Below are 235,867 nucleotides of genomic sequence, written 5' to 3' on the forward strand. Positions count from 1 at the left end.
CAAATAACATATTTTTAAACTTTTTATTTTGCAATAATTAGAGACTCAGAAGAAGTTGAAAAGTAATGCCAAGAGATCCCAGGTTTCCATCACCCACCTTCCCTCAGTGGTGACATCTTACTTAACCACAGTACATTATCAAAACCAAATTGATAATAAATAGCATATTTTAAAGATTAATTATATATCCCTACAACAAACAAAATTCCATGAAAAGCATGGCATTTTTACATATTTCCAAATCTCTTTAATATCTGGCTTAATTGAAGACAGCTGGATTCTCATAACTGCTTCTGCAGTCAATCTGCCGTGAAATGTTTTGTTGGCTGAAGTATATGAAAAAAATCTAGCCTCATACAGTTATATATTGATAGTTGAAAAAGGATGGACTGTTTTAACAGTCTTTTCAGATAACTGTGGATATTCTTCTTTGATACTATGCCAAAAGTTGACAAATGGTAGTTCTTAAAGGTTAGTATAAATGGGGAATTTGAAACCATATTAATAAACTTTTCATGCTGACAATACTATACAGGCAAAGACCACCAGGAACATACCTATAATTGAACAAAGTTAGGTTTGCTGAATGTTCCAGGCCAGCTAATGGCAGCCACAGCTGATAACACATGGAGCAGAAGAACCACCCAGCTGAGCTCAGTTAATCACAGAACTGTGAAATATAATAGTTACTGTTGCTTAAAGCCACTAACTTTTGGGATAATTGGTTATCCAGCAATAGATAACCCAAGACATTTGACAATCCCAGGAATTAAAGTTTCACCATGTTAGTCCATGAAGGATAGTGCCCGAAAGGGCTCATACTTCTCAGAAACATTATTTTCTAAGAATATACTAACAGTCTTTCCCTATTGTGGGATTTTTGACATATCTTCAAGTTATAAATATTTTGGAGGTTTGTTTTCTAAGCAATTACTACTGCTGCTGGACAGAGAACTCACATGCGGTTATAATTAGGGTTCCATAAATCTCTAACAATCGTTGCTTTAAATTTGAATGTTTATTTCTGTAGAACTCAAAACCCCCTTTTACCCGTGTTTTAATGATTAAAACAAAGTCATAAATTTCTTAATCTTTGGGTTAGTATCTTGAAATATTTCCCAGGCACAGACTTCAGACACTAAACATAACCTCAAAACCACTTCTCAGGGGCTTCCCTGGTGGCGCACTGTTTGAGAGTCCGCCTGCCAATGCAGGGGACACGGGTTCGAGCCCTGGTCTGGGAAGATCCCACATGCCGCGGAGCAACTAGGCCGGTGAGCCACAACTACTGAGCCTGCGCACCTGAAGCCTGTGCTCCGAAACAAGAGAGGCCGCGATAGTGAGAGGCCCGCACACCGCGATGAAGAGTGGCCCCCGCTTGCCACAGCTAGAGAAAGCCCTCGCACAGAAACGAAGACCCAACACAGCCATAAATAAATTAATTAATTAAAAAAAAAACAAAAAATACCCCACTTCTCAGGCAGGTGTGCGCTGGCCTGCTCCAGGCAGAAGGTCACTGTTCCCAGAGGCAGCTTAGTTCTGTTTTCAGAGAGATGTACATGTTGGAAAGTTTTCCCTTGTATCAAACATCAGCCTGGTATGAGGGTCTGGAGTCAGAAGACATGGATTTTGGTTCCCAGCTATGGGATCTGGGAGGTCATCTGAGCTCCCTGCCGTCCTGCTCTTTAGGAGGCGGGGGCCATAAACACCCACACAGGTGTGTTGATTCTGGGGGCTAATAAACACAAAATCAGAAACACAGAATTGTCTTGACCGAACCCTCTTCTTGGTCTGAAACTATAGGACACAGGGCTGAATCTCTATTACTGACCAATTATAAATCATTTTATTTTTTTCCCAGCTGAAGATAATTTTAGGCGTTCATTTTTTGTAAACATTCGATTATTATATTTTAATTTTAACTATTTCAAATGTACTCACTTGGATTTTTTTCTTTTTTACTAAAGTTGTTTTTATGGAATCTTACATTTATGGCAAAGGATACTGATTTTTCAATTACAGCATTGAGGTAGTATTTTCTTTTAAAATAAGAGAGTCCAGGGACTTCCCTGGCAGTCCAGCAGTTAAGACTCTGTGCTTCCAATGCAGGGGGCGTGGGTTCCATCCCTGGTCAGAGAACTAAGATCCCACATGCTGTGGGTGTGGTCAAAACATTAAAAAATAATAATAAAAATAAAATAAGAGATCCAGAGTTTGGGAAACATCAGACTTGCAGACAAAGTCCAGACTGTATAATCCAGCCTGTGCCCATCTCTACAGTCTCAAATCTGAGCTGCTTCCAAACACTTTCTAGCTGCTTGGGTTTTCCTATGGTTCCCCCAGGTATACCCTACCTTTCACATACTGGTTCCCTGATCCTGAATTGCATGTGTCCCACCCAACTCTCCCCACCTGTTGGCCTAGCCTCATTCTTTAAAACCCAGCTCAAATGCCTTCTCCTGTGTGAGGCCTTCTGGGAACACATCTTCTCCTCAATCCAGCTTTCCTTGTGTTCCTTCCACTAAATCCCAACTCGCACACTCACAGTGATCCGCTTACGTGCGAGCTCCACCAGCTCCCTAGTAACAGAGGGCAGGTTTCATACTCTATTCACATTGTGTCTCCAGCAACTGGCCAGACACTCCACAAATATCATTTGAGTTAATGAATATTAATAAGAGTCAAGAATTTCCTTGTTTCTAGGTTGGAATCCACCACTAGGATACAAATTCCTACAAGTGTTTCTGGGAAGATTAAGAAAACTGTATCACACAGAACCCAACCTCGCCATGGCAACAAAAAAAAATCCTTTTTTTTTTTTAACAGAAAGATAAAAACAAGCTACACAGATTTTTATGTAAATGATAATATGCTGGTGTTTCGAGCACATGGGGAAACGTACCCTCCTACATTGTCAGTAGAGGTGTAAATCGGTGCAAAAAATGCTCATTCTCTTTGACCCAGTATTTCCACTTCTGGATGACTATTTTCAGAAACACTCTCAAGAGTACCAAAATCACTTGTACACAGATGTTCTTGGCAGCATTGCTTGTAATAGCAAAAAAAAATTAGAAGCTACCCCAAAGTCCATTAATGAAGGATGGGGTAAAAAAAAAAAAAATTTATGAAACACTATGCAGTCATTAAAGAGAATTATCTACCATTAGCTGTGGTTACTCCTGGGGTGTGCATTTATGTGGGACTTTCACTTTCTATTCATATAGTGTACCATAAAGTTTTCGGTGAAATTCTGGGAAAAAATCTAATTGGCAAGGCTATTATTATTCAGTATCCTTTAAGGCTTTTCTTAGGATCATGAGATACTTTTTTAAAAAAATATTTATTTATTTGGCTGTGCCCGGTCTTAGTTGCAGTGCACTGGATCTTCGTTGGGGCATGCAGGATCTAGTTCCCTGATCGAACCCGGGCCCCGTGCATTGGGAGCGCGAAGCCTTAACCACTGGACCACCAGGGAAGTCCCATGATCATAAGATACTTTTGTAATTAAAAAAATACAAATAAACCAAACTACAGTTTGATGTTTCTTTAAATAAGGGCCCCTACACCTCAATAAATGATATTTTTAAAGCCACTAGATGTCACTCTAAGCAAATGCTCTGTGTCATAGCGTGGCTGTTAGAAAACGCTGATCCCTCATCACCAACTAGCTAGAAGTAGAGACGTTATCTCTGGTCTCGGAAACGCTGACTTCCGGGGAAGAGTCCCTGCAGAGCTCCAGCAGGTGCCACACAGTGTGCCAAGGGGTGCAAGTGAGGAAAGGCGAGATGCAGACACAGGACGCCTGAGGGAGGCAGGGCTGGACCTGGGCCCTGAGCTGGGAAAGGGATCCTCCCAGCAGAAGCGGAGCCCACCATGGCCACGGTCATGCAGCTTCGCCTTACTTCTGGGCCATGAATTTATGTGTATTAGCTGCCAAAATTTTGCTTCCAAAATTTCTACCTTCAGGCAAAACCTTTCCAGCACCTAGGAAGGAGTTGTGGGGGAAAAAAGAAAATCCAGCCCAAATCTGATCAAACTTCTGGATCTACCTAGCAAATGACAGGCGCTACAGAGCCCAGAGGAATTCGTGAAATAACAGGAGCTTACAGTCAGCAAAACTCAGACTGGGGGCTCTACACGACCAATAACCCGGTTTCTTCAACAAATAAATTATAAGGAGACAAATAGAAAGAGATGAAGGGGAAACCCTTAAATCAAACGAGGCTTAAGAGCCCTGTCAACCAACTGCAACGTATAGAACTTATTTGGATCCCTAATCAAAGAAACTAATGGAAAAAAAAAAAAAAACAATCAGATGTGTGAATAGTGACTGGATATTCGATGATATTTCAGAATTACTGTTAAGTTTTTAGGTATGATAATGATATTAAGGGTTTTTTGTTTTTAAGTCCTTAGAGAAACATACTGAAATATTTACTGGGATTTGTTTCAAAATAAGGGGCAGTGTGAGGGGCTATAGATGAAATCACACTGGCCCTGAGTTGATCATTGTTGAAGCTGGGTGATTACATGAGTTAATTATACTGTTCTTTTTACTTTTTTGTTTGAATTTTACTATAAGCATTGTTTAAAATTAGACATCAGCGTTAAGATGGGAGGAATAAATGACATACTTGCCAAAGCAAACAATCAGAGAAACTTCCTCAGGGCACAACTAGAGCCAGATGAGAACCACAGCAGTCAGTAAATTTCCCAGTGGACAAGAGCTAAATAAACACAGTTCGTTTATCAGTTCTGTGGGATTTGGGAGGGGAAATTAAGCCTCAGCTTCCTTATCTGTAAATGGGCATCACATCAGTATTTTCCAGGGGAGTCAGGAGACTTAAATGAAAGAAGCATATCAAAGAGTATTTTGAAACCCATGACAAACTACCCGAGTGCTAACAGTTTATGTGGTAACACTAGTTTATTTATTCACACGTATGTTCCATAAACATTTATGAAGGGCCAGATAATGCGTTAGGCACCGTGAATACAAAGATGATGGACCTTAGCCAGCTTTGTCTAATTCCGTGTTTCTCAACCCTGGGCACACATTAAAAATACCAGACTAATTAAGTCAGAGTCTCTGGATGTGGGTCTTGGCATAGGGATTTTGTTTGTTTAGAGCTTCACAAGTGATTGATTCCACTGTGGGGCCACGGTTGGGAACCATTCATCTAATCGATTTTGATCAATGAGTAGTTCTGAGCAATCTTTAAGAAGCCTGGGTCTTAAAAAAAATGGTACAAATGAACTTATTTACAAAACAGAAATAGAGTCACAGATGTAGAAAAACTTATGGTTACCAGGGGGAAAAGGGGGTGGGGAGGGATGAATTGGGAGATTGGGATTGACGTATACACACTACAATATATAAAATAGATAATAAGGACCTACTGTATAGCACAGGGAACTCTTTTCAATACTCTGTAATGGCCTACATGGGAAAAGAATCTTAAGAAGAGTGGATATATGTATCTGTATAACTGATTCAGTTTGCTGTACAGCAGAAACTAATACAACATTGTAAATCAGTTATATTCTAATAAAAAAATTTAAAAAAAAAAGCCTGGGTCTTGGCTTATGTAATTTTCGAGCAACTTTTAATGACTAGAGCACCCTCTAAGGTGTTTGCTCTCTGAAAGGACAAGGACTTGTCTAGCTGTGCACTGATTGTGGCCATCTGGCCACACCTGACTTCCCAGTGGTTGACAAAAGAGACAGGGAATTTTAGGTATTTCCCATGGAATTTTCCATGGTGTTTTTCTTCCCTATAGGGGATTTATCTTTTCTGATTATAAAAGGTTTGGGGTTTTGTAAAAGTCCCAGTTTCAGATATGAACAAAGGAGACGGGTCAGGTTTCCTGACCCACATTCCGAGTCAGACCGCCCAGAGTTTGCATCCCTGAGTCATGCTGAGCCCTGAAACCACGGGGTGTGAGGGAGGAGAGCAGTGAGCCTGGCCACACCAATCTACTCCACACAGAATTCCCCACAAACACTTCCTGTTTGACCTTCCGGTTTGTCCCAGAAGGTTCTGAAAAGAGAGACATAGGATACGTTGAAATGCATAATAACGGAAAGAAAATCAGGTTGAGAGTAAAGTTTCCGGAGAAACAAAGTAAAACAATGCTGTGAAAGCAGCATCCCAGATTCTCCAAGTCTCTTTACTAGATGCATGAGTTGTGTAAAACCATGGAAATAAAGATTTACTTGTGGTGGGATCTTACTTTACTTCTTCCCTCTACATATCCAGGCATCTTTCTTCCTCAACACATATCCTCAAATGCAAGCACCTGGATGGGACCTTTATGGGTACCAAGGAAGTCCAGAAGAAGGAAAGTATATGCTCTGGAACCACAGATGCTAAGTGATACCCCAGCTCTACCCCTTACCCATGTGTAACCTTCAGTAAAACGCTGAAATATTTCTCTATCTGTACAGTGAGGTTCAAGATATTTCATAACGTTGCTGGGAGGATTAAATGAGATAAAGTGTAAATGAGATTAAGTGAGATAAAGAATGCTTAGCACAGCATCTACTGCATAGTAAACTATGATTAAGTTTAACACAGGATCTACTGCCAGAAATCCCACAGACCAAATGCTTCGTAAATTTTGTGCATATGAATCACCTGGAGACCTTGCAATTCAGGGTACAAGTTTTAGTATGGGAAGATGAAAAAGTTCTGGAGATGGATGGTAAGGTTGCACAACAATGTAAATGACCTAATGCCACTGAACTGTACTTTTTAAAATGATTAAAATGGCAAATTTTGTTATGTATGTTTTATCACAATTTTTTCTTAAAAATCTTTTTTTTTTTTTTTTTTAAAAAAAGCACTTTCAGAAGCATTTATAGTAAGCTCCTAGGGAAGACTGATGATGTTGGTTTGCAGACCACACTTTGAGTAGCAAGGTCCTCTGGGTAATGAACCACTACCATCAAATCCATATTGCACTTTACAGTTTACATAAGGCATTTCTACATCCCTTGTCTCTGGGATCCCCACAATAACAACACATGATACTGTATTCAGAGCAAACACAATTCTTCCTCACCTGCAGACAACCCCTCGATCTTGGGTCATAGCCCTTTACATCACATCAGGACTGTCTCTCTATATAGGCAGATAGGATGTTACTTGAGGGCCTCTTCATTTTTTTCCAGTTTTTGACTGCTATTTTTAGGCCAAGTCTCCCAAGCAAATGCTTCCCGTATCAACCTAGGCCTTCCTTCCCCATTTATGTTTATGGCTGGGGTAAAGATAGGTTCTCCAGCCTAAATAGGGAGCATTTGCTTCACCCATTGGATGCTTGCCTTCCTCCCAATCTGCTTGGGGGCATTTCAGATATTTCCTCTGTATTTACCATCTTACTGACAGAATACATGGAAAACGGCTTTGTCATGTCCGTCGAGTGCGGGACCTGACAGCATTTGTTGGAATTCTAGTTTTTGTTTAGTCATCACTGCTACATCTGCAAGCGAAAACAGAGCTGGGCGCTCTCAGCTACACTGTGTGTACACTGTGATCATGTAGATCACCAGCCCAAAACAACAGTTCCCCAAGTGTGCCTATGTAACCTAGTGAGAGTACCCTTCCTTGGAGAGCTATGAACACAGCCCTAATGAATTCATTTGCTCACAGCTCTTTCTTGTACCAGACGTTCATGCAGGTTCGGACTTTGGGCTGTCACTTGGAGTCATCTGCAGGAATCCTGCAGTAATGTGTCCATTTCCCAAGCCATTGGGAACAAGAACAAGGTCACTGGGCATCCATAACTCCACTCGAAAGAGTAGGTTGCCCTGTCAGCTTTCTAATCCAAGAAGAAACCGCGTTGCCGAGGCCAAAGTGCCTGCCCCCGGCCCCTCCAACAGTGGGATTCCCTACAACCACCAGCAGGATTTCTTGGGCGTCTCAAATCTCAAAAAGAAAGGAGGCAGGACAGGCACCTTAGAGTTCAAGTCCCTTAGAACATGGTTCTCCACATTAGAATCATCTGGGGAGGCAAGCATTTTAAAAAATATTGACACCTGGGCCCCATTCCGGATCAACAGAATCAGAAAGTCTGGGGGTGGAAGCTGGGCATCAACAATTATTTTAAAGTCTAATGTGTGGCCATGTTGAAAACCTCTACCTTAGAGGGTTTCTGTTTTGTTTTGTTTAGTTTAGACCTTAATCAGAGCAAAAATTATAACTGACAAAGACGCTGGAGTCTCTCATTACAAAACATAAGATTCAAATGTCTTTAATGACACAATGTGAACACTGAGTCTGAGCAAAGCAGCAGTTTTGGTGAAACTGTAATCATGTTGTGTGTTTACCCCAAGAGTGAGGATAATTCGCTCTTCGGTGACAGCACAGAACCAAGGGCCAGCTGCCACCTTGAGAAGCCCTGGACTGCTGACCCAGCCCCGAGGCGAGAAAGGGAAGAAGGAGGGTTTGGTGTGCCTTGCTCACAGGAATGCCCACCAAATACTGGCTGGACGCGTTGAATTTTGAAACAAAAAGTGTAACCATAAAAGAATTACAAAACTTAATCTCTTTTTCTGAGAGATAAGTTTGGAATTAACTGTTCCAGGAAGTAGACAGCAAACATAGCAGAACTCGACAAAGTAATAACACACCAAATTCACTAAAAATCAGTACGTATTAAAACTTGATTTCTGGGGCTTCCCTGGTGGCGCAGTGGTTGAGAGTCCGCCTGCCGATGCAGGGGACGCGGATTCGTGCCCTGGTCCGGGAAGATCCCACATGCCACGGAGCGGCTGGGCCCATGAGCCATGGCCGCTGAGCCTGCGCGTCCGGAGCCTGTGCTCCGCAACGGGAGAGGCCACAGCAGTGAGAGGCCCGCGTACCGCAAAAACCAACCAACAAACAAACTTGATTTCTGGATTTCTTGGTCACTCTGTCACACACTCTCCTTCATCAGGCGGAGTATTTGGCTGGACATGCTTTAGAAAAATGAGATCTCCAAAATGTTTTATCTACAAAAAGTTTTAAAGACTTACATTCTTTAAATCCATTCTCCTTAAATGGATGTAAAGCATATTTTAAGCAGGGTTCTCCAAACCTGGACAGATATAAGCTTTGTAAAAAATGCTGGATCAGAATCACCTAGGATGGGGTCCCAGAGCTTGTAGATGGCATATTTACTTCCCATTGCTGCTATAGCAAATTACCAACTTAGTGGCTTAAAACAAAATAAATTTATTCTCTTACCGTTCAGTAGGTCAGAAATCCAACACAGGTCTCGGCCAGGCTGCTTTCCTTTCCGGAGGCTCTAGGAGAGCATCTGTTCCCTGCCTCGTCCAGCTTCTAGGGGCTGCCTACATTACCCAGCTCACGGCCCCTTTCTCCACCTTCAAAGCCAGCAACAGCACAGTGAGCCCTCACACCACCTCACTCTGACCTCCTCTTCTGCCTCCCTCCCCCTTCTTTAAGGGCCTGTGTAATTACATTGGGCCCATCTGGATAATGCAGGATGCTATTAACATCTCAAGGACCTTAATCACACCTGCAAAGTGTTTTTTGCCATGTAAGTTAACCCATTCACAGGTTCCGGGGATTAGGGTCTGGACCTCTTTAGGGAGGGCCATTAGTCAGCCCCGTACAAATGGTTAAATCTCCCCCAGATAAATTTGAGGCAGCTTGTCCATGCACCATCACTTGAGAACCACTGCTGAATGTCAAAGTCTCTCTCCATCCCATATCTATCTCCCAGTCCCAGCCTTGATTTCCTTCTAATGAAATTCACATGGTTCTTTCCCCGTGTTCATTGTCATTCCTACACACAACCTCCATCACAGTGGCGAGTTAGACCTCCAGATGATTTCCATTTATTCTCTCAGAAATGTTACTGAGTGTCTCTATTTTTCACTTTCCTCATTTTATTTTGAGAACAATTGGTTATGAGCCCTTACTAATCATAAATGTCTCCTTCAGTATAATTCAGTTGGTTAAGAATGAGTTAATACACTAGTATATTCCCTAGAGTCTCGGTCAGAAAACATCAGTGTCCATATGCTTAAGAACCTAAATAAGTTAAACTAACATTTTTTTAAAATATCTTTTTTACCTGGGGTGTTCTTGTTAAAAAGAACTAGCTCTTGTTAACTCCAGTAAGTGGAGGAAGGGTGGGATTTCTTATAAAGATACAGACAGAGCAATGAGAGCTGGAATCAAAGAGCAGAAAATGTAGTAGTTGGGCATCATTCACCATGAAATTGAGAAGAGGAGGGATATTTCGGGATCCAAAGGCATCCTTAGAATATCAGCGGCAGAATGTTCTAAATCTTTCCTCTGAAGTGGCTTCCTGAATATAACTCAGCAAATTATCCTCACTTTGGGGAATAAACATAGTCTTTTAAAACCCATTAAACTCAATGGCAACTACTGACATATATTTTAATATTTTTTATGAAAATATATAGAGTAAAATATTCAAACAATATAAATAGGTATAAAATGAAAAAATTCTTCTAGAAAGAGACCTTTGTTAACAGTTTGTGTATATCCTTCCAGAATTATTTAAAGGTACGCATAAGCATATTGGAATATATCTTTTTAAAAGCACATGTGAAGTTACATGATTTGTTCCTTGATTCTTTTCACCAAACAATATATTTTGGTGACTTTTTCATATTCTTACACATAAGTCTACTTCATCCTTTTCAGTGGTTTGTTTAATATATTCCATTCCATGGCTTACCATAATTTATTTAATTAGTCCCCAACTGAGGAAGAGTTAGATGACCAGATTTTTGCAAATATAAACAATAATGCAATAAAAAAATCCTCTTGTCCATTTTTCATTGTCTCCTTGTCTGACTATAGAGGCAAGGCAAATTCCTAGAAGTGGAATTGCTGAGTCAGAGGGTATGTGTATTTTAAATCTTATTAATTTGCTATCCATTGTATTTCTTCCCTGAACCACTTACTCATGTTCTTATTCTATTTCCTATTGAGTTACTCATTTTTTTCTTATTTATTTTAAAGTGATTTTTATATATGAAGGAACTTAGTCCTCTGACATATGACATTTTGACATTTTTCTTTTGATTTCATTAACTATTGAAGTTATCTCTTTCCTAAGGAAGAGTGAGAACCTAGAGGTTTTTGCTTATCTGTTTTGGCTTTTGAATCACCCAGCTAGTTAGGATTCCTAGAACACCACTCTATGTGCAGACTTTCCTGCCAATTCAGGCCCTCTCATCTTTCAGCCAGTAAACTATTAAGCATCTATTAAAATTAGTGTTTACAAGGAGTTTGTAGTTGCCATATTATGTAAAAAAAAAAAAAAAAAAAGGCAAGACTTCACTAAGATTTCAGCTACATAAATAATATGTTAAAGAAAGGACTAGAAGGAAATGCAGTAAAAATTACTAGTGGTCAGCTCTAAGTATTAGGATCATGAGTTGTTCTTATGTCCTTTTTTGTTCATATACATATATTAATAACAAGTTTATTGAAATATAATTCACAATCCATAAAGTTCAATCTTTTAGAGTGTACAGTTCAATGGCTTTAGTATATTCCTGGAGTTGTACATCATCACCATTCTCTAATTCCAGAACATTTTCATCACCCTAAAAGAAACAACGTACTCATTAGGGTCACTCCCATTCCCCCTCTCCCCAGCTCTTGCGACTATTAATCTGCTTTCTGTCTCTATGTATTTGCCTATTCTGAACATTTCATATAAATGGAATCATACAATATGTGGACATTTGTATCTGGCACTTTTCTCTTTTTGCATAATGTTTTCAAAGTGCATACGTGTTGCAGCAGTTATCAGTACCTCATTTCTTTTTATTTTTTTTAACCTAACAAAAATATTTTTTCAGGTTTCCTCGAAAATGCTAATTCCCTCACTAAATTAAAAATACTATTAGACTTTATTATGACCACTTAGGGATAACTTGAAGTCTCATCCTAAAAAAAATTTTTTCATTAATGTCATGCTTATTTCTAAGAACAGAGTAAAGTGTTCTGGTGTTATAAAGACTTTTTTTTCCCCTCTGTAGCTATCATACATCCTGACTTACTACACTTTTTAACCCTTTGACCTGCCCTCATCCATTTCTCTCAGCACCCCCCACCCCACTTCTGGCAACCACCAATCTGTTTTCTGTTTGATTTTTTTTGTTTTGTTTTAGATTCCACAGATAAGAGAGATCATATGGTATTTGTCTTTGTCTGACTTATTTCACTTAGCATAATGCCCTCCAGCCCCATCCATGTGGTCACAAATGGCAAGATTTCCTTCTTTTTTATGGCTGAATAATATTCCATTGTTCCATTTTCTTTCTATCTATCATCTGTCTATCTATCTATCATCTATCTAGCTATCTACCTACCTATGCTACATTTTCTTTTATCTATTCATCCATTGATAGACAATTAGGTTGTTTAAGTTATATATTGTGGCTATTATAAATAATGTTGCAATGAACATGGGGCTGCATATATCTTTTTGAGTTAGTGTTTTCATTTTCTTTGGATAAATACCCAAATGTGGAATTGCTGGGTCATATGGTAGTTCTATTTTTAGTTTTTTGAGGAGTCTCCATACTGTTTTCCAAAGTGGCTACACCAATTTACATTCCTACTAAGAGTGTACAAGGGTTACCTTTTCTCCACATCCTCACTAACACTTGTTATTTCTTGCCTTTTTGATAATAGCCATTCTAACAGGTGTGAAGTGATATCTCATTGTCATTTTGATTTGCATTTCCCTGATGATTAATGCCATTAAGCATCTTTTCATGTGCCTCTTGGCCATCTGTACCTCTTCTTTGGGAAAATGTCTATTCAGATCTTCTGCCCATTTTTTAATCAAATTGGGTTTTTTTGTTGTTTTTCCTTTTGTTTTTTTGCTATTGAGTTGTATGAGTTCTTTATATATTTTTGGATATTAATCCCTTATCAGATATATGATTTGCAAATATTTTCTCCCATTCAGTAGGTTGCCTTTTCATTTTGGTGGTGATTTCCTTTGCTGTGCCTAAGTATTTTATTTATTTTATTTTATTTTATTTTATGTGTATATGCTAAAGTTTTTTAGTGTGATATAGTCCCACTTTATTTTTCCTTTTCTTTTGCTTTTGGTGCCAGATTAAAAACAAACATCACCAAGACCAATGTCAAGGAGCTTACAACTGTTTTCTTCTAGGATTTTAATAGTTTCAGGTCTTACATGCAAGTCTTTACTCCACTTTGAGTTAATTATCGTGTATGGTGTAAGATAGTGGTCAAGTTTCATTCTTTTTCATGTGGCTGTCCAGTTTTCCGAACACCATTTATTGAAGAGGCTGTCCTTTCCCCACTGTATATTTTTTACTCCTTTGTTGTAAATTAATTGACCATATATGTATGGGTTTATTTCTGGGCTCTCTATTCTATCTCATTGATCTATGTGTGTTTTTATGCCAATACAATATTGTTTTAATTACTATGGTTTTGTAATATAGTTTCAAATCAGGGAGGGTTATGCCTCCAGGTTTGTTTGTCCTTCTCATAATTGCTTTAGCTATCTGAGGGTTTTTTGTGGTTCCATATACATTTTAGGATTATTTGTTCTGTTTCTTTAAAAAATGTCATTGGTATTTTGATACAGACTGCATTGAATCTGAAGATTGCTTTAGATACTAAGGACATTTTAACAATAACAATTCTTCCAATCCATGAGCATGGAATATCTTTACATTTATTTGTGTCTTCTTCAATTTATTTCATTAATGACTTGTAGTCTTCAATATATAGGTCTTTCACATCCTTGGTTAAATTTATTCCTAGGTATTTTATTCTTTTTGAGGCAATTGTAAATGGAATCGTTTTCATTTCTCTTTCTGATAGTTCATTATTAGTGTACAAAAATGCAACAGATTTTTGTATATTAAATTTGTATCCTGCATCTATACTGAATTCATTTACTAGCTCTAACAATTTTCTTTGATGGAGTCTTTAGGGTTTTCTGTATATAATATCATGTCATCTGCAAATAGTGGCAGTTTTACTCTTCCCTTTCCAATTTGGATGCCTTTTATTTCTTTTTCTTGCCTAATTGCTCTGGCTAGGACTTGCACAAGAGTGGGCATCCTTGTCTTCCTCCTGATCTTAGAGGAAAAGCTTTCAGCTTTTCACCATTGAGTATAATGTTAGCTGTGGGCTTATCATCTATGGCCTTTATTATGTTGAAGCACATTTCCTCTATAACTACTTTGATTAGGGTTTTTATCATAAATGGACGATGAATGTTTTCAAGGGCTTTTTCTGCATCTATTAATATAATTATATGATTTTTATTCTTCATGTTGTTAATGTAGTGTATCACACTGACTGATCTGAGAATGTTGAAATAGCCTTGCATCCCTGGAATAAATCCCATTTCATCATGGTGTATGATCCTTTCAATGTATTGTTGATTTTGGTTTGCTAGTATTTTGTTGAGTATTTTTTCATCTTTGTTCATCAGGGCTATTAGCCTGTAATTTTCTTTTCTTGTGGCATCCTTTTCTGGTTTTAGTATCAGGGTAATGCTGGCCTCAAAAAATGAATTTGGAAGGGTTCCTTCCTCTTCTATTTTTTGGAAGAGTTTGAGAAGGATTCTTTGAATGCTTGGTAGAATTTATCAGTGAAGCTGTCTGGTCCTGGATTTTGTTTGTTGATTACTGATTCAATCTCTTTACTAGTAATTGGTCTCTTCAAATTTTCTACTTCATCATGATTCAGTCTTGGTAGGTTGTATATTTCTAGGAATTTATCCATTTCTTCTAGGTTGTCAAATTTTTTGGTGTGTAATTATTCATGGTAGTCTCTTATGATCCTTTGTATTTCTGTGGTATCAGTTGTAATAGCTCCTCTTTCATTTCTGATTTTATTTAATTGAGCCTTCTCTCTCTCTTTTTTTTTTTTTTTTTTTTTTTTTTTAGTGAGTCTAGCTAAAGGCTTGTCAATTTTGTTCATCTTTTCAAAGAACTAGCTCTTAGTTTCATCGATCTTCTCTATTGTTTCTTCAGTCTCTATTTCATTTATTTTTGCTCTGATCTTTGTTATTTCCTTCCTTCTACTAACTTTGGGCTTTGTTTTTTCTTCTTTTTTTTTCTAGTCCTTTGTGGGGTAAAGTTAGGTTCTTTATTTGAAATATTTCTTGTGTCTTGAGGTTGGCTTTTATCATTATGAACTACCCTTTTAGAACTGCTTTTGCTGCATCCCACAAATTTTGGTATGCTGTATTTACATTTTCATTTTTCTCAAGGTATTTTTTTATTTTACTTTTTAATTCTTCTTTGATCTGTTTATTTTTCAGTAGAATGTTGTTTAATCTCCACATATTTGTGAATTTTCCAGTTTTCTTCATGTAATTTCTAGTTTCATATTTTTGTGGTCAGAAGAAATGCTTGCTATGATTTTGATACTCTTAAATTTATTAACTTGTTTTGTGTCCTAACATGTGATCTATCTTGGAGAATATTCCATGTGCACTTGAGAAGAATGTACATTCTGTTGCTGTTGGATAGAATGTTCTGTGTATATCTATTAAGTCAATCTGATCCATCATGTCACTTAAGGCCAATGTTTCCTTATTGATTTTCTGTCTGGATGATATATCCACTGATATAAGTGGAGTATTAAAATTTCCTACTATTATTGTATTGCTGTCTATTTCTCCCCTTAAGTCTGTTAATAGTTGCTCTATATATTGAGGTGCTCCTGTGTTGGGTGCATAAATATTTATAAATGTTATATCCTTTTGTTGGATTGACCCCTTTATCATTATGTAATGCCCATCTTTGTATCTTATTATAATCTCTCTTTCAAGGTCTATTTTGTCTGATATAAGTATGTCTACTCCAGCTTTCTTTTGGTTTCCATGTGCATGGAATATCTTTTCCCATCCCTTCACTTTCATTCTGTGTGTATCCTACATCTAAAGTGAGTTTCTTGTAGGCAGCATATTGATGGGTCTTGTTTTATTTATCCATTCAGCCATTTTATGTCCTTTTTTTTTTTTAATTGGCCACACCACATGGCTTGTGAGATCTTAGTTCCCCCGACCAGGGACTGAACCTGGGCCATGGCAGTGAAAGCACCAAGTTCTAACCACTGGATCACCAGGGAACTCCCATGTCCTTCAATTGGAGAATTTAGTTCATTTACATTTTAAAGTAATTATTGATACATATATACTTATTGCCCTTTTGTTAACTGTTTTCTGCTTTTATAGTTCCTCTCTGTTCCTTTCTTCTCTTGCCCTCTTCCTTTGTAGTTTGATATCTTTCCTTAGTGGTATTATGTTATTCCTTTTGCTTTATCTTTTGCATATTTACTATAGGTTTTTGCTTTGTGGTTACCATAAAGCTTACATTTAACAACTTGTATCTATAACAGCATATTTTAAGTTGATAACATCTTAAGTTTGATTCCATTCTAAAGCTCAACATTTTTACCCTCCCCACTGCTCATTTTATGTTTCTTGACATCATATTTCCATCTTTTTATCTTGTGTATCCCTTAACTAATTATTGTAATCATATTTATTTTTACTACTTTTGTCTTTTAACCTTTATACTAGCTTTATAAGGGATTAATCCACTAACTTTATTATATATCTACCTTTCCAATGAGATTTACTGTTTCATATGTTTTCTTATTACTAACTAGAACCTTTTCTTTTCAGCTTAAAGAAGTCTGTTTAACATTTCTTATAAAGCTGGTTTAATGGCGAAGAACTCCTTTATCTTTTGCTTGTCTGGAAACCTCTTTATCCCTCCTTCAATTCTGAATGATAACTCTGCTGTTTAGAGTATTCCTGGTTGGAAGTTTTTTTCTTTCAGTACTTTGAATACATTGTGCCATTCCTTTTTATTGCTAAATAATATTCCATTGTGTGTATATACCACATTTTGTTTACTTATTCATCAGTTGATGGATACCTGGGTTGTTTCCACTTTTTGGTTATTATGAATAATGTTGCTATGAACACTCATTTACCAGTTTTTGTGTAGACATATGTTTTCAATTTTCTTGGCTAACCATAGGAATGAAATTACTGAATTGTAGCTCTTTTCTCTGTGGTCCAAATTTTCTGAGGGTCATGAGTTGTTTTTATAAGATAAAATAATCTTTGTTCAAAAGTTAAATGCACCTTGGGACTTCCCTGGTAGTCCATTGGTAAAGAATACACCTTAGGGCTTCCCTGGTGGTGCAGTGGTTAAGAATCTGCCTGCCAATGCACGGGACATGGGTTCAAGCCCTGGCCCAAGAAGATGCCACATGCTGCGGAGCAACTAAGCCCGTGTGCCACAACTACTGATCCTGCGCTCTAGAGCCCATGAGCCACAACTACTGAAACCTGTGTGCCTAGAGCCCGTGCTCCACAACAAGAGAAGCCACTGCAATGAGAAGCTCATGCACCACAATGAAGAGGAGCCCCCACTCGCGGCAACCAGAGAAAGCCTGTGCACAGCAACGAAGAACCAATGCAGCCAAAAATAAAAATAAAAAATAAATAAAATTTTAAAAATAAAATAAAATAAAACCATAAAAAAAAAAAGAATCCACCTTACAATGCAGGGGATGTGGGTTCGATCCCTGGTCAGGGAATTAAGATCCCACATGCTACGGGGAAACTAAGCCCGCATGCCACAACTACTCAGCTTGCATACTTCAACTACAGCTCACATGCTGCAAACTACAAAGCCCACGTGCTCTGGAGCCTGCATGCCACAATTAGAGAAGAGAAAACCCACACACCACAACTAGAGAGAAGCCCACACACCACAATGAAGAGTCTGTGCACCTCAACGAAAGATCCCGCATACCTCAACGAAGATCCCACGTGCCACAACTAAGACCTGATGCAGCCAAAAAAATTTTCTTCTTATTTATTTATTTATTTTTGTGGTACGCGGGCCTCTCACTGTTGTGGCCTCTCCTGTTGCGGAGCACAGGCTCTGGACACGCAGGCTCAGTGGCCATGGCTCACAGGCCCAGCCACTCCACAGCATATGGGATCTTCCCGGACTGGGGCATGAACCCGTGTCCCCTGCATTGGCAGGCGGACTCTCAACCACTGCGCCAGCAGGGAAGCCCCTCTCTTCTTATTTTGAAGAGAGTATAGATTAGCAATATAGACCACCTTCTTGGCTTAGTCATATCTACCAAGAAAACCAACCCTTGTACCAGTCCAAACAAGTAAGCAGCCAGTGGTTTATAACACCAGTCTAAATCCAGTCAAAAACACAGAAAGAAAACATGCCAATGACCTGAATATTCTGTGCCTCTCTTAATGGATTTTCCAGTGTTGGCAGAACAAAAATTCAACCATCCAACATATTTCTAAGTCACACTTACTATACCATGCCTGTCTTTCTGTGGGATAGAGAGAGAGTCTCCTCATGGTTAAGTGGTCCATACAAATTCATCAGGACTCCTACTCCCACCCTCTGGTTCATTCTGCTTCCATATTTTTAAGGGCTGGCACTAGATATTTTCTCTTGTGCTCAAACCTCTCTTCCCACTTAACTATCCAAGTGGGCTAACCTGTAATGGGCTAACCAGACACTGGTTATTCAAATGGCCCCTTACAATATTTTGTTCTACTTAAACATGCTTCTTTGCACACTAGCTTAGAAGCAATGAGGCTCCATAAAGACAAAAGACACATGCAGATCATTGCAACATATAACAGATAAAATCTTCCAAAAATGGACAAGAAAAAGATATGTAACAAATTTTTAAATGGGCATCAAATACATTCATAGAAAGATAGATACATGTATAGATATGTGATTAAAGCAAATAATTCATAGTTAATAGTAGAATCTAGGGCTTCCCTGGTGGCGCAGTGGTTGGGAGTCCGCCTGCCGATGTAGGGGACACGGGTTCATGCCCTGGTCCGGGAGGATCCCACATGCCTCGGAATGGCTGGGCCCGTGGGCCATGGCCGCTGGGCCTGCGCGTCCAGAGCCTGTGCTCTGCAATGGGAGAGGCCACAACAGTGAGAGGCTCGTGTACTGCAAAAAAAAAAAAAAAAATTAGAATATTTTCTCACATTATATACAAAAATAAACTCAAAATGGATTAAAAAGCTAAATGTAAGACCAAAAACCATAAAACTCCTAGAAGAAAATATAGCGCACTCTTTGACATAAGTCATAGCAATATTTTTTTGGATATGTCTTCTTAGGCAAAGGAAACAAAAATAAACAAGTGGGACCTAATTAAACTTAAAACCTTTTGAACAGCAAAGGAAACCATTGACAAAATGAAGAGACAGCCTACTGAGTGGGAGAAAATATTTGCAAACGATATGACTGATAAGGGGTTAATATCCAAAATATATAAAGAGCTCATACAACTCAATATCAAAAGAAACGCAAACAACCCAATTAACAAATGGGCAGAAAACCTGAATAGACATTTTTCCAAAGAAGACATACAGATGGCCAACAGGCACATGAAAAGATACTCAACACTGCTAATCATCAGAGAAATGCAAATCAAAACCAGAGTGAGATATCACCTCACACCTGTCCAAATGGCTACCATCAAAAAGATCACAAGTAACAAATATTTGTGAGGATGTTGAGAAAAGAAAACCCTCCTACACTGTTGGTGGGAATGTAAACTGGTATAGTCATTATGGAAAACAGTATGGAGGTTCCTCAAAAAACTAAAAATAGAACTACCGTATGATCCAGCAATTCTACTCCAAGGTATACATGCAAAGAAAACGAAAACACTAATTTGAAAAGATATATGTACCCCAATGTTCACAGCAACTTTATTTACAATATCTAAGATATAGAAGCAACCTAAGTGCCCATCAATAGATGAATGAATAAAGAAGCTGTGTGTGTGTGTGTGTATACATACACACACACACATACACACACACATATATACATACACAGACACACACAATGGAATATTAGCCATAAAAAAGAACAAAATTTTGCCATGTGCAACAACATAGATGGACCTGGAGGGTTTCATGCTTAGTGAAATAAGATGGAGAAAGACAAATACTGTATGCTATCACTCATAGGTGGAATCTAAAAATTGGAACAAACGAATGAATATAACAAAACAAACAGACACAGATATAGAGAACAAACTAACGGTTACCAGTAGGGAGAGGGAAGGGGCAAGATAGCAGTAGGGGATTAAGTAGTACCAACTACTTTGTATAAAATAAGATACAAGGATTTACTGTACGGCACAGGGAATATAGCCAATATTTTATAATAACTTTAAATGGAGTATAATCTATAAAATACTGAATCACTATGTTGTACACCTGAAACGAATATAATATTGTAGATCAACTACACTTAAAAAAAAAAAAAGCAAAAGCCACACTGAGAAAGTGTGTTACATTCTGCTCTGGATGGTGGTCCGTGTTTCTTAGTGCTGAGGGCTTGTGAACCTTCAAAGGGAAAGCACAGACTCCTGTGGGATGCCAAATCCGAGAAAGCTGAGAGGTCCACCCACTCAAATTTGTTCCTGAAGAAACAAACTTCTGATCACCACTGTTGAGAAGCCAAGAGTTAGACAGTGCCTCAATTTAGGAGACACAGATAAGTTAACAAACAAGGTTCTGATATGGCTCCCAGACCATCCCGTTCGCTGCTGCTTAGCATGGTGGCTGGACTCCCATTGTGATGGATCCAGAAGTTTCTTTGATTTTTCCCACTTATCCATTATCTCTGTTCCAGACAAGATGAAAGAGGAGAACGGGTACTGCTTTAAAAGGAATCAATCTGTTTTATCATACTAGAGAAAAAGAGTGAATTCCGGGCTGCGGACAATTACACTATTCACATACTTATGTAGCTAGAACATGGTGGAAGGTCTGTGAGGTGAAGTTGTGAAGTTTGCATTTTATTTCATTTTGCACTGGAGTTTCAAAGCACTAGAACTTTTTCCCAGAACTAGGTGACACTATTTTGATTAGCCCAATAAAGGAGTGCTCATTTATATATATATATATATATATATATATATATATATATATATATATATATATATATATATATAGTGAAAGGAATTGGGTTTGGCAAAGTGATGCCTTGGCTAAGCTGTTGGTGTCCCACAGGTGATGTTATTTAAGACTGTTATTTAAGACTAATAACCTAGATTTTGGTAAAAATGCAGCCTGATCTGCCTGGACCATAAAAGTGAAACCTATAGATGTGGAGAGTATAGGACTTCTCTGAAAGGAGCTAAATATTTATCCTGTCAAACATACAGGAGCAAGAGATGAATGGGTGTTTGTCGGAGGAGGGAAGAATTTCCTTTCTCTGGTATTGAGTTAGCTGGGACCTGGACTCTGAGATAAGGAGAGCCCTGGGGATTTTTTCTGTGGAAAACCAAACTGACCTTCACCAGGTGTAGCCAACACAGGCAGTGGCTGAGCTGGGACTCGGAGGGCTGACTCTTAGGCTAGTGCTTCCTCCACTTATCCAGCTCATAGCCTCTGTCTCCCCACTGAATGAGATGGCAGAAAAAGACATCCTCCGTCAATGCATGATTCACACAAATTTCAACGGATTTATGTTAAGTCTTTTAAGTTGAAATTCTCAGGGTGTATCACCTAGCCAAACTACTAATACAAGTATGGTACTTTTCTAGTTGTTGCAATTTATTTGTCCTGATTGTTCATTAACAAAACCCTAGGTCTCCTGAATTACTCATGTCTCAAGAATAACCACAAAAATGTATTATGATCAGAGACAAGGGTCTTGGCCCTGCAAAGAATGAGGTATTGTCCTTGCGCGGGAAACCCCTGTCCCATTCCTATGTAAATGAGGGTCATGAGGAATCTTTTTTTTTTTAAGTGCTGATACTGCACGTCATTAGTATCCACGCATATAAATATCTTCTGATTATCCAGATCATCTACAAACGAGGCGTCAAGGAAATCTTAATGATATTGGACATTTCATTTTTCCTGGTGTACAAGGTAATAAATATCCTTTCAATTATAAATTACATTATCTTATAAAAGATATGGACAACTAGAAAGGTTGAGAATTAAAGAATTTAATTTATTTACAATAACATTTTAATTCTCTTTTATAGTCATGGCCTATGCTTTTAATTCTTTAAATATTGTCTCATGTACCCACATGTTTATTTATTTTAAATATGTTACTCTGATGTTTGCTCTGGGTTACGTTAGGGCTTTAAAATAGTGACTGAAAACAAATTATAGAAAAACAGCAGTGACAAAAATCCTACATAAGTGGAATATTCAAAGTTACCCTTCAAATGTGCATTCCTGTTTCCCTCCTCCATATTTACAGCAATGTATATAAGGAAAAATAAGGGGAACATCAACAGTTATGACAGGGGAACATGAAGGATGCAAGCCTTCCAGCAGGCAATAATATTTACATAAATTTGGTCTTCGTATCATCCTCTTGAAGGCTTTCTTCCCATTTCAAATACTGTTTAACCTTGAAGATGGACTTTTAAAGTCAGTCATTGGCAGTTTGGTTCAGGACATATTCTCTTATGGCATTTCACAGATCTAAGATTATTGGATATGTGTTGTCATTTTGTCTTGATTTGTTTTAAAATTACATTTAGAACTCTCTTTGTAAAAAGTATTTCAAATGGCAGAATTAAGTTTTATTAAAAACATTTACCAAGAGCGACACCACTTACAAAACTCAATCAATATACTCTTGATAAAAATTACAGTAATCCTATGGAGAAATAAAACAATTATACTTATCTTCAGAATGCCTGATCTCTCTTCTCTTCCCTCAAAACAACAAAAAAGGCATTTTGTATATCATTTAAAAGATGATGGAATTTTTCTTGTTTTCATGAAAAATGAAAATGATTGAAATAAAAGTTGCCATCATACAGTAGAAAACAGAAAAACCATGAACCTATTAGAATTTACTAACACATCAAATAAACAATCTACATCATAATATAGGAGTATAGACCAGACAAATACCCACTTCTAAGTGGATATTATACTAATGATATCTACCTATCAAAGTCATTGTAAGAATCAAATGAAATAATAACTATTTTAAAAGCTGTGTTTTTACAAGCAGTTAATAGAATAGACCAATATTCTTTTAAACTCACTGGGGGAATATTCCTAATAAGCATGAAATGTTTTATACTGTACTGTACTTGAATGCACGCATGCGTGCGTGTGTGTATGTTGTAGATCTTGAATTAGAGCCACACACAATTCTTAAGGCATGTGAATCATAATCTATAGTCCAAGTGTTTAATATCTTCCAGAATCTCTAATCTATACATCCTTTGGTTCCCAATAGCATAATCTTCGCCAAGCTCCTTAATAATGTTGCCTGATCCAGTGTCACGCTACATAAGCAGGAAAGGGCCCCATATTTTCCAAGTTAAGAATTAATACTCTTGTTTTACTTGTAGATAGAGTCAAAAGATGAAACTGGTGTTTCTGATCACTTTCCTTTTGGTCACAGCTCACTGCACACCAGTAAGTAAACTCTTAATGTCTATTTCTGCAAATCAGTCTTGGTTCATGCATTCCAAACTTTTATATTCAACCCTCAAAAAAAAAAAAAATCTACCATTGGATTCAAAGCCACAGTCTCCATTTTAAGTTTCTTTGGAGCTAAAAGTAGCTCTTTCAACCTATTTTAAAAGACCCTGTTAGAAAAACAATAGATTTGAGTCAAGCACAGCAGAGAAACTCTCCTGGCCTCGGAACAGAGCAGTCATTCTCAATCTTGGCCGCACTATGGAATTGCTTGGGGAACTTTAAAAAGTCCTGATGTCTGGGTCCCACCCCCAAAACCTGACTTAATTGGCCTGGGGTGTGATCCAGGCATCAGGATTTTTATATGCTCCCCAGGGGATTATTTCACTGGGCCACGGAGGTTGAGAACCACTGGATGACGGAGGGGCTGTCAGAGGGAGCTGCGATTGCTCTGGAGAAGCCCTTGATAAACCCTGAGACAAACGGAAGACGCGTGGCAGCAGGTTAAGGAAAACTACAGCTCAGGTCGTTATTATGAACAAAGCAGAGAGTGAGTAGGCTGAGAGAATTACAGGCTTACCTCGGAGATATTGCAAGTTCGGTCCCAGACCACAACAATAAAGCAAATACTGTAAGAAAGTGGGTCACACGAATTTCTTGGCTTCCCAGTGCATGTAAAAGTTATGTTTACACTATACTGTAATCTATTATGTGTGCAGTAGCATTATGTCTACAAAACAATGTGCACCTTTATGGAAGAATATTTTATTGCTAAAAAACGCTAACCATCATCTGAGCCTTCGGCAGGTCGTAGTAGTAATATTTTTAAAGATCACTGAGCACAGATCACCATGATAAATATGACAATAATCAAAAGTTTGAAATATTGTGAGAATTACTGAAATGTGACACAGAGACATGAAGTGAGCAAGCACTGGTGGAAAAATGAATGATAGACTTGTCACAGGGTTGCCACAAACCTTCAATTTGTTAAAAAAAAAAATGCAGTATCTGTGAAGTGCAATAAAACTAGGTATGCTTGTATCTGAGATAATATTTTTGGTATTAAAAAGGATTAGTGACCGATGTTAACAGATGCAACGTTCATTTACTTATTCTGTAAACAATTTTTTCTTGAAATGGGTGGATCGTGCTAGGTGCCAGGATTACACAGATGACAAAACATAGTCCCCGCCTTCTGGGAACTCAAAGTCTAAATCTCCTAGTTAATTACTATTATTATTATTACATCTATTTCCTCAGTCTCCATACTCTTCCTCTCAATTTTCACAGGTACGAGAATTTCATTCTGGAATTCACCATGATCACTTCTTAAACTGGAAGGTAACTGTTCTTTTTTAAAAAAAACAAAATTAGGAATAGTTGTTGTCTCCTAGGAAGATATGATTTAGGGAGGAAATAAGTGACATTTTCAAGAAGTAATATTTTCAGGAACATAAAGCATGATTACAAGATTTTCTCCAAGAAAAGGGAACCCTCTTACTCTTTTGGTGGGAATGTAAATTAGTGCAGCCACTATGGAGAACAGTAGGGAGGTCCCTCAAAAAACTAAAAATAGAGTTGCCATATGATCCAGCAATTCCACTTCTGGGCATATATCCAGACAAAACTATAATTTGAAAAGATATATGCACCCCTATGTTCATAGCAGCACTATTTATAATAGCCAGGACATGGAAGCAACTTAAATGTCCATCATCAGATGAATGGATAAAGAAGATGTGGCACATATATACAATGGAATATTACTCAGCCATAAAAAGAAACAACATTGAGCTATTTGTAATGAGGTGGATAGACCTAGAGTCTGTCATACAGAGTGAAGTAAGCCAGAAAGAGAAAGACAAATACCGTATGCTAACACATATATATGGAATTTAAGAAAAAAAAATGTCATGAAGAACCTAGGGGTAAGACAGGAATAAAGACACAGACCTACTAGAGAATGGACTTGAGGATATGGGGAGGGGGAAGGGTAAGCTGTGACAAAGTGAGAGAGAGGCATGGACATATATACACTACCAAACGTAAGGTAGATAGCTAGTGGGAAGCAGCCGCATAGCACAGCGAGATCAGCTCGGTGCTTTGTGACCGCCTGGAGGGGTGAGATAGGGAGGGTGGGAGGGAGGGAGACGCAAGAGGGAAGAGATATGGGAACATATGTATATGTATAACTGATTCACTTTGTTATAAAGCAGAAACTAACACATCATTGTAAAGCAATTATACTCCAATAAAGATGTAAAAAAAAAAGATGTGGTATATATATACAATGGAATATTACTCAGCCATGATAAAGAATGAACTAATGCCATTTGCATCAACCTGGATGCAACTAGAGATTATCATACTAAGTGAAGTAAGTCAGAAAGAGAAAGACAAATACCATATGATATCACTTATATGTGGAATCTAAAATAGGACACAAATGAACATATCTACAAAACAGAAATAGACCCACAGAGATAGAGAACAGATTTGTGGTTGCCAAGGGGGAGGGGGCTGGAGGAGGGATGGAGTGGGAATTTGGGGATAGCACATGTAAACTATTACATATAGAATGAATATCAACAAGGTCCTACTGTAAAGCACAGGGAACTATATTCAATATCCTGTAATAAACAGTAATGGAAAAGAATATGAAAAAGAATATACATACGTATAAGTGAGTCACTTTGCTGTACAGCAGAAATTAACACAACATTGCAAGTCAACTATACTTCAACAAAATTAAAAAAAAAAAAAAAGATTTTCTCCAAGGTAAAAATGAAAAATCTAAGGTGGGAAGCATAGGAACCAGCCTCGCTGGCATACCTAGGAATTCTGTGGACAGTTCCTGCCAGTTGGGAGAATCATCTCCAGAGAAATAGACCATCTCCAGGCCCGTGAAAGTTAGAACACCAGCCTTGTGTCACTTCTCGTCTGGGTGAACACCACCCTTCTCAATATACAACTGGTTTAGATCCTTCTCTTTCACAATAAGGGGCTAACATAAGTCATTAAACGTCTTCTACAAGTTTAGCATAATCTGACTTAAATAATCTAGAACCCAGAGATCACCAGAATACTTTGTTTTTGCAACTGAATATTATGTCCTTACTTTTCAGAGGATCCAAAGAATGCGCCCATGTAGACTGCATCGCCTGGTAAACCCATTCAATACATCCATTGTAATATCTAAAATTCCTCATTAACAAGTTACATGTATTATTAATTCCTTTTAGAAGACTTCATCTCAACAGACAAATGTCTACTTCTTTTGCCAAGCAAGCTCAGAGATAAACTTATACTTATTTTCAGTAATTATCTTTAGCATAGATTTTGATCTGTAGATTGTGGCCTCTTGGTATATTGCCTGCTGCTTTGCATCTTCCTGAAGATGCTTGGAACATCTTTGAAAGCTCAGGTTTCTGCTCAGAGAGAATTGCCAAAGCACACAGCTCTCTGTTCCTCACCCTGGCTCTCAACTTCCTTTTCCTTTTATAGTCTGACTAAAAAGGCAGAGATAAATCTTTATGTTTCTATGGACTCTGGTTGTTTTTTAGTGGAGTTAATCTCTGGAAAATTTTTGTACTGATCCTCATCTCAGCTGACTCCTAACTCCCTTTTCTTCTATATGATTGTCCAATTTACATTACAACAAGCTTCTTTACTACTCACAGACCTTAAAGTAATTTTTGCAATTTCTTCTTGGAAGTATTTCTTTTTTTAAGAACTTAAAATATTATATGTGAACTGAAACAAAATTTCCTAACAATTAAATGTCAGGTAACTGTTTTTATTTTCCCCCTCTTGCAGTACCTTCAGAGGTTTTATGAACTCTTCAATACCTGTGTAAGTTTTCATTTTTGATTTTTCTATCATTATCAACACTTGAAAGAAGAATGAAGGTTCAGGAAAATAAAGGGAAAGACAGGAAATGTGAAATCATGTTTGAGGGTTTTGTTATCATAATACTGGCTAATTTCCCATTTATATCTTATTTTTAATAAAATTTTAAGTCACTGCTTATGAATTAAGAATGTTCCACATACTAACAAAATTGCTAATTAATGGAAGAACTAAAACTTGTGAATCTGTCTGAAAAGCATTACAATTTCTTGAAAATGTTGAAGATAGTTATTAAGCAAAAGTCCTCTCAAATTTTCATTACATGTATCCTACTAAAAATATCTGAGAGGGAAGTTACATTTAAAAAAATATACATATATATTTATATAGAAAAATACGTGAAATTATTTAAGAAATCACAATTTCTTAAAATTATTCTATTTCCTTCTATTTTTCAGCTCTAACGTGTCCCTTTTATGCCAAAGTCACCATCTTATCTTCTAATTCCTTGAGCATTTTAATCACAGTTATTTTAAAGTCAGTGTCTGGTAACTCCACTGTTTGGACCTCCTGAGGGTCTGCTTCTATGATAGACTTTTTTTCACTGTCACTTGAGTCTCGTTCCCCCCCAACCCCACCCCCTCTGGATTCTTTTTTTAGCCTGGTTGCTTTTGATTGAGCAGTGAACATTGTTTTTGAAAATGATAGAGACAACTTGAGGTTCGGGATGAAGTTATCGTCCTCCAGAGAGAATTTACTTTTATTTCTAGACTATGTAGACTGTGGGGACAACATTCACAGATCACCTTGATCCACTTGGAGACTGAGATGATTAGAACAAGTTCCCCTGGTTCACTCTTACCCCCAGGGTGAGGTCTTTGGGGTCCTAGCCTTAAGCCGGGTTACTTACCAAGTCTCCTCTCCGGCAGCCCCTGAACTTGAACTTTTGGCCCCCAGCCCTGTGAGTTTGTCAAAAGTGCTGGGCTTCCAGCCTTTCAGCCACTGCTTTAGGAGTCTCCAGTTGCCTTGAGGGCAGTCAAATGCCTCCCTGGGATTCTTGCCTCCCCAGGATCTCGGGTCCATAAAGCCTCACTTTCTTAGAACTCTGCTACCTTCAGAAGTATGCATAAACATTTGGCGGTGGGGGCGTCCAACTCTTCTAGTTGTTCTTCCCAAAAAGATTGGCTGAAACAACAAGGTTGGAAAGAAAGTACTTGCTTTTCTTTGCAAAGATGAAATGCAAACAATTTGAAATTTCAGTAATTAACTGTCATACACATAGAGAGAAATAGAGGAAGTTGGTAATGTTAATAAAACTAAAAAAAAAATGGTATTGGTTGAAAATTCTCCCCTCTTATCTATATAAACTTAAAAATATTTTATTACTCAAGTAGTAGCTACGTAATATTTATATGTCGAGGATTTATAAATGCCTTTTTGTCTTGATTTTTGTTTTATCAGCGGAAACCACCAACGAACAGACGGACTACCATAGTCCCCATGCTACCATTCTCACCAATAACAGAAATCACTCCTTCTTTGACTCCTAACCCAACAGGCTCCTTTACCCCCGACAGACGGGGAGATTCATGATTCATGAAGTTCTCCAGGAACTTCGTAGCCAAATGCAGCTTCTTTCTCCAGCATCGTTTAACACCGCAGCTGACGATCAATGACTTCATCTCTCTGCTCCTTGTACCACAGTGAACACTTTTCAGTATCCTGGATAAAATGGCAGTGCTTCATTAAAAATGTTTGTATCACTATATTATTCCCACGTGGAATGTCATTTTCCATCATTATCGACATTTAAAGAGAGATCAGGAAAACAAGCAAAGGAATCTAGGAAACAGGATCTCTTTTTCTCTGGGAAGTCGTATGCCTAGCTAAGAACCAGAGATTCTACGACAAAGGAAGGAAGGAAAAAGAATATCGGGGAGGGGTATGCAGCCTGCAGTCTCTGCCATTCTTGGGGAGGGGTGGGTGACAGGACTGTCCTCAGCCTACATCCAAGCCCTTGAGAGACCACTGGGATGTTTCCGGCAAGAGGAGATGGTGTTTTGACCCTTTTAACTGGGATGGAAATTGATGAAGCCATGTGGAAATGCACTTAAAATTTCCTTTTGTCTTATTTGAGAGGCAAAGTTACAAATTTCTCCCTAATCTGTCTCTACAGATGTACAAGGAAAAAAGGAACAAAAAAGATTTTACAGATATTACTCATTCTCCACCTCTACAAATCCGCAGTCCACTTTTCAGGAAAGAGAATGGTAACCATTTCACCTCTTAATTAAGAAAAGTGATCACAGTCTGTTAGTCCCTTCTGTTCCTTCGTGGTGGGAAAAATCACTACGTGGCATTCATAGGGGACTTTGGCTTCATTTGGGAAGTTTCCCAAAGGTCTGTCCTTACAAACTGGTTCAACAGGGCTACATCTAAAAGTCAAAGGGAATGGAGTCTGCATAGGAGGGGACATGCATCTATTTCATAGAAACCAAAGTCTCAGACTTGGAAAGGACCTTAGAGGCCATTGAGTGGACATCACCTGGGAGCTTGTTAGAAATGCAAAAGAGATCAGGCTCCACTGGGGACCTACCGAAGCAGTATTTGTGTTTAAGCAGGACCCCCTAGTGCTCCTCCAAAACATCACTGACATATAGACATCTGCCAGAATACCTTAGTCTATGTAAGAGAGACATTCCATAGTCTTTTCTTGGCTAGCTTTGGTCTTGGAAAAGTCTTTTTTTTGCGCTACGCGGGCCTCTCACTGCCGCGGCCTCTCCCGTTGCGGAGCACAGGCTCCAGACGCGCAGGCTCAGCGGACATGGCTCACGGGCCCAGCCGCTCCGCGGCATGTGGGATCTTCCCAGACCAGGGCACAAACCCGTGTCCCCTGCATCGGCAGGTGGACTCTCAACCACTGCGCCACCAGGGAAGCCCGGAATATCATTTTTTTGTATGGAGTTAAAGTTTGGTTCTAATCCAGCTCTTTGGGGTCACATCAGATAAATCCAGCCTGGTTTCTCAATGCTAACCCTTCAAATAAATGAAGATAACTTTCACAGTTCCGAGTTCCTCCAAGAAAACTTCCCCAGTCCTCCAACCATCCTCTGTATGACATGGTATGATTTTTCAATATCCTAGGAGTCTTTGCCAAATATTCTTTAGTTTTTATATTGTCCCCATCCTCGAAGATGGTTTTCAAAACTGCACGTAATACCACAGATGTGATCTGGAAAATGATAAAAATGGGGTGATTGTCTCCAACATTCCAGATCCTACATCTATTAATATGATTTAGGGCTGTGACTGTCTTTTATTTTTCTTAATATTTATTTATGTATTTGGCTGTGCCAGATCTTAGTTGCAGCACACGGGATCTTCTTAGCTGCGGCGTGCATGCAGGATGCAGGATCTAGCTCCCTGACCAGGGGTCAAACCTGGGCCCCCTGCATTGTGAGCGCGGAGTCTTAACCATTGGACCCCAGGGAAGTCCCTGTAACTGTCTTTTTGGGTAATCACTAAGTCCTTTTCCTGCATTGCTAAAAACATGTTAGATGTTTTCTGTGCCTGTACCCTTGGACTGAAGGACAGGACCTTACATTTACCTCTGTTACCACTTATGTGATTAGACCCAGCTCGGCATTCTCACACACAGATATTTCTAATCTAGACTCTATCATTAAATATATTTTAGTTCAGTAGTCCAATACATGGTCTTAACTCTCTCTGTTCGTTCACCTATCCATCCAACATACAATTTCAAGTATTTCCTCGGTTCCAGGCACTGGGGAAACAGATGACAACAGGACAGTCTGGACTTCTGTCCTCATGGGATTCTCACTGCTTTGAAGCAGTATTTGCTATCCCAGGGAGGGTGCTGTTAAACATAAAATATATTCGACGGTATAGCAGATACCGTCAGGGCTATAAATGAGTTTCATGACCAAAGCACTGAGAACAAATAGAAGACTTAGTAAAGCAAATATTTACATGGCTAATAAAGGGTATGTTACATGCATCTTGATAGCTGAAGCCTGGACGGAAATGCGTACCCAGAACTTCCCAGCCCCGTCTCCATGTTAGTATCATCTGGGGACCTTAAATACACCTAGGTCCCATCCCAGACCTACGGGATTGACATTCTTGGTTGTGCAAGGAACCAAAGCATCCGCATGTTAAAAGTGCCTGGGGTGATCCTAATGTGTAGCTGGGTTTGAGAACCATGGCTCCACACGGATTCTCGGAAGCACGGTGCTCCCTCTACATTGTGTGGATTGGTTCTGGGACCCCGCACGGATACCAGAACCTGTGGACGCTCCAATCCCTTATATATAGTAAAATAGCCTAGTATTTGCAAACAACCTATGCACATCCTCCCTGTACACTTTAAATCATATCTAGCTTACTTATAATACCTAATACAATGTAAATGCTGTGTAGTTTTTACACTGTATTGTTCAGGAAATAATGACAAGAAAAAAAAGTCTGTCTATGTTAAGTACAGTCACAACCATCATTGGCCTAACTACCTAGTACACGTCAGCAATAACGTAACATTTTCTTTCAACACTTGGATTGCTTTTGTTAATGACCTGAAAGAGAACTACATAGAATAAAACACAGAATATTTAAAACACAGATACAAATAAAAAATAGAAATAGAGAAAATATGAATTCATTCCCTCTTTCTTTCATACACACACACCGTGTTAACACTTACCAAAACCCTGGTTCTTCTCTCTTGATAACCCTGGTATGATGATGATGCCAACAACGACAACAGCTATATGGTGCCTACAGTGCCCACGTGGTTGGGCGACGAGATGTGTGGCACTGAGGCCTCAGGCTGAATTGAACCTTTGACAGAACATCAGAAGGATCATCGCAGTGGGAGGAACTGGGTTCTGACTGCAAATTGTTGACGCTTTGGTGGAGGCTTAATAACAGTCAGGACCTGCTGTAGAAAAGTGTTTCTTTTTCTTTGCAACATCAAACAAGTCTTGCAGTAGCTCTGGGAAGGTGTTGTTAGCCCTCGGGCTTATTTCAGGGTTGTATTTGAGAATCAGTTCCTTCAACAGGTGGAGCTGTTGAAAAATCTGCCACAAGTTTTTCAAACATCCAAGCCAACGAACACTGCTTTTGAAAAAGCTACTTCATCATCACTCTGGCCCTGAGCGATAAGTCCTGCGCGCTGCCAAGGCCCCGCCCCCCACCATCTGGAGCACGAGGTGGATCCTGGCACTGCTTCCCTTCACACTCCGAACACTCCACACAGACGCTCACTCTATTCCTGCAAGCGCTAGACCATCACTTACAAAAGAAAGACGTTCCAAATTGTAAACGCCAGGCGGTAACATCTTGGATCCCAAAATATTTGCAAAAACATGTACAACGTGAACAAGGCCAAAGGACACTGCGCATGTTTACACACTTCCAGCGTCTTTTAGTGGTGTCGTTCTCTAGCTCCTGACAAATCTGCAGGCTTTATTGATGCAGTAGGCTGAATTACAGCCCACCAAAACCTCCCACGTCCCGATCTCTGGAACCTGTGAAAATGTTACTTTGTGGAAAACAGCTCTAGCAAGTGTCATTAAGGATCGGAGGTGGAAAGTATCACGAGTTACCCAAGTGGCCTTACAGAAAAAAAAAAAGAAAGGCCTATTTAAGAGATGTCAGGAGGAGCAAAACGCTAACCCGTTGACTTCAAAACAAAAGGGTCTACGGCAAATAATTCATAAAAGCGATATAAAAAACGTTCCCGTTAACTATAACCCGACCGTAGCCGCGATCTTACTTTTCTTCTTGTCAAAGTTTTGAATGCTACCGGTTCATTCCTGTTTCAAGAAAGAAGGCATAGCTACCTAGAATAACACATAACTCCGAAATAAAAGTAAACCTGCTGAAAAAAAAAAAAAGGCGATGTTACGAAAGCATTTGACACGCGCTTAGAGCTCACTTTCCTTGTTAAATAACACATATCAGGGAAAAGTACGAACACAGTTCCTTTACACCACAGATTGTACAAGCAAACTTCCAATACTTGGGAGAATTGCAAGGATGACCTCCAAAGACGAAAACTAAAACTCACGCTAAAAAAATACAACTGCAGGATCCCTATACTTCTTCTTTCCAGTAAGCGAGAGATCGTTCCATGGCCGGGCACCTCACCCTCAAATTCAAATAACTCTAAAGATAAGATCACTTTTCTCATGCAGTCTATAGACCCCCTTACTTCTAGAATAAAGAGTTTCTAAGCTAATATTACCAGCAGCAATATTTTGATATCTAGATATTGCCAAAAATCTTAGGAAAAATATGTGTAGCTTAAGCATGACCAGCAGTCACTGCGCTCATCTACATATTCCAAACCCCTTTTGTGATCTCATTTAGCGCGTCCTTTTCCTAGCATTGTTAGTGGTGCAGTTCCAATAAAACTTAAAGGTAAAGACACTCTACAAATTTAAAGATAAACAACATAAATTAGCTGCTTCCTTCAAGGGCTTGGGGCAAATGACGTCGCTGTGATATCTGGCAGTTCAGCAAGATATGTGATATCTGGCGGTTCTGTACACGTAACTAAAAGAGCTAGTCTAAAAAGATGAAATTTGGCAAACCACGTTTGAAAATCCAGTCCTTGTATTGATGAAAATACGTTGTCAGTTTAAAGCTTCAAGCACAAGGACAAAACATGCTTTCTTTCAAATATGCGGCAAATGATCGCCCTTAACCTGAAAGGTCAGTTGCACAAACACTCATTCTAACTTTGAATTGAGCAAACTAGGGAGAAAGCTCGTGCAGCGCCCCTCCCACACACACGTATGTGGAGAAGTCGCGGGAGTCTGCACAGCCGGAGAGATCACACTCCGCCCGTGGAAACCAGCTTCGTGATCAGAGTGTCTCCCCTTCCAAGCAAGAATAAATGGTTTCCATGTATCCTTAAACCCTCCTGTCTTCAACTCTACAAGCACAGGGTCCTCCGTTCCCCTTTTCACCGGGCCTTTGAAATCCAGAACAAGACTGCTGGAAAATCCATCCTGCAGGAAACTCCCGAGCCCTCCTAGACTCATATTAGACTTCAAAAAGAGCAAATCCTGTCTCAGGCAATGGTTAGTAATTCACATTTCCACGTCCACATAATAAATGTTATCAATCTCCCCAATCCTCTCCTTCCTTCTTCACTGTGAATTAGAATTGGAGTTTCCAAGTTTACCTGTTCTTCAGTTGTCTCTCTTGGGATTACACTGGAACCAGGACTCTTCTGGTATTCTACCTTGGCCAAAATAAATTAGTCAGAGTTTTATATCTTTAAAACAGGAAGAAAAAATGCTGTTTCAAAAAATCTTTAAAGGTGGACCAGAATAACTCCTCTTGTAGCTTAAGCAGGGTAAGAAAAGCATTAGTGCTATAATCCTCACAGAAACCCTGCAGACGTGAATATCCTTTGAGGAGAGCCACAATGTGATTAGAAAAATATAAGGAAATATACGTGCGTGATAAATACTAATATGTTAGCATAGAGAAAGCGGAGAAGCTTCTTTCTTAGTCATTTTACAAAGGTTGAAAACCTCTTGGCAAAACCAAAGTAGACATAATAATCTCGAAGATAAATCTCATTTATGAAAAATGCAAAACTCTTAACTAAATCTATAAAATCTTTATGAACTGAAGCTAGTAGGGTATGAAAAGAACATATACAATAACTAAATAGGTTTCACACCAGGAGTATAGAACTGAAGTACATGTAAGTATACTGTACATGTGTGCAGGATACAAATTTGCTCTCTAGAAAGCTCTCTTGGAGGAACTTCCCTTGCAGGATGTGGATGTGTACACTTTCTGGTACATTTCTATTTGCCCACCAAGCATAACATGGGAGCAAAGGCCAGCACAGGAGAAGACATGATGTAACTTAGGTTCACTTAATTAGAATTTGACTGTGCCTTGTAGTTTTCTCTGACAACAATGGTAGTTTTTATCTGGAAAAAAATTAAAACTTACACACAAAATATTTCAAATGTTACTTGTCTACAGGATTTGGTTCTCTTTCTTTGAGGGGTTCTCTGGTGGTCAGGAATTCACGGTCCGTGTACTGTACTGGCCTCACCCAGCTTCTGAAGTGCATGATCCCCTCCAGCCTCGGTATAATTATGTATGATCAAGGGCGTGTGGTTGGCTTCAAAGCCAGGGGTAAGCAATTCTCTCAAAAACAAATCCTGAAAACAGACTGTCACTCCCCATCTGACATCATCTTTCGTAAGGCCTCCCATCTAGAAAACACACAAAGCCACGGGCGTTTTGTGGGGTTAAGAGAATGTCTGGCGGGTTTTGCTCTCTGGTAGAGCTTCCTGCGTGTCTTAGAAGGCTCTAGCGGCAGCAGATGAGTCTTGAGGGGTCTGGAGGGAAATGCCTATGCTCTGATTTATTGATTTATGGATTCAGGGCTTAGCGACCTTCAGGCATCAGCTAGAGCAGGAGCTATTTCCGGCGGATATGGCAACATGAAATCGTCACTGGAGTAGAGTGGAATGTTTGTATCCTGGGGGCGGGCAACAAGACCCACAGGGGTAGGAAAAGATTTTAGAATTTTTTAATTTTTAAATTCATACTTTTAAACTTATTTTTTAGTGAGTTCTATAATGTACATAATAAATATGCAATAGAACATGCTTAAAACGGGTAAATAATTATGATATATATACATACACATATATATGCATATATATATGGTGCACACTCAAAATTGTTTACTGATGAAGCACATGATTAAAAAAAAAAAGAAACAGAGACCACGGTGGTAGAAGTCTGTTAGGTGAGCGAGCCTGTTGATTTGCCTGCAAGGTTTCCAATTCCTTCTTCCCTGTGGTCTCCCCCAGCAGATTCGCTGAAGGGAAAAGGCAGATACAGAATCTGCAAAGTCTGTGGCTGGGAAAGATTTTCCCGTACATTTCTTTGTTGTTCAAACTTGAAATGATAAGACTGTAGTCATTAAATATGTTTTCTCCTTTGCTAAACCTCTAGAGGAGTGAGTAGTTTAAGAGAAGAGATGAAGGAAACAAAACAGCCCCATACCTACAAGATGTTTTAAAAATTAGCATCTCTTGGATAAAAGGGTCATTTTACTCAGATTGTTTACTATAGTTTTCCTAACGTCATTCCAGCAAGCTTTTAAGAAAATGCAACTGACCAGGTAATTTAAACATGTACTGGTTATTAAAACCTGTTTTGTAGCATTGTTGGGAAGATCAAATGGAGAGCACAGTGCTTTGGCTGTAATGAGAGCTTAGTGAGGATTAGTTTTGTTATTTCTGTTCTATTATTATTATTTAAAAATTTTAAATTATTATGACATAGCTCCCCGCTTGGCCTTTCTTGAGGTGGTTCTCTAGATTTCTGGAAGTTATTTGGGACCCTGGGAAATTTATTCTCTCTGACCCTCTTTCCAGGCAGGCCTGGTTTCACATCCCATTGTCCCTGACCAAACATGGGTGCTTAATTCTCCTCTGATATGGCGCATTCTTACTGAGCAGTTCTCTTATATGTGGCCAGACTGGTCAGGTTGCTTTTCCTTCGTAAGGAGCCAGTGGAACTGGCAGGACTGACAAGCCTTTAATATAAAAGGTAATAACTTTCATCTCTTTATCCCTGCCACCTTGCACAGTAAATGTTGCTCAATAAATGTTTATTGGATTGAACTGAATATTAGGAGAGGCAGTAAATTCAGTCAAAGGAATGACTCTCTAAAGGTGGAATATCAGACAATATCACAGGGAGGGAAAGAGAGGTCATCTTTGGGAGTTAATATTCCTTAGACAATACTACAGAGTATCAGCGTAATCTGGGAATGGCCCACTATGGGGAGTGCTGGTCAGGTGTGTGTCAGAGGAAGACCCTAGATTCATGGGAAAATAAAAGTAGACAGTATCATTGTATATGACAGGGAGGTGACTTCCAGGTACAGAGGTACCCCAACACCTGGAACTGTACCACATATATATAGAACCAAGGGGCCTGAAGAGCAAGTCTTGGGAGCAGTACAGCAGGCCTGTGTCTTAGCTTGGGTTCCTATAATACAATACCATAGACTGGGTGGATTAAGCAGCAGAAATATATTTCTTACAGTTCTGGAGGCTGGGCATGGTCAGGTGCCAGCATGGTCAGGTTCTGGTGAGGGTTCTCTTCTTAGCTTGCAGACAGTCACCTTCTTGTGGTATCTTCACATGGCAGAGAGACAGAGTATGGGAGCAAGCAATCTCTCTGGTCTCTTTTAAGGGCACTAGTCTTATCATTAGGATCTCAGCCTCATGACTTCATCGAAACCTAATTATCTCCCAAAGACGCACCTGTAAATATCATCATACCTGGGGAGGGGGGTAGGGCTTCAACATATGAATTTGAGGGGGACTCAATTCAGTCCATAGCAGCCTAAGTACTTGGGTTGGAATCCCGATCTTCATTTCAGAGCCAGGGCTTTGGGCAAATTATTCAACCTCACTTTGCCTCAGTTTCCTCATCCATAAGATAGAAATAGAAATACAAGTCCCTGCCTCAGGATGCTCTTGTGAGGCATGAACAAATACAATGAAAGAACCTGGACCAGTGTCTGCAGCATGGCAACTGTGAGTTATTTTTGTTATTAGCTATCATTATCCAGGGAGGTGAGGGCAAACGAAAACCCTTAATTAGGTGAAAGCTGAGCTTTGCACTTGAACCCAACCAGAACACCCACCTTAGCTAGGTCAACATTTACCAGTGGCCTCGGGAGTTGGCAGCAAATGACCTGGAACCAGCCTACGTGCCGTCACAGGTCTGCCCCGACACACCTAGTCTCCTGTGCAGAGCATCAGGCTTCCTTTCCCACCAACTGGGCCTACCTTGTACTTCCCGTTCTCTCTCAACTGCCACCTTGTCTTAGCATTTCTCTGTGTCTGTCATTTTCTCACTTCTCAGGGGAAATCTTTAAGGGTTCTTGGCTGCCATTCTCTGGTGGCCAAAGAGCCCTGTTCCCTCCTCAGGGTGCCTTCCTAGGACTAGCTGCTGCCAAGGGGCTGCCACTCATGCTGGTTCTTCCTCTGCTTGGATTCCCAGAGCAGACGTCAGCAGGGCAGCCACCAGAACAGGAGATGCTTGGGGGAGAGACCCACAACCAGGGCAGGAAGTCCAGACAGTACTGCAGTCTTTTTAAGCTCCCAGATTCCATTTAGCTTTGTTCTCCCTCCTTCTTCCAGACCTATCAGACCCAACACCCCCTTTTACATACAAATATTTTGTAATTCTCAGGTGAGTCTCCAGTAATGAAATGCATAGATAAAACCATCTACCTGTATACTTACCTCCAAAGAACTAATATAATCCTCTAACTGTGCTATAAAGCAGAACTAAAGAGGGTGATTTATAGATATTTCAATATGTAGATGCTCAGGCATGACACTGTTAGAAGACAGTGTTTGTCAGCTCCTTGGTTTCCAGACAGACCCCCATGAATACAACACGCACAAATGCAAGTGGTGGGCCATTGGTGATTTGATTTTCCAAAATGGTGGACAGTTCCTGGAAAATTCCAAATAAAGTTCAATTTTGCCTGCATCTACCTGAGAACCACTGCTCTAGGCTGCTTTGAGAAAAGCTCTGCGTAAATGGTAAAATATTCACGCATGCCCATTTCCCTGTCCAACTCCAAAGGGCCAAGTAAGAAACAGAGGCCTGGGGATCAGAAAGAATCAACTGGAGTCAAGACAGACATTCAAACCCTGCTGTACCACCTCCTTTGATGTGACCTCGGGGCAGTTATTAACCTTTCTAACCTTGGCTTCCTCATCTACAAAATATGCATATAAAATACCCACCTGATGTAGTTACTGCAAGGATTAAATGAAATCATGTGTGAAAAGCACACTACACAGGACCTGGAATATAGAAAGCTCTCAGTAAAGGCTGTTAGAGTGACAAGTAGGCAGGAAATAGTGTAGGGAAGGAAAAAAATCTCTTTTTCCTCTTCCCGTCTTAGGTTCTCCAACTGGGGCCCTGTAAACTGGCAAAGATAGTTAACAAGAGTAAAACGGAAGTTTATTAACATGTGCATCACGCATGTACACAAGGGAGCACCTAGTGATGAGTAACCCAAAGGGGGTTAGAACTTGGGCTCATAGCCTATCTTAGGCTAAAACAAAGGAAAGGTGTTTGGGGTTTCTGGGTGTGGGAGACCAGTCATGGGAAGGTGACCAGAGAAATCACAGTAACAGGGGCAGTTTAGGAAGGCTTGTTACGCAGGTTCAAGTCATGCCTTCTCCATTGGTAAGAGTTGTTAAGAGCCCTCCTCTTCCTGGTAGAGAGGGAGACATCGTTCACAAGTGGAAATCTTTACAAAAGGAAAACTTATCCCGTTTTTAGAACTTTTCCTGCATCTACTGGGTCTCAGTGGCCTTAAGCTCAAAATAACTCAGATGCCAAAGAGGCATAATTTGGGGTGGCATATTCTGCTGCCCTTCAATAGTCAACAAATATTCACATCAGAGCTCTTCAGATGGTTCCTGCCTCCAAAGGTGTGACTTGCAGTGTCTCCCCGACACCAGGAACTAGGCCCAGGAGAAAGACAAGTCCAGCTGGGGAGCTGTCCCCTGTTTTCTTTGCCCTCGGGGAACCAGGCTCACTGACTCACAGGGCTCGGAGGGTCTCCAGTGGCTCCTGGAGAAGCCTACAGGGTCACCCACCACCCTGTGGAGTCAGGATCCCTGGAAAACACCTCAAGGGCCTCTGTGGCTGAAGAATATTGACCACCTACCATGGGGTTGGGGTGATACTGGTCAAGAAGCAGCCAGGATCTTGGTGGTGTCACGTGCTTAACCAGAGCCTGATTTTCTAGGACACATACGACCGTCAGGTACTTCTGCTTTAGGTATGTTTTGCTCTTGAAATGTCCATCTTCTGACCTAGACAGCTGTGCGAGGCACTGTTCAGGTCAAACTCACCCTGCGTTGCGTCCGGTTTATGGATCCTCTCAGCAAATATTTAATGAGTAATCACTGTGAGCAAGGGATGAAGCAGTAAGCAGTGCAGGCAGAAATCCACTCTTTTTATTTGATCTCTTAAATAGACTATGAATTCTTCTCTATTTGTGCTCAGCTCAGAGCATGATGGTAATAATAAAAGATAAAAACATATAGAGGGCCGCCATGTTCCATGCACTATTTTAAGTGCTTCATAAGTGCATGTCCTCATTCAAATTTCATAATCACCCTTGAAATAGCTTTTATTTATTTATTTACTTTCAATTTATTTATTTTATTTTTGGCTGCATTGAGTCTTCACTGCTGTGCGCAGGCTTTCTCCAGTTGCGGCGAGCGTGGGCTACTCTTCGTTGCGGTGCGCGGGCTTTTCCTTGTGGTGGCTTCTCTTGTTGCAGAGCAGGGGCTCTAGGCGCGTGGGCTTCAGTAGTTGTGGTACGCAGGCTCAGTAGTTGTGGCTCGCGTGCTCTAGAGCGCAGGCTCAGTAGTTGTGGTGCACGGGCTTAGCTGCTCTGTAGCATGTGGGATCTTCCCGGACCAGGCCTCGACCCCGTGTCCCCTGCATTGGCAGGCGGATTCTTAACCACTGTGCTATTAAGGAAGCGTGAAATAGCTTTTAATATTATCTCCATTTTATAGATGAGGAAAATGAGGCATGAAGAGGTTAAATAATTTGCCCCAGGTCACACAGCTAGCAAGTGTCAAAGTCAGTATTTCAAGTCCCACCTGCTCCAGCACCTCTGTGTTCTACTTCCCATGGTACACAGTGGGTGTTTAATAAATAAAGGCTGAATGATCAAGACATCATCTATGTATACGCACGCACATGTTTATTTATAGAAATAAAAAAGTTTCACTTGTGCTTTCAGCACCTCAGCATGGCGCAGCGTGTGAGTCTTCTGGTCTTTCTCCATGGAGTTCCCACGTCTCAGATGGTGAGTAGTCACTGGTGTGTTCCCACTTCTTCCCCTTCCAGGGTACCTAGATTTACCTATAGGAACACAAAGGCACATGACATCTAGGTTTCCTATACTCTGGAGATAAGATAGATTATGTCAAATTTTTTTCCCCATTCTTATACCCTTTTATATCCATTCCCTCTTTCAAGAAAGGATCTAAATTCATTTATGCTAAAATGAAGGTGACTAAGGGTAACTTAGGAATCAATACATGTTCAGAAGCAATGTTTAAGTTACTGACTCCAAGGCAGGGAGAGAGAGAGAGACTAAATTGGATAAGGGGAAGGTCCTTCTGCTCAAGAATAACTCCACAACACATTCTACCTAAAAAATATTTAAGTTTAGGTTTTTGTTTGAAGACGCAGAGAAGAGCCCATGGGTACAGAGGGAGATGGAAAAGGAGAACAACAGAGATCTGACTCAGAGTCTCCAGTGTGCTGCTTATTTCGTCTGAAATATTTTTTCCTTCCACTCCTCACCCAGAGCAGCCCTGCTCCTCCCTCAATATCTCTTAACTGCTAGTTTCCCTGGGAGTGTAGTTTAAACAGCACTTCCCTGACCCTCCCTCCTCCCCCACACCAGTCAAGTCAGATCATCCCAGACATACTCGCATTCCCTGCACTTCTTTGAAGCACTTTATTTTTTCTTTAATATTTATTTACTTACTTATTTGGTTGCACCAGGTCTTAGTTGCGGCAGGCAGGCTCCTTAGTTGTGGCACGTGAACTCTTGGTTGTGGCATGCATGTGGGATCTAGTTCCCTGACCAGGGATGGAACCCAGGCTCCCTGCATTGGGAGCGCAGAGTCTTAACTCACTGCGCCACCAGGGAAGTCCCTATAATAATGTTTTTAATATTTACAAAGTCAGAACATTAATATCACCTTCAGCATCTTAAACACGCTTATTTTGGTTTTGTTTTCTAATCGATTCTCTCTCATCAGCCATGTATAAAATGATTTTTCCTTTTCTAGCATTTTGTGGAACATTTTCAAAGTTTTCAATTTATACTGCTAGAGAGTGCCCCATTTTCCAGCTCTTCTAATTACATGGATGGATATGACCAAATTGTCTGGTAGTATGGTCTAAAAATATACAGAATTGATTTTCCAAGTCATATTTGCCAATGCCAGATGCATTAGGCCTTTATGTTATTTTAGGATACTTCTAAAAATATTGAAATACATCTTCTGACAATCTTCACAATTAAATAAACCACTAGATGCTTTTACAAAATGGTAATAGGCAGTAGGTGAGCATCAAGGACACTTATGAGGTCAAAGTATTTTGAGATACAAATCCAATTTTTATAGGCAAGAATTTTTTCTTGGGATTCATCCGACTTTGTATATTTTTGGTTATGGCCTGCATTTGGCCAAAAACACCTATAATGTTCTTAAGATAAAGATCTATTTTGCAAAGCATCTGTGAGGGTAGTTAGCAGAGCTGTTTGGAGACTGGATTTCAGATTCATTGTAGCTTTGCCCCTTTGCCTGAGATCAGTGGTTAAAATGGACTTCTGACACACGGTCAGAGCAGGGTTCAGATATTGGCAGTATTATCTTTGGAATTGTAATTTTTGTAGTTCTTACGTGTATTTCCTAGGGCTGCTGTAACAAATTAGCACAAACCTGGTGACTTAAAACGATAGAAGTTTATTCTCAGAGTCTAGAAGTCAGAAGTCACGGTGTCAGCAGGGCCATGTGTTCTCCAAAGGCTTTTAGGGAGAATCCTTCCTTGCCTCCTCCAGCTTCTATTGGCTCTTGAAGTTCCTTGGCTGGTGGCAGCATAATTCCAGTCTTTGCCTCCATCCTCGCAAGGCCTTCTCCCCTGTTTCTCTGTGTCTTAAAATTCTCTTATTGGGTTAAATCCAGGATGAACTCATCTGGAGATCCTCAATTATATCTGCAAAGGCCCTATTTCCAAAGAAGGTCACAGTCACAGTACTGAGGGTTAGAACTTGTACAGGTCTTTCTAGGGAACACGGTTCGACCTGCCACACCTACCAAAGTCCATTTAGGGCATGTCATGTATCACACCCACCCTTCTCATCTATCACAATGTGCTCCTTCAGAGGACCCGGTGGCAGGTCAGAGGTGGGCCAAGCCATGAGCTCAACATGATACCTCTTCGAAGACTGGAACATTATTATAGAGACTTCCCTGGTGGTGCGGTGAGTTAAGACTCTGCGCTCCCAATGCAGGGAGCCTGGGTTCAATCCCTGGTCAGGGAACTAGATCCTACTAGTTTCCTGGAAGATTTTTTTTTTTTTGAGAAAAATTTAACTGGTGATTTAAAACATGTTAGTAGTATACTAAGCATATTGTGGCATAGAGTTCAAAGTTCACGTAAATATTTAAGATGAAATGGGAGACTCCAGCATATATTTCAGTAGGCAATGGCTTTCCTACTAGGCCTCTAGAGGAACGGCATCCACTCTTTTGCTGGTGGGGTACCTCACAGTGAAAGTTTGGGCTTTGTCATCACAGTCCCCATTATTCACGAGCAACCTAGAAGTCTGTAACATATAACTTGTCATTTTGTGGAAACTTGAATTGTGTGCTGCTATTGACTGATTTATGGGAACAAATGACTAACCTAGCAAGTCAGTCTGGCTGGTCACCCCGCATAGGCATCTAGACTCGGCAATATTGTCCCTGGTTCTCACCCGTTCTGTGGGAGATAGAGTAACATACAGGGTCATGTGTGAATTTTAGAATTTGTACAAGTGATTTATTCAACATATATTTCTTGACCCATGGTATGGGGATACAAGAATGATTCCCCCAAAAAGAAAGAATTCTTGTTCTTTCCAAAAAGGTAGATAGATAGATAGAGATATATGTCTACTATATATCTAGAATTAATGGGAACTATGAGCATACATACCATCGCTGCCCATCTGGCTTAATCAGGATGGACATTGCTAATTGATCTTGGCGCTCTTTCCTGCTGAGTCCATGTTTTAGTCTGCTTGGGCTGCTGTACAAAATATCAGACTGGGTGATTCAAACAATAAGAACTGATTTCCCCCAGTTCTGGAGGCTGGGAAGTCCAAGATCAAGGTGCCGGCCAATCCATTCCTGGTGAAGCCTCTCTTTTTGATTTGCAGATGACCATCTTGTATCCGCACGTGGCAGAGAGAGAGGAAGCAAGCTCGCTGGTGTCTTGTCTTATAAAAGCACCAAGCCCAGTCATGAGGACTCCAACCTCACAACCTAATTACGTTCCAAAGACCCCACCTCCAAACTATCACATTGGGAATTAGGGTTTCAGTATATGAATTGTAGGGGGACACAAATACTTAGTTCATAGCAGCCCAGTTATGGCTTCAGGAACAAAGGACATCTGCAATTCCTGTATGCCTTCTTCATAGGGCTGGTATCAGAAATGAGAGCATACTGTTTTAACCACTGATTCTGATAATTTTATATTCAGAGCGATGCTTTCTATTTATACATTTTTTTTCATGAGATACTTTTGGCATTATTATTCACTTAATTCATCCAAGGGACTAAAAATATTTTGGAACATTACAGGATGTCACAAAGGGCCTAATGTGACGATGTAAGTGGAAATCCTCTGAAGATAGAAAAAAAAAAAAGGGAATTTTACCCAACATACACACATAGCTGAAAAGGTGTGTGTTTTTGGGGGGAGGAGATAAAAGTCAAAGTTGAAACCTGGCTTGCTCCTGGGGTCTGGCTGAGGGGGCGTGGGGTGGTGTCAGGGGTAATTTTGCACATGGGCTCGCAGACCAACTTGCACCGTCTCTGAGGTCCCAGCCGAGGAGGAAGCTGGGATGAGAAGGCCAAGGTTGGTTCTGGCTACAGAGCAGAGACACAGAGACACAAGGCAAGAAAGTATGTGAGGCCAGGGCTCCGGTGAGAAGGAGGGATGGGGACAGAGCCCGCTTCTGGCCCTTGACTTGCCCTGAGTCTGTTTGCACGTTTCCCATTTTATCCAAGACATTGTATATCTTGCCAGAGCCACACACTTAGTATATGTACTTTGAGTAGCTCTTCTCCACATTTTGAGTACTAGGTACCTATTTGGAAAGGAAGCAACAGACCAAAAGAAAAAAGGGGTTCTAAGACAACTTCATTTTTCTGTTTATAGAAAAGGGTGCTTGGTTTGCCAGAAGAGAGCAGTGACAGCAGTCCTGGGTACAGAAAAAGCTACTATATAGTTCAGATGCTGGTAAGTCAATAATAGCATTTATGTTTCCTAAAAGAATTGTTACTTTGGATCAGGGTTTCTCAATAGCGGCACGACTGACTTTTGGGGCTGGATAATTCTTTGTTGCCGAGTTGCCCTGTGCATTGCAGGGTGTGTAGCAGCATCCCTGACCTGTCCCCTCTAGATGCCAATAGCCCCCCTATCCTCCATATGTGACAGCCAACAATGTCTCCAGACATTGTCAAGTGTCCCCTGGAGGGCAGAATTGCTCCCAGGTTAGGAACTTTTGTTTTAGATAATTGACAAGAGAAGTCCATACTTGAATTGTTGAAACTTAGCACTCTGGTAATATTTGAGGGACTGGTAAAATAAGAGTGTGTCTGAATTTTTCAAACCTCTTGTGTACTGAACCCAAATAGAAATGTTTCGGATTCAGCGAGAACAGATTTTTTTTTTTTTTCATGTAATATTCTTCTGTCATACCAGAAAAATTCGGTCCTGGGCTAAGTTTAGAAGATATAAAGCTGAAACTAACCATTTCAATTCTAATATCATCCTGAAGGAAATCCTAAAATAACAACGACACCAACCAAAAATTTAATCATTTAGGACATAATGACTAGGGTGTTTGTAGGCTCTAACTCTTGCCTAAAAAGCTCTGTGGCTCCCTTAGCAAGACCAACAGAACTTGGGCTCAAGAAAAACTTTGACCTATTTATAGTTTTTGTTCATGGCACTTTACTACTCTAATGGGAAACTGGTGATGAAAAATAGGTCAATGGAGACAAGAAGGATATAAAGATATTAGACCAAATGAAAGGACACTGATGAGTCATGGGGTTTGTGGAATATCGCTCACTTGTGCCAAAAAGACTTCTTTGTTGAAGATGTCCTACCATTGTGACACACTGGTAATAAAGGGGAGAAAAATGAAAGGATAGAAAATATCTAGCCCATCTTAACTGTTCAGTCAAAGCACCAGCATGCAAATGACTCTGGTGGTGGGTGGCAGTGACCAGGGTACAGCAGCGATCTAAGGATGCTTTAGGACCTTTCTACTTGGGGACACTGACATGGACCTGTCCCCAGGAATTGCTTCCCCATTCTCTAAGTTTTGTATCTCAGAGGACAGATGGCATTCAAAATGTAGGCAGATCAGGCAAAAGCCAAACCAGTTTCCCAGTTTAGCCCAACTTCAACCACACTTACCTATTGCATGTCACCCCAGCCTCAGATGCTCCCTTTATCTCCTACAGAAGTCATCTGTGCACTGCTCCCTCAAAAAAAAAAAAAAAAAAAGGTTCTTTTAGGCCAAAACTGTCAATTAGCCTGGCGCCGCCTGTATACTCCAGCCAGGAAGTGCTTTCTCTAACTTGATCTCTCTGTCCTTCTACTTACAGCCAATTCAAACACTAAAAGAGCGACCAGAGAATACTTACGACAGGAAGGCAGCGCACTTGCTAGCTTTGTGGCCTTCCAATGTTTTTGGAGCACCAGATGGAATAAGACCCCCTGTCAGCACGGTGGCACGTGTCCAGCTTCTGCCAGTGCCCATCATTCCTAGACAGAGACCGTCCACCCGGCTCTTCCCCTGTTGGGAAGCACAGCTCTGGGAGGCCCTGTCCTTGCACCCTCTGCCCAGTCCAAGACATCGGAGGGATATGGAGAGGCCTCTGTACCTGGGAACCTGGGGATCTACTGTGGTGTGTCAGCCAGGTTTCCCTTGACACCCCAAGTTCTGACTACTCCAGGTCTCCCCACAAAGGGAGTACTTCACAGCAGCAGCTTCCCCACCTCCCCTCCCCCCGCCGACTAAGGAGCCCCAAGGAGATACGTAAGCTGAAGTGTTCAGTGCTCCCTTCTCTTGGGAGAAGGCCCAGACCCACATCCGCCTGTGCCGCTGTCTGCATGTGGAAGCAAATTTCAAGGGAAGCGTTGAAAGCTCAGGAGCTCCTGGTCATAGTCAATCACCCCTGGGGATGTACCCTGTGAACCTACTTTTATTACAGGATTCAGCTCAATCACCAGCTCCCGTAGAAATGAAGTTCTTCTCTCAGGAAGTACCATAGAACCAGGAAAGCGATGTTGGCACGTACACTTTGAGGCAATTTCTCACTGTTACCTAAAAATAAAACAGCACAACTTCTAAACCATCTCTGAAAAAAAAATTTTTTTCAGCCAATGGTAGGCAAAAGTGGGAAGCCATAGGAATTTGCCATCTGTTGCCCTGTCCTATCTTTTTATTTTTGCATTTTTGTCCCTTGCCCTAGGGATTGGAATCTCCTGTTCTCAAATTGTCTCTGCCAAATCTGGATTCTTTTTTTAAATAGATCAAGTCTTGTTAGTCTTTTTGCAGTTTTTTAAAATGTATTTAATTTATTTTATTATTTATTTATTTTGGCTGTGCCGGGTCTTAGTTGCAGTATGCATGCGGGATCTGGTTCCCAGCCCAGGGTTCGAACCTGGGCCCCCTGCATTGGGAGCAAGGAGTCTTACCCACTGGACCACCAGGGAAGTCCCTGGAAAGATTCTGATGTTGGTCATTTATGCTTTTAATTCCTACTGTACTCTTAGACTACTGAGATAATTTCGATGTCGTTGGTCTCCAACATTTGAGCTGTGGCCGCCAGAGTAAAAGAGAAAGCCCAGATGATAACAGAGGAATTCTAAATTGCAAAATTCTTAAAAGAAAATTCTCAGAAAAGAGCTGTTTTAGCAGGACATTTCAAAAAATACATCAGTTTTCGGGAATTCCCTGGTGGCACAGTGGTTAAGAATCCGCCTGCCAATGCAGGGGACCTGGGCCGCTAAGATCCCACATGCTGCGGAGCAACTAAGCCCGTGCGCCACAACTACTGAAGCCCACGCACCTAGAGCCCATGCTCTGCAACAAGAGAAGCCACTGCAATGAAAGGCCCATGCACCGCAACGAAGAGTAGCCCCTGCTCGCCGCAACTAGAGAAAGCCCGCACTCAGCAATGAAGACCCAACACAGCCAAAAATAAATAAATAAAAATAAATAAATTAAAAAAATAGAATAAAATAAAAATACACCAGTTTTCTTCTCAGTTAAATCAGAGTCTCCTTCAAGTGGAAATAGCTGCATTGACAATGTATCTTCAGAGAGTGAATTGGTAGAGATGATAAAGGAGTGAGCATGAATTAGAAGCTAAACTATGCCACCTATGCAGACGGCTGGAATTGAAAAGCTGCAGCAACTACTCAATTTGATAACGGTACAACTGACAGAGATCTACTCAAAAATTTTAGTGGTGCTTGTCTGCAGCAAATGAAATGAAAAACTTAGAGCTGACTCAAAGGAGGAAGCTAACCTACTCAATAAAACAAAAGTTGATCTTCTGTTAGACAGCTTCAGTTGCAGACGGTAAAACTATCCTATTTGGACAAGGTTGAAAGGACAAAGCATATATCTTGATAGAAACCTTTCTATGAACTGGTTGCACAAATCTTGAAACTGGAAGAAAGAAGAATGATGTTAAACACATCAAAATGAGGATTTGGTTATTAAAACTTAATATATGATCAAGCAGCATTTTACGGGCTTAGAGCAGTGGTGTGCTGGCAAATGTTTAACTGGGTCTCTGGGAGGATAAAGCTCCAGTCTGTGGCTTTTGCCATGACATCGCTAAATACAGAGTTGTGAAGAGGTGTGCAGCAGCACACCATAGATAGTATTTCCTCCATAGAGATAGATAAGAGTCAGCAGAAACATCCTCAAGAACATAGATAATAGTACAGTAATTAGGAAGTGTTGAATTGAGTTTAGAGTACTTATTACCTATGTTTTTATTTTTTAAATTGATTTATTTTTTTACAATTAATTAATTTAATTTATTTATTTTTGGCTGCAATGCAGTGCACAGGCTTCTCATTGCGGTGGCTTCTCTTGTTGCGGAGCCCGGGCTCTAAGCCCGCAGGCTTCAGTAGTTGTGGCTCACGGGGTCTAGAGCGCAGGCTCAGTAGTTGTGGCGCGCGGGTTTAGTGGCCCCGCGGCATGGGATCTTCCCGGACCAGGGCTCGAACCCATGTCCCCTTCATTGGCAGGCGGATTCTTAACCACTGCGCCACCAGGGAAGCCCTACCTTTGTTTTTAATATAATTTATTTAATTGTAAGTTTATATAATTCAATTTTAAATAATGGCCATGTTTAAAAACCAGCTCACAAAATCCCTAAAAAATTAACGAGCAACTCCAGCACACCACTAGGCATGAAGATTAAATCAAAAGGCAAAAAGAAGCAGACACAAGGGAACCTTGCAGTACCAGAATGACTATATTATTGTATTTCTTGGCATAACACATTAAGAAAAGTTGAAAAATGAAAGTGGAAATAGAAATCCTAGTGCTTACAAATGTAAAGTACCACAGGAACTTTTCTATACTGTACTGCATGTAGGAAAGCATGGGTATTAATAAAGAATCCAGAAGAAGAAAGTAAAAGGAAATACACAGATGGGGCTGTCATCATCAAAGCATGTGTTAGAATGGGATGAAGAAATAGGAGAAAAGGAAGAAAAACATGCAGCTGGGCAAATACAGGGCAACCTGAAAGATTCAACGCAGCCCTTTTGTAATTTGGAATAAGTTTTTGTACTTCAGAGTCTTAGACATCACAAAAGCTCTTGGAGTAAGAAACAAAATTTTGAAACGTAAGTTAATTCACTTGCTTTATAGACTTGCTGACTTTCAACGGAGATTGAGAGGAGAAAACATTTTCAAAATCCAAGTTAAGGAGCTGGGAAAACAATCACTTTCACTTTTTTCCTACACTGCAATCTTCCACTCTGAAAAATAGGTTAGCATTTGAAGGGGATCAGGATGTGCCCCCACTGTACCAGGAAGAGAAGAACACTCATCATCAGAGACTGGGAGTCAACACTGAGATGAGTTTGCCTAAACAAACTTTATTAAAATAACCCTTATCTTCCATTAGTTCTCCAATACATTTTCTAGTCACTTCTCTACAATTTATTGTCCTTTGAACCTCAAATCCCCTTTCCTTTGTTAAAATGGTAATATGTCCCCAAGTCTAGACACTTCTTTAACTTTTCTGTGAACTCCTGTGCACATAAAAAACTAATAAATTTGTATTCCTTCTCTCCTGTTAACTCTTTTGTCAGTTAAATTCAGACCCCATTCATGAAACAAACCTAAGAGAGTAGAGGAAAATTTTCCTCCTCCACACAGTAATGTTAACTCAGTGCCTTTCAAAGGTTGTCTAAAGGCTTAACTGTGCTTACTTGATATCAGATGCACAGCCCATCACTAATATCCATTCTCTTTCCATGGCTGACATCACTAATCAAGCAGGGTACCTTTTCCCACTGAGCAAAATGTGGTCTCACGATCTCAACCCAGTAGACCAAGCTGCCATACAAGGTGCAACCTACTAGCCAATTCTGGCTCAGGCATGTCATCAAAAAGACCTTGAATAAATGAAGATCTGCTAAAATGTAAAAACAAGAGAAATTTCATGTGGTTATAAGAAACACACAGAAATAATCTAATCTATCACTGCAGAAAGTAATCAACTGCTTAAAGTCAAACTTACAGCTGCAGGGACTTCAAAACCAAAAGCTGCTGTTGCACTAATTGCAAAATTTTCATCTAATACACAAGGGCTTGGAATAGATCCTAATGGTTATTTTATCTCCATTAAAGGCAATTGGATAAGCAGGCCATTAACAGTAGATTCAGCTTCCGTGCTTGTGCCCAACAGGAAACATTTATATTTCAAGCCTTTAAAAAATTTACCATCATTTAGACATAGTCAATAGATAATTGGTGAGGCTGATGCAGTAATAAATGCTTAATAGATAAATCTTCCCCATCTGTAATTCTTTAATAACAGGGATAGATTTCAGTGTACAGACTTCTAAAATACAACAGTCCTCCAAGGTCATTCTCTGTTCTAATATCCTTTGGACAATGAATACAATTTTTAATTCATGCAGACTTATAATTCTCTCACAATTTGATTATATTTTATCAGTTTGGGTGATTTCAATTAAACAAAATAGGAAAGATAGAAAATAGAGACCAAAGCCCAAAACTTTCAAAGTTTTTTTTTAATGCAAAGAATGATAAAGAATCAGATTTGCTGTAAAATAGCTAGTGGGAAGCAGCCGCATAGCACAGGGAGATCAGCTCGGTGCTTTGTGACCACCTAGAGGGGTGGGATAGAGGGCGGGAGGGAGACGAAAGAGGGAGGAGATATGGGGATATATGTATATGTATAGCTGACTCACTTTGTTATAAAGCAGAAACGAACACACCATTGTAAGGCAATTACACTCCAATAAAGATGTTAAAAAAAATCAGATTTGTTGCACGAGGACTCAATTGTTAGGTAATTAATAAAGAGTAAGAAAACTTTCAAGAACAGTGACCAACAATGGGTCCGTTTTCATCCAAGTTCCCACAGATCACTTCTGAGAATGCTTTCAAGTCAATCTGAACAAAAGTAACCTCCTTTCATGAAGAAAAGAAGAAAAAGAAAAAAATATATACAATTATCACAAGAGCATAGGCATTATCACACTAACATAAAGCAAATGAAAGTCAGAAAGAATGAAGAAAAAGTATGGAGAACATGGCTCAAAAAGGTATTCTTAAAAGAGGACGTCAAGTAAATGTTTCTTTGCCCAAATAAACGTAAATACAGTGGAGAAGATCTGTTGGTTTTGTAGTGAAGACAGGAACAAGCTGTGGTGTCCCATGCTCTGTTCCTTCTGGAGGCGTCATTATCGGCAGACCCTCTGTAAAGCTAAATACGGGTCAGAAGGGCTTAAAATATTGTCAAAGGTTCTGCCACATAGGAATCTAGAAAAATGGTACAGATGAACTTATCTGCAAAGCAGAAATAGAGTCACAGATGTAGAAAACAAACTTACAGTTACCAAGGGGGGTAAGGGAGGGTGGGATGGATGAATTGGGAGATTGGGATCGACATATATATACTACTATATATAAAATAGATAACTAATAAGGACCTACTGTATAGCTCAGGGAACTATACTCAGTGCTCTGTGGTGACCTAAATGGGAAGGAAATCTAAAAAAGAGTGGATATATGTATATGTATAACTGATTCACTTTGCTGCACAGCAGAAACTAACACAACATTGTAAAGCAACTATACTCTAATAAAAGTTAATAATAATAATAAAAGGTGCTGCTACATAATTTGAAAGTGAGTTCTCTAAAAAAACAATTATTCCCTCCCAAATGGTTAATCTGTTTCCAACACACCACACACGCAACACAAACAGACACACACACACAGAGGAGAGAAAACCTAAAAACTCAAAAAGAAGGAAACTGAGAACAAATGGACATAATAAACATTTTTGGTTTAAAAAATCAAGGAGTGCTTAAGTTTATTAAATGACATTTTACCCCATAGAGAAATTTTGACTCAGGAAGGTAAAGTTAGTGGAAAAGAAACATAAATGAACCATAGAGATCCATATTACTCCTTAACTAGGGTGGGAAATTGCTTATCTCTGTGTTAACAAAGATAAAATACCTAACCAGAGATAAACACTCATTATGATCAAAACAGATTTATCATGAATAAGCACTGGTGGATAATATATGAAAAATTTTAGTCCATTACTATTAATTGCACAAAACGCCCATGTTAATTAGCTACTTATAAAGGGCATTCCTTTAAACATTTTGTATGAAAAAGGCCTTTTGAAGGGATAATGAAAGTTCTATGTAAGTCACACATAAAACCAAGCAATTATATGCCTATGCCCCTAGATTTCATAGTGAAGACAGGAACAAGACGGCTGCCCTCTCTCATTTTCTTAAGGGCTCATCATTATAACCCCAGGGATGGCTGGGAGAAATCATCCCAGATCATTCTACATGATGACCCATGAACTTTGCCTTCTTAAAGGGATGCTATAATGCAACCCATTCCATGGAATGCAAGTTCTTTATAATTTTTGAAGTCTCAGGCTTCAAAATTAATTGCATGCAATTATTATTTGGTCAATGTCCCTAATTCTGTTAAATTTGTAATTACTCAAAGCAGATATTGACACCTTTGAAACAATGGGACAGAAGTTCTCAGATTTCTAATTTGAATACGAACAAGTAAATAGAATTCATTTATCTAGTCAGTATTTATGGACTGCCCTCTATATGCCAAGCATTGATCTAGGCACTGGGATTCAGATATGAACAAGACAATTTTCCTGCCCTCACAGGGCTTACTTTCATTCTTGGAGGTGTAGAGACACAAACATTTGTAGACAGTGATTGGTGTTACAAAGTGAATAAAACAGTGTGATAGGATGGAGGCTACTGGCGTATTGGCTGTTAGGGCTGTCCTTCAACCCCTGTCTCATTCCCACCCCACCTTGCTTCTGCTTCATTCCTCTCTGCAGTGAACTTTCTCCACCTCTCTGTTCCATATCTGGTGTAGACGGCTACTCCACAGCCCTCCAGTTCACATCTTCCTGGTTTAAGAAGCTGGAAGAGAATACGAATACCAATTCCTGGAGCAGAGAATCTGGCCCATCTTGGGTCAGAGGTGCAACCCCTAGTCCAATCAACTACTATAGTCAAGACAGGAACATTTCGAAAAGATAAAGTTTACTTGCAAAGAGTACAAGGGAACAGCCTTCCCGGATTAAAACAAAAACAAAAACAAAAAAACCCACACAAGTATTTGAAGGAAAAGAAACTCAAACTACAAAGGTTATGACAGTTACACTTGTCTGCTCATGGTGGGAAAACAGCAACTTTCCCACGTGACTATCAGTTTCACAAAGGTCATGATGTATCTTTAGATAGCAGCATGGCAAAAATCAGGGACAAAATTATTTTGGCTAGGGAGTCCAGGTTTACAGGAAATAGTTAAGGCTTTATTATGGGAGATCAGAACCAGTCAGAATGACTCCAATGTTTTTGGTTTATCTCAGGGTGCAAAGCTTTGTCCCGAATTTGATACGTAAAGTGCTCAGTTATACTGGAAGCAAGACCAAGTGTCAGCTTTTGTATCTACAATTCACAAGCTACAAACATAGCAGCCAGGGCCCATCCCCCGCTAAAGGAGGCAGTTAAGGGGGTTGCTCTGAGCTGAACAGACTTCCAGAAGAAAATGTTTACTGCTGCCTGGGCATGCTAAGCCAGGTGAAGCCTAATTACATAGCCACAGAAGACTATATTGCAGATTTCTAAGTCTTCACATTTGACTAGTACTTTCTATAAAACACCTTTACATGCCTATTTTTTAAAATAAGTACTTATTTATTTGGCTGTGCCGGGTCTTAGTTGCAGCATGCCTGCGGGATGTAGTTCCCTGACCAGGGTTCGAACCCAGGCCCCCTGCATTGGGAGTGCAGGGTCTTAACCACTGCACCACCAGGGAAGTCCCTCATGCCTATTCATACAGTCAATCCTCAAAATTCTGTAAGAAAAGAATACTAGTTAAAACTTATTAAGCACTTTAGATATGTGCCATCAGTTCTTGAGCAGTTACAAGCATTGTTCTCACACCTTTACATATATTAACTCTTAGTAATTCACTTAATCCCCATAATATGCCTATGAACATAAGGTACGATTACTATCTCATTTTACAGGTAGTGAAATTGAGGCACACAGGGGTTAAGTAATTTGCCCACAGTCACACAGCTTAAAAGTGGTGTAGTTGGAATCTGACCCCAAGTAACCCAGCTCTAGAGTCCATGCTTTTACTCACTGTTCTACACCAGGGATCCCCAACCCATTTGCCATGGACCGGTACTAGTCCGTGGCCCGTCAGGAACCGGGCCGCACAGCAGAGGGTGATCGGCAGGTGAGCGAGGGAAGCGCCATCGGCCGCTCCCCATTGCTCCCCATCGCTCCCATCACCGCCTGAACCTTCCCCCCACTGCTGCCCCCACCTGTGGAAAAACTGTCTTCCATGAAACCGGTCCCTGGTGCCAAAATTTTGGGGACCGCTATTCTACACAGCCTCTCTAGAAATGAATGTTATTCCAATTTTACAGATGAAGAAATAATCAGTACTCAGAGATTAAGGTACTTGCTGAAGGTCAGTAATAGGATAAGTGACCTCAAGCCACTTGAGTCTAATGACCTAGAATAAGCTGAGATTTTAAATCCAGTCCTTTGACTTTAAGCCAGGTTTCCTTCAATACTAACAATAACAGCAGCAGCAACAACAGTTGACAATTATACAGGGCCTACCACATGCCAGGCACTGTTCTATATACTTTACATACATAACTAATTTAATCCACAGCTCTATGACATAGATACTGTTATTAATCTCATTTCACGGAAGAGGAAATTGAGGCGTAGAGAGGTTAAATAACTTGCTCAAGGCCATACAGCTGGAAAGTGGCAGAGTCAGGATTCAAACTCAGGCAGTCTATCTCCAGAATCTAGACTCCTAACCACTAACCACGTCTTACACTGCCTCTTCATGCTCTACAACCATCTTCCTCAGCAGGATCAGTAAGGGAAAAGATGGAGGTGAAGGACACTAACATTTACTGGTTATACTTTCACATGTGATTCACTGTCCCTTCCTCTCAGGCCTGTTCCCACTGAAGGACTATACTCTGCATTGACATTAGTTTGGCCATGACTTGCTTTGGCCATTGAAATGTGAATGAAAGTGATGCCACTTCTAAGCAGAAGTTCTAAGAGCCACCGTGAGGTTCTGCCACCTCTCTTTTCCCTTTGCCAAGAGACCTGCCTGTCCGAGGAAGAACCTGCTTCTTTAGTGTTGGTCTTGGAATGACGATTTGGGGCAGAGTACAGATGACATGCTAAGGACACAAACATGAACAAGAAGTATCCTTGGGAGACTTCTCTGGTGGCACAGTAGTTAAGAATCCGCCTGCCAATGCAAGGGACACGGGTTTGATCCCTTGTCCGGGAAGATCCCACATGCTGCAGAGCAACTAAGCCCGTGCGCCACAACTACTGAGTCCATGCGCCACAACTACTGAAGCCCATGTGCCCTAGGGCCTGTGCTCCACAAGAGAAGCCACCGCAACAAGAAGGCCGGGCACCACAATGAAGAGTAGTCCCTGCTCGCCACAACTAGAGAAAGCCCATGCGCAGCAACAAAGACCCAACACAGCCGAAATTAAAAAAAAAAGAAAAAGAAACACGGTTCAAGAAAACAAAAGTATGCAGCATCCCATGATCTCCACTTCCTGGTATTCATGCCTCTGTGTAATCCCCTCCCAAGAGTGGGCAGGACCTGATCTGTTTCTAACCAATCGACTACAGCGTGGTGATGAATGTCACGCCTGTGATTATATTACTTTAATTTTATTTAGTTTGGGCTGCACTGGGTCTTCGTTGCTGTGTGCGGCTTTCTCTAGGTGTGGCGAGCAGGGGCTACTCTTCGTTGTGGTGCCCGGGCTTCTCACTGCGGTGGCTTCTCTTGTTGCAGAGCACGGGCTCTAGGCGCGCGGGCTTCAGTAGTTGTGGCTTGCAGGATTAGTTGTGACGCAGCATGTGGGATCTTCCTGGACCAGGGATCGAACCATGTCCCCTGAATTGGCAGGCGAATTCTTGACCACTGAGCCACCAGGGAAGTCCCTATATTACTATGTATAAAACACAGTCTTGCTGGCTGACTGGGGCTAGAGCTTTCCCTTGCTGGCTTGATGAAGTCAGCAAGCATGTTGAGGGAGCCCATGAGGCAAGGAACTAGGGGTGACCGTTAGTTGCTGAGGGCAGACTTCCGCCAACTGCCAGTAAGAAACTGAAGCCCTCAGTTCTACAACTCTAAGGAAATGTATTCTACCAACAACGTGAATGAGTGTTGGAAGCTGATCCTCCTCCAGTTGAGCCTGCAGATGAGAATACAGCCTGGCTGCCACCTTGATTGAGGCCTTGGGACCAAAAGCAGAGGACCTAGTTAAGCTGTGCCCTGACTCCTGACCCAACTAGGGAGATAATAAATGTGTGTTATTTTAAGCCACTAAATTTGTAGTGCAGTGTAGAAACCTAGGTAATACTTAAGCTTTTATTCAGCTCATCCTGCTTTTAAACAGGCTAACCATTTTTGCTGCAAAACAGTTGCCTACATTTTTTTGTTTTACAGACTTTATTTATGCAACCTCATTTTGGGTCTAGAACACGAGGGTAAAAAAGAATCAGAAAGTTCCACTCCATATCCACCACAGCAACTAGTTTGCATCTCACCTTCTCCCTGATACTAGGCAACAAGTTATTTCACAGGGTATTGGCATGAAATGTCACAGAGAGGTGACAGAACTTGTTAAGAGTTACAAAATGGTTTTACCCCTTTAGATACCCACTAGATTCAGAGAATAATACAGTTATTTAAATAAATCTAGAATTAAAAGGCAGAGCTGAAAAAAGACTAGCAAAGTAGATACTGGGACTCACTTGTTTACATTCTCATGGTAGAAAAACATAATTACAAAGTGGTCTCACGTTTTTGTAAGGAGCAAAATCAAGAGTAACATATAACTGTAGTAAGGTCAATGTTTAAGCTTTTTCAAACTAAAACAACTAGTCACGGTTGCTTAGAATGAATATGGAAAAACCTATGTCTAGACAAAATGAGTCAATCCGCAGGAAGGGAAACCACATTTAAGATAGGTATGTGTCATACCTTAATGTTTTTCTCTCTGGAAACTTTTTTTTTTTTTTTCTGTACATGGGCCTCTCACTGTTGCGGCCTCTCCTGTTGCAGAGCACAGGCTCTGGACGCGCAGGCTCAGCAGCCATGGCTCACGGGCACAGCCGCTCCACGGCATGTGGGATCTTCCCGGACCGGGGCACGAACCCGTGTCCCCGGCATCGGCAGGTGGACTCTCAACCACTGCGCCACCAGGGAAGCCCTCTCTGGAAACATTTTAATTTTCATTTTCAAAGGTTATAGAAAATCCTAAAGCTTCTGAGTTGTAGACATAGAAAAACTGCAAGAATAACTTTAGAGTTTCTGGAAGGGAAGCAAGTCACTAACCCACAAAAGGCACAATTTGATAAAATAACTTGCATTAAAATAAAACCTCTCAAAGGATATAATGTAATTGTAAACAGATATTTTATTTAGATAAATATCTTCTATTTGGTTAGAAGACAGATTCCTCAAAACAAACAAACAAAAACAAAAACCAACCAAACAAAAAAGCCCACAGTTTAATTAGGTTCACTAGTAAAGAACTAGTCTACGTTAATAGAATAATGTGTTTCACTAAAGCTGTTTGAAAAGAATTAAGTTTTCATTTTCCAAAATTGCAGTAGGAAATCAGTTTAAAGGTCAGAGCTTGCTCAGTTTTCCCCTTAATTCCAAGGCTCCAATTTGCTCTGGAGTAAGATGATTTCGTTACTCATTTAATATTTCTTAAGCTCCATCCCCACCACTGAAGGCTGAATTGCCCAAAGGCTCAGTTCTTGGCTGCCTTCTCTCTACACTCACTCCCCATAAGAACTTATCCTACTGGGTGGACTTAAATTCCATCTCTACACTATTTTTTCCAACACAAATGAGCTCCAAACTGCCTACTGAACATCTATCTATTAGTACAAATCTATCTTCTTGGGTCTCAGATTTAGCAAGCCTAACACACAACTCTAGATCTCACCCCAAACCTGTTCCTCCCGCCTTCCCCCAGGAGTTAATTCTTGTCTTGCTCCTCTACTCCCCAGACACATGCAATTCATCAACGAACCCTCTCAGCTCTACCTGTAAAATGTATCCCAAATCCTACCACTTTAGACACCTCCACCCCCACAGTGCAGTCTGAACTACATCTGCTTTTGCTTAGATGGGGCCAATAGCTTCCTACCTAGTCCCCTGGCTTTCTTTCTTGGCCTCCTCCCCATAGACAATTCTCGACCTAGTGGAGAAAGTAATCTATGAATACAAATCAGATCTAATTGCTCCTCTGGTTAATGCAAGCTCCCTTCCAGAAGCTACAAAGCATTTGACATGGGCTTATGTACTTGTTTACTGTTTTCTCCTCCAGAACGTAAGTTATATGAGGAAGGGACTTTGTCTCATTCATATCCCCAGTGCCTACAAGCAGTACTCAGCACATTATACACTCAGTAAATATTCATTGAATGAATTAATACATTTTGCTGTAACAGTAAAGATTTTGGTTCTGATGAACGTTATGAGGCCCTTACCTGGCCACAAAAAAAAAAAACCACAAAACTTTCAAACAAGGGTTTGATCTTCTCTCAACATAATTTCAAAGTAGTAACTTAAGACTCTAAAATGTGAGCTGTTACTTTTACCTTTTGTAGTAACCTTGGATTATTCTTTCCTTTCCAATGTGCTAGAAGTGTAAACTACACTTGAATAAAACTTCAAATAAGGACAAATATGCTTTGTGCTTCATGACTGCTCCACTGTTATAGCTCTCAATACATGGAAATAGCCTTTAATGTGAGGGCTGACAAATGGGCAGAGGAAAGAACACGTGCAAAAGCGAAGTGAGAAATGAAAAAGCGGGATGTATGCCATGATGGCAAATATCTTGGTATGGTTCTAAAGTATACTTGAAGGGAGCTAAACTAGATAGTGGTAGAGCACAAAGAGTCTTATCCACATGGCTAAGGGCTCCAAACAGTAGGCAACTGCAATCTCTTTGGCTCCTATCTGCATTTCAGAAAGCTTATTGTAGTGAATATGGAGGATGGCCTGCAGAGGCCGCAACCTGCAGAGGCGGCAATATGGAGGCGCAGAGACCAGTTTAGGAGGCTCCAGAAGCAATCCAGGCGAAGACAGACAGACAAACAAACAAAACCCAAAAAACTACAGCTATGTTAGGAAGGTGTCCGTTTGGGCTCCAGGCTGGACTGTGCAGTTTTGAGGTCTTCTTGTGTCTTCTCTACTCCAAGCCAGCCTGAGTGACTGAACTTTGGCAAACTATCACTGATTTTGCAGATGTTTCTTTCTGAAGATATTTGGTATTCCATTATTTCTGGAAGTATTACTCTTACTTGACACATTTTTCCTTATCCTTGTAACATTAGCCTGAAATGTTCACTACGTGGTGTCAAGTTTAGGAAAACTTCACACGGTCTGAGCTGGTCCAGTAAAAATCATGTGGTTCTCTGACGGCAGATGCCATCTCAGGATGGCATGGCAGCGGTGGGATTAGGCAGGGGCGCGGTGCAGTATTCACGGGTGCTCTGTAACACACAGCCATCTCCCCTTTCAAGACATACGAAGATACTTCTTTCAAAAGTCTGTGCCCCTTAGTGGACTGCTCAAATGATTCCTGAAGCCAGGAGGCAGATGATATACATAATGCCCCAACTCTTGCTCTCTTGCCTTTAAGAAAGGCTACTTCTTTAAATAGAAATATTGTGAAGAAAGAACTCCAATGCTCAATTTAGAAACATCCAAACCCTTCTCCAACTTCTGCTTTTGTTCCAATTAACCCCCTCCGATCTTACGGAATCCTGATTATTGGCTGTAAATGATAAGATTGCTGTTATCATGCAGTTATAGCAAAGTCCTTTTAGTAAGAGAAGGACTCCTTTCACCACTTCCCTCTGCCTCATCTTGTACAAAGACTACTACTCTCAAAATCTAAAAAAGGGAACCATGACGAGGGATTAGGTGAACATAATATCTATTTTTATTACGAAAACATTAAAGTTTGACACATCGCTTCATTGCTTTTTAAAAATCTATTATCTGACTTAAACCTATTCAGCAAAAATGCCAATAAATTATATAAACCATAGTTTGGATCTTTGTAAAACTAGGAACATAATATGTTTTATAATAATCAAACAATAATACTAATTCTGAGCTGTATGAGCTGTTAACTTGTAATCTGTTTTAATGTTTAGCTTAAAAATAAAACCAAAACCAAACACATGCTGATACACTGTCGCAGAAGTTTCTCAGAAACACCCTCCTCTTCACTGTGTGCTAATATCCTTCTTCTTCACTGAGGTTCAGAATGCAGCCATATCAAGTGTCAAGGCACTCATTCTACATTGTCCTATCCTACTCACCTTAGGAGTCACATTGGATGGAGGGCTGATGATATATTATCCCCCAGAATAATGCTATCTTGCCTTTAAGTAAATCCATTCCTTTAAAAGGAAATCATTAGCTAAGAACTCCAATACTGAATTTAGAAACAGTGATTCCAACACACATTAAATCAATCGTGTTAGTATTTAAAGTCACAAATTCTGAAAAGTAAAAATAGCAGACAAATACAGAACTTATATAAACAACCAATGAACTAAAGGCAAAGAGCATTGCCACCACATGCCTGAAAATATTGTATTTTTGGTGTCTGAAGCTCTTTGCAAATTATATTTTGGGACAGTCCAGTTCAATAAAAGATGTGTGTTCTACATGAAGTCAGAATAACAGGATTATCAACATGGGTGGTGGCTTCATTTTAAAAATACATCAATAGTTGTATTAGTGAATGTCTGCCACTTGGTTTCTAAATCTTTACTTCCTGTGGAGGCAAACCAAAGCACTGTCTTAAGACTCCGTCTTCAAAGTTACAATGTAACCCCTATCATTCCTAGAGATTGTAAAGCTAGATATGACCCTGTTCCTTGCTGTCATCTTCATCTTCATCATCCTCATCATCTTGGTCTCCGGATTCAAGTTCATCCTCTTCTTCAACCTAAAGGGAAAATATATACATTTAACATTGAGGATTTGCTCACTTCACATTCAACACATAATGATATCTACTGTTGATACATTCTTTATTCCAGAAATTAAAGTAGATTACAGGCCATCTGATTTCCTTGATTTAATGTTCAAGGATCCCTGCCATTTTTAACATGACACGAGATACATAGGTTAACTTGCTGCCAGATGGCTACACCTCTCTACACACAAACCTGAATCAACACGGCAAAAGAGGACGACACATTTGGATAGTGGGAGTCTTGTCACCACAGGAGCAATCAAATCAATTCACTTTCTAGGCTCAGAGCCCCAAAGAGAACAGTTAACAAACGCTGGAAACTGCATCTAATCTGTGTCTTAAGTCAATTCACTGAATACCATAAGAGCGGTGCAGATGATACCACGTTCACGTACCTACAGATCTCTGCCTGTTGTATCGATATATAGGCACAACATTCCCATGTCAAGGTACAATATTTAAAAATACATCATAAAGAAACACAATATAAATCATTTTTGGAAACAATGCAATCTTACTGGATGACCAAGTTCCTTGAGTTTATTCTTTAATGAAAATATTTTCTGATCCTGATCAGCCAACAGCACCAAGAGATCATCTTGTTCTTTTTTAGAATCTGTAATGTCCACCTCAAGCTTGTTTTTCTCATTTTGTAAAATGGCAATGGTACTGTTAGATGAATCCAGCTGCTCTTTAATAGCAGTTCTTTCCTCAGACAGAGCTTTAATTTCATTCTAGGAAAAGAAAGGTGAAAATCACTAATCTAAAATTAGTATTCACTCTCTAGGGTTTTAACAAATATGTTCTTTCTTTGATAAATTGCTGCACTTGTCTAGTCTGAAGAATTTGGGGTTAGGGGTTGGGGGAACAGGAGGTTTAAAACACACACACACACACACACACACACACTCATCTAGTAACATGAGAATTTATGTTAGGCTATACATCAAAGATGGTTACTGTAAAAAATAGAGTTTAACAACCAAAAATAGTTTTAATCACCTATTCCTCAAAAAATCCTACCATTTCAGATAATCAGAGGGATAAATAAAGACATAAAACATTTTATAACAGAAGCCTAATTAGCATCAGAATTAGAATTGAAGTTTAAAAATAAAATTCTATCCAACTTCACACATACAATTAAATGGAAAAGAAAAATAGCTTCAAGTAAAGTCAATGGTTTAAAAATAAAATAATTTGGGCTTCCCTGGTGGCGCAGTGGTTGAGAGTCCGCCTGCCGATGCAGGGGACACGGGTTTGTGACGCGGTCCGGGAAGATCCCACATGCCGCGGAGCGACTGGGCCCGTGAGCCATGGCCGCTGAGCCTGCACGTCCGGAGCCTGTGCTCCACAACGGGAGACGTCACAACAGTGAGAGGCCCACGTACCGCAAAAAAAAAAAAAAAAAAAAAAAAAATTTGACCACAATCCAAAAGGCAAAATCACACATTATCTTCCTTTTTCCATGTTTTAATTCCTATCTTTTTTTTTTATTACTGTTACCTCATTCCTTTCTTCATGTTATCTATTTTGATTTCTCTGTCACACAAAAGGCTGGCAGGATTTAATATGCCTGTGTTCCTCAGCCTATGGAAAACCTACAGGTGGCTTGTGTATTAGTCAAATCTATACTCCTCGTTTCTTACTGTGATTAAAGACTGATAAGCAAACTTAACTATTTTTTTACTCTTACTAAAATCTATGTTTTTACTTTCAAAGTACATTCATATACATTCTTATTTTATATATTTAATACCACTGTTTGAAATGGCATTTAAAAATCTTCATTTGTGGGACTTCCCTGGTGGCACAGTGGTTAAGACTCTGCCTGCCAATGCAGGGGACACGGGTTTGATCCCTGGTCTGGGAAGATCCCACATGCTGCAGAGCACCTAAGCCGGTGTGCCACAACTACTGAGCCTGAGCTCTATAGCCTGTGAGCCACAACTACTGAGCCCATGTGCTGCAACTACTGAAGCCCACGTGCCTAGAGCCCATGCTCTGCAACAAGAGAAGCCACTGCAATGAGAAGCCTGTGCACCGCAACGAAGAGTAGCTCCCGCTCGCTGCAACTAGAGAAAGCCCGCACACAGCAATGAAGACCCAACACAGCCCAAACAAACAAAACAAAAAAAAACCCCTTCACTTGTGCCATCTTTAGTCATCCAAATAGGAATGGACGTATTGTGAGATAAAATTACACTCCATTAACTTTCTTCATAAATCTAAGGATTTGAGAAATTAAGTGAAATAAAATCAAATTTCCTGGAGTTCATTTCATATAATATGCAATGAATAAAAGTTTCACCAAAACCAACCTTTAATTCTTTAGTTTCTTGTAATAATGCTGACAGTCTTCCTTCTACATCAGTAGTTTTTGTAGCTATTACAGTTTCACTCTCTCCTGGTATAGGAACTGATTTTGCCTGAAAGTAGAAATTGGAAAAACAAATGTTTCTTTACAGTTACAATCAAAACGAAATTCCAAAGATGATTTAATTTTCTAGCTATTTTGAAATTTTCTCTCCAATAACAGAAAGTCTAATTCTTTATGTATTTACCCACAATAAAGTGCTTTCCCTACATAGATAAGTTGCCCCTTCAGTGGAGCGGGAGGCTGAGTCAGGAGTGGCATGACATCAGCTCTCATCAGAGTATGAGGAAGGCTGGGTTAAGCAAATACCTTAAACTGTGGAAGGGGCTTTGGAACTGGTAGACGCTAAAAGAATTTTGAGGTTCATGTAAGACAAAGTCTAAATTAGCTTGAAGAGACTGTTGATGGAAATATGGACATTCAAGGTAATTCCAGTAAGGGCTCATAAAGCTTTCTATAGAGAAAGCTTCTATGGTCTTAGTGAAAACATGTATCATCATGAACAGAATGTTGGTAGAAGTATGGATGTTAAAGGTTTTGGTGAGCTCTCAGAGATGAGGAACATGTTATTGGAAAGTGGAGGAAAGGTGATCCTTGTTATATATAATGTGGCAAAGAATTTAGCTGAATTGAGTTCTAGTGTTGCGAAAAGCAGAACTTGTGAGTGATGAACTATTTAGCTGAGGAAACCTCTAACCAAAGCATTAAAGGTGTGGCCTGGTTTCTCCTTGCTGCTTACAGTAAAATGTGAGAGGACAGAGATAAACTGAAGGAGGAACTGTTAAGAAAAGGGAATCAGAACTTGAAGATTCAGAAGATTCTCAGCCTATCCCTATTGCAATAAATGACAAAGCATGTTCTACTGAAACATCAGGGGTGTGGCTGGACAACCATTTGTGAAGCGGTTGGTTACTCGTGTAACACATGGACACAATCAACCATCTCTGTAGAAGCTGGAATAGAAATGTGGTTCCCCAGGAGGGATCCAGGAGGACTCTGCTTGATGGCTTGGAACCCTGTGAATTGCATGGGTCACCAACAAGGTTTTTGACAATTTTATACCAGCAGAAAACCTGCCAGGTTAGAATGAAGGAGACAAAGATGGGGTGAAATATAAAATACCAACAAAATGAACCGTGAATAACTGATTAAACTGACCTGGTGAGTCTGACTATAATATGGCTGTCCTCATGGCCAAGAAGCCTATGTGACTGGAACTCTGGCTAACGGATAACCTGAATGGAAGGTGCTATCTGACAAATTTGCTTCTTTTCCACAGTGGCTGATAAATAACCTTCCAACCTTGTGTTTACTACCTTTGAGAACAAAAAAATAATTAACTTACAAATGCTTCTGTTTTCTGTAACAGCTCCTGCTTTTCTGTCTGTAGTTTGGTGATCTCAGAAGACTGTGAGTTTAACTGAGACTTTAATGTTGCCACTTCCTAAGAGACAAAAATAGTTAAGCTGTAACATTAAACAGCATTAATTTCATCAAGGAAATGTCTATTTACAGGAAGAAATAAAAAAGTATTTCCTTTCTTGGCCCTTCTCTCTCAAATTACAACTTCCAAGTTTTAAAATTTAAGTGGAAGAACTATTCTTGAACTTGGTGGGTTCAAGATGGAGAATTAAACGTGTAGATTAAACATGTTCACCTCTGCTCCCTTGTGAGATCCAACGTAAAAAATTATAAAGGGAGGGAGGAAGGGAACGAGAAAGGAAGGTGGGAAGGAGGTAGGGAGAGAGGGACGGTGGACGGGTGGGCAGGAGGGAGAAACCCACAAGGACAGAGAGTAAAAGAAAAGAGCAATAAATTGGGGAATTTCAGAAAGCAAACGACAGTGGTAACTGACTCAGCACACGTGAGACAGCTGAAATGTAGGCTGACCTTTTAGAAAGCCATGCTGCTACCTGACTTACAATGCATAACTACCAAAGGGCCTGGGATGTTTTGGAACGTGTGAGTAAAAATGGAGTCAAAAACAGCAGGGTTGGTTGAAAGCCGGCTTAGGAATAGACCACCAAATCCCTGTCCTACTCTCATGTATCAGGTAACTTTTCCTTTTCTCCTGGTGGAAGACTAAAGGTATATTATTTGAAAAGGGCAAAATAGGATGGTTTTAGACTTGGGGGCCACCAAACATAGATGAAAGCATTAGACTTCCCTAGCGGTCCAGTGGTTAAGACTCCATGCTCCCAATACAGGGGGCACAGGTTCGAGCCCTGGTTGGGGAACTAAGATCCTGCATGCCACACAGTGCGGCCAAAAAAATAAAAAAGTACTCTAGTGAAAGTGGCAGAATTAATTGAAAGTTTATATATTACAGATGTTGAAATTTCCAAACTTCTTGCTCTCTCCCCCACACCCAGAAAAAGTACAGGAAAATAAAACAATTGTAACAGTGGTTTTCCACTAGGGGCTATCTTCCCCCACGATATCTGGCAGTGTCTGGAGATACTGTGGTAAGTAGTGGGATGCTGTCATGTAGAAAGCATTTTTATTCTCTTAAAACTTTCTATCATGTACATACACGCCTTTTCTTGGATTGCTTTTTTTCAGTTATCAAAATGAGTCATGTAAACATGGAAATTATGAACCTTTTTGGTTTTCTTTTTATACCATATTTTACTACATATTATAAAAAACAAAACTGTCATTTAAAATATATCTTTGGGGCACTTCCCTGCTGGTGCAGTGGGTAAGACTCTGCGATCCCAATGCAGGGGGCCCGGGTCTGATCCCTGGTCAGGGAACTAGATCCCACATGCATGCCGCAATTAAGGAGCCCACGTGCCACAACTAAGGAGCCTGAATGCCACAACTAAGACCTGGCACAACCAAATAAATAAATAAATAAATAAATAATATTTAAAATATATCTTTGGGAAACACAAAAAGTAAAAATTTTTACTTGGGATTTACAAACTAAGGGTATATATTAATAACTTAATTCCCTTTAATTTTAATATAGTTCTAGAATTAATAAAATCAAAATAGATATTGCTCTTCCTCACAAGAACAAAACATTATGGACACATATTAGAGACTTGTAAATCGTTAATGACAAATTATTATTATTATTTTTAAAAAACATAATTTAAGTAGATTGTAGAATCTACTCTGGGGTACAAAGACACTATCAAAATAAGACATTTTGTTTCTCTCTTTCCGATCATTCCCATCATATCAGGCATGTCAGTGGGTAAGGACCAGCTGGCTACTGGAGGGAGAAGGAAGTTAGTCCTAGCTTGGCCAGGCTGTTCACTTCTTTCTTTAGTAACACTTTTTTTTTTCTTTTAAAGAAACATATATTCCTTCTTCAAGAAAGGAAGGAAGGAGGGGAGGATGGAAGGAGGAAAAGGCTTATTTGCTTTTCTAAACAATATAAATTACTACAGCAGAAAAAGTATATTTTGCTTTTTAGCTAGAGTCATCTAATTGAGATATATACAAGTTTACTTCCTGTTTTTCCCTTTTCCAATTTTAAAAACCAACATTTTTCTGGATAGAATGACTTAAATGCCCAATATATTTAACCAACCAGTTATCAGGAAAATTAGGCATAAGACTTTATATCTTCATATTTGTGGCTTATAAATATATTTAAGGTTTCCTTAACTGTTAGTTTACTGATAATCTATAAATAATCTGGGTAAGATGCTGAGATCTGTTAAAAAGAACATCACTGAAAAATAAAAACACAATATAAAGCAAAATACCATTACTGTATAATTAAAACAGCTTCTGGATTTTCAAATGGCTGTCTTCACTATCAAATTTTGCTTACACCTGACAAAGCAGTTCTAGATTAATGGAACTGCAGTGCTGTTATGCTATTATAATTAAAATAAGACAAAATAGAGCTTGGATCAAGCTGAAAAATGACCTGTTTTAATTCTTCAATTTGTTCAGAATCTCTTGCTGAAGCTGTCGCTGAAGACTGTTCATTTGTGCCAGGTGATGTTTGGGACGATTTCTACAAAGAGCACAGAAATAAACTATGAAATAAATTCAGTTTAAAGAGACAGAAAAAAACCCAAAACTGTACATATGTAAGCTATGTCTGGTATACGTTTACCAAAAAATTTCACATTGACATGTAAAATTTTATACTCAAAATAACATTTTAACATAGCACATACTGTCTACAAATTTTCCATAGCTAATAAATTTATACTCATGCCAAGTAATTTATTAAATCTAGGCACTTAACTGAGGTCATATGAAGAAAGAGCATAAAAGCAGGTATTTATTGAGTGATTTCCATGTATTAAAAGAACCTTATACAGGGCTTCTCTGGTGGCACAATGGTTAAGAATCTGCCTGCCAACGCAGGGGACATGGGTTCGAGCCCTGGTCCGGGAAGATCCCACATGCCGCGGAGCACATCAGTCTGTGCGCCACAGCTACTGATCCTGCATTCTAAAGTCCACGAACCACAACTACTGAGCCCGCGCGCCTAGAGCCCGTGCTCCGTGACAAGAGAAGCCACCGCAATGAGAAGCCCGTGCAATGCAACGAAGACTAGCCCCTGCTCACTGCAACCAGAGAAAGCCCGCACACAGCAACGAAGACCCAATGTAGCTGAAAGTAAAAAAAAATTAAAAATTTTAAAGACATGAATAAAATCTATCTTTAAAAAAAAAATCAATAGGGCTTCCCTGGTGGCGCAGTGGTTGAGGGTCCGCCTGCCGATGCAGGGGACGCGGGTTCGTGCCCTGGTCCGGGAAGATCCCACATGCCGCGGAGCGGCTGGGCCCGTGAGCCATGGCCGCTGAGCCTGCGCGTCCGGAGCCTGTGCTCCGCAGGGGGAGAGGCCACAACAGTGAGAGGCCCGCGTACCGCAAAAAAAAAAAAAAATCAATAGAAGAGCTTTTAACAGTGTATCTCATTTAATTCTCACAGCAATGAGACAGATATCACCACCACCATTTTATAGCTCAGGAAACAAGTTTAAAGAGGTTAACTAAGTTGCTTAAATTCAGTTAGCTAGGAAGCACTGAAGCTTTAGATAGTCTGACACCAGAGCTCATATTCTAAAACCTTAATATGATACTGCAGCTTAAGGGATCGAGAAAAATAAACAAGCTGGATAATGAGAATTATTCTTGACTTCTTGTTTAAAAAACGTCAACATTCACTTACCAAATTTTCAATGAAAGCGTCCTTTTCAGCCAGTTGGCTTTGTAAAAGCTCCTGCTTACTTTTTAATTCCTCTATCTCTTCTCGCAACCTACCAATTTCTTCTGGCTGAATACCATTCATCTGAGCCCCATCACTGTAAGAACCTTGATGCTGATTGTCTTTTCCTATTAGACAGGCATAAAATTTGAAAAGCCAGCACGAAACTTTTCATTTTTTGAATTGATGATTCAAGTATAAAATAAATACATACTTTCCTTAATAATTACTTGGGCAGGATTTTTGCAAGCACATTTCATCTTTGCAAAATAGTGTTTTTTTGTTTCGTTTTTGTTTTTTTCCAGCCACGCCGTAGGTGCGGCATGTAGGATTTTAGTCCCCTGACCAGGGATCCCAATGCCCCCTACATTGGGAGCATGGAGTCTTAACCACTGGACTGCCAGGGAAGTTCTGAAAAACAGTGTATTGATAAAAATAATGATATTTTCAGGGTTTCTGGGAAGAAAAAGAGCATAGTCTTAAGACTAAACTGCATGGTTTAGTGATCTAAGATTAAGAATTACAGTAGTTTACCTCTTGCACTGTTGGTGGGAATGTAAATTGATACAGCCACTATGGAGAACAGTATGGAGGTTCCTTAAAAAACTAAAAATAGAACTACCATACGACCCAGTAATCCCACTACTGGGCATATACCCTGAGAAAACCATAATTCAAAAGGAGTCATGTACCAAAATGTTCATTGCAGCTCTATTTACAATAGGCAGGACATGGAAGCAACCTAAGTATCCATCAACAGATGAATGGATGAAGAAGATGTGGCACATATATACAATGGAATATTAGCCATAAAAAGAAACGAAATTGAGTTATTTGTAGTGAGGTGGAAGGACCTAGAGTCTGTCATACAGAGTGAAGTAAGTCAGAAAGAGAAAAACAAATACCATATGATATGGAATCAAAAAAAAAAAAAAAAAAAAACAGGTCATGAAGAACCTAGGGGCAAGATGGGAATAAAGACACAGACCTAACTAGAGAATGGACTTGAGGATACGGGGAGGGGGAAGGGTAAGCTGGGACAAAGTGGCATGGACATATATACACTACCAAACGTAAAATAGATAGCTAGTGGGAAGCAGCCGCATAGCACAGGGAGATCAGCTTGGTGCTTTGTGACCCCCTAGAGGGGTGGGATAGGGAGGGTGGGAGGGAGACGCAAGAGGGAAGAGATATGGGGACATATGTATATGTATAACTGATTCACTTTGTTATAAAGCAGAAACTAACACACCATTGTAAAGCAATTATACCCCAATAAAGATTTAAAAAAAAAAGAATTACAGTAGTTGAAATTCCAATTCTGTCAATTAATATAAGAGAAAATAAAATCCTTTTAAAAATCTTCACAGCACACTTCCCTGGTGGTCCAGGGGCTAATACCCTGCGCTCCCAATGCAGGGGGCCCAGGTTCAACCCCTGGTCAGGGAACTAGATCCCACATGTCACAACTAAGAGTTCGCATGCTGCAGCTAAAGATCTCACACGCAGCAACTAAGACCCGGTGTGGCCAAATAAATAAATAAATATTTCTAAAAAAACTTCACAAAGAAATAGCTTTCTATATGGACTAAAAGAACTGACAAATTATTGTCATTAAATAGAGGAAGTAAAAGATATTTTCTTCTGAAAATTTTGGTCACCTTCATATAAATAAAATTAATTATATTTCTAAGTAGCTAGCATTCCACCCATAAGCAGTGTAGAACGAGACCATTTACAAGCATCTGAGCTCCTAGCATGTGCCAGGCACTGAACTAGAATTTTATATATATTATTTCATTTAATTCTCAGATGACACAGGTGCTACTATCAGCTCCGTTTTGCAGATAAGAAAATGAAAAGGTTAGACCAGTCAACTGGCTGGCTCAACTGGCTAGACATTAGAATAACCTGGGGAGCTTGTAATTAATAATCACTGATGCCTGGATCCAAGCCCCAACTAATTAAATTAGAAACCTCAGTGGGGTTTCAGTATTGGTGTTAAGAAAATAAAAATATCAGGGGATCTTAATGTATAGGTAGCTAAGGTTGAGAATCAATGGATCAGATAATCAAACACTGAGCAGAGAGCTTGGACTTCAAACTCTGACTTACATGTTTGTCACAGTGATTAATTTAAGGTTACAGAAAGACTAGTCCACAAGAATAACCTGTCTGACTTTGTCCAGCTCCTGGGGACACTACAACAGGAAGGGCTAGCTACACTTACCTAGCTGTACTTTAAGAAGATTATACTGATCCTTGTGTTGCTGAATCTGAGATACTTGCTGTGTGACTGCTGTCTGGAGCTGTTCGTTTTGACATTTTAACGTAGAAATCTGCTGCTTCAATTCCTCAAGTTGCAGATCCTGTTAACCAAAACATAATTGAAGTGTTTTAAATTCAGACTAGTTAGCATTAAGAGGATGAACAAATTAAAAATTAGAGATTATTTTGGGTGAGGATGTTAAACTACTCAATATTTCCAAAAGCATTCTATAATTAAGCAATAACACATTAATATATGCACCAAGGCCAATTAACATGCAGCAGAACTGTAAGATTTCAAGGCCCCATCATATGGCGCAGTCTGCAGTCTCACTGTAATTTTGGTTTGGGGGTGGGGGGAGGTCAATTTTAAAAACTTCATTTTATGGTCCATCAAACTATTTAAGATATTTATACCAAATTATTTAAGAAGCTTAGTATATGTATATATATGTATGTACCTCTGTTACTTTTAACATTAAAAGACAATCATATAACAGAACACTTAGAATTCTGAAAAAAACAGGTTTCATCTCTTATCACCCTAGTGTAGTAACTAGTTAGAATTTGATCTGTCTTCATTTTCTTCTAATTCTTTCCAACCCAGGTTTTTTAAACTTGTCATAATCCGTCCACATACATTTTGTAACCTTTAATTTGCTTACTACTCAATCAAAATTTCCCAATATTAATCAGTAGATGCAATGTAATTTATACTCAAAAGCAACACTGAGGTTGCTCTCCATTTTTCTAAATGATAATATCATTACAATAAATATTTTAGTCCATATAACTGTTCTCCTGAATTTTGGAGAATTTCCTTAGGATGCATTATCAAATGTAATTCAAAGTTTATATAAACATTTTACAGCTCTCGATGCTTGTTGCCTAATTGTCAAATGGCATTCTAAGTGATGAGAATATTTAAAATTAACATTTATAAAGAAAAGTGATTATAGTAATTGTGTCAAATCACTCTTTTCTTCTTCCAAATCAACCATATTTATCAGTTCCAAGTGCAAGCAAGCTATAATATCACATTCCAAGTATTTATTTCCCATTGCTCTAAAAATTACATTTTACCATCTGGAAATGACTCCAAATTTGTACTAAGACAGATGAAAAATCCTAATAACCATGGGTAGTGTAATGATTCAAATTTGGATCATTCAAAGATGATTCTAATTTACTAATCTGCTTATAAACTGAAAAGCTCAGACTGAACGCTAAATACACCACTAGTATATTTTTATTCTTTCTGAGAATTTCATTCTCAACAATACAGATTGCGGGGAAGAGAAGAATACATTGGCAGCTCTCATTCAGAGGGCTCTACACAAAAGCTCTTAGGAGCCACACCTGCCTCAAGCTGTCACAATCAGCAGGGGGTGGAGGGCAGTGCAGGGAAGGGGCAGCAGCCTGCCCCACATGAGACGCCCCCGTATATTGTTTCCATGACTCTGGAATTTTAACACCATAACACTGCAGCACTTTCTAGGATTCCATTCCAATAAAGGTATATGTACCAGAGTGAGGAATTAAATGAGAGAAGAAAACCAAGAACCATCCTGAAGGAATGTAATGGAAGGTGTAAGGTGCTCAACACTACCCAAGTGTGGGGTTCATCGGTATCCTGCAAAGAAAATGTCAGCTGGTGATTTTGAAAATGTACTTTCAACTTAACTCATCATGACGCACTCTAGTAATTCAGCTCCCTCTTGTTCTATCTAATTTAATATCATCTATTCGGGTGCACAAGACAGAGATCTAAGGATCGTACCTGACCCTTTCTACTCCCTCGTCCCCAGGCCCAATCACTACCAAGTCCTGTCAGTTTTATCTTCTTTGGTTTCCACATTTCTCAGGACCGTCCCCTCTATACCACACAGTGTGAGCTTTGGAGTCCCAGTAACACACATGTATTTGAATTCTGTTCCACCAAGCACTGAGTGACCTTGGACAAGTTTAAATTCTCTAAGTCTTAGATTCCTCATTTATTCTGAACTGCAGATGTCAGCTACTTTGAAGGGATATTGTGAAAAGTAAATGAGATGGTGTTTAACTGTATTCGGTGAGCACCTAGAACACAGTACACAAAACAGCAGCCGCTATCATCGTCGTCAACCGTCAGTTTCCCAATTGCCACCCACCATCACCACCCTCCTTGGGCTCCCTCTCTCTAGCCTTGCCTCTCAAATTCTCCTTCATATAGCCAACGAGTGTTCTGTGTCCATGCCAGTAACACCTCCCGTCCCCCTCTCTGCTTGCCTAGCTTACTCATTGTCATCCTTTTAGGACTCAGCTTCTCTGTCTTCTCCAAGCACCTGCTCCTACCTAGCTAAGTTAGGTGCCTCTCAATGCTGCTGCATACCTTCGATTATCTTTACCACTAGACTTGCTTAGCACATACTAAGCTCTCAGTGTGTTGAATACTCAGATGCTTTTGAATTATTTAGGAAAACGATGAGTTTTACTTTGTGTATCCTCTTGCATTTGGAAATGCCGAGAGAAATTCCTCCCTAAAGTAGAGAAGTATCTATACTTTTAGTATAACAGAGGTTGGATACAATTTATCAGTACGTACTTGCTCTCGAATCATATTTTTGTAGTGAGTCACAATACTGTCATGCTGCTCTAGTGTTTTCTTCACCTCTTCTTCTTGTTTATCTTCTTCACTGGACTTATAAATAGCCTTAGTTATCACACCTGTAAAAGAAGACTTATTTAAAATACTGTTTTATTATTAAGATGTAGTCAGTAAAAACATATGGCCTAATTGCATGAGAGATAAGAAATCATCTTTCCAATCTTACTGAATGCCAAAAGTCCTTAAGTGGGCCACAGATCAAGAGCTAGGAAAAAAAATACTTTTAGGCTTATCATATAATCTGCATGTATCCAGAATATACATATGCAATACAATCCTAGGTACTACTTTCTAATGAATATCAAGATAAACTTTGTTGTCTTACCTTCAAGTTCTTTTACCAGCTTTGTAAACTCATGATCAAATATCATGTATTCTGGACTGGGGAAGTTTGGCTGGGGTTTCTGAGATGCTCTGGAATACAACTCATGTTTGCTAATAAATCCTAGTTTCTCTATGAAATTCTCTTTGCCAATCCTCTTCTCTATCAGTTGTTTTAGTTTCTCTCTACAGAGATAAGCATATTGAGATGCTTAAAAAAAAAGGCATAACAAAACATAAAAGCTTGGTCTACATTATACTTTGGCAGAAAAAATTTATCATTATCTCTTGATGACATCAGCAAGTCATTTTCCCCTGGCATTTTCCCCTTACTTACTTCATATAGCTCTCAAGTGAGTTATCATTGAAGTAAATCGAAATGCCCAACAGAAGAGCACATAAGCCTTGGACCAACTGTTCTTCCTCTCCAAGATTTTCTGCAATTTGTCCTGTAAGCTGAAAACTTTGTTAAGAAAACTAATGGTTCATAATAACCAGAGTACTTTGTTTTACAATTTGAATTTGACATGTATTTCATGTAAGAGTTTCTACAAAAAATTCTATACACAGTCCGAGCAAACATAAAACAATGGTACACGTACACCCACCCACCCACCCACCCACACCCACACAGCTTAAGTAAGCATCGTTGTCACCTTAACAGTTTAAAAAGTTGTTACATAGATAAAGAGGATTCAAATATTTGGGGCATGGAGCTAACTCTAGTTGAGAAGAAGAAATAGAAAAGATAAAAAAGGTAAATACTTACATGCATCTTACTAAAACATAAAGGATACAAAGGGAACATTGGCTGAATTGTGAAGAAAATGTGTTACTGCAATGGGGCAGTTGCTAAGCCAGGTACAAAGCAACATTAGTAACCCAACTCTTGTCTGTATTTTGCTTCCCTGTAATAAACAAGGTGGCAGAAATCTTGTTTTATTTTTTTCAAACGTAAAGTTGCCCTAAGATCCCTCCCCATCTGCATAAAAAGATATATAACATCTTATAAAAGATGTGTCAGGTATCCGGATTTTAAAAATTGAACAAGAGAATGCATTCCAGTATACTCTCTGGGTTGCACTTCCCAAAATAAACCGAGAGCAGAAATTAGACTTGATACACGCTTATAAGCATATGCCAGGTTATCTAAAATACTATTAATGGAAAATCTGATATGCTAAGGAAGACATATATGATGTGGATGCTTAAAAAATTTCATCAGTCCTAAAACACTTTACAAAAACATAAATTTGCTGGCAAATTTATGATGTTTCAATAGGAATTTTAAGAACAATTTTCTCATAAAAGGACAAATTCTACCTCCTTCAAAAAACATCAAGAAAAATACAAAGAAATAATCTCCTGAATTATTTAGTCAAATTTCATTAACGAATATATTTCTCTAACAAGAAAATAAATAAACCATGTTACAAACCCCCTGAGAAATGCCAAATAATGAGAAATCACAAACTTAATGAAGGAGAAAAAGATTTATTTAAATTAGCTAAGTGCCTCAAACCACTAACTGTACTGCTGCCAAGTATGTTAAACAATACTGAAAACTAGCACGTCCATCAACATTAGTTTCCTGAATTTTAATACAACACATTTGTATCCCTTATGAGATATTCTCTTAGCTCATTAATATTGCCATTGCCCACATTATATTACATAACCTGTATTTTTGCGTGAAACAAAATAATGGAAATTAGCACAGTAATGCATCGCTCTGGGAGTAATTTCAGAAAATATCCAAAATGCAATTATTCAAAAATCTAGACAAGGAATGGATTTAAAGTAACCATTACTGTGTTTTGAAAAATTCCTATCACTCAGCCAGACAGTTCTAATTTCATGAACCGTGATGTCAGTATCCTGAACTTTCCATAATCTTTTTTCAAGTATACTTAATATTTAATTAAACAAATTCAAATTAGACCTCTTCAAATGATTTGCCAAGTAAGCATTAATCAGCATGAATTTAATTTTTACATAAGGCATTATTTTTACTTTTTCCTTGCCTTTATGTCATTACAGTAGTCCACAATAAATTTTCATGTTACCCAAGTACACTGAAGTTTAAAAATATATTCTCAACTGACTATGTGCCACAGAGAATTTACAACTAATTACTCAAGTTATAAATGTGAATGTTTTGTTGATTTCCCCTGGTTATACATAAAAAGTTTATTACTGGAATACCATTTGCAGGTACCAAATATACCGACATTGTATATACAAGGGCATTCTATCAAATCACTGGCTGATGTCTGAGTAAACAAAAATGGAATGAGATTCAATTTTGAAAAGTAGGTCATTTGGGGTCTAACTGAAGCTTAAGAACACAGTCAAACATAACTAGTTAGAACCAGGCAGAAGATAGAATGGAACACCCTGTTGACTACAGCAACAAAAGAAGATAAAGTACTCAGGAATGAGCCTAATCAAAACTCTATAAAACCTAAATGAGGAAAGTTTAAAAACATTTCTAAGAGCACAAAAGCAGACACAAATCAACAGAAAGACACATGTTCTTAGAGAGAATGACTCAAGATCATGAAGATATTGACTCTACATTAATTTGTAAAATTAATGTGATCCAAATAAAAATCTCAACAGGCTTTCTTTTTTTTTTTTTCTGGAACGAAACCACCTGCTTTTCAAGTTCAAATGGAAAAATAAACAAGCTAGAATAACTAGAGAAACTGTAAAAAAATGAAAGAGAGCAATGAGGTGATACTACCTCATGAACAGACAAATCAAAGAGCAGAATGGAAAGTCCAGAAATGATCCAGCTACAAATGGAAATTTAGTATGTGAAAAAGACAGAATATAACTATCAGTGGTTACAGACAGACTTCAAAGATGTTGGCAAAACTAGAGAGCAGTTCAAAAGAGCAGAGGATCCATATCTCACACAATTCAGAGAAAAAGAGAACAAAGATTTAAGTGCAAAAATGAAACCAGAAAGTATGAGATGGAAATACTGGCAAATTCCTTAACATCTTGAAGTGGCGAAAGCCTACGTATGACTTAAAATGTAGAAGCGATAAAAGTCTGATATCAAAAAAAAAAAAAAATCCAAAGCAAAACACCAAGATCCTATCAGGAAAAATATATTTGTAACTTATCACAGACAAGGGTTAAGTTCCTTAATATGAGTTCCTATAAAGAAGAAATGATTAACAACCCGACAGAAAAATGGGCAGATGATAAAAGAGTTTAATGAAAAAACCTTCAAATGATGCATAAATATATAGGAAACTATTCAGCCCTTTAGTAAGAAAAATATAAATTAAAACTCACTAAGATAACATTTTCCACCTATCAGCAGACTGGCAAAAGTACAAGTGTGACAACACACTGTTGGGAGGCTGTGGGGGAAGAGAGCACCTAACCCACCGTAATCTTACTTTACTTTGCAAGGAGAAGTGCAAGGTTCTATTAAGTGAAACAAAACAAAACAAAACAAAACATCAAGGTGCAGATCAGGGCATATACGGAAAAAACACTTCCAGATGTAGAAGAAAAGAGTAACATGAGGCGGGGAACTAGGACAGGGTTGGTGCCAAGACTTCGTGTATCATTTTGATTTCTAAACCATGTATTTATCCATTTCAAGTTTAAAGGACTAAAGTTTTAATTCTGAGAGTGGCAGTATGGTGTCGGTGAAAATGACATTTGGTTTGGAATTAGAAGAACCAAATCTTCTACTGCCTTACCTTGGACAAGTTCAATACGCTACATGGGCCTCAACTTCTTCATTTAGTACACAGAGGTGGTTGGATTAAATGATCTCAAAGAGGTTAAGAAGATAGGCTTTGAAGCCAGGATACCAGGATTCATATCTTGGTTCTAAAACTCAACAGCCATGAAACCTCAGGCAACTTACTTAACTTCTCTTCCTCATCCTTAAACAGGGGCAACAGTTAATACCTATCTCATGGATTATAAATGGGTTAATATATGTAGAGAACTTAGAAGCAGCGCATGGTACACAGTGAGTGCTCTACAAATGTTATAAACTATTACCATCATTTCTAACTCTGGGACTCTACAACTCTCTACCTACTAGCATATTAAAAGCAGAACTAATGCCCCCAATTTAAAATAGATGGCAGAAGTTTGAACTGGGAAAAGAAAAAAACGATACAATTGCTGGGATAATCTTTTTTTAAACATCAGTGAAACGCAGGCAAGTCCTTGCTTTGCTACGTTAACAGAAATCCATGCATACTGTAAACGTGCAAAGTGAGTACTTTGTAATAATGGTCTTTTGTGCAGACTACGTTATTCTGATGTTCATCAAACCATGATTTATAACAGGGAAAAATGGGAGATAATTAAATGTGCAATTAACTAACTTAGGGTATATCTACTTAGTGAAATATATACTGTGTAACCATATAAAGTGATGTTGACTTAGTGTTTAATAACACGGAAAATACTTGTAAGAAAAAATGCAGAATACAAAATAGAATCTAATGCATGATCACTGCTATGTAAATAAACAGTATAGGGAAAAAAAAAGCCTGAAATTTTACCAGTAGTTACCTTTGGGTAGTAGAATGAGGGACATTATTCTCTTTCTACTTTCTATTTTTCGAAATTTTCCAAAATGAAAAGAAAAATAAACTATTAGAGAGTGCAAAAATGTTACAGTATTTGTCCAGTATACTATCATAAAATGTTGATAATAATATAAATCCAACAAAATCCTGATCAAGCTGCTCTATCCCGCCAAACAAGTAAAATTAGAAATTGAGCAATAAAAGCTATCAAAACATTCTATTTCAGTGCTCTCTCATTTTCTGATGGATTCCTTACAATATAAACAGCTAGACCAGCTAAAAGAATGCCACACTTGGGAATTCCCTGGTGGTCCAGTGGTTAGGACTCCACGCTTCCACTGCAGGGGGCGCAGGTTTGATCCCTGGTTGGGGAACTAAGATCTCACAAGCCATGCACCGTGGCCAAAAAAAAAAGGCTAAAACTATTCATTTTGTTTATGTGTTACACAAACACATTTGTTTGCATGTTTGTTTACAGGTTTAAGTCAAGAAAAAATACCTATCTCTTCTCAGCCCCTTAGAGTTTGTGAACCGCTGACAAAACCAAAGATTTTATAGGATGGAAGAGAACCACAGACAAAATAAACGATCCTGAATCACCTTTAACATAAGCTACTATGTTGCCCCAATTATATTTTCTAAATAAAAATCCCTCATACTCCTACTTTGTGGATTTCAAGTTTAGTATTTGTGCATTGTTCATTTAAATAACATGAAAAGCTAACAGTTTAAACTTCCAATGTTTAAGTATTAAAATGAGGTTCTAGAATATTATGATCAGATTCACTTTTTTGGTTTTTTTTTTGCGGTACGCGGGCCTCTCACTGTTGTGGCCTCTCCTGTTGCGGAGCACAGGCTCCGGACGCGCAGGCTCAGCGGCCGTGGCTCACGGGCCCAGCCGCTCCGTGGCATGTAGGATCTTCCCGGACCGGGGCACAAACCCGTGTCCCCTGCATCGGCAGACGGACTCTCAACCACTGCGCCACCAGGGAAGCCCTCAGATTCACTTTTTAGTGGTGGCCTCTGAGGACAGAGAATTAATAGGAAAGGGACATGATGGAACTTTTGGGGTTTCTGAATACTATGCTCTATATCTTGTTTTGGGTGGTGGTTACCGAAGTATATTCAACCACCAAAAATCATCAGACTGAACACTTAAGGTCTGTGCATTTTACTGTATATAAATTATACCTCCAAAAATTTCCCTTTTAAATGAGTGACATGTATACTCATACTTTACCTAATATAAAAAAATTCTGCCAGCTAAAGCTTCCAAATATGTCTGTGTGTGAGTTATTAACATGTGTTAAATCATGCTCATACAATTCCTAATAGGACCTCAGTTATTACTGTCCACACTGCATAACTAAACACAAATTCCAAGTATGGAATTAAGGTACATGCCATTTTTGCCAAATACTCCAGAAAACAAATCAAAACCAAACACAAATCACACTCTCCCCCAACACGCATCAAAAACTAATCCCCAATGGTAGTGTAGCATGTGGGTTACATCCAGAATAATTCAAGAGATTTAAACTCTTTCAAATTACAAAATTGTACTTACTATTGTATATTTTCAATAACCTAAGTAATATAAAAGTCATCACATTCTTTCATATACTGATTAAAGACAAAATTCTTAATCCTAAATTTGACTACCTTTGAAATGGTTTCATTGGAAATAAAGAAGCAAGCTTGGGTGAAAAATCACACCAAAAACCCAAAACCAAGGAATTCCAGAAAGTGCAAGCATCCCCAGAGGAAGCACCAGTATAGCTTCAGATTCCCATTCCTATAGTCCTTAATGACACCACTACGATACCCCACGGAGAAAAACTGGAGAGCCACGATAGAGATTAACTTGCTGGCACATACAAGTGTGAGTAGAATATAACTTCAAACAAGCAGTTAAAAAAACCAATCAGCAAAACCCAAGACAAAGAAAAAGGCTTGCTGTAGGAGGAAAATGCCTAAGCCCAAACAAGTAATACATACCCGTCGGTCGATCTTATCACCCTGCAAATTATACATTAAAAATTATTCATAAATATTACTGCTTTAGAGAAATGTAAATCTAGAAAAATCCCTCAAATACAGTGTCTAGAAACCCAAGCCAATAATCTGGGACAGGATAGTTCTAATCTTTTATTATATAACAATGTATATACATTTTAGAGGAGAATGGATAATTTTATAGCACTGTCATTACTTAGACTGGTAGCACACCACTATCTTGAGGATTTCTCATTATGCATTAATTGTAATTGCAATGTTAGAGTGAAGTATGTGGTGATGACTGTTGGGCAGTTAATTTCTGTTTGGCTCAAGAAAAGCTGTTACACACTACTATATATAAAATAGATAACTAATAAGGACCTACTGTATAGCACAGGGAACTCTACTCAGTACTCTGTAATGGCCTATATGGGAAAAGAATCTAATAAAGAATGGATATATGTGTAACTGATTCACTTTGCTGTACATGTGAAATTAACACAACATTATAAATCAACTATACTCCAAGAAAAAATTAAGAAAAAACAAAGAAATGAATAGCTGTTTCCACACACAGCAACAAGAGAATGACAAGTATTAAATAAGTAAGGATATGAATGCTTTGGGGTACTTTTAAAAAATCACTAAGAGACAAATGATAAAGTTAAAATAGGCTCTCAATCAAAGTAAACCTATTCTAAGCAACAAAGGAAGTGTTCAACTCCCATTTCAGTACAGTTAATTTTCAAGGTTTCATTTATAACTTCATATGGATAGCACTGATGTTCTCTAAAAGCTCACAATAAAACAATTCAACCAGTGTGGCAAAATTAAGAACTAAGAAGGACTCCGCATATCAGGGGGAAGGGATTAGGATAATACCAGTGGATGGATCAATTTTAGGCTTATGTACATTTTTACTCTCCTTGAGTGAATCTGAATGTCTATGACTTTACAGTTTTGCTAAAGCATGAACCTGAATTGTTTAACAGCAAGGCTGGCACATGTGGGTAAATCATCTAATAATAGTAAGGGACATTCCTAAAAGCCCTAGCATCCACATTTCAATGAAGCTTAGCTGCTTTCCTTAGGAGTCTAAAGGAATGTAAACATTTTAAGTTGTTTACCTACATCTTACTAGGTAAATTATATGTCTTGGCATTTTGAGGATTTGAGAGCTCACGAACATCAAGGGGGTTTACTGTTTAACTATATAAGCATTGGAATGGTATTTTATTTTTGTTTTTTGAAAGGAAGATCAATTGCTCTGGGAAGAGAAAGAGCGAGGTGCACAGCTATGAACCACTCTATTCTATTCCCTCTCATAAATGACCCGAATTCAGCTATTAAGCAGAAACAGAAAATGACATGCAAGAACTGTGTGGATGATATAAAAGAAAACAAATCCAAAAAAACCACCTTTCTGTCCAGAACACGTGTTCCCATCATGATGCAGACCTTATTCACAATTTGGCAAAACCATTCTTATAAGAATATTTATTGCTTTCTCTCCACAAAACCATTTCTGGTGACAATGAGCTAATGAGCCGTCCTTGCCTCTCTCCTTTTTCATCTACATCTACTAAGGACATCCTTAAATCCTTGTATCACTGACATCAAAGTGAAACTTTCTCCCCCCGCACCCTTAGAGAAGTTTTGCTGGCTACTTTACCTGTGAAAGGATGTTGGTGCACTGTTGCAATAAAGAAACTGGAGGGTTGCCAATACTTGTAGCAAGTTGAACCCTGAGCAGTTGTTCTTTCTGGGTAGCATTTTCTTGCAAAGCATGGGCAAGGGCCACAGCAGCACACCAGTTTGAAAGTGAATCAGTAGAAAATAAACCTCCGCATAACAACTGACCAGCTGAGACTGAATTACCTGTTGCTACAAAGATGGCAGGCAGATAATAAGGTAAAAATTAATTATGTTGCTTTCCAAACACACAAAAATAGTATGAAATGCTACTTAAAAATTTGCTAATTAGTAGTATTAAGTAATACTTTCAAAAGTCTGTTTTTTCAAAAACAAATGCAAAGATGACAAAAAAGTACTTTGGAAGAAAAGTTGCAGAACAAAGAAATATTAGAATACTTTAGGCATCAAACTGACGATGGTAATACTCCAGAAATTATTACCTTAATTAAAAACTACTTTCTAAAACAAATTCAAGGAAATGCAATATTTTAAATATTCTATTACATTCTAATATTCTACATTTAAATATCTACTACACATTTATGATATATTTTACCATTAAAAGCTTAAAAGACAATTACTTACTTTAAAACTGAAATTAGAATTAAATTATTTACGGGACTTCCCTGGTGGCGCAGTGGATAGGACTCTGCGCTCCCAGCGCAGGGGGCCTGGGTTCGATCCCTGATCAGGGAACTAGATCCCACCTGCATACTGCAACTAAGAAGCCCGCCTGCTGCAACTAAGACCTGGTGCAACCAAATAAATATTAAAAAAAAAAAAAGGAATTAAATTATTTACCATCAATAGTGGAAGGCAGAAGTGTTGACACAATTTCTCCTTGTCCTTTCTGATTTTTATATAAGAAACACTGGAAACAGTAGAGAACAGCACAGCGCAATACAAATGGCTGCCTTTCGTTAACCATGGACATAAGAAGTACTACAATGGCTGGTCTGTTGCATTTAAAAAGGAAAGAACAAAAAGAAACATTGCAATCCAGGTACACAAATCAATAACTATTCATTTTTATTGACTGAAAAACCATAGCCAGAACACAAGGGAGTAACTATTTTCATCTCCATTTCACAGAAAAGATAACTGCAGCTGTGAGAAATGAAGTGATCTGTTTGCTTAAGGCACATAGCTAGGAAGTGATACCTGCGCCCAAATACTTAAGTTCCAAAGACCACAAACTCTTTAAATACCAACATATTTATCTTGTCAGACAATTTGTTTCAAAACACATGACTGAACTTCTTAAAAGAATAAGATATGTATATGAGATATCCTTAAATCCCAAAGTAAGTTTTCACTTCCTCTGTGGGATCTCAGTATTTCCCCTTTCCTACCTTGGTGGGTTTGAAGGTGCATTTACAGAAGCAAAGTAGTCTTGGTTTACTTGACAGCCTCGAATAACTTCTGATACAGTATTAATGGTCTGTAATGAATGGGGATGGGGAGAGAATTTAGAGAAAGTCAGTCAAGGGAAAAACCCTGTTTCCAAAAGAAGAAAATGTTATATTCTTTTGCTTTTTGCTTTTAAATGGCAAAAATTAGACACCCAAAAAATCAGTGACAGCATTATAGACTTGTAACACTTTCTTGAGATAACATTTTAAAACATTAAGCGTAGGCCTCTAACTAAAAATAACACGTGACCACATGCATTTAAAATCTCAAAAAACTAAAATTAATATCTCCTAAGAGATAGAATCCATTTCTATGAAACAAGAAAAGGGTGCTTAAAAATAAAATCAGAGAACAAATTTAAAACGTAACAAATTAAAAATTCAATTTAAGGATGGAGTTGAAAAAAAACCTCCGAGAAAACAGAATAAAAAGACAAACTGGATCCAGAAAGTCCAACAATCTATTAATAGAGTTGCAGAAACAGAAAAGAGGAAAGAAATGGTCAAGGAATATGTAAAACATCCTGAGAACTGAAGTACTTATGTCTCTGGCTTAAAATGGCCCCAAAATTATTGGGGCTGGGGGTGGAGTGTGTGGTACAGCACATCACCAGTAAATTTCAGAAAACCATAAACAAAGAAAGATTCTAGAGATAGAAAGCAGGTTACACAAAAAGGACGAAGATTCACAATGGCTTCGGATTTCTTAACAGCAACACTGGAATAATGTTCTAAAAGTTGAGTGTTAATGATTTCCAATTCTGAATTCCATACCTAACCAAACATTAGAGTCATACCGCAGGTGGAGGAATGACATGAAAGAGCTAAAAACAAATTATCTTGCAATTTGCCCTCTCTCAGGAAGTAAAATAAGATAATGAACCAAGGGGTGGGAGAAAAAGACACAGAATCCAGATAACCAAGGAATCCCCAAGTTAAGAGAGAGGAAAAAGGATCGTTGGAGGATGGTGAATGAAAGTCCCAGAATAAGAGATGTGTGGCAGAAATAGAGAATAAGCAGCCCATATTTGAGTAGGAAGATGGAGGGCTTCCGGAAGAAGGTCTGGAATGCGGAACAATGCGTTAACACATTAACACATATAACAGTGTTAATATGTATAGATACATAGAAAATCCGTAAAATGAAAAAAGAATACTATTATAACTCAGGAAAGAAAAAGGGTTATTAAAAAAAAAAGATATAGAGCTCTATTTGGCTTAGCAGGAAACAGTATTGGAATAGTCATAAAACTATAAACCCTGATTATTGATTTAAATACAAATTACTGGGGTGACAAGGAGGAAGTAAAGTGGGAAGGTTATATGGGGGGAAGTGGGGCTTAGGGTAGGGAGAAGGGAGTCCAAAGACAGTTTTTGCTATAAAACTTTTACTATTATCTGTGCTTTTAATATGCATGTGTTAATTTGAGAAAAAATTAAATAAACTAAACCTTTCTTTTCTTCAAACTAACTTCTTTTTCTTAATAGGCAGGAAACAGAAAATGCCATATGTCAAGGAAAAAGAATTTATTATGCTACGAATAAGACTCAAATCTTACTTGACTAAGTCATACTCTTCTCAAAATTAAAAACATAAATCATACTGTTCACTCCTGTTGAATACAATAAAATTAATGAGAAATCTTCTAAGCTTTAACACTATTTATATACTGTTAAACTTGAGGAATGAATACACCTTTTGGAATTGATACTGTCATCATTATGCTAATATTTTACAGGGTCAATAAGGAATTTAACATACAAGAATGGTTAACAATTCCTATTTTTCATTCAGCTGATATCTAATTCTTCCTAGGCTTCCTGATTTCAGCTTCCACAGAGCAGCCTCTGCCTTTAGTTGGTTTACCTCAGTCAGGATGTCAGCAGGAACTCCAGTGGCCATTAGGATGGTGCAAAGCTGCTGCAGTAAGCCACACTGGAACATAGCTTTTTGGCAGCTACTGGTAGCACCGGGAGGGTTATTTGGAGAAACCAGTACACGAACAAGCTGCGAAAGAAAGAGAACACAAAATCTGTCTTTTAAAGATCTGAAAAGTCTTGAGACAAATTTGATCTATATGAACAGAAAACCTATGTGAAGGATTCCCTCAACTGCTCAGCCAGATCTAGGAGCTCTTTCCTTCATGCTCTCATGGCCATAGTTCTGTTACAGTACATACCACATTATGCTATTTCCTTAATTTTATCTCCTTCAGGTCACTGTGAACTCCCAGAGAGTAGAAACTGCCCCAGTCATTTTTTGTATCTCAAACAACAAGCACAGTATTTGTAACATAGTCTATATTCAAAAAATGAATAATGAATAAGTAAGAGGATGGTAGTAAGGATGAAAGACCTAATCGTAAAGCAGGTTTGAAAATAGAATGGCCTGAGGTGTGATAAAATTCCTCCCAAACTGGAAATATTTAGAGAGGGTAAAATGAACAACTGGAGACATGGCTGAAGATTTGTGCATTAGGCAAGGCGTTAGCCTCATTGACTGTTAATGCTAATTAAATCCCTAAGGTTCTATGATGCTATGATTAGTCTAACCTTGAACATGAAATTTCAGAGACATGAAAGATGTTATCTTAAACAACTGTTCAGCACAGTTACATCTTCAAAATAAATTTGGATATACCTTACATTTTAAAACTAAAGTTATATGTATATGTGTGTACAAAATCTTATATATATATATATCAAGATCAAATGGTATATTTATGATAATACTTTATTAATGACAAAGTGCTATACAAATGTTACCCTAAATGTACAGAAGTAATCAATGATATAACAGAGGAGACTAAAACAATTTTATTGCTATAGCTGGTGCATATGATAGATAATGACTTCACTAAGAAAGGGGACGTTTTTGTGGGGGGAGATAAAATATAAAAAATAAAATGGGTATGCAAAGTGCTATTTTTACTGCTGGTGAATAAAAAGGTGACCGGCAATCACTAGAATTTGTGGAAAAACTCAGTCAGTAGTTAAATCAGTAAATTATGAAGAATTGAAATAGTTAATGTTTCCACGTCTGGCCTAGCAGACATTCTCCAAGAGGTTTCATTAATAAATTGATGTCACAGGAGAGAGGCTTTAGGACTACACACTGGCTCTCGTTTTTGGACCTTTCTAGTTAGCCGTCGGTGGTTTTTATTTGTTGATTTTTGTTTTAAATTTATTACCCTTCTATTCCTGCTTTTTAAAAAATACAGGCATACCTTGGAGATATTGCAGGTTCTCCTCCAGACCACCACAATAAAGCAAATATCACAATGAAGCAAATCACACAAACTTTCTGGTTTTCTAATTGCAAATAAAAGTTATGTTTACACTATACTGTAGTCCCTTATGTGTGCAATAACATTATGTCTAAAAAAACATGGAGAAACCTTAATTAAAAAAATAATTTATTGCTAAAAAATGCTGACCAGCATCTGAGCCTTCAGCGAGTCACAATCTCTTTGTTGGTGGAGTTTGATGTTGATGGCTGCTCACTGATCAGGGTGGTGGTTGCTGAAGGTTGGGGTGTCTGTGGCAATTTCTTAAAATAAGACAACAGTGAAGTTTAGTGCATCGGCTTTCTTTTCCTTTCACGACTTCTCTGTAGCATGCAATGCTGTTTGATAGCATTTTACCCACACCTCTTTCAAAATTGGTGTCAATCCTCTCAAGCCCTGCCACTGCTTTATCAATTAAGTTTTTGTAATATCCTTTGTTGTCATTTCAACAATCTTCACAGCATATTCACCAAGAGTAGATTCCATTTCAAGAAACCACTTTCTCTGCTCATCCATAAGAAGCAACTCCTCACCCATTCAAGTTTTATCATAAATTGTAGCAATTCAGCCCCATCTCCAGGCTCCACTTCTAATTCGAGTTCTTTTGCTGTTTCCACCACATCTGCGGTTACTTCTTCCACTTAGGTCTTGAATCCCTCAAGGTCATCCATGATGGTTGGAATCAACTTCTTCCAAACTCCTGTTAATGTTGATATTTTGACCTCTTCCCAGGAGTCACAAATGTTCTTCATTTTCCAGAAAGTTTTCAATTGCCTAGATCCATCAGAGGAATCACTATCTACGGCAGCTACAGCCTTACAAAATGTATTTCTTAGGGACTTCCCTGGTGGTCCAGTGGTTAAGATCCCACGCTCCCAATGCAGGGGGCCCAGGTTCGATCCCTGGTCAGGGAACTACATCCCGCATGCTGCAACTAAGACTTGGTGCAGCCAAACAAACAAATAAATACTAAAAAACGAAGAAACCAAAATGTATTTCTTAAATAATGAGACTTGTAAGTCAAAATCAGTCCTTGGTCTATGGGCTGCAGAGTGGACATTGTGTTAGCTGGCATGAAAACAACATTAATCTCCTTGTACACTTCCATCAGAGCTCTTGGCTGACCAAGTGCATTGTCAATGAGCAGTAATATTTTGAAAGGAATCTTTTTTTTCTGAGCAGTAGGTCTCAACCGTAGGTTGAAAATATTCAGTAAACCATATTGTAAACAGATGTGCTGTCATCCAGGCTTTGTTGTTCCACTTAATAGAGCACAGGCAGAAAAGATTTGGCATATAATTCTTAAGAGCCATAGGATTTTTGGAATGGTAAATGAACACTGGCTTTAAATTAAAGACACCAGCTGCCTTAGCCCTTAACAAGACAGTCAGCCTGTCCTTCGAAGCTTTGAAGCCAGGCATTGATTTCTCTCTGGCTTCTCTCTAGCTATGAAAGTCCTAGGTGGCATCTTCTTCCAATAGAAGGCTGTTTCATCTGCGTTGAAAATTTGTTGTTTAGTGTAGCCACCATCATTAATGATCCCAGCTAAATCATCTGGATAATTTGCTGCAGCTTCTGCGCCAGCACTTACCGCTTCACCTTGTACTTTTATGTTATGAAGATGGCTTTTTTCCTTAAACCGCATGAACCTCTGCTAGCTTCAAACTTTTCTTCTGCAGTTACCTCACCTCTCTCAACCTTCACAGAATTGAAGAGTTGTAAAGGCCTTGCTCCAGAATAGGCTCTGGCTTAAGGGAATGTTGTCATTGGTTAGATCATCCATCTAGGCCACTAAAACTTTCTCCATATCATCAATAAGGCTGTTTCACTTTCTTATCGTTCATGTGTTCATTGGGGTAGCACTTATAATTTCCTTCAATAACTCTTCCTCTGCATTCACAACTTGGCTAAGTGGTGCAAGAGGCCTAGCTTTTGGCCTATGAAGGCTTTCAACATGCCTTCCTCACTAAGCTTAATCATTTCCAGCTTTTGATTTAAAGTGAGAGACATGGGACCCTTCCTTTCACTTGAACACTTAAGAGGCCACTGTAAAGTTATTAACTGGCCTAATTTCAATATTGTTATGTCTCAGGGAATAGGGAGACGGGGAACAGTCAGTCAGTGGAGCAGTAAAACACACACATTTATCAATTTAGTTCTCTATCTTACATGGGTGTGATTCGTGGTGCCCCAAAACAATTACAATAGTTACATCAAAGATACTGATTGCAGATCACCATAACAAATATAATAATAATGAAAAGGAGTCTCTCATAAGGTAATGAGCTTTCTGAGAGTCACTGGCAGTATCTATCCAAAAATGGCATAGAATGGATTCCTGTAGGTAGAATTAGTCATAAACTTAACATTCCAAGAAAAAATTTAAATGTTTTACAACTAAAAAATTTTTCAATAAGATGCTTCCCCCAAATTTAATTTGCAAAATGTGAATGAACTATCCTTAAGTGGATCAATTTCAATTTTTAGTGGCCTAGAATTCCATCATAATTATAACTGTGATGATGAATAATTCTAAATGGAAATATCTATCCAAAAAGGATTGTTTATCATCAATTGTAATGCATTTTCATTTGGAACATAATAGAGAACTTGAAATACAAGCAACCCTAAATATAAGCAATAAAGCTATCAAGAAAGAACCCTCTAATAGGTTGAAAAGCAGAAGATAACCTGTGGCCTGTGAAGCTATGATTACATCAACTACTCAGTCTTTGCATGGAGAATATATTAAAGTGAATTAAACTCAGTTTCTTTATTTTGAAGTTTATGTTCTTTAAGATTAGTATCTAGTTTATTCACTTTCTAAAAGCAAAGAATACTTAAAGAAAGAACTAACTTACTATATAACCAGAATACTGTGTTTTTCTGTTTATTTATATTTATATAAATATTTATATTCTAAATTTTTTTAGGGGGTAAAATAGTACTTTTACTTTTTAACAAGTGACACTTCCTTCAAAAATAATTATTTACGTAGTACCCTAAGCTATAAAACATGAGTAAGCTGCTCAAGCAGTTTAAATTTTCACTCTGGCAGGAAACATATATGTAATTTGTACATCATCAGATCCCTTCATTTTCTCTAATCACGTTTTGAAAATTACTTTTCTAGAGGAATTTCCTTTATTAAGAAAGCCATGTTGAGCAAAAATATCAAGCTTACCACTGGGACACTATTTCTAAAACATAAAAAACTAATGGCCTTGAAATGTGTAATACTGACAAGTAAAAATATAGACAATGAAGATGGCAGTATAAATAGAAAGATTCTGCCCATGTTCTCCTGTAAAATATCTTCCTGACAGTTTTTAGGCATATTCTAAATAGGCTAACTATATAATTTATTATCTAAACTGGAACACTGTTGAAGTGAAAGAGGACACTATTAGTAATTACAAAATGAACACTGGCCTGGTGACCTGGGGCATATGGTCACCCTAATTATCAATCAACGCTATGCAGGCAACTCCCAGAGCATGCAACAATATGTGGATTCTAATTACCAGTCTGATTAACCACCTAGTTTTGAGGAACACAACTTCAGAGATGCAGGCACAATTCAGAGACACTCGAAGACCCACAGGAATCACTAAAGAGTCAGTAAGGTGGGAGACCCGTATAAGCTTAAGGGTCTGGAGAAGGGGAATTCAATAAAGGGATAAGTAAGTAAAATATTCTAAAAACTTCGTCATTTTCTCTGATGTAGAATTCATTTGGGATCCTACCGTCTTCACTTTTACTGTCTATCACCACCAAGCTTTCACCATAAAGCTTAAATAAAATTACACGTGATTTGTCAATTTAACTTGTATTAGATTTAAAACTCAAGACTATTAATCTTTGGGGGCAGGGACATTACCATTCATTTCCAAGCATCCAGTGCCTGGCTCTCAGTAAATGTTTACTGAATGGATTTCTTTGAACTTAATATTCTGAGTATTAAAATTTATGATATTAGAACCTTAATTGAAGATAGTAGATTTTAAAAATTCAACTCAACAAGCTAACCTGTTATTTTCTAGTGCAAAACCTATCAGGAAACTGTATTTGGATTTGCTTTAAAATAATCCTGCAGGGCCAGAGAGAGGGATAAAAGATGAAACAAAACTGCCAGATGTTAATAATTATTGAAACTACCTGATGGGTGTGTGTGTGGGGATCTCCATCTCTGCGTATAACTGCAAATCTCCATATTAAAAGCGTTTTTTTTTTTTTTAAAGCCCATCTGAAACCAACTCAACATCCTGGATTTATCAAACACAAGCCATTTTCTTTTCTTTGAAAGTATCACTGTCAGAATTCTTATCACATTTATGTCTAAGGACAGTATACCTGTAGCATTAGGTGCAGATTAGTCACTTTCTGTGCGGACCAGCCTGAATTTTCATCTCCAACTTCAAACCAAGGTTTCATACGCTGAATATATGAGCCTTCTTTAAAAAAATTTTGATTGGAATTGTTGTTTTTTAACAGGTTTTGAAGCAAAATCAGACAATCTTCCACTACTATACCTGGGGAAAGAATGTAGAATGGAATGTTGAGGCGGATAAAACCTGAAGGAAAATTCAATCCTCAAACATTTCAAAAGAAAACTCTCAGTGCTCAGCATCTCTTCAGTATGCATGGCAGTGAGCCTGCTCCTTCTCAGGTCCCCCAGTGATCTTCTGACTTCTATTTTCAACTATCCACTCACCTCAGTAACTCACATTTTTTCTTCAAATCCAGCTTACACATCATTTCTTCAAGAATGATTAGCAAGATCCAGTGAGTAGGTTAGGATCACCAGCTATATGCTCTCACAGTAGCCTGCCCCTTTTATTATTATGCAGTATCTGTCTTCACTAGATTATAATTCATGAAGACAGGAATTTGGGAATGTCCTACTTACCTCTCTGTATCCTCAGCAGATATAGAGACAAGATCCCACATGCCACATGGTGCGGCCAAAATAAAAAAATAATAATAAAATAAACACCAATGGGAAAGATAAGCAGGAATTAGTCACATGAAGTGGGTGGGATGCAGAAAAGCATTCCAAGAAGAAAGTAAAATGGCTTTTAAAAAACAGTCTACATTTCGGGACTTCCCTGGTGGTCCAGCGGTTAAGACTCTGCGCTCCCACCGCAGGGGGCGCAGGTTTGATGAGATCCCGCATGCCACGTGGTGAGGCCCAAAAAAAAAAAAAAAAAAAAAAAGAGAGAGAGACAAGATATCAGATGTATACATGGTAGGTCACTACTAAATATTTGTTGAATGAATCAATCATATATTATTTAATCGCTAAGAAGCACTTGACATTGCTGTCTTTATGCCTCTTCCTTGAAACTTCCTCTTCTTTTGGTTTCTAAAACACTAACGACTCCCTCCTGGTTCTCCTTACAGATATCTGGCCACTCCTCAGGCTTCCTAACCAATGAGCTCTGTTTCCTCTGCAAAGTATATGAAAAAAAGCGGCTGGATGCTCACAGCGAGTAGATTCCTCTGTGTAGTACATGCGCACTTTTGCTCCTACTAGTTAAGCTGCACGATTATAAGAATTAATTGCGGGGCTTCCCTGGTGGCGCAGTGGTTGAGAGTCCGCCTGCCGATGCACAGGGGACACGGGTTCGTGCCCCCGTCCGGGAAGATCCCACATGCCACAGAGCAGCTGGGCCTGTGAGCCATGGTCACTGAGCCTGCGCGTCCGGAGCCTGTGCTCCGCAACGGGAGAGGCCACAACAGTGAGAGGCCCGCGTACCACAAAAAAAAAAAAAAAAAAAAAAAAAAGAATTAATTGCTTTTAAAAAATGAACAGATTTTAGGGAATTCCCTGGTGGTCCAGTGGTTAGGGCTCTGTGTTTTCACTACTGAGGGCCTGGGTTCAATCCCTGGTTGGGGAACTAAACTAAGATCCCACAAGCCGTGCGGCAGGGTCAAAACCAAAACAAAACAACAAAAACAAAAACTCCAAAAAACAGACTTGATTTTTCAGAGCAGCTTCAGGTTTACAGAAAAACCGAGCAACAAATAAAGGGAATTCCCATATACTCTCTTCGTGTCAGTTTCCACTGCTATTACCACTTAGCATTAGTGTGGTACATTTGTTAAACTGATGAATGAATATTGATACATTATTAACTCACGTCATAGTTTACATTAGGGTTCACTCTTTGTGTTGTAAATTCTATAGATTTCAACATATGTATAATTTCATGTACCCACGGTTACAGTATCATACAGAATAGCTTCACTGCTCTAAAAATCCTGTGTTCCACCTACTCATTCCTCTTTCTTCCTACCCCCGAATCCCAGGCAACCACTGGTCTTTTTACTGTCTCTTTATGGTTTTGTCTTTTCTGAATGTCATATACTTGGAATCATAAAGTATGTAGCCTCTCCAGACTGTGTTATTTCACTTAGCAATATGCATTTAAGGTTCCTCCAGGACTTTTCATGGCTTGAAAACTTTTTAATAGTTGACTAATATTCCATTGTCTGAATGTACCACAGTTTGTTTATCCATTCACCTACTGGAGGACATCTTGGTTGCTTCCAAGTTTTGGCAATTACGAATAAAGCTGCCATAAATATTCACGTGCAGGATTTGTGTAGATATAAGTTTTCTACTCATTTGGGTAAATACCAAGGAGTGTGATTGCTGGACTGTATGTTAAGAGTATGTTAAACTTAGTAAGAAACCACCAAACGGTCTTCCAAAATGGTTGTATCATTTTGCATTCCCATCAGCAATACATGAGAGTTCTACACCCTTGCTTACTTTTGGTGTTGTCAGTGTTCTGGATTTTTGCCTAATAGGTGTATAGTGATGTCTCATTGTTTTAGTTTGCATTTCCCTAATGATATATGATGTTGAGTGTCTTTTCATATGCTATATACCATCTATATATTTTCTTTGGTGATACATCTGCTCAGATCTTTTATTCATTTTTTAATTGGGTTGTTTCTTTACTTCTTATTGAACTTTAAGAGTTCTCTGTACATTCTGGATACAAGTCCTTTTCCAGATGTGTTTTGCAAATCTTTTCTTTCAGTCTGTGGCTTATCTTTGCATTCTCTCAGCAGTGTCTTTTGCAGACTAAATTTTCAATTTAGTGAAGCCCCACTTAACCATTTTCTCTTTCATCTAAGAGTAAATTACTTTTACTCACTGAGGCTCAGGTCATCTGGCTGTACCATCTATTACTAGTCCTCACTGCAGTTTTGTAACAAATTCATGGTCACTACTCCTTGTTCACTGCAAACACCAGCACCTCACTTGGAGTCTTCTTTCTATCTCCATGTTCTGCTGTCACTCTTGATTTCAATTTCAATGACAACCCATCTAATATCTGGACCCCTCAGTTCCTTGGCCTCATCTTCAGAGATAACCCTTACTCTATTACTAAAACCTCCCATCTTTCCAGCTCAAGTATTCTCAATATATCTGTTCTGTGGCTTCCCTGAGACTTTCAACCCATCAACAAGTCTTCTTTCTTCTTTTTTTTTTTTTTGCGGAACGCAGGCCTCTCACTGTTGTGGCTTCTCCCGTTGCGGAGCACAGGCTCCGGACACGCAGGCCCAGTGGCCATGGCTCACGGGCCCAGCCGCTCCGCGGCACGTGGGATCCTCCTGGACCGGGTCACGAACCCGCGTCCCCTGAATCGGTAGGCGGACTCTCAACCACCGCGCCACCAGGGAAGCCCCCTTTCTTCTTTTTAAAAACTCTTCTGTCTTTACTTCCTTCCCTATCTAGCTTAGCACATATAGGTCTTCATTTCTTCCACCCTACAGGTAATTTGCTGAGCTCTCTTGTCTCACTATCTTTTCATAGCACCCGCCTGGAAAGGCACTATCCTGTCAAAAACTGCCTGCCTGGTTTTTTTTTCTATATCTGTACCTAGACAGCTGAGTACTGGGGGAGACAGGGGATCACATAATCAAGTAGCCTGCACTGCTATGAAATCATGGTGAACACCCTCAATGGGGCCTTTATCCTTGCCTGGAAATCTTCCTAATTACAATAGTCAACAAGCTCTCCTATCCTCCAAAAGACTATTTTCAGTCTTCTCCATGATTCTCAACTGTGTCATCCTTTTTCACTCTCAGCATATGTCTCTGCCTTCAACTCAACTCCCTGTCACCAAATGTGAAAAAGGACTTGCATCTTCACCTGCACTATCCCCCGTTATGATGGAAGATGAGCTCCTTCTTCTCCTATCTTAAACAGCCAGTTCCTACCTCTCCTGTGGATTCTAATAACTTCCTCCTTTTTCAGGTATTATGTACCACTGATTGTTGTCTTTTCTTTCTCTCTCTCTCTCTCTCATATCATATTTCTGTCCCCTCTCCGCTTGCTCACAGTTGTTGTAGTCTCTTCCATTTTAAAGAAAAAGCCCTTTTAGATTAAAGGAGAATAATCTGATAATTTCCACAGATGTAGAAAAAAATAAAAACAGTTATTAAAATGCAAGACTCAAGATAAAAACTCTTAGCAAAAATCAAACTTAAAGGTGAAACATCAACATTCTCATTACAGTCAGCAACTATTCAACACTGTACTAAAGATTCTAATCAGTGCAATGAGACAAAGAAAAGAAAAGTGGTATAAGAACTGAAAAGAAAAAAGATTACACTTATTTGTAGAAAATATCGTATCTACACAGAAAGTCCAAGGAGAACTAATGGTTTAATAAGATGGTTGGATACAAGATCAATATACAAAAATCAAGTAGTAACCAATTTGAAAATGTAATAAAAAAAGATCCCATTCACATGTAACAAAAAGTATAAGATGCCTAGAAATGAATCTAATAAAAAAAATATACAATTCTTGTGCTCAAAATTATAAAACATTACTGAAAGATATAAAAGAAGACCTGAATAGATTAAAAGATATACCTGGGTTCATGGATAGAAAAAGTCAATGACGATTCTCCTTAATCTTTAAACTCAATATATTTCCAGGACTTCCCTGGTGGTGCAGTGGTTAAGAATCTGCCTGCCAATGCAGGGGACATGCGTTCGAGCCCTGGTGCGGGAAGATCCCACATGCCGCAGAGCAACTAAGGCTGTGTGCCACAACTACTGAGCCTGTGCTCTAGAGCCCACGAGTCACAATTACTGAGCCTGCGTGCTATAAGTACTGAAGCCCGCATGCCTAGAACCTGTGCTATGCAACAAGAGAAGCCATTGCAATGAGAAGCCTGCGCACCGCAACTAAGAGTAGCCCCTGCTCGCCACAACTAGAGAAAGCCTGTGCACAGCAACGAAGACCCAACGCAGCCAAAAATAAATGAATAAATAATAACTTAAAAAAAAAACCCAAACAACTCGATATATTTCCAATCAAAATCCCAACTAGGATTTTCAGATAACTTGACTAGCAAAGAATTTCATTCATATGAAGAATAAAAGGGAAAGACGCATAAGACAATTCTGAAGAGGGCCAAGATAGGAAATTTTTCCTATATTCTAATAGATAGGATATTATTATGAAGCTTTTGTAATTAAAAGAGTATGGTTTTAGTGTAGAACTAGACAGACTAATGGAACATATCAGAGAACTCAGAAACAGACCTTCACACGTATGGAAATTTGATCACAAATCTTATAACATCATTCAAATGCAAAATCCCTATTAATTAAATGTAAAAGACACATTTTAAAAGGCTTCAGTATAAGAAAGTGATGGAAACTCTTTATGACCTTGAGGTAGAGATAGATTTCTTAAACAAAACATAAAAGCATAAACTATTAAAAAAAACCCAACATGTTATTACGCTAAAATTTTAAACTTTAATAGAAACACTATAAACAAATTAATAGAAGATAACTGAAACATGTATAATCAACACATGATTAGTATCCAGAATACATAAAGAACTCCCAGTAATCAACTGGAAAAGGAAAAACGATCTTATACAAAAACGGCGAGAAGGTAATTCAGAGGGGTAAAAGATAAACAAAAATAAATGGTGACTACTCCCATGAAAATATGCTTAATCTCATTAATTTAAGAAATGAAATAAAATCTCAATAAGACATTATCTCACACTCATCAAATTGGCAAGGAAGGACTGACAAGGATGTGAAGAAACAGGAACTTGAAAACACTGCTGATTGAGCATAGGTTGATAAAACCACTTAAGAGAGCCATTCGACAATATCTGGTAATGGTGAAAAAAGTACGACTCTATTTGTAGGTATATAGAGAAACTTAACACACAAGTAAATACATAAAGACCATTCACTGTAACAGTTTATATTAGCAAAAATAGAAACAACCTAATTGTCAACTCAATTAGAAAGTAATAGATCATAGTATATTCATAATACAGAATAATATATAGCACTTAAAATAAATGAACTAGAGTAACATGTATCAACATGGATAAATCTCAGAAACACAATGTTGAATTAAAAACAGCAAGTTGTGGGACTTCCCTGGCAGTCTAGTGGTAAAGACTTCGAGCTTCCACTGCAGGGGGTGCCGGTTCAATCCCTTGTTGGGGAACTAAGATCCTGCATGCCGTGTGGTGGAAAAAAAAAAATTAATAAAAAAAAAACCAAAACAGTAAGGTGTGAGATTATATTCAGAAGGATACTTTATTTAAAAGAACTGGATGGTAGGTGCACAAGTGTTTGCTATGCTATTTTCTATTGTTTTCTGTATGTTTGAAATATTTCATATGTCAAAAAAAAATTTAAGAAAAGAAAAATAGTTCCTTGTCAACCTCCAGTTCTGTTCACCTGGCTCTCCCCTGACTTTACCAAATTCCTGATATGAGTTTTCTCTGCTATTCTATTTTCCCTCTTCTAACTTACTCCTCTGACACTACAATCTTGATTCTGAGGCAACCACTAAACACAAATGCTGTCCCCAAGGTCACCAATGATGTCTATGTTCCAAGTCCTACAGATACATTTCTGTCCTATCTTGATATCTCAGTGACTTCTTACACTGCTACCAATTCCCCCAACCCTTCTAAGTGTGGTTCTCCTCTTCCCTCGCGGCCTGTTTCTTCTCAGTCTCTTTTACTGATACCTCTTCCTCTATGATCTCTTAACAATTTGTATTCCTTAGGGTTTGTCCTAGCACTTCCCTTCTCACTCTTCACTTACTCTAAGTGACTCATCTAATCTTTCTTGTTTATCTAATTTTTTATTCTTGTTTATCTAAGTTTTACCTATATTATAAAGACTCTCAAATCTTTATCACCAGGCTGGCCCTGCCTTCCAGATTAGTAAGCCAACTGTCACCTATACTACACTACTTGCTAACCCCAGTTCAGTGAATGCAAATAAACTCATTTTTCTCCTCTGACTCTAGTGTTAGGTTTTTTGATCAATTTCTCATTAAAAACAACAAAAATGCTGAATTAAAAAAAAAGCCTAGGAGCAACGAAGAACTGATAGTACAGCAGGCTAAAACTGACAAGAAAATGGATATCTATACAGATAGTTAAGTATAAAAGTACCTTTTGGCTGGCAGTACATTTCTCAATCTTGATAAATCTAAACTTTTTGACAGTCTCATGGGACAGAGGGAAAACAAACCAAAGCCAAGGGTATACACAAGGTAGGGAAGGAATCTAACAGAAAACTTTTCACCTAATAAAATGGGACCTCAAAAGGATATATCCTAAGGAAAAAAAAAAACAAAAAAGGATATATCCTCAGGGTGCAAAAAATGCTAAGTTAACTGGTCCTCATAGGTTTTGTAGCTCGGGTTTGCATTACCTGAGTAGTCCAGGGAATATCAACCCTTCAATCTGGAATGAGGTGATCCCAGACAAACTGCACCCCCAGGGCTTGGCAGAAACAAGCACATTTTCTCTGAAAGAAATTACTTTCATCCTAGGATTCAAATTCCTATAAGTAATTCTGCTAAGTACGACACAAAACATAGTCAAAGAGAACCATGTACACAGAAAATGTTGTACCATGTGTAAGAACCAGCAGAGCAAAGTATCAGACCCACAAAGACTTAAAATACTGCGATTATCAGACAGAGATCGTGAAGTAATTGTTTCTTATATTCAAAGAAATGAAAGATAAGTTGAAAATACATGCAGAGAAAACGAAGTTATAAAAAAATTACCTAGCAAATTTGCCAAAGAAACAAGCAGAACTTCTAGAAAAGAAAAATTTAAAACTCAATGGACACATTCAAAAGCTGATCAAATACAGGTGAAGAGAGAATCGTTTAAATAGAAAACAGGTCAGAAGAAATAATCCAGAAGAAAGCCTGAAAAGATAAAAAGAAAATGCAGACACGAAAGTAAGATGATAAAGTGAGAATCTAATCATATGACAGAGAACTGAATCTGAGTTCAGAAAGATAGGAAAAAATGTGATGGAGCAGTATTTGAGGAGACATAGCTGAGATTTTCCAGAAATGATGTAAGATATCAACAGATTCTGGAAGTTTAACAAATATTAAACAGGATAAATAAAAAGAAATCCATATTCGACACACCATAATGGAAGAAAGAAAGAATATAAAGTATCCATCCTCCCTCAGGGAAGCCTCTCTCAACATCTAACAAAACAACAAAGAAAATATATGTCCTCATTTCTCCCTTCAGTTGCATTCCTGAAAAGTTAACAAGTCCGTGAGAACAAAAGGAATCTTTCCAAATCAATCGCTTCATACTATACCTCCATCACTGTTCCCCTCCTCGGTAATAATGTCCAGTAGTCTCTCAAAAGCATTTTCAAAAGCAACAATTTTCTGGATTGCTCCATTGCTTCTTGTTAGTGCCTGTAGTAGTAAGACGCCCTTATGGAGAAGAAAGATAATGTTTAGTGGAATACAACTTTTACAAGACATTTAAAAATTACTTTAAAAACCACTGAGTTTTAGAAGTGGCAGGAATTTCACAAGTCCAACTCCTTCACTTTATAGATAGGGCAAACAAGGACAGAGAAGGTGAGCAATTTACCTCCCTAAGCTATATAAATCTCGAAAGACAGATCCTTGACTGGAACCCATGTCTACCAATTCCTAATTCAGTTCTCTTTTCACCGTACAATATAAATATACAACAATTCTTGCATATTCATCAATTCATCAATCATTCATTACCTGGCTTTCACTGTGGTCTAAGAGAGTTGAACATGATTATATTTGTATCAGTAATGCCTCGGTACATGCTTCACAATAGTAACAATAAAAAATTGTGAAATCAATAATATAAATCAATAAACATCACCACATTTTAGCAGGGAATGTTCAGATATTCTTGTAATTATCTGGCCCGGAAATCCCCAAAACTTGATTCTAAGTTGATAGAAAAAAAGAAGAATGAGAATTCATGCCTCATGAACACCATGTCTAGTGTGAGACAATTCTCAGTAGTCTTTGCTTCTGATTTTTAGTTTTCTCAGCTCCTGTTGAGCTAGATTTAGGTTATATATTTTGCAACTTCTTTATTATTCAAGAAATAGTCACTGTTAACCATTTCTGCTTATTTCACTATCAAACAACAAGTATTTTATGAGCCCACAGGAGCCCAACAATACCATAATGGTCAAAGAGACAGAAAATATTTAATTTTCTTAGAGGAAGAGGAAGAGCAACTAAGTAGTTCAAAAGTTCCAAAGAGTCAAATAAGCTGTTGGCTGTCAGTACTGGGCAAATAAGTATTTATATAAGACAAAAAATACCCACAGCCTTACTGGGCTTTTCCTACTCATTTCCCTTACTGTCCAGTCTCAACATTAGATGAGAAAGAAAGCAAAAGTGGTTATTTTTACATGTCATATTCTCCTACTTAATGTTAACTTGAGTTTAACTGCTAACAAAGGGAGGAATAAATACAGTGGAAAGAACACTAAGGTTATGAGTTCGATACAGTGGGTTTTTTAAAGGTCTACTTACTAGCTGTGCAACTTGAAGCAAATTACATAAACTCTGTATGTAATTTATGTAATGTAAGTCTTAGTATACCCATGTGTAAAACAAGGATGGTATCTTTGTCATAGGGTTTTTATGAGGACTAAAGGAGATAAAATAACTCCTACAGAACCTAAGTTCTCAATACATATCAGTTTCTTTTCCCTGACTATTAAGAGACATATTCCTCTAATCAAACACATCCACTAATGTTACTAGAAATGAAAGTATACTCATTGGTCATTGAAAGTAAGTGGGCACCAATTCCTTACTTTAAAAACTGGTAATTAAAGGGATTTAGCTATTTATCCTCCCTTTCATCTATGAATTATAATTCAGGGTAATAAAATATACTGGTTGATGAAGTAAAGTTCTTCTTTGAGGAAGGTTACAGCCGAATAAATGTGAATGAATGACAGAATTATAGAAATCATCATTTTGAAACTCTTAACAAAATAAATGAATCAGGCAATGATCATTAATGAATGATCAGATGTAATGGATGAAGGGATCCATGGAGGGATCTGGCTGTCACCACCTGAATAAAACCCACCGATCACTACAAGTGAGACAGCCAGATATTACATTTCCTGATGTGCTGCAAAATTAAGTACACTGCATCATCTAGGAAATATCAAAGCAAAGAGGTGAACCAGAACTTAATCAAGCCCTTTAGAAAGTTAACAGACATTAACAATCAAATGTAATGAGAGAGCCTTGTCTGGAAACTAATTTGAAGAAACCAACTGTAAAAGACATTTATGAGACAACTGGGAAACTTGAGTGTAGAAATAGTTACCTTATTTAATGAGAGCTAAGACAAAGTTGTTATCTCATTAAATGTGATGGCATTGTAGTTATATAAGGAAATACACACACACACACACACACACACACACACACAACATGTATACTGAAGTATGTAATAGTGAAATTATACAGATTGTTTGATTCCTTTTAAATATTCTAGTCAAAAATAAAGGAGAGTGGTGAGGGGAGGGATGGATGAAGTAAGTATAATAAAATCTTGAAAATTAATGGGTTTAGGGGACGGGTTTGTCTGTATTCTCTCTACTTTCACGTGTGTTTACATTTCTCATAATAAAAAACTAAAAATTAAAGAATGGAATTACAGTCTATCATTTAGAAGTGAGCTGGTAGTTACTTCCTAGAGTTTTCTCAACCTTTCTTGCTAATTTTTAAGCCCTAAGTAACATAAATAAATATGATAGTTCACTGTATCTATGATAAATGACCAACTAATTCTCTAAATCCAGATCAAATTCAATGTTTCAAATATAAAACAAACTGAGGCTAAAAATCTTTACCAACAGGCTCCCAGAGAGGTTAGTCAATATTAATAACTGTCATTGAATGCAATGAGAAATATTAAAAAGAAGGAAATGAAAAGAGAATTTTAAAAGAAGGATAAAGAAAGAAAAAGATACAAAGGATGTGGGGGGGGGCGGAAGCAGTGTATTATTCTGGGCAGTAACAGAGTGCCACTAGTAGCTGCCACAGGTGCCAGTTAGTTTCCACTGGTTGCTGGAGTCAACTGGGGTGTATTACACTGTGTTTTACTGCATAATGTTCGATAGTAAGTCTCCACAAAGAATTTAAATGAATCTGTGAAGCCAAAGGAAAGATGGCTATAAAACTCCAAAATCTAAACATCACAGCAAAAATATAACTTAATCTCTAATCATAAAAGTAATGAAAGCCAACATAGAGAATCATTTTATCTGTCTCAAATAAAAACTGAGGAAAAAAGGTTAGGAAAAGAAAAAAAAGATTAGAGAGTTAAAGGAAAGAGAAGAGCAGAACACCAAATTCAGGTTTAAGATACATACTAATATTTTAGTCAAGAAAAGACACTCAAAATTCCTAATAGATAGGTACACAATTCTTAAAAGAATATTAAAGAATAAAAACTGTCCTTCTCATGAGTTATACTACTATATCATTTCACCACTTATATTACTGCATTGACGTAGGTACTACAAAATTTTAAATGCAAAGCTAAAAAAAAAAGCTGTCTATGTGGATTAGAAGTCAAGAGCATTTCAGTTTTGTCTCTGCTTTGTCAGGAAACAGTTGTGAGACTAAAAGCAATCCAAATGGTATTTATTAGCACTTAAGATGAGAAAGGTACAGGGCTAGGTACCACAAACACAAAGATGAATAAGACATCACTAACAAAGAACAAGTCACTTGGTTTCTGTGAGTCTTGGGCTTCTCCGTGTAAATATGGAGACTGAATTAGCTTGATAAGATCCCTTAGCTCTAAATTTTAATTTCAAAGATTTTTCCAGGGGCTTCCCTGGTGGCGCAGTGGTCGAGAGTCCGCCTGCCGATGCAGGGGACACGGGTTCGTGCCCCGGTCCGGGAAGATCCCACATGCCATGGAGCGGCTGGGCCCGTGAGCCATGGCCGCTGAGCCTGTGCGTCCAGAGCCTGTGCTCCGCAACGGGAGAGGCCCCAACAGTGAGAGGCCCGTGTACGGCCAAAAAAAAAAAAAAAGATTTTTCCAATTGCTATCTAAAGTATTATGGTTTTGATCAAGTTGTAGATAACAACAGAAAAGAACGTTCAAGCAACAAAACAATATTCATCAATAGAAAATACTCAAATGTATATGCAAATATTAAATCAGAATGAAAAATTAACTCCAAAGCAAATCACGCTCTATAGTTAAATAGAGATTACAAGGAAAATCCTTTGAAATATGTATTCAATCAACTAAGGGTGATGGTTCCAAATGTTACACTTTGTTAAGTTTATGCAGTTCAATATCTAGGGGTGTTTCCTCTGCTCTTTTTGGAGGTAGAATTTGGTGTCAGTACAACCTTTCAGAAAAGGATGGAAGAAATCCTAAACTTGTGGAAGGCATAAATTTGAATAGCAAAGTCATTTGTCTAAGCCAAAATACTGAGTAGGTTGGAAACAAAGAAAAAATGTGGCCTTGTATATAACTTAAAAAGGTCTAAACCATTACCCCAACTTTCCAAATCTAACTTCTATGACTCTGAATAAGGGTCAACAAAGATTTCATTTGCAAAAAGAGAAAAAAAGCAGCATATTCTTAGACTTTTCTTCAAACTTGACTTACATCATTACGTATAACTTCCCTGGAATCCGCTAATAAGTCCATCAACCTTGAAACACCTAGAAACATATAACCATGTGAAAAACACTGGCAGATCAAAAACACAAATAGTGATTCAAATTATAAACAATTTATTAACACATCATTTCAGTCCCCCCCCCGTAGGAATGATCCTCAATTTTACTTTGTTTGTTTTTGTTTTTTATGATCCTCACTTTTAAATCAAAATAATATAAGGAAGATGAGTCACTTACCCATAGGACTGACTAAAATAATTTGCTGCACTTGAGGCCCTAGTTGTTTTAAAAGAGAAGTAAGAAGTTTCACACCAGGCCAGCGGACGTGGAAATCAAACTCCTACAATATAGGAATTTAAAATATTTAACATTTGTAATTCACATTTTCAAGCAAAACTTTTCAACTAGCAGAATGGTACCAAAAACTATAAACAAACAAAAAAAGAGTTTGTCAAACTTTAAAAAATTAACTTAAGAAATAAAAAGCAATAAAAAGAAATGAGTTAATATAAATTGATCAAACTGATTAAACTGTTGTTGACTAGATATAACAGTACTTTGTAAAAATGGAAATAAGAAGCAGACAGTATTCTAAGAGACTACACAGTTCTTAAAACACACGTGTGAATCTCTTGTAATGACACAACAAATTTCACTATCTTGAAAAGGTATATAGGGGCTTCCCTGGTGGTGCAGTGGTTAAGAATCCACCTGCCAATGTAGGGGACACAGGTTCAAGCCCTGGTCCAGGAAGATCCCACATGCCGCGGAACAACTAAGCCCGTGCGCCACAAGTACTGAGCCTGCGCTCCAGAGCCCATGAGCCACAACTACGGAAGCCTGCGTGCCTAGAGCCCGTGCTCTGCAACAAGAAGTCTGTGCACTGCAACAAAGAGTAGCCCCCGCTCACCACAACTAGGCTTCCGCGTGCAGCAACAAAGACCCAACATACCAAAAATAAATAAATAAATAAATTTATTTTTTAAAAAAAGGTATCTATATATGTTGCTTCCTCAATAACACCCAAAAGGGCAACAAAACAAGCTTATTAAGATGACAAAAATAGCAAGGTTCTTTACTTACCTCTAATAAAGATAACAGAAGAGTGACATTTTCTTGCTGCTTAATGAAAATTTCTGTAAACTGGCTTCCCAAATCCTCACTCTGTCTTGTGGAGTTTTCTTCTGTAATATTCAAAGATAAAGTATTTGAATATGATGCTTTGTTATTTTAAAGTATCCTTTTTGTTGAAAAAGCTAAGCAGAAATGATAATTTTCTTGGAACAGTGTGCCTGGAAGTGATACCACAATTATGCTAGAAAGACATATCCTTAAAATAAGTTTCAAGGTCATTTAAATAAATTTTTATTCTTTAATTGTTTAAATATGATATTCAAAGAAAATATATTTAGATTTTCACATTTTCTCAAGGTTATTTTTCGGTTAAACTTCTAACTCGAGTACAAGGGAATTTATTGGGGTGATGGAAATAGTCTATCTCAAATGTGATAGTGGTTATACTACTGTATACATCTGCCCAACACACAGGACTATACAACCCCAAAGAATAAATTTTAATGTATGTAAATTATACCTCAAAAGCTCCTCCCCCACAAACATTACTGAACATATAGTCCTTGCTGACTCTGTTACTATGTTAAATAATTTAATTTTAAAATTAAACCAATCATCTACAGATTTTTCAGTATCTTTTTCAAGCAAATCAACATATATGTCTTATAGTTATTCGGCAATAAAACCAGAATTTGCATTTAAGTTTTCACTTATTCTTTAAAAGATTTTATATTTGTCCTTAACACTTAAAAGTCTTTAAGCTGGGGCCTCCCTGGTGGTGCAGTGGTTGAGAGTCCGCCTGCCGATGCAGGGGACACGGGTTCGTGCCCCGGTCCGGGAGGATCCCACATGCCGCGGAGCGGCTAGGCCCATGAGCCACGGCCGCTGAGCCTGCGCATCCGGAGCCTGTGCTCCGCAATGGGAGAGGCCCCAACAGTGAGAGGCCCGCGTACGGCAAAAAAAAAAAAAAAAAAAGTCTTTAAGCTATTTGTTGTTTCAATGTACTTTGTCTAAAAAATGTAAAGGATCACTAAAAACTGAAGCAACAACTGCCAAAGCAAATTATCATTTAAAATCTGCCTACTCTAATAAATGCAATTGAGAGATGGCAAATACACTACTCCTCATCCCCTTACCCATTCCAGACATAGCTAAGCCTTTTCCACATATTGCTCCAGGCAGTGACTATAAACCAAAGGAGTTGGCAGTTAAGATCAAACATATTTATTAGCTCTCAAATAGTTCTTTTTTAAATGTGAGATTTTAATATTAATATACTTTAGAAATGGAAAAAACCCAGCGGATGACAAGAATAGCAAGACAATCTGACAGTGACAGTGATAATCTCATCTAATTATTTGTAGAGAAAAGAGAAAAAAGAAGAGACCAAAAGTAGAAAAGAAATATTTTAATGTTCTGGGTTATTAATAAAACCTAATTTCTCACATATTGATTAATATGCTAGGTTTATCCTTCGGAAACCCTAAGAAATATTTCTTTTATCATCTCTTGCATCAGTAAAAGAATTCAGTTTCTGAACCTTAAAACTACATTACTTAAACAAAAAATACTTTACTTTTAAAAGGACTAGTCTGGCTGTGCTAAGATGTCAGGGAAAGAGGGAAATAATAAGGAGAGCGATTAGGAGACAATAATCAAGGTAAGTGGTGAAACTGACTTAGACACTGGTTACAATTCTTATGAAAATAGAAGGAACAAGATTTGTTGGCATATTCCTTACAGGGGTATGAGAAGGGGGGAAAAAAAAGGAAAGGTGGTTCTAAGGTTTCAGCCTAAAGAAGTGGAAGGATGGCACTGCCACTCACTGAGATTGGAAACACTGGAAGAAGCAAGTTGAGAGTATAGACAGAATCATAAGTTTAGTTTTGGATGTGTTAAGTTTGAGATATAAAAATTTGAGTGGAGATATCAATCAAGTAAGCAGTTGGATAAACACAAGCACAGCTGTCAGTGGATAAGTTTGGGTTGGACATATACATTAGAACGATAAACATAAAAATGATATTTAAAGTCACAAGATTGGATGATACAGGGCATCTACAAAAAACATAGCTAACATCAAACTTAATGGTAAAAGATTGAATGCTTTCCACTTAAGATGAGGAAAGAGGCAAGAATATCTACTTTCACCAATTCTAATCAACATTGTACTGGAGATCTTAGTGCCATAGGGTAGGAAAAAGAATAAAAGGCACACAGACTGGAACGGAAGAAGTAAAACTGTATTTACAGATGACATGTTTGTCTATGTAGAAAATCCTATGGAATCTACAAATAACTTACTAGAGAGTGAATTTAGCAAAGTTAAGTGGAATCAAAGGTCAATATACAAAATTAATTGCATTTCTATATACTGGTGATGAACAATTAGAAATTCAAATTTAAAAAACAGCACCAATTAAAACAGCATCAAAAAGTATTAAAGACTTAGGGATAAATCTGATAAAAAATGTATAAGACCTATTTACTTTGAAAACTCCAAAATGGTGCTGAGAGAAATTAAAGAAGACTTAAATAATATATATACTGTGTTCTTGTATTAGAAGGCACAGTATTGTTAAAATGTCAGTTTGCCCCAAATCAATCTGTAGATTTAACAGATTCCCAATCAAAATCTCAGTAAGTTTTTTCTGTAGAAATTGACAAATTGATTCTAAAATTGATATGGGAGCGTAAAGGACCAAAAAGAGCCAAAATAATTTTGAAAAAGAACAAAGTTGGAGGACTTACACTACATAATTTCAAGATATAAAGGTGGGGTAACTAACACATGTCACGTAGGCAAAACGACAGACATAGAGACCAACAGAATAGGAAGTCCAGAAATAGACCCATTGGCTCACAGACCTAATCATGAGAGTTAAAACTATGAAACTTTTAAAAGAAAACACAGGAGAAAATCTTAGTGATTTTAGGTTTGGCAAAGGTTTCATAAGTAGGAAACAAAAGGTCCAAATTATATAAGAAAAAAATTGATAAACTGGAGTTAATCAAACTTAAAAATTTTGCTCTTCAAAAGACAATGTTAGGAAAATAAAAAGGCAAGTCACAGACTGGGAGAAAGTATTTGTGAAATATACATCACAAGGACTTATATCTAGAATGTATACAGAACTCTTACAACTCAAGTATAAGAAGACAATCCAGTAAAAAATGAACAAAAGATTTGAATAAACACTTCACCAAAGAATGAAAAGGTATATGGATGGCAAATAATCACATCAAAAATTGTTCAATATAGGGCTTCCCTGGTGGCGCAGTGGTTGGGAGTCCGCCTGCCGATGCAGGGGACACGGGTTCGTGCCCCGGTCCGGGAAGATCCCACATGCAGCAGAGCGGCTGGGCCCGTGAGCCATGGCCGCTGAGCCTGCGCGGCGGAGCCTGTGCTCTGCAACGGGAGAGGCCACAACAGTGAGAGGCCCGCGTACCGCAAAAAAAAAAAAAAGTTCAATATAATCATTCATTATGAAAACACAAATTAAAACTACCGTGAGATACTATTTCACACCTACTAGAACACCTAAAATTTAAAAAAACAGACCATATCAAGTATTGGAGAGGATGTAGAGGAACTAGAATTCTCATACACCACCAGTGGCAATGTAAAATGGTACAACTACTTTGAAAAACAGTTTGGCAGTTTCTTATAAAGTTAAATATACACCTACTATCACTTAGCCATTCTATTCCTAGGCATTTACTCAAGAGAAATGAAAATACATGTCCACAAAAAGACTTGTACATAGTACGAAGCTTCAAATGTAACAGCTAAAAACTTGGAAACAAGCCAAATGCCCACCAACAGGGGAATGGATTAACAAATTGTTATATACTCACACAACAAAATATCAATACTACTCAGCAATAAAAAGGAACTAACCTATTGATATACACCATGAATGAAACTCAGAATAATTATGCTGGGTGAAAGAAGCCAGACCAAAAGAACCAAAAAGAGAGTATATACTGTATGATCTCATTTACATAAAATTCTAGAAAAATGCAAAGTAATCTACAGTGATCACAGATCTATGATTGATGGGGCTAGAAGGAGGAGGAATGGATTACAAACAAGCACAAGGAAACTTGGATATGTTCATTATTTTGGTGGCGGTGGTGATGGTTTCATGGGTTTATACATGTCAGCACTCATGAAATTGTACATCTGTACATTTATTATATTTCAATTATAATTCAATAAAGCTGTGTGTGGGGAAAAGAAATCCAATTGGAGATATCAAGTAAGTATTTGAATATACAATTATGGACATCAGTGGAGAGGTCTGGGTTGGACACATATATTTGAGAGGCAAGCATACAGACTATATTTGAAGTCACAAGCCTAGATGAGATCACCAAAGGAGAGAATAGAGAAGGAAAGAAATCCGTGCCCTGGAATGTTCCAATGTTAAGAGGCTGGGGAGACGAAAGAAAACAGCAAAGGAGACAAAGATAAAGTAGCGCCATCAGACAGAAAGAAAATCAGGGGACAGTGGAGACTGAGAAATGAGTGAAAAAGTGTTTCAAAGAGAAAGGAGCAATTAACTGTCAAGTACTATCTCTGAACTTAACATGAAAGAGAAATGAGAAATTGCTAAAAGACAAATTGCTAACACAGGCAAAAGTAATTTGTTTATGAACAGAATGGCTAGGGTATGGAGTAGTCAAATACATTCTTGAGAGGCAATACAGTAAAAAGGAAGAAGCTCACAAAGCCTTTTGAGTCAGACCAATTAAGCCCATATTCATCCATTTAGTCACATTATTTTGGGCAAATAGCCCAGATATATCAAGCTTCAGTTTCCTTAATTGTAAAATGGGAACAATTTTCTTTTACACAGGGTTTTCTTTGAGGATTCAAAATAAGTATTGATAAATCATGTAGCACAGTACTTGGTGAATAATAAGTGCTCAACTAACAACAGCAACATCATCATCTCTAAAGCAGGATTTCTCAACCTCGGCACTATTGACAATGACATTGTTGTGAGAGACTCCCTATGCATTTTAGGATGTTTAGCAGCATCCCTGGCCTTTACCCACAAGATACCAGTTGCACTCCCTTACGTATCCTCAAGTTGTGACAACCAAAAATATTTCCAGACGTTAACAAATGTCCTTTAGGTGGCAGGAGGGGTCAAACTGCCCTTAAGAACCACAGTCCTAAGATTTATTATATGCTATACATCTACATGTATTATCAAGTTTTGTTTTTTTTGGCTGCGCCACACAGCTTGTGGGATCTTAGTTCCCCAATCAGGGATCAAACGTGGGCCCTCGGCAGTGAAAGTGCAGAGTCCTAACCACTGGACCACCAGGGAATTCCCTCAAGTTTTAAAATTATACAGAACATAAATCTTCTTTTGATGATTCAAAAAAATTTTGAGATTCTTGTAAGGTTACTATTAATGAGTATTATCACCAAGATGCAAAAGATGTTTAAAGAAACGTATATCCTATGACATTCCTAGAAACATGCTTGTCTGTAAGCAAATCCTGTTATTGACATTTTACCTTATATCTCTTTCTCATAAAAGTTGCATGTAATCTCTCAAAATAAGTAGTTACTTGAGTTTATGGTTGTTTGGATGCCAAATAAAAATAAATTTCCTGGATTTTTAACATTAGTAAACTATTAATTTTTGCCCTTCAAGTTTAATTTTTTAGATTAATGGTGGCTTCAGAAGAATTGTTTAGGGAAGCAGTCATTATTTCCACTGAAATATTTCCATTATTTCAGGAAAAACAGATAGAGGGGGGCATGAAGGGATGAAAAAAAGTACACTTGAAAGCTATCTACATGTTACTGCCCCATTATTATGTCAAGGGTATTAAGTTAAGGTGGCAAAGGCTTGATGCTACAAAGGTCTAATATTAATCAGAAGGAAGTCTAATACTCAAACATAACTAGGGTGGACTCAAGGGACGATATCTATCATTGATCTGCTTAAAAGATTTCCTGTTGTTCCATTGGGAGCAGACAAAATCCTGTGCCCTAATTATTCAAACACCTCTGAACGTAAAATTTTGCATGGTACACTGTGGTTTTCAATGCTCAAAGTTGAATTTACCATGGAGTTGGAAAAAAAAATCAGACTGGTTAAGTAGCAAGAGTGCACACCCTTCCCATTTTATTTGCAAGGTGACATGATGATGGAAAGGGAGATGACAAATTGGAAAAGATATGGAAATTTGGGAGCTAATAAAATCTCCTGAAAATCTCTCTCTTTGGAATCAGCTATGAATAAGAGCCCTGATTCCCATGGTATGGTAAATGCCCTGTATCCAATAAAATTTCACAAGATTCGCTGGGCTAATGAGCCTACCTTGTTTTTACCTACCCTGGAACCCTAACAAATCATGGCTCTGTGGCGGATAGTACCAAGAACAAATACCTAGCCAAATTCTAATGAAATTCTATGGATAAAAAAGCAGATAAAGAAAACTACAAAAAGTGGCCCACATATGTGAAAATAGCTCTCCAAATACATGAGAAATCTATGTTGAAAAGGCAAGTAACTTAACTGTCTCCACCTTAGAACTGTTTCCCTCTAGAAACTACTATCCCAGCAATGCAATGACCTAATTGCGATGCTTTGTAGGGCTATTTTGCATTTGCATATTTTCATATTTATTGCATGAAACAACACTTGGGTATATAATTAATAAAATGCTTTTGAAATATAATTTACTTTACAATGGTTTTTATTTGAGTGGTGTGAATACAGTAGAGAATATAAACTCAACTACAGGGGGCAAGACAGTAGTGTATGTAAATGAAGCAGGCCAGGTATAAGACTACAGAAAGGATGGAGAGCACGTGCCCGATCTAAGGAAAACAGCAGTTACTCAGCTCCAGCTGACTCTGCCGTGGGAGAATGCAGGCCCAGGTGTTGTCGGTCTTCAGATTTTTTTTTTAATTTTTTTTTTTTTTTTAATTTTTTTGTGTTACGCAGGCCTCTCACTGTTGTGGCCTCTCCCGTTGCGGAGCACAGGCTCCGGACGCGCAGGCTCAGCGGCCATGGCTCCCGGGCCCAGCTGCTCCGCGGCATGTGGGATCCTCCCGGACTGGGGCACGAACCCGTGTCCCCTGCATCGGCAGGCAGACTCTCAACCACTGCGCCACCAGGGAAGCCCAGTCTTCAGATTTTTTAAAAAGAGAAGTTTAAAATCTAAAAACTGATGCAAAACCTCCAAATTTTTAATATTAGGAACTTATTTATTATTTAAAATACTAAGTGGCCAATCTTGCTTATAAGACAGATAACGCCCTTGGGCCCAAAGATTGTGACTTCTAGAGAAGAGCTCAAAATAAAATTCATTGACATTTGGGAGAATATTCAAAGACTTGTAAGTTAATCTTAAAAGGAAGGGAGGAAGGGCTTCCCTGGTGGTGCAGTGGTTAAGAATCCACCTGCCGATACAGAGGACACAGGTTCGAGCCCTGGACCGGGAAGATCCCACATGCCGCGGAGCAACTAAGCCCGTGCGCCACAACTACTGAGCCTGTGCTCTACAGCCCGTGCTCCGCAACAAGAGAAGCCACCGCAATGAGAAGCCCGCACACAGCAACAAAGACCCAATGCAGCCAAAAATAAAGAAAGAAAGGGAGGAAAACCATATACAGACTTGATGGATTCTTCCCATGAAATATTTAAAACTGCTGAAATATTTTTATGTGGATAAATACAAACAATTAAGCTGTGGGTTTAAGCCTTGGTTAGCATTTCTCGAAATGCAGGATTGTGTGGCACGTTAACAGGTATCTCATGAAAGCAAGTGCAGGTGTAAAAATGTATCTGGATTAAACAAAATTGAACAGGTTTCTTTACTGCAGGATTCTCAGTATTTACTATAAGAATGTAAATTTTGTGAAGTTTCAGAGCGGGATATACTATGTTACATTTATTTAACTATAGACACCTTTTAATACAGAGAACTCTAGGTCTTTTGTGCTACACTTTAAGGAACACAGGTTTAACCCAAGAAAAAGCTTAATTCAATGTATGCATTGAGCACATGCTAATAACTTAGCAGGAAGTAGACGTAATACTGTACATTCAATTTATTCTGTAGCTATACTGTATAAAATACTATAGCTTAGCAGTATATAATTAAGATCTATGTTTTGAATTGAACTAGTAAAACATGATCCAGTTCCAGGAAGCTACAGCTCCTTCTGGTTTAACACTGTCTACTAAAAAAGTGTTAGTGAGATATACTCTACTTCCTTTAAGTTATAGTCTTAAGACAGCACTTCTGAATTTTAATGTAGAGTCCTACAAAGCTTTGCTAAGCAACTAAAGTAACATACAAAGCTATTTTGATGTAGAAGTAAATTAAGCTAAAACTACTACATTAATTACATCTAAAGGTTGTAAACCAAAACTAGATTCATGAAATATTATATCTATTTCACATGTAAGCAAAGGTGTGAGACAATTAACCATCCTTTCTCATCCAATATATTTTAAAAATTCTAGAGCTGAGTCTATTTTTTACATCCTATAGCTGATAGGATGATATAGCTGATACTTGGTATACTTATCATAACCTGTAAAAGTAAATGTCCCTTTACTGTAAGATAAATGAAAAATTAAGAATAAAATGGCCCTTTGATATTATAGTGAAAATAAACCTATGACAGGTACATGAAATTAAAGACTGCTTTTTAAAAAGTCCTTATATACCTCTGGAAACATTTCAGGCCTATTTATGTAACTGGCTTTTAACTAAATATTTGTATATACATTTATTCTTCATATGTATTTAGTTGTATTTTTTCCAGCGGTATAAACAATATTAAAAAACATTCTGGGGCTTCCTTGGTGGCGCAGTGGTTGAGGGTCCGCCTGCCGATGCAGGGGACGCGGGTTTGTGCCCCAGTCCGGGAGGATCCCACGTGCCCTGGAGCGGCTAGGCCCGTAAGCCATGGCCGCTGAGCCTGCACGTCCGGAGCCTGTGCTCCGCAATAGGAGAGGCCACAAAAGTGAGAGGCCCGCATACCGCAAAAAGAAACAAAAAATAAACATTCTGGACCTTCTCTTTGGAACTCCACTCCATATCAAGTTCATAACCCATATTATGGAGGACAAAACGGCTTTATAGAAAGAGATATTCTAATAAAAGTAGTCCTATCTCAGAGTGAGGGAATATCAAGTAACCTTCTTTTACACTGTGGTCAATTCGTTAAACAAGTGCACCTATTTTTTTTAACATTTGTCTGCATCGTATAAACTAGTTATATAAATTATAAGATTTAATAAAGAATCTAGTCAGAAAATGGTCATAATTTATTAAATCAGAAATCTATGGAATACAAAAAAATGTATCAAAAAAAATCCTGTTACCCTACTTACTAGACAATACTATATATATAATTTACATGATCACAGGGTTTTCATTTTCTCATCTTTTTAGAAAAGAAAAATGTCACCTACCTCACAGGTTGCTATGAGGATCAAATAAGATAATTGACATAAAAGCACTGTAAAATTTAAAGCTCTATACAAATATGATGAAATAATAATAGAAACAACAGCTACTGATCTGTACTACTCAACAAGGAAATAGCACTGTCACAAGAGTCAAGGCATAATGCTCAATATTATCTGCTTTCAAACAAGGGGTTCAAATTTCACAAAAGGTAATGCTATACAGCTTAATAAGTTAGTTTCTTTGTTAGTTTCTTGTTAGGTATAGGCAATTTTGTTATGTACCATTTTAAACCTACTTTAGAAAAGGATTTTTTCTTCCTCATTTTAAAAAGTTAAGGATCTTACGAAAAATGGTAAAACAAAATAAAATGTGGTTACTTAAATTATGAGGAAAAGAAGTATAATGTTAAAAGTAAATGGAACTTGAAAAGGATCACCAGAAAAAAGAAAGACAGTATTGGTGAGTTTTATAAATTAATATAAAAAATGTCAGTAACCAGACATTATTGTGCATGCATTATTTTAAAGGGACAATATCAACATACAAGTATTCTCTGAACTGGAATACCTTCCAGTTCTTATTGAATATAGGTAAAATTTATATGTATACATATATATGTATACATTTTCAAATATTATTTTTATTTTTAAATAAACTGCCTCAAAATTTTTTCCCCAGGAAGTATATAAAAAGTAATTCGAATAGATTGTCCTACCAGAGAAAAAGTTTAATTTTGTTAAAATATGCACTAGAATATTTTCTGTTCTGGACAATAGATTTAGTAGCCATAGAAACAATAAATAGTAATATAAGATTATCAAATATTCCTCTTTCATGAAGCAATTCATATATAGTGAAACAAATCTCAAGACTTTTTGTACCAGCCAGAAGAAACTCACTTGACAGTGTCCTTTTATATTATCAGAAATTATGCCTAAAAGCATCATGCATATTAAATGCAATCTTTTACCTTCAACATCATCTGAAAAGGTAGACAGAAATAAATAAAAAGTGGGTGATAAAAAAAAGTTTCTTATGTAATAGTATTCACAATAAAATAAATAAGAGCTTAAAAACATCAAATAAACAATATAATCTCTTGAAAGAAGAGACTCATACTCATTTTACTCAAATCTGAGATATCCTAATAGAGATACAGCATATGCTATAAATGTAGGATTATGAGACATATTTATCAATAAATTGAAGGGTTATTAAAATATCCTCAAGGTAAAGAACTCTAAAATGAAGTTCATTATGGCAGCTAAGAATTATCTTTTGATGAAGCAGTAAAGAGTATCAATAACAGAACTGAAGGCCATATTCCTCAATATCTAGATTTTAAAAAATTGACTCTTTCAGGCTATTACCCTAACTTCATATTTTAATCTTTCCTAGAAGAAATGATTTTACTAGTTTCTCCAAAGAATCGTTTATCCTGTTTCATCCAAAGAATCATTTTTAGATGTTGAATTAAAAATAAGGAGCCCAAATACATTAAGAGAAGCAAAAAGTTAAACTTTAAACATTATTAGATTGCAAATCTATAATAAAGGAAAACTGCCTAATTGATGCTATACAGTTTTTTAAAACACAAAAATTATCACTACAAACTAGAAAAGAGCTAAATTTTCCATCTGAAACAACTAAGAAGAGTCTTTTTCTTTAATGTTTTCTAACAAGTGTATTGTATCTAATTTTCTCATCTGAGAAATGACTAGGAGAAATAAGTATCTTTACCTTCAAAGTGTGTTCTTGCGTGTACTGTATTTAAGTATTGTCATGTGACTGACAGCCTCTTTTTCCATGGGAACCAAATTATGTTTACTAAAGATTTTCTACTAAAGAAATTAATAAAGTTAAATTGTCAGCTAGATATCACAGAGAAATAAAAATTTAAGAAAAAGGATATTCAAGTCTAAGAAATTGTGACTATTCAGGACAATCTAGTTTCAAATGTTCCTACTACTGGTATTTTGTGAAGTTAATATCTACATATATTTCTGTTCTACTTTTATTTCAATAAAATATGTGCAAACTCAATACTATCTACATTTCCTTATGCCTTGTCTACTCAGATTTTGGAAGACCCTATAACTTCCGTCTAAATTAGACTTATAAAATGCATGAATATTGCCCTTCTGATTGTCTAGAAAAATGAAAGACCCACTGTGTCCTCCTACAACAGCCAATGTGATATGAGGAAAGCACTCTTCAACAGCACTGTAAAATGTTACTCAGTGCATGTTTTTACAATAAATGGAACAAAATGTATAGGCCTCCAGTCAAGTATTTCACATGCTGGGAGTTCCCTGGTGGGCCTAGTGGTCAGGATTCCAGGCTTTCACGGCTGTGCCCTGGGTTCAGTCCCAGGTCTGGGAACAGATCCTGGAAGCTGCGTGGTGTGACCAAAACAAAACGAAACAAAACCTTCTAAATTTAAAAAATTGCTGCTCTTTATAAGTTAACATAAGTCTTATGTGAAAAGTTTAAGTATATATCAGGAAAAACCCTCTAACTTCATACTGCTCACCAGGTAACATATAAATAAAATAGTTTGATTTTTAATCAATAGCCAAAAATGATTATTTAATCTAGAGAATACTAATATTCATTCTGCTCAACTAAAATCAATACAAAGAGAGGGAAAAATAATTTTTGAAAAAGAAGAATGTAATTCCATCTCCAAATCACATACAAAGCAATCATCTTAAAGATATTTTTCTGGAACTAAGCCAATGTCTTCCCTTTACTGATGAAAAACAAAAAAAGAAGAAAAAAAGAAGAAAAAAAGAAAAAATCCTTATAAATAAATTTATAAAATAAACTCAACCTTAAACCAGCAAAATTGGCACAATCCAGTTGATTTTATGTACAGAGAACACAATAAAAGAAACTTACCTACTTCTTCTTCTTCATCATTAGATATTATATTATACAGTGTGTCCAAAGCATAACCTATTATTTCAGAATCCGAACTGGAAGAAAGAAATTATTATACTTATACACTGCTAGTTAGAGTATAGCTGTTATGACCATTTTATACTCTTATTTAACAAGACTGTAGGAAACATTAATCCCATTTCTGAAAACCTACCCTAAGAAAATATCAGAGTGCAAACTGTAAAGATGTATAAATGTTCATTTTTATGTATAATAGTGAAAAATTAGAAGCAATCTAAATGTCCAATAATTTTTTTAAAAAGTGTGGTAAATCCATACCTATAGCAATTATACAATGTATTTTTAAAGAATGTTTAATGACATGGTAATTAAAACACCCTTGATTTAGTGCCAGTAGGAAAAAACTGAATATTAACAATTAATGTGCACAATGATCAAATCTAGCAAAAAAAATATATATACATTCATGTGTCTATATACATTTTAAGAAAACCTTATAAATAAATTTGTAAAATAAACCCAACTTTAAAACCAGCAAAATTAGTACAAGCCAGGTAATTTTATAAGTCTGTGTGTATGTTTACAAATATGCTTTATAATATATATAATCTTTATATAACATATATATGTTTATATAAACATAACAGTGTTATCTCTAGTTGGACCTCTAGAATTTGTTTCCCTGATTTATATCTTATTTTCTAAAAAAAAAAAACTTATGGTAAACATGTACTATTTATAATATCAGGAAGTGTAAGATTTTTTTTTTTTTCTTTTCTCTTTTGTTTCAGGAAGTATAAGATTTTTTAGTTGTTGATAAACAGACAAATTTTGAAAGCATGATGGAGGATGATGGCATTTAGAGTGAAAAGCAAGAGTGAGATACAGGTCAGAAAGATTCAGTGAATATGAAGAAGTGGCTAGGAGTGAAAGCAAAGATGAGGGACAAAAGGGGTCAGAACCAGAGGATATAAATCTCAAATGAAGTGGGTCTTTTGAATTATTATTATTTATCATTCTTGTTTTTGAGAAATTTTGAGGGACATCTTTTAAGAGACTATTGAGAAAGTAGGAACAGAAGGGAACTTCCTGAAAATGAAAATCCAACAACTAACATATGTAATGGTGAAAGACTAAATGCTTTACCCCTAAGATGAAGAACAAGATAATGATGTCTCTTCCAGCCACTTCTATCCAACATTGAACCTGAGGTTCTAGCTCGAGCAATTAGGCAAGAAAAGGAAATAAAAGGCATACAGATTGGAAAGGAAGAACTAAAACTACACCTATTCCCAGATGACATGATCTTGTACAGAGAAAATCCTAAGGAATCCACTAAAAACCTATTAGAACTAGTAAACAAATTCAGCAAAATTGAAGGACATATGCTCAATATATAAAAAAAAAATCAGTTGTATTTCTGTATACTAGCAATAAACAATCAGAAAATAAAATTAAAAGAACAATTCCATTTAAATAACATAAAAAAGATTTAAATACTTTGGAATAAATTTTACTAAAGTACAAGACTGAAAACTACAAAACACTGTTGAAAGAAATTACCTAAAATTCAAATAAATGAAAAGATAATCTGTGTTCATGAATAGGAAGATGTAATGCTGTTAACATGGTAATATACCCCAACTTGATTTACAGATTCACACAATCCCTATAAAAATCCCAGCTGCCAGCTGATCATAAAATCTGTATGGGAATTCAGTGTATCCAGAATAGCCAAAATAATCTTCAAAAACAAAGTTGAAGGACTCACATTTTCTGATTTCAAAACTTACCGCAAAATTATAGTAATCAAGACTGTGGCACTGGCATAAGAATAGACATAGAGATCAACAGAATAGAGAGCCTAAAAGTGAAGTCTAACATTTATTTCAATTGATTTTTGGCAAGGATGCAAAGACCATTCAATGAGGAAAGAAGAGTCTCTTGAACAAATGGTGCTAGGACAACTAGATATCCACATGCAAAAAACTGAAGCTGGACCCCTACTTCACACCATATACAAAAATTAACTCAAAATGGGATATAAGATCTAAATGTAAGAGCTAAAGCTATAAAACTCTTAGAAGAAAACACAGGTACAAATATTCAAAGCATTAGATTAGGCAATGGTTTCTTAGATTTGACACCAAAAGCATAAGCAAGAAAAGATAAAACAGATAAACTGCATTTTGTCAAAATTAAAAACTTTTGTCCTTCAAAGGACACTATCAAGAAAATGTCCTTTGGGGCTTCCCTGGTGGCGCAGTGGTTAAGAATCCACCTGCCAATGCAGGGGACACGGGTCTGAGCCCTGGTCCAGGAAGATCCCACATGTGGCAGAGCAACTAAGTCTGTGCACAACTACTGAAGCCTGCACGCCTAGAGCCCATGCTCCGAAACAAAGAGAAGCCACCGCAATAAGCCTGTGCACCGTAATGAAGAGTAGCCCCCACTCGTCGCAACTAAAGCCTTCGTGCAGCAACGAAGACCCATCGCAGCCAAAAAAAAAAAAAAAAAAAAAAATACAATAAATAAATTAAAAGAAAAAAAAGTGTCCTTTGACGACCCAAAGAATGGGAAAAAAAATATTTGCAAATCATGTTAAGGGACTTGTATCCAGAATGTATACATACAATTGAATAATAAAAAGACAAGTAACCAAATTAATAGCAGGCAAAAGACTTAGACATTTCTCTAAAAAAGATATACAAGGGGACTTTCTCGGTGGTCCAGTGGTTAAGATTACACGCTTCCACTGCAGGCGGCCCGGGTTAAATCCCTGGTCAGGGACCTAAGATCCCACATGCCTCGGGGCCAAAAATAATAATTAAAAAAATTAAAAAGATACACAAATGGTAAATAAGTACATGAAAAGATACTCAACATCATTAGTCATTAGGTAAATACAAATCAAAACCAAAATAAGATGCCAAGTTCACCCACTAGGATGGCCATTTTAAAAAAGGGACAATAACAAGTGTTGGTGAGGAGAAATTGGACCTTTATACACTTCAGATGAAGATATAAAATGGTGCAGCCTCCATGCAAGAGTTTGGCAATTTCTTAAAAAGTTAAACCACATGACTCAACAATTGCATTCCTTTGTATAAAACATATGTTCACACAAAAACTAGTACACAAATGTTCATAATAACGTTATTCATAACAGCCAATAAACAGAAATATCCCAAATGTCTGTCAACAGAAGAATGGATAAACAAAAATGGTATATCCATACAATGGAATATTATTCAGACAGAAAAGGGATGAAATACTAATACATGTTATAACACGGATGGACCTTGAAATATTATGCTAAGTGGAAGCAGACAGACATAAAAGCCACACATTGTATGATTCCATTTACATGAAATGTCCAAAACAGTCAAATTTGTATAGACACAAAGGAGATTGGTGGCTGCTAGGCACTGCGGGAGGAGGGAATAGGCAATGACAACTAATGGATACTGGATTTCTTTTGAAGTGATGAAAATGTTCTAGAATTAGATAGCGGTGATAGTTGCACAACTTTGTGAATATACTAAAACCATTGAAATGTACACTTAAAAAAAAACAACAAAAAACTACTGAGGTGTCATGGTTTGGAAACAGTTTCCATCAGACAACTTTCAGGCCCTGAGTGTGGGACTTGGGAGAACTAGCAGTCTCTCCTCAAGATGGCTATAAGAGAAGCAGACCCATGGACAGATGGAGAGTTTCAAGCCAGGCCAAGAAAGGGAACGCAACTCTCTGTGATGTAGCCAGGCATGAAGGGGATTCAGCTGAAGGATTCTGAGAGTGTTAGTTAGGCCAAGAGCAGAAGCATAAAAGAGTAATGAAGATGAGAAGTGGAAAGAGATGGCTGCAGAATATAGACCTTTGCAATCAATGAAGTTAAGAAAACACTCACAGAACATTTTGAGAACAGAAGATAACAGATAAGTATTGGAAGCAAATGGAAAGGGAATTTAGCACAAGAGAAGGAATGAAACACAAGAAGGCTCAGAGAAGTTTGGCTTTGTTTGTTGCCTAAGGGTCATAATAAAACACCCATCAGCCTCTAACGTGATCAATTATTAGTTCACACATTCACCAGGCTATATGGTATACCTTATTTCTAAACATGGTGCCTGGCACATAGTAAATGTGCTATAAATGTTTTAAAAAATATATTTCTTAACCTTTATATCAAGAGTATCTACACATTTATTTTCTACTGTGCACTAAAAATGACAATAAGGGCCACTTTACATAGAGGTAGATTCTGTTTTCCATATCAAGATGTTAGTCGTTTCATTACCAACTTTATAAGACTCAGTGAGAAAATGTATACATAAAGACACATGAAATAAAAAAAAGAAAAATTATATGTATGTATAATAATCACACTGAAGTTTTTTTGACCTAAGGCCCATTTTGTCATAACTTGGAATACTGTTTAAAGCAGGTAACTAACTTGGGTTATTTTATTAGTTTTCTACTGATGCTGTAATAAATTACCACAAACTCAGTGGCTTATATAATACAAATATAGTACCTTACTGTTCTGGAAGTCAGAGGTCTGAAATGGGTCTCACTGGACTAAAATCAAGGTCTCACCAGGGCTGCCTTCCTTTCTGATGGCTTTAAGGGGAGAATCCATTTCCTTGCCTTTTCCAGTTCTAGAGGCCTCCTTTCATCTTTAAAGCCAGCAAAGACAGGTTGAGATCTTCTCATATCACCTCATTCTGACCTCCTCTTCTGCATTCCTCTTCTAGTTTTAAGAAGCCTCAGGATTATACTGGGCCCACTTGGATAACCCAACATAATCTCCCCTATCTCAAAATCCATAACCTAATCATATCTTCAAAGTCCCTTTGCCATCTAAGGTAACATTCATAGGTTGTGCTGATAGCATATAAATATCTTTGGGGGAACCATTACTCTGCCTACTGCAGTTGCCCACTCTGGTGTTAATAAAACAGAGAGTCCCGACATATCCAGTGGATTTATTCAAACACATTAGAATTAGTTGGATATGAAAGGTAGCCAATGTGGGTCACACTGAGGAGGATAGAAAAGGTTCTAATTGGTATGAACAAGCAGCTGGGCATTGCTGAAATATAATTTAAAAAGGGGTTATGAGGTTAGACAAGCAGCATCTTGATCTTTAAAAAGCTTATATGCTTTGCTTTGAGGAACTTGGACTTCACACTGCACGGAGCTGTGAAATACATTAAATAGGTGAGTGATAGAAGATTTACATTTCAGACAGAAATGTAAATGAAATGAAATTCTTGAAATGAATGGAAGGACAAAGAGATCAGAGGCAAAGAATACAGTTTGAGGTGGTGGTGTTTTTTTTCTTTTTTAAATTTATTTATTTATTTATTTTTGGCTGTGTTGGGTCTTCGTTTCTGTGCAAGGGATTGCTCTAGTCGCTGGGAGCGGGGGCCACTCTTCATCGCGGTGCACGGGCCTCTCACTATCGTGGCCTCTCTTGTTGCGGAGCACAGGCACCAGACGCGCAGGCTCAGTAGTTGTGGCTCACGGGCCCAGCTGCTCCGCGGCGTGTGGGATCTTCCCAGACCAGGGCTTGAACCCGTGTCCCCTGCATTGGCAGGCGGATTCTTAACCACTGTGCCACCAGGGAAGCCCGTGGTGGTTTTAAAATATGTCAAAAAACCCTCTTTGATACAGCTCCTTTCAAAAGGTGGACCCTAATTCTCCTCTTTTTAAGTGTAGGCTGTCTTTATTTACTTGCTTCTAATAAAATGTGATGGGATTGATGATATGTGACTTCTGAGACTAAGTCCTACAAGGCATTGTGGCTTTGTTCTCTCTCTAGGATCACCTGCTCTGGGAGAAGCCAGTTCCCATATCATGAGGATGCTCAAGCAGCCCTACAGAGAGAGCAACAAGGTGAGGTACTGAGGCCTCTTGCCAACAGCAGTGTTAGTGAGCCATCTTGGAATCAGATACTCCAGCCCCAGTCAGGCCTTCAGATAACTGTACTCCTGGCTGACATCCTGCATGCAACCTCATGAGAGACCCTGAGCCAGACCACCTAGCTAAGCCACTTCTGAATTCCTGATCCACAGAAACTGTGACATTAATATTTGTTATTTTGAGCCAGTAAGTTTTGAGGTAATATGTTATGCAGCAATAGATAACTAATACAGCGGCTATGTAAATGGCTTAAGTGATTAATATTGAGAGCCAGAACTAAGACCAACAATGGAAATCAAGAAAATTCACGGATTCCAGCTTCTTTTTTGTCTGGATGGGCATAATGCGTAAAGGAGAGGGATAAGTTCAGCACAAATCCTCCAGTTTCCTGTTTTAATGGAAAGGTGCTAACTGGGATGAACTTGGGTCAAAAGGCAGTTGAAGTAGATTGGGTGGGTAGGGGGGATGTGTGGAATAGGAGTAGGACAACTAGAGACAAATTAACTTTTGAACATTTATAATTTAAGATACCTCTGAGAGCTCTTGATATGGTAGAGAAGTCTGTTGAACAGCTAAAGCTTTAGGATATATTTATTAACTAGGGGTAAGATTTGAAAGTTATTCATGTATAGTTGTTAATTAAAACCAAAGAGGCAGATACTCTCTTAAAGACAAACTGAAAGAGCAAAAATTACGCTGAGTGATTTTTCCCTTAAGACATCATTCTATTAGTACAGTTTATTTCTCTCCCCCCAAAAACAAAGTCTGGATAATTGATATACCATAATATTCATATTATATTATAGAACAGTACATTATAGTATATCTGAATGAAAATCAACACATTCATTTGGTCAATTCAAACTCCAAATTTTAAGCCTTTAATTAGCAGTAATTTCATTATATTTTTATATAATGGAAAACTTTCAACCCCTGAAGGTTGAGATTATGTCTGTCCTAATGCTTAATTAGCACAGTGGTTTGCACCTAGTATCCAATAACTGTTTACTGAAATGACAACTGAAAGTAAAAACTTAATAGCCTTAACATGTCAATCATTTCTGGAATAGTGACTGTAAAACAAATTAATTAAAATTTCAAAAAAAATTAGGGAGAAAAATCATTAAGTAGAGACATACCGATCCGTTTGTAAAACATGGATAAGATGTTCCATAGCTTGAATACCCACTTCCAAGCGATATTTCTGCACAAAAGAAAAATGTTATTTAAGTAACTAATATCCAACTTAATAAACCTAATAACTGATAAAGTGTTACAGACCTTAGATAATGATTTGAGAGCACGCACAGCATTTCTTCGATCATCCAGTAAAGTAGATGAAGCTACTCTATCACAAAGCTTTTGAATCTGTCAGGGAAAAATGAAATAGCATTAATAGAATAAAAAGAACAAAAAGGAAACATGAAATTTCCCCCCAAATTTATACATTTGGAAAAAAATCAATAAATGGGATGTCATGGAAATAGTCTTTTCACAAATCAAAATAACTAGGTAGTAGTATAATCTTGTTACAGAGATCAAACAGATTTTTCACAGAGACTTGAAAAATGGAAGTGGTGTAAGAGAAGTCAAATAAAGTAAGTCATATAAATTGAGGAATTAGGAGAAATTAGTAGAACCAGAGCTTTCTAAACATATCTATTACAGCTGTTTGAACCAAGAGGGTTGCATAATCCATTAGGGTTACGGTATATGATGGGAAGTTAACAAAAAAAAATTAAAATAACGATTGTTTCCATCATAACTTCACCCTAACGTTTCCACTATATATTTGAACGAGAAAAGTCAGAACTGTTTATCAAAAATTTAAAGTGTGCCTCAAAATTTAGAAGGGTGAAATGTTCCAAGCTTTTAATAAATTTGCAGGAATTAAAACTTGAACTGAACTTTAAAATAAACCTTGGAGCATTATTTACGATAGGAAAAAATTGGAAACAACTGTCCATCAAGAGAAGAAAAACTAAATAAATTGTGGTACATTCTTCAGTTAAATACTATGCAGCTACTCAAAAAAATTAACTGTACTGACATGAAAATACTGTGATTTAATAAATAGTGGGGAAAAAAGAGCAAATGGTAAAACTATACGTAAATTGTGAGTCCACTGTAGTAAAAGTACCAAACTGTATGTGTATGTAAAATTGCATTAAAAAAGAATTTGGAAACTAAAAACTATAAAACCTTCTAGAAGAAAGCACTAGAGAAAATCCTCGTGACTTTAAAGTAGGCAAAGTTTTCTCAGACACATACTAAGAGTATAATTGATAAAAGAAAAACATGGTAGTTTGGACTTCATCACTCCTGTTCTTCAAGAGACAGTGTTAAGAGAATGAAAAGACAAGCCACAGAATAGATGAAAATACTTGGAAAACATCTGATAAAGAACGGTTTTTAAAACCACTATACTCAGGTGCTTTACAGCTCTAACAGTTTGTTACTATTTTATTATTATTTATTCCTTAATGAGAGTTCTTAGTAAGATTCTATAAATATGAGTTTGGCATAGCACAAACTTTTGCATCCTATGTATTGAAATTAATGGCTTAAATACATATAGTGTTTTCCAAATTATGTTCTATAGACTTCCAGTGTCCCAGAAGATATCAACAGACTTCCTATGATCACAGAACCAGTAGGAAACACAAGGTTATACAAAATTAAATATGTTGGGCTTCCCTGGTGGCGCAGTGGTTAAGAATCCACCTGCCAATGCAGGGGACAAAGGTTCGAGCCCTGGTCCGGGAAGATCCCACATGCCGCAGAGCAGCTAAGCCCGTGTGCCACAACTACTGAAGCCCGCGCACCTAGAGCCCATGCTCCGCCACAAGAGAAGCCACTGCAATGAAAAGCCCGCGCACTGCAGCGAAGAGTAGCCCCCGCAAGCCAGCACGCACTGACGAAGACCCATCGCAGCCAAAAATAAATAAATAAATTTATTTAAAAAAAAATTAAATATGTTTCTGCACTGCAGGATTTCTAGAAGTCTTTACTATGCTGATTTGAATTTCTTCATACTGCAAATGCAGTATGTCAACCCAGCTTAGCTTTACGTTTTGATTTAATTCATTCTACCTACTCACATTTTGAAATTATTCCTACCTTAAATTGTATTTACTTCATAGTAATTATATTGACTTTCCAAAATGAAAATAATAAAGTTTTCGCTTTATTAAATAACTGGTTGATAGTTTTTCTACTACAATTTTTTTTTACCATGAAAAAAACTACATAAATATCTCCTGAGAAGAGATAAATCTCAGAACTCTCAGCTTAAAAAGAATTTCTCAAGCCAAAAAGAGTTTTCCTGAGTATGAGTATAATTTCTTCTACTTGGGTCTTGTACATCATTTGTTTTTAATTTTTTAATTTTATTTTTTTATACAGCAGGTTCTTATTACTCATCAATTTTATACACATCAGTGTATACATGTCAATCCCAATCGCCCAATTCAGCACACCACCATCACCATCACCATCCCCCCCCCGCGGCTTTCCCCCCCTTGGTATCCATACGTTTGTTCCCCACACCTGTGTCTCAACATCTGCCCTGCAAACCGGTTCATCTGTACCATTTTTCTACGTTCCACATACATGCGTTAATAGACGATATTTGTTTTTCTCTTTCTGACTTACTTCACTCTGTATGACAGTCTCTAGATCCATCCACGTCTCAACAAATGACCCAATTTCGTTCCTTTTTATGGCTGAGTAATATTCCACTGTATATATGCACCACAACTTCTTTATCCATTCATCTGTGAACGGGCATTTAGGTTGCTTCCATGACCTGGCTATTGTAAATAGTGCTACAGTGAACATTGGGGTGCATGTGTCTTTTTGAATTATGGTTCTCTGAGTATATGCCCAGTAGTGGGATTGCTGGATCACATGGTAATTTTATTTTTAGTTTTTTAAGGAACCACCATACTGTTCTCCATAGTGGCTGTATCAATTTACATTCCCACCAACAGTGCAAGAGGGTTCCCTTTCCTCCACACCCTCTTCAACATTTGTTGTTTACAGATTTTCTGATGATGCCCATTCTAACTGGTGTGAGGTGATACGTCATTGTAGTTTTGATTTGCATTTCTCTAGTAATTAGTGATGTTGAGCAACTTTTCATGTGCTTCTTGGCCATCGGTATGTCTTCTTTGGAGAAGGTCTATTTAGGTCTTCTGCCCATTTTTGGATACGGTTGTTTGTTTCTTTAATATTGAGGTGCATGAGCTGTTTATATATTTTGGAGATTAATCCTTTGTCCGTTGATTCGTTTGCAAATATTTTCTCCCATTCTGAGGGTTGTCTTTTCGTCTTGTTTACGGTTTCCTTTGCTGTGCAAAAGCTTTGAAGTTTCATTAGGTCTCATTTGTTTATTTTTGTTTTTATTTCCATTACGCTAGGAGGTGGATCAAAAAAGATCTTGCTGTGATTTATGTCAAAGACTGTTCTTCCTATGTTTTCCTCTAAGAGTTTTATAGTGTCCAGTCTTACACTTAGGTCCCGAATCCATTTTGAGTTTATTTTTGTGTATGGTGTTAGGGAGTGTTCTAATTTCATTCTTTTAAATGTAGCTGTCCAGTTTTCCCAGAACCACTTATTGAAGAGGCTGTCTTTTCTCCATTGTATATCCTTGCCTCCTTTGTCATAGATTAGTTGACCGTAGGTGCATGCGTTTATCTCTGGGCTTCCTATCCTGTTCCATTTATCTATATTTCTGTTTTTGTGCCAGTACCATATTGTCGATTACTGTAGCTTTGTAGTATAGTCTGAAGTCAGGGAGTCTGATTCCTCCAGCTCCGTTTTTTTCCCTCAAGACTGCTTTGGCAATTCGGAGTCTTTTGTGTCTCCATACAAATCTTAAGATTTTTTGTTCTAGTTCCCTAAAAAATGCCATTGGTAATTTGATAGGAATTGCATTGAATCTGTAGATTGCTTTGGGTAGTATAGTCATTTTCACAATATTGATTCTTCCAATCCAAGAATATGGTATATCTCTTGATCTGTTGGTATCATCTTTAATTTCTTTCATCAGTGTCTTACAGTTTTCTGCATACAGGTCTTTTGTCTCCCTAGGTAGGTTTATTCCTAGGTATTTTATTCTTTTTGTTGCAGTGGTAAATGGGAGTGTTTCCTAATGTCTCTTTCAGATTTTTCATCATTAGTGTATAGGAATGCAAGAAATTTCTGTGCACTAATTTTGTATCCTGCAAATTTACCAAATTCACTGATTAGCTCTAGTAGTTTTCTGGTGGCATTTTTAGGATTCTCTATGTATAGTATCATGTCATCTGCAAACAGTGACAGTTTTACTTTTTTCCCAGTTTGTATTCCTTTTATTTCTTTTTCTTCTCTGATTGCCGTGGCTAAGACTTCGAACTAAGTTGAATAATAGTGGTGAGAGGGGACATCCTTGTCTTGATCCTGATGTTAGAGGAAATGCTTTCCGATTTTCACCAGTGAGGGTTTCCCTGGTGGTGCAGTGGTTGAGAGTCCGCCTGCTGATGCAGGGGACACGGGTTCGTGCCCCGGTACAGGAAGATCCCAGATGCCGCAGAACGGCTGGGCCCGTGAGCCATGGCCGCTGAGCGTGCGCGTCCTGAGCCTGTGCTCTGCAACGGGAGAGGCCACAACAGTGAGAGGCCTGTGTACCGCAAAAAAAAAAAAAAAAAAAAAAAAAAATTTCACCACTGAGAATGATGTTTGCTGTGTGTCTGCCGTATATGGCCTTTATTATGTTGAGGTGTGTTCCCTCTGTGCCCACTTTCTGTAGAGTTTTTATCAAAAATCGGTTTTGAATTTTGCTGAAAGCTTTCTCTGCATCTATTGAGATGATCATATGGTTTTTATTCTTCAATCTATTAATATGGTGTATCACATTGATTGATTTGCGCATACTGAAGAATCTTTGCATCCCCGGGATAAATCCCACTTGATCATGGTGTATGATCCTTTTAACCTGTTGTTGGATTCTGTTTGCTAGTATTTTGTTGAGGATTTTTGCATCTATATTCATCAGTGATATTGGTACCTAATTTTCTTTTTTTGTAGTATCTTTGCCTGGTTTTGGTATCAGGGTGGTGGTGGCCTCATAGAATGAGTTTGGGAGTGTTCCTTCATCTCCAATTTTTTGGAAGAGTTTGAGAAGGATGGGTGTTAGCTCTTCTCTACATGTTTGATAGAATTCACCTCTGAAGCCATCTGGTCCTGGACTTTTGTTTCTTGGAAGATTTTTAATCACAGTTTCAATTTCATTACTTGTGATTGTTCTGTTCATATTTTCTGTTTCTTCCTGGTTCAGTCTTGGAAGGTTATACCATTCTAAGAATTTGTCCATTTCTTCCAGGTTGTGCATTTTATTGGCATAGAGTTGCTTGTAGTAGTCTCTTAGGATGCTTTGTATTTCTGCGGTCTGTTGTAACTTCTCCTTTTTCAATTCTAATTTTCTTGATTTGAGTCCTCTCTTTTTCTTGATGAGTCTGGCTAATGGTTTATCAATTTTGTTTATCTTCTCAAAGAACCAGCTTTTAGTTTTATTGATCTTTGCTACTGTTTTCTTTGTTTCTATTTCATTTATTTCTGCTCTGATCTTGATGATTTCTTTCCTTCTGGTAACTTTGGGTTTTCTTTGCTCTTCTTTCTCTAGTTCCTTTAGGTGTAAGGTTAGATGGTTTATTTGAGATTTTTCTTGTTTCTTAAGGTAGGCTTGTATAGCTATAAACTTCCCTCTTAGAACTGCTTTTGCTGAATCCCATTGGTTTTGGATTGTCATGTTTTCATTGTCATTTGTCTCTAGGTATTTTTTCATTTCCTCTTTGATTTCTTCAGTGATCTCTTGGTTATTTAGTAACATATTGTTTAGCCTCCATGTGTTTGTGTTATTTACATTTTTTTTCCCTGTAATTCATTTCTAATTTCATAGCGTTGTGGTCAGAAAAGATGCCTGATATGATTTCAGTTTTCTTAAATTTACTGAGGCTTGATTTTTGACCCAAGATGTGATCTATCCTGAAGAATGTTCCGTGCGCCCTTGAGAAGAAAGTGTAATCTGCTGTTTTTGGATGGAATGTCCTATAAATATTCATTAAATCTATCTCGTCTATTGTGTCATTCAAAGCTTCTGTTTCCTTATTTGTTTTCATTTTGGATGATCTGTCCATTAGTGTAAGTGAGGTGTTAAAGTCCCCACTATTACAGTGTTACTGTTGATTTCCTCTTTTAGAGCTGTTAGCAGTTGCCTTAGGTGTTGACGTGCTCCTATGTTGGGTGCATATATATTTATAATTGTTATATCTTCTTGGATTGTTCCCTTGATCAGTATGTAGCGTCCTTCCTTGTCTCTTGTAACATTCTTTATTTTAAAGTCTATTTTATCTGATATTAGTATTGCTACTCCAGCTTTCTTTTGATTTCCATTGGCATGGAATATCTTTCTCCATCCCCTCACTTTCAGTCTGTATGTGTCCCTAGGTCTGAAGTGGGTCTCTTGTAGACAGCACATAGATGGGTCTTGTTTTTGTATCCATTCAGCCAGTCTTTGTCTTTTGTTTGGAGCAATTAACCCTCTCTCGTTTAAGGTAATCATCGATATATATGTTCCTATGACCATTTTCTTAATTGTTTTGTGTTCGGTTTTGTAGGACCTTTTCTTCTCTTGTGTTTCCCACTTAGAGAAGTTCCTTTAGCATTTGTTGTAGAGCTGGTTTGGTGGTGCTGAATTACCTTAGCTTTTGCTTGTCTGTAAAGATTTTGATTTCTCCATCGAATCTGAAAGAGATCCTTGCCGGGTAGAGTAATCTTGGTTGTAGGTGCTTCCCTTTCATCACTTTAAGAATATCATGCTGGGCTTCCCTGGTGGCGCAGTGGTTGAGAGTCCACCTGCCGATGCAGGGGACACAGGTTCGTACCCTGGTCCGGGAAGATCCCGCATGCCGCGGAGCAGCTGGGCCCGTGAGCCATGGCTGCTCAGCCTGCGCGTCCAGAGCCTGTGCTCTGCAACGGGAGAGGCCACAACAGTGAGAGGCCCGCAGACAACAACAACAACAACAAAAGAATATCATGCCACTCCCTTTTGCCTTGTAGAGTTTTTGCTGAGAAATCAGCTGTTAACTTTATGGGAGTTCCCTTGTATGTTGTCATTTTTGCCTTGCTGCTTTCAATAATTTTTCTTTGTCTTTAATTTTTGCCAATTTGATTACTATGTGTCTCGGTGTGTTTCTCCCTGGGTTTATCCTGTATGGGACTCTCTGCGTTTCTTGGACTTGGGTGACTATTTCCTTTCCCATGTTAGGGAAGTTTTCACATATAATCTCTTCAAATATTTTCTCAGGTCCTTTCTCTCTCTTTTCTCCTTCTGGGGCCCCTATAATGTGAATGTTGTTGTGTTTAATGTTGTCCCAGAGGTCTCTTAGGCTGTCTCCATTTCTTTTCATTCTTTTTTCTTTATTCTGTCACGCAGCAGTGAATTCCACCATTCTGTCTTCCAGGTCACTTATCCGTTCTTCTGCCTCAGTTATTCTGCTACTGATTCCTTCTAGTGTATTTTTCATTTCAGTTATTGTAATATTCATCTGTTTGTTTGTTCTTTAATTCTTCTAGGAGTTCGTTCTTTAATTCTTCTAGGTCTTTGTTAAACATTTCTTGCATCTTCTTGATCTTTGCCTCCATTCTTTTTCCGAGGTCCTGGATCATCTTCACTATCATTATTCTGAATTCTTTTTCTGGAAGGTTGCCTATCTCCACTTCATTTAGTTGTTTTACTGGGATTTTATCTTGTTCCTTCATTTGGTAGATAGCCCTCTGACTTTTCATCTTGTCTATCTTTCTGTGAACGTGGTTTTTGTTCCACAGGCTGCAGGATTGTAGTTTTTCTTGCTTCTCAGGTCTTGTACATCTTTTGATAATTTTTTTTGTTAGGTAGTTTAGAGGTACCTAAAAAATAGGAAGGGATTTCCTGCTTTTTCCTAGCCCTAAACCTCAAGCACTGGTTCTAAATCTGAGATTCCCATCTTGCTTAGAGTACTTCATCCCAGTACCCTGTAATGCTTGAATTTTAGTATCAGCCCCATCTTTGGTTGGTGTACAGACAGACTTGTGTCAGAATACGAACTTCCATGTCTAAAAGCTCTTTAATCATTATCTGTTGAAGGTGGCTATTTAATCTGGGGGAGACACTTAGCTTTAGGAATATTGAAGGGAGATGATCATAATCCTAGAGTTTGGGGGTTTGCTTTGTTTTCACTTTCAATCTTTTATTTTGTGTTCTAACATGCTAACATTTAAGCCTTGTTAATTTTTTTGTGGTGGGGGGGCTGCACTGTGTGGCATTGTGGGATCTCATTTCCTGGTCCAGGGATCAAACCCACGCCCCCTGCATTGGAAGCATGGAGTCTTAACCACTGGACCGCCAGGGAAGTCCCGAGCCTTGTTAATTTTTTTAAAATGCTTTAAGATATACACAAAGATAATAATTTCGGCATCATGAAGATAAATCTTCAATATAAGTTAAAATAGCAATGATGTTATTTTTCATCTATCAGTCTCACAAAAATTAAACTAATACTACCATATATTAATACTATATTATTCCATTTTTATAACTCAGAAAACCAAGCAAAACTAATCTAAGCTATCAGAAGTCAGGATGGTGGTTGTTCATGGGGGTGGGCCGTGAGTGGAAGCACAAAAGGGACTTCTAGGGTGCTGGTAATGTCCTGTTCCTTGATCTGGGTGCTGGATACATAGGTGTGTTCAGGTTATGAGGTTTATGTATATGACACGTGTACTTTTCTATATCTTCAATAAAATGATTTTAAAAACAACTATACAGGATAGAGAAAGACACAGATTAATGAACTGGCTTATATTCCATCAGATGGAAAGTAACCTAAAAACGTGTCAATTTGGCAAAAACTATTACAACTTAAAATGTTCATACCCTTTCCACCAGGCATTCTTATTTCTAGGAACTTATCCTTTAAAAACATGCCCACAGGGGGCTTCCCTGGTGGTGCAGTGGTTAAGAAGCTGCCTGCCAATGCAGGGGACATGGTTCAAGCCCTGGTCCATGAAGGTCCACATGCCCAGAACAACTAACCCCGTGAGCCACAACTACTGAGCCCATGCACCACAACTACTGAAGCCTGTGCACCTAGAGCCTATGCCCTGCAACAAGAGAAGCCACTGCAATGAGAAGTCCGCGCACTGCAACGAAGAGTGGCCCCCACTTGCTGCAACTAGAGAAAGTCTGCACGCAGGAACGAAGACCCAACGCAGCCAAAAACAAAGAAAACAAAATGCCCACAAATACACAATGTTATATACTAGAATGTTCTTTGTAGCATTATTTTTAAGAGCTAAAAAATAAATCTAGCTTCCATCACATAAGGATATAATAAATAAGAAGTCTGTAACACTGATGAGGTCCCTTACCAAACCATGCTGGCACCCTGATCTCAGACTTCCAGACTCCAGAACTGTGAGCAATAAATTTATGCTGTTTATTGGGGAAAAAAAGAAAGGGCGGATGGAATCTAAAGGTTCATCCACCAATCAGAAAACAGTTAACTAACATATAGTACACATACACTATGCAATTAATCAAATGAGTAAAGCAGATCCATAGGCACTGACATGAAAAGATGTCCAAGATACATTAAGTGAAAAAAGAAAACAGTTAATAGTGTATTTAACATGAGCTCATTTTGGTTTAAAACTATACCATTAATAAACTATGTGAATACTATAAAATTCTTAGAGGAAAACATAGGCAGACACTGTCTGACATAAATTGCAGGAAGATCTTTTTTGATCCACCTCCTAGAGCAATGAAAATAAAAATAAACAATGAAAATATGAAAATAAACTAATTAAACTTAAACGCTTCTGCACAGCAAAGGAAACCATAAACAGAATGAAAAGACAACCTACAGAATGGGAGAAAATATTTACAAACACAGCAACTGACAAGAAATTAATCTTTAAAATATACAAACAGCTCATACAGCTCAATGGCAAACAAAACAATCCCAAATCACAAAATAGGCAGAAGATCTAAACAGACGTTTCTCCAAAGAAGACATCGAGATGCCCAAAAAGCACATGAAAAGCTGCAATATCACTAATTACTAGAGAAATGCAAATCGAAACTACAATGAGGTATCACCTGACACCAGTCAGAATGGCCATCATCAAAAAATCTACAAACAATAAATGCTGGAGAGAGTGTGGAGAAAAGGGAAACCTCCTACACTGTTGGTGGGAATGTAAATTGGTCCAACCATTATGGAGTACAGTATGGAAGTTCCTTAAAAAACTAAAAATAGGGCTTCCCTGGTGGCGCAGTGGTTGAGAGTCTGCCTGCCGATGCAGAGGACACGGGTTCGTGCCCCGGTCCGGGAAGATCCCACATGCCACGGGGCGGCTGGGCCTGTGAGCCATGGCCGCTGAGCCTGCGCGTCCGGAGCCTGTGCTCCACAAGGGGAGAGGCCACAACAGTGAGAGGCCCACATACAGAAAACAAACAAACAAACAAACAAAAACTAAAAATAGAGCTACCATATGACTCAGCAATCCCACTCCTGGGCATATATCCAGAGAAAACCATAATTTGAAAAGATACATGCACCCCAGTGTTCACTACAGCACTATTTACAATAGCCAAGACATGGAAGCAACCTAAATGCCCATCAACAGAGGAATGGATAAAGAAGATGTGGTATATATATATATATATATATATATATATAGAGAGAGAGAGAGAGAGAGAGAGAGAGAGGGAGAGAGAGAGAGGGAGAGAGGGAGGAAGATTATTCAGCCATAAAAAAGAATGAAATAATGTCATTTGCAGCAACATGGATGGACCTAGAGATTGTCATACTGAGTGAAGTAAGTCAGACAGAGAAAGACAACTATCATATGATATTGCTTATATGTGCAATTTAAAAAAATGATACAAATGAAATTGTTTACAAACAGAAATAAAGTCGCAGATGTAGAAAACAAACTTATGGTTACCAGGGGGCGGGAAAGATGGGAGAGGGAAAAATTGGGAGATTGGGATTGACATATACACACTACTATATATAAAATAAATAACAAGGACCTACTGTATAGCACAGGGAACTCTTCTCAAATGCTCTGTAATGACCTATATGGGAAAAGAATCTAAAAAGAGTGGATATACGTATATGTATAACTGATTAACTCTGCTGTACAGCAGAAACTAATGCAACATTTTAAATCAACTATACTCTAATAAAAAATTTAAAAAAGAATTATTAATGTGATTCTACTGCTAGAGTGAAAGTTAGGAACATAGAAATAAATAATTTTTCAAAGGAAAAAAAATACTACGTGAATATGTATAGAAAAAATTAAGACTATGTACCATACTGTCTTTCAGTGGGTTGCTGGAAATGTTCATTTTCTACATTATTTCTGATGTTTGAATTTTGATAATGAACAAGTATTACCTTTATAAGCAGAAAAGAGTAATAATGGAATAAAGTGAACTGGTTTATGTTTTATTGGAATTTCTAGGATATTTTCATGACTGACTGAACTCATCTTTAAAAGATGCTATCTTTACTCTGCTGATCAAAATAATATGAAATCTGCTCTTAACTGATAAAAATAAACTAACATAATAAAAATATCCTCAATGGCTCCCTACTACCTATAAAGTCCATTTTTTTTTAGACTAGAATGCACAGTCATTACTCAGTCAATAAATACACACTGAGCATGTATGTATTTGTTCTTGTGCTAACCAAAATAAGATATGGTCTCTGGCCACAAAGAGCTTAGACAGGAAGACAGTTGTGTAAATAAACTACACTAACAAATTAAAGTTATATAAGTATATGCTTATAAAGCAGGTGCACAAAAGAAAAAGTAGTGAATTCTATCTGAAAGTGAAACTGCTATGTTTCCTTCCCTGCAAAATGCATGTGTTGAAATCCTAACCCCCAGTGTGATGGTATTAGGAGGTAGGGGCCTTTGGAAGGTGATTAGGGAGGGAGGGTGGAGCCCTCATGAATGGGATTAGTGCCCTTATATAAGAGACCCCAAAGAGCTCTTTCATGCCTTCTACCACATGAAGACACTGGAGAAGATGGCAGTATATGAACCAGGAAGCAGGCCCTCACTAGACAAAGAATCTGCCAGCACCTTGATTTTGGACTTCCCAGCCTCCAGAACTAAGAGAAATGTGTTTGTTTCTTAAACCAACAAACCTATTATATTTTTGTTACAGCAGCCCAGATAAACTAAGACAGATACTGTTTAAGAATGGTATATTGAGGATGACACTCTTGAATCAAGAATTAAAGGATGAGTAGTTCACCAGACAATATAAGGAAGGAATGCCAGGCATAGAAAATGATTTCTTATTTTATAATTGTGTATACATATTTTAATGTAGAAAATAGCATTTTATAGTCCAAATAAGAAAATTGGTCTAATTTGAGTTTATAAATTTTATATATCTATGAACAATTTTTATATTATGCACATACATATATATACTTGTTCTATTAAAATAATACACCAAATGAAATTTCTAAAATATGAAAGCTTTCCTTTTAAATTAATTTTATTTTATTATTATTATTTTTTTGGCCACGCCATGTGGCTTGCGGGATCTTAGATCCCCGACCAGGGATTGAACCTGGGCCCCTGGCAGTGAAAGTGCTGAGTCCTAACCACAGGACCACCAGGGAATTCCCTACAATAATTTTAAATGCTTCTTATTTCTGGGAATGATGATCAATCTAAAATAATGTGGGGGGGGAAAAGGATTATATAAGATTAAACTGTTAGCTAAAAACAGATTTCTAATGACTTCAAATTATATGTTTCTGCTTCAATTAACTCTGATTAATAAGCAAATCACTAGTGTTTTTTAGAAGGTTGCAAAATGGAACTTAAAAATTAATCACTATTTTAAAGTGTAGTATTTACAATTATAGAAATAAAATCCATTCATTCCTGAGTTTGGGTAAATATGTATCAAGACTATTTTTAAGACTATAAACATGCTGAGAGTTCCCTGGTGGCCTAGTGGTTGGGATTCTGGGCTTTCACTGACGTGGTCTGGGTTCAGTCCCTGGTCAGGGAACTGAGATCCTGCAAGCCACGTGATGCGGCCAAAAAAAATACTATAAACATGCTTTTTATCTATTAAACTTGGGTTTTAGTGGCAAGTACATATTCTTCCTGATTGGGGATTTTATTATATTATTTATTTATTTTTCTTTTTTTTTTCTTACAGTTTTATTGAGATATAATTGACACACTCGATTGGGGATTTTAATCGGAACTTTCTCTCTAGTGACTTAAGGCAATTACCATACTGCAAACCAATAAGAGTAAAAAATGAATATAAGAACAACTTATTTATCCAGAACCATAATTAAGCTATTTCAGATACTTCCCCGTCTGGGAAGATCCCACATGCCACGGAGCGGCTAGGCCCGTGAGCCATGGCCGTTGAGCCTGCGCGTCCGGAGCCTGTGCTCCGCAACGAGAGAGGCCACAACAGTGAGAGGCACACATACTGCAAAAAAAAAAAAAAAAAGTTTTTGCAGAGTACCTGGCACCTATAAATGCTCAATAAATGTTTAACAAACTTTATTATTACCAAACTTCTATGACTCCTTTGTATTAATTTTCTATCCTATCAGGCTTTTGGCTGTCATTTCCATCATATACGTTTCTAACAGACAGTTCAAATTTTGCAGATTTTAATCTGCTACTGAGTGAGAAATCTGATAATTAGGCTAGATAGTAATATGTCTAAAACCCCAAATTACTCAGGCTTGAAATCAAGATTGAGTATATGGACTTCGCAACTTCTACTTTTGCTATGCGAAAGCCATATTACCTCCTGATAATATTCCATACAGTTGAAGTTTCTGAATAAGTGATCTCTCCATAATAAAGTGCTATGTTGCAACCTTTTACAGACAATGGAAACCAAATGAAAGGAAAATATTACATATGTTCCAAACCTTACAAAGACAGCCATGTTTCAGGCCAAACACAGGTCTATATTTTTCAGTTGACATTTACCAAGAAAAAATTTTGTAGCACAAGTACACTTAATTTTTCTTCAGAAACTGAAGATTTCAAAGACCATTATTCCATTTATTCCTGACTTAAAAAACCAACACAATGCAGTATGATTGTGCTTCATTAACCATTCTTTTAGTTATTAGAACCCTCTGTGCTTTAGCTGGGCACAAAGGTTGTCCACCTACACTACTTTCTGAGCTTTCCTTACACCTGGGCATAGAAAGTGACTACACTCTGGCCAATAAGTTCTTTGTACCTTCCAAGTCATGTCCTTAAAAGGAAGCTCTTTGTTCTTCATTCCTCTTTCTTCTTCCCTCAGCCTGGAACTTGAACCTGCAGGTAATAAAGCACCTTCAACAATTCAAACAAGGGCACCATCCTAGCGGATGGCAGAACAAGATAAAGAGCAGCACCTGGGCCTCTGGACCACCCTGAGGAACATAATTAACCTATCCTAGGGATTGCCTTCTAATTGGACTTTTATTGGACAAAGACACAAACTTTTATCTTGGTTAGACCTCTGTTATAGCAGCTGATCCAATACCTAAACTAATAAACTCGTTTTACAGGACAGGAAACTAAGGTTCAGGGATAAAGCAATGCACCCCAAAATACCCTGCCAGTTTGGTGGTACAGTCCAGATTCTAACTGAGCTACAGATGTCTCACTTCAAAGCCCACACACTTTCTACTATCCTACATTGCCTCTTATGCAGAGAAATGGGAGCCTGAGCACCTGTTGCAAACTACAGGGACTGCAAGATTTTTTTTCTTTTTTGTAAATAGGGGAACACTGTAATGTAGTTCCTGTGAATAGCTTCCACTTTCACTACAGACCAGTAAGGACCCTCATAAGCCTTGGACTTAACTGCCCAGCCAGGGTAGTCCCTTGTTCTAAGGGAGTTGGAGCTTTACTCTGGGAAAGCTATAATCAGAAGCTACCAAGTATTTATGAAAAAGTCAGCACTATATATAAGTACTTCAGAAATTAATATACTCACTTTTAAAGAATTAATCTGGCTGAGATAATAAGGAGAAACTGGAGCAGAAAGAGATTACAGAAAAAATATGTCAGCTCATTATAACAGACAAGAAATAAGGTAAAAAAAAAGGGCATTAGGGTGGTGGCAATGGGGAAGGGCTGAAGAGATAGATAAGACAAAAGAATATTTGAAAGAAATGAATTTAAGAGGCTTGAGAATAAAGAATAAAATGTCTGAAACAACTGCTGTTTGGAATTCAACTTCTAGAAATTTGTCCTAAGGCAATATATGCACATGTACAGTCATAATTACAAGAACAACCACTGCAGCACTGTAATAGAAAAAGAAACAAAACAGAAGGACCTTAAATGCCCATTCATGGAGCACTTACACTTTTCATTTTATACACTTCTACAGCTTTTCCTTAAGCATGTATTCAAATGTCTCTTTTGTCTTTTAAAAAAAAGAATCAGAGAATCAAAAAGCATCACTGAATAAGCTAGCTGAAGTTTGATATGAATCCACAATCACTTTTCTATATCTCAGAATATTCTGGTTTTGGTAAAGTCAAAGGAGTAATAGCGTCTGACGAATTCCATGCCATAATCTTGAAGTTGGTGATTCATTCATTCATTCATTCATTCATTCAACAAAGGTTGGAGTGCTGCTGCCCTCATCGGGGCCATGGTCAGTGCAACCAGAGAGCAGTGGTTTGTGACAAGGTAAGTTCAGAAATTGGACTAAGCAGGGGGGTGAGGGATGAGTAAAATACGTGAGGGAGATTAAGAGGTACAAACTTTCAGTTATAAAATAAGTCATACAGATGTAATGTACAGCATAGGGAATATAGTCAATAATATTGCAATAACTTTGCATGGTGACAGATAGTAAGTAGACTTACAGCGGTGATCATTTTGTAATGTACAAAAATACCAAACCACTATGTTGTACACCTGGAACTATTATAATATTATAAGTCAATTATACTTCAATAGAAAAGAAAAAAGAGGACTTCCCTGGTGGAACAGTGGTTAAGAATCCACCTGCCAATGCAGGGGACACGGGTTCGAGCCCTGGTCCGAGAAGATCCCACATGCCATGGAGCAACTAAGCCCGTGTGCCACAACTACTGAGCCTGCGCTCTAGAGCCCACATGCCACACCTACTGAAGGCCAAGTGTCTAGAGCCCGTGTTCCGCAACAAGAGAAGACACCGCAATGAGAAGCCCGTGCACGGCAACAGAGTAGCCCCCACTGGTTGCAAGTAGAGAAAGCCCATGCACAGCAACAAAGACCCAACGCAGCCAAAAATAAATTAATAAATAATTTTTTAAAAAAAGAAAAGAAAAAAGAAAGCAACTGGGACTAAGCATTAGAAACTTCTATAACAACTGGATACCTTTGTGGTTGTTTAATAAAAAAGAAAAAATTGGGCTTGTATATTGTATGTCCATGAGTATGTGTGTGTGTATTGTCATTTCATTTTCCTATAAATTCATTTTTATTATATTTTACAAAAGTATTGGTCTGTGATGAATTGGAAATTGGGGGGGAAAAAAACAATCCAACTGGTTCTTCACCACAGTCAGTTTGAGAAATACTATTAAAGTGCTTAATATCTTGCTGGGCCCTGCAAAAATTCTATTTTGGGGAAACAGCAGTGAATCGCTACAGAAGGTACCTACTCAAATGAAATTATAATAGCAAGGAAACAACAGAATAAATTAAAAACAAGATAAATACAGAAAATAATAAGTGCACTGAGGGAAATGATTAGGGAAATGAGACAGAGACTGGGTGGAAAGTAGTACTTTGGACAGCATAGCTGGTCAGAAGATCCCAAGTTAAGCAATGATTTGGATATAGTCGGACGTGTGGGTAACTGGTATCAAAAATGAAGCAAGTGGAAAAGTAGGGAAGCAGAGTGAATGAGGATGTTACCATCAGAAGGAAAAAGGACAGTATTTTAGAGCTGAAGGATATGTTTATTCAGTGTCCCACATGGGATCCTGAGATGAGAGATTTTTGTTGCTAGCAACTCACTCACTCTCTCAGAATCCGACCAAGGAGGCCACTTAGTAGTTTAAAGCAAAATTTATAAATTTACTATTTTTTTGAGGTCACAGACTCTTGCCCTAGTCCTCAACACCCTTACCTACATGACGGGAGCGTTAGAAAGGAAGTACAAGTTTAAATCCCCCAGATTTCAATGCCATCCTGCTCCTTTTCAGTTAACATTTTGCTGCCATTATTGATCAAAAGAATGAGTTGTAATACAGAAAAAATTAATCCAGTCTACTTTAGTAAAAAATCAGAAATATTTGTCCCTACGCCTTTTACCAAAGTACTCATTATCACAGCATACTACCAAGGCGCCACATTTCAGATGACCATTCTGTAGACTTCAAACAAGTAACCTTCCCAGATTTTCTGCCTGAATCAACAGAGATATAAATACAGTTGACCCTTGAACAACAGTTATGACCCTTGAGCAACAGTTATGAACTGCGCAGGTCCACTTATACTTTCTTTTCAGTAGCAAATACTGCAGTACTATGTGATCCTTGGTTGGTTGAATCCGAGGATATGAGGATATGGAGGAACTGTGGATACACAGAGTCAACTATAAATTAAATTACAGGAGGATTTTCTACTGTGCAGAGCGTTGGTGTTGTTCAAAGGTCAACTGTACAGTCAGGATATGTAAGGTTACAGAATAGAATACTGGTAACAACAGGAAAAGATACTTCTGTCTATTTGTTTGAAACAAAGAAACTTACATTTTTAAAAACTCTCTAAAAAAAAAACTATGTTCATTGATTAGTAAATAGAAAAATTCTAATACCTACTGTTAAAATTTTAAAAAATCAAATAGCTATGAATATAACTATTTCACTCATAAAGAAACTCATTTGTGTAACAAACGTTGGTAAATGCAAAGAAAACACTCTGGAAGGATGTATAACAAACATCATTAGAGATTACTCCTGGTAATGGGAAATAAGATCGTGAAAAGAGGAAGAAAGGGGCAACTTTAGACTATATACTGATTTGAATTATTTATAATAAGCATGTTTTCAACTACTGTTTCAATAACACAAACATTTAAAGAAATTTCCAGAATATGTTAGACTTTGCTTTGATTCTATTACCTGCTCTAACATACCACCTGATTGACTCACTGTTCATCTACTTTCTGAACACTGTTGGTTCTTGTTATTCATAATAGTTATGCTCTATAGTCACCATGAACACTGAATTAGCAGACACTGAACTGCTGTGCCTAAAGGAAATACAGTGCTAGGTTCCTGTGAGTCCCTGGTAACATTTTCATCAATGGATCCAATACATAACCTTGTTTAACGTGTGCTTCTGTTTAAAGACATCTTATTCAATATACACCCTTGATTCAGTAACACTGAACTCACAGCTACCAGCGCTATTACTCATGCCTTAGTAAGCTTATCTAACACACATATTTTCTCCACAAGGCACATCACAGCTTTCTTATGCAATACTTCGGAACACTAGACAACAGTTCAGCACTACATTTGGGGCCAGTTTTAATAGCAAAAATTTTTAAAAAGCACAGAAATGCAAAACACATGACACTAAACAGACTGTGAAAAGGACACTTGTTTACAATATAAGAGTTGAAACAAGAAGGCAGAATATCTTTTTGTTTGACCTCAGTTGGGAATGCACACATCAGTGACTCTGATTTTTTGCTACTCTGCATCTGTCCACAAATCAGTGTGAAAGTGTTGCGTGTATTAATTGTGGGGTTACAATTTTTAGCGTGTAGGTGAATTCACAAATATAGAATCAGTGAATAACAAGGATTGACTGTATCTTAAATTCAAGCTTTCTAAGTCAGTTTTGTTATCTACAAGATGGAGGAATAAACTAGATAAATTCTAAGGCTACTTAATACTCAAAACTTTGAATATGTTAAAATACTCAATTTTACCTACTTAGTAATAATGTAGTTATTTGCTATAAACCTCTGAAAAAATCTATTTGGCCTATACAGTGTTTAAAATAATTTTAAAAGCCAACATTTCAAAATCAAAAGACTTCATATAAAACTCCAGATTTCTACCTTTTCTTTTTCTCTTTTTTTTTTTTTTTTTGCTATACGTGGGCCTCTCACTGTTGTGGCCTCTCCTGTTGCGGAGCACAGGCTCCGGATGCGCAGGCCCAGCCGCTCCGCGGCATGTGGGATCCTCCCGGACGGGGGCACAAACCCATGTCCCCTGCATCGGCAGACGGACTCTCAACCACTGCGCCACCAAGGAAGCCCTCTACCTTTTCTTGAAAAACATCAGCCTGTTAGCTAATGGTAACTAACACTGTATTTCATACAATTTGAGAAGCCAATGATTATAAGATCTACCATTTTTTAAATGTATTGCCAAGAAAAGAGAAATACCGCCAATTATAATTACAAGATGCAACCTGACTTCAGAGATGTTTAAATGCTAAAGTGCATTACATAACTGTTAAAATATGGCATGTATAGCACTTACTATGTGCCAGCTATGTTCTAAAATTCTTTATACTTTTAAATTTATTTAATCTTCACCAAAATCCTATTGATAGGCACTATTACTATCCACATTTTAGAGATAAGGAAACAGAGGCACAGTGGGTAAGTGACTTGTCCAAGTTCACAGAACTAGTATGTGGTGCGACGGGATTCAAAGCCATTAAATTGGCTCTCTGCAACAACTGGCTGAAGCTGAGCACTAGCTACACTCTCAAGGCAGGACATGCAGGCTCCAGTTTCATCCCAGACCTCTGATCTCTTCTCTAATCCGACCCGCTTCACTGAACAATGATGTTACCCAACTGACACTGTTGGGATTTGAGTTTGTGATTCTTGCATTAAACAACAGAATACTACATATTAACAAAAAACAGTTCTAAAGAGAAAAAATATGTATGAGTAAAATTTAACCCAGAGTTAATCTTATTTAAAAGGATCAGAAAGGGGTGATAAGAAGGAAAAACGTAAGAGACAGCAGTATTTCAACTAATTCATACTATGCTAACTAGGTATTAGAGTTAATCAGAGATAAATACAATGATGAATTAGATATGGATCCTGTTATCAAGATGCTTTTATAGTCTATTAGAAGAGGATATAAGTGTAATTAAGAAAAGCAACTAAAAATCTGATATTTTAAATAATTTCTAATAAAGTAGCTGTATGTTTTAACATGCAAAGATCTCTAAGACATATCCATCAATGAAAAAGATAAGCTGTAAAACACCATAAACAGTGTATCATTTGTGAAAAAGAGAGATAAATATGCTCATACAAATATATAATTCTATACTGTATGATTATTCATAAAGGTCTGGAAAGATTTATACCAAACTAAGAATAGTGGTTATTTCAGGAAAGAGAAGTGAAATTGGAGATGGTAGTCAAAGAAGACTTAAACCTTACTAGTATTGTTTGCCATTTTGTGTAATAAAATAAAAAGCTAATTAGTAAACTAATATGTATAACCTCATGCAGGTGACTATGTTTCAGGACTCTTGTTTTCAGTAATTGCCATGTGAGGTTCACAATTCCACTTATTAAGAAAAATATGAAAAGAACAAAAAATTCCATTAATAACTGATAAATTGGGCATAATCAGAATTATAACCTTATAATCCAAATTTAATGTTTGTTTGTTTTGCTTACTAATAGTGTCATTTATTTTTATTCAGTAATACACAAAGGAGGCCAAAAAAGAAGCAATGGGAATAGGAGTGACTAGGAAAGAAAAACCTGAGATGAGGAATGTGAAACTAAAAAACCTCTGAGAAGTAAAAGGGGTAAAAAAGAAGATGGCATAAAACTAGGTTGGTGAGCCACATTTAAAAGACACTGACATAATGTAGTTTGCAATATTTTCTCACAATTCCTAATAGAAATCCATATTTTTTTACTATTCAGTAACTATTTAACTGACATGCAAAAATGAAAGGAATGTCAATTTAAAAAAATTGAATTCAACCATTCAATCATTTATTCAACAAATATTTATCAAGCACCTAATACCAACTTATTTGATATAACTTTGCCTTCATGACGCTTAAAACATAGTTATAACTTTTTTGGAGAGAACTTCCCCAACCATAACTATAGGACTAAAATAATTCATGCTAATCAACAGTCAATTCATTTATATTGTTTTAATGGAATAAAAAAATTACTGTTTTCAAATACAAAAAAGAGCTAGAAATTTGGTTTAACTCAAACTCTACTACTGAGAAGATTTTCCAAAAAGAAAAAAAAGCAAAAGCCAGACTTATCTTCAGATGACCTAAATTATTACAATCTAAAAAAAAAAAAAAAGTAGGAACATTACAGTCAAACACAGTCTCTCTGCAGATAAATCCATAAACCTAACACAATCTATTTCCATTACAATTACCAATAAGTCAGCTGACATAATATACTGCATTTATTCTCCATGCTTTCTCTCAGAAATGAACTATGTTTTCCAAAAGCACACCCTTTTAAGCAAGGCATCATAATGAAACTTCTCTACCAAATAACAAATGCTAGCATCTCAAAGTCTAACACTACCAAAGTTTTCAAATTAAAGGTGACTAACTTTTTATACAAAGAATGTTTATGGCATTTCTGCCTGAGGTATAAAAATATAAGCATGTCTTTTCTATGATATCTACAACACAAAAAACAGACAGAACAGTATACATAATAAGAGATAAATGTATAAAAAGAAAAACAAATTTATATAAGAAATTCTTACATTCTCTCCTAAAAGATAATTCAGAAGTGATTACAATTACTTCTCAAACCATAAAGCATCAGGAATTACTTTGTCTTTTAGGCAGCCAAATGGGCAACACTTCATGAACTCCATAAAACTGATGATAATGAAGAACTTCTAAAATGCAGCATTCCTTTAAAAAGATATATCATTTAGGACAATAGTAACCAACATGTGTTCCTCAGAACACTAGACCTACAAGGTTTCCTGGAGGAAAAAATGTATATCATCAATTAGATTTGGCAAACACAACTTACTTTATATCTCCATCTTGAAAATATTTGAAAACATAACACAGTGCCTGTTTAATAAACCTTGTATAAGTATCAGGTTTTTTGTTTTGTTTTTGACCATCACTCAGTACACACTTCTTTAGTAACAGAACCCTTTCAAGTACATCTACTCACTTTCTTTGGGACATGGTTTGGTATGCAAATTTTAAATGATACAAATAATCTATACATAATAAACCTTCAAAAGAGCCACGTAGGGACTTCCCTGGTGGCGCAGTGGTTAAGAATCCACCTGCCAATGCAGGGGACACGGGTTCCAGCCCTGGTCCAGGAAGATCCTACATGCCACGGAGCAACTAGGCCTGTGCGCCACAACTACTGAGCCTGCGCTCTAGACCGTGAGCCACAACTACTGAGCCCGTGCGCCTAGAGCCCGGGAGCCACAACTACTGAGCTCGCACGCCTAGAGCCCGTGCTCTGCGACAAGAGAAGCCACCGCAAAGAGAAGCCCGCATAGCGCAATGAAGAATAGCCCCCGCTCATTGCAGCTAGAGAAAGTCCACACGCAGCAACGAAGGCTCAACGCAGCCAAAAATAAATAAATTTATCCAAAAAAAAAAAAAAAAGCCATGTAGTTTTCAATAGACACTACTTAAAAAGAATATAAGAGACATCTTTGATTGGGTATAGAAGTGATCAAAGCACAAATCATTATTAAGGCTTTCTCTGACACTGTTATTATAAGAGAGCTAAGAGGGAAAACACATACCAGTTACTATACTGACCTGGTTATTAATGTAGAATATGAAACAGGAATCCAGATACAGGAGTTTCAGGCTACACATTTATAGTAACGTGGTATCTAATGCGCTTGACTAAACCAAAACTATGTCTAAATTTAAGTGCACATTCCTTAATAACTATTTTTATTAAAAGAAACTACAGCTGTGTCCATACTGTTAGCTCTTTTGCTTTTTAAGCCAGCTGACCAAAGTCTGATCGAAAAAGAGATGCCTGAACAGTAGAGTAATTCTGCATATCTTTTCTGGACTTTTGCAACTTTCATGCCTTGGGACACAATTTGAGAAGAGAACCCCCCCTCTCCACGATTTATCACCAAATGTAGTTGACACTTTTCTTGGAATCTGCCAAGAAACTCGCTTTTAAAAAAAGATATTAGTTGGAAGGTAGATGGGAAATTAAGCACGTCTGAGCACTCAAAAGAATGGGTAGGATTTTTACTATAATTAGTGTTTATTTGGACCTAGCAAAGTATGCCAAGGCTAAGGAGGCTTCAATCATCAGAAATCAGTGCCTTTCTCTACTAAAGTAAAAAAGAGAAATCAAATTAAAAAGTATTTGAGGGCTTCCCTGGTGGCGCAGTGGTTGAGAGTCCGCCTGCCGATGCAGAGGACACGGGTTCGTGCCCCGGTCCGGGAAGATTCCACATGCCGCGGAGCGGCTGGGCCCGTGAGCCATGGCCGCTGAGCCTGCGCGTCCGGAGCCTGTGCTCCGCAACGGGAGAAGCCACAACAGTGAGAGGCCCGCATACCAAAAAAAAAAAAAAAAAAAAAAAGTATTTGACTCTAAAACAGGAAAGGTTTAATGTGAATGAAATTCTAGACTTAAAATATTCCAAACTTTATAGAATTATTGACTATCATATGATACAAACACAAATATTTACTATTTTGTTTCTAAAGAACATCTTAATACCAGTCCAAAATTACTCTTAACTAAGTATGAAAAGCTAGGCACTACGCAAGCAATAATACAACTCACACAGTTAGAAGGCACGTTAGTTAAGAAAAAGCAGGAAAGCAGTCAAAGCACGGCAAACCTGAAAAATCCTTTAAGTAAAAAGTTCGACGTAATGAATTTCAATCATTCCAGAACTTTGATTCCTACAGTCTTTAAAAAGTATTGTTTCAGCACCTAGTAATTGGTAAGCTGCTATGATTACAGATCTGTGATTTCTTTCATAACACCATAATTAATTCATTTAACAAATATTTATTTAGTATTACTATGGAAAAACAAAGATTAAAATATCTACGGGGATTTCTCTGGTGGCACAGTGGTTAAGAATTCACCTGTCAGTGCAGGGGACACGGGTTCGAGCCCTGGTCCGGGAAGATCCCACATGCTGCGGAGCAACTAAGTCCGTGTGCCACAACTACTGAGCCTGCGTGCCACAGCTACTGAAGCCCATGGGCCTAGAGCCCGTGCTCCACAACAAGAGGAGCCACCGCAATGAGAAGCCCGCGCACCACAACGAAGAGTAACGCCTGCTCACCACAACTAGAGAAAGCCCGTACGCAGCAACGAAGACCCAACGCAAATATTAATTAATTAAAAATAAAAATAAAATATATATGAACACTGCCCAAAAGACACTTAAGAGTCCAGAAGAGACGGCACAGATTTAAAGGGTAGAAAATGGTAAAGAGCCTAAGAAATGCACAATCTACTTAAATTGTGAAGATTGCTCAGAGGGGAAAGATTCTATGCAGTTTGGTGGGGGAAAGAAGTAAGGGGTGCAAATCAGGGAAGGGATCGATGATGGATTTAAACGAGAAGTAGAATTTAGACAATGAAAAGAGGCTTTCCACTGGAAAGAGATGAGAATAGCAAAAAAGATGGAAAACCACAATGAAAATAATTTAATTTTGCAGGAATGGACAAACCTACAAAATACTAGCTGATAGTGCAGAAGTTAGATATTCTAAGCTCTGGCAACTGGAATATCCAGGTCACTTCAAATCACCAATGAAAAGATCTAATATTGTACCAACACACTCTATTGATGCTCTATAAATACTTCTAAATTAGTGACCCATGACCCCTTATACCAATTATTCTTCCTGATGGAATGAGATGGTGAAATAAATTTTATTCATACTGTAACTCAGAATAACCTATTAATTCTCATCAGAAGACATATTAGTTCTCCAATTTTGAGTATACACGTTCAAAGTTAGGCAAGAACAAGGACTCCCCCCAACTTTCCTTTCAGTTTGTATATACAAGATACACATCTGATACTCAAGTTTCACTTTGAAATCATGATATAAAAGTTATGTTGTTCCAGTCACTATGGCAAGATCAAAGTGTTCTAGTCTCAGCTCTGCCATACTGTGCAAGTTGCTTTAGTGCCCTGTGCCTCAGTTTCCTAACTTGTAAAATAAGGGGGTTCCACCTGGATGATCTGCAAAGGGCCTTTCAGCTTTAAAATCCTATACCCAGTTAAATGTACATCACCTTTTCTACAGAAGTCATTGTGCCAAGACTAACTATAACAAAAAGAGTATTCTTTCCCTAAACACATGTAATAAAAATTAGCCTTTATTAAGCACATACTAAGTCTTAGGCTCTTTCTATTCCTTATTTCACTTAATCTTCACTACACCCATCAGAGTAGGCATTTTCCTCATTTTACTCATAAGGTTTTAGCCACCTCTTGCCTGTTCAATCCAATTAGGGGTGGAAGGCAAGGATTCAAATCAAGGTCTAACTCCAAAGCAAGCTCTAATAAACCACACTATAAAACTTGGTGCCTCAAAGAAAAATATCAGGCAGATAATATACACAAACAAAAGCTGAAGGGGTGGGCTGTGTGACTATGGTAACCTGGAGAGAGCGTGGTCTTCTAAGAGCGCAACTCAGCTGCCTTGAAGCCACGGTGGGAATGGACAAGAGAAGCCAAATATCGGTTTGTGTGTCTGCATGTGAAATCTCCTGATTTTCAAATGAAGGAAGATAGATTCACCAGCCTTCAGCTTCTGCTTTAAACAGTTCTAACTCAGATTTTGTGAGGTTAGTTGTAATAATTATATAAATTTCCAAAATTCCCAGATAAGTATTAAAATATGGGGCAGCAGCAATAAAGCCTAGGCTTTGATGTAAGGCAAACTTTGGTTGAATCCCTGCTCCATTACTAGCAGTGTGACCTAGGTCAGGTAACTTCACCTCTCTAAGCCTCATTTCTTCATTTGTAAAGTGAGGATACTATCACCTATCTTTCAGGGTGGTTAGGGATCTAAGGAGAATGTGAACTATAAAGAGCACAGTACCCAGCACAAGGTAAGGGCTTGACAAATGAAAGCTATTATTTACCCTTCAGGATTCCAGTAACACAGAACATGGGATCTATGTTCATAGACAACCCAGTAATGTCTACAAATACTACCCAAAGTTTACCTTTAAAATGCCATACTCTGGACTTCCCTGGTGGCGCAGTGGTTAAGAATCCGCCTGCCAATGCAGGGGACACGGGTTCGAGCCCTGGTCCGGGGAGATCCCACATGCCGCAGAGCAGCTAAGCCCTTGCACCACAACTACTGAGCCTGCGCCCTAGAGCCCATGCGCCACAACTACTGAGGCCGTGTCCCACAACTACTGAAGCCCGCGCACCTACAGCCCGTGCTCTGCAACGAGAAGCCACCGCAATGAGAAGCCCGTGCACCGCAACGAAGAGTAGACCCCGCTCGCTGCAGCTAGAGAAAGCCCGCGCGCAGCAACGAAGACCCAACGCAGCCCCCCCAAAAGGTCGTAGCTTGTCACTTTCTTGTAGATCTAAAATTACTCTCAAATTAAAAGCTTAGTTTAAAAAAAGTCATATACACTCATTTCTAATAGACAACCAAACTTCGAAGAAAGTTTATCCTAAACCTAAAATCGAACCAACTTATCAAATACTGTTTGTAGTAGCTAACAATTTTTTTTAAAGTGACGCTGCAAATCCTGTTACCACGAGTTCAGACTTCTGAATGGGGTGAATGGAAGGGAAATGTGTTTCCAAAGCAGTTTGAGCGCGAAAGATCCCTACAACGTCCGAGGGAGTATTTCCCAAATAGTTGGGTAAGACTGAAAAACGGGGTCCGAACTAATAACACCTGGCAGAACGACCTGTCTCCAATTGAAGGGACAGGGGCAGGCAGCTTCGTGCCCAAACTATCGTATTATTCTTAGCCAACTGCTCTGGTCAACAGCTGGGTTTTAAACCTTCTTGCTGTCTTCCCCAAAGCCCCATTCCAGACCGCGAGGGAGGGAGCTGGACTTTCCTCACCGCCAGTGTAGACACTGGCGAAACGGGAGGGACAGGCCCGCGTCCCCGAGGGGCGTGGGAGACAGGTCGGGCCACCGCTGCCCCGGATCGATGACTTCCCGGGCGGCACCACCCGCGGACCACCACCAAGCGGCCTGCGGAGCTGTTGTCAGCAGGGCCGAGCCGCCGCGCTGGGGGTTTCGCTGGGGACGTGAGGAAATAACTCGGGGGTTTCAGGAGACGAAGGAAGGCACGGGGGCAAAGGGGGAGGAGGCGTTTGGACTCCCGGCCCAGTGACGCGCGGGAGGTGACCTCCGGGCCCCCGAGTCCTCCGTCCCAGTTCCTGCCCGGACCCTTCCCAAGTCCCGGACCCGCCGCTCCTCTCACCGTCTCAGCTTCTGTGTGCTGGGGTCCGGCACTCTGACCCCCCATAACCCCGCGGAGGAAATTCATCTTGCCGCTCAGCCACCGGCTCCACCGGCCCCGTCGGGAAAGAAAAGATAACTTCCCCTGTCCTCCGCAGGGCCTGGCCCCCCAAGCCCGCACTCAGCGCTCTCCGGCCGCCGCCAACACCGCCTCTTACTCGGCAGCAGCTCCAGCCCCCTAAGCCCGGAAACAGCCTCCACCACCTGTCGAAATGCGCATGCGCGGGGACGTGGCATTACGTGGCTGCTCGAAGGGCGAAGGCAAGGGGGAAAGCAGGCGAGAGGAGGCCGGTAGCCCGGGTCCGCCCAAGCCCCGCCCACTGCGCAGGCCCCGCCTCCCTCCGCAAGGACACGCCTCCTACCCCAGCCCTGCGCTGGTCGCTCGGGCTGGTCCCAACCACCCACTTGGTCCGAGCCCTGCCCTGCCAGCTGGAGAGGATCCGGATAGTGTACGCATTTTGGCTTGCAGGGTGTTTAATTGTCGCCGGACGTAGTGCAAGCTGTCAAATCTGGAGTCGTATTTTGTTGAGTCGAAAGTGAAATTTTCCTTCGGCCGACGTGACAGGTAAGGGTTCCCGGCCCCTGGAAGGGTTCTTCTGGTTTCGCGGTGTAGCAGTACCGGCGTTGTGGCCTTCTTGTCCCCGCAAATTGCATTTCTTTACAGGGCTTTGTTTGGTGGTAAAAAGGTTGCTAGAGCCCCCTCATTCCACTGCCACAGGAGGGCGCATTTCTCAGCTCTTGCTCTTCCAACCTGCTAAAAGGAATTCCTGGATCTAAATACCAGGTACACCGCTATTTTCCTGTGGTGTGGGGAGGAAACCACTCGAACCCTGCATTTAACTTACTAGAGAAAATACATTGATCTGCCGTGTCAGTTCGGCAGCTAGTAGCATGACGTTTTGTTATTAACTCTAAACCCCTACATTTTCGGTGTGGTTTTTATTTTAGCATGAAAAATGGCATTTTTCAAATCGGTATGCCTTGTTTCTTTCGAAATGAGAGTGCCAGGTACACACGCTTATGGAGTAGTCTTGTAAATAAATATCTTGAACCTAAAAAGCGCAGGGTCTAGTTAGCTAACTGATTAATACACGTCTCCACTTGGATGCCCCACAGGTCTCAGATTCCCCGGCCTCCCTTAAAGAAAACAAAATCAATGTGCTTTTTCTGTGTGCCCTGACACGCTCTTTGGTACCATTAGCCAAATAATTGCCTAAGCTAGAAGGAGGAAGCTGGGAGGAATCTGAAACTCTGGATTGCACCCCCATGTGTTCAGTAGTCAATCCTGTCATGTCTATTTATAGAATATTGCTCAAATAGGTCTCTGCTCTCCATGCTCTCTGCTTCTGACATAGTTTATGTTGTCATTTTTCACCAAGATTATGGCAATAGCTTCCTAACTAGTTTGTCTGCATTCACGCCCTGGCTTCCTTCCAGTCATCTGCAGTCCACCCTTGGGTGAGCCTAACAATAACAAAACATCTGTCTGTGTTGATCTTCTTCTGAAAGTCCTCCAGTGGTTGCCCATTCTCTCCATAATAAAATCCAAACTCCTTAGCTTGGTGTACAGGCCTATTATGTTCTGGCTCTTGCCTGTCTTTCTAGCTCCTGTCTCCCTCACATACTCTGGATATATGCCTGGATATGCCCTTCCCCTCCCTCCACTTCATCAAGGAAACTCCTGCTAGTTCCTTAAGACTTTTTTTTTTTAATTTATTTTTATTTATTTTTGGCTGTGTTGGGTCTTTGTTGCTGCTCACAGGCTTCCTCCAGATGCCGCGAGTGGGGGCTACTCTTAGTTGCGGTGCGCGGGCTTCTCATTGCGGTGGCTTCTCTTGTTGCAGAGCATGGGCTCTAGGCTTGTGGGCTTCAGTAGTTGTGGTGCGTGGGCTCAGTAGATGTGGCTCACGGGCTCTAGAGCACAGGTTCAGTAGTTGTGGCGCATGGGCTTAGTTGCTCCACAGCATGTGGGATCTTCCCAGACCAGGGCTTGAACCCGTGTCCCCTGCATTGGCAGGCGGATTCTTAACCACTGCGCCACCAGGGAAGCCCCATAGTTCCTTAAGACTTAACTCTGGCATCTTCTGAAAGCTCTTCCTGAAATCCAGATACGTATGTATATGCTAGCACTTTGCAGTTGTTGATATGCGGGAAGCTCTCAATAAATGCCTGTTGAACCGGACTGTTAAGGGCACAACTATGTTATTCATTTTTATATCTCTGTGGCTTAGCATTGTCCCATAAAAGGTGATATTAATGGATACACGAACAAAACATTAAAGGAAATATGAATATAATGCTAAGGAAGAAAGTCCTTTTTTCATCCGTAAAGTGGGATTGCAGATAACACATATCACAAAGGCTCTGGTGCATGTTCCTAGTGCCAAGATTTTAAGCCTGGGTGACTTGGAGAACAGTGGGGATCATACTGCCCAAAATACTGTACACTAAGCATTGTCCTCTGCTTTAAAACTGGACACTTGACGTTTTGCTTCAGACATTTTCCATGGGGGCATTTCATTGCAGCCTAAAAAAAGTAACCAATAAATGCTCAGCATTTTTATTACCAGGTAATGTGTGCAAAGAACTTCACCCAGTCCCTAAGCCTTACCCCTCCCTGAGCCTCTCCTCACCTCCTCCCTGTGCCCCACTCTACCCCACTATCAGAGATAAAGCTCTGAGTTCAAGTGGGGCTCATGGATGTCTACCACATGTATTATTTGGTAATAAAAAGCAGCGCCTTGACATCTTAGCAGAATTATTTTAAGACACCGCCCTTTTCAAAATGCCCTGCTTTGTTTTAAATTTTGCTGAATGTAGTAAGTCACTAACAGCGTACTATGAGTTTTCCCTTCACTTGACCTGTTTTCTTCCCTAACAGCCTCCACTGTCCAGGAAGGACTATGGGCAGGAGAAGTGGGCAGTCTGGGACAGAGGAAATGAGGGTGGAGCCCCCAGATTTCCCCTTGACCTCACAGTCTTGCCTCTCTCCTGGTGTCTGGGAAGGGGTAGAGCCGCTTGATGCTTCCAGGAAAAAGAGGAGGCAGAGAGGGTACAGTGCCTAATTTTTCCCCCAATCGGGCGTCTGAAAGGGGAGCAGCCATGAAATGGACTGAAAAGAGAAAGGAGATTACATGCAAATCCAGTTCCACTGATTTTATAGAGAAAAGTCAGAGACCATGTCTCGTTCCTATTTGTACCCTTTAATGATCTAGCATAATTCCTTTTACATGGCAGATGTTCAAGCACCATAAAGGAAGAGAAAACATGAAAAAATTGTGACTGCCTGACTTACGCCCTTATACTTCTCACTTTCTTAAGTCTAAATATTCAGTATAAGAATGTCATGAATCATTAAAATGCATATAATCCAAAATTTTAACTTGGGTAAATCAAAATTATTTTTCTGACAACAGAGCAACTAACAAAATTCATTGGTTTGAAATCCACTTTTAGAATTGCTTCCTTACGATCCCCTAGTTCAGTCGCTCTCCTCAGTGGCCCACTTTCCCCATCCTTTCTTACTTTCTAGTGGCAAACTCAACAATAACAATGAAATATCATTGCACAAGATTATGTTTTGATTGAGGGTGGTGGTGATAGGGTGGGATGTTGTCCATACCTACTTAGGAGGATGAGTGGAGGTGATAATTTGTGTTTGAAATATATCACATACAGGTTTTTAAAGACTAGTTACTGGAAAATCAGGGTTCAACAATATTTCTGATAACATTATGTATTAATTTTATTCATTAATCAAACAACACACAGCAAAATAAAGTGATAATGATGAAACAGCAATTGAAATTCATAACCAATCAATAGTAACAGTATCAAAAACATTCGTGCTCTATCTTTGCTAGACTATCTATTCAAAGGACTTTACATAAAATGATTTACTTGATCCTCACAACAACCTTATGGATAGCGTCATTAGCCCCATTTTTCAGATGGCGAAGCAGGCACAGAGAGTAACTTGCCTGATGTCATGCCTGTGCTCTTATGTACTATGCTATCTGACCTCTCTAGACTCAAGGCACTAAGTAGAAAGGTGGTCTACAAGTCCCTGTGTAGTCTGGCCCCTCTGTTGTCTCTCTGACCCTACCTCCTGCTTTATTCCTTCTAGTCTAGCAACACTGGCTTGCTTGTGTTCCTGAAATTTGATTTCCCCTCATGGCCTTTGTGCTTGTTTTTTCCTGTGTTTTGGTTGTTTGCTACTCTACCCACATGGAGAAATGCCTTACTCCCTTCACCTTATTTAAGTCTGCTCAAAGGCCACTTGGGTCTCTCCTGACTGTTTTACGTTGCAACCTCCCCATACTCCTCCTTCCTCTGCTCTGCTTATTTTCCTCTGTAGCACTTATCAGTCTGCTACCTTATTCTCTTAAGATGCCATCAAGTTCACCTCAGAGAAAGAAGGAAAGAAAAAAAAACAAAAACGCTGCTGACTCTAAGATGCCATCCACCAAAAGACACATCCCAATTTTAGGTTTCATAAAATGTGAAGAAATGTTCATCATAGCATTAATGGAATCTTGTTTATTGTGTATTTCCCCACCATCACCTGAATGTAAACCCTTAAGGGTAGGGATTTTAGCCGTTTTGTAAATTGCTATATCTTCAGTGCTTAAGCACAGTATCTGATGCACGGACAGCACTTAGTAGCTCTTTAATGGATGAATGAACTCCCCAAATGAGGAAATTCCCACTTTCAGCTTGTATGCATGAAAGCAGAAATTCTGCAGTGTTGCTGCATTGCATGGCAGCCAGACTTCCTCAATAGAGTCTGAAACGGGGTCCTCAGAAAATTGTATTAACTAATTTTATTTTATGAGTATTTTGTTGGCTTTCAGTAACCAACTTAGTAATTAACACTTAGTCATATGTAAAGACAAACGTCTGGGGAAGGACTTAAATTTTTAGGATCAGATAGCATCCCATTGGGAGAATCATCTCAACATCCCAGTGGCAAGCTTACTTTTGTTTGAAATTCGTTACACTAATGCGGTTATTGTCATCATCGTAGACTCCTTCTTCTTCTCTAAGACAGGTAATACATTCATATGGTTAAAATCTAAAGTACAAAAGCGTATTTAGCAAAAAGTCTCCCTACTATTCCTTGGCCACCCAGGCAATTAATATAGACAATTATTGTTTATCCTTCCAGATATACATATATGCATATGGAGTCTCTCGCTTTTAATAACACAAATAAATGTAGCACATTGTACACACTGTTTTACACCTTACTTTTTCCCATTTAATATATCTTGGAAATGGTTCCATACAAGAAGAGGTATTCCTCATCCTTTCTTATTGTGTTCCATGAAACGCTTTAAAAATATTTTTTAAAGCCCTAGGAATTCCTTGGAAGAGGAGGGTGCAAGAAAGAGGGTTCTGGGCCCCCATCCTGCTCCATTTGATTGATTTCATTTGTTTATACTTCCTATGTCATTTGAACAAAAAGATTCAGAGGCTAAAATGTTGGACAGCCACCTCTCTTAGGAGATGCGAAACATGACCAAGGCAAGCACTTGGAACAGTCAAGTAGTTTCACATGCTCTAGAGTCCAGGATGCAAATTTCTGCTCTACCTGTTTTGAGAAGAACAATAATAGTATCTTCCTCATGGTTGTTGTTAGAATTTTATTAGATAATAGCTTTAATGTGCTTAGTACTGTAGTACATGAAGCAGAGTAAGTACTTAATAAAGGTTAGAGTGGAGACTCAGATACCTTTGGTGTATATCATCAATTTCTTAACAACCGAACATTTAAAGATATTACCCTATAATAGTACTCAACTCAAACTTTATTGGCTCATGTTACTGAAAAGTCTGATACTTCAGGTATGACTTGATCTGGGGCATCAAGATAATCTCTCCAGGATCTGGGCTTTCATTATATCTGGACTCTGCTCTTTATATTGGTTTCTTTCTCTGGCTCTGTACAAGGGCAAGTTGGCTGTCAGTTCCTGCAGTCCTATAACCTCCCAGGACCAAGTTCATCAAGGAAGACTGCTCACCTCTCTCCTTAGAATCTCAGCAAAAGTCCTCTTATGACTCACTGGATCTTATTGGGGCACGTGTCTTTGTGTTGGGCCAATTCCTATAGCCCTGTGTGTGAGGTGCTCTGATTGGCCTTGATTCACACACCCACCTCTAAAACAAGCAGTGGGAATCCTCCCCTCAATTCAAAGCATATGGCATAAGAACAGGGGAACAGGGACTTTCTTCAAAGGAGGGCTAGACTACTGTTCCAGGAGAAAGTTTATCAGGATAGGAAAAATAGAATAGATGCTCACTATATCCCCTGATGGACTTGACTGCTTGCCAGGTTTTTGGGGGTTTTTTTTGGTATTTTTTTTGCTCAGGACGCACAGGCTCAGCGGCCATGGCTCATGGGCATAGCCGCTCCGCAGCATGTGGGATCTTCCCGGGCCGGGGCACGAACCCGTGTCCCCTGCATTAGCAGGCGGACTCTTAATCACTATGCCACCAAGGAAGCCCACCAGGTTTTTTTAAAAAATATTTTCCCAGCAGTGCCACTACCATTTGCTCGCATCAGTACTGTTGCTGTGTGAAAGGTTCAAGAGATCATGTTGCATTATTTAATAAAAGTAATTTTACATTGCTTTGTATTTATATCTGCAAGCAAAGCCATATCTACACCCTCTTTTAAAAAAGTACAGTCCAGGTGTGTTTCCATTCTTTGGAAAATACAATAAAGAGAATTGCTTACTTACGAAACACCTTAACTAGGAAATCTCATTTTCACTTCCAACGGACTTTTTATAAGACTGTTTATTAAAGGACAAATTTATCAGCTCCAGGCCCAGGCACTCTTACCTCCTGTAGAGAATTTGACTGTCACCTCTCCACACCCACTGTGTTCCCCCAACATCTATAACTAGCTGAACAGGCAGGTCCTGAATAGCCAGGATGGGGTGGAAGATTTTACTGCCCCATTGCACAGCTAGACTAAGTCCTTTGAAGTTCGCATTACTAGGTGATGCCAAAATTCCCTGGAAGCTTAAGATGACTTAGTATGGAGTCATTGCCACGTTCATCAGCAGTTCACGACCCAGAGCAAGTTGCAGCTGACCACCTCATTTGCCTGAGTCTGTGGCCCAGGTGAGTACAAGAGCAGGGGACCCTGTAGGCTCTCTCTTGGAAGAGCCTACAGTCGGTCAATGTAGATTGGACCTTCAGGCCAGCAGGATGGTAACTGACCTGGAACAGAACTTTTCAAAGCCAGCCCACATGTCAAAGATCCCCTTTCTCCCCAGTTCCAATTCTTTAATGATGTTGATTATGAGCAACCAATGGCCTATGATGGCAAATTATTCACTGTATGAATAATTGGGGTAGGCTCAATAACTCGCAGATATTAGGTGGAGGGTCCAGAGCTGGCGTGCAGTTTGAGGAAAGAAGAGGGAGCTGGGTGTGGACCTAATTGTCTGCCCGCAGATCAGGCGTCCATGGGCAGAGGAATGGAAGATGAGAAGATGATGAGCACAGAGAGGCAGAGGAGAGAAGTCTTCTCTTTAGCTTGACTGTTCCATGATGCTGCCCTGCCCAGGATCTCAAACACCATACTAGTCATGGGTAGTATAAAGAACTAGAAGAGCTCCAGCTTATGCTTCCCACTACGCTCTCCCTACCTCCAACACCCGCATACACACATGGCCTTTCCAGGGCAGGGCCACAGTTTGTGAGACCCAAATGACCCACAACCAAGTCCTTAAACTGCTCCCTCTCTCCCACGTATGTGCATAGTGGGTCCTAAATAGCTCAGAATCCAAGGTCTCAAGAGGTCATTGCCACAGCCAATCTCCTTCCTGTGAGGGCACTGCTATCTAGGTCTGGTTCAGGTTTCTGAGTCAGAGCAAAATGACTCTACTGGCATTTGGATACTTATTTCATGGTATAATAAATATCAAGATCTTTGTTTTTTTTCAAAGCTCAGAATTCATAACCATTTAAAACAAATCAATGAAACTACAAATTTAACAGCTTTCATTTTAATAGAATTAGTGATTCTAAGTTCTGCTGTGTCCTTCAACTTCAGGAGAGTTGCATATCTGATGGGTTGGTTGGACCTGAGTACAGTGCCTTCCTGTACCTTTCAGTCTTCTGCCTGGAGCTTTTGGAATCTTGACCTGAAGGTAGCTACTCGGGTCTGGCCAGAGACTTAGGCTCCCTGTTTTTGAGTTTTCCTTGCCGTTTTAGGAAGGATGGTCCTTCTTGGGGACTAACTCCTGCCTTCCCTGGTGGAATGAACCACTTTGTTCAAAGAGCTTTTCTCCCAAAATTCATACTCAGCCCCTCCCTCTTTTTGAGGGGTGGGATGGGGTAGGAGATGGAGTTGCAGGAGCTGATTGATAATGAGAGGGGGTTAGAAAGGCTTCTGTGAAGGAGAGAAGAGGCAAAGAAGAGGAAGGGGAGAGAGTGGTGAAAGAGATCCAAGAAACTGAATGGAACTGCTGACTAATATCTGCAACTAGAGTATTACACCCACAGAAATACAGGTTGTTTTTTTTTTTTCTTCAGTACTTAAAAATTGCTCGGTATAGCAGAATACTGAAAACAGATGTGCTTGGTTTCCTGAACTACTGATTCAGCAAACATCTGAGTCTCTGTCCTCTCTGCCAGGCCCTGCTATAATTTCTCTCCCTCTATAGATTCATTCTGGAGTGCTAAAATTCTTATTCCCATTTCATAGAGAGCGAAGCCTGGGCTTCAGCATGGTATAGGTCAAAATGGCATGTTTTGTTTGCAAGCCTAAACAGAACTGGGTTTTCATTCTAGTCCTGCCACTTTTGAATGGTGTAGTCTTGGGCAAATTAAACTTAATTTTGCTATATCTGTTTTGATTACCTTCTGCCTTGCAACAGAAAACCAAAGAATGCCTTAAAACAAATTGTCTGGGATCTAAGCTGGAATCTTTCTGCTAAGCAAATACTTGGCTTGAGGCTTTCATCTTTTTTGTTACAAGCTGGTTGTAGTTGCATCCTTATCTGGAAAGAAAGAAGGGCAAAGGTCAAGGTCAAAAGTTATCTATCAACAAGTTATCTCTCCTTCCCCACTCTTTTCACTCTTGTAACTTTTATTCTGAACTAATTTTAGAATTGAAGAAAGGTTGCAAAAATTGTACAAAGAATTCCCAAATATTTTTCACCCAGATCAAACCGTTAACATTTTTACCCCAATTACTTTATCATTTTTTTCTCTCTAAATATATACATTTTTCCCCTGAATCATCTGGAGAAGAATTTATAGGCATGATGTCCCTTTACTTCAGTGTCTAATTCCTAACAACAAAAACATTTTCTTAAATAACACAGGCCTTATTCAAATTTTGCCGGGAGTCCCAATTATTTTCTTTTCTGGCCCAGTATCCAAACCAGGATTACACACTCCATTTTGATGTTGTCTCTATAGTCATCTTCAGTCTGGAACGGTTCCTCTTTCTTTGTCTTTTATGATTTCAATATTTGGAATAGTACAGGATAGATCAGTTATTTTGTGGAATGCCCCACAATTGGGGTTTGTCTGACCTTCCCGATTAAGTTCAGATGGTGCATCTTTGGCATCTTTGCTAGGAATATCTCAGAAGTGCTGCCCTTCTCACAGTGCGTCGTCTTAGGAGGTACATAACATTTGTTTGTCCCACTATTAGCGATATTAATTTTGATCATCTGTTTAAGGTGTTGTCTGCCAAACTTCTCTACTGTACATTTAACTATTTTTTTCCCTTTGATGTTAATAAGTATAATTGGGGGGATATGCTTTAATATTGATAAATATCCTGTTTCTCATCAAACTTTCACCCTTCAGTTTTAGCATCCATTGATAATTCTTACCTGAATCAATAGTAGTTGCCAGTCTGCTGTTCGTATAAAAACCTTTCCAGGAAGCCCCATCTTTCAACTTCCACCTATTTTGTTAAGAACTTTGCCCAGCCTTAGTTGCAAGAGAGCCTGGGAAATGCATTATTATGTTATTCTGCTTTGGTATAAGCATATTGCTACCCCCAGTAAAATTGGGGTTCTCTTAAGTAAAGAGGGGAGAATAAAAACTTACTACACCTTGCCAACCCAATAGCATCATTCTAAGGATTAAATTATTAAATGGTCTTTGTAAAAACATCTACCAAGGAGCCTGTAACATGGTTGATATCTTAAAATATCCCTCCCCAACCTGTGGGAACAGGGTTTTGTTTATTTGTTTTGTTTTGTTGATCACTTGTGGTCACATAGCTAGTAAATAGCAGAACAGGTCTACAAACCCTAGTCTGGTCCCTACACCATAGTTTCCTTTTGCTGGTTTTAGAAATTCTGTATTCTCTTAAATCTTTCAGCTGTATGACTAAAACTACCTCTACAGTATATTAATATATAAAACTATATTAATCTGTACAACTGTTGTAGAATGGTCCTGTTTACCTAGATGAAGATAGCATTATGTATATATTAAATAAATAAAACCTGACTTAAATTTCTTTATATGTGGGTGTGTTCCTCTCCATGTAGTCCAAGGCAGTTGTTCTCTTCTGGGGTAATGGCTATTAATTCCTCCAGGAATCATAATCTGGAAAGACATCGAGGGGAAAATGGTTAGAGAATAAGGGTGTCTGCTCAGCATTATAAATAAATACAACCCCATGTTTTATTGATTCTTTGCAGTTTTTAAAATATTTAAGAGAAAGAGAGAATTGTAAAACTCTATCCCCTGCCAACGATAAGAATTGGAATTTTAAAATTCCCTTGTCACAGAACCAGTATGAAAGAACATAAAATTTTAATACCAGTTGGCAGCAGAAAATGTCACTTCATTTAACTCAGAATTTTACACTGAACATCATGGAGAATAATAATATCAGTACATGAGAGAAATAAAAAATGATGATAGAAATGTGATAAATCAGGATACAAAATTGTATATACTGAATGATAGTAGCTAAGTTTAAAATATACGGGGAATTCCCTGGCGGTCCAGTGGTTAGGACTCCGCACTTCCACTGCAGGGGGCCAGGGTTCGATCCCTGGTTGGGGAACTAAGCTACTGCAAGCTGATCTTGTAAGCTGCATGGGGTGGCCAGAAAAAAAAAAAAAGATTAAATAAAATAAATAAATAAAATTGGGTAAGTATTTAAAATATATACATAGGAAGAAGCCTAGAAAGAAATGTAGTAAGATGTGAATTCAGAGTGGTTATATTTCAGTGGAAGGATATGGGTCATGTTTTCTTCTTTCAACTGTTCCATAATTTTTACTGGATAAATTTTTCTTTAAATAAACATGCCCCTTTTCTTTTCCTCTAAATAATCACAAATAATAACAAGCTTAGAAAAGATATTAGGTAGAAACAGTTTTGGAAGAGAAACATCTGGAGCCCCTGACAAAACTATTAGTTTGCTTTTGAGGAGAAACCCAAGGAGCCCCATGTTGCAGCTGATGCCTGAACTTGAATTTCATTTCATCCATCTTGGTACCATCTACTTTCCTCCCTCCCTTCCATTCTTTCTTTCCTTCTTTTCTCTTTTACTGTAAGGTAGGTGAAGAGATTAATTTTAAGAAAGAGATAGAGTTTCATATAGTAGAAAGAACATTACAGTTTTAAAGCCAGATAGATATGAATCCTGGCATCATCATTTATAAATTCCACAAACATTATCTGAGCAATTACTATGCAATGTACTGTTGTAGGCTTTGGAGATTCAGCAATGATTGAAAACAGGTAAAAATGTCTGTTTTCATGAAACTTATATTCTAATGGGGGTAGACAGTGTGATTTAAAAGGTCCTGGAAGGACCCTTGGATCAAAAAATACCTTCCTAACAGATGTTTACAATGCATAAAAGTATGCCATGAAGGACTTAGCCTTTTGGGTCAACAAACATCTTCTTTTAGCCTTTTGGGTCAACAAACATCTTTTTTTTTTTTTTTTTTTTTTTTTTTTTTTTGCGGTACGCGGGCCTCTCACTGTTGTGGCCCCTCCCGTTGCGGAGCACAGGCTCCGGACGCGCAGGCCCAACGGCCATGGCTCACGGGCCCAGCCGCTCCGCAGCATGTGAGATCTTCCCGGACCCGGGCACGAACCCGTGTCCCCTGCATCGGCAGGCAGACTGTCAACCACTGGGCCACCAGGGAAGGCCAAACATCTTCTTTTAAAATGCAAATATCAATGAAAAGAGTACATTCTCTTCATGCTTAACTGTCCTTCATATATTAGTGTGAATTAATTGTCATATACCTCAAGAGCTAAATGAGAGCCATGCTTTGCTAGAATGAACATTTTAATTGTGAGAGGCCCATTAGGTACTATCCGGGAAGGGTACTCCTGAGTGGGTTTCCGAGTAAGCACTATGAGGGTCCTGTGGCACGAGGTAATTTAGGAAGGGCAAAGCAGATGAAGAAAGAACAGTGGTAGGAAATAAATTTAACCCTTAACATGTATGAGTTTGTCTTGGGGATCCAGAAGTCTTCCCAGGTTTAGATACCTCCCCTGCCTCCTTCCCTTCATAGTCAGGTATTTCTTTTAAAAGAGTACCTTAGGACCAGGACATTCCTGAGATACATATCTGTGACCTTTCTCAATCCCTCACATTATCAAATACTCCTAGGATGTATCATCTCTTTCACAAAATGCTTAAGATATAAATGGATGAATGAATGAGTACATTTTTTTTAAAGTAGTAAAGATCAGTAACAGCCCCACTGAGATGCAAATGCAAGTCCTCTGCTCATTCAGTAGCTTGCCTCTTGCTCACACTTTTATAAATTTATTTATTTATTTAATTTTGGGTGTGTTGGGTCTTCGTTTCTGTGCAAGGGCTTTCTCTAGTTGCGGCTAGTGGGGGCCACTCTTCATCGCAGTGCGCGGTCCTCTCACTGTCACGGCCTCTCTTGTTGCAGAGCACAGGCTTCAGATGCACAGGCTCAGTCATTGTGGCTCACGGGCCTAGTCGCTCCACGGCATGTGGGATCCTCCCAGACCAGGGCTCGAACCCGCATCCCCTGCATTGGCAGGCAGACTCTCAACCACTGCACCACCAGGGAAGCCCTCTTGCTCACACTTTTAAATGACAGTTCACTGTCAGAGACCTCTGGGTCTCTGAAAAGAACAAAATTTAAAACATGTAGATACCAAGGTTTATACTTACATCTCTATCTCTACATCCTCCATCCTCCCTCTGGTTCAGTTTTCACCTCAACCATGATGGTGCTTCTATTCCTGTTATTCTGAAATTGCGTCACGTAAGGTTGTGAAGAAGTTCTGTGAGAGTCTGGGGTCCATCCTGAGTCTTCAAAAGAACTCAGGTCAAAGAAGAGTCTCTTGTAAGGATATAGGAGAATCTTCAAGGAAATCTTTAGGAAGTACAGCCTGGCCTCATGAGAACTGGAGAGTGGACATGCAGGTAGCGTGTGTGAGTGTGTATGTGTGTGCGCGCGCGCGCGTGTGTGTGTGTGCGTGTGTGTCTAGATATGTCAGGCTTCATAATCTCGTCTGTGCTTTTTTCAATGAGTCTATTCCATTCTCCTGCTTTCTGTGCTGACTCACGGCCTCTCTGCTTCCAGGCTTGCAAGTGGCTTTGGCCACTGACCAGACCCCAGCCCGTTCTCAATGTAACCTCAGAGCTCAGCTCCCAGTAACTGACACAGGATGACTCTGGGAATCTGACTGGCTCAGCTTGGGTCAGGTGTCCATCCTGGTCCAGTTAGAAGGTGTGCTTAATGAATGTTCCCTCATTATTGCTGCTTATGTTCTCCTTTATCTTGGCTTACAGAGTGTAAGGGAGGTGGGAGGACAGGAGATTTGGTGCATCCTGTTGCAAAGACCCTTTGGACTGTTCAGTTTTACTTGAGTTTAGTCGTAGCTGGTATTATTATTATTATTTTTGCGGTACGCGGGCTTCTCACTGCTGTGGCCTCTCCCGCTGCGGAGCGCAGGCTCCGGACGCACAGGCTCAACGGCCGTGGCTCACGGGCCCAGCCGCTCCGCGGCACGTGGGATCCTCCCGGACCGGGGCACGAACCCGTGTCCCCCGCATCGGCAGGCGGACTTTCAACCACTGCGCCACCAGGGAAACCCCGGTAGTTGGTATTATTTCCTAACAATTACTGCCAACAATTTCTTGTGCTGCGCACTTTTCATATATTGCCTTCATTAACTGTCTCAACCTCCTGACTTTCATCCCCTTTATGCAAAAGGAAATGGTTGAAAGAGCGAGGTTAAGTAACTTGCGAAGGTCACAAAGCTCAATTACTGGGATTTGAGCTGAGATTTTTGTGACTGCAGAGCCTGTGCCCTCTCCTGATTTTCCACATCTATCCCTGGGCATGTCATTGGCTGGTCCTGACCACTGCCATAGCTTAACCCCAGTACTTACCTCAGGTAAGCTCTCCCACTTTGGAGAAGTAGATAATTTGTTAGAAGGAGAACTCTAACCAATAGGCTACAGAGCTCCACCCAGTAACAGTGTTTCCCAGTTGTTTCCAGTCTGAGACAAAGCTGTGATCTTGCCAGAACATATGTAGACCAGAAGAGGTTGCTGTCTTGGTTTCTCATATTGAGTCATCCACCAACTCAAGAAGTGGTCCAAACACACACTATACTTTGGCTCTTATATAAGTTATAAGTTATCATTAATGTTCAATAATAGCTTAGTGCTTAGTACCTGGTATGTGGTGGTATGTTCAATAAGCTTTTTTTTTTTTCCATTGAACTGAACTAGCCAACTTTAGCTTATGTCCTCTCATCAAATTGAAGCCAAGGGTCATCAGCGCTAGTTTGTTATTATCCAAGGGTCTTACTCCATTTGAGCCACTGTAACAGAATACCATAGACTGGGTGGCTTATAAACAACAGAAATTTATTTTCTACCAGTTCTGGTGGCTGGAGGCCCAAGATCGAGGTGCTGGCAGATTCCATGTCTGGCGAGGATCCACTTCCTGGTTCACAGACCTTTGTCTTTTTGTTGTGTCCTCACAAGGCAGAAGGGGCAAGAGCCTCATTTATGGAGGGCACTAATCCCATTTGGAGCCCTCATGACCTAATCACCTCCCAAAGCCCCCACCTACAGTGCCATCACATTGGGTGCTAGGATTTCAACAGAATTTGTAGGGGGAAACAAATAATCAGACTTTAGCACCAAGTTGAAGTTGAAGGAATTGAAAGGAATCATGATTAACAGGTTAGCAATGTTTCAAATAGATGATTCTGTAAAAAAAAATGACACTTTTCAAGTAAAAATGAGCCACAGACTTTCAGACTTTATACTTGAAGGAGAAGATCCCAGTGGAGAGGGATCAACTGGACCATAATATCATCATTGTGTCCCCAGGATGTACCTCCTCAGGTCTCTTAACAAATTACTCCTGCCACCAACATGTTGGCCTCTAGGAGGCACTGTTTCCCCTCCAAGGCTGTGGACCCCTCACTGGCTGTGAATCAAATCTACGGCAGAGCCTAACTAAAGCTGTGTTTTATCTGCTAGGAGATAACCACAGGGAAATAAACACCGAGAGTGAGAGTGATGCCAATCTTTATAATCTGGTTTCTAAGGAGAGTGTATTGATCCTGTCTTCCTGGCTCTTGGACTGTTGATGAAGATTGGGCCCTCTTTAATCCCAACATTGAGGAATCACTTACCAGGCTTGCTGCTAGGGGTTGGGCAGAACAAAATGCAAGGTCCCTTCTCACAGTCAAGTCTAGTAGGGGAGAGACATGGCAAAGGGGAGGCCCTGACAGCCTTGCTTAGATCCACCCTCACAGTGCCTGGTTTTCTGCTTTGGCACTGAGGATACTTCCCTTCAGACAACACCTATCCGCAGCAGGGTAGCCATTGCAGCACGCAGCACAGTCCTAACGCATTTTGTCAATTCATGTACTTGATAATAGAGGGTCTGGTTGTTGCGTATGCATTTGAATTTACTATGAAATAAATTTCTATTTTATGTATAAATTGGCCAAAAAACAGGTATTGATAGTAATAGCTAAGAAAACCAATTAGCTAATGCATTCAATTGGGATTATGTTTACATCTTTATTCTCAGGATTCAAGATTTAATATTGAATAATAGGTTCTACTCTCATTAAATCCAGTTCTGCTCTGAATAAATGTCATGAGATTTGAACGATACAAGTTTATTTTAATTTTATAAAATTTATATTTGGCACGTCTAAGGCCAGTCAACATTTTTCTAAATTGACTTGTTAAACCCTAGGATTCTAATAAAACTAACCAATAATGATCCATTATACAAGAAATGTGAATGGCATCATTATTGGTTAGTTTTATTAGAATCCTAGGGTTTAAAAGTCAATTTAGAAAAATGTTGACTGGCCTTAGACTTGCCAAATATACATTTTGTCTTCTCCCATCAAACACATTTCCACCTATATACTTGGTTATCTGTGCCTTTACATTTCCCTTTTGCTGTTAAGGTTGTTAGCTTTCAGTTCCCACTGCTATGCATGATAGTCCTTTGCACTCTGATTTCCTCCTTGTGATCTAATATGGACTTTTAGTAGTGGCCAGCTTTTATTGAGTATGTACTGTGTCCCAAGGACTTTGCAGGTATCAGCTAACAGAATCCTTGTAACTGCCCTTAGGTGGTCAGTAGGGTACCTACCATTATTATGCCCATTCTGTGATTATTTGGCCAAAGTCACACAGCCAGCAAGAGGCACAGCTTGGGATTCAAACCCAATCGAGCTACAGAGTCTACAACACTATGCAAAAATATACAATACTGCCTCAATATTCAGGTGTATTAGAATAGCTGAAGTTCAAGGGTAAGTAGGATCTTAGTAGAGTTTCCAAAAGGACTCACCTGTGAATTATATCTTGATACATATATAACCTGAGACTGTTTTCTCAACTATAAAATAGAAATAATAATAGAATTGACCTGATAGCACTGCTTGAGGATTAAATGAGTGTGCATGTGTGTGTGTTTATGTATATATATGTGTGTGTGTGTATATGTATGTATGTGTGCATATGTGAAGAACCTTATACAGGACCTGGCATATAGCAAGTACTTATGCTAAGCACTATTCCTGTGCTCAATAAATGATAGCTGCTCTTACAATCATCTGTGAGTTTCAAGGACGGTAAGATTTTCTGATATCCAATGGTCTAGGTACCGAGAAGCCCTCACGCACATTCCTCCTTCATAGCCCTCTTCCACAGCTCCTTTACCCTCTACCAACTCTTTTTTTTAACCTTTTTTTTAATTGAAGTATAGTTAATTTACAATGTTGTTAGTTTCAGGTATACAGTAAAGTGATTCAGTTATATATATATATATATATACATACACGCACACACATACATATATATTCTTTTTTCAGATTCTCTTCCATTATAGGTTATTACAAGATATTGAATATAGTTCTCTGTGCTGTATCGTAGGTCCTTGTTCACCCTCTGCCAGCTGTTAAGGACCCTGCCGGTGCTAAGGTGGGAGCTCTCATAAGTGGTTGAAGAAGAACATTTCCAGGGTCCCAGGGACTTGCCACTCCTTAGCCTTGGCACCTGCTCTGTCCTTTTTTCCCTGGCCGGCCTGCCCCCACTTCCACTCTTTCTCAGGGGACCCCTCTCCCCAGGCCCAGTGTGGGTGGGAAGTGCTTTCTGGCTGTCCTGCTCAGCACAAGGCTTTTGTTTTCTAAATAAGCTTTATAGCTAATCACTGCAGGGGAACGGCCTGGAAACTAGCTCTAGGAAAATCCATAAGAAAGTACGAAGGTGACTTAATTTGGCTCTAGTCTATAATCTTGACTTCTGTTGAAATGGTAAACTAGCATCCCCTTCAGGCTCTGCCTCTGGGCTTCTACTTTTGAGAATAAAACAGATTTACTTTAGGCTTTGGCCTCTTGTTTTCTTTGGGTGGGCCTTTACCTCCCGCTGCCCAGGCAGGTGTAGGTGTTCTGTTTCCTCAGGTGGGCCATTTGCATCTTTGAGGAGCTGCAGGTGGGGACCTCAGGCAGTTAAATGTACCTTCCCCTCCCTGGGGATTATCCCCTCTGGGCATTTCCTCCCTAAATTGGGCAATGAGTTTAGGTGATCTCTGGGCAGGGCAAGAGGTAAAAAATAAACAAATAAAAAACAAAATTTCATAGAAAAATTACAGAGGGCATTTTGTCTAAGATCCAAAATATATTTATCAAGAGAAGTAATTTACTCTGAATAGACAAGAGGCATTGACATAAAATGAAATTATATTTAGGTTAAAATTATCTTGTAATCCAACTTGTAATCCATAATAAGAAAATGAAATGACCTTAAAAACATTTTATGAGTCAAATCAATAGCGAAAGAGGGGAGGGAATTATGAACGAAAGGTAAGTTATTAGGCCAGTTGCCAAAGATGTTAGTTAAAGGTACCCCTTGCCTTCTGTCTTCCTCCTGCCCCCTCCTTTGTTCTTGCTGGAGCCTGTGTGATATTTTTAAGAAAACCACATGTGGTTTCTCTCTTGGCTAACATACCTCAGTACTACCCCATTGCCTTCAGGATAAAATTCAAAACGTTTGATTTATATAAGTCCCTCAGGCTTCAAATTTGCCTTGCCCCAACTTCCTAAACTCCAGCTTCACTAGACAGCTTCAGTTCCTAACTGTTCTTACCTCCAGAAGTTTGCCCCGGCTTACCCTCCACCTAGACCACTTCCCATCCACAAAGTTGGCTTCTACTCATCTTCCCATTTCAGTTCCCCGCCCCCCAGAATCTGGTGCTCCCATCTGCCTCTCCTATAGATTTTATCCCACTGTGTTAAACTTCCCTGCTGGCTAATCTGTATGTCCAGTTCAGCAGACCTCAGTCTACAGGAGGCCCTGTTTTGTCTGTTTCACAGGCCTCCATCCAGGTTAGTGTTTGGCTCTTGTAGACACTTAGTAAATAGTTGTTGAATGAAAGGATGGCCAGGGGAGGAAGTTGCATAACTGGTAAGTGCTGTGGATGGGAGGACTGACAGGTGTAGTCTTGTGGGCTGGGAGCTGGGGGCTGCACCCTCGTACTGTGTCAGGTCTCCGAGTGCCTGGTCCTCACAACTAGACCGTAAATTTCTTGAAACCCTGTAAAACTGGCTTCTGCTAACCGGCCCTTGCACCGACCTTAAGTTTGTTCATTTGTTAATGTGTAGGAAGATATGTTAACAGGAGGAAGAGACTCCTCTTCAGCACTTTTTGTGCCCACAGGAAGTTACAAGGAAGCCAGATTACAATCAGAAGGTTGCCTGTGGGATCCTCTTTCCTTCCTTCTGTAAACAGCATTTACTTAGTAAGTGCCTACTGTGTTGGAACAAAAGCATGTGGGTGATTTTAAGGACTTCCCTTGAGCTAAGGAAGTTAGGAGACTGTTCTTCCTGCTATGCAGGCATTGCTGTGGCAGTATAGTGGCCCTAGCCCTGGACGCTGCAGGAATCACCCCTTGGGGTGGGCCGTGGGTGCCTTTCTTTTATCCTTCCAAGGTTGACCAACTGACCTTCTCACTGATGCCTTCTGTTCATACATTCAGGCTTGTTATGTCCAGATTTACCTCATGGAAACACTTAGAAGTCTCTTCCGGGCCATTGACATACCTCTGCTGTATCTGATGCCAGTCTTATTTCCAAATTCCAGGGTAGGCCTGGTGGGCAGGGGTGTCCAGGGCAGTAATCACCTTGCTTGTAGCTTCCAAATATACTTCTGCTGATGTAACCATAAATAATGCTTATTCTTATAGCAGGGCCCATGTGGAGATTTAAAATTCAGTATTTGCAATGAAATATTGGACATACTTGATCATCAGGTTGTCAGGGAGAAATAATTGCTATACACTCTTAGGTTCAGTTGTTGGGGGCCTTTGAATTAAACGGACAAAGAACAGATATGCAAGAGAAAAGACAGAATTTAATCACGTGTTTTTATTAATGTGTGTTCAGGAGTTCACAGAAAATGTGACTCATAGGGGCAGTTAGGATTGGGGGCTTATATGCCGTCTTAATGGAGGAAAGGGGAGGGGAGGAGGGCATTTACAGGAAAACAAAAGACTTCTTAATAAGGGAAGGGGAGGGGGAGAAAGGGCATGTATGAGAAAACAAGTTTTTGGAAAGGTAAATGGGCCTGAGGAGTATCATGGGAGATATGATAGTTTTTGTGACAATGTTTGTTTAGTCGTGCTACGGTGACTTCTCAAGATCTCTGGTGATAAGAATGTTCCTTGGTTGGTTTCTGACAGTTGGGTGCTTTGAGTTATTTTGGGAGGCTCAGCTTTCAGGCCGATAAGAGATTTCAGGAACTCAAATGCCTTCTGCTCAAAATAATTTTTATGCCACAGTGACATATTCTGGACCCCTTCACAGTGCTTTTACTCTAGAGTATTTCAATGGGTAGTAGAGAATTGGATGAAATTGTTCTCCCAAATTATATCAGTATTTGTATTTGAGCCCAGAAACCTTCAAACAGGGGCTAGAATATAAAACAAATACAAACAAACACAGTGACTAGGGTATTATTTACTGGATCCAGATGACACTGTTGTTTCAAGTGTAAAATATTGCTTACTCAGCAAGATTCCTTTTAGCAAATTAAGGGGGATAAGAAAACAATTTTATTCAAACCAAATGGTTTAAAATTATTAGGCCAATTTTATTTAACCTTTTCCCAGTTTTAAGGGTGGCATTAATAAACTCTAATAGTATATTTTCTGCACCCTTTTCTCTTTCTCTGACAATAAAAAATAACCTCATTCATTCAAGAAATATTTATGTTACTAGCACTGTTCTATTTGCTGGGAGTTTTATTTTTTACTGATTTTGTGATGTGCCAAAGATGGACAAGGAAACTAAATACAGGATCAAAAAACCAAGAGCTTGCTACCCCCAGGGAGATGAAGTGAATGAAAACTTTGAGGAAGTGGCCACCAAAAGAGAAAGGAAAAAGACAGAGGTGTATGCCCAGCAGTCTTAACTCCTGAAAGGTTAGAATTGGTAAATTATGGCTAAAGCTGGAGAAAAGGTTCAGTACCTACAAAATAATGTAGCAGAACTTATCTTTTGGGGAAATAGGACACAGAAGAATAAATATCCTTGACATCTGTTGCGTTCACAGAATGACCTCATCTCTTTGGAACCTAGAAATCGAAAGAGTAATGAGGCTTTCTAGAATAGTGATGCCAGGTTAGAGAAGTTTGACCTGAGCTAGACAGGGCTGAATTAGAGAATATAGGGTTGAGGAGATAAGCTGTTGTACAAATAATATGATTTCTGATCAGCTGTATTTAACATATCATATGGTTTCTAAACATTTCCTAATTTAGTTCTTACAACAGTCCCATAAAGTACTAGTATTATTTCGATTTTACGGAAGAGGAAACAAATTATGTAACTATTCTTTTACTGATGAACATTATTTCCTGTTTTCTTCCATGCTCAATTAAACATTTATATCATATGTCCTTAAGTGTTTTTGTTTGTTTGTTTGTTTGTTTTCGGTACACGGGCCTCTCACTGTTGTGGCCTCTCCCGTTGCGGAGCGCAGGCTCAGCGGCCATGGCTCACGGGCCCAGCCGCTCCGCGGCATGTGGGATCTTCCCGGACCGGGGCACGAGCCCGTGTCCTCTGCATCGGCAGGCGGACTCTCAACCACTGCGCCACCAGGGAAGCCCTATCCTGTTTTTATTTATGTTGATTTCTTTGCATATTTTAATGGATAATACAAGATTACTTTTCCATATTTGCTATGCTTATAACTAGGCAAAAAACGTACATATTTAAACCTGGAAGGAAATAAAATCGCTAAGCTAACAGTATTTGTATTCGGTGGTGTAATTATGGCTGACGTATTTTTACTTCCCGTTTTCTACATTTTTGTACTGAGTATATATTAGTGAAAATGAAAATAATGCATAAACTTAGAAATCAGTGATATGATGTAGCTTAGGGAAATATTCGTGAAATCTTTCCTAAAAGCAGTAACTATAGGTGAAAACATTATCTCAGTTTAAGCCATGACACAGGCAGATAAAATCTGAAATACATTAGTTTCAAAATCAATATAATATGTTGTGGTTCATAAACTAATTAGAATCAAATCTTATAAACACTTTATAAGGCATGCAGACAAGGCCAGGGTTATAAGAGGCTGGCTGGGTTGTCCAACTTGCAGGAGAAAATAAAAAAGGACAGTGGGAGAGGCAGGCTGAAGCAGTGAATAGGAATGGCCCAGCCTTCAGAGTCAGCTGTGGACTGACACGTGGTTTTGAACAAGTTCCCTCCTCTGTAAATGGGAATGATTCCCACCGTGCAGATCTGTGCTGAGAATGGAGCCAACTGGAGTGGGCTCAAAAAGGGTAGAAGAGGAATTAGAGCAACTATAGAAAACTCTTTTGAGGAATTGTACTCTAAGAAGCAAAGAAATGGAGGGGTAGCTAGAGGGGAATGTGGTAGGGGAAGTTTGTTGTTGTTTCAAAGCCCGTTTATGTGCTGATGGGAGTGATCCAGTGGAGAGAGAAAAAGTAGTGATGATGGAGAACTGCAGCAGTGATGCTGCTGAGTAGGTGAGAGGGGAGGATTAGCCTTAGGTGGGAGCACAGTATATGGAAAGCAGCAGGGGGACAGGGAGTGAGGTGCAGATGCTGGTACATGGGAGAGTTTGCCAGTGTCTTGGTTGCTCTTGACTGTGTTGTGGGATTAAGTCCCTAAAACAAACAGCACCACCAAAGGGAATGCATTGGGAGGGTAAGTGGGGGAAGTTGGCAAATTGAGGAGAGCAGAGAAGCTGTGACATAGTCGTTTAGGAGAATAAATCAATAGGAAACGTATAATTGCAGTGGCAGTGGAGGTAGGGTCACTGAGGGCCTGCTGGAAGTCAGTAGGCCAGTGAGATCAGCTGGCACTGTTGTGTGTTCTCCTCCAAGCACAGGGACTGGGCTGAAGTGTCAGCAGAGCTGCTTCCTTTTGTAGGCTCTAGGGGAGAACAGGTTTCTTTGCCTGTGCCAGTTTCTAGAGGCCACTTGCACGTCTTGGCTCATGGTCCCTTCCTCCATCTTCAAAGCCAGCAACATAGGGACTTCCCTGGTGGCGCAGTGGTTGGGAGTCCGCCTGCCGATGCAGGGGACGCGGGCTCGTGCCCCTATCCGGGAAGATCCCACATGCCGCGGAGCGGCTGGGCGCGTGAGCCATGGCCGCTGAGCCTGCGCGTCCGGAGCCTGTGCTCCGCAACGGGAGAGGCCACAGCAGTGAGAGGCCCGCATACCGCAAAAAAAAAAAAAAAAAAAAAGCCAGCAACATAGCGTCGTTTAATCTCCTTCACTGACTCTGCTTCCTTCCTCTCTCTCTGACGCGGACGCTCTTGCCTCCCTCTCTTGAGGATCCTGGTGATTACTTTGGGCCCACCCAGATAATCCAGGACAGTCTCCCCATCCTCAAATCCTTAATCACATCTGCAAAGTCCCTTTTTGCCATGTAAAGTAACATATTCACAGGTCTGCGGATTAGGACTCAGCCACCCTTGGGGGGGCCATTATTCTGTCTCCCAAAATTAGCGAAGTTGAATATGTTTTCATATGATTATTAGCTTTTTGTATTTCTTCTTTTGTGAGTTACCCATTCCTGACATTTTTTTCTATTAGTTGTTAGTCTTATTCATTTGGAAGAACTCTTTCTCTTAAGGGTATAAACCCTAACAGTGCAGCATTTTGCATATTTCCCCCCAGTTTATTGCTTGCTTTTCAACTTTGTTTACAAGGTATTATCTGACTTAACAAAAGCGTGTTACTTTTTAAAACTTTATATTGTGGAAGATGTCAAACAAATAAAAATAGAGAGATTAGTATATTAAATTTCCACATATTTATCACCAAGCTTAAATAATTATCGACTCAAAGCTAACCTTATTGTATCTGTACTCTTACCTACTTCCCCTAAATTATTTGTTGTATTGAATACCAGACATATCATTTCATCCACGAATATTTCAGCAAAATACATTAATTTTACGATTTAAATTTCCTTAGATTATTTTCTCTAAGGTTTCTGGGTTTGGTGCCATGTACAAAAAAGCTCAATTCACTTGTCTTTTTAAAGGGGATGAAAATAGAGTCTGAATATATGTTTTTGTACCTTTTAAGGAAGTCATGTTCCCTTTTTCTTAACTTGTTTTTATTAGGAATGACCATTTTCTGACTGCTTAAACAAGTATATTTGAGCATACAGAAAATGCTGTGAATTCAATTTCATGTTACCCTTTGCGTGCATGTGGACAGGGGACTGTGTGAAAGGATTACAGTTATAAAATTAGCAGCCTGCCCATTGGTGCCCGCACTCCTGATTTAGTCCTCTTTCCATGACGACACTGATGATTGGGAACAACTGCTAGAAGTCTGGCAATTGTCTGCCACACCTGCATCATTTACACTTTTCAGTGTTTTTTGCCAAGGCCTCTGGGCACTGGGAAGTAAAAACAAATACGAAACGGAGGGGAAGACCGAATCCCCTTCTTCATAGTCAGTTTGCTGCTTGATGACCCCGTTCTTGTTCTCAAAGGGGTGAGCCCCACGGTCCTTTGTCTAACACAACCCACTCTGGGATGGACTGTTGGCAACCAGAGACGGGATTAGAGAACCATTGGCTTCCACGTCAAAAAATAAGAAATATAACCAGTACAGTTATTAATTAGGACTGGGTAAGACTAGGTGATCCAGGTGATATATTAGAGTTCTAGACATAAAAGGGGGTGGCAGGGCGGCAGTTCAGCGTGCGCTTGTCAAAGCTAGCACCTCCACAGCTAAACATGACTCAAACCTTACTACCATAAATACCAACTGATTTATTTGGCAGCCTCTAACTTCCTACTCGATCTGGTTTCCACCCCTTTCTCCGAAAATTCTTCTTGGAAGGTTACCAGCCAGGTCCTGGACATTATTTCATTCTCTGTCCTGTGTGTCCTTTCTTTGGCAAGTGACTGTTAGTGGCTCCCTTCTTTAAACTTCTTGCTCTCTTTTGCGATGCTAAGCAACTGAGCGGGGGCTACTCTTCGCTGCGGTGCGCAGGCTTCTCATTGCGGTGGCTTCTCTTGTTGCGGAGCACAGGCTGTAGGCGCGCGGTCCTCAGTAGTTGTGGCACGTGGTCTCAGGAGCTGTGGCTCGTGGGCTCTAGAGCGCAGGCTCAGTAGTTGTGGCACACAGGCTTAGTTGCTCCGTGGCATGTGGGATCTTCCTGGAACAGGGCTTGAACCCGTGTCTCCTGCATTGGCAGGCAGATTCTTAACCACTGTGCCACCAGGGAAGCCCCTCTGTGTGTATCTTTGACTGCTGTGGTCACTGCCTCCTCTCCCTTCATCCCTTAATTGTGGCTCCTCTGTAGGCTTTGAGAGTCACCTGTGCCTCTCTCTTAGCACTCACTCCTCAGCTTCAACTCTTTTGCTCCCAAAAGCTCCATTTTCAAGCCCAGCTTCTTTCCTGAGCTCCTGACCCACATTTCTGGCTAATTTCCGGGGATGTCCAGATTGACCTGGCTTACTTTGGACTTCTGAGCCCAACTCCTGCCTTGAACTTTAGATCCTGGACACTAGTACCCAGCACCTCCAGGCTCGGACCCACCCGGTTCAGGAGATGGTCATGGCAGCAACCAAAAAGGGTCACAGTTTGGTGACTCTTAGAATTGAGTCTGATTGCTATAAACCAGGCAGGCCTGAATTGAGCCTGTGGTACGTGAGAGGGACTGCAGTCACACAACCTTCCCTCCAGGGCACCTGGATACTGCTTGTCTTTTCTTTTCAAGAACTTCACTTTCGGGACTTCCCTGGTGACACAGTGGCTAAGAATCCTCCTGCCAATGCAGGGGACACAGGTTCATGCCCTGATCCAGGAAGATCCCACATGCCGCGGAGCAACTAAGCCCGTGCGCCACAACTACTGAGCCTGCGCTCTAGAGCCCGCGAGCCACAACTACTGAGCTTACTTTCCCTCTAGGTCTGAAGCCTGTTTTCCTGAGGCCCTGAAAATACTGATTAGTTTTACCATGTCCCTTCCCAGACAATCAAATCTTGTTTTGTTTTTTCCCAACCCCACTAGTGTTGTGCCCTAACCTTCTCGGGCAAAATAAGCCGTAGGGCTCTTCTGGACATTCATAGGTCTTGACCATTACCTCTTCTCAAAGTCCTGCCTTCTTTTGTGTCCTGCTGCTCCAGCTTCCTTCATGCTTTTATTACCTCATGCTAATAATTTCGGGAAATCCCTCCAACTGTTATTTCTGGATGTGGTACCTCATACTTCAGCTCCTCCTACCTTCTAGGTGCCATCTTAAATTCTTCCTTGAGGGACTTCCCTGGTGGCACCGTGGTTAAGACTCCACGCTCCCAATGCAGGGGGCCCAGGTTCAATCCTTGGTCAGGGAACTAGATCCCACATGAATACCACAACCAAGAGTTCACATGCCACAACTAAGGAGCCTGCCTGCTGCAACTAAGACCTGGCACTACCAAATAAATAAATAAATATTAAAATAAAATTGTTCCTAGAAGTTGGTGAGGTATAAAGATATACTTACCTTTAAAGTAGATTTTTCTTTTTACAATTACTAATTTTATTAGCATTATTTTTATTATTTATTTTCAACTGCATATCATATGAAAGGTTGGAGGGCCTGGCTTTGGTAGTTTCCCATAAAGTCAAGCAAGCATTCTTTTGACACATGTGCTTGTTTACTAAAGTTGTACCTAAAATATTTTCAAATACTCACTTTATCATGTTGCTGCATGGGAAAATGCCTTCAGTTACCTTTCACCTCAAGCTATATAGTCCACACTTACTGGTATGCTATTGGAGGTCTTCTGCAGATACTCTCTAGTATTTGTTTTTCATTCATTTTTTTTTCAGTTTTATTGAGATACAATTGACATACAACATTGCATACTTTAAGGTGTACACTGTGAGGATTTGATATAACTCTTTGGTATTATTAATTGGGGGATTCTGTTTCCTCCTCTTCCTTTTCTTTTTCCCCTCTCCCTCCCATTCTAATTCATTCATTGACTAAATAATTATTGATCACCTAGAGAGGCAGGTCAGTATATAAAGAGGAGAAGCCAGGCTTCCCTGGTGGTGCAGTGGTTGAGAGTCCACCTGCCGATGCAGGGGACACGGGTTCGTGCCCCAGTCTGGGAAGATCCCACATGCCGCGGAGCGGCTGGGCCCGTGAACCATGGCCGCTGAGCCTGAGCGTCCGGAGCCTGTGCTCCGCAACAGGACAGGCCACAACAGTGAGAGGCCCGCATACAGCAAAAAAAAAAAAAAAAAAGAGTAGAAGCCTGTGGCAGTGGGGGCTGCAGAAGACTGGAGGGACGATGCCCCGCCACCCCAAGGGAGCAGCAGCAACTCATCTCCCCATTGTTTCCGTGTGGACTGTGGGTCCAATGTTGTCAAATCGTTACCTTTTTCAAGAGAAGCTGGACATTTAAATTTTGGTGTGAAATCTCCCAATTTTAAATGTTAGTAACAAATTCAAAAACGTTTTAAACCCTGTGAAGGCTAAGCAGAACAACTGTGAGCTGGATCTGGCCTGCGGGCTCCAAGTTTGCACCTCTACTCTCCAGAAACTCCTCCAAGCCCCTCCATGTTCCCCGATCCCTTGTGTTTTCCTGGCTCTTCCTTTGTCCTTTGCATCCCATTAGCTGGACTGCCCAACCCCATTCTCTCCATTGATCTAAATCCTAACTCCTACCTGACCTTTAAGATCAAACTCAAAGTCAGCTGTGTGGCATGCTTGGCTTTTCAGCAGCAAGTAGGGGAAACCAAAATCAGCAGTGGGTTGACATGTGGTCTAGATGCCAAATCCTGGGAGGTCAGCCAAGGCAGGGATCACATTCTCGATCTACAAGTGCAGGGAACAGAGAGCCAGAGGACAAGAAGTTTGTGACTTGAGTGAAGGAGTCTGAGCAAGTACTAGACGCAGGACACTGAAGATCAGAATGGCGCTTCAGAATAGTCCCAAGACAACAGCTTTTAATTGGCACCCCATACCAATTAAATAGAATCTCTAGTGGTAGGATTCAAGCATTGGTAGTTTTCAAGGTTCCCCAGGTGATATCAGTGTGCAGCCAAGGTGGAGAACCCCTGAGTCCTTCCCACAATATTGACTCCCGCTGAGCATTGCTCACAGAGAAAGGAAGCAGTGAGTAATAAACAGATAGGGGTCAAGGAGGCCAGTGGAACTCAAGTAATATTATTTTAATCAGTTCTTCCTTCCAGTGGAAATGTACATCTGTACTCATTGTACAACCAGATATCCAGTTTGGGAGTTGAGGGAATAAGTAGGAACCAGCCAGTGGAATTGAGCAATGGGAGTATAAAATATTGGGGTTTTTTTCATTTTTTTTTAAGTGTACAATTCAATAGTTTTTATTATATTCATAGAGTTGTGCTTAACCATCACCACAGTCAAAAAGAAACTCCATACCCTTTAGCTGTCAACCACCAGCGTTAAGCGATCACTTATCTACTTTCTTCTCTATAGATTTTCCTTTTCTGGACCCAAATGTTGGTTTTTAACCCAGGTGCTTCATTGATGCAGGACCCATGCTGATCCTTGTTATTTTTATCTATTTTTTACTTTTTATGACACCATAACATATGTACAGAAAGAAAGCATAAACCATAAGTCTACAGCTCAGTACAGTTTTGCAAACTGAGCTCACCATGTAACCAGTACCAGGTCAAGAACAAACCTTATCAGCATCTCAGAAGCTTCCCTTGTGCCCCCCTCCTTCAAGGGTAACCGTTCTCCTGACTTACACAAGCATAGGTTAGTTTTGCCTGCTTTTGAACTTTGTACCAATGGACTTACAGAATATGTCCTTTTTTGTGTCTGGCTTCTTTTACTCAACATTATGTTTGTGAGATCCATACTTGCCAGTAGCCATGGTGATCTTTTGATGTTAAATTCACCTAGTTTCCTGCAGAACAAATGATTTGGAAAGGTTCATTGAGACTCTAAAATATTCTTCAGATGATTTATTGGATAAGCCGCCTCCTTTGGTCAGTATGAAAATAATCTAGTCCTGGAGGATTTTTTTTGAAATTTAAATTCAGAAGACTGGAATTGTTGAGGGCAAGTGAAAGCATCTCCGGCTTGGGGAGTTAGTTGGACGAGTCAGTAAACTTGAACTGAATAAACTTTAATGTTTATAAACATTTAACAAACATAAGAAATTGAATTCCTTATCTAGGTCTTTCTTCCTGGGATCCTTTATTTTGGCACGTCTTTGGGAACTGCTTATGATTTTTCCTCCTATATAATTTTTTTTTTCTTTCACATCTAATATCCAATCCTGTAAACCAACCCCTTTCTTCACTTAAGAATGTTTAAGACCAAACATAAGGCTAGGGATGAAGTAGCGTTTTTATACCTGCAAGTGTTAGGAAGTACCATATGATTTACTCCTAGTTTCCTTAGCAATTTCTTCTCCTTGCACACTCAAACAAGCTAGTAGAATGCATGCTAAACATGGTGAAGGACTTTGCACAGAAATTTGTTCTCTGTGGAATTTCATTTTATGTACCAACAAGGTTTGCCCTTCAGTATAAAGCACAAGCAGGTCTTTGTGAATCTGGTCTTTCCTAATGTATTTGAATTTTCAGGTGCCTTAGGGAGGCTCTGAAAGTGGGGGAGGGATGTGGGTCTTGGGCTGTGCTTTCTTATCTAGAATATCACAGAGCAACTGGGGTATGAGGTCAGTGTCTTGATTTGAGACCAACCAGATCAGAAGCATTGAAAATGAAGACTCTGTGACGTTTAAAATACACACAACAAACATAGTAACCCATAAATGTGCTTCCTTCACTAGATACTACTTCCCTGTGTCCATAAAATTAACAATGATGTTTAGTCCTCAGACCAGAAATTTCCAAAAATGATTTGAAATATGTATCCCTAAGCCAACTGGCAGAAACCAATCACTTTTACAGATTTCTATGACTAAGTGTTGCTCCAGCTTACTCTGTGATTCCCTTAAGACCCCACATTTTATAGGAAAGGTCATCACACCCCTGCCTGTTCCAAGGAAAAGAAAAAGGACTGCTCTTAAATGCTTAAAAACTCTATAGTTTCTCAGTTTGTAGTGAAATAGGGAGGAAACGCAGAGTTCATGGAAACTAAGCCCAGCTTTTCTGAGACGTCTGTCGTGTCATCTTTGCCCATCACAGAAATAGGTTCTGGGGTGAAAGTGCTTGTGCAAATATTTTTTCTAGGAATTTTTTTTTTTTTTTTTTTTTGCTGTACGCGGTACTCTCACTGTTGTGGCCTCTCCCGTTGCGGAGCACAGGCTCCGGACGCACAGGCTCAGCGGCCATGGCTCATGGGCCCAGCCGCTCCGCGGCATGTGGGATCTTCCCGGACCGGGGCACGAACCCATGTCCCCTGCATTGGCAGGCGGACTCTCAACCACTGCGCCACCAGGGAAGCCCATCTAGGATTTATATACAGTGGGAAAGCTTAAAGAAAATGTTTCTTTAAATTCTATTTACCCTATGCCCATCCTTTCTATCATGCCCGGCCTTGATATCATTATTATGGTAACACCAAACGGCCTAATCTTGCCAGCCCTGTCACCGCTGCTGCACCTCTGTGCTTGCTCTTCCCTCTGCCTGGGCCAGCTGTTGTCAACCACTGCACTTTCTTCGCTGACTCATTCTTACTTCATCTTCAAGATTCAGCTCAGGTGTCACCTCCTTCAGGAATTCTGAACCTCCAGTTTGACATAATTGCCCCTTCTGTTTTGTTTTTTTTTTCTTCCACAGTACTTCCCACCCAGCAACTCTCCAGGGCCCAGGTAATGCCCTGAAAGTTGTGAGCGACACTGTATTTTTTTTTAAGCTTTTTATTTTATATTGGACTATAGTCAGTTAACAGCGTTGTGATAGTTTCAGGTGCACAGCAAAGCGACTCAGCCATACATATACGTGTATCCATTCTTCCCTCCCGTCCAGGCTGCTGCATAACACTGAGCAGAGTTGCTCATGCTATATAGTAGGTCCTTGTTGGTTAGGTTATCCTTTTGAAATATAGCAGTGTGTACGTGTCAATCCCAAACTCCCTAACTATCCGCCCCCCCGCCCCCGCCTCACCCCGCCCCGTAACCATAAGTTCATTCTCTAGGTCTGTGAGTCCATTTCTGTTTTGTAAATATGTTCATTTGCATCATTTCTTTTTAGATTCCGTATATAAACGATATCAGACGATATTTCTTTCTCTGTCTGACTTGCTTCACTCAGTATGACAATGTCTAGGTGCATCCATGTTGCTGCAAATGTAACTGCCCCTTCTGTTTGTTCTCACTGCACCCTGAGCAAATCTCCGTCTTAAACCTTAGCAGATACACTCCTTGAAAGCAAACCATTAATGACAGTTAAAATGATGACTTATATAACTGTTCTTTTATTTTTCTTTTAAAAATCGTAATATTGGCCCATTTCCAAACCTTAGGTTTAGTTTAATCCTTAATGGAAAACATGCGGCTTTGTGAAATGCACACTATCATTATTTTGTCTACTATTACTCAGAAACAATTTAGATGAAGATTCTATCTAACTCTAAGGGTCCTTAAGCACACCATTGATGCTGAGCAAATATGGACTGGAATACACATTTTAAAAAATTGTCTCATTCCCTGCTTTTGTTTTTTGTGTCTCTGTGTGTCCCTTCCTTTACTAACCCCTTATGGTCTCTGTTACAGTAGATTTTCTCTCTTCTAATTTCCAAAAAGCAGTTCCTTGTTTATGCTGTTTACTCACCTTATGGATTTGGGTTTCCAAGACTACCCCAAATGACACAGTTTATTTCCCTTTTCAGAACCATGTCTGAAAGCCACATACCTGTCACCTAGTGAAGGGTGACATCTGGGCTATGACCATATGGCCTAACAGAAATCATGATAGTTTATACCTGTGCTGAGAACTGAATATGCAGCAGTTCTGTGAGATACGAACTGCAATTGTGCCTTTTTACAGACAACGAACAGATTCAGAGAACTTAATAACTTGCCCAGCATCCTACAAGTTTTAAATGCGGAGCTGGGTTTAAGAACCAAACTCCACCAGATTCCAGAACTTATGCTTTAAAATTTTTGTAACTGTTTTATTCTGAAATAAAATAAGTATAGATTAATAGGGAGTTGCAAAGAAATGTACAGGGAGGTCCTGTGCAACCTTCACCCCATCTCCCCCGATTTGGCATCCTGCATCATTGTAGTATACTATCAAAACCAGGAAATAGTAAGCTGAGGTCATTGATTAGCATAGAATTTTAGTTAAATATGGCTTTTGAATGAAAATAGCATTCTTTATATTGTAAAGCCTTCATTTTAATAAACAACTCATTATTACCATGATATACATTGAAGAATGTGGTTTAGGTCACTGGTTCTTTACCTTTTAGGACATAGATGTATTTTAGAAGGCAATGAAATATGTACCTTTCCAGCAAAAAAAGACATATGCACACATACATACAAAATGTTCATGGTTTTATAAACATCCTCTATCTCCATCCCTCAAAGTGTGCATAGACTCAGCTTAAAAACTTCTGGCTTTGGGCTTCCCTGGTGGCGCAGTGGTTGGGAGTCCGCCTGCCGATGCAGGGGACGCGGGTTCGTGCCCAGGTCTTGGGAGGATCCCACGTGCCGCGGAGCGGCTGGGCCCGTGAGCCATGGCCTTTGGGCCTGCGCCTCCGGAGCCTGTGCTCCGCAGCGGGAGAGGCCACAACAGTGAGAGGCCTGCATACCGCAAAAAAAAAAAAAAAAAAAAAAAAAAACAATTCTGGCTTTGAGCGACATTTAAGGAAACTACATTTGAGAATTCCCTGGTGGTCCAGTGGTTAGGACTCAGCACTTTCACCACCAAGGCCTGGTCGGGGAAATAATATCCCATAAGCTGTGCTGCGCGGCCAAAAAAACCCCTAAGAAACAAAAAAACCCATTACATTTACTTACATCTGAAACAGTCTTTCTTAGTGCTTTTTAAATCTTTTCCCATCTCTGCTTATAGAAAAGCCTCCAAACCCTCTTATTACTCTTTTACTTAAGGGGCTGAAAGTTCCTTGGATTTCCTACAGCTCTTGGTTGCTGAGGAAAAAACTCCGCTTCCAACATTATTGCTCCTATGAACACACTTTATCTGGATCTGCTTTCTTGTGCATAAAAGTCCTTTGGTCAATAACTTTTATTTTATTTTATTATTATTTTTTAAACATCTTTATTGGAGTATAATTACTTTACAATGGTGTTTTAGTTTCTGCTTTATAACAAAGTGAATCAGCTATACATATACATATATCCCATATCTCCTCCCTTTTGTATCTCCCTCCCACCCACCCTATCCCCCCTCTCTAGGTGGTCACAAAGCACCAAGCTGATCTCCCTGTGCTATGCGGCTGCTTCCCACTAGCTATCTGTTTTACATTTGGTAGTATATATAAGTCCATGCTACTCTCTCACTTCGTCCCAGCTTACCCTTCCCCCTCCCCGTGTCCTCAAGTCCATTCTCTACATCTGTGTCATTAGTCCTGTCCCGCCCCTAGGTTCTTCATAACCATTGTTTTTTTTTTTTTTTAATTCCATATATATGTGTTAGCATACAGTATTTGTTTTTCTCTTTCTGACTTACCTCACTCTGTATGACAGACTCTAGGTCCATCCACCTCATTACAAATAACTCAATTTAGTTTCTTTCTATGGCTGAGTAATATTCCATTGTATATATGTGCCACATCTTCTTTATCCATTCATCTGTCGGTGGACCCTTAGGTTGCTTCCATGTCCTGGTTTGTAAATAGAGCTGCAATGAACATTGTGGTACATGACTCTTTTTGAATTATGGTTTTCTCAGGGTATATGCCCAGTAGTGGGATGCTGGGTCGTATGGTAGTTCTATTTTTAGTTTTTTAAGGAACCTCCATACTGTTCTCCATAGTGGTGTATCTGTTTACATTCCCACCAGCAGTGCAAGAGGGTTCCCTTTTCTCCAGCCCCTCTCCAGCATTTATTGTTTGTGGATTTTTTGATGATGGCCATTCTGATTGGTGTGAGGTGATACCTCTTTGTAGTTTTGATTTGCATTTCTCTAATGATTAGTGATGTTGAGCATTCTTTCATGTGTTTGTTGGCTATCTGTATATCTTTTTTGGAGAAATGTCTATTTAGGTCTTCCGCCCATTTTTGGATTGGCTTGTTTGTTTTTTTGATATTAAGCTGCATGAGCTGCTTGTAAATTTTGGAGATTAGTCCTTTGTTGGTTGCTTCATTTGCAAATATTTTCTCCCATTCTGAGGGTTGTCAGTTCATCTTGTTTATGGTTTCCTTTGCTGTGCAAAAGCTTTTAAGTTTCACTAGGTCCCATTTGGTTTTTGTTTTTGTTTTTGTTTTTGTTTTTTTGCGGTACGCAGGCCTCTCACTGTTGTGGCCTCTCCCGTTGCGGAGCACAGGCTCCGGACGTGCAGGCTCAGCAGCCATGGCTCACGGACCTAGCTGCTCTGCGGCATGTGGGATCTTCCTGGACCGGGGCACGAACCCATGTCCCCTGCATCGGCAGGCAGACTCTCAACCACTGCGCCACCAGGGAAGCCCCCATTTGTTTATTTTTGTTTTTATTTCCATTTCTCTAGGAGGTGGGTCACAAAGGATATTGCTGTGATTTATGTCATAGAGTGTTCTTCCTATGTTTTCCTCTAAGAGTTTTATAGTGTCTGGCCTTACATTTAGGTCTTTAATCCATTTTGAGTTTATTTTTGTGTATGGTGTTAGGGAGGGTTCTAATTTCACTCTTTTACATGTAGCTGTCCAGTTTTCCCAGCTCCACTTATTGAAGAGGCTGTCTTTTCTCCACTGTATATTCTTGCCTTTATCAAAAATAAGGTGACCATATGTGCATGGGTTTATCAAAAATAAGGTGACCGTATGTGCGTGGGTTTATCTCTGGGCTTTCTAGCCTGTTCCATTGATCTATATTTCTGCTTTTGTGCCAGTACCATACTGTATTGATGACTGTAGCTTTGTAGCATAGTCTGAAGTCAGGGAGCCTGATTCCTCCAGCTCTGTTTTTCTTTCTCAAGATTGCTTTGGCTATTCAGGGTCTTTTGTGTTTCCATACAAATTGTGAAAATTTTAGTCCTAGTTCTGTGAAAAATGCCATTGGCAGTTTGATAAGGATTGCACTAAATCTGTAGATTGCTTTGGTTAGTACAGTCATTTTCACAATGTTGATTCTTCCTATCCAAGAACATGGTATATCTCTCCATCTGTTTGTATCATATTTAATTTCTTTCATCAGTGTCTTATAGTTTCTGCATACAGGTCTTTTGTCTCCTTAGGTAGGTTTACTCTTAGGTATTTTATTCTTTTTGTTGCAGTGGTAAGTGGGAGTATTTCCTTAATTTCTCTTTCAGAATTTTCATCATTGGTGTATAGGAATGCAAGAGATATCTGCACATTAATATTGTATCCTACTACTTTACCAAATTCATTGATTATCTCTAGTAGTTCTCTGGTAGCATCTTCAGGATTCTCTATATGTAGTATCATGTCATCTGCAGACAGTGACAGCTTTACTTCTTCTTTTCCAATTTGTATTCCTTTTATTTCTTTTTCTTCTCTGATTGCTGTGGCTAAAACTTCCAAAACTATGTTGAATAATAGTGGTGAGAGTGGGCAACCTTGTCTTGTTCCTGATCTTAGTGGAAATGGTTTCAGTTTTTCACCATCGAGGCCGATGTTGGCTGTGGGTTTGTCATATATGGCCTTTACTATGTTGAGGTAAGTTCCCTGTATGCCTACTTTCTGGAGGATTTTTATCATAAATGGTTGTTGAATTTTGTCAAAAGCTTTTTCTGCATCTATTGAGATGATCATATGGTTTATATCCTTCAATTTGTTAATATGGTGTATCACATTGATTGATTTGCATATATTGAAGAATTCTTGCATTCCTGGGATACACCCCACTTGATCATGGCATATGATCCTTTTAATGTGCTGTTGGATTCTATTTGCTAGTATTTTGTTGAGAATTTTTGCATCTATGTTCATCAGTGATATTGGCCTGTAGTTTTCTTTCTTTGTGACATCCTTGTCTGGTTTTGGTATCAGGGTGATGGTGGCCTTGTAGAATGAGTTTGGGAGTGTTCCTCCCTCTGCCATATTCTGGAAGAGTTTGAGAAGGATAGGTGTTACCTCTTCTCTAAATGTTTGATAGTGGTCAATATCTTTTAAGTTGTCCTTCCCTTTTCGGGTCACCACCAAGAACGTGGGAATTTGGGGTCATGGCTCTTGAGTTAGGGATCAGGCCTTGGATCTCTGAAGCTCAGCTAAATATGAGAATGTCACTGGGAGCTCCTGTCAGTTTTGAGCTAGCTGCCACGAGCCAGGAAATGTATAATATTTCCACAGCCAGGGCTCACCCAGAGAGTGAGTCAACAAGGCATAGGTCAGAGCCACAATCCGGAAGGAGGAGGGTAGAGATATATTAAAAAAAAAAAAAAGCCAGGCTGATGGTCTGACCAGAACGGTAGGGCAAATCTTAATTCTGAGGAAGATTCTTGCCTTAGTAATAAACCTATTTTGTGCTTTACCAAGGAGGTAAAGCTTGGAGAAATGTTCTGCTGCCATGGACCCAGAAGCCTGGGTTTAGCTAGTCAAGAACCTACAAGGAAGTGGTCACACCTAGAAATGTGTGGGTGGAATCAAGGGCTGATGCAGACACTTTGCACGAGGAATTGGCTGTGTTTTGCTCTCAATTGTTTAAGATAGAAGAAAGCCAGAATGCCTTCACTGTGTATCAGCTACCTAATTTTTTTATGATCACCTTTTTCCAATCAGAAGAAGTTTCACAACTGCTCTACCACTTTTAAGTTTTTTGTCTGCTGATGAATGTATTCCATTTTGCATACAGTTGGTTTTTTACTGCTGTGAGTAGTTCCATAGCCTGGTTGCTAAAAGAGACTAGTGGAACAAATTGCTTTCCAAGGTATGGTATCCATTTCCTCCTCCTGAATTTGTCTACTTAAGACAAAGTCTTTTGCCCTCGTTTCTTTGCACTGTCAAACCAAGTATTTGACCCAGGAGGAGAAATGGAGAGTGGAAGGATGGAGGGTGGTCTTGGGCTAGTGTCTGTTTATGACTTTATGAAGTGCTGTGTTGGGGTCCCCTGTTGTTGAACGTCTGCCTCAGTTCTACAACAGGAATCAGACCATGCCAGGCACTGTGCTAAACAGTGTAAATAATCCTCCCAACAACTCTAAAGTTGGCTAGGTTTTTTGTTTGTTTGTTTGTTTGTTTTTGGCTGTGCCACACGGCATACAGGAGGGATTGCACCTGTGCCCGCTGCAGTGGAAGCATGGGGTCTTAACCACTGGACCACCAAGGAAGTCCCCTAAAGTTGGCTGTTTATCCATGAGGAAACTAAAGGTCAAAGAAATGAACTAACCTTACCAGTGTCACAACACTAGTCAGTGAAGAAAATGGAATTTGATCCCATGTGTTTCATCCTATATTTAAGCAGAGAATTTGGTCCTCAGCTGTGCTTTCTCATGGTACAACCTCTCTCATGTCCTCTCCCCTCCATGAGGAAATCTGGTTCAGGGATAGGAGTTGACACTAACTTAATCCGTTGGAGACTGATTAATGACCCCAGAATGCCATTTCACAGAGGGAGATGTACCTTGCCAATAAATAGAATATCAGCTGACCAGGGCCCCTCCTCTGGGTCAGAGTGCTTAGTGAGAATTGGATAACCTCAAGGCATCTCATATCCAGACTGTAAGGCCTGAAGGATTAAACACAAGCTGTAGCCCTGGGATGGCTACATGTCTGCCAAATATAGTCTACCCTGAAAAGTGCAAGATAAACGTTGATGAAGCTTCTTTCCAAAGCCATCATTTTCTGGACTCCTGGCAGTTCAGGGCAGATGACTTCTCTTTTATTTGTATTATCTTTAGTTGTTACACTTGCCAGAATTACTGTTATCTCTTAGATCACTTAGCCTGAGGTGATTTTAGCTGTCTATAACTTTCTGAGCAGCAGATGGAATCCATTAGAATTTACAAACCATTATTCAGGGTGGGCTATTCTTATAATCCCAAACCTAATTCTTTGGGTGTTGATTTATGATGAGATTTTTGTCTCTAAATTCTGAATAAGTCATCTCAGAGTTTGCAATCTTTATTCTCTCAAGCTTGGGAGCTTTTAGAATCTCCCGTACTTGAAGACTTTAATAGATAAGATCAAAACCAGCTACATTGCTAAAATCCACCACCCATAGCAGTCATTCATTTATTTACATTTTATACTTAACAACAAATAGGCAGGCTGTGCAAGTGTTTTATGTACCTTTCTGGATGTGTGACATTTTCACATAAAACGCCCAAATGAAGAGGAAGAATATCTCTTTAGACCCTACCTGTCCCAGTCTCACAAAGATAATGGATGGAAAGATTTCAGGAGAAATGAACATTCGATTCTTTCTTCAGGCCATTATAGTCTTTCTCCCCGCCTGCTCTAAAAGGAATGGGTTCATCCTACTCCTGGGAGTAGATTTCTCTTTGCATCAAAAAGCTTTGTAGGGCTTCCCTGGTGGCGCAGTGGTTGAGAGTCCGCCCGCCGATGCAGGGGACACGGGTTCGTGCCCCGGTCCGGGAAGATCCCACATGCCGCGGAGCGGCTGGGCCCGTGAGCCATGGCCGCTGAGCCTGCGCGTCTGGAGCCTGTGCTCCGCAACGGGAGAGGTCACAACAGTGAGCGGTCCGCGTACCAAAAAAAAAAAAAAAAAAGCTTTGTAAAGATCCAGCTGTACCAAGACAGCCCTGAAATTCTTGAGTAACAGGTTTTCAATTAGGAATATTTGCTCTAAGGCTAAGGAGGTTCATCATTTAGTGGTGGGATATGGTATAGCGGCACGAGCCACGGGGGACTCTGGGGTCTCTTTCTAAATTGGCCACTTTTAGCCTTGTGCAGCTTACCTACTTTGTGAATTGCTTGTGAAAGTGAAATGAGATAATGTGTTTGAAAGTGTTCTGAAAACTAAAAAATGCTATTTACAACTGTAAGTTGTCACTTCCAAGCAAAGCAGCAAGCAGTTAGTGAAAAAGGAATCAGCTGAAAGCAACTGGTGCATGTACCTTTTCAAGCACCAAACATGAAGTGCTGTTGTTTATTGAGCATTTACCATGTGCCAGGCATGGTATAAATGTTTTACTTCTATTAACTAATCGAATCTTTACAGTACCCTAATAAGGTAGATATTATTGTCCCCATTTTACAGATGAGAAACACTGAAGCACAGAAAAGTTAAGCATCCTGCCCAAAGTAATATACCTAGGAAATATACCCAGGGAATACATTTAATAAGTGATGAGATGAAGCCGGAATGCAAATCCAGGCAGCCTGGCTGCAGAGCCCAGACTACACTGCTGCCAGCATAATCCTTACTAACTCAATTGGTAGCAGGTACAAGACATTTGTAATGCATGTCTCAAAAGGTTAAATGTTATGTAAGTCTTGAAAGGTTAAAATTGTGATGAGTAAAGACACTAAGAAAAATGAGTATCCTTGAAGGATTTGGATTTGACTCCCTTCCAATGCCAGTCTTCATAGTTTTGAGTCCTACCTTACTTATATAGAACGCATAGCCCTTAAACATGCATGTAAAGTCACCCCTTAAACACCTACATCATCAGCAAAATGGTGGTAATGGTATTGGTTGATCCTTTAAGATCCAGTAAGATTAAAAATGGTCAAATGAGACGGTCTAGAGGAAACGCCTTTTAAAGTAGAATGTCAGAGAAGTATTTTATGCTGAAATCTATAATAATAATCAGGAATCAGTTAACATATTTCTAATGATTTTCTTTTTAAAAATTCATCTGCTAATGGTGATTGGATCTGATTCTTTTCCTTTTCTTTTTTGTAAAAAAAACTATCAACCCTATTTTTAACTTAAGATTGATTCATAAACATATTTAAGATTGAAGTATAAATATGTAACGTAAAAATATATTCTTAAATATTTAAATCTATAACTTTTGATGTATATGTGTCATAGTTTATTTAACCATTCACTATTATTAGATATTTAAGATGCCTCCAGTTTTTAAATGATAATAAATAAATAACATCACAGTGAATTTCTTGGGCATATCTTAAGAGGGATAAATGCCCAGAAGTAGAATTATTGACTCAAAAAGCACAAGCATTTTAAAGCTTTTGATATATCTTGCCAAATTGCTTTTTTAAAAGGATGAATTAATGTTTACTTGCAACAGAAGTCTACAAAGGAGCTTTTTTTTTTTTTTTGCATATTGGATGTTTTCATTTTAAAATATTTGCCAGTTTGTATATGGTTTGCCATTGTTTCCGTTTAACAGCTCTTCGATATGTTTAATGCTATGTCCTTTTTTCTATAAATGGGACATACTTTGCATGTTTATTGATTACGTTTTCATACTGATTTCTTTTTTTTTTTGCGGTATGCGGGCCTCTCACTGTTGCGGCCTCTCCCGTTGCGGAGCACAGGCTCCGGACGCGCAGGCCCAGCGGCCATGGCTCACGAGCCCAGCCGCTCCGCAGCATGTGGGATCTTCCCGGACCGGGGCACGAACCCGTGTCCCCTGCATCGGCAGGCAGACTCTCAACCACTGCGCCACCAGGGAAGCCCTCATACTGATTTCTTATCAAGGTTTGCTAGTCCTTTGATTCAAATTTGTGGCAGAAATATGCAATTACATAGCTTGTATTTATTTTGATTACATTCTCATAACTTTCTTTATAATTTAGTATATTGCCTCTAAGCTTAGGATGTCATTCCCCACCTGCGTAACCATTGGAAAAAACATTAAGTAGACCTACTATGTACTAACATAAAATGATGTCTGTTTTTTAAGAGAAAAAAAAGTCGTATCCTGCAAAGCAATGTTTAATTATGATCATATCTCTCTCTCTCTGCCCCCCTAAACACACACACACACACACACATTTATTTATTCACTAATTGATTTTGATTGTCTTCTTTATGGCAGAGATACAGCATTGAACAAAACAGACAAAATCTGAGCTCTTATGGAACTTGGTTTACTGGAGAGGCCGACAATTTAAAAAAACCCATCATGGGATTTCCCTGGTGGTCCAGTGGGTAAGACTCCAAGCTCCCAATGCAGGGGGCCCAGATTCAATCCCTGGTCGGGGAACTAGATCCTACATGCATGCCACAACTCAGAGTCTGCAGGCCGCAACTAAGAAGTCCACATGCCGCAACAATAAATAAATAAATAAACAAACAAACCCATCAAAGGATAAATATAATGTCAGGTAGTGCTAAGTGCTATTAACAGACGTAGAGCAGAGTAAGAGATGGAGAGTGACTGGGGCTCCTTTAGATTCATTGGTCAGAGATCTTTCTGAAGTGGCATTAGATCAGAAAGTATTGGATGAAGTAACTAGTATGATATTTTATACAAGCATATGGATAGAAAAATACCAAAGTTCTGTAGTCCCCTTCTTAGTGAATATTACCAGCGGCTCTCTTGTCACCCAGACAAAACCAGCAAAACATCCTATCCTAGAATTCTCCCTTACTCCCCATACCCAGTTAATCATCACAATTTTGCCACCTATATACTTATAAATTTCTTTTCTACTTGCCACTGTCTTCTCTTAGGCCCTTGTCACTTTTTGTTCTTTTTCACTGTTTGAAAAGATATCTTAGTTCAATTATTTGTAATAAATAATGCACAATTAAATTATATAATGCATGAGAGCTAACTTGGTGGGGCTTCCACGGGCCAAATGGGGACAATGTGAGCATGAAAATACATGTTGATATTAATGGATGATCAGGTAGAAATCCATGAGTTCACACTGATATAAATAAAAGATTTTTTAAAAACGAGAAAGGAGAAAACGTCTTCCTTATAGTAGAATTGCAGCTGATAACTGTGGAAAGAATGATGGAATTAGAAAAATCACAGTTAGGTAGCCACTATAACAAAAACTGATTCAGCCAAAGAATCGTCCATGGCTGCTAAAACTGGGTGAAACGATCATGATAAATGGGTTATGTACACAGTTTCAAAGTACCAGACTACACAACTGTAATTACTTCTTAATTACAAAGGGAAAAACAGAACTGTATAGTGGAGAAGCCCGTCAGACACTGCATTAACCGTGAAGGGAACATCACCAGTAATAGGACACATGGACATCATGTGCCTCCATAGGATGCACTGAGGACAGAACAGTACTTCTCTGGTATTTTTCCCCAAAATGCATAATCTAGATCTAAATATCAGGAAACAACAGAGTTACCAAATTCAGGGGCATTCTTTAAAATAATTGTCCTGTACTCTTTAAAAATATCAAGGTCATGAAAGAAGAAAGACTGAGAAAAAACTTTGGACTACAGAAGACTAAGGTGACATGATAACCAGATTCATTTGTAATCCTGAATTGTATCCTGGACCAGAAAACAATTTTTTCCTTTTGATATTAGTTGGACAGTTGATGAAATTTGAGTGTCTGTAGATTATAGTACTATAAAAATGTTAATTCCTGATTTTGATAATTGTATTGTGGATATAGAAGTAAATGTCCTTGTCTTTTAAGAAATACACACTGAAGTGTTTAGGGGTAAAGGGATATCATGTCCAAAGAAAATTGCAACTAGAGCCTCTTCTAGATGCTTTTTTATGGATAGAGGTCACATGACAATCTACCAGTTGTCTGACAGAGTATCCATAATAACCACGAACCCGTGTCCCCTGCATCGGCAGGCGGACTCTCAACAACTGTGCCACCAGGGAAGCCCTATTTATTTTTTTAAAGATGCAGTTTTTTTATTTTATTTTATTTTATTTATTTATTTATTTATATTTTTGGCTGTGTTGGGTCTTCGTTTCTGTGCGTGGGCTTTCTCTAGTTGCAGCGAGCGGGGGCCACTCTTCATCGCGGTGCATGGGCCTCTCACTGTCGCGGCCTCTCGTGTTGCGGAGCACAGGCTCCAGACGCGCAGGCTCAGTAGTTGTGGCTCATGGGCCTAGTTGCTCCGCGGCATGTGGGATCTTCCCAGACCAGGGCTCGAACCCGTGTCCCCTGCATTGGCAGGCAGATTCTCAACCACTGCGCCACCAGGGAAGCCCTGGAAGCTATTATTGAGTAGACACTCTGCCAGACAACCTGTAGGTTACCATTTGAGTTACACTATTTATAAAAAACAACCTAGAAGAGAACCTAGGAAATATAGGGAGATTACAAAATAACCACAGAATACAGCTTAGACAAGCTAGTAGACTATTTAAGCAGATAAGGTTAACTGAAGTTCTTTGAAGGGTAGTTTGTGTAAGGTAAAATCATGCCTAACTCACCTTTAGAATGCCTGAGTGAGATATTTCAGTATGAGTACTTGGGGAAATCAGTAGATGAAGTTTATTTTGATTTTTCACAAACTTTTGATAAAGATTCACATCTAAGACACACATTGGGGTGGGGATGTGAAATGTCAAAGGAAGGGCTGAGGTGTATAAGAGAAAAAGTAGTAAGAAAAGAAGTAATGGTAAGAACTAAATTAGGGATGAGATGCCTTGCGTGGTAAGGACTTGGGATTTTATTGTGTTGCCTTTGGAGGGTATTGAGAATGTCATCTGATTTATAGCTATAAAGGATCTGGTTGCTGTGAGAATAATAATAATAATAATAACAGTAATAGTGCTAAGTGTTTAATCTAGAATAAATGTTGAAGGTAGAGGGAACAGAAATTTACTGGTGACTTGCTGTGTGGTGTGAGACAGAGTCAAGGGTGACTTAACAGTGTTTGGCTTGAGCCACTGAATGAATACATTCCTACTTCTCTCCCTGCCTTATTGTCTGTCCCGGGAGGGCGTATTTAATGGAGGTTATATTCGTATGGCTGGAAGATTCCTTAGGTTATTGCAGTCATTCTGGAAAGATAAAACGGTCCTGAACCTGGGCAGAGCTATACGTATGGAGAAGTATTCAGAGGGCACGGACTTAAGAGACATTTAGGAAGTAAAAATAACTACTTAGGAAAACAGTTTTGGGTATTTTAATAAAATTGAAGATAATGAAGTCGTTTTTCCCAATAACTCCACCTATTGATATGTACCCTCGGACAAGGGTTGTCTGAGGCCTGTTTTTATATAGCTCCAGAGCTAAGAATATTTCTTTTATTAATACATTTTTGAAGGATTTAAAAACGGGAATGCGTGGGTTGGATATGTTACAAAGACCATTTATGGCTCTCAAGTCCTAAAATATTTACTGTCTGTCCCTAACAGTATAAGTTTGCCAACCATGGTGTAGATCAGTGGTTTTTAAAGTGTCGTTCCTAGAGCAGCAGTAGCAGCAGCATCTGGGAACTTGTTAGAAATGCGAATTCTCAGGCCTCAACATAGACTTGCTGAATCAGAAACCCTGGGAGGGGGCCCAGCATTGTGTTTTAACAAGCTCTCCTGGTGATTCTGATGCATGTTAATTTCTGAGAATCACTGCTCCAGAGAAATTTTTGTACTTGGTGAGGAATAACAGCATTGTGCCTAAGAGCTTTACAGTGGAAACAGTAGAAATGTCAATCAACAGAAGAGATAAGTAAGTTGTGCCAATTAATACAAGGAGAGTATTCCATAGCATGGATTGTAAAGGCAGACTGCTTGTGTTTGAATCCCAGCTCCAACGGAGTAGTAGCTGTGTGACCTTGGGCAAGTTAACTCGACCTCTCTAAGCCTTAGTTTCCTCCTGTGTAAAATTAGCATAAAAATCGTAACTACTTTATAGGGTTATTGTGAGGATTAAACAATTAAAACAGATGAGTGGCTGGCACATAAGTATTAGATTTGAAGGGCAGTTTTCATGTAATGTATTATGATACTTTAAAGAAAAACATGTCAAAGTTCATTTCATAAGAGTGATAGTCTGCCCATATATTTTGTATATAACAACGTGATTAAGCAGCATAAGTTAATAGTAGTGTAGATTTTGGAGGTTCAAATGTTGCACTGCCCCGTAAACCTCAGTTTTCACACGTGAAAAATACTTTAAAGTTAGTTACTCTGAAAGAATTGTTAAGAAAACTGGTGAAATATATATGCCTGAGTTTTGTTTCTTCTGTGGGCATTTCCTTTCCTAATTGCCTTTTATTCCTTTCACCATTTCCTCAGCCCTTCCTTCCAAAATTCCTCAGCTGTCTTGATAGTCTCTGAGAAACACTGCCAGAACTAAGGTGCAAAGTGGCTTCCTTGACTGTAAGAAGATGTGGCTTTTTCCATGAATCAAGGTCATGAGAGTCAGTGTCTAGTGTTTTCCCAGCTATGCCCCTGCGGCCAAGTCTGGGCCTAGATCTAGGACAGGTCTGTAATTCTGATATCTCCTGGGATTTCAGCTTTTAGCTGCTTTAGCATATAAAATGCTTAGTATGTATTTAGCAACGCCTAACGCTAAACAACACACAAAGAAACAGAACTGTTTTTTCTGTCTGTGGAGACCACGTCCTATTTTTCTACATCCCAGTACTTAGCACCCAGTAGGCCCCATAATATAGCGTTGAACGATTTTGAACTTATCGGTGGAGCTTAAAAACCTCCATTTCCTAGGCTGAGTTTAGGGTGCAAGCAGCTGAAACCAATGGCTGCATTTTTACTCTCGTCTAGAGCAGCAACCTGCAGACACCTAGTTCAGAGAGAAAAAAAATCACTAAAATTCCCTTCCTCTTAATAACATAAAAGGACCAGAAAAATCAGTCCCCAAAAGACAACGCAGAAGGCACAGCGCTGCAGCGACCCGGCTCCTGTTAGGGTGCGCTCTCGAAGGGCGAAGAGGCCGGATCCTTGGGGCAGGAGAAAGGCAGCCTTCTTGTGACGTCAAATCAGCGGACTCTCGCCCCGGCTTCACGCCGGTTCCGGTTCCCCGGCTTTCCGGGCGCGAGAGTACGTGAGCGCTGCGGCGTTCTGCGCGTGCTCCGCAGAGAGACGCGAGAAGATTGGGTCCAGCTCTTGGAGGAGATGCGTGATTGGCTGAAGCCGTGCTGGGGGGTCCCCCAGCCCTTTCGGCAGGGGTAAAACAATAAGAGGGGGCGGTGGCAAAGGGGGCGGGACGTCCGTGTTCCTTGTCGTTCGCCGCAGTGCCTGGCGCCCGGGAAGAGGTGGTGGTAAGGGGAACCAGCTCGTGCCTCTCCGGTTCCGAGGTCTGAGGTTTGTCGGAGGAGGGAGAGGGCGGCGAGCGACAAGAATCTGCTGCAGCCGGTCCTCGGCGACTTTCCCGCTGACCTCCGCGCGACGTACCCGCCGCCGCTGTTGGTTGGAGGTGTGTATGGGGGCCGGGAAGGGCGGTCGGTCTGGTGGTCGGAAGGGGACATTCCAGTCGCGCGCCGTGGCTCGAGGCAACCGTCCAGTGAATGAGCTCCGGTGTCGGAGGTGTAGCTGCAGAGAGAGACATTGTTCTTGCCGGCTGCCTACGCTGCTGTGTGTGCGAGAGAGAAGCCGAGCTTTTTCCTCAGGTGAGGGATGGGAGGCCGTGGGGGGGAGGTGACCGGCGCGCGTCGTGCGGACGGAGGGCTCCGAGGGCACAGGTGGGGCCGGTGTTTGTTGGAGATGAGGTGGCGAGCTAGGAAAGGGGACGCAGTTGCTCCCAAAGGCGCGCTGATGGAGGCTTCGGACGGGACGTGGGGGAGTGGGCTTGCCCGATAGGATGTTTCGGGTGCGGAGCCCACCAGCCTCGGTCCCAGACTCTTGCGGCTCTTATTCCCGGTTCCTTGGCAGTGGGGAGGCCGCCGCCGCCCCGCCCGTGGGGGAGGGGAAAAGAGGCTGTATCGGCGGAGGCAGAAGCGACGCAGATGCGAAAGTAGCGGCCTCCGGGCACCATTTCGGTGCACGGAAACAGAATCCGGCTCTGAAGGCAGCCTTCGCTTTGCTTACCCAGTACCTGGTGTTCAGCGGTCCTTGACCCTCCCCCCGCGGGTTTATCCCGAAGGAGCTGGGAAACCCGGGCTGTATATAACGTACGCCTTCTCCGTGCCCTTTTTATGTAGGCGATCTCTTGCTGACCCAGGAATAGAAGAGATGTTTGAGTGCTTTGAGGAATGGGTTTCTTCCTCTTCCCCCGTGTCTTCTTGGGGAGGGTGGGAAGGATAGTCAAGGAGAGGAACATAGCATCCGTATGTTGTGTTAATATTGTTAGTTGAATCTGATCGAATTTTACCTGCCTCTCCAAAGGCAGATTTCTTAAGATGGCCCTGTGCCGCTTTGGGGCGAGTATAGATATGCATCTACAATTTTCCGCATAGATCAATTTTTTCCCTCCAATGTATGCCTACTTTCTTAACAGTTTTTTTTTTTTTTGGAGGGGCAGTACCTTTGCTCTCTTAAAAATCAAGCACCAGCAAAAACCCACAGAACCCACGTGCACCGAAGCTGGAATAATAGCAAAGTTGTGCCCTTCCCCCCCCCCCCATGATTGTTGTGATAATAACTTGTGTTGAAATACTGGTTTTAACACCTGGTGCTAGTCTTCCAAATGTTAGCATTGCATGTACCTGGATCTGTGAATCATTAACTGCAGTTAGGCGACCCCGTATGCTACAGGGGAAGAAGATGGGAATTCCTTGTCCGGCTCCATATTTGGCAGTTAATATATAGCCTTAGGCATGTGGACAGTTTCTAAACAGTTGACCCTATTAGTATCCAGTGGTCCTTTTGATGTCCAAAATCCTGATCTCAAAAAATAGACGGTATGATTAGTTTCAAATTCTTAGTACTGAATTATGTGTTGTTTCTTAATCTTCCTATTTTCTTAAATATTTAGGATTATTCATGTGTATCCTTGTGTTATGATTTAATCACTAGAGGCTGTTTAATTCTGAAAGGTTGTCCACGAATTATAGGGAGGATAAGGACCTCAAGTGGATTGTTTACTATTTAAGAACTGTTATGGTTCAGGTTGCCGAATATTCAGGGGTGGAAATGTTTGTCAGTGGTGAACAAGCAGCAAGAGGAAAGAACCAGAATGCTTGTGGGGTGGATGGGGATCAAAAATGGAAGGAGAAGAAAATAAGTCTTTAATAATTTGATACTCGTATTGAGTGAGTGTTTAGTTAGCAGGTGAGCAGTTGAGTTGTTAGCAGACAGCTCTTGAGTTTGAATAGGATTGGCACTCTTGGTAGTAGGATATATTTATTATTCATATTCCATTTATGAGAGATCAAAAATGGAAATCTCCGTATCAGTTACTGAAAATCTATAAATACCCATAGTGTCTTTAGGTTAACAGTTTCCTTGTCCTGAAGAATTATTGCTGTTTGCCTGTTATCAGGATTTTCTAGGTTGCTTTAAATAAGACTTTCCCACATATTTTATACGAGTGCGTATGGAGATGAGGAATGACCCCTTTTCAAGGCTGGTTTTGATAGTTACGAATTAGGTTGTTTCTGAACTTAAATTCAGTAGAATTTAATTGACAAACTTGACTTAACTCTCCACTGGGAAACATTTAAGGGCTGACAGAACAAACAAGTTCTATCTCCCAGAACTCTGGACTGGCTTCAGAAACAATAGAATCAGTTTCTTGACTGCTGTTTCTCAGCGTACTTTTAACTTAATTTCCAGATATTTTACCCTATGTTGATACACTATTGTAGTATGCTAGGATGACTGTTTTGGATTTCCTGTTATGTTACTGTTTTCTGCCTTTTGGCTCCTCCCTACAGTATCAAATAAGCTAAGTTAGACTTTAAATTTTTTTTATATTCTTGCATCCCTGATGGTTCTTCATAAGCGGTGGTTGTTAAGCAGGTGTAATGAAAACATCACTAAAGGGAGGAGACATGATTTCAAATCCTCTCTCTCATAACTATAACTGAGGGACCTTGAACTCCTTTCCTTAGGCTCTGAAAACATCACGGTTTCCTTTTCTGTAAATGAAGCTAATATCGTATCTATTTCACGGAGGTAAAGGAATGTGTAGTTACTTGTTAAACCTTAAAGCATAATATAAATACACGCTTTAATTTTTGTGGGGCTGCATTTCCATTTCTTTAATGCTTGGTCACTTTTAATAGCTTCTGAACTTCAAAACTTGCCTCCTTACCTTTGGGGCCTGAGGAGAGAAAAAATCCACAGCTACCTTTTATTTCTGTGACTGGTGCTTAGATCTTGTTTGTGATGCTTTCATTCTGCGGTGTGCCACAACAAATTGAAGGTTGCTCTTCTAAATAAATACACATTGCTCTTTTTAAAAAAATTTATTTTTGGCTGCATTGGGTCTTTGTTGCTGTGCGCGGCCTTTCTCTAGTTGTGGTGAGTGGGGCTTACTCTTCGTTGCGGTGCGCGGGCTTCTCCTTGCGGTGGCTTCTCTTGCTGCAGAGCACGGGCTCTAGGTGCACGGGCTTAGTTGCTCTGCGGCATGTGGGATCTTCCCGGACCAGGGCTCGAACCCGTGTCCTCTGCATTGGCAGGTGGATTCTTTTTTTTTTTTTTTTTTTTAGTTTTTGGCTGCACCCCATGGCATGTGGGATCTTAGTTCCCCGACCAGGGATCTAACCCAGGCCTCCTGCATTGGAAGGCAGAGTCTTAACCACTGGACCTCCGGGGAAGTCCCAATAGGCAGATTCTTAACCACTGTGCCACCAGGGAAGCCCTGCATTGCTCTTTCAATTGGTAAAGTCATTCTAAACAAAGACCATCTGGAATTTCCAAAGGTTTCAATTTTAATATGAGGTTAGCTGTCAGAAATGGATCTTACAGTCCATGGTTCAGTGAGAATGGGCCTGGGCCTGACTAGTGTGAGACCAGCCATGAGTGAGGGGCTCTAGAGAGAAAGGGGTGGGTAAGTATCCAATAGTAGAGACAAGTTGTGTCCTAGCATAGACATAGCCTTTGGTAACATAGTTTCTGGTAAGATAACTGCATCCTGTTACTAGGATCTTACTCTTTTTATAGAAAGCAAGATAAAGTACTACATCTAACTGTACAGTACTGAAAAAATTTTTTGTAGACTTTTTTCTGTTTTTCAAACTGTCATTTTCTTTTGGTTTCTTGACTTTTTTTTTTTAAGACAACATGGTGTCTCAACTTCTCAGCAGTTTTCATTTTGCACGTTTTTTTTTCCAGTTATTAAAATAGCCACCAAATTGTGACATGAAATTTCATGTAAGTAATTTGCAATAAGTGAAATCCTACTCACCTCCCCCCCAGGTGCTTGAGACAAAGATACTGCAGTTCTCATCACTCGTTATAGATGTCGGTCAGAACATTCCAGGCTCCTCAAAGAGTGAATTTTTGATTGTGCATTTTGATGCTTATATATAGTGGTGGTGGTTGCAGCCAGGTGTTTAGGGTTAACAGTTTAGTATAACTAGAGTTTATGATCCTATGTAGATATATCTATTTTATTTCTTAATATAGAACGGAGGTGCCATTTCAGAGATTCCTAAGATTAAAAAGAATTAACGGAATACAAAATTACTTCACTTGGATAACCTTCTCTTTTGTATTGTAATCTGCTCTGATAATTATTTTGCAGTAGTAGATCTAAGGAATTAATTTCATTTTCTTGTTCAAGTGCAAACATTGCCTTCATATTATTGAAATCATATCTTAGTTGCAAATTTTATACTGCTTTTTTTCTATGGTTTTGTAGTCTTTGACAGTATTTTAATGATTGCATATGAACTGATGTTTCACAGTTGGGGTTCAGTGTATTGTATTTTTGTTTGTAAGACCGTTACTTTTTTGTTTTTAAGACCGTTAATTTAATATTAGGTTATCAGAAAAAAATAGTGCTATATCAGGTAAGCATATCAAATGTTTTTCAAATTACCTCTTGGAAACAACAAAATTTGAGAGTGCACCTTAGGATCTAGGCAGTAAGTTTTTGTTTCTCTGTGTAGCTGCTGATTTTAAATTCCAGCATGGTATCTTTATCACTGTTCCTCCCATCTCCACCTCCTCAATTTTATTTTCAATTAGTTGGTAGTATTTAAGCACACTCAGACTTTAACCATAAATTGTCACTAATGTAGGCATAATGTCAGATTACTTTTTTGCTTTGCTTGTAGTGCTAAATGAATTTTCACACTTTCGACCTTTATTCTACAGCCGTGTTTTCTGACTAATAACATGTATCTGTTAGATGGTTATCAGAAAGTAAATGAAAAATTTAAAGTGTTTTTTAAAATCACAAAGTACATATATACTCTTTGTAGTATTCAGACAGTATAGTAAATAGTTTACCAGTGGTGGTCTGAATTGGTATGTAGTGTTTTTTTTTCCCTAGACCCACAACACATATTATCTTGTATATTTCTTTTTGTATCATGCCTTTTTTCCAAAGATGGGATTTGTAGCATTCTACAATTTGGTTATTAACTTTTGTGGAGAGTACTTTTTGTCTATTTTTATAACTTTCCTATTATCTTTGTGCAATTGTGCATGTATTTCTTTGTAGTGTGTCTTAGAAGTGGGATTACTGGTTATATGTATTCATTTTAAATTAATTTTATTAAAACTGCAAAATTACATCTCCAAAAGGTTGTAACTATATTTCCACCAACACTGTATTTGAAAGAGCCTTTTTCCCCCACCCCTTTAACAGTACTTGATATTATCAGTCATTTTCATTTTTGTTAATATAATAGATGGAAGACTGAATAAACTGCGTTTTTTGAACTGTTGGATATTGTCAATTTCAGGGTTACCTTACAAATAAGTGCTTGGTATGTGGTAGATTCTCCATAAATGTTTGTGAAATGATTAATATAAAGCATAATTGTATTGCTAAATTTTTTAAATTGAGGAATAAGTTACAATCAGTAAAAACTGGTTTTTTCATGTGTTCAGTTGTATGATTTTGGATAGACATACACAGTCATGAAACCACCACTACAATCAAGATATATTTCTTTCCCTTCTGTCTCTAGCCCCTGATCTGATTTAGCCCTATAATTTTCATTTTTGTAGACTGACATATCAGTAGAATCATATAGCATTAACTTTTATCTTTAGGTAATATTTTGGAAACTCATTCATGTTGTTGCATATATCAATAAGTTCTTTTTATTGCCAAGTATTTGATTATTTGGATTTACCACAGTTTGTTCATTCACTTGGCTAATGGTCATTTTGTTGTTTCCAGGTTTTGAGTGTTTATTAATAAAGCTGCTGCAAACAACATACAGGTCTCTGTGTGGACATGTACTTCATGTCTTTTGGATAAATGTGTAGGAGTGGGATTGCTGGGTAATATGAGACATGTACGTTTAATTTTGTGAGAAACTGCCATACTGTTTTCCAAGGTGACTATACCATTTCTTTGTTCCTGCCAACTTTTCCCATCCTTGCAGGCACTTACTATTTTTAGATTTTAATGCTAGCCATTAAAGGTATTTAGTGGTATGTCATCATGGTTTTAATTTGTAATTTTGAATGATTATTGATTTCATGTTTATTTGCCATCTGTATATCTTGATGTGGACTGTATATTCAGATCTTTTGCCCATTTAAAATTGGATTTCTTATTATTAAGTTAGGAGAGGCTTGTCTTCTGGGAATAAATCCTTTATTAGATATGTATTCTACAAATATTTTCTTTCATACTGTGGCTTGTCTTTTCATTTTCTTGATGACTTTGAACAGACGTTTTACATTTGATGTAAGCCCAATTTGTCAGTTTTCTAAAATTTTTTCTTTTTGTGTCTTATCTAAAATCTTTACTTAACCTAAGGTTATTAAGATTTTTTCCTGTCCTTTTTCCTAGAAGCCTAGAGTTAGGTTTTACATGTAGGTCCGTGGTCCATTTCAGGGTAATTTTTGTACATGGTACAAAGTATGAGTCAAACTTCCTTTTGTTTTAACATGTAGACATCAAGTTGTTCCAAAATCGTTTTGTTGAAAAGAGAATTACTTTGGTACCTTTGAAAATAAATTGACTATATTGTGTGGGTCTACTGTAATGCTAAATTTTTTAGATTTATCTCTAAAAGTTCTTAGAATTACTTGTGCTAAAGCTGCTTTACTTGTTTTGTTTGGACCTTTAGTTAATCTCAAAACTCTTAACTTCATATTGCAGTAGTAGTATGTGTACACGTAAATGAATGAGTACACGTATATACATTTACATATAAATAAGAACTAGAGTATAGAAGACTGACTTTAAAAATATTTTGGAATTACATGATTAATGATTTTTTTATTCATTAGCATTCCCCCATATAAGCTTTCTTTCCCTTTCAGTTTTATTGAGATAAAATTGACATAGCACTATATAAGTTTGTGTACAGCATGATGATTTGACATACATCGTGAAATGATTATCGCATAAGTTTTGAACACCATCCTCTCAGATACAAAATTAAAGAAATAGAAAAAAATTTTGTGATGAGAACTCTTTGGATTTACTTTCTTAACAACTTTACATATGTAACATACAGCAGTGTTAATTATACTTTATCATGTTGTACATTACATCTTTTGTAGGAGGTTTATTCATTAACTATTGAAATACCTTTGTAGTTTGGTAGGCTACTTCTCTTAAGAGGTCTTTTTTTTTTTTTTTTTTTTTTTTAATGGCTCCACCACATGGAATGCTGGATCTTAGTTTCCCAACCAGGGATCGAACCCGTGCCCCCCTGTAGTGGAAGTGCAGAGTCCTAATCACTGGATCATCAGGGACTTCCCTTAAGAGGTCTTTAGCATCACAGATTTGTTCAACAAATTTTTTAATCCTTTTATGTACAAAGTAATGGTAGATGCTGCAAAGACCGTCTCTTGAGCATCTCCTGGAAGCATAACACTGCTAGGCTTATGCTCAACATTAACTTAAAGAAAGGAGACTTCCAAACAGGAGAGGGTTGTGCCTATGCACAGGCACACATATTACTAGGACTAAATGTGTTAATAAAAGAGCCAAAGAAGATATATGTAGTACTGAGAGAAGAAATGATTAATCCAGCCTGAGGGACCTAGCTAAGAAAGCCAGGTAGGGTTGGAATAGGATCTTGAGTAGGCTTTTGAAAAGTGCATGAAGGAGCAATTTGTGGTTTTGAGGAGACAGTCATCTCCTAAAAATTCTTTTCTCTTTTAGCTCTGGCTTGAAATACTCACTTCCTCATTTTCTACATGTCAGATTTCTACTCCTGTTGCAGTGCAAGTGGTACATTCTTTGTGGTAGGGCTGTAGCATTTATCATATTAGATAATTGTGTTTAGGAATTCTGTCTCCCAAGCAGCAGATCAAGTCTGACATGTTCACCTTTGTTTTTCCATGCATAGAATCTGGCATATATATAGAAGGTATTCAGTAAATCTTGAATGAATTTGTGTTATCCCACCTATTTACCCAGCCTGTGTTGAATGAGGTAAGACAATGGCCTAGAGTAATGATGGTAAGTGGTATAATATTCTTAGAGCGTAGAATTTGTTTAGAGAGGTGAGAAGTGTAATGAAAGATAAATTTGAAACGTTGGTTAGGGCCTTGTGTGTCAGACTGGATTTCAGTGGGAGGCCTTATACTTCAAACTGAATGCAGGTGTTTGGATTTTACTGGATACAGTGTATGCTACACATGATACAGAAGTTTGGAAGACTTTTGAGGAAGAACTGAAAGGGTCTGAATTCAGTGGGAACAGACAGGATGGAACAAATTCCAAGAAATTTTCGAGTTGTCTAGATTTTGCAGTTTGAAGCTTAAAGAGGGAAAGTCACTTAGAACTAAGCTTGCAAACAAGATGGTGGCACCATTAGCAGAAATAAGGAAACTGCTTTCTCTTTATAGGGGAGGGTGCATATATTGGGTTACCTATGAGTTCATACGTGGGTATTCAGCAAGGGGTTAAAAATGTCAAATTTGAGTTCATGGCAGAGACTACATATAAGAGACTCTTAGGTATATCTGAGAGCTGAAGCCATTTGACAATCTGAAATTGCCACATTAGAAGACAGACCTTGAGGACTTCTGCATTTTGATGAGAAGGAAAGTTGCCTCTTGGTAGAAATCTAGAAACATAGGAGGAGGTGAGCAACAGTGATAGTGTAGACAGGTAGAAGACTGAGGTCATTGGATTTTTGGGAATTGTGACTTTTCAGAGAATTACATTTAAGGGAGAACTTAGATTATAATACTTGAGAGAGGAGTAGAGAAGGGGAAGACTAAGATGCACAGTTAGTAATTTAGGTGAGAATATGATTTTTTTTTTTAATTTTAACTTTTGGCTGCATTGGGTCTTTGTTGGAGTGCACGGGCATCTTGTTGCAGAGCACGGGCTCTAGGAAGGCGGGCTCAGTATTTGCTGCGGCGCACAGGCTTAGTTGCTCTGCGGAATGTGTGATCTTCCCGGCCCAGGGATCAAACCCCTGTCCCCTGCATTGGCAGACAGATTCTTAACCACTGCTCTACCAGGGAAGTCCCCAGAATATGATTAATAAAGTGCCATGACAAAGGCCCAAAGTACTTTGAGAATTCAGGGGAAAGACAATTGTATTCTATTCGGAAATCAGGAAAGATTTTCAGGAGAACAGTATTTTAGCTGGGCCCAAATGAATGCATTTTTTGGACATATTATTTTACTACATTTCTGCTAAATTGTTTAGTCTCTGGAATAAATACCTGCAATGATTGGCTATTCATGAAGTAGCTCTGTTCTGGTTATTCTTGCATTATATTGAAGCTAAATCTACCTTCCTGTAGTTTCCATTCACTGTTGAACCAGTATTTAATTTATGCATATTAGAACAGAAGTGTCAGTCCATTTTAGACATTACATTCATATTCATGTAGCCTGAGATTGTTTGTTTCGGGGGGAGCCCCATTATATTAGTAATTTTTAACTAAAGAACAAACAAAAACCCTAAGTGTTTTCCTAAAAACTGAAGCTTTGGTCAAGGAGAAAAGAGAAAGAGGGTGATAACTTTTTTAAAGGATATGTTGAAATTGAGGAAACTTGAGCATGTTGTAGGATATAAAGCACACTGTGACTTTCTTTGCTATCTTGGATTTGTGTTCATAGTGTTACTTTTTCCTCTCCTCCGTTCCCCTCTTAATGGACATAAAGAGGTTCAGAAAAGACGGTGACAGTTGATAATAGAGCAGTTTCCCATGAGAGCTGGAGTAGATGTGCTTCAGAAATTAGTCTAGGCAAATGGAGAGGAGGAAACATTTTAAGAGACAGGAATGAGGGGCTTCCCTGGTGATGCAGTGGTTAAGAATCCGCCTTTCAATGCAGGGGACACGGGTTCGAGCCCTGGCCCAGGAAGATCCCACATGCCGTGGAGAAGCTAAGTCCGTGCACCACAACTACTGATCCTGCGCTGTAGAGCCCACAAGCCACAACTACTGAGCCCGCAAGCCACAACTACTGAAGCCTGTGCGCCTAGGGCCAGTGCTCCGCATGAAGAGAAGCCACCACAGTGAGAAGCTCTCTCACCGCAACTAGAGAAAGCCCGCGCACAGCAACGAAGACCCAACAGCCATAAGTAAACAAATTTATTTAAAAAGAGAGACAGGAATAAAAGGATATTGATTAAGATACACAGGAATTACGGGCAGAGTTAGTGAATGACCTCTGAAGTAGTTGAAGCTCTGTAAATAGTAAGGAAAGTCAGATGTAATCATGTTGGTATCTCGATGAATAAATAGGATTGATATTGCTTTTAACTGACAGGAAAAGAGTACATTTTACATTGTACATCCCAGGATGACAGCAGTCTCCACATATTCAGGTGTTTCGTGGGAAAGCGGGGCTTAATACATGGAATTTCACTTTCTATAAAAAGGTGTTAAATGATAATTGCTCTTTCTTTGAAGGTGCTAGAGGCCAATAGTCTCTGAAGATTCTTTTTGTACATAAGTATCCTTAAATCTTGGCTATCTTTGTTGAACTGCATAGTCTTGTAGGCTTGACCAGAGATCGCTTCTCCATTTGTGAATTAAGAAATAAGATCCAAAAAGGTCATGACTTTTTCATGGCCTTAGATAGTTAAAACCTTTCTCACTTTCATGTTCAGAGGGGTGTGTGTGTATTTATATATCTCTGTATATATATATATACACACACACATATATATAGAAGGACCCAAATCCCAGAAATTGCTTACCTATGCCTTGGGTTCTTTGCTGTGAATAAATTTCCCTCCTCCAGGGGAGAACACTGGAAGATGGCAATTGTTTCTGTAGAATACATAAATTAACCTGTTGTAAAAAGTAGGTAAGTCAGTGAGGTTGCTTTTTTCCCCTTCTATACTTTTACTTTCTGGTTGATGGAGTTCACTTCCATCAGTCGATTATATTTTAGCCTTCTAAATTGAGTCACTAAATCAGTTAAACAAGTAACTGATCTGTAAGTTACATTTAAGTCAGTGCAGTTAACTGAAACACCATCCTCTAAGTAACCTCTTCATTTCATTTTATCATTCCCTGGGAGAGCATCCCCGTAACAAGTGTACTCTGCATAGCCTCTTATGTATAGCTATTTGTTTAAGCATTTACCAGATTAGCGCTGCCTTATCTTGTTCACCATTTGAAGTTCACTTTTCAGGTTAACCTTTTTTGAATAAATAATAATTTATTGACTTAATCAAGTAAAAGTTACCTCCACTGCCCATCTCCTTTGCCTGTCTCTCTGATCTAAATTGACATCATGGCCTTATGGCCATCAACCTTAGTGACTGTATAGGTAGTGGGCAATGTGAAGCCTCTCCCGAACTTTGTTACAGTAACTCTAGTGTATTTTGACCTTTCTCTGACATTGATATGTGTAATTGGTACCTTTTTTTTTTCACTTTGGTTATATGTAGGTGACAAAAATGGTAGGTGAAGATGTACTTTATAAATGTGATGGGAAATTGGGGTAAATAACAAAGTCTCACTGTAGAAAATCTGGAAATTGGGCAAAAAAAGAAGGAAGTACAAGAATCTCCAAACCCAGAAACAATCCCTAATAGTATTTTTGTCATTAACCATTTGAACAAAATTATTTTGTACATAATTATTTTATTCAGAGGGTAAGTTAGTATCTTCCCACAGCTTAAATCAGTTGTTACAGTATTTAAATGTGTAAAATTTCCACATTTTTGTTATTTTATAAAATTTGACTAGGTGAGTCTACTGTTCTTAAGCCTTCTCCATCATTCAAAATAAAAATACTGTTTTTTTGCTTCATTACTTTTTTAAATTAAAAAAAATATTTATTTATAAATTATTTACTTTTGGCTGTGTTGGGTCTTCGTTGCTGTGCGTGGGCAGGCTTTCTCTAGTTGCAGTGATCGGGGGCTACCCTTCGCTGCGGTGCACGGGCTTCTCATTTCAGTGGCTTCTGTTGCAGAGCGCGGGCTTCAGGAGTTGCAGCTCACGGGCTCTAGAGTGCAGGCTCAGTAGTTGTGGCACATAGGCTTAGTTGCTCCGCGGCATGTGGCATCTTCCCGGGCCAGGGCTGGAACCTGTGTCCCCTGCATTGGCAGGCAGATTCTTAACCACTGTGCCACCAGGGAAGTCCCCTGCTTCATTACTTTAAATGTAGCAAATGAGAGTTCTTTTTGTTTTTTAATAATTTATTTATTTTTGGCTGCGTTGGGTCTTCGTTGCTGCGCACGGGCTTTCTCTAGTTTGCGGCATGTGAGCTTGTCAGTCAGTGGCTTCTCTTGTTGCGGAGCACAGGCTCTAGGCACGTGGGCTTCAGTAGTTGCCCCTCATGGGTTCTAGGGTGCAGGCTCAGTAGTTGTGGCGCACAGGCTTAGTTGCTCTGAGGCATGTGGGATCTTCCTGGACCGGGGCTCGAACCTGTGTCCCCTGCTTTGGCAGGTGGATTCTTAACCACTGTGCCACCAAGGAAGTCCTGAGAGTCCTTTTATGCATTAGAATTTGTTCATCTATTTGGAGGTTTTTCGGTTTGGGGGAGACTAATGGCACCTGAATGACAGTATCTGATTCTACTTTGTGGATTAACTTTTTTTTTTTTTTAATGAGTTGGTTTGATTGTAGATGGTACAGAATTCAAGGTAGAACAAAGGTTGAAGAGCAGACTGGCAGGATTCTGGGATGGGTTTACTTTGACCTCACAGCTAAGGTAGAAGTGGCTAAGGATGAACTGAAGAGATGAGCCACTGTATGAACATTTAAGGAAAAAAATGTGCCACAGGCTCCAAGACAACCCTTCATTCTAGCTAGAGGTGGCAACAGATGTTATGGAAGAGAATTCAGGTGTTTAAACAGCAATGGAAGTAAGGGTCACCATCACCTGAGGCATAAAGAACAGCTTAGTTTTTGCCAGAGTTCCTAATTCCACCTGTGGCCAGGGGACCCTTCCCCTTGGCCTTCACTTTTACCTCCAGCTTCTTCTGCTCCTTTTTTTTTTTTTTTACTGCTTGAAAGCCTTATCGTCCTCTTCCATCTCCTTGGCCTGCTTCTTGGGCTGCTTCAAGGGCTTCTTGCCACTGTGCGTTCCCCAGACCCTGCCACTGGAAGCAGTTAATTATTTTTGAAAGGAGTTAGGAATTATATAAAAATGTAAATACATTTTTTTTAATATCGAATGAGAGTTGCAAGACAGTTGAAAAAGAGAAACGGGGAATCTAATAGAGCATTATGTAAAAGTAGAGTTGGGAGTCACTAGAATTGTAGAGTTTTATCTGTAGGCTCCATTATGGCTGGTATCTGTTTCTTTAATTAAAAACAGCATCACAATTGTAATGATTATGGTGGGCTATCTTTGTGAAATTTTTTGTTTAAAGGAAACCTACTTTGAGGGAATTCCCTGGCGGTCCAGTGGTTAGGACTCCGTGCTGTCACTGCCTAGGGTGTGGGTTCGATCTTTGGTCAGGGAACTAAGGTCCTGCAAGCCACGTGGTGCAGCCAAAAAGAAAAAGAAAAAGAAACCTACGTTGAAATTTATTTGTTAACAGGAATTTAAACTGCAGCCTGATTTACCCAGTAGATACACACATGTATATAGTGTGTATATATATATATATATATATATATATATTTAAACAAGTAATATTCAAATTTTCTTTTTTTCTCTTCCCTTTTCTCCAATTCCTAATGTTATAATTTTTACTATTTGAGGGGCTATAAACATATAAATCATTTACTTTAAATGATGAAAGGTTGTGTTTCTATTTTTATTTTGTACTTGATTTCCTTGACGTTATCTTTGAGATTTTGGGCTTAGAGATACTTTATCATAGCACCTAACCTATTCTGTTCCGTTTGCTTGTCTATATTCCATGACAGACTATATACTCCTGAGGGCTAGAGTCTTGTTCACTAGGTTATCCCATTTACTGTAAACAGTGCCTGGCATGTAATTAGGTAATTAATAGCAAGAAAGGTTAGAAAGACATACACCAAATGTAAAAAACCATTATCTGAGTGTTGAGGTTATTGCTGATTTTTAATCATAATCATTATCATTTTGAAAACAGTGAAATTAATCCCTAGAAGGAGAGAGTACAAAGAAGACAAAAATCAGTACTGTCTGTGATAAATGTAATCACCAAGTCCTGATTTGTGCCCTCTGCCTAGTTTTCAAAAATAAACTGTTGGAATCCAAGAATGTAGGAGATAATGGTCCCCAAAGGAAAAAGATAGTATGCGTGGGAAGACTTTATTATGGTGCCCCTAGTCTGAGACAGCGCTGGGACTCTTGGGAATTAGAAAGAGAGCTATGCTACTTCCCCCTGTATTGAAGGATAGGGAGATCAAGAAGTAGAGACAAAGGGGAGATGGCAGATGTTGGAGATTATCAGTAGTTGTTTGGAATTTATTATTTTGCTGTTGTAGTTACTTTTTAATAAATGGTTGAATGGCTGAGAAGATTTACTTCATGGAATTTAACAAAGATGACTTTTAATAGTTATTATTCTTATGTTTGCTCCCTTAGCATTTGACATTGTGCAGCAAAGAAATGGTTATGGAGAAGCCCAGTCCGCTGCTTGTAGGGCGGGAGTTTGTGAGGCAATATTATACTTTGCTGAATAAAGCTCCAGAATATTTACACAGGTAAATTTTAATTGCATATTTGATATTTTTATTTGGTTTTATTTTTTTGAATATGACTACATATAAATTTTGTCTTTCCTGTTTTATGTCCTGACAATACCTTTGCAAAGCACGCCCAGTATTTTAAGTCTGATGGCTTAAAACCAGTCTTTTTCAAGTTTTTTTGACTCAAATCTATAGTAAGGAAAACACCTCACATTATATCCCATTATATAACACATTCACATCTGTACACATCACATACATATACACAATTACATACTCTTGGTATTTTATATTTCATTTTTTTATAAAAACCACAGACTTGACCAACTAATGGGTTCTAGTCTTTATTGAAATCACAGGCTTAAGTTTGTTTTTTGTTCTTTGGGGTTTTTTGTTTTTTGGGGGTTTTTTTGAGTTGTCTTTAGCAGTGTTAGGAAATGAATCAGTTAAGTGATCATACTTGTGAAAATTACTTCTGATTGATCCACAAGATAGTATTCCTTGGTAAAACAGCAACAGTAGCCTTGTTTACTATTTTGGCAAGAGTTGGACATCTGTGAGATTCTTTTTTCCCAGAGATTGAAATAAAATTGATTTATATTATGAGTAGTATTTATAATTTTTGTTCTACCTGGTTTATTTTAACAGGTGGAAGATAAGTGAGACCTTTGTAAGTATTAGGCTCTGCAAACATTTGTTGTAGAACACGCTAGCCAAGTGAGTTAAGGATAAATATACCATTGTCACTTCATGTGGGAAAGACTGTTAAAAGGACTTATTCTTTTATCTATAGGTTCTCTTTATAATCATGCTGGGCATTCTAAAGTTTTACTTTGCATTATGCCCCTCCATTGTTAAACCTGTGTGTAATACTCCCTATGTTATCCCAGGGGGTATTTTTATATAACTACCACCTCCTCCCGTGTCCCGCCCCCCATTAAAAGGAATACCTGTACATTTTCTATTATAAAAATAAACATTCTTATTGACAGGGTATGTGAATTTGAGGGAGAATGGAATTAATAAGGCCTTTTATTATCTGAAATTTAGTCTTCACAATGTAGGCATTAGCATTTTTAGCTTTCTTTTTTTTTAACAAGGAAAAACAAGGCTCTCTACCATCATTTCAAATAACAGCACAAACTTCTGTTTTATACTTAGCTATGTAACAGATTTCCCTGTTAATGAACATTTAGTTTGTTTTTAATTTTTCACTTATTAACACTAATGAATATCCTTACACATGCATTTTTGTGCACCTTTCTAGTTATTTTCTTAGGCTGAGTTCCTAGAAGTAGAATTGTTAAGTCAAAGGTATGACTATCTCTAAGGCTTTTCTTATACGGCTAAATTGTCCTCCAGAAAAATGGTAGCTGTTTACATGCTTGCCAGTAGTACATGAGAGGAAATAATATAAACTTAAAAATATGGGTAATGGTTAAAAGCATGGACTCTGGAGCCAGCTGCCCCAACTTGATAGGTGTGTGACCTTTGAGGAGTTAATTTAACCTCTTTGAACTTCAGTTTGTTCATTTAGATAATAGCACTTACTCCTGAGGTGTTAGGAGAGTAAAATGAATCAATATGTATGTAGTGCACTGAGAACATTGCTTGGCATGGAGGAAGTCTTACATGTTTTATTACAATAGGAGCTGAGTTCTCTTTACGAAAAAATTAACTTTGCATGTTGATAACCTTAATTTAGGAAGATATTAATTCTAATTGCTTTAGGTAATACCAGAGAAACACTAATTGTCATGTACTTAAGAGCAGTATAAAAATATAATTGAGAAACTAGATGCTGAAATAATGTAGTTTTTTTTTAACTTAGTCTCTGAACTATTTCAGTTAACTTAAATCTAAACTTTTAACCTAAGCCTTTGGAATTAGTAATCATTTGGAACTCTCAGTAGAATGAATGTTAAACAGTATCTGATTCCCAAACAAATTTAGATAATTGAGTTTCTGTATCTGATGGGGAAAAAATGGGTAAATTAACTACAGCATCAATGTTTAGAATATATTTTGAATATCTCATTTTTCCACTTAACAAAATATAGATATGGTAAGAATTAGATGAGAATAGCTAATGACTGAGTGTATGTTTAGTGTGCCAGGCACACTAAGAATTCTGTGTCATTACTCATTTAATCCTTACAACAACTCTATGGAGAAGTTACTCTTGTTCTGTTTTATAACCAAGGAAACTGAACTTTGAGGACTGTAAGTCTCAAGATTACATAGCTAATGAGTGACAGAACCTGACCTGGAAACTAGGTCCGTTTGACACGAGAACTCTACTGCCTCTTACACTTCTCTTCACAACTGAATGTCAATAATTATCAATGGTTTTACAGGTTTTATGGCAGGAATTCTTCTTATGTTCATGGTGGAGTAGATGCTAGTGGAAAGCCCCAGGAGGCAGTTTATGGCCAAAATGTAAGTATCAATTTCATATGCATTTTAGATTACTTTAGTTTTTTTTTTTTTTTTTGAGGTAAGATAGAGATTTGGAAAATAGCTTCTTGTGCCAATGGATTTCTTTTTGAATGTAATCAGCTGTACTAGAATTGTGTTACAGTAGTCATCGGATGTGCTTTGAGTTCTTACAAGCATTGATTTTGTACGAAGCACGGGTATTACACTGGCATGGATACAAAAGAGAAAATGGAACATTTTAATATCCTTGGTGTATTTTATACATGAAATAGTTGAGACTATATAGCATTTATAGAAATGTGGTCTAAACGTTATGTTACAGGAGTGCATAGGAGTATATACTCCTTATGACTTTGTAGAGGATGTGGGACTTCCAGCAGACTCTGAATGATAGGTTTTGGCCTTACCAAACAAGAGGAAATTGAAAGTAGGAGAAATGGCATCAGCAGACAAGCAGTAAAGTTAGGTGCAAGGTCAAGGAGTAGTCAACACAGTTTACGTGAATGACTAGTACTTAATATGGAACAGTGGGAGAAAGCTGCACAAAGCCTATAATATGAGACAGCCATTGTGATTTCTTGTATAGAGAGGTGACATGTTGAAACTAGTGGTTCTAGGAACATTAGCCTGTCAGTAATGCCTAGCATGGTGGAATGGATTCAAATGAGGCAGTTAATATTCTAGAGTTGCGAGGAAATCAAAGTCTGTAGTATTTAATAGGTAATGCAGTATCATGAGTTTGTATTTCCACCCCACCTTCTTCTCCTAATAAAGGATATACACCACAAAGTATTATCTCTGAACTTCAGCGAATGTCATACTAAAATTCGTCATGTGGATGCTCATGCAACCTTGAGTGATGGAGTAGTGGTCCAGGTCATGGGTTTGCTGTCTAATAGTGGACAGCCAGAGAGGAAGTTTATGCAAACCTTTGTTCTGGCTCCTGAAGTAAGTTTTCATTTCAATTAATTTTCACTTACATGATTTCATTTTACTGTGACTAGTTGCTTGAAGTGGCCAGAGTTTCTTCTTGCAGGCATAGGTATGCATGTAACATATTTTGAGAAATATGACCTGTTGATTAATTTATTTGAGCTTTGTGTGTGTGCTTTGACTATTTAGAAGTAAAAATGAGATCCTGATACTAATGTGTAAATAGATGATTAAGATTATAGAAATAATATTAAAAGTATGTTATTATTTAATAGGTTACATATTAAACAAAATGGAAAAATTCTGTTTGTTAATTGGTCCTGGTTCTTTTATATTGAGTAGCCATTTCTTGAGTTTCAGTATTCCTTGAGTGATCTTCTGTAATTTACTTTATATTAACATCAGAGCATGTTCAACTTTGGAAAATTATCTTCAGTCTATATCATTTCTGTATTATTAAAATAGAAATTGTTTATTTGTTGTATTTATGTAATACCACATTTATGGGTATTTATGGAATATTTGGATGTTATTTTCCTATAGGGATCTGTTCCAAATAAGTTTTATGTTCACAATGATATGTTTCGTTATGAAGATGAAGTATTTGGTGATTCTGAACCAGAACTTGATGAAGGTGAGGTTACTTTGAAGATATAAGGGTTTTGTCAGTATCAGTACTCTTTAAGGACATGGAAAGTGTGAAACTAAAGAAATTTGCCTCTGCCGTAACTGAGTCAAACTCCCTTTTCTCCTTTTTGTTCTTGTTTTTGTTGTAAAAGAAATAGTTCATTACATGAAATTACATAAAAATCATACATAGGAAGTGAAAAATTTCCCTCAATTTCATCCTCTATAGATAACCAAGAGTTTGGTGCCTATTATAGAATTTTGTTGTATTCCGTACTGATCAATACTTTTATAAAAGTGGAAGTACACTGGCTCAATGCTTGCTTTTTTTCACTTAATATATCTTTGTTGGCTGGGTTTTTTTTTTTTTTTTGGCTATACCATAATTATTTAATTGATCATCCGTTGATATACATCAGCTTGTTTCCTTTTCTTTACGATTATTCCTCCATTGAATCGATGTGACGAAGGAAACTGAGTTATGACTTTAATAGCATTTTTTCCTACCCTTCCCTGTTACTAATAGGCCTTTTTAAAAAATAGAGTAAATTCCAAAATTCATCTGGCTTGCTCTTCAGTTTAAGAGAACAAGGAATATTGCAATTAAGTGCCTTTGTAAGAAATATCATGACTTCTTTAAACATTAAAAATACATATATCAAATTGTGTATTAAATCCTCTTAAGATGAGATATGGTATATTATGTATTTTCAGAATCAGAAGATGAAGTAGAAGAGGAACAAGAAGAAAGGCAACCATCTCCAGAACCTGTGCAAGAAAATGCTAGCAGTGGTTACTATGAAGCTCACCCTGTGACGTAAGAATAGTGTCTGCAAGGCCAAATTTGGTCTAAACTATAATGTGGTTGCAAGCTGGTTTTTGTTCCTCGAATTATTGTTGAAAGTAAATTTTGCTAAAGCTGTGAAACCAGCATTTGAGAATTTACTATGTATATGCAAAGTAAATTCTATATGGAAAGCATTGTTTTATTTAATTGAAAAATTGAATTTGGTTTGGCCCAAAACTGATCATTTGCTGATAATGCATTGTGTTTGGGACAACACAGAGTAAGCATTTTATTTTTTGAATATGCGGTTTGTTTATAGTTAGTATTAAAGTAAACATTTTTAGTAATTCAGTTTTTAAATTATGTTAAAGAAATGCTGCTTGAGAGTATTATTCCCTCTGCCTTCTAGTTCTCAATGGACTTTTGCTTCAAAACAGCTTATTACTAGTTATGCCCATTAAATTAGAGAAATGCAGAATTTTATTTGAATTGATCATTTCACTCATACTGAAAAGTGAACAAAATATTTTATTGTAGTAATGGCATAGAGGAGCCATTGGAAGAATCGTCTCATGAACCTGAACCTGAGCCAGAATCTGAAACAAAGACTGAAGAGCAGAAACCGCAAGCGGAGGAGAAGAACTTGGAGGACTTAGAGGAGAAGTCCGCTTCTCCTCCTCCCGCTGAGCCTGTGTCTCTGCCACAGGAACCACCAAAGGTTAGAGCAGAGGAGCTCTTCACACCTGTGACGTCACACTGTCTTATTTGGTGCCATTAATGAAGCATGACCTTTGTTCTGTTAATTAAATTGTTTAATAGTAAGCTATGCTGTTTTTATGTATATGAAAGAAGCTGTGGGGATTTTTTTGGTAATTCTGAGGAAATTTTATTGTATTTTCACCCCCTAAAAAGCACCCTCAGGGTAAAATTTAAGATTAATCCTTGTCTGTGTGCAGTGTTTAGTATCTTCTAGTCCATGTACTAAAACTGAGAGTTGCTCTTCCATTCTGTATTAAGTCCTCTATGCACGGATGCAACAGGAGTCATGCAATTTGCCAACTTAAAACAAGTTGGCCTATTGCTAAGAGAAGTGATACAAGTTATTTCTGGTTTAAATGGGAACAATTTCCTTACTACACCAATTAAACTATCTTGGAAACATGAGTGACACCCATAGTGTATCATTTAAACCTACCTAAAACACGTTTTATCTTTCTGTAAAGTAGAAGGTTAAAGTATATTTGCGTAGTGAGAGAAGGAGATTCCTTGTTCAATTTGTGAATGTCTGTTAAACTTTCCAGCTAGTACTTTCTTCTTTCCTATCCTTCCCCTCTCCCCTTGACACCATCACAACACCTTATCTTCCCCCAACGGGGGAAAGAAATTGGTTCTATTAGGTTCTTATTTTTCTAGCATGTGTAGTTGTTAGTGGTTTTGTTTGCCACTTGCTCATCTCTTTAGAGCATATAGGAACTTGCTTGTGGATTTATTTAGTAGTTCAGACAAAACAGTCAAATAATCTTGCATAATGAGATTTTGAAAGCTGGCACATAGACTGGCATGTGTGTGTGTGCCTTTCTTTTAGGAGTCCTCCAATATAGAACAGTAGTTTAGAAATGAAAAGAAAATATATATTTGGAAGTTTCCCTATAGGAATGTTGGTGGTTTTCCATGATTAGTAGTCTAGGTTTGTTGCATTTCCTGCAGGCTTTCTCCTGGGCTTCAGTGACCAGTAAAAACCTGCCTCCTAGTGGTACTGTTTCTTCCTCTGGAATTCCACCCCATGTTAAAGCACCAGTCTCACAGGTAACCAATCTGTGAACACATTGGATTGTATCCTTGTTACATTGCCAATTGCTTATCTTTTTTATACTTTTTAAAATGAGTCAATCAGAAATTATGGATTAAATATACAAAAAAATTGTATTAAATGTCAGTGCACCCACTTTAATTGCCAAATCTCCATTCATCATCTACATAGGTGGTATTTGGGGTTTGGGTGTGTCAAATACAGATTAAGTTAGTTTTACCAATATATATTGCCTTCTTAAAATAACCAAAAAAATATCCTTTTTAAAAATTGAGAATTTTATTTAGCAAAAATATTTCAGGGAAGAAATTTGGAAAGGCACAAAGTAGTATGGCATTATAAAGAATCATTGTTTTTTAAAAATAGAAAAAACTCTAAAAAAAATACACTGCCTAAGCTTTCAGTCTGTAAGTGGTTCATACTGTTTAATTGAAGCCTGTACCAACTTATGACTGTAGTGTTCACCTTAACTAATCATTCTAGTATTCTGCTTTTTGTCTGTTTGTCATCTTACCCATTTCAGAGCTTTCAAAAACATTGAAAATAAGACACTGGCTACCTAATAAGTTTATTAGGTGTAGTGTAGAATTAACTAAATTCTAAAGTTAATAGGCATAGTTACAGGGTGTCCAATACTTTCCCCTACATTTTGAATCAAACTTCGTTCCACTAGAAAATTTACATTTAGAATGGTTAGTGCACATAAAATTGTGTTTATATACCTCTTTATATGCTCTAAACAGTGAAACTTTGAGATTTCAGAAGTAGCTAGTAATAGACAGCCTTTCTGGTGTTGTATGCATAATCAGCTACTTAATAGGATACATAACCTCGTGATACCTTTTTTTTTTCAGCTAGATATTCAGGAAATATTGAGTAATTACCTCAGATCACAAACTAGAATTCTGTCTTAACGCAGAAGATTAATTTGCCACGTATTGACTGCTTTTCTACCCATCTGAAGACTCAATAAGTGACTTAACGGATTTTTTTTTTTGAAATGCTTGGTTTCTTATCAGATTTGCATTAGGAATCCTTTGGGTTGTTACTTAATTTCAGAGAGTTGGCTACATTTATTTTAAACTCACTGCTAGTTAAAAGTTAGAGTAGCTTATACCTCTTACACCTTTAGTGTGGCACCAGACATTGTGCAAAGCACTAGCACGTAATATTTATTCTTATCTAATCCTCACAACCACCCTGTGAGTATGGTTACTGTTATTATTCCTGTTTTACAGATAAGTAAATTAAGGGCTAGAGAACTTCACCCAAGGTCAGATAGCTATGTAAATAAAAAACTAGGGCTTCGAATTTATGCAGTTGGACACTCATGGAAGCCTATAGGTTTCTTTAGCCCTTGGAGGGGAATGTATCTCTATTTACATCAAAGAAGAGTGCTATGTCTAAGCCATGTCTAAATTACATTATATTAGATTCTAACCTCTTATCCAGGGGGAAAAAAATTTTTAAGTTTTAAAAAAAAATTGTAAGAGACTGATTCCCAGCCTACCCCCTTATTAAAACAAAATTTTAAACATTTATAATTTAAACCTTAAAAGAACTTTCTGATCTCCTTAAGCTATGTTAGAATGGATTCATGATTTTTTCCACTTGATTTAATAAACCCTTCGATTTTATTTTGTCACTTTGGTGTAGTATCCATTTCCTTAACACTTTTAGCATAGATTATTAATAAAAGGAGAATTAAATCTAATTCCAGGGTATTGGTAGGCATTAATATAGAAGTAGGTAAGTTAATTTCTTGGTAAATTTCTTAGAAGTCGATTAGTTCATTTAAATAGCTTATGTGCAGTTGAAGTACATATTAGTTGTGGTTTTACCTGCTGTTGAGTTGATTTGATGGTTTCATGTTTATTTCATATTCTATTTGATTTTCATTTGTGGAATTTGTCATGTGAGCACACTTTTTGGTTGCATGGAGTTAATTGTAAGGCCCTAAAGTAGTATGTGGTATCTTAGTTATTTTTACCTCCTTGGAGCCAATAGTTTTCATGAAATTGAGCCTGAAGAATTGTAAGCGTCCAGCTGGCTTAGTTGACATACAGTAATCAGTTACTGAAAGAAATTGTGATAATTTTTTTTGGTCTCATTTTTCCTGTTTTGGCATCATCTAATATCTAAAAGTCAGGTTGCTAAATTAATGTGTGGATTATTTGTAAGATGTTGGCACTTAAATTTGTGGTTTTAAATTTTAAATCCTTAAAGGATAATGAAGAACTTTTTTGTTTTGTTACTTGCAGTTATTTTTGTTTCAGTAATCTGTTTTGAAAAGAATCTGAATCGGTCAGCCAGAATTCCTTTTCTTGGTTTGAATGAGTCGAGGTTTTTCTGAGACATTTAAATTAAAAGGTGTACCTTTGCTATTTTTATTAATTTATTAAACATACTAGCTTCGTCAGACTTTGTTAGAGAATCTCCTTTAATTCTGTTTTATTTTCATACTGAAGTAAGTTTTGCTTTTAGGCCCTGCCCTGCTTAGCTGAAATTTCTAAATAACTACCTTTTTCAGGCATCACATTTTCGGTCAAATTATTATGTAGTCTTAAATTCTAAATACAGATAGAAGTGGTCTCAGGGCTGTAACTTAGGGCCCCTGGTCAGGCATAGAACATTCTCCTACGTGTTTTGTTAGAGAACTAAAAATGTAATTTAATTTTAAATGAACCAATAGTTACGGAACATCTATGTCTAATGGCACTGTGCTTGGTTCTTTATCTGGTGTCGAAATAAATTAAGATATGGTCATTGTAGGAATAAATACATACTAAAAACCTGGGAAAATTAAACATTAAAAAAATTTTTTTTAACTAGCAAAATTCTAGAACATGGAAAGCAACTTCATTTTGAGGGAAATGGGAAATCTATATGGAAGAAAAACAATTGGGGGAGACAGGCAAATCTGTTAAAAACTGCTAGGGTAGGAGATAATATACCTTTTGGTTACAGTGGGTGAAATTATAACAAATGCTTGTTTTTGAAAGAAACATATCTCCTTGTATCAAAATGTGTCCTTGCAAATTATAATATCCCGGCTATATAAATTATGAAAGAGTTTGAGCCACTGCCTGGGCTGAGGTACTCAGAGATGATCAGCCATAAAGATAGGACTGAAATTACTAGCTTTCTGATTTGAGGATACATTCTTCATATTCCTGCTGAGGGTTTTCAGCATCCTTTGCAGGTGCGTGTATTTTGTCTTTTCCTCGGACCATAAATATTTAGGCAATAGACACAGCCTGGAGAGGTTGGGAATACTGAAAATGCCAATGTATTAAGGAAAAGGTAATAGTAGATGCAGATGTTATTTTGTTTTTAGCATAGTTACTTTAAATATATGTGTTCAATTTAACAGTTAGCAGAAACTTTTGGAGGGTACCTTAAAATGAACTATTACTTCCCCTGCCACGCCCAAGAATTAATTAAGAAATATTGTTGGGGTCAGTCCTTAAATAAATGCACACCTCCCCCATTAGGAAGAACAATAGGGAGCTAAAGGACTTCTTTGACTATTTGAGATGCTATCAACACGTTCTATCTTGTTTTTTTTAATGTGCATTTTAACTTAAAGATAGTATTTTTAGATGGTAGAGTACACTAAATTGTATATTTTGAACTATCAAAATATGGATTTTTTTAAATAAAATTACGGGATGGGGTTTAGAAGATATTGCTGAGCACTATTAAATTTGAAGGGCAGCATACTAGAGAATTAGAAAGGATGTGTCATATATTCTTGTCTTCCTAAGATATAAAGATGGCTTTTTATTTTGTATATGTATTTACATGGAGTGGCTCATCTTGCATTTTTGAATTTTGTAGCGATACCTTTTATGCTATCTCAATGTGGATGTAACTTTATTGAAAAAATATGGTTGTAAATAAAAAGCAGCTTATTGTGAGTTATAGCCTTGAGTGAGAAAATAAAATTTACCCTACAGTCCTAGATTGGTACAGAATATCTTTATAAAAATTTATGTTTCACATATATAGGACACTATGTTAAAAATATTCTGAACTTGAAATGACCATTATGCCTTGGTTGTTTCTTTAGTTGTTTTTCTCCTGTGGAATGTGTTTCTTTATAATGTGTTTTTTCCCTTGTATTTTAGCCGAGAGTGGAAGCTAAACCAGAAGTTCAGTCTCAGCCACCTCGTGTGCGTGAACAGCGACCTAGAGAACGACCCGGTTTCCCTCCTAGAGGACCAAGACCAGGTGAGTCAGCCCCTTCTGTGGCCTTCAGCACTTGAAAAGTTGAAGACCGAACTTAAAAAAATTTTTTTTAAATTATAATGTGTTTTATATGCAAATCCTTTTTTAGTACCAAACTGCTTAAAGGCTTAAGTAACCTGCTAAATATAGCCTGGGCAAAACAACTTTGAGGGGAAGATTAGTTGACATGCCATAGAGACATGTATTTTGAAGGTGTAAAAGAATTTAGAGACACATTTTATTTGGTTATTGTCACTGGTTCTAAGAATTCAAAACCGAGCTGCCAATAACCTACTCTCTTACTTAGCACTCTTATCTCTTCACAGATAAACAATAAGCACACCCTGATTCTTCTTATTTTGATTGTCTTAGGTATTAAGTAAGTTGTCATGATTTTTGACTTGTTTCCATTGTTAGTTAATATATGTAGAACCTCTGTTTGAATTCTATAAGTATGTTTAGATTGCTTTTGGGAGGAGGTGGGAGATGTGTACATCAAATTTAGAAAATGTAATTTTTTCCCACAAAATAAAATAAGTGATGTGCTATAAGTCATGGGAGCTGGGGTTTATCCTAGCTTTGTCAGTGATTGAGTTTATGATCTCGGGTGAGACCCTTAAATCAGGAGCTTCTCTTACACCATTCAGTTACTACACACATTTTTCCTGTGTGATGCCTTTCTTTATATGCCTCATTGTGTTCCTTGTGTCATTGGGAGGATCAAATAAGATTTTATATATATACATATAAGAGCACTCTTATGTGTATAAAAGGCTATATAAATGAGTTGTTATTGCTATTAAATTTATGGATTTGGCTATAATTTTATACAACCAAAGATTAATTTGTGAATTTCAAAATACTAAATTATTTAGTACAAGTATACCTCACTATCTGAAATCTATTTGGTTTCTCGGTGATGGCAGGAGTTTGGTTAAGGAGGAATACTGGTACTGCTAGTATTTGGCTTTCATATAATCAGACCAGTAGACCTAGAAGAAGGGACTTCAGCAATCTAGTCAGTGTCATGTTTTTTTCTAACTAACCTACTAATAATAGGCATTTCCACCTCTGTTGAAGGAGCTTATTAAATAAACTAAAACAGGAATATCAAGTTTTTTTTTTAACATTCATTGCTTTGAGCTATTTTTTGTATGACATTGTAAACTTTAATATCTGCTCTATTCCTTTTCTCAGGCAGAGGAGATATTGAACAGAATGAAGCTGATAACCGTAGAATAATTCGCTATCCAGATAGTCATCAACTCTTTGTTGGTAACTTGCCACACGATATTGATGAAAATGAACTGAAAGAGTTCTTCATGAGTAAGTAGTTTATTTTGCTTTATTGTAAAATTAAGCAGGAGGAGAAGAGAACTCTTTTCATAGTGTATTGAGGATTTTTTAAAAAAAACATTTACCTCTCTGTACTATGTATATCTCTAGGTACTAATCACCTTGATCAGAAGGGTGTAGAAGGTTGTACCAGATGTTTCTCAGTGACTGTACTGAGTGTTGACTGGCCTGGTTCTGTAGAGGTTAGAAGAAAGAGCTGGATGAATCAGTCTTAGATTTGGAAATGGGATTCATTTGGCAAATTCAAGTCAGAAATAGAAAATAACATTGTCTCTCTGAAACTGTGTAGGTAACTTCCCTTTAGAAAGGAGTAATAAAGATGCAGAAGGGTGACAAAACAAGCTAGTTTTTATTGGCATCTTAAGTAAATGACCTGTAAGAGTGAATGTACCTTAATTGTCACTGGGTATAGCAGCTTGCAACTTTTGTTTTGAAATGGATCAAGGAGATTAAGGTATTTCATCCTGAACAATTAAAGTCACAAAATATTCTGTTAAACTATTTAACCCTTGGTGTAATGTATATTTTCACAGGTTTTGGAAACGTTGTGGAACTTCGCATCAATACCAAGGGTGTTGGGGGAAAGCTTCCAAATTTTGGTTTTGTGGTTTTTCATGACTCTGAACCAGTTCAGAGAATCTTAATTGCAAAAGTAAGTGACTTTAAAGGGCATAATTCAATACTTTATTATTCCTGTTGTATTTAGTATTACTTAGAAAGTCTTTTTTTAAATGGTAAAGTTAAAAATAGTTTACTGTGAAATGGTATTTATGCAAAGAATAAAGATTTGTTAGTAGTTTTAAAGTCTGAAGTATGGATTGTTTTAACTTTATTTCATTATTTGCTCTGGTAATGAAGGTTGGAATAGGTTGCATATTGAGAATTTCATGAAAAGTTTTTTTGTCTCCCTGGATTTTCTTACTTACTTACGATACTACATTACTATTATTGTCTAACCTGCCCGTGTAAAATTTTTTCTTCCCTTGTAAAGCCAATTATGTTTCGAGGGGAAGTACGTTTAAACGTGGAAGAGAAAAAGACAAGAGCTGCCAGAGAGCGAGAAACTCGAGGTGGTGGTGATGATCGCAGGGATATTAGGCGCAATGATCGAGGTCCTGGTGGTCCCCGTGGAATAGTGGGCGGTGGAATGATGCGGGACCGGGATGGAAGAGGACCCCCTCCAAGAGGTGGCATGGCACAGAAACTTGGCTCTGGGAGAGGAACCGGGCAGATGGAAGGCCGCTTCACAGGACAGCGTCGCTGAGGCTCCACTGTTGGCAAAGTTTTGGCAGTGGTACATTATTCATCGTGTTTGCATTCTTGTTAATTTTTTTTGGCTTTGGAATGTGACACAGCCTTTTTGATCATTTCTTTGATGTGAAAAGCATCTTTTGGTTATCAGTTAAATTGAGGTGGACATTATTTCCCCAGTTTTACAACAGGATTCGCATTGTTAATTTATAAATCTAGACTTGGAGAATTAAGGACTGAGAAATGACCATATCTTAAACTATCTGCAACAAAATGAACTTAAAAGGACATGCCCAACTGAATTCAGGTCCTTTGAGTCAAAAAAAATCCTCTGCTGCACATTTTGTTTAAGTGTTACTGTTTCTGCCTATTAATGTTGGAAACACAAATAGTGCAATTTGTGCAATTGGAGAATCTTGCCTTTTTCCTTGGCTCCCCCCAAAAATACAAACCAACAGAAACTTGTTATGCACTAATGGGTACTCTGAACTCATTAACATTGACATCTGCAAAGGAGGCAACAGGGGAAAAAATCTTTCATCTTTTTTTCCAGTAGCGCATAGTTGTGAAATGATGAGGGCATTTTTACCTGCTTGCTGTGACCAGCGTGTGTATACATAAACCTTAACAAGACTACAAGTATATTCCAGAAGGAAATCATTTAGTTATGAACTAAATAACAAAAATCCGAACTTCAAATGCTATGGTCTTGAATATTAGACCAGATTTAGTAGCTCCATATCTAAGATTTTTCTACCTGCCCCTCTTCAGTACAGGGATGGCTGGCTGCTCAACACACTCCTCCTCCCCCGTTTCCTTTCTTTAAGCTGTGTACAGTGAAAATTGTCTTTACTGTATTTTGTTCTCTGGTAATGTAATAAGCATGATGGTGCCTTCTATTAATACATCATTCCAGTCTTGCTGGTAATTTTGTACAGTATAGTGTATGAATTGCTGTGCTGCAAAGCCAAACAGCTACAAAATGTTGAAAAATCATTGAAGTGTATAAAAATTGCAGTATCTTTAAAATCAGTAAAATTGACTAGCATATTATTTACCTTGTTCTTCAGTTAACAACTTTGTGTTCTCTGTGGGAGGGAGTCTTGTGTGTTTGGGAGGGAGGGGGAAGGAGGAAGTCAGTTATTTGAGTAAGTCTCTTGTTGACTTTTCTGTTAGCCTGAATGTGAACGTTGAAGCATATCACTTGAGAGGTGCTGGAAAAGTCAATCAACTTGATGCACATTTTTAGTGACATTTTAAAAGCAGTCAGATTCCATAAATGGCAAGTAAACCTGGAGTGAGGATACTGCAATTTTCAGAGAAAAGAACAGCAGCTCTTAAGTGTTTGCATTTCTATTTGGGGGGCAGGGAACTGTCATTCATTTTGCACAATTCTTGAACTGATGTCAGCACCCGAGTGGCTCTGAATTTAAGTCTGGGACGACATCTTTTATTTTTACATGAATTTCTAAACAATTCTGTGAGCAGAGTTTGTAGCTGCTGGATTATTGTCTGTCTTTATAGCAAGTTCCAGTAAACCACAAGTATGACAAAAGGATATCCAATTTTATGCTTGGAGCATGTAGTACCTACTAGTTTCTGGATGTTTCAGGCTAGGAGTGGGGTAAATAAGTGTGACCACTTAAAGCTGCTTGTTAGCATGGAAGACTTCTCCATTCTATCTTAGTAAAAACAAACAAAAAATGCACTTGACATGATAGCAAACTGGTTCTGAATTATGGAACTGTGTTTGCTGTTTAGTAAACTAGCAAATGATGCACATATTTTGTTTTTCATGTACTGGGCGGTATAAGTAAAATTAAATCTGTCCCTTTTTTTCCCCCTTGAATGAGGTCTTCCATGTTCGAGGAAAAGTCTTGCACTATTGCGTATATTTTGGGGACACAGATTTCTCAGTTTCCATTTTGGGGGGGTTAAGGATTTTTTTCCTGTTTGAAATACTTTTACACTTTCTGATGTATAGTACTTGAAGTTATTACCAGAAAATTACTTTTGAGTTTTGAAGCCTGTATTCAAACTGCTTTTAAGTGAGTGGTTTCTTGTCAGTGTTTTGTTTTTTATAGCATATTTTCCCTCTTTCATTTCTTTCTCCTTCCCATTTTATTTTATTTATATATATATATATATATATATATATATATATAATTTCCAATCCAAGATATTGCCCTGCCACCCATGAAAACTTCTGGCACCAAAAGTAATGACAAATGTTAAGTGTAATAGAAAATTAAAGCAAAGAGCCATTCAGCTTCAGTCTTTACATACCATGAGTAAAACATTAAAACATCACATGGAGAAGTTTACATGGTGATTGTTCACCTGCAGTACTGTGGACTTTTAACATTTTGTCCCCTTTCAGTGAACCAGAGTAAAAGTATTCATCTATCATTACTGTTATTTGCTGTTTTTTGTTTTGTTTGTTTTTTGTTTTTTTTCTTTTTGGATGGTAATATTCTATTCTATCCTTATGACACTATTGCAACCAAATTGGCTTTACCATCTTGGCTTTAGTAGGTATAGAAGACAATGGATTACCATCTTTATTGCTGTAATGTGTTAAGCATTATATGCTAGTAGTATCTAGTTTAATTGTTTCAGGTGGAAAGTATTCTTTGAGTTTCCATTTTGAATGTGTTTGGACTAAACAAACAATAAACTACTGATGTCTGCAGCATTTATCTATGTCCCTAATTTAATCTATAGGTTTGTGTTCCAGAATATTTTCTCCCAATTGCATTTCACACAACCTAAGTAAAAATAAGGAATTATTCTAAAACCAACTATTATTTGTGAAATTTGATATATAAAATAAATCATTTAAGTAAGACTTGAACATTGTTAGAGACCTATCTCAGTTCAGTTAGATAGCTGGTATACAAGATAAAGAATGTTAGAACAGAATAATAAGTGGTAAGGAAGGTGAGAATGATGTAAAGCAGACGGCTAAACATTTATTTTTTATAAAAATCTTGGGTTTTCCAAAGGATTGCTAAATCATCTCAGAAGGAAAAGAGAAAGGGGATGGGAAAACTGAGGTTATCTGAAGTTAAGGACATGCCCCAGTTCAGCAATTAGAACAGATTTGTCAAGCTCTGAAGGAATATTAAAAAGGAAAGAATAGTCATAGTTATGAATATATACTTTAAATGAGTAGTGAAGTCATAAGGCCTATGTAATTTCAGAACTTTGTTAAAAGGGATGATAAATGAATTTTCATAACACTTTATGAAGATTCCTTAAATCAGTCTTCACAAGTTTGTACTGAAGAAAAGCCAGAACAATCATTTAAATACTGCTGGGCAGTAGGACTTAAGATTTTTATAAATGTATATTAAACTCCTTTCAATGTTAATTATAATGTATAATAACATCTAATTTTATGGCTGTGGAAAGATTTTTTTTTTTTTTTTGCGGTACGCGGACCTCTCACTACTGTGGCCTCTCCCGTTGCGGAGCACAGGCTCCGGACGCGCAGGCTCAGCGGCCATGGCTCTCGGGCCCAGCCGCTCCGCGGTATGTGGGATCCTCCCGGACCGGGGCATGAACCCGTGTCCCCTGCATCGGCAGGTGGACTCCCAACCACTGCGCCACCAGGGAAGCCCTATGGAAAGAATTTTTAGAGGGGGTAAAATGTATATGTGACACTATATTGCAACCAGAACCAGATTTGAAGGAGCAAAATATCATTTGGTCCAGGAAATTTATATGGAACAAAATATTTGAAAGTTTTAGCCCTACAAGGTGCTACGTTTCAAACTGTGTTATATGATATAGTCTTTGTATCAAGTGAATGAAAATTTAGTGGATATATGTTGATATTTTTCCTTTAAATTAGGACAGCTTGCTCATCGTTTATATATTTAACTACAGATGAAGACTTGATTTTTTTTCATTCTATGTTCATAGGACTTTCTAATTATTAAGTCTTGATCAATTTAATGCCAGAATTCTAAATTATTTTAAATTACTGGATAAATGAATAATTTATTATGTCCTGAAAGAGATTTCCCTTCGTGATGGATTTCAGTGGGTTCATATAGTGATTGTTTTAAAATTTTTTGCATAATTAAGTCAGAATTCCTAAGTAATGAAGTTTCTGGGTATTTTTGACAAAGACTGAAATCTTCCAATCTGTGTAGTATATAAACACCTTATACTTCAGAATTAATAGGAAATGAAGTCTGTTTTTAGCATTACCAAATACTGGGCAAAATACTATAAATGTGGATTTAGGATTAAACGTTCACAGAAAGATTACTACTCTTGTCCTTGATCTCCTAAGAGTTTTGATAAAGCTGATTGCCTACTTGGAATGCTTTGTTTTGTGGCATTAATAATATTCTTTTAACTGTTCCTGTTTTCTGTACTCTTTATTACCCCATAACCACCATTATCCCCCCAACACACACACACACACACACACACACACACACACACACACACACACACATCTCTTCTATCCTCAGTCTCTTTCCCCACAAATTTTCTCTGAACGGTTTCATTTAGGCCAGGAACTACCTTAGCTTCAGTATATTGTCCATTCAGTAGATTCCATATAGTGTGATGGTCAAGAGAAGGGCTTTGGAGACAGTCTGGCCTTGAATGGCAACTCCACCATTCAATGGTTACATTTTCTTTTCTTTTTCTTTTTTTATTTTTTTTTACATCTTTACTGGAGCATAACTGCTTTACAATGGTGTGTTACTTTCTGCTTTATAACAAAGTGAATCAGTTATACATATGTCCGCATATCTTTTCCCTCTTGCGTCTCCCTCCCACTCTCCCTATCCCACCCTCTAGGTGGTCACAAAGCACCGAGCTGATCTCCCTGTGCTATGTGGCTGCTTCCCACTAGCTATCTGTTTTACGTTTGGTAGTGTATATATGTCCATTCCTCAATGGTTACATTTTCTGAGCTCCTGTTTAACTCATTTGTAAAATGAGGCGGTGATTGTGAGGATTCAGTGAATTAATACATAAAGCACCTAAAACAATGTACTGGGCACTCAGCAAGTGTTACCTGATACTGTTTTTCACTCAGATGAATTTCTACTGCCTCTCTATTCTGTGTTTCAAACACTTCTTTTTTTTAATCCTTTTTTGCCTTGTCCCCTTTTGAAGTCCTTCAGTAATTCAGAATTTGAAAGTCCAAAACAATGTGTTTTATCTTTCTAAGTGATATGCATACCTGACTCTCTGATAATGAACATCTCTCTTTTTCTGACCTATTTAACCTAGAAATGTTTGGAGTCTCATCTGTTCTACTTAATATTTTCTGTTTGTCTCCCTTCTATCCATTTTTCAGGCTGCAGGAAGATCTGTTCATGCTCTTACTAACTTTCACTGGCTCATTTAATTCATTAACTATTGAACTTCTGTGTGCCAGGTGCTGTTCTACGTACTGTTGATAAATGATGAAATGAACAAGGTTCCCTGCTCTCGGGTTAAAAAGGTCTAAAAGTTAGTGTTTGCATATTTAAGAAGGTAGCTAGGGGGCAGACCATAAGGAGGTAGGTCCTTATCCCAAGACCAATAGGAAGTTGAAGGTTTTGTTGAGTGACAGGAAGGTAATTCTACTTTGAAATCTCTGGAGTTCAATAAGTTAGGTCTCTGGGTTAATGGAAGGAGTTAAGTAATGAGTAAATGAGGTGAAAGGATGCTGTAGTAGTTCAGTCAAGAGCTATGAAAGTAGAATGGTTGTAGTAGCTTGGACTAGAGTGGTGATGTTAGAAACCTAAAGAATTTGAAAGACTTAGTGGGTAAAACAGCCAGGTCTTGGTGAGGAAAAAGGTGGTATCTAAGAATCTGAAGTTGTTCACTTGCATAATTGGAAAAGTAAGGTGATACGTGGAACAAATTACTGATTAAAACAGGTTTCATGGTGGGGAGGCCGGAGTGCTATTGGAACCCTCTTGGCTTTCGGTGTGAAATGGACCTGAAAAGAGGAAGCTGTATAGAAGGGTATGTAATTGTGACTTGTGCCTTTTAATTTCAAAAACAGTATATAGAGTGGCAAGTTTATGTGTATTTTATGACAACACAGAAGCATGGTATGCACATCATAGAAAGTAAAGAGAATCCAAAAGAATGAACATCCACAATTCAGCCTGTAGGTGATCCCTAGAAATACCTTGGTGTGTGTGTGTGTGTGTGTGTCTGTGTCTGTGTCTGTGTCTGTGTCTGTGTGTGTGTGTGTGTTCCTTTATACTATTAAACATCGCTTTAATGAAGACAGACCACTTAATGGTGTTTATCAAGTGTTTATTGAGCACCGCTGTGTGCCAGGCACTGTTCTTGATGTTGAGGGTACATGAGCAGGACAAGTCCGTGGGCCTCCCTCTGAGCTTATGTACTTTACAATGGAGAAGGGTAGTTGTAAATGCGATGTAAAGGAAGGTAAAACAGAGCAACTGAGTGGCAACTTTAGATGCCTAGAGTTGACATGAAACATAGGAGCTCTCCGCTCAGGGACTAGATAACATGTAAAGCTTATAAAATTGGAAAAACTTAGAGGGTAATGAGAAGAAGCTGGGATAGGTGGATTTGGGTCCACGGGGGCAAAATGCTAACAGGTGAACTAGACTAGATCATATAATTAGCCTACATAACCAGTTTTTCTGGGTATCTTTCTAATTGCAGTATGAAGCCATTAAAGGGAATTAAGCATAGGAGTGATATGCCATGTAGAGGCTAGATGGTAGGAGGATAAGAATGGAAATGAATCTGTTGTGGTAGTTCAAGACTACTATATCTGAGGGAGGGAAATAGATTTATTTAGGTTATTTTTTGGCAGCTGAATTTAGGTGTCTGAAAGGAACTGAGAATGATTCAAGTTCTGGATAGTTAGCATAAACGTACAAAGCAATGAAAATCAGATATTTCCACTTTAAAATAGTGTAACCAGTAAAATAGTTATCTTTACACCCATTTTTATCTCTAAAATGATTTTCCTCCAATATTTGAGGGTATACTGTGAATCATACTGCTGGTAGCTTTACATCTGATTTCATATTTAGGCAAACTAAGATGTAGTTATCTATTTTACAGTCAGGGAGACGGGCTCAGAAAGTTTATTATGGTTACACTAGTATGAAATGATTTGAAATACTGGATTAGCTATAAGACTTGATGTACTTTAAAAGATGAGTGATTTTAGGAAAAACGGGTTTTAAGCACTAGAAGTTTAAACTTTGCAACGTATTTTTGTCCTGGCTTTATTTCAGAAAATTGGGAAATCACAGACAGCCTCCAGCATTAGCAGGCCTAAAATTAATTCAGGAACTACTACATTCAGGAACTACAGCGTGAAGCAATGAGCTAGAGTGCAGACTTGGAACAGAAATCAAATAGCTGTTAAATACTGAGTCTCTGAGCTGAGAAAAGGGAAGAATTTTTGAGGGCTTGTCATTTCACATATGTTGTATCTTAATCTGATAACCCTATTAAGTTCATCTATTGTTTGTTTTTAAAGAGGTGAACTAAAGCTTGGAGAGGTAAAAACAAAGCTCTGCCTGGCGTATGGTGACAAGGATAGTGACTTGGAATAGAGAAGAGATGTGAGACATTTCAGTTGGATGGTGACTTAGCATAAAGGAGTGGTGACGTTTCAAAGACAGCACTAAAGATAACCAGTATGTGTGCAGGAAGTGAAAGACTTGTATAGCAGTCAGTGAATATTAGCATCTAATATGTGCCAGAGACCTCCATAGGTGCTGGCTGGCAATACAGCAAATACAGCCTACCCTCGGGAAACTTGTAGTTTTTGAGGGACGGAAGCAACAAACAAGTAATTTCAGTCCTGATTAGTCCTGGGCATAATACAACTCATTTAGTTCCAACGGCAATCCTGTGAGGAATACTATTTCTTTTACAGAAGGATACATTCAGGCACAATGGGGTTGGTCACTTTTCCAATAGCACCTGGCTAATGGGGGATAGAACTAGTAGGGAATGTAATAGTAACTGGAGATGGGGCTGTTCCTTAATCACAACCGGGGGCGGTAATGAAAGGCCTCAGGAGGTACACTTGAGATCTGGAAGAGAAGGCAGCTTTGAGGAGGAAGAGCATTCCAAATAGAACAAATGCAGAGGCCCTGTATTTGGATGGAGCTTGGAGTGTTCAAGGGCATTAACGCCAGCGTGGCCATAATAGTAAGCAGCTGATATCAAGAGATCGGTAACTGGCCTTGTAGTTGGATTTTACTCTTGAACTAGGATTGTAGGGATCTGAGCCAAGGAAGTGACGTGATCTGAATTAGGGAACCAGTCAGGAAGGGCTGTTGGGTGATGTCGATGGTCGCTTGGATTAGGGTTGGAGCAGTGAAGATGGTGATAAATGGTCAGTTAATAAGATAATTTGGGATACAACCTACAACACTTGGTTATGAATTGGATTTTGAATGTGAGGGAAAGATAATTTTCAAGGATGTCTCCTGGGATTTTTATGCACCTTGGTGTGGAAGGCAGTAAGTACTCTTACTGAGATAGAGAAGCAGGAATGAAATGTGGAGGGAAGATCAA

At 38.7% G+C, this 235,867-nt stretch overlaps 3 protein-coding genes across 7 annotated transcripts; 2 read left to right on the plus strand and 1 right to left on the minus strand.

Moving 5' to 3' along the window:
• The first annotated feature begins 21,920 nt into the window (after nucleotides 1-21,920).
• Nucleotides 21,921-29,085, plus strand: LOC309821725 (endotoxic shock protective protein U9-ORF-like). The gene is made up of 6 exons (XM_082653236.1): nucleotides 21,921-21,974; nucleotides 23,432-23,498; nucleotides 24,795-24,845; nucleotides 26,630-26,668; nucleotides 27,321-27,356; nucleotides 28,815-29,085. Exons 2-6 carry the CDS (start codon nucleotides 23,445-23,447, stop codon nucleotides 28,944-28,946), a joined length of 312 nt encoding a protein of 103 aa, XP_082509362.1. The 5' UTR covers nucleotides 21,921-21,974; nucleotides 23,432-23,444; the 3' UTR covers nucleotides 28,947-29,085.
• A 31,562-nt stretch (nucleotides 29,086-60,647) lies between these two features.
• On the minus strand, nucleotides 60,648-153,092 carry USO1 (USO1 vesicle transport factor). Of its 3 annotated transcripts, XM_082652656.1 has the most exons (26): nucleotides 152,860-153,092; nucleotides 139,671-139,747; nucleotides 125,603-125,689; nucleotides 125,461-125,525; nucleotides 118,391-118,467; nucleotides 106,040-106,140; nucleotides 105,194-105,296; nucleotides 104,943-104,998; nucleotides 100,597-100,717; nucleotides 92,290-92,468; nucleotides 86,517-86,657; nucleotides 84,590-84,678; nucleotides 84,039-84,193; nucleotides 83,215-83,426; nucleotides 81,543-81,563; nucleotides 75,768-75,878; nucleotides 75,308-75,426; nucleotides 74,975-75,156; nucleotides 74,587-74,708; nucleotides 71,965-72,103; nucleotides 69,699-69,862; nucleotides 68,440-68,529; nucleotides 65,896-65,994; nucleotides 64,495-64,602; nucleotides 62,692-62,907; nucleotides 60,649-62,143 (listed from the first exon to the last, which is right to left on the minus strand). In XM_082652656.1, the coding sequence occupies exons 2-26, from the start codon at nucleotides 139,710-139,712 to the stop codon at nucleotides 62,054-62,056; spliced, it is 2,889 nt and encodes a 962-aa protein (XP_082508782.1). In that variant the 5' UTR covers nucleotides 139,713-139,747; nucleotides 152,860-153,092; the 3' UTR covers nucleotides 60,649-62,053. The 3 variants fall into 3 exon arrangements, with proteins under 3 accessions (XP_082508781.1, XP_082508782.1, XP_082508780.1); XM_082652654.1 differs by lacking the exon at nucleotides 139,671-139,747; XM_082652655.1 differs by lacking the exons at nucleotides 81,543-81,563; nucleotides 139,671-139,747 and having other exon boundaries at nucleotides 60,648-62,143.
• Nucleotides 153,093-153,277: 185 nt separating this feature from the next.
• Nucleotides 153,278-230,019, plus strand: G3BP2 (G3BP stress granule assembly factor 2). Of its 3 annotated transcripts, none has more exons than XM_082653417.1 (12): nucleotides 153,278-153,462; nucleotides 213,790-213,908; nucleotides 216,251-216,332; nucleotides 217,107-217,280; nucleotides 217,809-217,899; nucleotides 218,607-218,709; nucleotides 219,217-219,397; nucleotides 220,387-220,485; nucleotides 224,620-224,722; nucleotides 225,917-226,045; nucleotides 226,609-226,727; nucleotides 227,067-230,019. In XM_082653417.1, exons 2-12 carry the CDS (start codon nucleotides 213,814-213,816, stop codon nucleotides 227,337-227,339), a joined length of 1,449 nt encoding a protein of 482 aa, XP_082509543.1. In that variant the 5' UTR covers nucleotides 153,278-153,462; nucleotides 213,790-213,813; the 3' UTR covers nucleotides 227,340-230,019. The 3 variants fall into 3 exon arrangements, with proteins under 3 accessions (XP_082509543.1, XP_082509544.1, XP_082509545.1); XM_082653419.1 differs by lacking the exon at nucleotides 153,278-153,462 and adding an exon at nucleotides 199,035-199,230; XM_082653418.1 differs by lacking the exon at nucleotides 220,387-220,485.
• Nucleotides 230,020-235,867: the final 5,848 nt, after the last annotated feature.

This window comes from Grampus griseus (assembly GCF_964374135.1).
Source record: "Grampus griseus genome assembly, chromosome: 4".
NCBI classification, from domain to species: domain Eukaryota; kingdom Metazoa; phylum Chordata; class Mammalia; order Artiodactyla; family Delphinidae; genus Grampus; species Grampus griseus.

Bases quoted from the DNA above. Each gene is read 5' to 3' on its own strand.
- LOC309821725 (XM_082653236.1), top strand. From the start codon at position 23,445: ATGAAACTGGTGTTTCTGATCACTTTCCTTTTGGTCACAGCTCACTGC. The intron at 26,669-27,320 runs GTAAACCCATTC...CCCCTCTTGCAG, and splicing joins CATGTAGACTGCATCGCCTG to TACCTTCAGAGGTTTTATGA. The intron at 27,357-28,814 runs GTAAGTTTTCAT...TTGTTTTATCAG, and splicing joins ATGAACTCTTCAATACCTGT to CGGAAACCACCAACGAACAG.
- USO1 (XM_082652654.1), bottom strand. From the start codon at position 152,925: ATGAATTTCCTCCGCGGGGTTATGGGGGGTCAGAGTGCCGGACCCCAG. The intron at 81,564-83,214 runs GTAAAGTAGCCA...TATAATTTGCAG, and splicing joins GCACCAACATCCTTTCACAG to GGTGATAAGATCGACCGACG. The intron at 75,879-81,542 runs GTATGTATTACT...TGTTTATTACAG, and splicing joins GTGATAAGATCGACCGACGG to GGAAGCAAAATACAGACAAG.
- G3BP2 (XM_082653417.1), top strand. From the start codon at position 213,814: ATGGTTATGGAGAAGCCCAGTCCGCTGCTTGTAGGGCGGGAGTTTGTG. The intron at 216,333-217,106 runs GTAAGTATCAAT...CTCCTAATAAAG, and splicing joins AGGCAGTTTATGGCCAAAAT to GATATACACCACAAAGTATT. The intron at 224,723-225,916 runs GTGAGTCAGCCC...TCCTTTTCTCAG, and splicing joins TCCTAGAGGACCAAGACCAG to GCAGAGGAGATATTGAACAG.